The sequence below is a fragment of the Phlebotomus papatasi genome, chromosome 2 (genome assembly GCF_024763615.1).
Source record: "Phlebotomus papatasi isolate M1 chromosome 2, Ppap_2.1, whole genome shotgun sequence".
In the NCBI taxonomy this organism is placed as follows: Eukaryota; Metazoa; Arthropoda; class Insecta; order Diptera; family Psychodidae; genus Phlebotomus; species Phlebotomus papatasi.
This window is the reverse complement of record NC_077223.1, coordinates 13,635,800-13,876,499: the sequence shown is the minus strand read 5'-3', so window position 1 is coordinate 13,876,499 and position 240,700 is coordinate 13,635,800. Positions and strand designations below refer to the sequence as shown.

At 33.0% G+C, this 240,700-nt stretch overlaps 1 protein-coding gene across 2 annotated transcripts; it reads right to left on the bottom strand.

The window, feature by feature from the left end:
• Positions 1 to 17,279: 17,279 nt before the first annotated feature.
• LOC129803854 (uncharacterized) lies at positions 17,280 to 164,792 on the bottom strand. Of its 2 annotated transcripts, none has more exons than XM_055850669.1 (18): positions 163,139 to 164,792; positions 94,634 to 94,775; positions 83,970 to 84,116; positions 83,806 to 83,867; positions 83,485 to 83,598; positions 77,679 to 77,809; positions 66,975 to 67,047; positions 49,439 to 49,590; positions 49,114 to 49,267; positions 48,802 to 48,932; positions 44,786 to 44,939; positions 42,657 to 42,748; positions 42,216 to 42,585; positions 38,222 to 38,436; positions 33,421 to 33,502; positions 25,840 to 25,964; positions 22,581 to 22,847; positions 17,280 to 19,093 (listed from the first exon to the last, which is right to left on the bottom strand). In XM_055850669.1, the coding sequence occupies exons 1-18, from the start codon at positions 163,296 to 163,298 to the stop codon at positions 18,803 to 18,805; spliced, it is 2,862 nt and encodes a 953-aa protein (XP_055706644.1). In that variant the 5' UTR covers positions 163,299 to 164,792; the 3' UTR covers positions 17,280 to 18,802. The 2 variants fall into 2 exon arrangements, with proteins under 2 accessions (XP_055706644.1, XP_055706645.1); XM_055850670.1 differs by having other exon boundaries at positions 22,581 to 22,844.
• Between the last annotated feature and the right edge of the window lie 75,908 nt (positions 164,793 to 240,700).

The window sequence follows — 240,700 nt, the reverse complement described above, 5'->3', positions numbered from 1 at the left end:
TTCATTTTATGATTCAGTTTCTTCTTGGACTTGAAAATTTTATGCCCTCACGTGATCACATGTCGTTTACTTAAGCCAAATCTAGGGGATTTTTTCTTTAAAAAATAAATAAATAAAAAGAAATCACAAATTTGAGCATAAGGTTTTCTTCCATCATTCCGAAAGGCATCATTCCGAAAAACCCTGACTCATCTGTGCAATCTCAGGATGAACCAAGAATCCCCCATGATGCGATTTCCATTGCGGGGAAAATTTATGCAAATGAGCACTAGAATTGAGTGTCTACGTGCGAAATACGATGACATGAGGTCTAATCTTCTTGTTATTTGGATGCAGGAGTGAGTGAGAGAGATTATCTAATTGTGTAGGTTGAGTGTTGATCGTGACCTGATTTATCGGAGATATTTCACCTGGCGTGCGAGCGAAACGTTTACATCTGTTCAGGTGCAATTTTCATACTAAAACATCAATCTGTGGGACAGTTGCTGCCAAACTTTTTGAAGCAAGTGCATTTCAAAAAAAATATTGCAAAATATTTTTTTTTTGAAACTTGGCCTCTATGACCTTCATGCAATGACCTTGAGAAAGCAATAGAGCAAGGTCATAGTCACTGAAATATGCAGTATGAAAGTGAAGATATGATATAAATTTCTGAAAAAGTTAAAACAAGTATTATTTTAATGAAACTTAAAATTATGCCAAACTAATTTAAGATTGGTACTCAATGCATTAAGTGCGATAGAGCATTCGATTTATAATGTAATGTCCTGGATACACTTACGACTAAAGTCCAGAGACGACTAAGCTCGTTTTAAGCCAAGTCAGCTCCTGACACAAAGGAGTATCAATACTCAAAGGAGTATTAGTGCATTTCAGTAGAAACATCTGCATAAAAACCCAGGAAGGTTATGTTTTGTGGATACCAGTGAATGCTTAGCCTCATTTGTAGTGTGTCAGGAACAGACTTGGCTATGAACTAGCTTAGTTGTCTCTGGACTTTAGTCGTAAGTGTGTCTAGGGCATAAGTGCCCTGGGTTCGAAGATTTTCAGGGCCGGTTTCAAGAAGACCTCAGGCAAAATCCTGAATATGTTTCAGTCAGCTTGTTCTTCATCTGTACCGAGTTCTACGCTTCTTTATCTAGGGTAATATGAGGTAATTTGGAACCATTTATAATTTGGGACATTTGAGACTTTCTCACTGTTTCAGATGATCACAGAGAAAACAAAGACCGCGAAATAGAAGAAAGAGATGATTAAGAAGAACAGGAACAGCTTTTCTTCCTGTTGAATCCCTAAAACGATGAGAAAATCTCAAATGTCCCAAATTGTAAATGGTTCCAAATTACCTAATTTTACCCTATCTATATCTATTACTGTTATCTACGCTTTCTTGTTTTTATGAAATTTGAACAGAAACATTATAGGATCGAAGGAACATCTACTTTAAGAAATTGTAGGAGAAAGTACCCATACTTCGTACGATCCCAAATTTCGTAATGACACTTTTCTTATGTTTCTGAATAAATATGACACCGAAATATTTTTTTAAAACTGGCCACTTTCCCTTATTTTTGAAAATATGGGCGCAATGAGTCACTTTTATTAAGGAACATAGCAAAAATTTAGTTTTTAAGATGCTTGGGATTGTACGAAGCATGGCCACTTTTCCCTATCATGAACTATTGACACCCTCTTCTGTATCGTTTGCGATGTGAAATTTTAAATTTAAGCACCTCCTTATAGGAAATAGTAGGTTATTGAAAAAAAAGTCATATTATTAGAATTTTATTAGATACAATAAAAAAAATCAATATTTTGATGAAATTGCCAAAAGGTGTTCCCTGTAAACAGGTGTTTAATTTTAGAGTCCAATCCAAAACAAGATGAATCAAGATTGAGAAAATTTTGAAAGCTTGAAATTGTTTAGCAATTTTATGTCAAAAATCTAGTTAAGGTGCAAACTAACCGAGAGTAATGTGATCATTAAAACATATTTTAATTTTTACATAGGGTAAAGTGGTAGAAGTTGGATAATGGTTCAAGTTGGACAGGGCTTTTTTTCTTGATAAATTTAGTACTTCATTTTTATTTGTATATTTTTAATGCTTTAGTTTCATAATTTGGTTCCTTGTGCTTAAAAACAAATTTTGTACTGCATTTATCAAGAAAAAAGCCATGTCCAACTTGTACCGGCGAATTGTCCAACTTGTAACACTATTTCCAACTTATATCACTTTACCCTACTATATACTATAATAAAGAAAATGATTTTTGTATTTTTTTTTAATTTTCAAAGGTAAAGCTTAAACTTTTAAATTAAATACTTACTATCAACATTAAAGATCTCCTATTATAAGTTGAAGCCTATTGATACTTCATGTATTGCATCAGTTGTATTGAAATGTTTAAAATGTGCTTACGATCAATTTTGGATTTAGGGAAATTTAGAGAGGCTTAGCACTTCTGTTTCAGCATCGTGATTTTTGATATATTTTGAAGGATTAAAGAAAATTGACACTTTAAAATTAAAGATTTTTTTATCAGAGAATACAGATAACAATTTCAATACCGTAAAAAATTGAACTATTAAAAAATTTATCTTATAATATAAGGACTCCAGACCTAAGGCTGAGACATAAGGCTCAACTTGCTTAATTTCTTATTCAATTTTTTTTTGAAGAATTTGATTCAATATTAAATTATTAATTAAGCGCAAATGATCTACTAGATTCTAAAAATCAATTAAAATTGGTTACTATTTAGGATTTTGATACCATCGCGAACTGGGCTAAATCTCTAGTCTGAAGACCACTTTAGCATATTAGGTGAGATTCTTAACAATCTCACCTACTATAATCCTAACAAAATTTCATGTCGTCCGATCGACCTCAAACTTGGCCAAAATGTGTTTCAGCACTTCCTGATCACGAATATATATGTGGCTATTTTACGTTCCCGGCCGGCCGGCTGGCCGGCCGCTCTTTGGAGCTTAATAGCTCCTAAACTAAAAGAGATATCGACTTGCGGTTTTCGGCAAAGGTTATATATCGGGTGAAAATTGCAACTTGGTGCATTGACCCCCCACCCCCCACCCCTCCTTCCGCCATTTTGAAGACCCCCCTTTTTTTGTTTTCTCAATAGCTCCGCCCCTATGGCATCGAGCGGGCTCAAATTTTAGTATGTTATAGCTGGGCCTTAGAGCTTTCCATCAATACTAAACTTAAGGTCCCCAGACCCCCCTGACCCGAGCTATAAGGGTCCAAAAACAATTTCTTAAAATGGCCATAACTCCGGTTCTAATTGTCAGAATTTAAAAAGTGAGGGCTTTTTGGAAAGCTCTCGTAAAATGCCACTCCCCTTCTAACATCGCAAGTTCATAAAACCACCGCTAGGGGTGCTATTATTAAAAAGAAAATTTTTAAATCTTAAAAGTTAAATAACTCAAAAATTCCATTGTGCATCGGGCTGAAATTTTAGTATGTTGTAGCCGTTGATTATACCTATCAAACAAAAAAAAAACTTAAGTCGATCTGAAACCCCTGACCCGAGCTATAAGGGGTCAAAGTTCGAACATTGACCGGCCTCTATCTCCGGTTCTAACTAACATAGCGACCTAAATTTTACATTTTTGGTTTTGTCTCGATGAGCACTTTCAGATGGAAGTTCAAAAAGTCACCACAGGTGGCGCTGTGATAGCGTCAAAATTCATCGAAATTCAAAGTCACTTTTCTCAAAAACGGCATTGTGCAACTTAATGAAATTTTAGTATGTTGTAGTCCAGTCTAGGACGTTTCCAAAATGGTGCGTAAGTGCGCTGTGGTTTCAATAGAACCGGAGATATGAGGGGTCAAAGTTCACGAAATTCAAAAAATCATATCTCCGGTTCTATGTGACCGATTTTGATGAATGAGGGCTTAAACGAAAGATCTCACCAAATTCTACAACTTTTTAGAATATTTGAACTTCGTGGGACCAACACCAGGGGCGCCACAGTCGAAAAACCAATTTCAATATCACATAACCTCAATTATCTCGACTGTCGCTGAACCGATTTTGATGATTACTTCAACATAATTGTAGAGGACATTTGTCTCTACATTTCGTCCATACATCATTTTCCACTCAGACTACGCTATCACTCCGATTTTGCCGTTTAAGTGTGAAAAACTTGATTTTTCCCATAATAACGCTTTGAAATCACTCAGATGCCAATTTGACTGCCTCTACTCCACCAAGACACTTAAAATAGGGGTTTAAATGGAAAGTCTCACAAAATACAACAATTCTTTGATATAGTTGAAGTTCAACAAATCACTACTTGGGGCACTCTGGATGAAAAAACTCTTGGCTTCTGATTAATCGATGAGATCAAGTTCTACAGCAAAATTATAGAGAACATTCTGGTCTACATTTCACCCATATAACACTTTTCTGTCAGTTCATCCAAATCCTTGATATTTTGGTTTAAATACAAAATTTGTATAATTTCACGAATTTGATTCAAGATAACTGAATGGCGTCTCCCAACTTCAGCTCCAAATCGAATTTGCATACATTCCGAGTTAGCTCACGTTAAGAATCTCACCTACATAAGCCGGTTAGGATTATCTGTTCCTTTAGTATGTAAAATTTAGCAGTAAAGATTTATCCCAAATTGTCATACACTGAGGGCTTAAGATCGTCAATTTAGAAGTCTTTTGACAAAATTTTCTTTACCTACGGCCAAATTTTATAAGATATATTTTCAAAAATAAGTCTATTTGGGCGATTTGGGCTCTTAGAATTTGGGGATTAATAAAAAAAATTGTAACATCTGATGATAAAGTTTGTTCCAGGATGGAGACAAGTAATCTTCAATTAAAAAAAAATACTAGAAGATAGTGTTAAATTTCAGTCATTCACTCATTTATTTGTCATCTCTCTTACAAGTCATAATGATTAATAATAAGATGTGTAAGTATAGATATTATTTTCTGAAACTATACCCATTCAGAAATTAATTTACTTAATTTCTTCATTTAGTTTAACTAATTTTTTTTAAATATAATATATTTGTTTTTTAATCTCTTTTTTTTCTTATTTTTGTGTGCTTATGGTTCTCTTTTTTTTATTTTCTTATTAAATCGTATAATATGGGCTTTATTGTTTAGGAATAAATAAAATTGCAATTAGATTTTAATAAAGTGTTGATTAACACTAAACCTACAGACCATATTCGTTGGTTTTTCCCAGCGCGCTCGGTTAAATGACAGACCGCGGTAGGTAGAATACTCAACAAATTTTTCTTGGAAAGGAGGAAAAAATAAAATTTAAATACTGAAAAATAACATCCACATTTTAAGAAATCCATTAAATTTAATAGTAACATTGTACCGTTTAAAAATGTGCTAATTTTTAAAAAGTTTTTAAACCGGTCAATTTGACCGGTCTTGGTAGGTTTAGTGTTAAAACATTCACTAAGGCTTAAATGGGTCAAGTAGAAGAGCACTCGTTCTATGTTGCAAGTATCCCGGGTTTGAATCCCCTTTAGGTCACCAGGAATTTTTCTGGCGTTAAAGGTGTTCGGATTGCATCAAGTGAGCTTCACTTGCACTTGATTCCACGGGTATGGGACTGACAACCTCATCCCATACAAGAAAAAATAATAATACATGTCTAGAAAATCCCCTTGTGGGAAGGCCTTGTTCCTTAATGGAATGTCGCGCCAGCAATATTATTATTATTATCTTAGGATAACTTTCATATTTTAAAATCACTGTTTCGTTTCATGTGCTTAGCATTTCCCGGAAATTTTATTAAGACTTCAGAAAAATCATTTCTGTCTATAGATTATAGAGCAATAAATTTATATTTATAAAACGTGATAAGAAACAGCGTGAGTGAATGATCTACAAAAATTCTTATCACAACTTTAATAGCAGAATGCAAAAACTTTACTATAAAGCGCGTGATATATTTTTTTGTGGAAAAGCCTTATTAAGAAAAAGTATATAATGTCTTCTCTCCTCTTCAACTGTAACAGAACATAACGTATTTTGGCAGTGGTAACAATTTTTGTGGCAGTAACTGTTAGCTACAGCGGATCATCTTATTGCTGTTGCTGGACGACAGTCTGCCTATTGATGCAGCTTTGAGCAAAGATCAGCTGGTTGAGAGTGAGATAGTAAAAAAAAGTGCACACTCCATTATATCCGAAACAGACCACCTTGGCCCGCGATTAGTGATTTTAATTGAAATTTCCAATTCGTGATCTTGAAATAATCAATTAAGTTGCCTCACATTTTGGCTGCCGTCTCCCCAAAGCAGCCAAAGACACGAGAGTTTATTGATATTAGAAACTGTTTTGCTTTTATTCGGTCACACTTTTTTTGTTCCAAAATGTTCTTTATCCCATTGATGGACGTTTTTGTGTGAAATTTAATCGGTATTTATCTCTGACACAGCATATTCACGTTTTTAAGAATCCCATGGACAGTTTTTTTCGGATAACCTTTACATTAAAATTGCAAGAAAAATACAAATTAATTTCGATAGCGAAGATTGCTTTTTAGATTATTCTATTTATTTATATTAAATCTAAATATATAGAACAAACATTTTATATACAGCAATTTTTTCCTATTTTAACGTAAATTTAAGAGCTGTGCACATAACTTTTTTTCATTGATTAAATAAAAATTATTTGTTCAATTCTAAGAGTAAAACGTATTATAATTTTTTGTTTTAAATGATTTTCTTTTAAATTTATTAAAGAATACACAGTTGTGAAAAAAATGTAGAATCACTGCCTTATAAATTCGTGTGGTTTTCTTTGATATTTAAAATAAATAACCTTTTCCTAACTAGTTGAGGCTCTTCCAGGGTTTTAAGCTCTTTCAGTTAATTCCATTATTGTCCTAATCGACTGAGAGAATTATGCTCTAAGAAACTGATTAACTTTCATCTTGAAAAACTGTTGAAAAGAATGGCCCAAGGTCAGTGGCATATATTCGTGAACATTATCTTTATATCCCCTTACGCAAAATATTATAGAAAATTGTTACAATATTTTTTTGTTTAAATAATAAATATAATTTAATGATTTCGATAAATCTTTTCATAAATTTTATATTAAGGCATAAAAATAATTTTATCGATATACAATTATGTATATACAAAATAATATAAAACATTATTTTGTAGGGTACATATTTTTTATTCTTCGCAAATATTAATAATGTGACGTTCAATATCATCTATAAAGTCAATTAGTTTGCAATTAACTATGAGAAAAATGTCATCATATTATATAATTTATTAACTAACACAATTTTATTGAAATATGATAATAACATAAATGAGTACTCAATAAAATGTCATTATTAATTAACTGTGTAAAAAAGCTTAAAAGTGACTTTGTACATAAATTTTGCAACAATTAAATCATATTGAATTTTACTGAAGTTGTGTTTATGGTGGTATTTATTGTCGTTTTTTTAATGATAGATTCATCTATATTATAATTAAAATGAGATTATAAAGATTCTCTCTAAAAGTGAATGTACACGACGTATTTATCTGAAATAAACTTATAATAAAATGATGTTGATAAAAAACTAAAAAAATACTTTATGAAACACGGATTTTGACCTAGATCCTTCTCCTCCTTTATTACTAGGACAACGTTTCGGAGCTTAATCCGTGTTTCTTTTCTTTCAAATTAATCTACTGACCGAGCATCTAATATTAGAAGTAATTAATACTTAGAAGTTATTAAATTAATGGTACTTGAAATCTATTTTTAAGATTAAGGTTATAAATCAATGTTCAATAAGATTTTGTTGCGAAAATTAAATTTATAATACATACTTTCCTATAATTTTTCGTCTTTAATATATTCGTTAGTTTTGTAAACCTTTCAGTTTAGATTGGATTCTGGGATAGATTCAATTGCATTCAATAAAATTCCATAGAATCAATACCACAATGATGGGATAAAAATAGAAACTCTTCGTCCTGGAATCAAGGAAATTCATGTCGTCTCGTTCAATCGCATTATAAAATCAATTACATTGTGGAATAGGAACAATTTTATAATGTGTTTTATTTAATCACATTATTGTATAATATTATTTGAAAAATGGGATAAGTATGCGCAAAATATTTTCGAAATATCAATTGCTTCATGATAGAGTGGAATCAATTGTGAATTAAAATATAATCAATTACAATATTTTTTGAAAAATCGCAGTTTTTAAAGGAAATCTAATCTAATCTGTGAAAATCTAATTTCGTACTTTATTTAGGAAAAATAATTTAAGTTAGAAAATTAGGTTCCAACACAGTAAAAAAAAATTACAAGGATAATCCTTGGTTTGTTTTTTTTACCACGATTATTTTTGTAAAATTACACAAATTAGTTACACATAAAACGTGTAATCTGAAAATGTGTAATTTAAATTTTATGTAATTGTAAACCGTGTAATCAACTGGAAATGATTACACAGTTTTGTATATTTTCTTACATATTTCGTGTAAAATTACACAGTTTTCAAATAAAAGGTGTACAAATTACACATTTTTCAGACAAAATGTGTACAAATTACACAAATGTGTATTAGTACACATGATTACATGTTTAATGTAAAATTTACGATGAAAATCATGGTAAAGCAGCCACAAATTTTTTACTGTGAAGGTAAATAGGCAAAAATATGTGAGAGGTGGTTTAATTTTTCGCCAGAGATCAGTCTGTCCACTCTTTGTAGTTATTAATAATGATTTGAAAGATTTGGAAAGGACTGTCAGGAAAATCTGAAAAATTATTACGGTTTACGTTTTTTTTCTAGGCCAATCTTCCTCAAATCCATCGTTATTTGAATCAACAACCTAAGAGAAATTGTTGTTGAAAAAACGAGTTTTATAAAATATTTCAATCCATCTTTTAAGGATTAATATTTTATATTTTTGTGCTTTTGGAGTTGGTTTCGGAACAAAAGCTTATACCCTTATCAATATCTGTTTGATATCTAGATGACATTCGTGGCGAAAGGTTGAAACTTTTTGCTAATTTTCTTTACTGCTCGAACTCCACAGAGAGACCAGAGTATACTTCTTGGATTTTTAGTTATAGGGGAAACTGGGGCACCACCAAACAATGGGTAGCACCAAACAATGCAATTTTTTAATCAGAAATTCGACTTCAGAAGACAAGACTTATAGAAATTTCTAGGCATTATAGGGATGCTTGTTCACTGAAGGAATGGTCGAGGTAGTCCAAGTAGTTTGAAATTAAAAATTAGTGTTTGGTACTACCTTATATTTTTCCACTTCTTACCCCTTAAGAGAAATTTGAAGTATCGAGTTTTTTGACCTCACGCTGTTTGTCTGTCCGTTCGCTCGTCCGTCCGTCCGCTCGTCCGTCCGTCTGTTCGTCCTTCCGTCCGTTCTTTCGTCCGTCCGCTCGTTCGTCCGTCCGCTCGTCCGTCCGTCCGCTCATCTGTCCGTCCGCTCGTCCGTCCGTCCGCTCGCCCTTCCGTCTGTTCTTTCGTCCGTCAGCTCGTTCGTCCGTCCGCTCGTCCGTCCGTCCGCTCGTCCGTCCGTCTGCTCGTCTGTCCGTCCGCTTGTTCGGCCGTCCGCTTGTTCGGCCGTCCGCTCGTTCGTTCACTCGTCCGTCCGTCCGCTCATCCGTTCACCCGCTCGTTCGTCCATCCGCTTATTCGTCCGTCCGCTCGTTCCTCCATCTGCTCGTTCGTCCGTCCGCTCGTCCGTCCGTCTGTGTCTGTCCGCTCGTCGGACCGTTCGCGTCTGTCCGTCGTCGGTTCTTCCATCCGTCCGGCCGTTGCCACACCTAGAGGCCAAACGGTTATAGATAGAAATCTGGAAACTTCGGGGAATTCCCTTATAAGTCGACCCTGGAAACGTTAATATGCTCCTCATTTTTAATATTCTTTTTGTGAATCCGACCTAATTTTTTCACTTACTGTGTGACTTAAAACTTAACTGTGTGACTTAATTATGTTTTGACATAGATAGGTCAGATTCATTAAAGGTATACAGGAAAATACGAAATGCTCGAAGCCAGAGTGCGTGCGAAGCTTGAAAACTTTCCCTTTTCATTTTTATTAAAATACCAACCAAATTGTTAGGCAACTGTTAGCCACGCCCCAATAAAATACTATTGAGGCGTGGCTAAATTTTTTAAGGATGAAACTTTTAAAATTCTATCAAAAATTGTTATTATATATTGGATTATTTTATCAAGGATCACCAATATAACTAAACATATACAAATATGAAAATTTTGAAAATATTAAAGCATTGTTAAGCTTTTCTGTTAAATCATGAAATATTTGGAAACATATTCGTGTGGAAAATCATCGTTGTTCGAATTACAAATGAAATTTGACTATTGTTGATCACTAAAACGACTAAAACTTACCATTTCATGCTCGATAATTTCCGATGAATGCGACTGATCCAGCTTTACTAGGAACAAAAGCTGCCAGTGAAAAGGTGATTTCCATTGTATTTGCACGACTGTGTAGAAAATCCAAATGGGGTAGATGAAAAGAAACGGAATTGAGGGAGAAGGCCTGTCTTTTTTGCTGTGAAATTGGTAATGACTTTGATTAACTTTGGCATAGAATTCTCAAAAAGGATTTAATGTTGCAGAGTGATTGGAAACATTTTGTGGAAACATTCCAGTGGATTGAAGGCTTTTGTTCCTGATGTCCATGAAGTGAGACAGATTGGGCATCGATAAGAATTATTTAGGAAAGAATTGAAATTAAATGAAATAATTTCCATTACATGAATCTGCATTCTTCATGTCTTTCTTGTTCAATATTCTCATTAGAATTGCTTCCCACAATAACGCTGAATAAATCCGTAACCTTTTGTGTCGGCTAATTGAAAACATATTTTATACTTTGAAATTAAATGGCAATTTCCTATTTCCCATTCCATTTGGTGACCAATAAATTAAATTGTGGATACAATAATTCAATTTAAACACACATTTATTTCCCAGTTTTTTTCTCTTGTTTTATTTCTCTCTCTCTCTCTTTTACCTTTATATTTTCTCATTTTACAAAGTAAAACAATTAAGTAAAAAATACTATTTTAAAATTAAATATTGAATTAAATGGCACCGTCAATTCTTCATACTCCCTTCTCATTTTATGCATATTTTCAAGAGTTAATACTCAAAAGATTGTCTAGAATAAACGTTAGAAGAAAAACTTATATAGAAAAATAAATCACAACAACTCAGACAATATTATTGAAGAAAATTTCTCAATGAATAAAGGTAATATTAAGCAAAATGTAATCATGTAATAACAGTACTTGAAGAAGAAAAAAAACATTCCTCAACAAATATTTGTGAAAATAATTTCCCTGGAAGATTTTTTTTTATGACTTATTTCTTCTCAAGGAATTGGAAGAAGCAACGGAAAATTGCAAAGAATTTCCATAGAAATCTCAAGAACGAAATATCTCAAGAGATTTCCTCATCTAGGCGCATATTTATCAAAAAAATACAGGTAATCGTAAGAAAACGCTATTCAATGCATTTCAATTTGTCGTCTTAAACTTCAGCAGTGATATAGTATTCAAAGTTTGCAGTTTTGATAGAAATTAACAAGAAAAGTTGACGATAATTTTCATAAAAATTTTCTATTTAATTTATTTTGAATGGAATTATCTGAGCTTTTCCCCCTATGTTGGCTGGATTTGCATGCTGATGGAAAATTGTATGCATTTAGCAACAAGAGTGGCAAATAATTAAATGTTTGCGATGCATCTGGAACAACTTACTGTATAAGAGATTTTTATTTTGAGCTAGACAGATAAAAAATTACATTTTGAGTTGAAATTGTTCAAGCGCTGAAAAAAGAAGTTTTAACAATTTAAAAAGAAAAGTTTGTCAAATCAGCGGTCAAATGAATCTTGTTAAAAGTTTGTCCAAAGAATGTATTTCCATAAAAAGTGTGAGAAGAAGTTTTGTCAAATTGGTAAACAAAATCCTTTTGACAAAATTTTAACGAAATCCATTTGTCCACTTAGCAAAACGTATTGTCATAGTACGAAACAAAAAATGCAGTATTTTCGATAGAAAATAAAGCTTAAGTTACTTGTTAACAACTCTAGAAATCCAGAGAGAAAAAAGAAATCAAATTTGGTTGGGATAAAATTAAATTTGGTTGGTAATTGATCCGGCACAACTTTTAGATCGGGGAAATTTCATGGAATCGAAATTCACATCCCTTTCTTTCTCACACGTTTTGCATATGTCTATCCCACTCTTTCGAACTCTTCTTCTTCATTTAAACATCAAACTAATTTGAATTTAGTTCAATCAAATTTGGAGTGCAAAAAAATAAGTCAGACATATGCAAATCGTGTGAGAAAGAAAGGGATGTGAATTTTGATTTCATGGAATTTTCTCGATCTAAAAGGTGTGCCGGAGCCATAATGGCTCGGACACACCTTTTGGATCGGTAAAATTTCATGTGATTGAAATTCACATCCCTTTTTTTCTCAAACATTTTGTATATATCTATCACAGTCTTTCGGACTCTTCTTCTTCTTTTGAACTTCACACCAAATTATATTTAGTTCAATCAAATTTTGAGTGCGAAAGAATGAAACATCTGTATGCAAATTATTTGAGAAAAAAAGGGATGGGAATTTCAATCACATGAAATTTTACCGATCTAAAAGGTGTGCCCGAGCCATAATTGATCCGGCACACCTTTTAGATCGGGGAAATTTCATGAAATCGAAATTCACATCCCTTTCTTTCTCAAACATTTTGCATATGACTATCCCAGTCTTTTGGACTTTTATTCTTATTTTGAACATCACTTTTTGAGTGCGAAAGAATGAAACATCTAATGCAGAACATTTGAGAAAGAAAGGGATGTGAATTTTGATCACTTGAAATTTTACCGATCTAAGAGGTGTGCCGGAGTCATAATGGATCTGTCACACTTTTTAGGTCAGGAAAATTTGATAGAATCAAAATTTACATCTATTTCTTTCTCAACCGTTTTGCATATGCCTATCTCATTCTTTTGCACTCCAAAATAGGTTTGAGCTAAATTTAATTTGTTATGATGTTTAAAAAAAGAAGAAGAGTGGAAAAGAGTGAGATACACATATGCAATAGGTTTGAGAAAGAAAGGGATGCGAATTTTGACTTCATGAAGTTTTCCTAATCTAAAAGGTGTGCCGGAGCTAAAAAATATTAAATTTTGATCAGTAAAAATCCTAAATATTTACAGAAATGGGTTTAATAAAATATATGAGATCTATCGATGAGATGGTTGCAGGTGGTTTAAATTATTTATTTTCCTTTTGCCAAAACTTGCATGAAAATTTAATTGATTATTATGTCTCTTGAGCGCCTTTTAGATCAGGAAAATTTCATGAAATCAAAATTCGCATTTTCTTTCTCAAACGATTCGCACACATCCATCACACTCCTTTGCACTCTTGGTTTTTTTTAATGTCACAACAACTTCAAATTAGTTTAATTGAATTTAAAATGCAAAAAATGGATAGATATAAGCAAAATGTTTGAAAAATAATTGGATGTGAATTTTGATTTCATGAAATTTTATTTATGTGAAAGTTGTGTCGGATTCATTAAGAACTCAGTATTCAGAATTGTTTAAATATAAAGAAAAGGTAACGTTTTCAAACAATAATTTTCTTTTTCATCTGTTTCTGTAATTAGAAATAACAGGTTTTAAGATATTAGCCTATGCTCTTTGGTGACCCCCCTTCATTTTTAATTAAAAGACGAGTGTTTGAAATTAGAAATTGCTCAAAACTAAATCGAAATTAAAGTAAATGAAGTTAATGTTGAATGAATTAGTCTTTGTGATACTGAACCTGCAACATTACAGAAACCGAACAGGAAAGCTATTTAGTTGCTTCATTTTTATCGTGTTGTAAGAAGTTCAAAACAGACTCTCGCAAAGTTTCAGCCTGATTGGAAGACACGAACTTTTGTAACGAATTCAATTAAATTAGAATAAGAATTCTCAATTAATAGAATGCAATCCCTTTGCAACTTTAGCATTCCCATTCACTTTGGGATGTGAACAAGTGAAGACAGCGAGGGAAAAAGCTCATTGGAAAATTTGCAATTTAATGTAAATGGACTGACTCATTAAATTCCTTTCTGCTGTTCTTGTGTTTCAAATTAAATTCTTACAGAACAATTTGTTACTACATTACAACCGAAGTGATGGTTATTTCTCAATCAATTGATTTTTTTTTAATTAAAATAAGATGAATAAAATATATTTTCCTGCAAATATTCCTGTTGCTTTTTGCAATTAATTTTCACAGTTTTTTCTTCTTTTAATATTTCTATGCAAATATTTACATTTTTTTTGTTTTGTTTATACATTTTTCCACAGAGACATTGTAGTATTGTGTCCTTTATAACCATTTATTTCGTTTTTTTTTTCTTCTTTCCCCTGCTTCTCTTTTAGTATTCAATTAACCAAGTAATTTCACTCTCTTCGTTATGTACATATATGAAATTTTCTTCTATGAAATTTCCTTTTGTGTCCTCTCAATTCCACAAAGAGATAACATTTACTTTTTGTCCCTTCTCTTTAGAGTCTTTGATGCTATATTGAGAACAGAGTTGATCACACCAAAATCTATTGCAGATAGAACTGAGATTATAGTTGATACAATTGGGAAGAAATATTTTCTTTTTAATATTAGGCCTTAATTTCACTGTACTGTATTTAAATTATGCGAAAGATAGTACTAGGAGAGACCGCGGTAGAGCTAATTCAAATGAATCAAATGAAATTTTTGTTCACCTATAATTTGTCAAAAACATGTTTTAAACAGACTAATAAATATTTAAATGAATAGGGAGGGAGATATATAGTCGTAGTAGTTTATTCAATATTCTCTCTAAGAAGAACTATAACACTCCTTCGCCTAATTTTTTAGAGGGCCACGGGGTAGTTTGTGGAAGCTGGACTCATTATCATTTTCAACCGCTTATCCCTATTGGGGTCGGAGGACCATGATATCCAGTTTAGCAGCCCACGTCTGTCGATCCTCCGCCATTTTAGGAAGATGTTCGGGTTTGATCTCAAGGGGCTCCAAAGCAAAATTCTGAATTTGATTCAGTCACCTTGACCTAGGTCTGCCCCGAGGTCGACGCCTCCTCACAATGGCTTGCATAGCTTTTCTTGGGAATCTGGGGAGAGCTGAGATAATTCTAGATAGGGTTAGACGTGACTTACTTAGACTTCTTCTTTTTGTCAAAGAAACATATTAGGCCGTTATTTTTATTAAGATCAAAACTTCTTACTAAGACTCAAAATCTAAGTCCAGAATATAAGAAACTGTTCAATTTTTTAATTAAATTTTTTCTTCTCGTTTTCTCCAAATCGCTTTGCATGGGAATTGGGAATGGCTTGTTTTTTGTTTCTTTTGGAATCTGACAGGAAACTTTATGCTCTCAATTCTTCCGGTGTTTGCCAGAAGGATATTCCTCTTTCAAATTAAAAGAATCTGGTTTTTCTCCAAAGCTTTCAACCCTTGGTATGGGTCTTCTTCAGTGGGTCAATTTAGACACTTTTAAATATTTGAAAAACGTCTAACGTCTGACTAATACTACGCATCGTCACATTCGCTCTAATCTTTCCCGAGGATTTTCACTGTTTTATAAATTTTTACTATTTTATTTGATTTTTGATATTTTTGATACTCTACGTGTTGTATCTTTCACTGTCGCTTTGTCTACTGAATTCTCTGGATTTTCCTTTCTTCTTATTCTTTTTCTTATTTCTTCTTTCAGAAAAAGGAAAATCCAGAGAATTCAGTAGACAAAGCGACAGTGAAAGATACAACACGTAGAGTATCAAAAATATAAAAAATCAAATAAAATATTAAAAATTAATAAAACAGTGAAAATCCCCGGGAAAGATTAGAGCGAATGTGGCGATGCGTAGTATTAGTCAGACGTTAGACGTTTTCCAAATATTCAAAAGTTTCTAAATTGACCCACTGAAGAAGACCCATACCAAGGGTTGAAAGCTTTGGAGAAAAACCAGACTCTTTTAATTTGAAAGAAGAATATCCTTCTGACGAACACCGGAAGAATTAAGAGCTTGTTTCTTTGGTTCAGTATCTACTAAGAGAGCTCAATAATTTCTGGTTTTAAAATATTTTATAAGTAAAACCAATGTTTGAATTTTTATGTCCGAAAGAGACATGTAGAAGTAGCAAAAGTATGTTTAAAGGAGAGTAATTGTTGGTGACTAAAAATGTCATTCGTCAAGGGGTGAATAATTGGCTCTCAGAGTAGACCGTGAGCGGCAATCGGCAAAATTGTGCTGACCTGGAGCTAAAAGTCGGCAGACCAACACGATTTTAGCGAAGAATCAGCAGATTCAAATGTAAGTTTGCCCTTATGAAGTATAGCGTTCGTTTAAATTCGTGCGAGTCGTTTAAACTCTGTGGTTCGTTTAAACGAGTTATACGAGTTTAAATTAATGTTATAGTTCATAAGAGCATACTAACATTTAAATCTGCGGAATTTCCTTGGAACTTCCACGGATTTTCCGCAGAATTTCTGCGCAAATTCTTCTAAATTGGCATACCGGCACGAGATCGACAAATCCGTGCAAAATTAACAAATTAGCAAAACTGTTACAAAACAGTAATCTACCCTTTGTCATTCGTAAAATGTTTGTTGTAGAAGTTTTAAAATTGTTAGTTTTTCCAGAAATTCTAAGGTCTTTCAAATCTATCTATAACAAATTCATCATTTTGACGTTGTTCGCATTTTTCATACTCCTTGATATGAAGAATATTGCAAGTTGGTTGATATTTTAAGCAGAATCTCCATGAGATCAGAAAATAATAGAATAAATAGTCTAAAAATCATAAAAGAAACTGTTAAAAAAAAGAAAACTGCGCGAAAACGTTGCAACAGTCAGCCAAGACACATTCCATCTAGTCGTAAAATGTTGAATAAAACCTTTAAGGATGACTGGGTCACTAGGGGCTTCTTTCTCACATTTAAATATTTCTTTTTCCATTTCTAATACATAAATAACAGGGATTGAAAATTTTAGAAAAAACACTTTGCTATTTATTAATCAGCTGTGGAAGAAATTGCAGGGGAGACTGGGGCAAAAAGTCACAAAACGGATATTTTATTTTTTTTACAAAGTACTTGAACGCCCCAGAAATTTCCAATTAGCGCAGTTTTCTAGGAAATTTACCGCTCTACAACTTTGTGAAAGTAATTTTCTTCTATTTTGTAAGGAAATACGTTTATCGAGCCATTTTCTAAAAGGTAATTTTGTGACCGTTCTAAAAAATGCTGGGGCAAATAGTATCAGGCATGGGATATTATCATATTTTGATTCGCTTTGTTACGGGATTCCGCAAATTAAAACAAATATCTAGATTACATATTTTCATAGCAAGTTTATTCCTCTACACCTTTGAAAAAAAAAAAACACAAAAGACTGCAAATCGTTTGACCAATGCAAATAACAAGCGGCGACACATGGCATTGACGTTTTTTTGCCGTGAGACATTATTAATTGTTTCGGTTTTTCTTACTTTTCGCTCTATACCTTTTGTTACTTTTTACCCCAAGTGGTCGTTTTGAATAAAAAGATTTCTTGATAGAAGGATCTTTGTAAAATTCTAAAATAGATAGCGGCTTCGTATTCAAGGAATCCAAGTCATTTAGGAAATAATCATCAGTGTGTAAATTTTGAATAATAAGTTGGTAATAATTGATATTCTTCAAGGAAATATTTTAAAAATAGGGCTAAAAATTTTGAGATTTTTTATTTTCTAAATTCCTTGTTAGAATTCGAAGAAACATACAACATCGAAGAAGGTTTATGGAAGCTATTTGTGGTAAAAATTTTAAGCCGCTATCTTATTTATCTTGGAAGATATTGAATTTTGAAATTTTCGATTTGTGACTTTTTGCCCCAGTCTCCCCTACTGTATAAGAGTGGAAAACCATGAATTATTTGGAGGATAAAAATGCCAATTAACAGAAAATCAATAAATTCCAGAAAATTAAACTTTTTGAATATGTAATGGATGTTTTTTACGCTGATAAATCGTAGTTTTAAAAATTGCTAATTTAAAAATCGTTATCCTCTTGTATTTCTTGTGAATTTTACAGTAGATTTTCGCTCAATCGGCTCTTTTGCAATAGGAAGAAAAATTTGGTTGACAATTATCACGATTGATTTTGAAGCAAATTTGCTCAAATTCGCTGTAGTTCCTCTTGTTCTATCGTAATTCTTTATAATTGAGCGTTTTTTATAACTTGGTGTAATGTCTTAGCTAATTTCGTTTTCGACAAAATGTATCTTGGCTTAGTTATTTATCTCGTTTCGGTCTTCAGTCTCTTAAGTTAATATAAGTTCAATTTGTATGAACGAGATATTAAAGCTCCAATTTTAATTTTAGAAATAAGTTTTTTTGTAAATTAAAGACCTGAAAAAAAAGAAAATAAATTATTAATCTACAATATCAAGAAGTGCTTTCAACTCTGTTTGTGCCATGGCTTGGCCTTCAACAGTTACAGTACAACAGTAGTAAATTCGTTTCTCGACTTTTTCAATAGAAATCTTTTCAATACAATAATATAGATATTACTTTGTCTATCTAACAGTTTATTTTAAATATGTTGATGATTTATGTTGCCGCATGGGGTATGCGGATGGGTTTAGACGATTGTTGTGCGTTCGGGGCGCTCGCCAATGCAAATGAGGTGGCATGACGAGCCCCCCTTGTCTCAGGAAACGGCAGTGTCCTCGAGATTACTCCCTATGGCCGTGCTGGAGGTGAATGATGTCGCGCCGCCGCCATTATTTAGTAAAGGGACGGTAGAGCCGCCGAAATTAGCACTACTGGGACATGCGGCCGTAGGACTTTCGTAGATGCCGTAACGTGTAGGATTACGGCTGTAAACATTTGGCGGCGATCGAGCTAGAAGTGTCACGGGCGGCGGCGAATACAGCGGCCGACGCTGAGGTGAGCTGTACAATGTGAATGAGGGATTTGTCGTGAGGGATAATTCCCCAAACTGCAGGAGAAATACAAGAGAGAACAACATAGAGAAAATTTAATTAATGTCAATGCCAGGATAATGACACACATACAAGTTCTGGAAAATTCTTACACAACATCTCCGGGGAAATTCACTTAAACCTTACAAGAGTGGAGTCACCTTAATTCACTCAAAATTGAGCAATCCCGACGTCTATCCCCAAGCCCAGCTCAGGCAGGGATTTGGTAGACGCAAAAAAAGACAAAAAAACTGAATTGAGGATTAAAAATTATATTCTCTGTGAGTTCTTTCTAGCAAAACATGGAACATTTTTCCAGAATCTGTATTACAGCAATTCTTCCCTTTGTCAAGGATGGATTTTTATAATAGATAAACTCGAACGGATTCCTCCTAGCTCTCTGGCATACATTATAAGAATCTTTATAGCTTGCACAGCAAACCCATCATCTCTTGATGGTTCGTTGGAGTAGTATATAAAAATTTCAAGTGCCTTTTTCTCCAACATTGCACCAATAATTTCTTTCTGAGCACCACTTTGGACGTAAAAAGCACTACAAGAGAAACTTACAGCGGCCGTTCATTGTTTTCCGGGAACTGTTTACATGGAACCCAATAAATATTTTACGTAGGATATTTCAAGAGAATATTTAGAATGCAATTAAGGAAATCTTCCGGGATGTTCCGGTTAATGCTCTGTTGGGAAGATATAAAACTTTATGCATATTACTCTCATGGTGATAATAAATTTAAACAGATCTTTTCTTCTTATCATTATGTTAAAGTACACTGGAATTACATAATATAATAAATAGAAATCTGTAATATATAGTTTATATTCTACTAACAATTTTGAAAATATCTTATTGCTTGTAAGAGTTGCTGAAAATTAATACTCATTAAAATAACACAGAAAAGTATACTAATGAGCTTTAAGATACTCTCACACTTCGAAGAAGATTACTTTAAGATAAGATTGTTACATTTTAATTATCTGAAAATTAAATTGCTTGAAATTTGTTAGCGGACTAGAAGTCAAACGGTAAGAGATATCAATTTCTAGTCTTCGCTAACCCTTTAAAAATGAATTTAAATGAATGAAAAAAGGATCAGAAACTTCTTTTTGGGTGAAATATTGATTTTATCATGCTGTAAAAGATATTAACAATGTTTGGAAAGACCATTTTAGATCAACTAGAAGAGAATTTAATTCTGAAGAAAATAAGCTTCTCTTCATTTTCTTCAATCAATAAGTTTATCCCGTTTTTCATTCTTGAATTTCGAATAAATTGTATAATCTCTTCGAAATTGTTCGATTGTAAATCTGCTCTGCGCTTCTTTACTTCTATGGAAAAATTGTAATTAAAAAAGGAGTGGCAAAGTGTCCTAGGCTTTGCGTAGTGCTCGAACTCGTGACTTAGATGCTGTCCCTCAAAAGTGTTTTCGCATTATTTACCGTTTACCGCTTCTCAACCGATTTGTAAAGCACTCAAAAGATACTACAAAATTATTTTAAGAGTCATAAAATTGTTTTTTGGTCAAAAACTACTTATCGGTTCATAATCGGGTAATTACCGGTTCATAACCGATTTGAACGGATTTATAAATCACTCAAAACATTGTCCAAAATAACTGAAGACTAATATAATTGAATTTCGAATAAAAATTAGTTATCGGTTATGAACCGGTTCAAAACCAATTGGAAGAGGTTCAGTTCAGTTCAGTTTTGTCGGAAAATCCAAAACCTTTCCAACCAGCCTATACATGACCCCATTCGCCTAATAAATGCGCTCTCTAGAGCCTTTTTTACCAAAGAAGCAATTTTTTCTTAACCCTCTAACGGGTAAGACCGCCTCCAGGCTGTCTTCACAAAAAACACATTTACAGCGACAATAAAGGTTTTATTTATTTAAAAGTGCTATAGTGTCCTCGGTAATAGTCTTATAAAGATCTCTTGAAAGTTTGAACTCATTTTGACTCTTCGTTTTGTTACTATTCCCAGTTTTGTGTGACAGGTCAGAGAAAAAGCAACAAAAAATATTTGTGCAAAAAAAACTCATTTCCAATTTCGATAAAAAATACCGATTTAAAGTTATCTGACTATAATAAATTTATTTTTTACTGAAAGATATGTCATTCTACTTTGTATATTTTATTTAAAAAATTTGAAAAATGTAATAATGTGAATTTTAGAAGCAAAAAAAGTTACAAAAAATTTTTATATTTTCTCACCTAGCGCCTAAACTAAAAGAGATAATGAAGAATGGATGGTTTTTTCGACTTAATTGGATCATAATTAAATTATCCTAGAAAACATTGTTTTAGAACTTTTTTTTCGCATATTAAAGAAAACACCGTTAGAGGGTTGACCTAACTGTGTTATTACACTTGCGCATTAAAATTTTAATATGATTCACATTAATTGTTGCTGGTGAGAGTCCAAATGTGTAATTTGTGTGTTTGAATAATTTTATATTCAAAATTTGATCTATTTGTTGATAAAAAGGTAGACTTGACCCGCAAAATTTGGTATAAATTGATTTATAGCATTAATGCGAAAAATTAATGCGATTTTCTCTTTAATTTTTTTAATGTGAAAAATATTTATGCTATAGGTAAATTTAAACTTATTTTTGCAGGCCAAGTCCATTTATTTATCAATAAATAGAAAAACCTCAAATATTAAGTGACTCAAAGACACAAATAACATATTTCGACGCTCCCAAGCGACAATTAATGTGAATCACATTAAAATTTTAATGTGCAAGTGTGATAACGCCGTAATATGATGAAACTTCTGTCAAAGTTAAAGCGTCTGGAAATGGTTTTGAATTAGGACATTTACCCTATTCGGTGATTTTGGAACAAGACGACGACTGGGGAAAACAGAACAGAAACTGATACAAAGAAAAGTCGATAACGCCGAAACACAAGACAGCAGTCATGTACTAAAAAAATGTTCAAGAGAAAGATTTTTATTTTCATTGGAATAGCACCATCAAGCAGTTGCGTTTCAGGAAGACCTTCAGTTTTCTCATAAAAATCTAGCAATTAAAAAAATTAAAATTCAGCAATTAAAGCTGTATTTAAAGGAACTTACTAAATTCATTACTCCAAATTGCAATAAATTGTCTGGGCTCCATTTCCCCAAGAAAAAGTGCTGAAATCAATTTGGCACGAACGAAAAATTTACTCTTTCCTCTATGGCCACTAAATAAAGAATGAGGAGTTGAAAATTGCAGACCATCTGGCTGATGAGACGATGGTGCTTCGTGCATTTTCCCTAATGTCAGACAAATTAGCTAACTAGCATGGCATCAGGGAATTTAGTAACAATACACCACCTGATTTTCCAAGTAAAAAGGGGTGGAATTTGATGGTTTTCGGGCAGACATAGGGGATGGAGAAGAATTTCCAGAAAATGCTGCTTGACTTGTTGTATGTATGTCAAGTGGGCAGAATTTTGAAGAGGAAAAATCTCAAGTGAATTGGAAATTTTTCTTACATTCTTGGGAAAGCTGGCTGGTGATAGTGGTGGAGGAGATGATGAGTTTAGACGTGAATTGTATAGAATTCGGTCAGAGTTGAGTCGTTCAAATGCCTTCTCCTCGGATAGAAATTCATCCTCGCTATTTTCCTGTGGCACAACATCAGGATTCTTGTCATCGATGCTCGAGTGACTTCCCATATTTCGGCTCAGTGGTTCAGCACTTCCCTTATCCTTATCCACATCACCTGTATTGGCTTCCGTCGTTCGATGATCTCGTTTCTGCTGAAATATTGCCCAGAAAGGTCAAAGATATCTTTACAACTATTTTCTTTATTGGATGTGGTTTTGGAAGTTTGGAATTTTTACTTGGAAATATTTTAGTGGAATAGTTTAAGGGAGATTTCGTTTTTAATAGTGATTTATTTTAAGGTTTTTTTTGTGGTCCTAAAAGCTTCAGAGAACTTTTTATAACCCAGAGAAATAAACAAGATTTAGTTAGCTTGGATACCAATTGCTCCTACTCTGACTTATCCAATTTCTCTTTCTAAAAAGTAACAGAGAGCTGCTTGAACGCTTATCGTTTGTTGTGAGAATTTACGAACTTTCTATTCAATTTTAATGGTATTTAAGTACAAAGAATCGTCAATCAGAGCAAGTGACACACAAATCATCCAGTCTTTTCCGGAGTGGCGATAGGAATAATTCCTGCCTCTACCCAGAATCAAATTGGAGACTAGAGACCTCTCATGAAGTACAGTAGGTGTCAAAAATTTGTTTCCTCACGTATGATCGGGAAACCAGGTGCAAAACATGATAGAAAAAATTACTTCTTCGAATTTTACTTTTTGCAAATTAGTTGCCTGTAATCCGTAGATCTTATTTATATATTAAAAAAAAATTAATTTTATTTCATATAAAAAATTATTTTTTCCAAAAGTTGGTAATTTTTGAAAAATCAAAAGTTTGTTGCCTCATTTAAAGAACTAATTTAAAATGATCAAAACATGCAACCAACTTAATGTAAACCGGTTACATTTTGAGTTTATGCCATTTGAAATGGTAGGTTTGTACGTTGCTAAAGTTGCCTATGGTAAATACACGTGTATAAAAGTATTGATAAATATCAAGAAATAATCTATTTTTTGATAATTTATAATTTAGGTTAAAAATTGCAAATTACAAAAAGTTAAAAGGAGGAAAATTGTCCAGATATACTGCCGGAATGAATCTTCGTCGTGGATTGTTTAATTTTATGGAAAATCTCTACAAAATATTCATAAAATCGCCAAAATATATGGTGATAAGGTACGACCACATCTAAAAAACGTTACTGGCAGACCTAAGGTTTCGACTCAGAAGGTCGATAACAGCATTATAAGTATCACTGATAGTGACTCCATTGGTTAGCTAGTGTAATCTGGAAAAATGGTTGTAGTTTTACTTGTTTAACATGTTTCAAGTAAATCTACAACCTTTTATTCAGATTAATCTTGTTTACTAATGGAATAATGTGAGCCACCCAAACATTCTTACCATTTTCTTTCAAAAGGGGCTTGTTTTTGTAACAGTAAGGACCTGTGTTCCTTCAGCAACCAACTGTCTTTCAATTTATGAAGCAGACATCATTGAGTCACTATCAGAGATACTTACAATGCTGTTATCAACCCTCTGAGTCGATACCCTAGGTCTGCCAGTAGCGTTTTTCAAATGTACTCGTAGCTCATTACTATATTTGAATATTTTATGTATAATCTTTTGTGATTTTTCATAAAATCTAGCAACTAACGACGCAGATTCATTCCGGCAGTATCTCTGGACGATTTCATACCCTTTAACTCCTTTAACTCCTTTAATTCCAACAGATTATTTCTTGTTATTTATCATTACTCTTATAGACATTTATTTACCATAGACAACTTTAGAAATGTCCAAACCCACCATTTGCCTCTCAAATGACATAAACTCAAAATATAGCCGGTTAATTTTAAGTTGGTTGCATGTTTTTGACCATTTTGAGTAACTTTTCAAATGAGGCAACAAACTTTAGATTTTTCAAAAATGACCAACTTTTGGAAAACAATAATTTTTTATATGAAATAAAATTAAATAATTTTTCCGAAATACATAAATAAGATTTACGGATTACAGGCAACTAATTTGCGAAAAGAAAAAAATAAAAAGTATTTTTTTTCTATCGTTTTTTTGCACCGGTTTCTCGAACATACATGAGGCAACAAACTTTTGACACCTACTGTAGATTAGTGCTTTACCAACTGAGATATTAGGGACCACATGCCCTACTTAACATTCTACACGACCTTAACCAATTTCATTTTGCATTTCAATCGAACACTTTTGGGGTTGCGAGATTTGAGAGCGGTATCTGTGTACAATTGCGCTGGAAGCACATGGTTTATCGCAGGGGCAGACATTTTCTATGTTTCCCATATGTTTCTAGCGAGCCGAAAAAACTTTTGAGTTTATTAGCTGTTTTCTGTCATTGTAGAATTAATTAACAAAAAATACTAATACAAAATAAAAGCCAATTTAATAACGAAGATGCAACTGAAAACCCAAAATTGGCAACCTACGTAGTTTTGAAGATATCTCGTGAAATGTGTACGAAAACAGGAAAAAAAATTACACTAAAACTGGTCGCATTTTTCAGAGCTAATGTCACCTCCCTGGTTTATCGTTTGTATTATTTTATTTGTATTCTCAACGTTCTAAATAAATTTATATAGTTAATTGTCGATTGCTTTATTTTTTAATTTTACTGAGCAAAATTTAAATTTGAGAGTAAACTATTTAATTTAAATTGTATAGAGGCGTGGCTATTTTTTAACGGGCGTGGTTATTTGTGCATTGTGCATATGCTAAATTGAACCGATGGGCTTAGTTTGATGCTTTAAAATTTAAAACTACGTAATCACTCTATTATATGCTGAAAGTTCAAAAATATTGTATGAAAAGGGGCGTGGTCTAAAATTATTCATAAAAAAAAACTCATCCAAGGGATTAAATAAAAGGAAATGCAAACTACAGTATTTTTCAGTCAACTCCCATTTTAAGTGTCAGAATAACAAACTCAGTGTTTAAAACTGCTTTTACTGACCCTGCCCATCATCTCCTACACTAAATTATACCTCACTCCCTTACTATAGCAATTTTCACGTTGGCATTTTGGAAAAATTCTTGGTGTGGGGATAACAGAGAGGATGAAAAGGATAAAAGTGGAGCTTTTAGCACTTATTATGCATATTAGAAAAGTCACCTGTTTTCCACGTCGCATCTTCATGCAGACAACGATGCATCCAACCACAAGGATGAGTGTCCCAACGACACCCATTAGAGCGCCAAGAAGTGGTGTCAGTTTCACAAAAACTGCAGTCGATGATGCTGCAAATGTTGAAGATATTTTAATTCCAAATATGAACCAAGAAAGGTTTTGGGGCATAAAAAGGGATCCACAGACTTCGTTTGCACCATCATAAATTAACTGATTGTGGTGTGAGACCCTCAAGAGCTATAGGTAAAAACTTTTTCTCAAGAACTTTTACCCACTGCACAAACTGAATTAATGGAAAGGAGTCGTTGGTGAAAAAAAAGGTGAGTGAAAATGGGTTGAAATGGCACCTGGAAGACTCTTTCTCACTAGAAAATTTTTGCAACTTTCCTCAAGACTCCTCCAGAAACTTTTCTTTCTCTTTCCCAATTTTATATTCCTACATAGATATACAAATCGTGGGATGTCCGGACCTTTCCAGGAATTGCCTTCTTTTTTTTCCAACTCAATTATAATTTATATATTTTTTTTGCAATGTATTTAAGGGTGTTTTTTTATGAACTGTCACGTTCTATTTTTGAACCTTTCAACTGGGACGTTTCCATGGCACGAGAGAGATTTTATCCCAATGGCGAGCTAATTAGTTTAGGAGTGAAAGGAAAATTACACGAATACCTCCTGGAAGACACAAAAGATACATTTTTTTTACAGGAAAACTGACACATTAAAATGTATACATAGAGTTGTTAATGAGAAAAATTTTACGAACTTTTCTAATTTATTGCAATATGATTATTCACAGAATTTTCTATTAATAAATTAATCTGCAGTAAGAGCTTTACGTTAATGACTTTAAAATTCATTATTGCATTTGTATTGTGTTCTATTGTATTTTTTTTTGCCATCATGTGTTTATATAATAACCACCCAAACCGAGCGTACGCCGCCGTCACAGCATTGGTGACCAGTCTCCAAAGCCAAATGATGGAAATGCTTCGTCTCAGGCTCTATTTTGTCGTGCTTAACGATCTAATTTAGAATGTATCCTCTACAATAACACTTTTATAATCTAATACACGTAAAAAAATTAAATTGTACAAGTTTTAGTTTCATTACATGTACCAAAGACTGATATAGATACCTTTCGAATTTTGTTAGAAAAATAAAGCATTAGTCTCATACGATTAAATATTTCATTCCATGAAATATTTTGGCCATATCGCGATCTCTGATTGGTTGGGGCTTTGAAACCTTCAAAGCTTTAATATGTACATAAAAAATATACTGTAGGGTGGAGTCTACACTTATGGATGTTATACAGTGCCCGCTCTCTAATCCGGACGAGTTATCGACGGTTACATTTAAAAAAAAATTTCAGGTCATGTGTGCATGTGTTTTCATCAATAAAAATAAATTATCCTGTGATGTTTTTGTTTAATAAATGAAGTTATTATAGTATAGAATTATCTAATTATGTCTTTTTAATCTTCTTTCAAATTTTTATTCTGATTCTACAAGAAAATCTTGTATTATATTTTCGAGACGTTGAACAAATTCAAAAAATCCATCCGGATTACGAAGCGGACAGCTGTCATATTGTCTCCCAATCATCTGGATTACAAAGCGGGCACTGTAAATACTTATGGACAACACAAAAATCTTGAGTTATTACATTAAACAGATTTCGAAAAGTTAAAAAAAACAGTTTTTTTTTTAAATAGAGCTATCACCGTTACTTTCCCGATCCATCCCCGATTATGATCGATGCAAACGGGTTCAGAATTTCAATACCTTTCCAAGAAATCCAAATTTAACCAAATCGGTTGAAAAATGGACTCTCCAAAGTGGTTGACCTTCAATAATTTAAAATGGCGAATTTTTCGGTCATAGGTATGTTTTGACGAAATATTCGCCTGGACTAGCTCTAAAACATATCCGAAAATCACTGAAAAAGCTTGGGCCATATTTGAGAAAAACAAAAAAAACATGGTTTTTGGAGTGGATAGAGGGCAGTGGGGAGAGGGAAAAACAAACGTCGAGATATTTTGTTTTTTAATTGGGGGTCATCGAAGACTGGAAGTCGATATCTCGTACCGTTTAACCCTTTAAGGACGATTGTAACACCGGTGTCACATAAAGAAAATATTTTTTCCTGACTACCTAAAGTTATTTTTTTCTTATGTTTGTACATAATTGTAAAATAGAAGGTTAAAGGAATCTAAAATATTTTTTGCAAGTCTCTACCTATTTGATATATAGTAAATATTTATGCTCAAAAATGGTGAATTTTTAAATTCTCAAATTCATAATTGATTTTTATTTATTTTTTATACTTCCAGTTTTTTTAAGCAAAACCCTTTTGGGAATAAAAACTACAATACTCATACGTAATATTTTTCATTAAAGCGAAAAATATTATTCATTGGTATTGTCAGAAAAGTTACTTAAATTTTTGGGCTGTTTTTGTCCCTATCGTTCATAGAGGCGCAAAGTACACCCCAGCAGGCCCTGTTGGACTTTCCAAGGTTAGATGTAAGACTTATCATTAATTATGTTTCTCAGTTTAATTTTTATTGCTGATTTGCAGTCCGTAAAAAGTGTCTCGTCGTTAAAGGGTTAAGCTCCAGAACAGTGACAAGTTGAAAAAGAAGTCGATTATATAACTGCTCTCTCTTTGAGTTCGAGCAGTAAAATGTTAATTACTTCATAAACTAATAATTTTATAACTTTTCGAAATCTGTTTTACGTAAGAACTTAAGATTCTTGCACGGTGTCCATAAGTGTAGACTCCACCCTAAAACAGTTTGTAAATGTTTGTGAATTCCCAATGCAATGGGAAAATATGTAAAAATTTGTACAAATAGAAAAATACTTCGTAAAATTGTTCGTAAATGTTTATGAATTCTCACTTGGGACTTAAGAACTTATTGTAAATGGCGTAATATAATAAAAAGTTTGTAAAATTTTGTAACTTTTCAAAAACATTTTCCGTTACATTGGTAACTCAACCGGTATTTTTGTCCTTTTACAAATATTTGTTCGTAAATTTTCGTAAACGCACAGAAATATATTCATAAAATGTTGCTATTTGTTCACAAAGTTCTGTCAGACGAACAAAAATCTACAAAGAAAGGTTTGTAAAGGAACAAGGCGTGTTTGTCAAGTGATTGTGTTACGAACAAAGTTTGAAAAAGGTGCAAACTTTTACAAACTTTTTACTTTCCAAATAAATCATTTAATTACATGGGGATATAATTAAGTATACATAAGATTCTACGGATGAATTTAAGTTAAATCAAATGATTTCGTACCAAGAAAAAAATTTCATGGTTTATTAAAACATTTTATGCTCCTTTAGCAGATTACATTTTATATTACTAACTAAAATGCTCATTCATTTATTTTGAAAGTTTAATTTTACGGGTTTTTCCTAGAACCATTTGTCTATTGTAATTTTGATTGAGGTTAAATTTAATAGCGGAATTATTTGCACTATTATCATTTCTCAGATTCCTTTCTGTCGTTATGTTTTAAAATAAAGTTGGGAAATGAATATATTTGTGTGAATATATTTAAAATAGAAACGAGCAAAAACAGAATTTCCGTATAAGTATAATGCTTTTGCCATTCCAGATGAAATCTAATCATCTGAAAGAATTTTTCTGCAGAGAAGCTATAAAAAGGATTGAAAATTTAATAAATATGTTGCATGCAAAAGCTAGAGAATTCTTTTGTGTATTGCCAAGAGAAAATTGAATTTGTCAATTTCATGATGTTGTGTAAAGCAATTGTACTAGATGCTATAGAGAAATTTTCAATGTTAACATTTTCCATTGGTATATTAGTGTATGCATTGTGAATTTATATTCCCAAAATCATATTTTATTTTTGGATAATCTTATTTGAGAATCTCGCTGTGCTAATAAAATATTTTATTGCTCAGAATTCTCTTAGTATTCTTTGCAAGAAGTATATATCCGCTTAATAGTGTGCTTTTTGGCTTTTTGAAAACCATTCAACCGAATTAAATAGAATTTTTAAGCAAGAGCTATCTCAATTGAAATAAATGACGAGTTTCTAGGGAATAATCCTTTGACTCGAAAAGCTAATTGAATGTGAAAGAAAATCTAACAAATATTAACTGAAATTTAATTATATAAAACAGGGAACGAAACGTTTCCTTCTAATTGACTGGACAATTGAGCAAATAAAACCCACAGGTTACAACCAAGAGGTTCTTTCACCTGAAAATTTAATGAATATGAGACGTTTTTGTACTGTTCTTGTACCGTTGAGTTTAAATCCAAATATTAAGAGAATAGGGTCAAGGAACACCTTATTGCTGTTTTAAGAAAACGTCCTGGAAAACGTTCCAAAGTTTTAAAATATTATTGATTATTCAGAATTATAACTTTAAATTTTAAGATAAATGAGAGTTATAAATCTGTAAATTTGGTAATAGACCGCAGCATGATCAATTTATTTATATTTTACGTATACACGTTTTAACACTAAGTCAAAATCTATTAGTCTTATGCCCTAGACACACTTACGACTTAAGCTGAGAGACGACTTAATCAAAATAATGATCAGATTGCATTTCCATCAGTTTCTGACTAGTTCGTCTCTCGGCTTAACCCGAAAAACGGCTTAGTTAGTGCCAAACTGATGGGAATTTGGTCAAATCATTATTTTGATTATAAGTACGTTAAGCCGTATTTCGGTTTAATTAAATGATAAGTAGTGTGTCTAGGCCATTATTGGTCACGAATACAATATCCGCTAAAAATTTATTTTTTTAGGCAGGTCTACAGAGTTCATTCAAACGCTTCTGGAGCGAAAATGAAAAGAAATATTGACCAGCGGGTTTAGAATTTGAATATCGGTTAGACAAAATTAGATGGTAAAATCTGATATATTGATCTACCCTCATTCTTCCATATTTGAACATTTTTTAAGCATCCCCAAATTTATTTTTCTCAATAGCTCGTCCCCTACTCCATGGATCGGTCTCAAATTTCAGTGTGTTATAAGTGGTCCTAAGAGCTTTCGGTTAAAAGAAACTTAGCCTCCCGTCTCCCTGACTCATGCTATAAGGAATCGAAAAATGAATCCTAAAGTGATTCTAGTTTTGGTTATAATTTCAATAATTCAATTCAGTGTGGTGCTTTTGAAAGCTCTCGTAAATGCTACAATTCTTCCAAATTCATTAATTTCATACCATCACCACTAGAGGTGCTAAAATCGAAAAATCGATCTTAGCTGAGATCGATTACAGCTGATATCGAGATTTGAGTAATGGCTGAGAGAGTAAGATTGTGAGTACAAGCTGCCGAAATGAGGTACCTCCGGTTAATACTAAACCTACCGACCGTTATTGGTAGTTTATCAAAGAACGTAGTTGGGTAGGATACTCAATAAATTTTTCTTAGAAAAGAGGAAAAATTTAAAATTTAAACATTGAAAAATATATTACATGCATATTTTAAGAAATTCATAAATTTTAATAGCGACATTGTACCTTTTAAATATTTGTTAATTTTAAAAAGTTTTTAAACCAGTCACTCGGGTAGGTTGAGTAGGGAACGTAACCGTTCGTGAGCAGCTAAGAATCGAATCAAACTCGATGGTATGATAATGTTCAGCGCATGAATGACGAAAGATTCTCCTGAAAAGCTTTGCAAGCCATTGTGACCTAGTAGTAGTAGGGACCTGTAGGCAGATCTAGGACAAGATGACTGAATTAAATTATGGATCTTGCCTTGATCTTGCCTTTGTTATCGACCATGAACATCTTCCAAATGTGGCGGAGGACTAATACGGGCTTCAGACCTAAGGCTTAGCCACCCGGCTTAACTCCTCTAAATCCTCATCCAGCATATTTTTTCTAGGAAATTGCTGATTAGCATTGAATATTGGGACAAACGATTCATTAAATTTTGAAAAATCAATAAAATTGGTTGTTATTAAGATTTTTCAGACCTTCGGGAACTGTGCTAAACCTCCAGCCTGAAGCCGGCATAACAGACGTTTGCTGGTAAACTCGGTGTTCTAGGCCAGCTACTCCGATAGGAATAAACGGTTGCAATTGCCACGATTGGTCACAGTTTGCCTTCCGGTTTATTATGAATTCCCAAAGACTGATTGGGTACATAATGTAGGGGAAACTGGGGCACCGCCAAACATGGGGTACCACCAAACACTAATTTTTATTTCTGAACTACTTGGACTATCTCGACCATTCCTTCAATGGACAAGCATCCCTATAGTGCCTATAAATTCCCATAGGTCTTATCCTCTGAAGTCGAATATCCGATTAAAAAATCTCAGTGTTTGGTGGTACTCCGTGTTTGGTGGTGCCCCAGTTTCCCCTACCTTGTCTCTAGAGTTAGCTTTATTTTTGAGTGGTAGCTGTGTATTTTTATAGCAGAAAGCGATCATGCCTTCTGATGGTATAATGCTCTAAGCTGACAGTCAGTTGATCCTAAGCTATAAGTATGTCAACACACCCTTAACAAGAGAAATCTTGTCGGGCTACACCACCAGTTGATGCCCGACCTCGGTTATTTTCATCTCACAGCTCACAGGACTATACTTTCTGTGTATATACTATACTTTAGTATGTCATATCTAAGTAAGATCGGGGCCTTTCTAACGATATGTTACATCCGTACACCGAGAAAAAAGGGGTTCGATTAACTTCTTTTTCTCGTAACTTTAACACTTTTAAGTGTAAAATTAACATGAAAAAGGGTAACTTTAACCCATAATTCACCTAAAAAGCATAATATTTACACCGATTTCGTAAAATTAACATTTCCGAAATGTTATTTTAACTTTTTCGGATTTATCTCAGTGTATCCATTCCACTCCACTATACCCCGACACTTACTATATCGAAATTGACTGGACTCTATCTCCAACGTTTTTTTTAACCGATTTCAATGATTTTTTCTTTTGTTGGTATTCTGTACTAAAACTATTTAAAATAGAAAATAGTTAGTGCGAGTTGCATTTTAAGGGTAAAAAATTGTGTCGAGCCAATTCTATCTATTTTGTCCATCGAGAACAGATTTGCTGGACTTTGTTCTGATAGAGACTATATGCCTATATGGGGTACTATAACCCTATACTGAGCAAAATTGGGTTGAATGAATGAGAAAGTTTTAAAACTATTGAATTAAATTTCTCCTTCTACATCATACGGGTTAAATGAATTTTCCTCTCTAGTATATCCTCTATTGAATTTCACCTTTTTTACATGCTTCGTCTTGGATGACAAGGCGCAAATTGTTCATGAGTGGAAAGTCATTTTAATTCACTGAAACTTCTGCTAGCCATTAAAGGCGTTGTCCCCAATGGAAATCGATAGAATATGCTTTTCTCCCCCAAAAGCTCTACGAGGACGGTTTTGGTGAAATTTATTGAATTATCTGTGTGTGTGACTATTTGCCACCCTTTTAGCATTTTCAGTATCTAATATACTTTCGCCACTTATAAGGGGGTTGTTTTGTTATTAGTAAATCCATTTCCTGGAAAATTAATTCAATACTTGAATGGCATAATTACCTGTTCTCAGAAGTGGCGCCGGAAGTGTTTTTGCGTGCAAACGATACCAATTACTTGATCCTTGGAGATTGAATGCCAACACCTTCATTGGATTTGTGGATGGGTTGTGTTGTCCATGTGATAAAAGTTGATGGGAGTTTTTAGAGCGTGAAAGAGAAAAGTTTTCCTGTTTAGCAGCTATATACCCTCTAGTGGTTTGTGCATAATTTATTAGTTTTTACTCTATATAAATTTAATTTTTGTTCCACAGCTTTTCCTCTCAATCCCAACCGCTAATTTATCATTTTATGATAGGAAATTCTGCTGGGAAATTCTGCAAATGCATTTATGCGCAAAATATGAAATATGAATTATGATTTTATTGCATTTGTTGAGCTTTTTGAATACGCCTTATTACGATATGACGTATAATTTTTGTTAATTAGGGAATTAAAAAAAAAATTGCCTGAAGAAAAATTTGGGTAATTTATTTATTTTATATTCATTTATTATTATTTTTATTATTATTGTGAAATTCCCAATTCTTTGATAAATTTAATGAACTTTGTATTTAATATTCGATACATTAACATATGCTTATTTGTTATGGTCGATGATAATGTTATGGCAGAGGACCAAAAAGCCACAATAAAGCTACAAAAATTTAAAAAAATATAATAAAATTTTACGAAAGGTATTCTATCGAAATATCGGTCAATTTGTCCTCTATCATAAGCATCAAAAATAAAGTAATTTTAATGAAAAAATTTACAAAATAAGAAAATTGAAATGAACACATCTTCTCTGTTTTATTTACAATCTTTATTTCAACACAGTCAAGCTGAATAAAAATTAAATAGAATTTATGTTAATAGGGTTAATAGTAGTAATTTTCTATGCGTAATGGAAGTTGGCAATATAAACATAAAACAAGTCCTAAACTAACAGAAACTGCTCTAATTTCACGGCCATAAATGAACTTTTTGCAGTTGTTAGCACAAAATTGGAATGTGGAAAGTGCAAAATTAGCAAAAATGCTAGTGTGATGATGTTAGTAACAAATTCAGCAATTAATGAGGCTATAAAAATAATTTAATGATATTTCACTGAAATTTTCCACTGAAAATAACTACTATTATGTGATAATAAATATACTTCGGTAAATAAACCAGCAACTACATTTTTTTTTGGTTGAAAATGACCTGCCGAAACTGCGTTAGGTTTATCACGCGTATATTACCTTAAAAATTTTTTTATTGCAGAATTAAATATTTAATTATACCTTTGTTAAAACGTAAATTTATAATTATGACAAACGAAACATCTATTCTAAATGAGTTTTAACTTTTATTCTCGAAGTGTGTTTATTAGAAAAATCATAAAATTAAGATGATTTCAAGAAAGAAAGAACGTCATTATCCAAAGGAATTCCATTGATTCTGTGCATTGTAAAATTTTCCCTTTTGAAAGAATTCAGAATTTCGGGCAATGCGGAGTTGCAAACAAACCAATTTTAAGTTCACAAAACTTTCTTCGAATCTTCAAGAGAAAGTTGAGAATTTTAAAACTTGTAAAAAATCAATAAGGAATTTTAAAAGTATCTTGAGAATTGCATAATTACTCAATGTTACTAGATTATTTGTTTGATCGGAATTCCACGTTCTTCGGAGTACATATAATTTTACCTTACGCGACTTCTCTGGCCCTATTATTAAATTTTCTCACAGTTTTATGAACGTATTGATTTTTTGACCAAACCCGGGTTTGATATGGAAATTGATTCTGGTATGGAATTGAATAGTTTCAGGTGTGAATTTCAAATTGGATTGTGAGACTGTTACACAGAAAAAATGATAAAAAGAACTAGGAGAAAGTGCCCATGTTTCGTACGATTCCAAGCTTCATAATAATAATAATAATGGTGGCACAACGTTCCATAATGGAACTAGGCCTTTCCACAAGGGGAGTTCTTGACATCCATTATTATTTTTTCTTATACAGGGATGGGGTTGTCAGTTCCATGTCCCATGAAATCAAGTGCAGTGAAGCTCACTGGATGCAATCCGAACACCTTTAACGCCAGAAAAATTCCTGGTAACCTAAAGGGGATTCGAACCCGGGACACTTGCATCATAGAGCGAGTGCTCTATCATTTGATGCACTGAGTGCTCATTGAGCTTCGTAAGGGCTAAATTTCTCCTATTTTTCTCAATGAAAGTGATTTACCGCACCCATATTTTAAAAACTAGGGGAAAGTACCTAGTTTTTAAAATATGTTTCGGAGTCATATTTAATCAAGAGCATATGAAAAATTTAATCATTACGAAGCTTTGGATCGTACGAAGCATGGACTTGAGCACTTTCCTCTAAAAGTTATTTACAAGTAACAATTGCGTTAAGGATTTCTAAAAGTATTGACAACAATAATTCTTAAATTTAATTTTTTTGTGATGTGGAAGAGATTTTTAAAATACTTAAATATATAAATATAGAGATGAGTACGAATTCGAGTAGGAAAAACTAGGGCACCACCATTTTAGAAAGGTGAGAATTTGACTGGAATTCCAAAAAAAACTGTGAATTTCCCTAAAATGTTGCTTGCTTTAAATAAAAACCTTCGGGACTAAAAGCATTAGCCATATGCAAAAATAATGTAATCGTACATTTTCCATTTGTCACAAAACATCAGGCAAATACGAATACTACCATTGAACAACTAAATCTCAATTACTACAGGAAATACAATAATATTATTTTAAAACGGGTCCCGATGAAAAATTCGAAAGCTAAAATCCCGAATGAGTCGAAATCTTTAATGGGTGAAAATTATCACTGAGAAAATCAACATTTTTAAATATTAATTTTACACCTTTTTAAGGGTAAAATTAACATGAAAAAGGGTAACTTTAACCCTCAATACACCTAAAAAGGGTAATATTTACACCGATTTCGGATCAATAGTGCAGGGCAATCTTAATATTTCTGGAATGTTATACTCGTATGTGCTCGTGTTACACTCGTACTTGCTGGAGGTAAAGGATATTTTTTGCTCTGGGAAATTATTATACGTATTAATTCTTCATATAATTTCACCCCTTTCAGGATTTTGATCATTCGGGGTTATATCTTCCGGAATTTCGGCTTTCAGGATTTTGTCCTTTCGGAATTTTGGCTTTTCTGGATTTTTTCTGCAAATTCTACAACATGAACATAAAAGTAGCTGAAGTAATAACATTCTGATTAATTTATTTAATTTTTCATTTTTTTGTAAAAATCTAAATCCAATATGCTGAATCTCGTAATTATAGGATACTTTAAACTACTTGAATTATGTTCACTATTTTTTCTGTAAAAAAGCATCGCAATGGGTCTCGTTCCTAATTAAAAAGTGCCCCAGTTTTTTGTACAGAATTTTACTACTATTTGTTTATAAGGCTGAGAATATAAGATTTTGTCACATAATGTCATTAGTAGATCGATCGAAAACCCATATAAATAGTGAAACATAATTATAACCCTTTATAAATTTGTATTTTTTTTATTAATTTGATAGATAATACCAAGTATAATCTAGAATTTTCCAAATACATACAATGCTAAAATTTCGTATTTTGAAAAATTTTAATATCAAATTTACAATTAAGTTTAAAATTTTGCACATTTAAAAAGCCCAAAGAAAACTGGTATTTTCAAGTTTCTCTTTCAAGTTTCTTCTCAAGTTTTCTTTCAAGAAATTTTGTTATTTTCAAGTTTCTTTTTTGGGAGATCGATACTTTTCTGTGCTTTTTCAATATTCCGTTTTTTTTTCAATAAAAAAATAGTTGTAGCACTCAGGAAATTGCCGTTTTTGTTATTCCATAACTTCAAATGAAACTTTAAGAATCCTTTCGTAATTCACTTAGTGTCAGATTTTACATCATTTTATCATTAAACCACTAGAAAATTAATGCTGATGTATTACTTTGACAGAAAATTTTGCAGTGGTTTAGAAATGGTTTCAATTCTGAAATTATTTCAATTTTTATTTTATTAATAAAATTAATGCATCTGAGCAAATGGTCTTGAGAGCAAAAGAAAAAATACAGGAAAACTGGGGCAGTAGTAAACATGGGGTAGTTTTAAACACTGATTTTTATGTCTTTACTACTTGGACGACTTGAAATCATGTCGACCATTTCTTTAGTGGACAAGGATACCTATAGTATCTATGAATTCAGATAGGTCTCGTACTCTGAAATGTAATATCTAATTAAAAAAATCACAGTGTTTACAACTCTCCAATGTTTACTATCGACACTATTGACCAGTTCCCCTATTAATACAATGGTTGTTTGGAAAGTAATATTCGCGTCCACCGCCGTCTTAGCGTTGGTGACTAACTTCTAGAGCCCATAAGTAGAACTGCTATTTCTCAGGTTATAATAGTGGAGCTCAGAGCAAAAATGACACATATCCTACGGCTAAAGTTACCGGTATGATTTAAAAAAAAAGCATCTAAAAATACAAGCAATAGGAAGTTATAGCTTTACAGATGTGAAGGTTTTATCCTATCCCTCTCAAAGGAATAAAGAAAAACCAAAAAGAAATAAAAGACCCCTTTCTAAAACTGTTTCACAATTATAATATGTGCAAACTTTTAAGTAGACTGCAAGAAATAAGTACCTGAACTGAACCCCTTCTATCTTAAGAAATACGAACAAAGTCCAGAATTGACTTTCTACAGAGTCAACGTCCAGCCTAATTAATGTGCTACTTTCGAGAGAGGGTTTGTTTTGTTGGAGCTGGTGGAAAAAGTTTAACTTCTTGCATTATTATGGCTCACCTTTATAATGAGGTCACACTCGCTGGGTAGTCGTTTGAGGGTGAAGTCTGGATGGCGGTATGATGTGTTGTACAGCACGGTGTTTGTTGATTTATCAATAATCTCCACGTGAAATTGCTGCGGAATTCCGCCGTCCCGACCAGCTAAACATGACACTTGGACTGAATTTGCGGTTACATTGAACGCCGTGCAGTTTTTCACTGGATCGGGAAGTTCTGCATTTGCCGCATGAGTAAATTAAGGACAATGAAAAGAGACAGATGGAGGAAAAGGGTGAGATTTGTTTTTTACTATATGGAATGTTTGTTGAAGCATAAAAACAAAGTTGGGAAAGTTTTCAGCCTCCAATTGCTCACTCATCACTCACCAAGCCCCAAAATACCTGCCCCAACACATCACTACGGCGGATGATACCATGTTACGTGAAGTACGTGAATAGAAAATGTCCCATTTCCCCCAATCTCTCTCGGTGAACTTCCTGCATAGAGGATTTTTCACCAGGATGTACTGATATATTTTTTTAAAACACCCATGAAATAGCGTTTGTGCATTCTAAATCTTACAAAAAGTGTGAGGGATTAGAGAAAGAGTATTAATTGCACGATAGGATTTACTAGAGCAGAGATTCAAAAGTTTCGACTTTAATGACATCAATTGGGAATCTAATTTGTGAAATCGATTGGAAATTTGATTCCTGGTATTCATCCAGTCAGGAGATCCTCAAATATTTTTCCACACTGATATTTTATAGCTTTGCAAAAGTCTGCTTATGTAAATTTTCTGTGAATTCGAATCACTTTTGAGGGAAACTTGTTTGCAAAGTATTTTCGTATTGGATCCGAGATACACCTTACAACGCCTTATGTGCGTATATGTAGGTTTCTCGGATAATACATTGTGCAAATACCGGAAATGTGAGAAGAATACTGATTAAAAAGCAGAATATGCGGCAACAGGATATTCTTATATAAATATTTTGATAATTTAGGCAAATATTTTTCTTTATTCTTTTAATTAGATGGAGGCAAAACTGTTTCAGGCATCCCAAAATTTATTGCCTATTTTTGAACAGAAAACAAACCTTTGCAAAATGGAAGCTTTCGAGTAAAAAGAAGTTAATAATGAAGAAAAAAATATAGACTGTAACATGAAAGATGACGTGTTTTCATTTAGGTGTATGTCTACAAAAAGAAACATAGGCAAATTAGCCCGGTATACAGCCTAACAATTAGATATTGCACAAGTTAAAAAAAACTATAATGCTCTATTCGAATTTAATTGAATTTTTCAATAGAACTATATATTTTTCCATAAACGTACTTATATGGCTACTGCCGACTTAACCCATTCAGTCAATGTACCAGAAATACTTGAGATAGAATGTTCATATTTTGGGATTAGTTTTCTATACTGAGAAAAAAGGGTGCGATTAACAATTTTTCCTCATAACTTTAACACTTTTAGGTGTAAAAATATATCAACATTTTTTAATGTTAATTTTACACCTTTTTAAGGGTAGAATTAACATAGAAAAGGGTAACTTTAACCCCCAATACACCTAAAAAGGGTAATATTTACACCGATCAATACTGCAGGGTAAAATTAACATTTCCGGATTTCTCTCAGTGTACAGATTAATAGATGAATTTTTTGAAAATAAAAAAAATTACCTATTAACTCTTTCGCGTCCATAGGGTAATGTCATGACTCGGGGAAAAAAGTTTTTTTTGGGTATTTACATTAATTGAAATCTATCTGTTCGTGCACGACATCATAATAGAAGGATGTAAGATTCTTGGCTCATTTTCTCAAGACTCCAGTTAGATTTCAATTAATGTAAATAGCCAAAAAGAAACTTTTTTCCCCGGGTCATATATGACCCTATGGACGCGAAAGAGTTAAGGGGTCGCGGGCAGCCCCTGTCAAATACACGTCTTAACGGTCACTGAATTTAAATTCTGTGCAATAATTCATTACAAACTCCATTGCTTTAGATAGAGTAACTGTCCAAGAAAATAAATTGGCAACTAGAATTCAAATCAGGAAAGAGGCCAATTTTAACAAATTCGGCGTTATATCATATCTTTCGTCTGGCATTTTGAGCAAAAATTTTGCATGACCTTCCGCGAAGCGAAAAAAGAACAACATAATGCATTTCAATCTCTGTCGGATTATTTTTCCCAAGTAATTGAAGAACTAAAGTTACAAAAAATCCATTCCCGACAGAAATTTGGATAAAAATTGCCTAGGAATAAATAATCTAAAATCATTAAATTTGCGTATGATGTATAATACCATGGTAAAGAATGGGTTAATGCCGCCAGTTTGGGTTTTTTTTTTTTAATGGAGAGGTCTAAGGCCTAGCTATAATGTACTAAAATTTGTGTATGATCCATACCACAAAAGAAATGGTACTGAGAAAACTAAATGACGAACAGATTGGGGGACTAGGGGAATAGTTCTGACACTACCATCTTATGTCGTCCACTGGATAATTGATCATTGAAAACTATGTAAATCTTTGGAACTCACGGAAGTTCATCTACGAAAATCGATTTATAGAAAATACGATATTTGTGATCTATGAACTTCAAAACGGGTATATATCGTAGATGCAAGTGACTACGGATGACTTTGCATTCTTATTCGTAAGCTTTTCTTTACTTATATCTCTTAAGGATAGCTTTCACTGATCCGATATACCTTATCTGATCGGTAAAGTTCATTCTTAAGTGTTAGAATTAAAGAAAGGTTTATACAAACAGCAGAGGGGCATAGTCGCTCCACTGAGAAAAGAAAGAGGGTGCGATTAACTTTTTTTCCTCGGTGTAAAAATAGGTGTAAAAATATATCAACATTTTTTTTAATGTTTATTTTACACCTTTTTAAGGGTAAAATTAACATGCAAAAGGGTAATTTCAACCCCTAATAGACCTGAAAAGTGTAATATTTACACCGATTTTGGATCAATACTGCAGGGTAAAATTAACATTTCCGGAATGTTATTTTAACTTTTTCGGATTTCTCTCAGTGATCGCATTAACGTTACAAAGCTTAGCCCCGATTAGACGAAGTTGGATTTCGCATCGAAGCATAGAAGCTGAGATTGTAAAGTTCAGTGAATTAGAACTGAGTAAAACTACCACATGATCTCTTACACTGAGAAAAAAAAGAGGTTACGATTAACTTCTTTTCGTCATAACTTCAACACTTTTCGGGTGTAAAAATATATCAACATTTTTTAATGTTAATTTTACACCTTTTAAGGGTAAAATCAACATGAAAAAGGGTAACTTTAAACCATAATACACCTAAAAAGGGTAATATTTACACCGATTTAGGATCAATACTGCAGGCTAAAATTTACATTTCCGGAATGTTATTTTAACTTTTTCGGATTTCTCTCAGTGTATACGAAAACTTGCAAGGAAAAAAATGCAGCGGCGTATGAATTCAATTTGACGACCTTACAATTTTGATTTATATGGACAGAAATTGTCCAAGGTGTCCAAGAAAATGCTTATTCAAAAAGGATCCGTCTTTTCGATCTTTTCCTATAAAAGCTTCTCTGAATGGAAATTTGTTCTATAGTGAATTTTTCCTGTTCATATAGTTAATTTTTCTTCCGTAACATTATGACCTCGCATTTACCTAGCTCTATTGCCGCCTTTGGGGAAAGACGAGGCAATTTCTTTTCCAGCAAACATTCCTTTATCTCATTAGTGTCTTGTGTAGTCGGAGATGTGAATATTAATCAATTTTTTTGCATCATTAATTCTCGACGGTGAGTGTTGTAAATGAAATTTGTGCGGCATTTAGCAAATTTTCTCGCGAGATCACCCTTTTTGTTTTGCACCACGCGTCAAGGAAAACCATGAAAAAAATCTAATTTAAATTCTCTGGTTTGTTTGGCAATGTCTCTAAGGGTTGGGGGGTCACGGAAGGGGTGTTTGGTGGCACTGAGAGTTGAGTTGAGGCTTGAGCAAATATTTACCAGCTGCAAGAATGTGATAAGCACAGGGTCCACTGTGTCCATAAATATTCTCAGCACTACACGTGACTGTGCCAAAGTTGGCGAATGAGTCGATGCGGTAGGGATAGGTGCGCCCCAGAGATGACCTAGTGCTCATGTGAAAAGATTTTGGAGAACGGGCACGATTAGTGGACACTGTGGTCTGAGCCTGGAACCGTTGATGCCGACGATGGTCGAGTTTTTGATGTGTCACGATGGAATTGTAGCTATGACGATCCATCCGATGTTCCTCGCCAAAGTCACCATTTTGAGCCAGAAGAGCTGCCGGTGGGGGCAATTCAACGGAGGAATCGAGGGTGTTGTTGAAGTACCACTTATACGTCAAATTTTGCTGTACAATCCAAATTAATGGACATCACTGACAAGTTAAAAGGGGGTAAGGGTTGATTGAGTTGAACTCACCAATGGATTTGAGTCGATATCACATAGAATATTGATTGTCTGCTTCAGGGCTGCCCTAATAACTGTCGAGTCTGATTTACATATCGGTGGATCTGAATGGAAAATTATTGAGTTATATACATTTTATGTAGACATATTGGTATTAATGCACTTAAATGCTTAACTACGTAAATATTTGGACAGTAGGAAATACTATTCTCTTAAATTGCCGCCAAGTATTGCTGTAGGGAAAGGCTTTCAGGCTTCTCACATACTTTGGCTTCTTCAAACACATGACATTGTTCCCATATTCCTTTGATGAATTTAACCTATTTTTTTCAGGAAATGTGTAACTTACTGATCTTTTTAAAACTTTTTTTTTTTAAAATAAGGTCGAATAGGTTAATTATTCTATTAATTGTTAAGTTACTGTATGATTACTGTAAACCGCAACATAAGAATCCATGTTTATGTCATGAATCTATGATATTTGGTCGATTTCACCTAAGATTTGTTTTCGTATTTAGCGCAGTGTGAAGGTAAATTATATCAGTAGTTCAATAGGGGCAGTTACAAGTTAATTTTGAATAGATCTGCACAGGTCTTCTGCATCTTTCCTTTATTTTTTTCTCTTCCCAAACATCATATTTTTATCCGAAAAGTAAAACAGAAAGATTTTTCTAAATTTGGGGCTAAAAAATAAAATTTTGTCGGTGAAAAGTCAAATTTGGTCGGTGAAAAGTCAAATTTGATCAGTAAAATATAAAATTTGATCAGTAATAAATAAAATTTGGTCAGTAATAAATAAAATTTGGTCAGTATAAAATAAAAATTTGGTCAGTCAAAAATGAAATTCTGTCGGAGAAAAGTCAAATTTGGTCGGTAAAAAGTCAAATTTGGTCAGTATTTTTTTTTTAAATCAGTAAAACGTGAAATTTTATCAGTAGAAAATTAAATATGATCAGTGAATAATAATTTAGTCAATAAAAAACTAAAAGGAAATCAATAAAAGTTAAAATTTTGCATATCCGGTTAAAAAGTATTGCACATTTCGAATTGCGGAAACTTCGTATTTTAGTAGATTTCGTATTTTATCATTTCGTATTTCACATTTCGTCTTTCCTAAATTTTGTACAAAAATTAAACAGGTGCTACTGAAAAATATTCAAAGCACAGAAAATTTCCCTTTGCCTCAACAGGCGATACAGATAACTTCCCGAAGCACAGAAAATTTGATTTTTTTACTGACCAGGTTCTTTATTTTTTACTGACCATTTTTTTATATTTTACCGATGAAATTTCATGTTTTACTGATCAATTTTGATTTTTCACTGACCAAAATTGATTTTTTACTGACCAAATTTGACTTTTCTTCGACCGAATTTGATTTTTTTACTGACCACATTTTATTTTATACTGACCAAATTTTATTTTTTACTGATCAAATTTCACTTTTTACCGACCAAGTTTGACTTTTCTCTGACCGAATTTGATTTTTTGCTGACCAAAATATAGGCTGATAAAATTTGATTTTTTACTGACCAGATTCTTTATTTTTTACTCACCATATTTTATTTTTTACTGACCGTATTTTTCACTGACCGAATTTGATTTTTTACTGACCAAATTTGACTTTTTACTGACCAAATTTAATTTTTTGTCGATTTTTTAAGTCTTTTACTAACCATATTTAATATTTTACTGACCACATTTGATTTTTAACTGACCAAATTTAATTTTTTACTGACCAAAAGTCGCAGCCCCCAATATCTATTACCATCCGTGGCTAATTTTGCCCCAGTGTTCCCTAATTATTAAGGTATAGAATGTGTTTTCTTGAATTTTTAACGCTTTTTTTATAGCGTTTGTGCCATATTAATACAGTTAATATATAGGTGAAACAATTTTACGTCTGCTTGTTTGTAAGTAGTTAGAATTAAATTATTTTGTTTTAAAATATTCTAGATAAAATTTATAGCTTCTACAGCAAAGTTATCGTTAAAGTTACAAGTGCTTATCGTGAATTGAGCAGAGAACGTTTGAGGGTGGTTTTCAGGAATACAAGGGACTAAAGTTGCAATAGTTAAATCATTGCATTTACGTGCTACTTAACCACTATAGTACTCTCAACGTCTCAAGTCTCAACTTACACTTTACATCCAAGTATACGTCATTGCTGCTCACGGTGCCTTGGGCATTCTCTGATCGACACATGTATTGTCCATGAGATGCCTTAGAAATGGCCTGGAGCACGAGGGTTTGATTGGAGATTATAATGCCACGCGACGAGAATAGCTGCTTCTCCTGTAAGTTAAAACATAATATTTGTTATACATAGGTCTAAGGATAAAATAAGGCATCTCCACTTGGAAAAGAAGCTTCAGCAAACATCCTGCAATTTCCATTACCAACTTTCCATTAATTTTCCTCCCCTTTATCTTATGGACGAGCTTTTTCTCGCTCCAATGGACACATTACAACTTACAACGTCTTCTTCGTGGAGCTAATAAAAAAGGACGCGAGACGGTAGAACTGGGAGGGAAGTACTGGCCCAGAGATATTCATCGTTTATCCCATAGCTCGTTCACGGATCTTTCTCCTTTCTTCCCAATTAAGGGCATTTTTATGTATTTGGATTTATTATCGATTAACATTCGATATCTTCTCAACCATCCCCGGAAAACTTTATTCTTCACTGTGAGACTTTTTTATGGGTCAATAAAGATTTCTTCTCAATAATTAAATGAACTTTTCTTAGACTGAACTTTCTCATGCAATAATTTTCACAAAATACCAAAAGTTAAAAAAAATCCTTGAGGAAAATAATTCTTCAATTTGCTCATAAATAAAGTTTTTATTTGCTCTGCAAATGCTTAAAAACTTTAACTTTAACACTATATGAATAGGTAATGTTAATTGGAATTTTTTTGAAGAAACTAAAATTGAATTTTATGAAAATTCATGATTGTTGCAAAGATATTGGAATTTATTTTCCTGTTTTAGGTTTAATTTTTATGCCTCCAATGCGTTATGCATTGTCATTTACTGATGCGCTTAGAACAGAACGATAAAAAATAAAGTAAAAGTATGTGATATACATAATAAATGCTAAATGAATGACTTTTCATGCTTTCATAGTTCCCTAATCGATAACTGACCTGCAATTTAGATTAATATTTTATTGAGTAAGATGTTCGCACGAAACGGTTAGCGAGAGATCAATAATTTCGATAAAAATGCTTTTAATGCAATGAAATTTTGTGATAAATAAGCTATTTATATTGTGATATATTTAATAATTGGACAAACAAGCTGATAAAAGATTTAGTTTAGAGGAAAAATATATATACATATCATACATAGTGCATGTTTCTAGGCTGTAAAAATTTTATATTAAACCATATTGTACTCATTCCCATTAGTTTTTATTAAAAAGTGACTTCAAAAGAAAACAATCTGTGCTCGACATATTTTACAAATCAATTTTAATTACCAAAAATTTTAATGACTTGATGATATAGTTTTTTATAATGCTATTTTGTTTGTTTAATTTGATAAAATCTGCAATATTTGTGGAAACATATTGCTTTCGGGGTAATTTTTAATAACATTCAAACAACTGAAATCCAATCACATACATTCAACCAAATAAATTAAAAGTGTCATGATATAAAGAAAGAATAACTATAAATATTTGTTATTCTCTCTGTAATTATTTTAGTGCCCTTTTGAAGTTTTTCATGTTTTGAGATAGAACCACTCAAAAAATTAATTTCAGTTTTTTCATAATAATATTTGATAAAGTATTAAGTTTGAGCAAGTCTAAAATACTCAAATTTAATACATTTGTTCCTTTAAAATACTTAGTTTCTTATTTTTCGTTGTTTTCACACTTAAATATAATTAATTGTGTTTTTACGATTTTATATTAACAGAATGACAGGGGTGGTAAAGCATCCCAGCTTTGCGGAATGCTCGAACTCTTGATTTAGACACTATACCTTAAAAGCACTCTTGTATCATGTACCGTTTACCGGATCATAACCGATTTATTGAACCGATTGTATTATTCAAAAGATCTTCCAAAATAGAAGGAATACAATTGATTTTGTGATAAAAAATTTCTTGGTGCGGTTATGATTGGATGTCAATGAGCCCAAACCGAACCCAACTTTGACCTTGAATGACCCTTATTAGGCATTTCGGCATTTTCGTATAAGAACAAGACGTTCGCCTAAGTAATCTCTAAAACGTATCCAAAAATGAAAAAAAATCGTACTACACGTTTTTGGGCAATCCCAAAAAAGGTGGTTTTAGATGGTAAAAGGACGTGTGCAGGGAGAATGAGGGGCACGTTAACGATCCTTGGGTCGACTTATGGGGAAGGGCTTCCACGAAAGTCCTAAGTGTCTATCTCTTACCGTTTGGCCTCTAGAGCTGGCGACAGCGGGATGGATCAGACGGACAGATGGACCGACGAATTAATTATTCTTTAATTAATATTTAAAAAATGTGCTGAAAAGTTATTTTATGCAATAATAATGCTTAAGAAAATCTAAATTTGTGGAAAATTCTCGAAACAAACCCCTTTTAGGTAAAACCGGATTCGGAAAGTACATAAGATATTCTATGAACTTGTAAAATCGAAAGCTTGAAAATTCTCAAAACGCCAATTAAATATCTACTGTGCTATTGCTAAAAAAATTATCAATAAGTAGGGCTAGGTGGCTTGCGTTTGAATATTTCAATTTATCTCTTATTTTTCAAAATAGAAATTCTAGTTTATTAATCTAATTTAATTGAAAATACGTAATAGTTAAAGACTATAGTAGAATGCTATATAGAATAAATAGACTATAGAATGAATGCTTTGGAAAATAAGAGAATATGATATATTCAAAAGGTTGACATATTCAACGGCAGGCTATGTTCCCCTAATCACGATCGAAAAATTGATTCTTGACTGAATCATGTGAATGATATGATACTTGATTAATAAGAATTATGACTAAGACAAATTTTTTTTATCTGAGTTTTTTATAGTCTCATTTTTTAATATTTTCAATGTTAATCTATAGATTTCTTTTGGATTATATTTTGTTTTCCTATTTCATAAAATATATGATTGGACTCGTTTTCTCCGCTATTTTTTATTAATATTATATTTTGAGCTAATTTCAGCTGCCGATATATATATATTTTTTTTTTAGAAAAAAATGTTGAATTTTTCATTTTTGTCCATGATAAATTTATTTATTGGAGTGAAACTTTAATACAAAAAATAAAATAAAAATAAATCCAAAGATTTAAAAGTTCTGGAGAGCGTATTTCTAAATTGATTTAGACAAACTTAGATTCATTTGAAAGGGTTTTAAGTTCCGGATAAGATTCAATCGATTCTCGGATCCTTTATTTGATTTCCTCTTTCTGTAAATTTATTGCTATTATTTCTTCCCAATTTTGGGATTGTTGTGAACTCCTTTATGAACCAGTTTAAATCTGTTTGTAACAGGTTAATATTTAAAGATGTGGTATCTACAGTATCTACGTGCTAAACAATTTTAACAATAAACATAATTTCACGGGTTCAAGGATTTCACGAAGTCTGATTTATTTGTCACCCTTTGTGAATTTTTTAACAGCTAAACAACCTGATTTAAAAAGATAGATAGACCTTTATCCACGAGAGACTTTGTTTCTCCATCAGAGTATCATTTACTTCAACTAGAAAATGTGGAAAGTTTTCTGAATATTCAATAACGAAACAGGGACATGGTGCAAAATATTTTTTGATCTTTGTCTCTAGGGAACTTCCTCTTTTATGTCTCTTCCCAGCAAATTGACCATTTGTTTTTCCTTTTTTGTGGGACACTCTGAGACCGTCTATTGGTAAATTGATGTTCATTTTTTTTCGTCTGAGCTGAGAGCACAAAGTCTTTTGCTCTTTTTGGTTTGTTGAGCGACAATTGAAGCAAATAAAATTAATCGTTGGCAATTTGAAGGGAAATTCTGTGAATTTATGCCATGAATTATATTCAATTTCTCAGTATTTTCAATTGAGGGTGCTTATTTTACTTTTTTTGTGATTCGTATCATATATTACTTGCAAGGGGGAATTTGAAAATATTTTCGTTAGCAAGAAGAAGAATATGTTTTTGGTTCTTACATTGTGAAACCATTCGATTTTCTTGATGGGCGGATTTGCCCTGATGTCACATTCCAAGTATACATCCGAGCCATTCATTAGTTTGTTAGGATCCAACGGAGCTCCAAGTGATAACGACACAATTGGGGCATCTATAAGACGTTGTCGACAGGATGGCAGAGGCGTGCGGGATGAAAAGAAAAATGATGAGAAAAATTGGCAATTGTTGGAAATATTGGAGTATTTTCACATTCTTCTCTACATAGCACGAAGCATTTTTTTTGCTCTTCTATCTCCTACCCATCCCCCCAAATGCTACATATATCTCCTTACGTTTTACATCCAAGATACGTGAGTCTTTTAGAAATAGACCAGCACCACCATTGATCGTTTCAGTTGTCACAGAGCACGTCACAATTTTGCCATTATCTTCTGGTGCCGGCAGAAACACCACCTCAGAAACTGTCACGTTCCCATCCGACGATGTCTGTGAATTTGTCAGTTTAGTTTTTATTTCACATTTTTCACCCATTCATGTGGATGGGCACAATCCCACCGGGTTGCATCAATGATGATCCGGAGGAAGTGACGGTAGAGCCACGAGAGATTTATAAATTATCTTTGGGAAAAATTATGAAAGTTTTACCCAAAAACTTACCGTTTGAGATGCTCCTCGCATCAGCAGACCACCCTTATTCCAAATTATCTCCGGTGGAGGTCTAGCTCCGGCTGAACTGCAGGATATTTGCGTCCGTACCCCGGCCACAAGGGCATGATTGAGACCTTGTAGACGGACGAAGAGTGGTGGAACTGACGGAAAAATAGAACAGAATAAAATTATTTATTATTGCATTCAATATAACTCAGTGAATGATATATTTTCAGTCATTTTGATATTAGTAGAAAACAACAAAATAAACAGGATTCAACGATTACTTTTCACTTAATATTCAATTCGTCAATATGACACTTTACCCTTAATTTTAGAGCGCAAAAGATATATACAGTGGGACCTCGATAGAGTAAACTAATTATTTCCAGGCCTGGTGACTCTATTGGATTCGTTGACTCTATTGGAGTCCGAAACAAATCAATTAAAATATGAAATTTTGATAGAAACGGGTATTATTTTATGTTTGTACTAGATTATTGACAAATTCAAAACAATAGACGAATATTATTTAATTAACCCATAAATTCTACACCCTCTGGTTCAAAAAAGTCATATGTTTGGACAAAACTTGGAGATTAAGGAATGATTATACGGAATGTTTTTATTATTAGTAAATATCCTAAGTATAAATTACTCTGCATGTGGTAATATTGAAATCTACCCACGATGTTATAAAAAGGAAATGGTGTCTTAGAGATTTCTTTTTTCACTTTTTTTTAGGAGAGCTCCGGTACGTATTAAATTATTCAAAATTCTGATCAAATTACCTAGTTTTTTTTTACTTTTTTAGTGTACAAAAGAAGAGATTGATAGTTGTTTTTTACGTTATGTAATAATTTGTAAAACACTGATTTTAATTTCGAAAAAAATCATAAAAAATCATATAATATTATTAGTTCAATAATAAAGGAAAAGTTGACTTTATCGGAATCAATTTGGGTCCAAGTTGACTCTATTGGAGTCCGTAGAGTAAAAAATAGCTGTTGACTCTATTGGAGATTAACTATATCGGAGATTGACTCTATCGAGGTCCCACTGTATTTGGTTTTATTTTCTTTTCAGATGGAAGGTAAAAGTTAAGGGGTTGCGTGAGGATAACAAATTCATACAAATGTGGGCGTGGTCTATAAAAGTAGGCGTGACTTCAATTTATCTTTTATGCTCACACCCTGAACATGCTTTGCCAAATCGGATCAAGAAAAGTTTAGAGGTATTTGTTATAATCCACGTATGAGGTTGGCTCATTTATCAAACATTTATTAGCTATATTCAATCTATCTAACTAATAGGTCATCAGACTACACCGTGAAAAATTTGGATGTTATTTTCTACAAATCGTGTCTTTAAATTTTACTGCCTCAAAAGATAGTAGAAAATATCATCCTCCATAGGAACTTTCTTTTAGAATCTACCATCTTGACATTTTAAACTTTACTATCCTATGGTTAGTAAATTCTAATAGCCGGATGGTAAAATCTACTATCCTCATTTAGATTTTACTTTGACCTTGACCTCTCTTGGATTCTAATATCCGGGAAGTAATTTTTACTGGCCGCATATTAGATGTTAAAATTTAACTGGAAGACAGTAAATTTTAACGGAGGATAGTAATTTGGATTGAAATTACTATCCAAGCCAGTAAAATTTGCCATCCTGCTGTTAGAATGTCATTTTGGAATATCGTGGGTGCCGATGCAACCGTTCCCGATATGCTTTGAATACATTATAGGAGTTCGTGGTGCAGCTGGAAGATGCTCGACTGTCATCACAAAGGTCGCGTGTTCAAATCTCGGTGCAGTCGTCAATGTTGGAAAAAGATTTTCACGCACCAAAATGGCTTGAAATACAGAGAATGTCATCCAGGAAGAAGGGGTCCCAAGCCCTCAAACAATGGCCAAAAATTAATGAAAATAGGGAAAAATAAGTTTTTCCGACATTTTTCATTTTAATATCCGGCTAGTAAAATTTATTATCCTGCCAGTAAAATTTACCATCCGGCTAGTAAAATCTAATATCCGGGATATTAGAATTTACCATCCGGCTATTAGAATTTACTATCCATACAATAGATTCTACAATTTTTGACAGTCCGATTTAATATCGCGTTTGCTGGGTGACTTTTTTACTATCCGGCCATTAGAATTTTGTATGGAGGATGGTAAATTTTACCATCCACATTTTTCTTGGTGTAGAGATTTGGCCGATTTGGCTCAGTTCCCAAACGTTTTCAATTTCTAATCAGAATCTATATGCCAGAATTTTTCAAAATCTAAGAGTTCAGTCACAATTATTATGCAATTCTATGTCAAATTTTTACCCAAAAATTAGGCAGCTAAGAAATTAGACCAATTGAGCCTTATGTCTAGGCTAAAATCTAAAGATTTGGCTAGGCCATGGAACTTGGAGCTTATATCTAAAGACCGTTAAAGTCTAGTCAGTCATGCAGTTGAAACAAATCAATCAAGTTTAAGTTTTTTCTGGGGAATTTGATATTTTCATTACAGATTATTAGTGCCATGATAAAGTTAACTTAATTCACCCCCACATTGACATCCTGCAGTTGATTATTTAAGAAACACCCCTTAAAAACGCAAGATCCCCAAAAAAAATTGTGAAAACATTAATACAGTCGAATAAGTTTAAAGTTGTTCAAGAAAGGAAGAAATATGACTTTTTCAATTTAAAATATAATGGTTGCAAAATAAAGGGAAGGGGGAAGAGACACAGAAAAAAACGTCTAGAGATATCGTTCTTTTATTGGGGGTCACCGAAGGCTGGAAGTTGATATCTCTTACCGTTTAAGCTCTAGGTCGATTTATTCAAATGCTCTCCATTTGAGTTCGAGCAGTAAAAATCCACGCATTTTCAGCCACTGAAGAAGGTCCACGTCGAAACCGAAAGCTCTAGGCAAGACTTAAAAAGTGTTTTTCCTTTGGGGAGACACCTTTCACTGGCACTCACCGAGAAGCCTCTGATTAAATTATTGCCCCAGTCTCATGCACAAAGCGCGTTACTTTCTAACGGTTCAAGCTTCGAATAACTCAATCTTTCCTCTATGTTTCTAATGAATTTTACCCATGGCTCTTTCCGGAAAATTTGAAGCATCGGACTAGCTATTAAAATATAATTTTATACTTAATGGGTCAAGTTAATTAAAAACATATTGAAAAGAATGAATTGTATGAAGCTTGAATTGTCCGAAGGTAGGGCGCTTTCCCTTGTATTAAATTTTCTGTCAATATTTCTAATATTTGAAAGATATAATTCTTGTAACTATCCCGTTTTTAAATAATTATAATTCTTCTATGCTAATATTTGTAGTAAAACGATAAAAATTACTATGTTCTGTAGAAAATTCTTTTCAGAAGATATTACTAATATTTAAGCTATAAGAATTTATCATCCAGATATTAAATTGCAAAGGTATCTAGTTAAATCGGAAAAGTTTGAAAGTTTTATGATTCAACTCTTAACGGTTAGTAGTAAAACCTGCTAGTAAAATTTTCTATGGAGAATATCAAAATTTTACAATATAACGTTTCATAGTTATAATAGGATTTTTTCTAGGGTAGCCTATTCTCTCATTAGAAGGGGATTAAAGGATCTCTTTTAAGATTGTAGAGGCGCTCAGAGGAAAAAAAAACTCTAAGTCGTATGCATTTCCTTATTAAAATAGCGTTTTTTTGCTCCGAGCTTCTCATATGATCTTTAGATCTGGGATTTAGCACAGCTTTCTAAGGACTTCACTTTTTTAGTAATAAGCAATTGCAGTGAGGCAATATGTTAAGTGTTATTGTTATAGCGGTCTCAATACTACATATTTAGTTTAGTTTGAATCCCTTTTAGATCACAAAAAATTTTATACTTTTAACACTAAACCTACCGACCGTTTTCGATCGTTTCTCGGTCAAATGATAAACCGTGGTAGGGTCGGATACTCAACAAATTTGTCTTGGAAAAGAGCAAAAAATTAAAATTTAAACACTGAAAAATATATTACATGCATATTTTAAGAAATTCATAAAGTTTGATAGTGACATTCTACCGTTTAAATATGTGGTATTTTTAAACCGGTTAATTTGACCGAGTTTTGGTAGGTTTAGTGTTAAGGTAGGTTTTTAAACGGCATACAAAAAGCTCCATTTAATTCAATACCAGAGGGCAATGTTCAAATATCAACCTAATGTTAAAAAATGTAATAACGAATGGCATGGAAAGGCGTTTAAAACCGTATTAAAAAAAATCTAAAAAAATTTAGGTAATACCGTTCTTGAAGAAAAAATAAATTAGAATTACTATTTGTTTGACTGATTGCAAGGCTTCATTTTTCTAACATTATGCATGTCGAACATGAGACGGAAGAGATTATTCGACATTCGAGAGTGACGTTGAAAGGGCACTAAAGCTTAGTGAACTTGTAAGAAAGCTTTAAGTAAAAGTGATTTGTTATTCTTTTTGATGCTATATAGGAAGTGACTTTTTGAGTAAATTGAACTACATTAACAGCTTTTGAGACATACTGAGTACCAGTACTTCTTATTGCTTTTCAGGTCACACAATATTGTAATATAGATTTTACTATGTGGATTTGCAGGGCATTTTGTATATTCCATGCAGCAACTCTCTGACGACATGAAGTTCAATCATTTCATCAATCTCAACCAGAAGCTTATTTTATGCAAATCACAATTAGAAGCACAAGAGGTGAGAAGAATCTCTTCGATGATGGAAAATTTACAATTTGAATAACTTTCTCAATTATTTACTTGAAAATGAATCACTTTTCCAAGAAACACTGTTTCAGATTCAACGAGAATCCTCTTTAACAGCTGAATGTTGAAACGAAGAATAACTTCAGTTGAACCTCAGATTAGCGTTAATCTAGAGTTAAAATTAAGCTAGGTTTAAATATTTTTTCGTATGCAGAAACGAGGAATAGTGCTTTGGCGTAAGCTGTTTTTGTCATACGGCAACCCCATTATTTTGGCTTTTCCGGCATGCCAGAAAATGTCAATTCGTCAATGTTTTCGTTCGATTTAGCAAGATTCCACGGCTTTTCCTCGTTATTTGGTAATCTTGAACCACCAGACTTGCTAAAAATTCTTTAAAATAAAATAGGAATCAATATTGTGGATGTGAAAGAATGTGCATGTTTTTTTGGGTGCAAAAAAAGCGCGATTCCCGCGACTCCTACTTCAGTGGCGACTCATTGAAGTTGCATATGGTGGATGTTTCTTTTTATTTCAGGCAAAATTGGCTTTTTTAGAAGCTGTAAATAGAGTGAGAGCCTTATTTCTTTTCATTAAGTCCACTAAAGTGCAGATTATATCAATTTGGTATCATTTCACAGCATTTTCGAGAAGAATACGGATAGATGTGGACAGGTTTATTCCATCTTTAAGCCAAAAATTATACCTCCGAAATCGGGGGTCTAATTTTTGGCTTAAACGTTAATCCACTGTTTAAATTTATTCTATTTCTCGTTCAAACATTAGAAAACGGTGGATCATCCTAGAATTATCTTTATACTTCGATTCAACATTCAGCTGTAAGGGTCATATTTTTTACTCCTCCGCCACTCCTTGGGAAATTCATTTGGGTGAGCCTTTGGTGGGAATTTCAAGTTTGGGGGGCTACAGCAGCCCTAGTCATAAATATTTATTCACGCCCCATCCAAGACAGTTTGCCTCCTTGGCCTCATCGGCCTTTTCCCTGGAGAGTTTCAAACACTCCTCCCGAATCATTATGATGACGAGTCGTGGAGGCGATAGTAATAAAGTTGATGACGAAAATGGAAGTGAAATGCCGCTTCTCTGTATACCCTGAAGAATCTTAAGCAATGCTCAGCTTGGACTTCAATGGACCATCTTTCCCCAAAGTCGCCCCAATTTGCCAGAGGGTGAGTTTAACTTATCTCTTATATGGCTTCACATTTCCTTCCAGCATCTTATTCTTTAGTTACTTCTTCTTTATTATCTCTTATTGCTCCTTATATCACTTTATATTCCATTGAGAGGTTTCTCTCACATCGCAAGAGGTCCTCATAGAATTTTCCTCCTCATTCACTTTCACTATTGCCCATTCTTCTTTCTCACTCTAGCATACAGCCCCATATGGCCCCGTTCCACCGGAAAAGCCTTAGTGTTTGGGCGTCTTCCCACGGAGAAAGTTTATGGTGGAGCAATTTCTCATAAGGATAGAAAATTGTTGCAATTGTTAATATTTCCCTCCACTTGAAGATTGCGATTCAAGGGAGAGGGTGCCAAAAGTTTCTTGCCTTTGATGGCACTGAAGAGAGTCGTTTGGGTGTATGAATATCATTAAAATAGAGTGAAAAGGAGACAACTGAGACCCATTGAAGATTAATCTCAATACAATTCTATAATGAAGTTAAGTCGTTCTCTACCATCCTGCCTCATATACTTATGTCATTGTACTAAGCACAAGTTTTCCGGGTATGCAGATCTATCATTTAAGAAATTTTAGTAACATGTAGAGTAAAACTTGTGATACTACATTGAAGTCATTACAAAAGGTTATCCTGTATACTATGTATAACAGTAGGGTAATGGCATCAATTATTGCTACTTAAAATAAATTATTGCAAAAAATTCATATTCAGGAATGACATATTCAGGGAATATTTTACAATGGGATAAGTAAGCATTTTTGGCCACTAAAGGGATTGAATGGGTTGAAAAATAGTACAACTTGTCAAGAATACTTTCTTAAAATTCCAAGATATTCGGAAGTTGGCAAATGGTCTTTGAACCAGGGTTTCTGCCGTTTACCTGGAGAGGATGGTAATGGTAAGTCGACAACAGACGCAACTTAAGCGCACTTTTAAGAAGCAAATAATTAAATTAAAAATTTCTGTCAAAAAACTCAAATTTCCTTTTTTCAAAATCTTTCGTTAACACTTTAAGGACGATTGGAACACCGGTGTCCCATAAAGAAATTAATTTTTCCTGACTACCTAAAGTTATTTTTTTTCTTATGTCTGTAGGGGGAGGTGGGGCTACTTTGAGCTGTGGGGCTAGATTGTTATACTACTTTTTCGCCTATTTCTAAATGTAGCTGGTCCTTACAATTATTTTATTTAGATACACAATTATTTTGTCTATTCAAATTAGATCATGTTAAAACCCAGTTTCCTTTAGAAACATGCGAAGAAATCGTATAACAATGTAGCCCCACAGCTCAAAGTAGCCCCATCTCCCCCTACATAATTGTAAAATAGAAGATTGAAGGAATTTGGAATATTTTTTGCAAGGCTCTTGCTATTTGCTATATAGTAAATATTTATGCTCAAAAACGGCGAATTTATGAATTCTCAAATTCATAATTGATTTTATTTATTTTTTATACTTCCAATTTTTTTTAAGCAAAACCTTTTTGGCAATAAAAACTACAATACTCATACGTAATATTTTTCATTAAAGCGAAAAGTATTATTCATTGGTATTATCAGAAAAATTACTTAAATTTTTGGGCTATTTTCGTCCCTATTATTTGATGAGGATTATGAGGATTGTTTTCCCAAAATGGTTTTCAAGAATCACGGCCCAACGTTTGAATTAAAAAAAAATAATGAAAATATCAGGAAATATTTTAAAATAATACCTCAGATAATTTTTTGAGAAAAGGGGACGCTTTAATCTGATGAATATAATCTTTTTATTAAATTGAAAAAATAGAGAAAATATATTTTTTACTCATTGAGACCACTTTTATATCTTTCAAATTCTTGTCTCAATAAAATGTAATTTTTTATAAATATTGTTTATGGGAGACTGGGGTAAAAAGTCACAAAACGGATATTTTATTTTCTTACAAGCTACCCGAACACCCCAGAAATTTCTAATTAACGCAGTTTTATAAGAAATTTACCGCTCTAAAAGTTCCGAAACTTTGTGAAAATTATTTTCACAGGTTAAAAGGTAATTTTGTGATCAAATTTTTGTTGTAAAATTATCATATATTGATCCTCTTTCTTACGGGCTCCTGTAAATTTAAGAAAAAAAACATAGGGGACATATTTTCATAGGAAATGTATTTCTTTACATTTTTGCGGAACGGCGTTTTGTCTATCTGAACGAGAAAAGCACTTTTCAAGTTATTTTCCAAAGGCTATTTTTGGCAAGAAAATTCTATTCAGCCATTCTGAACAGGGGAAAATGGCGAATTTGACGACATCTGCAGAAGAATTTCCGAGTAAATGTTCTTCTGACGTTACTTATAGACAATACGAAGTATCTATCGGAGCTATCGGAACAATTCGGAAAATAATTTTGCAATACTGCTTCCTGCTCCTCACTGAATATGGTTGCTCGTCCTTTTTTCGGTTTTTTTTTGGAGACATCAGAAATTGATTTGGTTTTCGTTACTTTTTGCCCCAACTGGTCATTTTTACTAAAAAAAAAATTCTGGAGAAAAGGCTCTTTGGAAAATGCTAAAACCGATAGCGGCTTCGTATTCAAAAAATCCAAATCGTTTAAAAATATTCACCAGTGCATCAATTTTGGAAAATAGGTAGATAAAAATTTGAATTTTCTGTAAGAAAAATATTTCAAAAAAGGAATTAGAAATTTCTCGTTCGAATTCTGAAAAACTTGTGACATTGAAGAAGGTTTATAGAGGCTATCTATGGAAAAAAATTTAAGTCGTTATCTTTTTTATTTTGGAAGATATTGAATTTTGAAATTTTCGATTTTTGACTTTTGCCCAAGTCTCCCTTATATTTAGGAGACTCATTGAAAAACTGTGTTTTTTATAATTATGCGTTGTTCATTAATTTTCATTGGTTATTCAAAAGTAAATTTCAAATATATTTAGGATGTAGTAATTCACTAAAATAGAGCATACGAAATAATGCTCACTTCGTAGTTCTACCAATTCAATATTGTCTTGAATTGAATTTACTTGGATTGGAATTGGTATTCCACTTTGGATGGATAAAAGGTACTAACTCCACTATATTTAGGCAAATTGCTTGGTTGGGTAATAAGAATCCGTAGAACTAGTAATATTGGAGATAAATTAGTACGCACTGTAAGTACTTCAAGGTTGAGACTAACCGCTGTTTTTTTTTCAAGTTTATATTTTCCTTGAATCCAAGAGGGGACTTTTTTTAAAATGGAATTTTGTACTTGTCGCTAAGGGACAACTGGTCGCGATAGGGGAAAGTGCTCTCCTTTCGATCGTTCATGCCTTCGAATAATGTGAATTTCTTTTGTTTTTCGTAAGAGATTTACACTAAATTATCACGGAATTATCAACAATTAATTATAAGCCAACTAATATTTAATAAAAATGTGTAAGTCTATTAGGAAAACTAAAAGAAAATTCACATTATTCGAAGGCATGAACATTCGAAGGGTGAGTACTTTCCCCTATTATCTTGGGCCACAATACGAAAATTTCTATGCTAAAGCTCAACTTCATTTTGCATTTTAAATTTGACTCTTGTTTCAGTGATGAATAATTACGAACAACTTGCTGTTAGATTATCATAGTTTCGCTTTGAACTCCAAAGACCGAACAATAAATTTTATTTCATGGATTCTCCATCCTCAGGCGTTTAAAATGTTAAAATTAAGCAAATTCAAAGTTCAACATGACTAAAAATTTCCTCACTAAACTCGCAATGCAAAACAAACTTTTAAAGCATAATATCGGGCAAATTTGCAACTCATAAATTAAGCTTTGTGAAGTTTTCATAATGTGAAAACATTATTAGGCAAAAATCTTAATCTTCTTAATTTTATCTGTTTAATTATATAGTAAATCTTTAACTAATTAACGCTGGAAGTACTAAGAAGAGAATAAGTAGAGAATTTTATTAATGAGCTAGTGAAGCTGTGCCAAAAATTAAAATGTAAGCAACGTTATTTAATTAAAGTAGTTTTCTGTGGTTTTATATGTCTATTTACCGTTTTCGACTGCCCGTAATGTTTTTTTTTAATATTTAAACTAAAGAAATTTAAAAATAAATAACTTGAACTTCTTTTGGCAATTTAAATTCCATAGTATAATAAACTAAACTCGACTAGGAGAAGGCTCTCAAGCTTCGTACATTCTCTGACTTCGAACACTTCATATTTTTATTTTTCTCATGTTCCTTTAATGAATTTGATCTAATTTTTTCAGGAAATGTGTGATTTAAAAGTGGCTTTTGAAATTTATTACATATAGGGCAGATGCATTGAAATATCGGAAAATATGAAGTGTTCGGAGCCAGAGTGTGTTCGAAGCCTGAAAGTCTTTCTCCGGCGTTATCACACTTGCACATTAAAATTTTAATGTGATTCTCATTAATTGTCGCTTGTGAGCGTCCAAATATGTTATTTGTGTCTTTGAGTCACTTAATATTTGGAGTTTTTCTATTTATTGATAAAGAAGTAGACTTGGCCTGCAAAAATAGGTTTAAATTTACCTAAAGCATAAATATTTTTTACATTAAAAAATTAAAGAGAAAATCGCATTAATTTTTCGCATTAATGCTACAAATCAATTTATATCAAATTTTGCGGGCCAAGTCTACCTTTTTATCAACAAATAGATCAAATTTTGAATATAAAATGATTCAAATACACAAATTACACATTTGGACTCTCACCAGCGACAATTAATGTGAATCATATTAAAATTTTAATGTGCAAGTGTGATAACACAGTAATACTAAGTCTTTTTTTGATTATTACAAAATTTCTAAATAGATTAAGGCAAAGAATCCTGTGTGTTTTTCGTGTCCCTGAAAAGAGAAACACCACTGACGCACCCGGACGGAGGTGATCTCCCTAAGTCTTTAAAATATGTCATTAATCTTTCAATCATTTCATTCCATCTTTTCTAAACAAATTTATTGCTTGTTGAATTTGTTTTATTTATCAAATTATAAATGGATATTTTTAAAACTCAAGAGTCAAATAAAAGTCAATGTGCTTTAAGGGTGCTAATGGTGCAAATAATAGGCAGAGACAGATCTTATTCACTGAATTGATGAATATCGTATTGTGTTTTCTTTGATTCAATTGATAAATGGCCAAGTATAAGAAAAACGCAAGGAATCAAAACAATAATGGAAGAACTTGTGGTGTTTCGCCAGACCTATCGTTAATTTAACACCCACTTTCTGGGTATTGGGAGTGGACTCCAACTCACCCCTGGGACCCTTTTTACCACAAGAATAGAAAATCCTCTTGCTGGAATGAATGGTAATGAGGATAATCCGCATCAGAAACGAAGGATTCGCTCCCTATTGTTGTTTGCCACAACCATGAGTCGTATTTTCTCTTCCTTTTTCCGCTCTTTTCCATTCCTAAATCCACACCCTCGTGAGATTGCAAGAAAAAAGATGTAGGCGATACATCCCCTTGTGGCGTCACCCAATACAAAATAATTAATGTCAACGAGTCGCTTTTGAATGCTGATGGAAGTCATTCAATTTTTTGCTCCATTTTTGTCGATTAAACACAGTGTTTTCATTCAAATTCATTCAGGATTTTTACCTTCTTTCCTATATAACCTCAAATGAAGGGTAGATCTCGCAAAAAAGCTTCAAAATCGCATTATTGACTTTAGTTTAATATTCGCAATTTTTTTTTGTTCCACTGCCAAAACTGTTGAGCTGATGATGGTTTAAGAGTATATAATTTTAGCTATCGACTATAGAGTGTGTTTAATTCATTGAACCATTCCGAATCCTTTAAAAATACAATCAATTTATAGCTCGTTTTTACACGCCGAGTAATGTATATAATGTACAATTTTTTTTCTATTTTTCGATATCTATTAATACTTCTGGTTCCTACTCCATTGACTAGCATTTTGCAAAAATGGAGAAAAAGTTTTGGATATTCGCTTGATTGAGGGCTTGCAAATTTGCTCGGGGCTCCTTTGCATTCGTATCTGTATCTTCCGAAATATTTCAGATTGATCTACAATCTATCGATTTATACAATATGAAATCAATTTTTTGATCTTGCAATTTAGGTTCTCCCCTTAATCCTTTAAGGATGAATGGGATACCGGTGCCACAAAAATAAAAAAATATTTTTTTGAACTATATAGAGGACACAATAATTTTCTATAGTCAATAAAATTGTTTTTGTTTTTGGGACACCGGTGTTCCACTCGTCCTTAAGGGGTTGCATAGGGTCTCTCAGGTCAAAAAAATATTTTTTTATCTTTTATTTTATAGTATAAAATTTGAAGAATATTTTCTGAAAATTTCAAGTAAATCGGAGTAAAACTCTCGGAGGTAGAACAGTTTTAGTTATGCATTTCGCCCGCGCGCGCATATTGTTGTAAAACTTTAGACGCGTTTTTCTCAAAACACCGTTTTACGGTTTGTGGAATCTTTGTTTTTTCATTTTGTTTTTTACACTTTTGTTTTTCGCAGTTTATCTTTGGAATCTTTGTCTTCGGTAATCTTTGTTTTTGGAAACTTTGTCTTTGGAAATCTTGTCTTTCATATATTTTAAACAAGTATATTTTATTAAATAATGTGTAATTTCAACAACAATGTGAAATTACAACAGTGTTTTGGGAAGATTTGGTTTCAACCTTTGGGGCAAAGGAAAATTTTCTGTAACACAGACAAAATTTCCGATACACAAAATATTATGAAAGACAAGATTTCCAAAGACGAAGGTTCCAAAAAACAAAAATTACCTAAGACAGAGATTCCAAAGACAAACTGGGAAAAAGAAAAGTATAAAAAACAAAATGGAAAAAACAAAGATTCCCGATTCCCCGTTTTACAATAGGGGAGACTGGGGCAAAAAGTCACAATACGGATATTTTATTTTTTTACAAGCTACCCGAGCACCTTCAAAATTTCTAATTAGCACATAGGAAATTTACCGCTCTACAACTCTGTGAAAGTCAGTTTCTTCTATTTTGCAAGGAAATATATTTATCGAGGCGTTTTCTAAAGGGTAATTTTGTGATCATTCTCAAAAATGCTGGGGCAAATAGTATCAGGCATAAGATACTATCACGTTTTGATTCGCTTTATTACGGGATTCCGTAAATTTAAGTAAAATACCTATATTACATATTTTCATAGGAAATTTATTCTTCTACACCTTTGTAAAACAACATTTTCTCCATCTGAGCGAAAAAAGCGCATTTTAAGCTATTTTACAAAAGCACACAAAAGACTGTAAATCGTTTGACCAATGCAAACAAAAAGCGGCGAGACGCGGAAATGACGTTTCTTTTCATCGTGGGACATCAGAAATTGTTTCGGTTTGTGTTACTTTTTGCTCCATAGCTTTTGTTACTTTTTACCCCAAGTGGTCGTTTTCAATAAAGGGATTTCTGGAGAAAAGAATCTTTGTAAAATTCTAAGATAGATACCGGATTCATATTCAAAAAATATCCAGATAATTTGGGAAATATTCACCAGTGCATCAAATTTAATATAAGTAACTAATAATTGATATTTTCTGAACGGAAAATATTTCAAAAATAGGCCTAAAAATTTCGATATTTTTTATTTTCTAAATTCCTTGTTTAAATTCTATCAAACTTACGACATTAAAGAAGACCTATGGAGGCTATCTATGGAAAAAACTTTAAGCCGCTATCTTATTTATCTTGGAATATATTGAATTTTAATATTTTCTATTTGTAACTTTTTGCTCCAGTCTCCCCTACGGTAGTCAAGATTACTCAGAGTCTACTGAACCGATGTTTCTGAAATTTTGCATACTTGTTTTGAGAAGTATTAGCTACTGTTTGAACAAAGGATTTGCATTTCTTTTAATCAGAACCATTTTTACAATACAAAATGTGTTGAAAAATAGGGTAAAATTGATACATTTTTACAAAAACTTTTGCCAAAAATACAAATTTTGTTTTTTTTTTAATCTTTCGTTCATCCAGGGGTCTAACTAATCCACTAACAGAGTTTATTTGGTCTTTTGATTTCTACTGGGAGAAATCCTGCCTACCGCGAGGTGTGGTTTTTGATGAATGGTTCCAAAAATCATCTACCAATGGTGGAATTTTCAAAATTTTTCAATTTTTTTTTGTAATTTTGTTCTAAAGTTACTCTTTAACATCCCAAAAGTTGGAATTTCTAAAATATTTTCGACACAATAAATTTATGTTCAGAAAAAAGTCCTATTGTTTGACCTGAGAGACCCATGTAACCCCTTAAGGGGTTAATGCACTGGTAATAAAGTGGCCCTGAATCGATCATACCGTTTTTTCTGGTATTTCGTTGTTTTATTTTTGCATGGTTTTGAATAAATTTATAATTGATTTAAATCGGTGATCAAATCTTCTACTCATGAGCATGATTCTTTTCTACTTGTTACACAGCCTAACAAATTATTCAGCGAAACGAATAATGTCAAACAATTTCCGTAAAACTTCAACGCTTTTCCACGCCTTTCTTGCACTACTTTTTAGCTGAGATTCTTTACATTTTAAATGATTTTTTCGTACGTGAAATTTCAGTTTAAAAGTTATAATTATAACACTGACCATAAAATATAGCTTGATCCCATTTAAAATTTATGCATATTTTTTGGAAACTTGGTTATGTCATATGCCAAGTGTTGAAAGTAAATTAAATATTTTATTATCACGAGAGATTGTTGTGGATGTTCTTCTGAAATATTAAAATGACTAGGGGATAAAGGGGTAGTTTCACTTAGAAGCAGTTTGAATTTTTTTTACTTTTGTGATTAATTTTATAAAAAGACATGAAAATGACTCATTACAAGTTTTTAATATTCTTTTGTCATTAAACCAATTTAAACCAATTTATAGATCATGGTAGGGAGAAGTGATGTACCTTTGAATTGAATCACTTTTGAAATTTGGCTTCTTCTTCTATTTTTAAATGGAACTGCCCAAGAAGCAAAATAGCTGGCTTATAGAACCAAGTATTAGACAAGTCTTCTAGTGCGCTTTTAAAAGACTTAAAGAGAAAATTTTCTGTGGAAATTCCTATAGCAGCTCTTAAGATCCTTAAGAGTGCGCCATTTTACTTATAGTAATCTCAGTGATGGAAGCAAGAGCGTTATAAGTAATTAAATAGATTTTTGGTTCTATAGTGCCTTTCTTAGGGAATTCTACAAGACTATTTTAAGAAAAAAATGCTGCTTGGGTGTGCCTCATCATCCTACAATTCAGCTTCACAATTGGTTTGTTGAGCTAAATTATATTATTGTAAAGTCCATTTTCATTTCAAAATAGGAGAACAAAGCCTTATTTTAAAAGTGCTATATGCAATTTTGGGATTATTTATTTCTGCGCAATTGATATACGAATTCCAGCAGGGAAAGCATTTATATTGATTTTAGTCCTTCAGTGAAGTGGAAACCATATAATGATCCGATGAGGTTGAAATGGATTTTATTGCTCTATCTTTACTCCACGGAAAGTTATTTAAAGTGTATACACGAAAAGTTTGATACTGCGTCGATTTTGATAATATATTTCTTCTTTTTCTTTTCTTATTTAAATTCTATGAGGCAAATTCTCTTCTTACATTTTTACACGATATAAATAAGTTATGTAACAACAACAATCTTGTATTAATCATGTAGATTTGCCACAATAAGAAGATTCTATTTCCATTATTTATTGTGGGGAAAACTGGGGCAGAATTACCCAGCGTTTGAATTAGGCACTTATATCTTATACAGTGGCGACCAAAATAATAGAATCATTTTGCAAAGCTTATATTTTTTTTAACTTTTGTGTTTTTTTCCAGTTTGTTGATATAATTCTGAAGTAGAAATCTTTAAATGATTAGAATTATAGAATAAGCGTTGTTTTGGCCGCTAGAGGTCTCTATTTTACACAGAATACGTCAATAGTGAAATTCAGTTCGGCCAAAAAAATTGGAAAACTGTCATTTATGGTGGTCCTATCGTGTTGTTAAAATCAAATTTCACTATAAATGTATTCTGTAAAAAATAGACACCTTTAGCGGCCAAAACAATACTTATTTGACGTAAGGTAATTATTTGAACACTTCGATATCAAAATTACTTCAATGAATTGGAATAAACAAAAATGTTAAAGGTAAAATAGTGGTATTTGCGGAGCTGATTCTATTATTTTAGCCGCCACTGTATGTTCGTTTTAGAAGGAATTATGAGCAAACCATTATCTATTCTGGGTAAACACTTCCTCCTCTATTCATTGAAATATATCTTTAGTAGTCAATATCATGACAAGATCAAAACCGTTATTATTTTGTACAAATTTTGAATTCCGAAAGTGGAAGATCATCCCGGCAGACCACGTAAGCGTAAACTAAAGCTTTATTATTCATACCTTACTTTTAAGAATCTCCAATAGAAAATACAGTAGACTCTCTCTCAATCAGGCATATGGGGCAAAATGTCATCCAAATTATCGATAGATTTGGACATCAAAATCATTGTGAATTCCACAAAAAGTGATCAATTATAAAAAATCATGATAAAATAAGACGAACTACAGTGAATCTGAGCAAATTTGAGCAAAGAACCGATTGAGCGAGAGGCTACTGTACCCCTTAGAAAATTATACGTGAAGGATATTGTTTTGCGCACGTAACAGTGAGCATTGAAACCACGAAAATTTTGTCCCTGGCCGTGTTTTTTGACTGTCACAGACAAGATGGAATTTTCAAGAGTTTTTATTTGATTTTATAGACATAGCGATATTTATTCCAAACATATAGGGGACCCTCCTCTTCCTTAAACATAATAAAACATTTATCCTCATAGATTCTACTGTTTGTGTAATATTCGAAAGTGAAGTAAGGAAGTGCGTTTGACAGTTTTATTCATACGCCATTGATGTACGTGGCCATCAATCCTTAAGTAGTCCTTAATTAGGGATTACCATTCAGATCTTAAGGATAAGGCCTGATATAGTGCCTAAATTGATTGTAATTAAAACATTAATGCTGAGTCGCTCTTCTTGCTTATGGAGAAATTAATTTATAGCTAAACTTTAGGTCTGAAGCCCGTATTACCCTGTATCACACGGGATTTGTCTTAAGGCAAAATTTAACGTATCCTTATGTAGTGAACTGCAATAAAATCAGGTTTATTATTGGAAAATTAATCCGGATTATTGTTGTTAATGTCTTTACAAACAGAGAATTTAAACCTTATAATAATGGCGATGCTATTTGTTTATTTTACTGCCAAATTCCTGCGCGAAACTGCTTCATCCGCCCCTATCGATACTTTATGTATTTAAAGCTTGTGCATTGAATATAAATCATAAATCACCGTATGGTTCACAGTACGAGTTGACCAATATTTCAAAGTTTATGTTTCAAATGTTAGTTTGAATTATCTTGTTTGAGAATGGTAATATAGAGACCAACTCAATTTCCTGTGAGGTGAAAGAATCTAGGGACTTGGTTTCGGAATAGGTGTTAAAGGTGTAAATTCAGACATTTGGCATCGGAAGGAGATATATAGATGGGTGCTTAGGGGTGTGAGGACTAAAGTGTGCATAGTATTTCTTGGTGTAGACAGGAAGCATAACTTACGCTTTAGCTCCAATTTCACATATGTGGACAATGGTGGCACCACATGGCCATTTGTCGCTTGGCAGGTGTAAATCTGGAAAAAAGACAGAGATTATGAGACTAAGAGGACACAAAAACAAAGAGATACATGGAGTAATTCGGTGTATTTTATTTATTTCTTAAGTCGATCTCCGATCAGTGATTGTCGCTCTTCTCTTTTGGCATTATTCGTCTCATCTTGTAAATTCCCTTTGGTCACATTATCATTTTGTCTTTATTGCCGAGATGTCTCTCCGGTTTTTTTGTTGTTGTTGTTTTAACTTCCTCCGTCTTTTGATTTGGACTTGTTAAGTGAGCATCCGAATGCCGGGAGAGGAATGGGAACCATACAGTGTCTTCCCCAATGGATCGGAGAGGCTCTTGTGGTATCATATCCCAAAATGGCTCAATGGGATCAAGACAGACATCTCGAGGCGGAATTCGAAGGCGTATACAATAAAAGAAGTGACTTTATGAAAATTCCATCCAAAACAACCTTCACGCCACGATTTAATGGGTCGACATTGTAATTTAAATCAGATGGCGGGAGGAAGATTACAATTTTTAATGAATGTGATTTGTCTCGTGGGATTTTACATATAGTCCTCAAGCCTGGTCTTTTATTTATTGTAACTCGGGAGACAAATCAAAATCTCTAGAGGATTCTTAATAGAAGATGGGGAGGCTCAGTGCCTTGGTTCCTTCTACCAGCAGGGAATCCCAAATTTGTCTTTTACAGATGGTTTCCTATTTAATTGAGTGGCTCATTATAAATTTCTTGATGTTCCTTTTTTTTGGGAGAAAATATGTCGCTTTTTCGCCGTTCCGCCACACATCCATTAATGCAATCAAATCTCCGGCATTAGATGAAATTTTCATTATTTTAATTCCACCATATTTTTATTGCGCCAAGATAAGAATTTTCCGGATGCCCACATTCTTGGATAATGGGCGTCTGCTGAAGAAAATCACGCCGGAATTTCTCAAGCAAGATGGTAATAATATGCAAGAGTGTTTTAAAGGAAGACTACCATATAATTATCACAAGTTTATGACTTAAGATTCATTCATTTCTTCAGAAGGATGTTGCACATTCTCGCAAAATCTCAAAGGAGATTTCAACTTCAATTTTCTTTTATTAGAGATGACCCGAATACTAAGATAGATTAAAAATATTTTTTTAAGAGCAAAGGAATCAAGTGAAGAACCTAAGAATCAAACAGTTAACCAATCTTGCCTATGAAATTTAAAATTATATTCCGATTTAATTTTTTCTTATTTAAAATTTTAAATTATTGATTTGCCTAACAATTTGATCTTCTAACCTCAATGAAATATTTAGAACAATACCGAGAATACCGCTTTTTAATTATTATTTTTTATATTTCCAATTTTACTTCACTCCAGTTTGTTTTTTACTGCAGTGAAATTAAATGAATGTTTTTGTAAATAATAAATATATATTCATAAGTATTTATATTTATTTTTTAAACTATTTTATTTTATTGTACTTGTTTAGTAGAGCTAAATTATATCATGATAAGTTTAAATTTTATTTAAAAATCCTACTTTCAAAACTGCCCCATATTCAAAAGTTCTCTACTTTCCTCTACGGAATTTTCTAATTGATTTTTATTAAATTGGTAATCAGGGTTGTCCAAAATAAAAACACATAAATTTTGATCCAGAGAAAATTATTAAAAACGAAAATTATAATATTCAATTCAATCTAATTCAATTATTATAATTTATTCTTCGTAAAATTCCTCTACTAGAAATATTTTTTTGGATTATTTTTAAAGTACCTTTAGCAATTTATTAAAATACATGTGCATATTTTAGTGATGCAAATGAAAATTGATGACACTGATTTTTTTAAAGTAATAATAAGAATGGAACACCATATACAGTGGCAACAATTTAAGTAGGGACAGTGACAATGAATCTTTTATATGCAACGAAAATTACATTTGTCAAACAGATATATTTTTATCATTATAACAGAAGATGAGGACACTAATATAGGGTAAGTGCTCATAATTTTGGACAGTTTCTAAATTTGGACACTTTGAGGGTAAAATTGGACACTAAAAATAAATTGATTAAAATGATGGATTTTTATTCCAATATTTGATAAAAATGAATTCTATCTAAATATTTGTTCTTTTTGGAAGATTTTGACACTAAATACGTTAAATTTTGAATAGGATTTGAGTTGAAATTGCTTTGTTGAAAATTCAGTGTGAGCAATTGCTTACAAGAAATATGACAGAACTTTGTGTTTACTTCAGTCTTATTTAGCTGTGGTGAAGTACTAACAATGTTTCTTCGGTTTTTTTGAGTGATATTATTGAATACTCATTGAATATTGTGTTGATTCACGTTAGTGGTGATTTGTACATTTGATCTGAAGTGAGATTTGCCTTGTGAATTAGATTTTTCGTGTGAAAAATGGGAAATGTTTTAAGACATTTACCAGTGAGGTGATGGCTCTTATTTTGGACAGGTGTTTTTCTCACAAAATTTCGTGAAGTTTTAGCTTTTGTGATGACTAGGTTGGACAAATGCCTGGAGAAGCAAAGGAGCATCATCTTTACGAAAGAGATGTAGCGATAAATGCCCTGAAAGGCTCCCGGAAAGGTCAGGGAATGAGCGAATCTGCACGTACTTGGAGTATCGAAGTCAACTCACTTTAATGAATGATATGGAAAGTTTCCGGGCTTCTGTGACATTCTACGTTTCCCTTACATGAACAGGAAGAGGACTTGGTAAGATTGGTTCATCAAATGAAGAACAATGGGCATCCTATTGAGGCGGATTAGCTGTCCAAATTTATAGCCAAGTTGGCCAAATTAATAAACAAGTTGTCCAAAATAAGAGCCAAGGTCACCTCTAGTTATCAATTCATTTTTAAACGTATTAAAACTAATTTTAATAAAAATAAGACGATAAATAGCTTGCTAAGTTTCTAAACAACCCTTCTGAAAAGAGAGTAACAAGAAATGTCAATTAGTATAGAAAATATCGCACTTCAAACTTGGAACTTCGATGCTTATAAACAGACTGTCCAAAATTATAAGCACTTCCCCTAGAATGATTTAGGCAAAAAGAGCGTTTTTAAATTTTTTTATTTTTCCTATATAAATATAATATTTTTCTTAAATATTTGTAAATAGAAAAATAAAAAAAAATGAAAAAAAGTTTAGTGTTAATTATTCTCTATCTTACAAGTCTCATAGGGGATGTGGCTTATTTTTGATGGGCGGAGTTAATCAGTCCTGTTTTCGTGGATATTTTAATAAAATCTACCGCCTTTTCATAAATTCAAACAAAGCTGTAATCCTTTTTCTTCTCAAAGTATGCTGCATAAAATTATGCAGTATCTCAACATATGAAGTCCCATGTTTAAGCTGATTTTAAATACATTGTGAAGCATTGTAAAGAATTTATTGTGAGACTGTACTTTATAAAAGTTTATTAGTCTGCCAATATATATTTTGAGAATTGGTTTGCCGTAAAATTTATTGATGACACTTTTTTTCTTACTCTTTCCCTTCGAAGGTATCATAAAAAATTTCCATCCTTTTTTTGGGAGAGTAATAAAATTTTTAATGAGGAGAGTGTCTGATACGATTTTTTTTTCGGGGCTATTTGGAAGAAATTGTAAAGATTATCTGGAATGTCTCATGATTTTTGCTGATGATTACAAAACCATAAAATCACTCAATTGGATTTTTATTCCAGCACAGGAAGAGCATCGCGAAGCAAAATGACGATAATTCAAGTAAATAAATGTCTATCTTTATTTCTCAATTCCAAGAGGTAGCAACTTTAACGTTTTATTGAGAAATTTATTGGTGGTCTTATCGCAACAACACTCCCTGTGTGCTTTTCATCATGGTAGAGCTCACAATGCGCTTGCAAATCATAGATGAGAAATGCATAAGTAGAGCTTTCACTCAAAGTTTTGAATTAATGTTGATGGATGTGATAATTTTGAGAGATTTTAGGGATTTATCTACTATCCTTATATCAAACTACCTGGTAATATCATTTGCTTCCTATTCAGTAAAACTACGAATAAGTGTATCTAAATATCATTTATAGGGTTTAGCGAGGATGAGGAAATTATCTATGCAGTGATACGGAGGATACGGGAAATGATTTATAGTATTCAAATAAAACCTATTTATTTAGCATTACATATGTTATACCTATACATACAACAGCGCGAGTCAATTAATTTTATTTTAATTAATTCTTTTGAAGATAGCCATAAATTGAAGCAAAAGTGGTCCATTTAGCTCGCATGTTCACAAGTTTTTTATTTAGGTTGATTAATTTTGCGTTTGAAGTGGATTGAATTCTCTTGGAAATAAAATAAAAGAATGCTGATGATATATCTTTTACTAAATTCTATATCAAAATTTGCTGCGACAAATAGTATAGAAATGTTGACATTGCCTAATTAGGAGATATTGTGGTCTATATTGCAAACAGATAGAGTAAGTGTACCATATTTTGGCATAGCTGCAAGCGAGAGTCAAAATCTTAAGTTTAAAATGTAATATTTTTAATACAAATTGATTTTTTTTGTTATTTCTTTTTAAGGAGGTTTTCTTGGAATCTTGTGTAGATAGTTTATTGTCTGTGTTTTCTTTAAAATTATTCTTAATAAATTTTAAAATGAATAAAAATATAGACATATGTAGATTTGGGTAATATTTCGGCCACCTGGATTCTCATAGTTCCTTGTCATTCCGGAATTCTTATGAAGTCTTTTCTAAACAATTCGTTCGTCAAAGCGATATTTTTTGTTTTTTTTTTGCTGTAAAGTAATCTATAGAGTACGCAAAACTAAAAATTCATGGAAATTTCAGGAACAAGGAGTGGTCGAAATTGCAAGCTGGCCGAAATTTGGTACACTTACCCTGTGTACACTCTTAGAAAAATTTAGACATCATTACTGTGGAGAATTACCTGTGGTAAACAATAATTTCTCTGTGATAGGATTCTGTGATATCTAATACCCTCTTCTTCCTGCCCAGTTTACCTATAAATATATTGTGGTGTTATAAATCTGTCAGGGACTGTGTGTTTCTTGGGCTTCCTTCTACCGTTTGTGATATTCACGTACCTGTGGTAAATAATAATTTCTCTGTGATAGGATTCTGTGATATCTAATACCCTCTTCTTCCTGCCCAGTTTACCTGGAAATATATATTCCTTTATTAAATATCTTCAACAGTGATCCGGAACGTAGGCGGCTGGATTTTCCAGAAGACGTTTCCTCGATGACCGCCAAATGCCTTTCACCAAATCCACTGAGGCAGTGAAACACACTTTTCACCTTCACCAATTATTTTATTTACAAGTATTTCTCCACTACTAGACTGAACACAGTTTAACTCTACGTCACTGTCGTTTTTCTGTATTTTAAAGTTAATATTTTTATAATAATTTCACTAAATAAACTAATAACTTTTCTCCTCACGTCTCTTTGCAAAAATCAAGTCTTACGTAACTCTCTGACTCGTTCCCCCTCATTCCCCTACTTTCTTTCCAGCTGATCTTATTCACCACTTTTTCCTCCTTCTCTCTCCCTCCATGCATATTCAAAATCCAACCGTCTTTTGTCTCTTATTTTTAAGAGATCTCCTATAGAATGGAAATTCTATACAATTACTAATGAAAATTAGTTGATAGGGTGATTATTATCAAATATATTTAAAATAGTTCTTATAAATCTTAAAATATTTTACTCATAATAAATTTATTAGTACTGAGGACATAAGGCAATATTTACGTGGATAAGTTTCGGCAATGATTTCATAATGGTTTCATATAATTATATTTGCTTGTGTTAATTAAATGAAATCAATATCCCAACTAATATTGGTCATTAATTCCTTTTAGTTCTCACAACTAATGCAAATAAATGGGCCTATATTTTCATAAATTTCTGACAACTATTTCAATGGTAGAGAGTGGTTTTTTACTTATGTGTTGAAGCTTTTTCGAGGTCTATAGTAACCACAACTAATATGATATAGTTATTACAGCCAATAATATGGGTATTAACCACATTTATTTAGTTATTGGAACTAATATGTTATAGTACCCGTTACTAATCTAATTTAGTTATGATAACTAAATGAAAAATATACTGTAACTAATATTGGTCAACTATTTCATTTAGTTCCTTACCTAAATATATGGATAGGTCTATGCTTATTATATTTTATAGTTTCCATAACTGTATATGAGATAGTTGGGACTAATTTTTTCTAAGAGTGAGTTTTTTCGTATAAACTAAGTATCAAGAAAGATTTAGAGAAAAGTACAATGAGTGTTGTAGTATCTCTCATTGAAGGGATTACGTGAGTCATGAACACAACATTTTAAAAACTGAACCGTTGTGATCTCGATTTTGAAACACGTATTTTGCAATGAAAACATTACTCAGAGTAGGTTCATCGAAAGTTAAAAAAATATTTACTATTAGTACAAGAGTTAAACTCGTAGAATGAAATTTATATATTTGGGAGTATTTTATACAAAAACAGAGCATTTTAGGTGAATTTTACACAAGTTTCGTATTGTTTCAGAAAGATTCCAAAAATAAGGTTCAAAACAAATTATTTATTCACAATTGATCACATTGGTTACAAGATTGACTAATTACTCAATAGATTTACTTGAAGTTGTTTTTGATTCAACTAATTTTTGACAAATAGAGTTAATTAACTAGTAGTAAAAGCAATAAAAACCAATTTGAAGAAAATACTATAACACAATTCTCTCTTCTAAAAAAATATATGTATTGAAGATTAGCAAGATGAGAATTAAAATTTCTCAAGCGGTGTTAAATCTATCATTATGTAATTATCTATCAATATTATAGCAGCAATAACATTTCAGATTTCGCTCTTTCGAAAGTTAAAAAAAAACTCAATGATCCAAATTTTATTTGCAATTTGTGTTTCAAAGTGTTGATGATTGTGGCGGAAATTGCTGAGATTAATTATTCAAGATGGGTATCTTAGCACCAAAGAAAAAGAAAATAGGTGTTAAATTTCAGATGCGATACATTAATTTGTAATGAGGTGAGAGGAGATTGAATTTGATACATTTCCGAGATCTTGTGAATTACAAATTATTTCCCACAGCGACTTCCAATTAATCGTATAGCATCTACCAGTGCTGTGTATCTCATGTTCAATTAATGCAGAAAATTCAGCCAGTGACACTGTGAATGTTACATTGATGCTGGGGGATAGGGGATGTTCTGTTCCTGAAGTACGACACTTTCCCAAGACGAAGGGAGAATTCGGAGGTAAATCTCTGCAATAAATTTCCATGTGCAATGTTCAAAAATCTCAGGCAATAAATTATCCAGGGGTATTTCTTTTATCTTATTAATTTTGATACAGTGAATAAGTCGGAATTTTACATCTACTTATGCTCCATCTCGTGTTCCTTCGTCCCATCGTTATTCTTTATGATTATCTCATGGAAGTGAAAGGAGGGCAAGAGCGGTATGCTTGGTGTGTTTTGGGCTAAATAACACTACGAAAACTACTCCGAAGAGACATGCTTTTAAATAAGCGTTGAAAGAACTTCTTGAGGATTTAGAACCAGTATTATACTCAAATTCGACTTGAAGCTTTTTTTTTTAAGTAAAAATGCAAATAAATGCTAATAGTAATTAAATCTTTAGATTCAATTCTAAAGTGGAAGTAAATCAATCTGAAAGTGGAATTGAATCAATAGCAGAAAATGATATTATCAATCCCAAAAACAGGTAGCATCAATCCAACGATTTTATACCCCAGTTCCAAAAAATTCTAAATAAATGGAATTGTTACCCAAAAATTGGTTGAAAGACAAACAAAATTATTGAAAAACTTTAACTTACTCAAAGGCTGTAATTTTTAGCTCACATTATCATGAAAAAACACCGAGGTGTTCTAGAATTTATTTAATTTCAGAAATTAATCAAAAAATATTCTTATATGTTCTAGAAATCCCAATATATATCCTAAAAATTCTAAAAATATTCCTAAAAATCAATTGGGGAGATATTGTTTTATCAGCGTAATACATCGGTGTATTACTCCGTTTTTATTACCCCAGTGTATTACGGTATTATGTATATAGCTATAAATGGGCCCTTGGGATCAATGCATTTTATTTCAGAAAAAAAAACAAATTAAAAAACCAATCTGGATTTAAGAAAAAGCAATCTAACGAGTTCAGGAATATAATCGGGAAGTATTTTATATTCCGTCTGATTTATTTCTTAAAATACCACTTACATGAAAATCAATCCCAAAATGTTTTAGAATAAGTAACATTTTCCAAAAATTAAAATAAGAAATCAGTCTTAAAATATGTTGAAATCAATCCCAATATTTCTAAAATATCTAATCCTAATCTCGATCCTAATAGTCTTATTTCTTTCCAAAAAATGTACGTACATATGCAATTTTTCAATCCCACACTTTCTAAAAATTTAAAATAATTTAGTGTAGGCATAAACCTACGTGAAATGCAATACACTCAGTCCCGGCATTATGCACTTCGAGATTATGCACCTGACGGTATTATGCACATATAATTATGCAAGTTTGCCTAGCATTGGGAGTCAATGCATGAAATAACTTTTGAAATGCGCCTGAATGTATACTATATTGCGACGCGGGAAATATGGAATCACTGTGGTTTTTTTTTGCAGAATAAAACTATAATTTCTTTTATTAAGGTAAAATTTTTAAATATTCTAACCATTTATTGAAGAACCCTGGCCAAAAAATACTGTTTGTTAATGCATTTCTAATAAACATTTAATCTCTTTGCTCTGACTACTTTTACTCCGCGCGAAAATCGTTCCACGGCCGATTTATTCAAAAGGAAGCCCCTGTGGGTATGCAAATTTTCTCGATGCATAGTGCCATTTCGCGCGTGTGTGCATAATTCCGGGACTGAGTGTAAACAGTAGAGGGTTCCGGAAGTCATCGGGAAACTAACAATCATTCAGGGAAACACATCAACTATCTCCAGAGCTTTCGGCTCGGTCCCCACTTACACTGCACTTTAACAATTCTTCTCAACTTTTGGCACAATATTGATATATTTTCTTTTTTCTTGGATTCTGCTGGGAGTCTTTCTTTGTTATTACTTGGGAACACTCCCCATGTTATATCAAAATTGTGCCAAGACTTGAGAAAAATTGTTAAAGGACATTGTAAAGTAGTGCCCCTTTCCCTCATGCATTGTTGCAATACTGGTCAAAAACCCTGAACGAGTCTCGAGGAAAAATTTGCAAGACTTGACCACTGACGAAGGCTTGGAGACCGAGCAGAAAGCTCTGGAGATAATTTATGTGTTTCCCTGAGCGATTGTTAGTTCCCTGACAACTTCCGGAACCCCCTAACTGTTGATAAAATAATGTACACTGAGGGAAATCCGAAAAAGTTAAAATAACATTCCGGAAATGTTAATTTTACCCTACAGTATTGATCCAAAATCGGTGTAAATATTACATTTTTAGGTTATTAGGGGTTAAAGGTACCCTTTTTCATGTTAATTTTACCCTTAAAAAGGTGTAAAATTAACATTAAAAAATGTTGATATATTTTTACACCTAAAAAGTGTTAAAATTATGAGGAAAAAATGTTAATCGCACGCTCTTTTTTTTCTTAGTGTAGTGTCTATTCTGCTTTCTTCTGGATGATGGATTAAAAATCACTTGAAAGACGAATTTCAAAATTTCTGGATATTATATATTCTGAATTGTATTTACTTATTTTGAAAATAAATCCTTCAAAAATCAATGACATGCAACCGAATTTTTAAAACGTAATTTTACCAAAATGACAGGCTCAGCTAAATCGTGAAACATACTCGATAATGCTTAATAAGTGTAGAAAGGATCCCTATATAAGTGTTGAGTCTGGTGTTGCTACCAACACTCATTTGACGTTGCTGATAGCACTCACTTTTTTCTGAGTAAAGGTGGATTTCCTTTTAAATGGTTAAGAAAAAAAAGAATAATCTTCATGTGATTATAGATGGTGTATTTCTCTGTTTTTGTCGTGAGCTTCTTTTAATGAAGTGGTGCGAGAGGCAGCGAGTTCTTTTTCCTTTGGGGAAGACCAAAACCACACAGAAAAACATTCTTTAATAGGCATGTGGATTTACATAATTTGTTAATAAAACTTATTCAATTTAGATGGGATTACCATAATGACACCCTATTTAGTGGAAGTAAAATATTTCTCTTCAGATGAGACATTAATTAACTCTTGTGCATATTCCCTTTTTGTGGGGGTGGAGGAGGGATCTATGACTAAAAAGTTGACAAGACTTTGGGTTGCCAAATTCCTCATCAGCTCCACTAAATGTGTGTAATACTCTTGTTTTCTCACCCTTCAGCTTGGCAATTTTCCCAAAATTTTCACTTGGAAAAGACATTGTGGAGTCGTTGGACTACCGTATTATTATTAATTACTTTGTGTCACTTTCACTCATTTAGCTACTAAAACCCTTTTGTCATTTGGTAACATCAACAATGCCAAAATTACCTTCAAAGAATGATTTTCCGGAGAAGAGCGACACTATTCTGAAATACTATACATTATGATGTAGGAATATATTATATAATTTTATTTATGTTGAACTTACTGTGTGCAAATCGTGTCGATTGAGCTTCGACAAGTGCAGAATATTCTTGACACTTCCATCCGGAAGAACTTGAAAAGAGTCATCGAGTAGTGCATGTTCCTTCCACCATGATACACGAGGAGGTGGAACTCCTGCAAGGAAAAAGGAGAAAATGTCTGAAATATCTCTCAATTTCCGTCATGTGGAGTACTTTAGTAAACTTTTCACACAAGTATTTTATCAATAAAAGAAAGCATTTGCATGAATGTCGTTTGGAAATTATTTTTATTGAGTTCTGATTTTGAAAAATTTAGAATAACATTTTCAATATCAATATCAATAGAAAACATTTTCAATGTTTTCTAATTGTTTTTAAATGAAATTTGCATATGAAAATATTATTATTATTTTTTTAAATAAATTTTGGTACGAAATTATCAGCAAAACCAAAAAAATTGCTTTAGGGGAAAGTACTCTCCCTTCGAACGTTCATACCTTCGAATAATGTGAATTTTCTTCAAGTTTTTCTAAGAGACTTAATATTTCTATTAAATATTAGTTAGCTTATTATCAATTATTGATAACTATGTGACAATCATGTGGAAGCCTCTTAGGAAAGGTAGAGAAAATTCACATTATTCGAAGGCATGAACGTTCGGAGGGAGAGTACTTTCCCCTACACATTTTTTGCATTTTTTAAAACTAACTTTATGAAATAACGAATCAAAAAGTTTGTAATTTGTTGCACAAGAACAAAACAATATAAAATAGCCATAAATAGGTGGACTGTGCTAAATTTTGAGCAGCTTGCAATATCGGACACTCGTCATGTTTCTTAAAATTCCATTTTTTGTTTTCTTTTACATCTTTTAGAGTTGTAAAAAATAAAACGAACTAGATCCTGTAGAAAAATCCTTAGAGGAATTTCGACATGGCAAGAAACATTGAGAAACATTGTGTCCGATATTGCATACAAAGCAACATCAATATCTTTATTCATTTCTCAATGTATAGTGAATTATTTTACATTTAGAGAAAACAAGGAAAAATAATTACTTTACAAAGTTACACTCAACATTCTGAACAGGAAATGATAAAGGATTTCAATTTAAATATTACATATTAAAAATATTCCGGTTCGATTACAGAACATTAAGTGTTTGTATGTAATTTGTGCGAAATTTGGTACAGTATCCATATGGAGTTTGAAATATAAGTATTTTCAAAGAAGACAGCAAGTTAAATTAAGTGATTTATAAATCGGTTTAAAACGGTTTTGGACCGATATACGGTAAATGATGCGAAAACACTTTCGATATATAGCATTTAAGATACGAATTCCAGCATTTCGCCAAGCATGGGACGTTTTTACACTCATTTTTAGAACCATACACATTCAACGTTTTCAATATTTGTAAATAAGATGTACAAAAAAAATTTAAAAATAATACATAAATGCTAAACAAAGTTATTATTCTTATTAAAACAAAATATAAATTTATTAACACTATTTATAGAGTTTTTTTTTCGGTTTTTTCTGTAGAAACTCTATTAAGGAAAAGTACATTGCCTTTTTTATGTTTGAAAATTTTTCATTCTAATTCATGACGTGGAAATTTTTCAGAGAACCGCGAAAGATATGCTGTGAAATAGTTGCAATATATTAGAAGAATTATTGCATACTCTGCAGACGATAACACTATATACTAAATAATTTCAAGTTTTACCAAGTGAAAATTCCACCAGCAATTAATGTTAAATTCTCCGTCGTCTTTTCCAACAGCACGTCTCGAAACACCACGAAAATTTTAGTGTTATCACATTTATTCAATTTTTCGTGTAAAATTTATTATTCTAATTAAATTTCATCTTGGCAATTTTCACACACTCCACTCTCATTTCTAATATTCCATCCATTTAATTTATTCATTGTGCTGTAAAATATTTCTTTACCAATTTCCACGGGTGTGTGTTATTTGATTAAAGGTGGAAAATTGAAGAGAAATCGAAAAGCAGCTAAAACGAATCTCGCGGTAGGAAACGTTGGAAAAATACGAAACTTTTGCCATACGTTTGCTGAGAAAATCATGAATTTAATTCAAACTGGATGTTCAGGATTTCCCAAAAGGAAAATTTCTCAAATGAATTCAATTTCAAATGAGAATTTTGTATGAAACAGAATTTATTCACAGCTGAACAGAGTTGAAAATTTAGGATTTTAGCTTTAATTAAAGTTTATGTATTTAATGTACTTTGTAAAAATTTTGGTACTTCTTAAATTATATTTTTTTGAATGAAGATAGCAATACTGAATAAGCTTTGCTAATTCTTATGCCATGTTTAATTTTTAAGATTTTTGGACCAAAATATTAGGGTCAAAATTATTGATTTAGTAATATTGAACACATTAATTAAAGGGGCGTGGTCTATTTGCCACAAGTAGCAATTTTGGACTTATCAATAGGTATAAATTGATAAAATTATTTATTAGATGGTTTCAAAAAATTTAAGGCACATATCAATACTGAAAGTTCGGAAATTTATATTATAATTACCTATAGTTTGTTAATGGGGCGTGGCCTTATGAGTGAATACTTTCAAAAGGCATTTTCTTAAAATTTTAAAAATAAAAGAAGGGTTTCTACTTCCAAGGACTACTGTTCATAAAGATCCATTCGAGGATATTTTGGAAAGAAATTAATTATGGCAATTTTACAATCATTATACGATTAAATTTGTTACTATGGAGCTTTTATAAAATTCAATATTAAACAAATAAAAAAACAAATAAACAAATGAACATACAAGCATTTAAATAAATGAAAAATTACAAATATATATACAGTATCGGCCAAAAGTTTATTGACAAAGTCAGGGTTAGGTGGGGCTACTTTGAGCAGTGAGGCTATATTGATATATGGTTTTTTTTGCCTATTTCTGGAAACTGGGTTTTAACGTATTGCAATTTAGATAGGCATAACAATTGTGGTTCTAAATAAAATGATTGTAATGACTAGCTTCATTTAGGAATAGGCGAAAACCATATATCAATGTAGCCCAACAGCTCAAAACAGCCCTACCTCCCCCTATGTTCGAGAAATCAGCTGGATAAAATGATAGGAAAAAATGCTTTTTTTTAAATTTTCTTTTCGCAAATGAGTTGCCTGTAATCCATAGATGTTATTTACGTTCAAAAAAATTAATTAATTTATTTAATTTCAAAAATAATTCATTTCCAAAAGTTGATAATTTTTCATTGTCCAAAAGTTTCTTGACAAATTTGAAAAAGTGGCTCAAAATGGTAAAATATGTTCAATTAACATCCTGTTACCAGTTTTATTATTATGAAATTGTGTTATTTAAGAGGCAAATAGTTAGTTTTCACTTTCCTAAAATTTTTAGTGGTCATAAAAGTCATAAAAGCGATGATAAATAATAAAGAAATAAAGTGTTTTTTGTAACTTTATAATTTAGATTAAAAGGGCGAGGTAAATTTTTTTTTAAGACGGGAAATCATTTAAAGAAACTCCTAGAAGGAATTTGCGTAGTCAATTTTTTAATTTTATGAAAAATCTCGACAGGACATACATAAAAGACATAAAAGTGTGAAAATTTATGGTGATGTCGCACGAGTACATTTTAAAAACGTTACCGGCATATCCATGGTTTCGACTCTGGTTGAAAACCACATTCCTCTCATTCAGTAATAAACTTTCCGATTTGAGAGTTCTCTCCGGTTGAGGTTTTTCCTTTACCGATTCGAAGGTATATCAGAGAAAACTTACCAAAAAAACCCGTTGGAAGTTCGAAAGTTTAAACCGACGAGTTACACAAAAATGAGCAAGTCCATAAAAATTACATTTATCTTAAAAATTATAATTCAAACATGCTGCCCTGAAAATTAACAAAACTACACTAAAATTCACTTTTTGCAAAAAACGTTTTCACACTGTTGTTGACGATTGAAGTGTCAAGAATTTCGAAATTCGAAATGGCAGAACAATCAGCGCTAAAACGGCGAGTACGTAAACTTGCACTTTAGGTTTCCGGTAGACTTTTGAAAAGGTCTCGCTTGGCTTTGGAGTGCATTTGTCTCTTCGAAAGGTTATTACTGAACAGAGCCATTGTAAGTATCACTGACAGTGACTTCATTGATATCTGTTCTAAAGTTCAAAATCAGTTGGTTACTGAAGAGAAACAGGCTCCAAATATTACAAAAATTAAGCGAAAATTGAGAAAAGTGATAAGAATTATTGGGTGACTTCTAGGATTTCAGGTAAGGAAGCTCAATCTGAATGGTTCTCTTTCAGAATTTATAAAAAACCTTTTAGTATAGTCTGAAATTTAACATTTTACATTCAACTCGTCGCGTCGGTGTCGGTCGATCAAATTTAGGGAATTCATATTTGGAGAGCTTAAGGGGAAGGCTTTCAGACTTCGCACACATTCTGGCTGCGAGCACTTCATATTTTTCCCATATTCCTTCAATGAATTTGACCTTATGGCAATATATTTTAATAGATTCAGATTTAGATTCATTAAAGGAATGTGGGAAAAATGTGAAGTGTTCGAAGATAAGAGTATGTGCGAAGCTTGAAAGCCTTCCACTACTGAATTTTCATTCTCAATCTAAGGGTATCTACACACTAAAAGCAATTTTGGTAAAAAATTGCCTTAAAAAAAATGATAATTCTGCATATAATTAGGAGAAAGTACTCTCCCTTCGAACGTTCATGACTTCGAATAATGTCAATTTATTTTATTTTGCTTAACCCTTTAAGGACGACAGAGTCGAAAATTGGAGGTCAGAAAAAATCACTTTTCCTGATTTCCTTTTTCCGTCCTTGACGTCCTGAAAGGGTTAAGAGACTTACATCAATAATTGATAATAAGCTAACTCACATTTAATGTAAGTCTCTTAGGAAAAGAGAAAGAAAATTCACATTATTTGAAGGAATGAACGTTCAAAGGGAGAGTACTTTCCCCTATAGGGGACATTTTGTTTAATCCTTTAAGGACGAGAAGGTCAAAAATTGGGGGTCAGAAGCAAAATTTAGAGCAAAATACAACTTTAGAAGGCCATAGGAAAAATTTCATTTTTGGGTCACCGATGAACAAATAGTCCTTAACCCTTTAACGACGAGACACTTTTTAAGGACTGAAAATCAACATTAAAAATTAAACTAAAAAACATTATCAATGATAAGTCTTACATATAACCTTGGAAAGTTCAACAGAGTCTGATTCGGTGTATTTTGTGCTTCTATGAACTATAGGGACAAAAATAGCCCAAAAATTTAAGTAATTTTTCTGACAATACCAATGAATAATATTTTTCGCCTTAATGAAAAATATTACGTATGAGTATTGTAGTTTTTATTGCCAAAAGGGTTTTGCTTAAAAAAAATTAGAAGTATAAAAAATAAATAAAATCAATTATGAATTTGAGAATTTAAAAATTCGCTTTTTTTGAGCTTAAATATTTACTACTTAGCAAATAGCTAATGACTTGCAAAAAATATTCTAGGTTCCTTCAACCTTCTACTTTACAATTATGTACAAACATAAGAAAAAAATTACTTTAGGCAGTCAGGAAAAATTATTTTCTTTATGGGACATCGGTGTTCCAATCGTCCTTAAAGGGTAAAAAAGGTTAAAAAGTATTTTTTTAATTGCTTTTGGTGTGTAGAGGCCTTAAGAGAAAATGTGTATCCTTGTTCTAGATGTGCAACAACTCTGTGAGTGCATGTATAGCAGATTTTAGAATCCCTGAAGAGTGATTGTTTGGGAAATCTGGAAACAGTGAGGAACAGGGCTTGATACTTACCACCACTTGACAGACAGGTGATGTTGATTGTGGCCTGTTCTCGGTATGGGCCAATCGTGTGGTCAGCAACCGCAGCGCCCTGATCGTCGAGAACGGTGAGGTGAGTCGGTGGCACTGAAATGAGAGGACACAAATTGACTGCCTGGCCAAGAGCTCACTGTGAGAAATTGAAATTCTAAGATAATTATGACCATAAGCTTTGAGACGTTCTCCCATGAGATTCGATAATTCCAGGAGATGCTCCACTTTGGACATGTTGACACATTAATTGCAAATGCAAATGAATCGCTTGGGTCAGTGAGAATGGGATAAGATACTCACCCAACACTGTTAAGTTGATGCGAGAATTTCTTGTGGGCGACTTGTGAAAATCCACCCGACATCTTATATGCGCCAGTAACCGTTTTTCAAGTGGGATGAAAATTAAAGAAGGAATTTAGTTAATTATAGAGCAGGAAAATGCAAAAGTTTCATGAGATGGTCACCTGTAGAGGCCAGCATCTTCTCTCTTGACATTTCTCAGTCTCAGTGCTGGAGGACTTGAATCGTAATGGAAGTGAGCTTTTGACTTCAGCACCAACTCATCTGCCCAGTGGACGCCTTGATGGAGAGGCCTCATTCGGGCATCGAACCTGAAAACACGCATTAGAACCAATCACACTCAAAATTCTCAATCCTCTAGGATTTGCCATTCGGAAATTCTCAAGAGACAATACAACATGTTCGGCATTTTATTATCCCTTAATAGCTTTACTTTAAATCTCTCAGCCTCTTTTAATATAACATCATTCGACCCTCGAAAGCATATTTATTACGTAACGTAATGTAAAATCCTTTTCTTATCGAACATGTCTTTTATGCCCATTAAAATGCAATGTCACAGTAACTAACCAATCATTTGATATATGCAATGCATGAATAATAATTGTATGTTACATTGTGAACAACACAGCTTTACAGAGCTTGCAAATCGATAACGACGCATTTTACCCAACACCAATAATAAGCTTTTAGCACACTTTCTATTATGATGCATACATAAAACAACCATGCACCAAATGTGCTTCAAGTACTTCGTTTTGTATTCTCTGCAACGTTAAACAGTTGGCAAGCCGCGTAGATTAAACTATCGGAAATTTCAGAACAAGAGAAAGAGATTAATAGTCAAAAGTTAATTATTCATTTGAATGTATGGATAATGCTCGAAAAGTGGAAAGTTAATGTGTTCTATATTAAATATAAATTTTCCCGAGAAGTTGTGAGTACTAAAAGTTTGATTATTATTTTAGGATTTCTAAGAATTCATACTGAAACAGTTTACGCTCAATGTATAATTAACCTTGCAATTATACTTTAATCAAGATAAAATAATCGAATTTAGCTTAAATTTTATTTAATTTTGTTTTGGTATTATCTTCTGAAAGTTTCAAGGAGTTTCAAAAGCAAAATTGTTATATTATGGAACTAAAATGTCTAAAGGTTTTATAGTCAACATTTAAGGATATGAGTGTTTGTAGACGCTTATGTGCTCCTTAAAAGTACACAATTTTATTTATAAGAGTCACTCTTTCGAACAAAGGTTGATACAAGAATGTTTTAAGAGTACAGAGCTCATAAATAAAGATTTCTAAAAGATACCACGGGGATGAAAATATTTCTTCTATGCTACCATAATTTGTTTTCGACTTTTGTTGCAGTTTACGTTACTTAACCCTTTAACGACGAGACACTTTTTACGGACCTAAAATCAACAATAAAAATTTAACCGATAAACAAAATCAATCAAACGTCTTACATCTGACTTTAGAAAATCCAGCAGATTCTGATTCGATGCATTTTTTACCTCTACGAGAGATGGGGACAAAAATACCCCAAAAACTTAAGTAATTTTTCTGACAATATCAATGAATAATAATTTTCAGTCTAATGAAAAATAATATGTATGAGTATTGTAGTTTCCTTTTCCAAAACGGTTTTGCTTAAAAAAAATTGGAAAAATAAAAAAATAATTAAAATAATTTTTCAATATGAAAATTTAAAAATTCGTCATTTTTAATCTTAAATATTTACTATATAGCAAATAGCTGGAGACTTGCAAAAAATATCCTAGATTCCTTCAATCTTCTACTTTGCAATTACGTACAAACATAAGAAAAATATAATTTCAGGTAGTCAGGAAAAATTATTTCCTTTATGGGACATCGGTTTTCCAAACGTCCTTAAAGGGTTAAAGGAATTTTAAAAAACAGCTAATAAGTTAGAAACACTTCACGCAATGGTCGAATTTAAGAGAGTTATGCAAAATACAATGAAAAGTTCACCTTGCGTAGTAAAATTTGAATGAGTTATTTTTCTGAAGCATGCACTCCACAATCTTAACTGCGTAAAATTTCATTTGTATTAGTTCTTAATAGAAAATACAGAAAATAAATGGATGATTTAAAAAAAAATTAAAAAAGAAAAACGTTGAAACTATTGTAACTGGTACCGTAAGTGTGGATGACTTTGACCCTCTCCTGTTCGTAAGCTTTTCTTTACTTCTAAAACTTGAGGATGGGCTTTACTGATTCGATCTACCTTGTCTGATCGGTGAGAAATGTTCTTAAGCAGTAGAAATTAAGAAAAGTTTACGAACAGGAGGGGGTCAAAGTTACACTCATGGAACAAAGACTCCCGCACTTACGAATTAATTAAGAATAATTTTAGTAACTCCGAAATGCAAATTGGTTGGTGATGCCATCTTTAAGTACTATGTATTTAGTTTTCGCTTTGAAAATCGTTACATCGATTAATTTATCGATAATTTAAATAAATTAATCCAAGAATTAATCCAATCATTTAAAGACAACAGAATATAGGACATAAGGCAAAAGAAGAAACACATTTACGAATTATTGGCCTCAATTCTGGGACCAAGATCAAGATCAAGAACAAGAAAATTTCAAGATTTTGGTATTCTGAAATCAAAAAATCAAGATCAAGATGTCAAATCTGTCAAATGTCTTGGAATCTTGAAATCCAAGACACAAACCGTGTGGATATCAAGATTTGCAATTCTGGAACCAATATTTCAAGATTCCAAGACGTCAAATTTCTTATTTCTTGAAATAATTCCAAGAACCTTTCGGAGGTGCTTAGAATTTTCAAGATACTAACAATTTTAAGAGTTTCATGCGGAAATTGTTTTTGATGAAGAATATTTCTATAAGAGATGGTACAAATAGAGAACTACTTTGAAAAATACTGCATTTGACCTTGTAATTTAATCGAAATGGTACGTATTTATAGATGTACATATCGAAGTACACCACTCAGAGGATACCTGCAAAATAATCATATCATGCATAAGCATTTCTTGGTTTATCACAAGTCACAAGATTGGTTTGCACTTCCTGTACTCCCGCTTATGGCCTCTCATTTATTCTTTGATACGTCCTATAATTAATTTTCCTAATTTATATGACGAAAATTCAACAAATTTAACAGAGAAATGAAGATATTTGTCAGAAATGATGTTTAGTTAAGTGTGGAAAATCTTGATCTTGGTTCTTAGCTAAGACATTTTAAGTTCCACAAATGCTTCGCGTCAGAATACGAAGTCTTGGTTTTGGAAATATTTGACAGCTTGAAATTTTGATCTTGAGCTTGGTCTCAGAATTGAGGCCATTGTCTGATTCGGAAAAACTAAAATTATTTTTTTAATAGAATGTGAAGATCTTCTAAAGCCAGTAAATACTTTAAATTGATGTAAAAACAAGAGTTCAGTATGAAATTACATAGAATTAAAATAGGTCGTACATTTTTTCATACAAAATCTACTAGCAAATGTACGTTTTTTATCGGAACTGAGAGAGTAAAATTTTTCATTTCGTATATCTTGATATGAAAAACTTTAGGAAAAGGATCTGTTTTGAAAATATATAACTATGCTTTTTATATTATAGATAGTCGTTGACATTTTGTATTTATGTGTATTATCTATGTCGACCGAAATCCCGAAAAGGCAAAATCTAGAACAGATTCTGAACGGAAAAATCCCGAAAGCAAAAATTCAGAGAAGCCAGAATTTCGGAAGATAAAATTTCGAAAAGCCAAAATCCCGAAAGACAAAATCCCAAAAACCAAAGTTCCGAAAAGCCAAAATTCCTAATAATAGTCAAAATCTTGATAGGGATGTAATTATGAGGAGGATAATGTGTAGAATAATTTCCCAAAACACAGAAAATATTCCTTTGCATACCACAAGCGCGAGTATAATCATGGAGTAGGTATGATAGGTTTAAAAATTCGGGATTATCGCTTTTGGAATTTCGGCTTTTCACAATTTTGGTTTTTCGGGATTCAGGCGTTTGGTTTTTTTCTATCGGTATTTTGGCTTCTTGGGATTTTAACCCATTCGGGATTTTGGCGTTCGGAATTTTGGTTTTCGGGATTTTGGCTTATTGGGATTCTGGCTTTCGAAATTTTAACAGGTAGGGTAAGTGTGCCAAATTTCGGCATAGTTGCATGCAAGCGTCAAAGTCTCAAGTTTAAAATGTAATATTTTAAATGCAAATTGAGTTTTTTTATTCTTTCTTCTGAAAGAGTGTTGCTTGGAACCTTGTAAAGAGTTTACCGTCTTTATTTACTCTAAAATCATTCTTAATACATTTTAAAATGAATAAAAATATAGACATAGCTTTGGTGCCCTATTTCGACCACCTTCACTCTCATAGTTCCTTGCCCTTCGGTAATTCTTCCAATATCTTTTTCACGTCATTATGTTTGTCGAAGTTACATTTTTGTTATTCTTCTTCATTATTCTTCATTTTTGCATTGTATAATCTCTAGAGTACGTAAAATCTAAAAGTTCATGGAAATTCGAGTAACAAAAAAGCTGGCCGAAATTGCAAGCTGGCCGGAATTTGGCACACTTACCCTACTAAAATATTATCAATACAACATGAATATGTTTATTTAAATTTAAATCATTTAAGTGTAAAAATTCACACAAACATTTAGAAATTGTAGTAAAAGTCGATTTTTGGGTTTTTCTTAAGTATTTCTTATGCAGATCAAATTCATTAGACGTATTTTTAATAAAGGATATTGATTGGAACAGTAAAATTATGCAATTTTATTTCATACTCTTTTTTTTTAAGAAAAAGAAAGCACTGAATGGATTAAGTAGTAGAGCGTTCACTAAACGTGTTTTTGGATATAATTCCATTTAGATTAAAAGAATTTTGTTTTAGAATTAAAGTTATTTGAATCACACTCTATAGACATCGCTGAACTTATTTTGACTGGCAGTGTATTTGTGAGAAAAACTACTTTTTTATGGGATGGCATGCCTGCAATGTGATTTATTATTAGGAAGTTTTACTACCTTAGTAAAAAAAACTGTTATTTAATGTATATAGAATAGTGTTGAACGAGGTTTCATAGTCTGAAATAATAACAATAAAAGTAAGAACTGAAAATTTTACATATGTATCAATCTATATTCCTTATAAAGGAAGTGAAATTGTAAGGAGATTTCCTTAGAATTATTTTAAAACTGTTAAGTTGTTATTACTTCAAATAATGCTTGGGGTAATAATTAATGCAAATTGACGATAATATAACATGAATATGGCTAAATTATCATATTATCCATAGGAAGCTAATTTTCCTTCTAAACAGCATAAGTTTTCAAAGCGAAATTAGTTACGACTATATAAATTAGGAACGTTATATGAGAGTAATAAAGTTAAAGCTAGCAATTTGTCATCATATTTAATATTTTTTTTAAATGATGGATATCACACAAATGATGTTACTATACAAAAAATTAGGGTGTAAACTTTATTTCATGATAGCAGATGATAGGGCTTTATCAAATTTAATTCGCCACATTGACCTATTTAATTAAATGGAACCTTTCAATTAATTTAACTGAAAATCCTCCCTAATTAGCACATAATGAATTCTGACCAATACATGTTACACCGAATGGTCCAATTAATTTCGAACGCTATTTTGTGAAATAGTGTGAAAGGACATTATTTGGGAAACGACATCGATTAACTTCTCGTATGCTATTGTATCAGATTTGTTTGCTTACTCTTGGATAGTTTTTTTTTTTAAAGGCGAGAGTTTAAAGTTGAAGAGTTCCTATGAAGAATTTGTCTTCATATCGATGGTTAAAATCAATCGTAAATTCCCATGGTGGCAGCTATGAAACCCTTATCATCAACAGGATGTCAAAAAATAAACACATAGAGGGTAAGATACCTAAATTTTCTACCCACTTCACCGATCACCCCGCGTCTTCAAATGGGTGTCGACTGCTAAGAAACTCAGGAGATGCCATCGACAGCAAGAAAGAAATGAAAATATTGACACTTTTTTTTTCAAGGTAAAAAAAAATAAGAGAAATACTTGTGGCACAGGGTGTTTCATGATTTGTTACTGGGGAATCTCTCAAAGTGTTTAAATTTGTCAAGAAAGTGGTTCAAGTGATACAACGCCCGTTGATTGTCGTGTCTGGAAAAATGATCAAATACACACAGAGTTGAGAAAAAGTTGGTTGCGGAGAAAAGGCGATGGCACAACAAGCTGGAGTATAATTCAATAAAACAAATTTCGATACACCATGAACTTCTTGCAAGTGAAGTGAGAAGTTTTTTCCCCATTTAAAAACAAATATTTATCTGCATTTTGAGCCTTATCGAATGATATGTTATGAGAGTGTTTCAATAGTAACGAATTTCTTTGCTAAGGCTTCAAGGGGGATTTATTTGGGATAAAATGGAAATTATGACTTTATTTCTGATTGTTGCTAGAACATATCCAAGGACAGTTTCATTTCATTATGATGCCCTTTGGTGATCCTTGAAAGTAATATACCTCTTGAAGTAATTATAAGTCGACTTGGAATAATATAAATTGGGAGATTCGATGAATGGCTAGCTAAAACACTATTTTAAATTTTAAAAATTTTGTTGACTTATTGTACAAGTTTTATAAAACTGTTGAACTTGAGAAAAATGGAGGGAGCCAAACAATAGACCTTCTTGTATGGATAATCCAAAGAGATTGGTTCAAAAACTGTTAGCCAGAATGGCTATAATTTAAAAAGAATGTCGATTTTGAAAGAATTTTTCTACATCAACTTCCTATGTAAAACTGATGATTTTTTAGCTCCAAATGCTCAGATAAGCGAGAGTTGGCGAGAATCCACTATACCTAAGAGGTTATTCATAAGCCAGAGGTGAGTGATAACAGTTTGAAACCGAACAAACGTCTAATAAAAATTGTACGTCAATGATCAAAACGCGACATGTATAATTTTTTTTAACGTTTCTTTGGTTACAAACAGTTGCTCACCCTTTGCTTATTGTGGTACGAGTTCTTGGTTCTGTGGAAAAAATTTTGGTTCTTCGAATTCCCTGAAAAAATATGTGGGTTCCCCATGAGTTCCTTGAGAAATGTACAGGTTCTTCAGGTTCCCAAAAAAATATATGAGTTCCTCGTTAGTTCCCTGAAAAATGTATAAGTTCCCTGGGTTCCCTGAAAAATACGTGAATTCCCCATGAGTTCCCTGAAAATGTCCATGGGTTCCCCGAGTTTCCAGAACAGTATGAGTTCTTAGAGAGTTCCCAAAAAACTGTGTGAGTTCCCTAGGTGCCCTAAAAATTGTATGAGTTTCCCGGGATCCTTGAGAGTTGTCTGAAAAATGTATGAATTCCCCAGGTTCCCTGGAAATTTTAAGGGTACTCCGTGAGTTCCTTGAAAATTATATGGGTTTTCTGGGTTCCCTGAGACTTGCCTGAAAAATGTATGGGTTCCCCGTGCTTTATAAAAAAAAAATGATGTATATTCATTGTAAGTTCCCTTGAAAAAAAGCATGAGTTCCCGGAGACTTCTCTGGGAACCATGTACCCAGGTTCCCCGTAAGTTCGTAACGGAATTCATGTACTATTATTTATTATTAGATAAGTGGAATTCATCGAGGAAGTTAGTATTATATGATAATACTGAGAAAGTACAAGAGGAAAACGTTTCGAATTCGGACTATACGTAATACTTTCATCGCATAACTTCAAATTTTGCATTTTGAAGTCCACCGTCATATTGAAAGTGTTATTCGATGGGTTATCAACTACTATTGGAACCGGTGAACGTCGGGGAAAAGGTGGTCAGCTTAGAAAATTCTAGATTCTTCCCAAAGCCTTCGGCTCAGACTGCAAGCCTTCCTCAGTGGTCAAATCTTGTCTTTTTTCGCTTTGTCATAAAGTCAGGGATTTCACAGGGCATGGAATCTTGGGCACTGCACTTAATTTGTATCTTTTTTTTTTTTAATAAATATTGGCTAATTTCAATTTTTGTGTGTTCTCTTACAGATTTCTTTGTGAGACTGAAATTTGAAAATTAAAATTAGCCAACATTTATTTTAAAAAAAATTACAAATTAGATGCAGTGTCCAAGATTCCATGTCCTGTGAAATCCCTGACTTTATGAGAAAGCGAGAAGAGACAAGATTTGACCACTGAGGAAGGCTTGGAGTCTGAGCCGAAAGCCTTGAGAAGAATATAGAATTTTCTAAGATGACCCCGTTTTCCCCGACGTTCACCAGTTCCAATAGTAGTCAACCGTTATATTTCAGGTGACTATAGCTACAATTTTGAGAAAATAACTTAAGTAAAATTGTGATCAATGCCGTGTAAAAGATACTTAAATAGGGTTTCCCTAAAACCACAAGGTGCTATCTGTAACTGTTTGGGCTCTAGATCTTACAACGAACGGAAATGGCGTGAAGCAATTTTTAACAGAGCGTAAGAATAAATTTGCAACTAACGTAAGAGTTGAAGTGTTTTTCATTTTGGTTAATTTATTGAAATACCTGGATATTTCCCCCTTGATAATTTCTTAGTGGTGTCAAAAGGAATTTTTTGGGCGGGTGCTGCGAGGAGGCGAGAAGTGAGATATCAAATAAAGTGATGACGATGAGACTTTTTCCCATGGTACCCTTGTGCGAGAGAGATGTAAGCCATGAAGAGTGGGAATTGACGAGAAAAATCTCAAAAGAAAATATCGAGAAAATTGAGGGTGATTTTGCAGGAGGAAATTGGCCAAATGGGGGATTTTCTCCTGTCTCTCTGGAAAAATTTTCCTTTCATTTCTGTTTCTGTCACCAACAACCATCACGTTTCTCCCCCCCTTGCAAAATATCAACGTAATTGAAGGACATTTAATCAGAGACAAATTAGACATGTGAATTGGGGAAAGTTTTATTTTATGAGCAAAACTGCGTTTATGCGGAAAATTTAATTGACTATTGGCAAAAATGGGAAATTCAACGTCAAAAAATCAAGCGGTTTTTTTTAGAAATTATTTAATGCCCCCATGATTCGCTATAATGTTGATGCTGCATTCCAATTTATTTTTACATTATGTACCTTTTTGTCATCTGCATAAATGTAATTGCAATTTAACAAATAAATTAATTAGATAAATGCGGGTTGGTGAAACAGAAATAATGCTGATGGAGAACACTGATAAGCATTTAATGTGGTTTTTCATTTTCAAAACGGAAGTATTTTAAATGTTGAATTGTAACCAAAGTGTTGCATTTCTTTATCCCTTTGAATAAAACATGTTAATTGTTTTCCTTTTAAGGAATAGTTGCGCCATTGTTCGTGTATTTCTATGAAAATATTAATAAAATGAGTATGTAGCAGTTATTACTTCATGAAAAAATTACTTGAACTCTATAGAGACATCAAGAATATGATATACTTTCAATCTTATCGATATCGACATAATTCTGTCCCATTTCTTCAGAGAGTTATCTATTTATTAGAATTATTCTGCACGTCTTGCATGTTGCAAAAGAAGACGTTACGAATGAGGTTTATGCGTTTGTCTGTTCTTAATGATTTTTAGGCTAAATCAAGGGGAAGATTGTAGGTTCGAACTTGTTAATTCTCGGAGTAATAAAATTCTAAGTTGACTTACAAAAACCACTGTTGAATATAATAATTAATAATGATGATTTCTTTATAAATTATTTCAAGTATAATTATTCAAGTATTTCAATCCGAATTTAAACAAGTTGAAGACGGTAACGAATTTGAATTTGAAATAATCTGTTACCTCTGTCTTAACTATGAATTTTTGAATCGATTTTCCTATAGGGTAAGTGTGCCAAATTTCGGCATAGTTGCTTGCAAGCGCCAAAGTCTTAGGTTTTAAATGTAATATTTTTAATACAAATTGATTTTTTTTGTTATTTCTTTTTAAGGAGTGTTGTTTGGAATCTTGTAGACAATTTATCGTCCTTATTGCCTTTAAAATCATTCTTATTGCATTTTAATATGAATAAAAATGTAGACATAGCTTTGGTGGCCTATTTCGGCCACCTTGGTTCTCATAGTACCGTGTCCTTCCGGAATTCTTGCAAAGTCTTTTTCACATCATCTCGATCTTAGAATGGATATTTTTCGCTACTATTTTGCACTGTTTATTCCCTATAAGGTAAAGTACCCTCTAGTCGGCCGGTTTCTCAACTCGGCCAGTTGAATTATTTAACCAATTTTTTAACGTTTTATAGTCAATTTCTATGAAATTTTCACTGATTTACGTTATATATAATATAATACACCTTCTAATGTTAAATCGGTAAGACCATATTATAACAAATCTAAGTAAATTGAACAAATAGTTGCACTGGCCGAGTTGAGAAACCGACCGACTACAGGGTACTTTACCTTAGTTTGCAAAAATTAAAAATTCATGGAATTTTGAGGAACAAAAGAGGTGGCCGAAATTGCAAGCTGGCCGAAATTTGGTACACTTACCCTAAATATAATTGCGAATTTTGGACAGCTTTACATTTTCTACGTGTCCATATTTCTTGATCCTAAATTCTGAAATAATTTTCAGTGTACAGCTTATAACTCAAGCATTCTGAGAAGTATTTTTCATTTGTCCATATACATTCATATTTTTATTAATGTGAATTAATACATTAGGATCCTGAGGACCCAAGACCATCGAATTCGAAATGCCTTATTATTCATAGGATACTTCATCTAAATAACTTTCTATTGAGCGATTAATGACGTGTATTGTGTCTTCTTAAGATGTTGAAATATTATTTGCTTTGGCTGTTATTTGAACTCACGTGTAAATGGGCTTGATGTTTCCTTCTTTGTACCAGATGACGAGTTGCACCTTATCCGTCATCATTGACTGAGAAATAGGCACCAGCTCACAAGGCATCGACGCTTCCAGTCCCACAGCTGTTTGCACCTCCGAAAGTGGTCCTGTATTGAATAAAAAGAGAGAAAGAAGACCTTATGAAGTACTTCACACAAAGACCTCATAACATTCGAGAAATAATTTCGGGGAAATGAAATTTGGGCCAGAGGGAATGCGTGATTCTGGAGGAGTGGATGAAATGGGGAAGACTTAGCAATTAAATTTGAATGCCGAGAATAAAGTGAGTGTATGTGATGTGAAAAGGGAACCACGGGGGATAATTGATATGCTATATATTGGATGGGCCAGGCAGGGTTGATGAGGAAAAAAGAATTCCCGGGGTTGAATAATAAAATAGAAATTGATGTGAATTGTGGCGGTGAATTTGTAAATGCCCTTTGAGAGAAACTCTATTATACCCATTAACGAATTCTCTATACCCATTTTTTTTTCCTCTTTCTCTATTTGTTCCAACCTTCATTGGGAATCTCAACCACTTGCTCTTCAAAGGCTCTTGAAAATCATTCAGCGCAGATAGATTATTGATAAGATCCTCCGACTTTCGAAAAGGATGGAGTGTCTCAATTGGTTTTAATAAAAATCATTTGAATTGCTTCATTTGTTGGCCTTAGATTGTGGCTTCTGATATCGTCGACTTCTTGGCTAGCAACCCTTCAGCTCATTTTGGACCAAGAAAAAGGGTGCGTTCCGGACATTTATTGACCCGAAACTGACCAGGTGGTCTCATCAGGGTGTGTCTTTTTATTAAATTGCCTTTGTTATTCAGCCGAAGTGCCTCTCGAACGACTATCTTTAGAAACTCGATGATATTACAGTTTAGTGCAAGATATTTGATATCAGATAATGCTAACTCCTTGAATTCAATTTTGATTTGGATAATAACTTAGTATCTTTTTAGCAAAATAGGGGAAAGCGTGGTACTTTCGGACGACTTTGACCGCTTTGACCCACTATAATATTATTTTTTAATAGCTAGTCCAAAGCCACTAATTTCCCGAAAAGACCTGTGGGCTAAGAGCAGAGTCACATTGATAGTGAGCAAAAAAAACTGTACGATTAATTTCTCTTAAAGTTTTTTTTGCTCACCGTTTATTGAATTTTCATTTTATTTCTTAAATTTTCTTATATTATTTTCAACTAGTGCCACCGAGTATGAGTTAAGGTAATAACGATAATGGAAAATTTGCGTAAGAATTGCAATGAAAATGCGTAAATTAACGAAATACGGTGAGGCTACGGCGAGCATTTTATTGCCAATGTGATTCTGCCCTAAATCTATAAAGGACATAGAAAAAATTTGACCATTTGACAGGTCGGTGTCAAGCATAACTTTTGCCAAGTAGCGTTCGTCTGGTGTATATAAAAGCTGGGTCAGTTACATACATAATGCAGTACGTGTAGTACAGTTTCTTCGGCGTTGTTGCAACCTCTACGGGTTTTATTGCACTCAACACTCAAGTCTGTTGAGGTGTTTATTTAGGCAATGTTCAATGAGAAGATCAGCAAACTTCCGCGCTTTGCAGCGACTGCTGCCCACCAAGGGATTCCGATCAAAATCTTTAAATCCAAAATCCCTAAATCCAAAATCCCGAAAGCTAAGATCCCGAACGCTAAAATTCCGAAAGCCAAGATCCTGAGAGCCAAAATCCCTAATTCATTAAATCGGGAAATTATTCTAAACATTTTCTTCCATATAATTTCATCTTTTTCAGGATTTTGAACATTCGGGATTTTGACTTTCGGGATTTTGGCTTTTGGGATTTTGGCTTTCGGGAGTGGCCCAGACCACCTGATTCCGAGCTCCGGCCAGTGGTATCCGGCCCCTGACGACCCCCATGAGCCGTCGATAAGAGTGTTACCGTATCGGGTTCATTGATGTCCCATTCAAGTATCTCCACTCAGCTCTCGTGAGTAGTGTAGTATTCATGTAGGGTTCCGATCAAAATCCGGAAAGCCAAAATCCCGAATGAACCAAAATCTGTAACGCCAAAATGCCGAATGAAATAAAATCCCGAATGCCAAAATCCATTGAAACTGTTATAATAGTATATTAAAATGGTTCATAATATATTTAGTACAGTTTCTAGATCAGGAAAATTTCATTAAATCAAAATTTTCATCCCTGGCTTCTGCAAACCTTTTGAATCTATTTCACTCTTTCGCATTCAAATCCAAATTGTGATGTTAAAAAGAAGAAGAGGAGTGCCAAATTGTGGCAAGATATATGCAAAACATTTGAGAAAGAAAGTGATACGAATTTATATTTGATTTAATTTTCCTGATCTAACGCTGTGTCAGAAACTTGACTTCCTCACTTTCCCTTTGTCAATAATGATTTATTACTTAACCAATTTTTATTTTTACTGACCATTTTTCCAAATTACTGCCTAATCTATTGCAGTCATTTAAAAATACAGTGGGACCTCGATAGAGTCAACTAATTATTTCCAGGCCTGTTGACTCTGTTGGAGTCCGAAAAAATCAATTAAAATGTGATTCATGTTTGTTCTAGATCACTGATATATTCAAAACGATAGTCGAATTTTCATTTAATTAACCGGAGATCTCAGTGGTGCAATAGGCAATGCAACTGGTCTTGGGCAGACGAGATCTCTGACTCGACTCTCAAAGTTGTGAGTTCGAGTCCCGTCCGGTGGAATCAACTGAATGTCGAGAAAAAGATATTTTCACTGTGATAAAACGTAATAAAATGCACCGCCTCTGCACAAACCTTCAGGAGCACGGAAGAAGCATTCACTACGGTGAAGGCGTTCCTAGGCGATCTACGATTAGCAGATTCTTCCAACACGAGGCACATTGTAATGATTACATTGTAATACCAAATAAAGTGTCTCGATACGATTAATAATAATAATTTAATTACCACATAAATTCTACACTCTTTTGCCCAAAAAAGCCATATGTATGGGCAAAAGTTGAAGATTAATGACAGATTTTGCGGAATGTTTTTATTATTAGTAAATATCTGAAGTATGAATTACACTCCATGTGGTAATATTGAGGTCCACTCACGATGTTAAGGTAAGGAAATGGTGTCCTAAAGATTTCTTTTTAGAAAAAAAATGTACAAAAGAAGGGCGTTTTAACCGTTTTTTGCTGGCCAATTTTAATTTTCTGTCTCTTATTTATTTTTTTGAATCAAATTTTCTTAAATTAAAAATGTAACTTAAAATTAATTTACACTTTTTCTTTAGAAGGGTAATTTTTATGGTCATTTAACATGTTTATTTTTTTAAACAAGTTGGTTCTTTAAACAGTTTGAATAAATTTTGAAAAAGTTTCTTCACTATGTTGTACTCAAGAAATCTAGCATCCTGTACGTTTTTCCTTACATTACGAATTTCCTTATATAGCGATCATAGGCTTAATCAAAAAAAAAATTAAGACAAGAGAGAAAAGACAAGAGAACTTTATATCCGTCCAAACGCTTAAAATCTCGAAAACAAGATTATTTTGTTGGAAAATGATTACACGGTTAATATACGAATTTTATCATAATATTACCATGTTACATAAATGATTTTCTTGTGTTAAAAACGTTACATTGATACACCAAAACACTGATTTTAATTTCGAAAAATCATAATAAAATCATATAATATTATTAGTTTATTAATAAAGGAAAAATTGACTCTATCGGAGTCAATTTGGGTCCAAGTTGACTCTATCGGAGTCCATAGAGTAAAAAATAGCTGTTGACTCTATTGGAGATTGACTATATTGGGGGTTGACTCTATCGAGGTCCCACTGTATATTTAAATTTCTTAGGTGTAAGTACACGAAAGTTAAAATGTCATAAAAATAGCTAAATTTTATAGCAGTTGTAACTAAGAATTATAAAGGATTATCAAAAAATCAATTAGTGCACTAAAGACACAATCTTCTTTTGGATTTTTTGGATTATGAAGGCAAGAACATTACGATGAATCCGTTTAATCTCTGTTCCCACGCCAAATTTCATTGTTAACAATCCCTAAGGCACTGTAAGCCCTTTACCAAGTCTCTGTGAATTCTTTTAAAATCTATTTTCTAAGCCACAAGACCTTTCCAAGTGCCATCGATGACGGTTTGACGAGGATGAAAACGCTCTTGTTATTTTTATTCCAATAAAATTCTGTCGTCCCAAAAAATCATGCTGTCAAACTCCAGTGTTTGCCTGAATGATGCAGAGGGCGAGAGGATGGCCAGGAATTTCCAATAAATACATTTTTTTGCCCCATAAATGTTTGTGGGTAGATATTTGAGGTTTTCGAGAGTTTGAAAATTGTGGTGACTCTTTTAGCACTCGCACCAGCCACGAATTTATTGGTGTCTTTTAATTTATTATTAAATCAACAAGCTAAAGTCGCACCCATGGAGGAAAGGTGGATAGGATTAGGTTTGGTGTAAATGTGGGGGAGGTATTTTTGGAGGGAGTTTTGATGGTTTTTCACGCCATTTCTGAGTCACACTTTTCCATTCACCTATTTTTGGCCCTTGTAGTGAAACACTTGAGGGATTTAATTTGTTGGTGAGGTGTGTAGATTTTTTTTTGTATACTCCCCGATCTGTTGTTGTTTTTGTCCTCAATTGAGTTGTTATGTGTGGCAAATGACTTTCCAAGAGGGGAGAAAATTTTAATGCTGCATCAACAAAAAAAAATAAGCCAGTGGAAAATCCTACAAGATAATAAATTTATTTAAGGTTTCCTCTTTCACGCCGTTCGACTTTGGGGAGAAAGTGCCGAGTGTGATGGGAAAATAAAAAGGGAAATTAGGAGGAAAATCCAAAACAGAGAAGATTCTCTGTCTTCGCCATGGGTATGAAATTAAAGAAAGAAAATTTCATTTTTATTGCCTTTTTTTGGTGCTATTCTTCAGGCTTTTTTTGTTGTTGTTGTCTTTCTTGCCTTTTATTTGTTTTCTTGTGGACAAGCACGAGGCACAAATTTCATTGAAAAGGCTCACAATTGTACGAACTCGTGGTATTCAACTGGAGCACAAGTGATTTAGCATGGTCCTTTTCAAAGGATGCTCTAAGCTAGAGTACAAATACCATAGAAATCGGTGGCTTTCTTCTGCTTTGCTTCTTGAGCTCAGATTAATTAAAATGTACTCTATAGTAAAAAAGTTGTAATATTTTATTACTATCATGGTTAATTTGTGTAATCTCAAGTAATAAAAATTATCTCTAACTGTTTAATTTTTTATGCTAAAAACTGAAGATAATCTTGGTTTGAAAAATAAATTTTTGCAACGTCTTGAAGCGAATTTTGGACAATTTAGATAAAATGAAGCTAATCTGATCAGTACCGTAGAAAGAGTGTTTTATGTTTAAAAAAAAATTAATGCAAAAAAATTTTTCACTAGGGGGAGATGGGTTCACTTTGAGCTACGGGGTTACATTGGATATACAATTTTTTCGCATATTTTTAAAAAGAAATGGGTTTTAATATAATGTAATTTTGATAGACAAAACAATTGTGGATCTAAATAAAATAATTGCAAGGATCAGCTTCCTTCACAAATATTCGAAAAAAATGTATATCAACGTAACCCTACAGCTCAAAATAGCCCCATTTCCTATATCAATAAAACATAAAATATAAACTAAAAAAAAACAAAACTTGTGAAATTTTAATTCAATTTATTAATAACATAGGACGATCTGTCCTTTGTACAATGGAAATGCAAAATTAGTCTGAAAAGAACTCATGTTGAACACGAGAAATCATGGCAGCCACAAATCTAAGGATCAGATCCTTCTAACAGATAAGGAGTCTTGGAGATTACGACTACCCGAACTGGGCATACGGAGATACGAAGACGTAGTGGATGGTCTAGTCACCACAAGTATCCTGTGATACTCCAGCACACAATTACCGTTAGAAAAAAGTGGACGACCAAAGTTTGAATCCACCCAAGGAGAAATATGATCTAACTTTCGAAGTTCGAAGACATACCGTATACAGGAAATAAGAGCCCTATTCAATTGGTTTTACATCTCACAGTCAGAACTGAAGTATATGAGGCTGAATGGTTATTCAACTCCATGTGTGGAAAGGGGACAATCACAGCTTTATCAAGGACAAGTTTTGTGTCCTGAGGCGTAAAGGACTAAAAACGACGCAAAGTGCGTAATATCACTGAGAAAAAAAACTGCGGTGCGATTAATTTTTTCTTCATAAATTTAACACTTCTTAGGTGTAAAAATATATCAACATTTTTAATGTTAATTTTACACCTTTTTAAGGGTAAAATTAACATGAAAAGGGTAACTTTAACCCCTAATACACCTAAAAAGCATAATATTTACACCGATTTCGGATCAATACTGCAGGGTAAAATTAAGATTTTCGGAATGTTATTTTAACTTTTTCGAATTTCTTTCATCAGTGATAAAGTAGACTTTCTGGCAAATTTTAGTCGCATGATCAGACAAGTAAGAGTTTAATTGAAAATGCTTCCCAGATTCTTGGTCCTGGAAGTGAGAGGAATCACCTCATTAGAGAGATATAGTTATGAGGGTCAGAATTTCTCCAACTGGTATGAATTCCTAAGGCTTGAAATTTAGCAGGATTGAGAACAAGGCCATACCAATAAGCCCATTGACAGAGTCTTGAGAGATCATCAATGGTTTCGTTTAGTAATAATCTTTAGGAGAGACAAAACCATTCCTTTGAAGTGGCTTTGTGAAACCTTTTCGAAAATTTTCCGGAAGATCCGTTTAGCGCTGATTCGAATTTCGGTATTCCTGAAATTTTAATTGTCAACAATTCTTTGCATAATGTCAATAACGTGTAAACCTTGTTGCAAAAGTGAATTTTTGAGTAGTTTTGTAGAATTTCCGGATGGCAGAACATTTGAATTGCAGTTTAATTAAAATAAATGTCCTTTTCGTGAACTTACTCACTTTTATGAAACTCCACTGAGAGAAATCCGAAAAAGTTAAAATAACATTCCAGAAATGTTAATTTTACCTTGCATTAATGATCCGAAATCTGTGTAAATATTACCCTTTTTAGGTGTATTAGGGGTTAAAGTTACATTTTTTCATGTTAATTTTACCCTTTAAAAGGTGTAAAATTAACATTAAAAAATGTTGATATATTTTTACACCTAAAGTATTAAAATTATGAGGAAAAAAAGTTAATCGCACCCCCTTTTTTTTCTCAGTGTCGGTCGGTTTAAACGTTCGAACTTCTAGCAGACTTTTAAGTAAGTTCTCTCTGATATACCTTCTAATCGGTACAGAAAAAAACTCAACCGGAGACAGCTCTCCAATCGAGAAGGTTATTACTGAACGAGAAGAATAATCTCCTTAAAAATATGAAAAGACTGGGATGAATCCTCACCAGAGTAAAGTGAAAGTCGTCTGTGTATAAATTACGATAATTGCTATCCGCAGTAACAAGGAACTTGCGGAAGATCATTAATAAAGAGTGAGAACAGGACAGGTTTTCAGGTACACCCTATGCCAAGTGGTTTGGAAGAATTTCCAACAGATTTGACAATTTTCTCAACAAATTGATAACAAAAAATTTATGAACTACGTATTGGTCACTATTTTTGTTTTTTACTAATCGATCTGTTAATTTTCCGACCAAAAATATCTATTTAATTTTTTTTCTTTTTTGATTCATGTGTCCTTTCCGTACCATTCTTCTAAGGTTAGTAATTAAAGACAAAATATGTCAGTGAAAGGTTGAGTAAATTAAATTTTCAATGCTAAAGGATAAATTTTTAAACTGTAAAATCTCTCTGTCTCTATATATAAAGTATTTACCACACTAAATTAAAAAAGCTCATAAAATATATTTAAGATATTAAAAGCTTTCAAGATAATTAATGGTTCAATTAATCGGAGACTGTCATTAGACTGAAATGTTTCACCAATAAAGACGAGAATAAAGATGTCAAGGTGGTGGTTCCGATTCATTTAATCTCGATGAAAATGTCTCTTTCATTTAAGAAATTTAATTTAAAAATTGTCACTAAACAGTGATTTTTATTTAAATTTTATAGATTATTTATAAATATAGTTTATTAGGACACACGTATTAAGATAAATGAAATGATTTTTTTTATCAATTGCTTTATAGAACTGGTTTTTTTTTACAATTGCTATTTCCACAATTTGTAATTAAAAAAACTTTTTTGGGAACTCTATTAAGATTGTTTTGGAACTGGGTTTAGGGAAATCGTTCAGGCTTCGCACATTATTATTAGTATAATTCTTATTATTAGAGTATTAAGGTGGTCCTAAAGCAGACCCAGGTACTGCGACAGGCGCGACAGGTCAATCTAATGTACTCATTCTTCTTTGTTTGTTAGAGCTTTATTTTGGTGTCCTTAAGAAAGGACAGTAATGCCTAATGCCCAGCGCACAGTAACTTTTGTTTAGTAAACATGTTTTTGACATTTCAATGAAAGTAAATGCGATCTAGATCTAGTCATCTCGCTCATTCTCATAGGAAATTTTGAAAACATGTTTACAAACAAAAGTTATTGTGCGCTGGTCATAACGCACAATAACTTTTGTTTTGAAAACATGTTTTTGACATTTCAATAAGAGTGAATGAAATAGAGATCTGGTAATCTCGCTCTCTCTCATAGGAAATTTTAAAAACATGTTTATAAACATAAGTTATTGTGTGCTGGACATGAAGCTCCAGGTTGGGACCATTTCATAACAGAGCTAGGGTAAACAGTGAAATTACATTAGAGTAAGGATTTCAAGCTTCGAAAATCCTCTGGCTTCAAATAATTTATATTTTTCCAATTTTCTTTAATGAAAATTACCTAATGGCAATATAATTTAAAGACCCAGTCTTAAGTCATACATTTCCTGAAAAAATAGGTCGGATTCATTAATGGAATATGGGAAAAATATGAAGTATACGAAACCAGAATGTGTGCGAAGCCTGAAAGTCTTCCCCTACAGCTCAATTTTCTTAACTTTTGTAGGATAAATTTGGAGGTGGTTGAACATTTCTGAAATTGGTGAATAAAGTGAAATACAAGTCCGTGGAAATGATGTAGAAAAGCCATAATTGGAATTAATTTATTAAAATTCTGAAGATTCTCAACTCGACATTTTAATTTAGAATCCACATAATTAAATTTTATTACATTAAGCATTCGTTTATGAAATACCGAGTTATTAATACAGTGAATAAGGACGTTAACACAATGTTTTAAGGCACCACCAGACAGGGGTCTGGTTAGAATATGACAAATTATTATCCCCTAGTTCTGGTGTGGAAATTTGTAACGTCTCCGTCCTTCATCTATTCTTTCACTCACTCCCTTGTCTAAAATTTAACTCTTCAGCATCAATAACTTTCAAGATTTCTCCTTCAGCCATATAGCACCATTTTCTTGGCGGCATATGTGAAAAAGAGTATGGAGGAGTGCTCGAAATTATTACCAGAATAATTTGTTACTCCAAAGCGACAGTTTCGGGTGGTGTGTGAAGCAGAGAAAATTGTATTTAATTACATTTTCATTAACATTTCCATACAATAAAATTCTGATGAATTTCAACTTCCCAACACACGAAGATAATCAAACTCGAGGGAATTCTTGTCACATACACGCGCCATCATCAGAACTTTTCCCAAAACCGCCGTACTTTTATTTCGTATTGCAGTACAAGAGGAAAAAACATTGAAATAACATCGCATTTGCATGTCCATTATCTAAATTAGAAGATTTCGTAATTAGATTAAATATGAAATTGAGATTGCCGCGTGTGTGCTACCAAAGTTCTGCGATTACTACCGCAAGGAAAATTGGTTGAAACAAGGGGCTTGGTGCTAAGTTAATTCCTAACACATATTTGTGCTTAACTGCCAAAACACATTAGAATAAGTGCCAAATTACTGGCACAGAATTAAAATTTCTGAATGAAATTACATTAGGGTTTAGTTATCCCTTTAAGGACGAGAGGATCAAAAATTGGGGATAAGAAAAAATCACTTCTTCTCACGTTTTAGTGGAAAACATAGCTTTAGAAGCCCGTATAGGAAAATTTTTATTTTAGGACACCGCTGTAAAAATCGTTCTTAAAGAGGTAATACAATATACCATTCTCTCAAATTCGAGCATCCGAGATCGAAATATCATCCGAATTGTGGAAACATTCGGGTGTTAAACTAGTTTGAAATGCAACGTTTTTTGGTTCACCCATATACTAAATCTAAAACCTCTTGCATTGATCTAAAATCAATGAATTTTTCTTCAGTTTGTCTTTTTTAACATATAAGGTAAGGTGGTACACGTTGGACAATAATGGTACAATTTGGACAGGGATTTTTCTTGATAAATTTAGTACTTCATTTTTATTTGTATATTTTTAAGCTTTAGTTTTATAATTTGGTTCCTTGTGTTTAAAAACAAATTTTGTACTGTATTTAGCAAGGAAAAAGTCATGTCCAACTTGTACCGGCGAATTGTCCAATTTGAAACACTATGTCCAACTTATATCACTTTACCCTACCTGTAATCCCGGGCCTTGGGACAACCGATTATCCACTCTTAAAGACCCAGGACACAGAGCACAATGCTCCCCTTTCTATGGTCTGATCAATACTGACTCCCTTTCTTCTCGCATTCATGATACTCTTTTGCTACCACGAAGGGAAAATCACATACGATTTTCAAAAGAATAGCCGTTAGGATTATTGTAAAAGAACCTAGTCCCCGGCGAGTGACCTTCAAAGTTGAAGCCAATTTCTTACTTTCACATACAAATAGGTATGGGAATTTTTCTGCACTCGTGATCGTTATGCTAAATATTTAAAAAGTGAGAAGTTTTTCCGTATTATAAGATACCTTTCCGTATGGATGGAATAAATATACTAAATTTTTGTTTACATAAATTTTTTCCTTGGAGCACTGTGAGCTGAGTCCGAGATCAATTTAGGAATTGGCTTCAAATAGCTCCATATAAAAAGACCAACTTGCCAGACGCTTGAAAAGAACTGAATCCTACATACCGTCGTTGCGGGTGACTTTGAATTCTGCTGTCTCTAAGACTTTCTTAAATTCTAGCACTTATTAACGGAAGTTGTCGATCCGGTCTACTATGCCAAAGTTTGTTAAGGAATGTCATGTACCAAGAAACGTACAAGGACTCTCAAAAGGATACTTGTGGTTTCAGTAATATTCAATAAAATGTTTATATAGTTATTTTGCAAAAAAAACGGCTCTGTGGTAAAGTTACCAGAAGGTCTAATTCCAAAAGCTGTTTCAGAGCAGTAAATTGTCTAAATCTATTCTAAACTTAACTGGCTAGAATAATCCACTACGATTTTGTTAATTTCTTTTTTTTTATTAAAATACTTTTCATCCAATTATATGGGGTCTTAAAAAAATGCCTGAGATTTACAAGATGACGTGGTCGCCATTTTGATTTGATGTTTCTGTCCACCGTTTTGAATAACCTGGAATTCGGCTAATTGAGCTCAAATTTTAGTAAGTTATAGCTGATGTCAAGACCTTTCAGGACATACTTAAAATCCGACCCAGGTCAAGGGATTGGTCGGATATAGGGCTTCAAAATAAAAAATTTGACACTTTCATGAATATAGGACTATGGGGCCCTTCCTTTATTGAAACAATCACGAAAAAGACAGCGCTATCGTTGGCTGATATGTCTAACAAATAAAGATTAAGAAAAGTAATGTTTTTGCTTATAATAGAATATTATTTGAGGATCTGAAGTGCAAAGATAAAAAAATAAAATAGTAAAGATATAATTTTTTCGTTTATACTTTTAATTATGTAAGAGTAAAAACAATAAATAAAAGCCTCAAACATTTTAAATGCTTACTGAGAAATTTCGATTAGGTCTCAAATATTTAAGATTAAAAAAATAAAGACCTTCAAAATATGAATGTTTCAAAATTTTAAACTGTAAGCTTTTTTTATTTAGGTAAATGTTTGATGTAGACTAGAATATGGATACGCTCTGAAAAGGTCTTGATATCAGCTACAACATACTAATCAGATAAGTTTTGGGTTTTGATAGTTATTCAAAATGATAGACAGAAACGTCAAATCATTATGGTGATCACGCCATTATTTCTTTCTCATGCATCTTATCTTTAGATGTAAAGACCTTCATTGTCGTTTATTATTACAAATTGTTGATTTTTAAATATTTATCAAAAAGTGCAAAGTCATCCGCAACGACGGTAATTCAGTTACGAGAGATTTTTAACAATTTTACACATTTTTACTTTCATTTTTATCTCGTAAAGAAGATTTGGAAAAATCGTTAAATGACAAATTTATGATGTATTTAACAATTTTGTAATTTTTCGAAATCCGTTTTATGTAAAATTAAGATTTTTGTAAGCTATCCATAAGTGTATAACGTCTATAAGTGATGACTATACACTACTACAAAAAAAAAAATAAAGTAAAAGTGTTCATAATAAGTGTTTAAAACTACACCAAATAAGCATATTACATATAAAATATGAAAAGAAAATCCACTTGATTATTTTGTTCCTTCCTTTAGAACTTTACGAAGTATGTGTCGAGCCTTAACGTTCACGTAAGATCTGTTATCAATGATAATTACGTTCTCCTTCACGAGTGAAGCCACCACAAAAGACGACTCCTTCCCAACCACAACATATGGTGGAAATTTCTATTGCTACCAATTCGCATTTTGGGGTATGATATACAAACACAGAGATAGGGGGAATTAAATTCTAATTACATATGCTATCGCTACCACCCACAATAACATACGTGATGAATTCCACCCACTTTCGATCGAAAGTCTTTGCGGTCTTTGCGCTTCAACAGGAAAATCTTCTCTCCGCGGCATTCCGTGCTTATTTCCACACCGCATGTGCTATGTTCACGATTTTTATTTATTTCAATTTGTCTCTGATAGAGGTAAGAAAAAGAAATCATTCACGTCCATTTAACACACATCCATGTTTGAACAGCCAAGAAATGGGATGTCACACAAAGAAATTGTCAGGTAAATTTCTTCCAATTGCTTTTTATCAATGATTGAATGCCTTCTTCTTCATCTACAACTTCACACGATAAATACCCATAAATCGATTGCCTGAGTCCATTAAAAATCATTCAACCCTTCTTAGACTCTTCAATTCGTCATCGGTGCTCTTTTTTCTGGGAGATTAAGAAATCAAGCACGACCTCAGGAGAAAATTTCAATTGGTAGGAAGTCAAGGGAAAAAACATCTTCCAGACACTATCAGACAGAAGTGAGAGATAGAAAGAAAAAAAATATGTGAAGATTAATAACCTTTCACCCTGGGAGATAATTCGAGAAGTTGTGAACTCAAATCAATCTATGATAATTAATAACCATTTTGTGTAATTGTTTCCATAGCATTTTCTACTTTAATTATCACAATTAGGAAAATTGTTCTTCCACTGGGCTAAACAATTCAGAATAATTACATGTTTTTCTATCAGGCATATCTATCATGACATTTAATGATTTTCAAAAGGACTAACAGAAAGGGAAATAGATTTTGTAGAATACTCGAAATCTAGAATTTGATGCTTTGCTTTAAAACCTCGAGGCAGACCTAGCACAAGCTGGCTGAATCAAATTTAGGATCTTGCCTTGGAGTGCCTTGGTATTGACCGTGAAACCCTTCCTAAAGTGGCGGAGGATTGACAGGCGTGGGCTGCTAACCTAGATGTCCTAAGCCCGCGACCACAATAGGGATAAGCGGTTGAATATAATGATGATGATGATGATGTACAAAGTTGATTTGCGAAATGAAATCATTAGGAGTAGCATTCAATCAAGGGGCAACTTGAGTCCGCTTTGGGCCCTAACATTACTCAAAATATAAAGTTCGTAGAACTATACCCAGGGGCTCATCAAGCCTAATAAAAAGTGAAGCTATTTTTCAATTTTTCTTGTAAAAACTTTGCAGATATTGCACCGCGACTTAAACAAATTTACTTGTAATTCTTGTATTACTTTGGCGAACATTATGAAATAAGTATTTTCAAATAGCTTTTAATGCACGATTTCAAAATATAACGGACTGATAACTCAATTCTCTTTAGGAAAAAACTTGCCAAGAGTCTTCAGTGTCTGCAAAAACGTATGGAAAAATGAAATGTCGAGAGACATGACCACTTTGATATGACTTTGTGGACCTAGATACATAAGTACTTCTATCGTGATTAATTATTGTGCCGCCAAATCTTTACGTTCGAGCAATTAAGAGAGATAATGTTATTAAAGGCCATGGTTTTCGTTCCACGAAATGTCTAAATTGACTTCAATAGTCTTCAGGTTGTGAAATTTTGCTCACACAAGGCTTACAAGAAAAAAATTTTAGGCATCATAAATTTTTCTATATAATTGCAGGTTTCTCTTAGAATAGAACCATTTGCATAATGAACTGTGAAACTTCCTGGAAATAATTCAAAATTTTGATATAAAGGGGAAGCAATAATTCGCCAGAAATTCAATAAAATTCATGAAACTTTATCGAAATGGTGCTAAAACCCAGCTATTATAGGAAATCTTCTAGAATGATATATGGATTTTTTTCCAAGTTTCATGATGAAATTTGAAAACAAATTATACGAATGAATTCGGGGCGGAGATGAGAAATGTATTCAACTGAGATAATTTCAATAAATCTAATTCATCAGTTGCTCTTGAGACATACGTCACTAGTCTGAGAATTCCCCTCAGTCAAAACAACCAATAATTTAATATTAGAACTTGGAAATAAAAAGAGCAAAAACTTTTCAAGATATACGGGTGGGCTGTTGAAGTGGTTTTTTGTGTTTTCTTTCACAGACGTTGATCTCATTTTTTCTTCTTCTTTTTATTCTAGCGACCCACAAAAAAAAAACCACCCCAATCAATTATTCTGGCATAAAACCCTAAAGGCATACTTTCAAGCTTTAATAAATTTCAACGGAGATAGAAAAAAAAAGATCTCACGAATTTCTGGAGGAGTTTTGGAAAATGCCAAATCCTGCAAGTTATGAATTTTCCAGAGGAACTTCTTCGCTGTCTCATACCCATGTAATCCAGCAGCATATGCTAAATGTGAAGAGTCAGATTTATTCTGTCTTCATCTGCTGTTTACAGTTCACGCTGAAAGGGATTTCTAAACGAGAAACCACTCAAAATTCCATACATTTCTCCATATGATTCCCAGAGACTTTGGCACACCCTCGCCAACCCTTAACTACCCACGCATACACACCCATTGGAGTTCGGTTGTTCGGTAATCTGTTGCCAGGGGGTGAATAACACATAAAATAGCTAATATAGTGACAAACAGTTACAATATTCGAAGTAAACTTCTTATCATCTGTAGTACTTCAAGGCTTCAAGGATTTATATAAGGTACAAAAGCATCTGCATTACAATCAATTTAGCCCTTTAACTCTTTCGCGTCTTTAGGGTCATATATGACCCGGGGAAAAAAGTTTCTTTTTGGCTATTTAATACATTAATTGAAATCTAACTGGAGTCTTGAGAAAATGAGCCAAGAATCTTACATCCTTCTATTATGATGTCGTACACGAACAGATAGATTTCAATTAATGTAAATACCCAAAAAAAAACTTTTTTCCCCGAGTCATGACATTACCCTAAAGACGCGAAAGAGTTAAGAACGAATGGGACACCGGTGTTCCAAAAATAAAAACTTATTTTTCAGACAATTTGGAGGACAAGACAATTTTCTATAGTCAAAAATAAGTTTTTTGTTTTTGGGACACCGGTTTCCCAATCGTTCTTAAAGTATTAACTAAAACCCTGGACAGTGTAGAATGCCGGACAGACTAATTTAGAAGTTAGGAGTTAGGTATAACCTAATAATATTAAAGTATTTCGAAAATTATTTAAAGGTTATTTTTTTGTCAAGTTTTCAAGACATTTCGACATTCCACGTTGTCTGACTTTTCCAAAGTTTACCCTATAACCTATTGATCATGATCATTTTTTATCTGCTATGTATGACAAATATTTGTGGTTTAATTTTAACCTACACTGACTGAGAGAAATCCGAAAAAGTTAAAATAACATTCCGGAAATGTTAATTTTACCCTGCAGTATTGATCCGAAATCAGTGTAAATTTTATGCTTTTTCGGTGCATTAAGAGGTTAAAGTTACCCTTTTCGTGTTATTTTTACCATTAAAAAGGTGTAAAATTAACATTGAAAAATGCTGATATATTTTTACACCTAAAAAGTGTTAAAGTTATGAGGAAAAAAGTTAATCGCACCCCCGTTTTTTCTCAGTGTACTTTGACTAAAATCAAGGACATAATTTTGTTGATAAGATATCGAGACCTGATTGTAATTAGTGCTTATTCAATTGTTTTTGTGTGAAAACTTAGGGATAATTAATAATTTTAATTTAATTTCATGAAACATATTAAATACAGCAAATTTCGTTTTCATAAGTTTCTTTCAAATAAGTTTTTAACATAGAAACCAAATTAAGTTTATCTTAGAGATTTCAATTTAAGATTTTCCATAAGAAATTATTCTTATGAAATCTAATTCGAAGAGATAAGACCGATAGGGCTGTTTGAGAACTATAAATTTTTTTTTTAAATTGACCAGTCTTCATATCCCGTCTGACACAGGGTAAGGGGGCCCAGCGTTGAGTCATTAATTAACACCCAGCTTTAGGAACTATTTTAGCCCTCATCGGCAAGATCCAAGTGGTAGGACCGAATTAAGGACTGGATTTTGCTACGTATATCAATAGCGGTGGAATGAAACTGTCAATTGCACATCCTGATTTCACCTTCGAATTTTATACAAACGATAGAAGTTACTAAGATAGTGATATGTTTTAGTAATGTCTGCTGCTCACTACCATGAACGCAAAACGGTGTCCTTCACGTATATTTGGTAAGGGATATTTTGTATGGGAACTTCTTAAAAGTAAGGTATGAAAGATAAGGGTTAATTCAGGCTAATTCATTAATTCAGGTTAATTTCAAGTACTTATCTACAACAAAGAATAGCATACCCAAGAAGTAATTTTTTCTTAGTATAGTTTTGTAGAACGCTCAAAGTAAGACGTTATTCAACCAAAATTATTGTAATCTGCCTAGTGCGTTCTCGGTTTCGTCTCTGTGACTACTATTTTTTTTTTACTTAAAAATTAGGATTGGCTTTTGCTGAATCATCTTAAGTGATAATGAAACAACTTAAGGGATCCGTGGCGCAATTGGTAAAAGGGGTAAAAGCGTTCATCTCTTGAGCGGTGTGACCCCGACTCAACTGCAATATCAAAATAAATATCTAATAAATAATAGAAAATAATTTAGTATTAGATTATATTACGGATATTACGTATTGTGTTAAGAAATATGACGTAGATTATGGAGTGTACACTACTATAGGGTCTATTTTACTTAATACACCCTAAGTAAATTTTAACTATTAATGGCTACCCAAAAACTGAAAAAACATCGGAAAATAATATTTGGTAAATGAAAAATCAATTTTGGTCAGTAAAATATAAATTTGAGACAGTAATCTATCAATGTGACTTTGCTTACACTTTCAAGATGATTTAACCGATTTTAATGCCTTCGGCACACCTTTTAGTTCGGTATAATTTCATAAAATCAAAATTCGCATTCCTTTCTCGTTCAAAAGATTTGCATAAGTCTATCCCACTCTTTCGGTCTCAAAATTAGACTGAACTAAATTGAATTTGGTATGATGTTTAAATGAAGAAGAAGAGTACGAAAATGTAGGATAGACATAGACATATGCAAAGCTTTTAAGAAAGAAAGTGATGAGAATTTTGACTTTATAAAATTTTCCTGATTTAAAAGGTGTGCCGGAGCCATAAAGTTTTAAATTGAGTATAGATCAAAATCGTATTCTGTTGACCAAGCTTATTTTTTTATAATCCATTTTTACAGTGTTATTTTAAATATTTGAAGATTAAAAAATTATCATAGACTGATAGTTTTCCCAACTAAAAAAGAATTGTATCACGCAAACAGCAGAAAAAAAATAATTTTAGTCAGTAAAAATTAAAATTCGGTCAGTAAAAAATAAATCAAATCAGTAAAATAAAAAAATGAGCTGTAACAAACCTCGTCATTGGTCCATTGTTTAAACTTACATAATGATTTTTAAAGTTCCCAACTTGATTTTCCAGAATACATTTGATTTTTTTTATTCCTTCTGCACACCTTAGAGATCAGAAAAATTTCAAAAAATCTAAATTCACGTCTCTTTCTCTCTCAATTATTTTGAATAAGTCTTTTCCATTCTTTCGTACTCTTCTTCTTCTTTTGAACATCACGCTAAATTCAATTTAGTTCAATCTTGAGATACGAAAGACTGATAGACATATTCAAAATATCTGAGAAAGAAACAGATGTGTATTTTTATTTCACGAAATCTTCCTGATGTAAAAGGTGTGCCGGAGGCATTAATCACTAAATTTAATCTTCACTGTCCATTTGTAAAGTGTTATTGTAAACATTTAAAGCTTGGAAAATAATGAAAATAATCTTAAAAATGAAATGTTTAATGAATCAAAATTCAAAGTGAAAATAGTTCTATGAGATCTATAAAAAGTAAATGACAATAATTAATCGCAATTCTACTTTACCTTAATTATTTGTCATAGATATATTTTAGATTAGTAGACTTAAATCCATACTATGTAGCAAATGTAAGATGTAAACCACATAATTATTCCACGTTTCCTGTCAATAAAAAGGGTGATAAGAAGGCGACACTTGAATTTCAATGAGTGCCTCATTAAGAACATGAGTTATTGTCCCCTTGGCTGGTGGAAAAATAGCGTGTGAGTTATTGGCAACTTGTGCCTCTCTTTTACATAGGAAAATTCATATTCAAGTACGTTTGGAGTTGGGATCACGTAAGTGTAATTATTCCTGATATCGAGGGTGAAGCACACCCTCAACGCACTTCTTAGACTCTTATGTTTGTCCATGAGCCACAAGTTGACTCTGGATTATTTACATATTAACTGTCGAGGGATCTAGACGACCTTTAAAGGCAGGATGTATTGTTAAATCCTGTTGAGTGCACCACCCACCTGACGCGCCACGTCACTATAAGATTATTAACTTCATCGTAGGGGAAGTTCCATTGCACCACGATCAATTCATGTCAAACTATAATTCCCACAACCTTAACAACTCCTTCTAATACCTTTTGTTCCCTCTATATTACGAAGTATACCGTGTAATGTAAATTTGTAAGTGGAATTAGAGGAATTCTGAAAATTTCAACCTCTAAGGAATAAAACCAGTGAAATGGGAATTCTTTCTCCCTCAAATCCCAACAAATTTTCATCTTTCAGCACTTTATCTCATGTACTCCCTTCTACGGGGAAATTGTGCGAAAAATTCCATATAGACAGCATTCTTGCAGACTTTGCTAAAAATGCAACGTAGTGGAATATGGACAGAAACTGCATACTTTTCAAAGCAATATTGCACTATATGAAAAAAAAAACACAACATAGGTTGAAAATATTTTCAGTAAATAAAGCGAAACAGGGGATTTAAGGCTGCGGAGGAATTCCATTCTGATATGAATGCATGATTGATTAGATATTTCTGTTTGAATAAATATCTAAAATGTATCCTGTGTGCTATTTCAATGGTTCAGGAAGTAATACGTTGTTCTCAATTTCCGAATAAATATTTACATTACATTCCTCGTTCATTTTCGTGAATAATGAATAATCATTTTCCCTCCAATGTGCACATAAACTCATAAACTTTCGATTTGCCTTGCGATAGGTCAATAGTTCGACTATAATTTTATTGTTCGAACCAAAAGAGAGGGCAATAAAATAAAATTCATTGATTTGTGTCCAATTGAACATAATATTGTTGAATATAATTTTACAAATTTTATGTTAAAAAAATCAAGTTGTGGTATTTGTTAGAGAATCGTAAAATTATGGTATGTTACTTGTTCTAAAAATAAAGTCAATATTTATTCAGGGAGTAGGGGAAAGTACTCTCCCTTCGAACATTCATACCTTCGAATAATGTGAATTTTCTTTAAGTTTTTCTTAGAGACTTAAATATTTCCATTAAATATTAGTCAGCTTATTATCAATTATTGATAAATTATGTGATAATCATGTGCAAATCTCTTAGGAAAGGTAAAGGAAATTCACATTATTCGAAGGCATGAACGTTCGGAGGGTCAGTACTTTCCCCTAGTTTTAATTGGCTGTAGAAGATTGGGCAGTATTTTGGTGAAAATGATCAGTAAAAATAAGATACATTACAGTAAAATATTTTTGATAAAGGTAAAATAAAGTATACGAGTATATTAAAAGTTTATATTTTATTGCCCCTTTAAAAATTATTTACTGACAAATTAGAACATTATAAGGGAAAGCGCGCTAACTTTGGACGACTTAAGCTTCGGACAACTCAATTTTTTCCTATGTTTTTAATGGATTTGATCCATGGCTTTTTTCAGAAAATTTTAGACACTGGACTAGCTATTAAAATATATTATTATAATAATTGGTTATATTTAATAAAAACATATTGAAAAGAAAAATAATTGTTCGAAGCTTGAGTCGTCTGAAGGTAACTCGTTTTCCCTACTGACAAAATTTGTTAATTTAGGGGCAAGCTTTCATGTTTCGAACACTTCAAATATTTATCCAATATTCCTTTATTGAATCTAACCTATGGCAATTATTTTCATAACTGTATAGTCACATATTTCTTTGAAAAAATTAAAGCCAGATTCATTAAAAGGAATATGGGAATAATACTTTTTTTTTTATAAAAATACGTATTACTCTGGAGGTTAGACACAAAGCTAAGGCGGCGATGGACGTTGAAGACTACATAGGATCTCATTGAAACGAAACTGTACTTCAAAGGCATTGTTGATGAATGAATTTATCTATAAATCCATCTATCTATATGAGGGTGCTCGAAGCCAGACTATGTGCGAAGCCTGAAAGCCTTGCCCTACTGTCCAAAATACCTTTCCTGTTAATGTTTCATACTATCACGCAGTATACTACATTTTAAAGCGTTTGCGTTCTGTTTAAACTATTTATTTAATACTTAAAATTATTATGAATCTAAAATTTGGAATTCCAGAAAACGTGACAAACCTATTTATTATCAACAATAATCCGTGATCGTCGGATGGGAAAGTTCAGCCCAGAATAAAAAACTTTTCTTCCCAGAGCTTTCGGTGCCCTACGGCTCTTCTTCAGTGGTCGAAAATGTCAGGTTTCTGGGGCTTTGTCGTTTTTTGGGGGTCAAAGGGATGTCTTAATTGGGTACATGGGTTCCGAATCACACACTTCACGAACAATTCTACAGCGATATTCTACTTTTTACAAATATGTAACTACACAAGTTAAACAAAATTAAATAAAATAAACTTCTTTCTTTGGCTAACAACTTTCTACTCTCTTTTTTACTTGGCGCTTTTTTAGGTGTTCTTAAGAACCTTAATACCTAGTAGAATTGTTCGTGAAGTGTGTGATTCGGAACCAATATACCCAATGAAGACATCCCTTTGGCCTCCAAGAAAGACAAAGCCCCAGAAACCTGACATTTTCGACCTCTGAAGAAGGGCACCGAAAGCTCTGGGAAGAAAATTTTTTTGTTTATTCTGAGCTGAACTTTTCCATTCGACGATAACGGATTATTGTTGTTAATAAAAATTTTTACGTCGGCGTTGGTTCCTTACCCTAGTACAAATCTATTTTTAATTCGACCAATTATTTTAAACTTGATAAAAAATCAATTAAAATTCAAAATACTTTGCATTGCATAATTACTAAGTTATGATAGGTTACAAAAGTCTCTGAACTTCCCAATTTCATTTTACTTAAAGTTTTACAATATGCAATATAACCTAGTATAGGGGTCGTAATCTAGGCAAAACTGTTTTTATTGTTTTATTATCCGTATTAAATTATGTAGGGGAAGGATTTTATGCTTCGCACACACTTTGGCTTTGCAAACTTAATATTTTTCTCATATTCCTTCAATGAAACTGACCTTATGGCAACATTTATAATAGCTAGAGTACACTATTCTAAAGTCACACCATTTCTGAAAGAAAAAGGATCACATTCATTAAAGGAACATGGTAAAATATGAATTGTACGAAGACCTAAAGCCTTCCCCTGTATACTCGATTTTATTGATCCGTTTTTATTCTTTGCAAAGAGAATATTAAAGGTGTTTAAATCGACGACAATCTAGTACTAGCTATTTTAGTAATTTCGAGAAACACAAAAAAATATTACTGTATTCTCTGCTATTAAATATATTTTGTCCATACATTACTTTATTGCGCGGTGTGTTCTCCATCCTAGTATTAGGGACTTAAGCAAAAAATAATAATAACCTCACCCAGCTATAAAAACGTAATTCTTGTTTTACTCTTTAGAACGACTTTTTCACTACTTCAAAAATGCTTTAAAGACTGTGAATTATTTAACAATCATGTTCTTATTTTCTTTATAGTTCAATATTTATAGCAACACTTCAAACATTGTTTATTTAGTGCCATAACCGATTAAATATTTATAATTTTAATGAAGGTGGCATTAGAAAGGATATGGGGAAAAAGCCAAATCCACCCTACCATGGTTATAATCGACTTGTTTCATGTCTGTGCCTAATTTAGCTATAAATAATGTCTAATGTCCGTTTAAAATATTGCTTCAATAGCAATACGACTGTACTATTAATGAATGGAAATATTTCTACTTCTATAACAGAAAAAACTAGATACAAAAGTAAATAGTAATGCTCATCGTTTAAATTGAGTTTGAAATTCAATCGATTTGCATTAGGAAGTTAATGTATCTAAAAACAGAAGCAAATGTTTGGAAAGAATATGCGTAAAGTTTATTGTCAAAACCAACATACCAGGGTATAAAATAGGACTTGTGATCCAGACATTGTCGCCAGTACTTATGGCAATTGGATTAGGGAGGGTCGAATAAGGGTCGCCTTTGGGAAATTTCGACAGAAGCAATAAATTTGCTTATTTACTGCAATTGACACAGTCACGATGGTTACGATACTTTAATGTGATAAGATAATTTACCTATTTCCAACCATCTTGAGAGGAAGATAATCCATATAATCTTATGTAAATTCAATTATTTGTCAATACATAATTTAATTGATCTTCAATACATTAATTTGTAATTGATGAACACTAAATTGAACCTTTGTCAATATTGCTCTAACTTTTCCATTATGTATCTCTTACAAAGAGGATTTGCAATACCGTATTGAATTGTATATAACATGTCAATTAATAAGTTGCTCAAGCAAATTTGTTTGTAATTTGCACATGTCTGCTCCTCAAACTTTATACAATTCTCCTAAACTAAGTTTAAATCTCCAGTAATCAAAATAATAAAATTATTCTACGTTCACAGCATATTTATTTCAGAAATTTGACTTTAGTAATGGGAAAATATCGTAAGAAAACCGTGAATGAAAAGTGATTTACGACACAAGAAATTCACATTTGTGTTTATTGGAAAATTCAACGTGGACGGAAAATTACAATGAGTCCTCCTATAAAATTCACACTCTTGTCCCATAATGTGAAATTCCTAAAGAAAAGAGGAAAATTTATCACTAACCTCATGCCCACATAACTCTAAAGAATAATTGATTGCTGGAAGATGTTGGAGAGTATTTCAAATGGTTGAGAAAATCCTCGTGTTCCCATATAAAACCATTTTCACACCACTAATATTCTATATCTAATACCAGAAAGCCTTTCAAGCTTCTCCTGATAGCAATCTCCGGAATTATATTACTCCAAACTACACTGAGAGAAAAATTCTTTAACATTAATTAGCGTCATAACACTTGTATTCATTATGGGAAAGCTTCCTTGGAATGCTATATAAATTGCAGGGTTATACGTTGAAAGAACAATACACTGCAGATGGTAATGGAACAATATGAAATTTGCTATTTAAAATTTATTATTATTTATTAATTTATTCTGAGGAATTTTTTTACACATTTAATATTTAACACACATTTTAGGGTAAATGTCGTAATTCAAAACCATTTCCAGACGCTTTAACTTTGACAGAAGATTCAACACATTAAGTGCATATTTTTTTCTGAAGAAAATTACATAAATTTTCTCCTTGACTCTTCTAGAATGTTACTGTTTAGTGAAAATTCTTTAGATATAATTTGAAAACTTCTTAAATACAAGAAAAATACACGAGCGCAAAATGCTTCTATTGGAAACAAATTAATCCAAATGGAGACAAGGAAAGTTTCTAATTGGAGACAAACAGTGTAAGTGAAACCGCGACGAAAGGCTTCCAAAACCTTGTTGAGTTGCTCTTGAGTGCAGGATTTGTTCTTATTCCTGGTCTTTTCTCCTTTCCCATCTAAAACAATAAGAAAATCTCTGCAAAAGAAAATCTTATTTCCGAGGTTTCCTATTGAAGCATTGGCAGACACTTCAGAAAAACCCTTTTTGTTCACGAAATAGAGTTTCATTTGAAAACTTCACGTACTATTAACAATAAAGATTAGCACTTAATTTAACTAAATTTATCCAGAAATATAACTTAAATGTTAAACAAAACGAATAAACAACAGCCACCTCATTGTGTTTTTCATTGGAAAACATGGTCGATCGATGAAAAATTTAATGGTGAAAAGGTACACTTTTAATTTTTCTGAGAAATTAGCAAATAAAAATTTGTGAATATGAATGGATTTTCGCTTTATTTGGAGCAATATTAACTAAATAATGAAATTGTGGTATGAAAATATATAAATATAATAATTTAGTACTGTATTTATCGTGAAAATAATGATGTTTAAATTTGGAGTAACGAAAAATTTCCATTTAGAGAAGGTTTTGAATTAGCTTAACCCATTCAGTCAATGTACCAGAAATACTTGAGATAGAATGCTCATATTTTGGAATTAGTTTCCTATAGATGAATAGATGAAATTTTCGAAAAGAAATTTTTTTTATCTATTATGGGGGCGCGGGGAGCCCCTGTCAAACACACGTCTTAACGGCCACTAAATTTAAATTCTGTGCATTAATTCATTACAAACTCTACTGCTTTAGATAGAGTAACTATTCAAGAAAGCAAATTGGTAACCAGAATTCAAATCAGGAAAGAGGAACGAGGCCAATTTTAACAAATTCGACGGGATGTCGAATTTTCCATCCGCCATTTTCAGCAAAAATTTTGCATGACCTTCAGCGAAGCAAGAAAATAGTAACAAAATGTATTTTCATCTCTGTCGGACTATTTTTCCGAAGAAATTGAATAACTAAAGTTACTAAAAATCAATTCCCGACAGCAATTTGGATAAAAATTGCCCAGGAATAAATCATCTAAAATCACTCAATTTGCGTATGATGTATAATACCATGGTAAGGAATGGGTTAATTTACCCTATTATTGAATTAATCTTGTCATAAAAATATCGGGATTTCAGGTTTTAGCTGAGACTCCTTATAAATCTCAGCTTGTGTGATCTGAGGTGAAATCCGACATTTATAAATCACGAACTAACCCCTGGCTAAAGTTATTTTTTAAATGGAGCTGTTTGAAGTCAACTCATAAATTGCTTAAAAACTCAGCTTACATTTCGAGTTACGAAAAACTTTTTAGATGGAAATATAGAATATTTATCTCTCTTTACAAGGCACAGAGTCCTGTGTACAAGGCACACCTCAGTTGTGACATATATCGTGTAACGGTCACGAGTGCAGAAAAATTTCCATACGAATCTGTATGTGAATGTGAGAAAATGGCTTCAACTTTAAAGGCCACTTGCTAGAGGGTAGATCACGAACATCGTAAGCGCTAAAAGCCGATTTACTAAAAATCGGAGTACAAATACAAACACTTCTGGAGAGAACGGAGATATCGACAAGCGGTTTTCATCGAAGGTGTCGAAGGTTAAATATCGATATATGGCTAGAAGTAGGTGATGTCAGATCTTCGATCCACCTCCTACACCTTTATTACCATTTTAATACACCTCCAAATTTTGTTATATCAATAACTCGCCTCCTATCGTATATATCAGGCTGAAATTTTAGTATTTCAAGTTGGGCCTAACAGCTTTTGATTAAAGAAAAATTCGATCCCCACTGACCCCCCCCCCCGATCCGAGCTATGTATAAAGCAAGAGAAATTTTATTTTTAAATATTCAATGTTTAATGTTAAATGCTACAACTCTTCTGAACCGCCAATTTTATACGTTTTAATCAAAGGTCTGATTAATTGAAAATCGATTTTTGCAAATTCGATGTCGAACATTTCGAAAACTAAACGATACTTTTTCTTTAATTTATATTATATCTGAGATCGAGACCTTTCTAACGGTTGGTCCTAATTGTTCCAACTCCCACTTCAATGTATCCCGATTCTTAATACACCCTAATTGACCGGACTCTATCCCTAACATTTATTAATCGATTTCAATGAACTTTTTTTTGTCTTTTGTTGGCTTTGGTACTCAAACAATTTGGAATGGAAAATGACCTGTGATAAGCCTAGATAAAGTTATGGTAGCTTAGATACTTTACAGGAGACCTCTGAGTGCTTGAAACTCGAGAACGCGTTGAGGAAACGGATAAAATTTGCTCGAATCGATTCTTTATCCCTAAAATTCAACCCAAAACCGAATTTTTACACATTCCGAGTTGTAAGTACTCCGAGGTCTCCTGTATAGGAGCTCAGCTTCTATCATCTCATCAGGACGTATCACTGGTCATTTTTCATTTTCATATAAATATCTGGATAATTTTGGGAAAAGTACTCAAGAAACAATCGTTTAATTATTTATTTAATATCGTAAATCGTAATGAATATCGTAATTAAAAAATCTCAGTGTTCGGAGTTATCCCTGTTCGGTTGTGCCCTAGTTTCCCCTAGCACTAGTAAAAATCATTGTATACAACGAAAGGAGAGATATATGAATTTCCCGCAAAGGGGGAAGAGAATCCATCAGCCGGGCCCTATTTAGTTATCTACTAGAAAACCTCAACAACAGTAAATACTTATAATTGTTTCACTCCTTGTTAATATTTTTTTTTAATTGGAATATTTATGAATAATTAGTATAAAAATTTGCATGCGAATACTTTCGTTTGTCACATAATTCTCTATAAAATTTACGTGTTAATGCGCTTTTGAAATTATGGTACTAAAAGCATTTTAATACTCAGTTATGCAGCTCATGAAAATAGGCGACAGAAATTAAAATTCGCAATATACACTTTTCACAGCTAAATTTTGATTCTCAATAGTGTCTTGGCTAAAACGTAAGTGAAACGCCATTCGCACAAAATGTCGTTAAAGTTTGAAATTTGAAATTTCACACTAAGAAGGTGTGCTTCAGTCTCTACGCTATCGAAAACAGAAATAAAAATATCTTTTCTTTGGCTTTCGAAATGGATACTCGAATGTCTTAAACTCTAGCTGTGAATAATGAGAATATTCTGCTTTTCAAATGAAGCATATAATCATTTTCGATTTTATTATGAGTTACTTTTAATTAATAAAAATAATAATTCGGATCATCAACATAAGGGTACAATTAACATTACTGGAATGTTAATTTTAACATTTTCAGATTTTTCTCACTACATAAAACATAAAATACAGCAGATAGATTTTCTTCTTACGTTTTCGCGATTTCCTCTTTCAGATGGGTTTCTTTTGAACGTGTTAAGGTTAAGTCATTGAGAAGAAAAGATTGAAAAATTAGTTGTACGATCCCGATAGAATGGTGAATGGAGCTTCTATTGAAGATTTCCCACAAGTAGAATAGGGCTTAGGTATTGACCTTAAACCCCAGAAATCACTAACGGATGTGTTTCTCATTTATTTACAATGCCAATATTTTCTATTTACCTGAATATCTGTCTTTTTTCGTCAGTAGGTTTATTTTAGGCTCAATTTATTTTCCTTTTCTTCCACGTATCAGGAGAATGTTTTTTGCTCTTTAAGTTTTCGAAAAATCTATTATTTTTCTCTACCTTAAATTTACCTATTTATTTATCTTATAATTTTATAGCAGACGTTTTTCAATCTGACTGGAAAACTCTACTGAGTACACCGAGAAAAATGTGGATGGTAAAATTTACCATCCTCCATACAACATTCTAATGGCCGGATAGTAAAAAAGTCACCCAGCAAACGTGATATTAAATTGGACTGTCAAAAATTGTAGAATCTATTGCATGGATAGTAAATTCTAATAGCCGGATGGTAAATTCTAATATCCCCGGATATTAGATTTTACTATCCGGATGGTAAATTTTACTGGCAGGATAGTAAATTTTACTAGCCGGATATTAGAATGAAAAATGTCGGAAAAATTTATTTTTCCTTATTTTCATTGATTTTTGGCCATTGTTTGAGGGCTTGGGGCCCTTCCTGGATGACATTCTCTGTATTTCAAGCCATTTTGATGCGTGAAAATCTTTTTCCAACTTTGACGACTCAGCCGAGATTTGAACACGCGACCTTTGTGATGACAGTCCAGCATCTTCCAGCTGCGCCACGAATTGCTATAATGTATTCAAAGCATATCGGGAACCGTTGCATCAGCACCCACGATATTCCAAAATGACATTCTAACAGCAGGATGGCAAATTTTACTGGCTTGGATAGTAATTTCAATCCAAATTACTATCCTCCGTTAAAATTTACTGTCTTCCAGTTAAATTTTAACATCAAATATGCGGCCAGTAAAATTTACTTCCCGGATATTAGAATCTAAAAGATGTCAATGTAAAATCTAAAGGAGGATAGTAGATTTTACCATCCGGCTGTTAGAATTTACTATCCATAGGATAGTAAATTTTAAAATGTCAAGATGGTAGATTCTAAAGGAAAGTATCTATGGAGGATGGTATTTTCTACTATCTTTTGAGGCAGTAGAATTTAAAGACACGATTTGTAGAAAATACCATCCAAATTTTTCTCGGTGTATTTTTCATTGAAATGTGTAGAGGACCAACGATAAAAAAGAAAATATTCAAATAGACAGAAGTAAATTCAGAAAAAAAATGAGATTGGTAAACAACATTTATTTTATTATAGCTGTTCTATATTTGCTATCATCTCATCTCTTGAGAATTTTGCTCATTTCCAAACCCTCAAGAAATGCTTTTGAGTAAAAAAAAAGTATGGAAAATTGACAAGAGATGGGCAGATAGAGAGAGTTCCCTTATTACAAGATACTTTTCATGATAAATGGCATGTTCAGTCGGAAGAAAATTATGACATCTAAAAGAGACTTATGAGTACAATTTGAAAAAAAAAACCATCCCCAGGAAGGTAGAAAAAGCCCATCATCTTTTTAATGCTTTCATTTCGAATTCCCATCACGTTGTTGAATTTTATTGCTACGGCGGCGGTTTGCAATACAAGTTTAATTGAAGCCAATGATTGGCAAAATGGTTCTGTGGTGGCTTCTAACCCAAAATACATACATTGACCGGGTCAAACATTTTAATGTGGTTCATAGAGCAATTAACCCTGATCATCTCAGATTTAGGAGAGGATGGGGCTATTTTGTCTGAGAAAAAATGACTGCTTGAAAAACTAAATTTGGTCAGTAATTCCTTCTGCAAAATCAGGAAAATTTCATGAAATTAAAATTTATTGCTAATTTATACTTGAATCTAAATTTAATTTGTTGCGATAGTTGCAATGCTTACAAGAAAGAAGGGCTCGAAAGAGTTCGACCGTGGTGTCACATATAAGATTAATATTAATATTAAGAAAAGCCGGAAAGAGAGGTATATAGTATGCAAAATTTCAAATGGAAAATCACGTGTGTTAGAAAGAGTACACTATAGTGGAGTAATACGATGAGTAAGATATTACTGTTCGTATTAATTGTCTTCTGAACTGTATTACAGGCCATTCGAGCAATTTTCCATGGGCGTCATCTGTGATTCGGTCAGTTTTCAAGCGAAACGCGAGAGAGAGACAAGATAAAACACTTGCTATCTTTTTTTTGGCAATCTCGCAGTTCAGAAAGTATTAATCTTAATATTAATCTTATATGTGACATGGTCATGTCAAAATTGTATAAAGGCCTCAACACATTAATAGCCATTTTTTTCCAAAATTAACTTTTTGAGGAAATTTAGTCCTAATGTAAATGCCTTTATGCCTCCGGCACACCTTTTAGATCGGCAAAATTTCATGAAATCAAAATTCTCGTCCCTTTCTTTCTCAAAAGTCTTGTGTAAGTCTATCCTCTTTCGACTCCAAATTGGACTGAACTAGATTTAATTTGGTGTGATATTCAAAAGAAGAAGAAGAGGGCGAAAGAGTAGGACAGACATATGATATGCTTTTAAGAAAGAAGGGGATGTGAATTTTTAAAAGGTGTGCCGGAGCCATTATCAACCAACTTCGATTTCCAATATTGATCATTGTAATCCCACTCATTGTCATGTAAATAAATTTCGGTCGAAAATACGTTTGGTTGTAAAAACACATTCCAGAGTTTGCGTGGAAAATAATTTGCGCAATAACTACACGTGAAGAGAAAATTTTAGGAATTGATAAACAAATAAATTGAAAAACAACAGACAAATTTAAATATAAAATAAATTAAATATTTGAATTTCGCGAAATATTGTCAAATGCATTTAAAATAATAAAATAATTAAACAACACGAGAAATTTTTCTCTACCCTCTAGTACAGTTTTTACCATATAGTGAAAAATGGATCTTGCATATCCACCAGAAAACATGAAAACAACAGCATGTAAATAACATATTTTAATTTATTGTTATCGATTTTCCCAAGTAAAACAGTCGATTGCGTAACCAAGTTTAATTTACATACTTAAAAAAAATAAGGACGTTTATAAATTCATTTTTTTAAAGTAGATTTTCATATATTTTGATTTTTTGTTTGCGAAAAAATAACACAAGTCTTCTCCAGTCTCGGTCAAAATTCTGAATACCAAAATCTCGAAAGTTAAAATCGCGAATGGATCGAAATCCCGAACAGCCAAAATCTCGAATGGATAAAAATCCCGAAAAGCCAAAATCCCGAAAAATCAAAATCCCAGAAACCAAAATTAAGAACGCCAGAATCCCAAATTATTGAAAGCGAAACTACTCCCAGAATTGCACCAATGCTTGTTGGAGGCGAAGGAAAAAAATCTGTGTTTTGGCAAATTATTCCAAATTATTATTCTCCGTCTAATTTCGTATTTTGATTTTGACCATTCGGGATTTTGATTTTTGGGGATTTTGTCGTTCCAGATTTTAAGATTTCGAGTTTTTATATTTTCGGGATTTTGGCCAGAACCCCTTCTACAATGTGTATCAAAGCCAGACTTAAAATTTAACCATAATAAATAGTTAAATAATGATATTAAAAAGAAAACTGAATGAATTTTCGGTCTGATGAGATGTAGCAGATAGTGGACGGAAAAATAGACCTCTCTTGATTTTTACTCTTTAATTCTTTACATTAGAATTAAAGTGAAGAATTAAAGAGTAAAAATCAAGAGAGGTCTATTTTTCCGTCCACTATCTGTTAAAAAAAAACTGTTTATATTTTATAAAAAAAATAGAGAAATATACAGCAATTTAAAAATAAATTTTAAAAACATTTCAGGTAGGGGAAAGTGACCATGCTTGATACTGTAAAATGATGTCCAAGGTTTGTGATTATTTTCTGATTAACACACAAACCGAAGCGATTCTTGCACTATGACAAAAAAATGTCTCACTTATTAGGTTCATAATCCAACCTCAAATAGTTCCTGGAAATCCTTAGATTTTCCTCAAGAAGAAAATGGAAATTCAGTAGCGATTTTTATACAAGTTGGGTCCGGGGCCTTCCTGTATAATAATTGATTCGACAATTCGGAGGCCCATTTTTACTGCAAAAAATTCACCGGATACAACAAATTGCACATCAATATTTAGACGGAACTCTAATCTATCTGCCTAAATCGTTTATATGACTGGTTATTAGTTTTAAAATCACTTTTATGTAATTTTTCTAAGCCATGTTTTTATGACATTAGGGCGCTAGCGAAAACCATTTATTCACTTTGAGTCCATGAAAATGTCATTCTGCAATCTTAAAATTCAGACAACAGGGTTGAAGATTATGTCAATTGTCGATAAAATTGGCGGATTGCAATATGTGTAATTATGAAATAATCACATCTAATGATATAGTTGCCACATTAAAATTATCATTCATGGACCCTTCTTAAAATATAGGATGGACACAAGTAGAATTTATGAATTTGTTACCACCCACAAAAACAGTGTCCACCAAGTAAAAATATTTTTACATAAATATTAGTACTGATGACCCCTCTATGTGCCTATGATAGTAGTTTTCGTGAACAGCAACATTAATTAAGAAATACTTATGAAATATCATGTATCGAAATTACAGTTTTGGGCCTATTTTTGATTTTTGCTTCCTGAAACTAGGAAAAAAGAGCTAGGATCCTAATTTTTTTTAGGAAATGTGAGGCTCAGCACCAGTTATTGAAATATATTGCGATGAGTCATAACTATTGATTAACATAGGAAAAAAATAGTTATTATCAAGCTTGGATCGTATCAAGCATGGTCACTTTCCCCTACTTCCCACTGCCTTAAATTCTTTTTAAAATAAAAATTTATTCTCCTGAAAAGTTTTTTAAAATATGATGATATGTTGAAAACATATTAAATTTAAAATTGTAGAAAGGCATCCTTAGGGAGATTCAGATTCCTTAGGGAGGCCAAGGCTTCTCACGGCTAATTACCCGGCAACTACCCAGGAGGAAAATTCTGTAACGCTCAGGAAATGCCATATGACAAATTGTGTTCGAATCTTAGGAGAGCTTTTTCGAAAATGCGATTCTGTAGCCGTGACATTGCCATTTCAGCTCACGTGGCACTGTCAGAAGTCACATATTTGAGATTTCTGGCAATTCAAATGACAGTAAATTTAGTTAAACAAATCAATCAAGACGTACTATATTTTCATAAAATCATCAAGTAAAGGGATTTCATTAAAAATTCAATGAATTGCATTTTCGGCATTTTCGAACTCATATGATATGACAAAAAAGCTCGAATGGTTTCGAACTCACGCTTGACAATGCCACGAAAATTACAGAATTCCCCTACAGATCTCGAATGACTGACAGCGTCCCCTGTCAGCCAATCCGCCACACGGCGGGCAACAAAATAAATATACCGACAGTAATGGCCTCTACACACTAGAGAAATTTATGTCCAAAGAGTTTTTCTTCACAAGCGTAGGGAATTTCCTTCAATATGGACATAAATTTCTCTAGTGCGTAGATGCCATAAGAGGCCTTACTTGCAGCGAGAGGCGGGGAATATGAATTTCCCGCAGACAGGGAAGGGAATCCACCAGCAGGGCTCTATTTCGTTATCAGGTGGAAAATCTCGACAACAATACACTGGCAAAAAGTAAAAATAAAAGGATCAAATTGATCCTTTTGCAAAGGATGTATCAAATTAACATGCTCTATTATGATAAATGTGCATTTAGAGTTCGAAATTTGATCCATCCTTTGCAAAAGAATCAATTTGGATCAATTTGATCCTTTTATTTTTACCAGTGTATTATTTGTCTAAAAAAATGAAAAATAAATAAATTATTTACATCCAAATTTGTTATTCGGAAGTACCATGCCATTGATTCACCGCCGATTTATTTCAAAATGCTAAATTTTAAAATATCCTTTCAATGTCATTATGTAGGAGAGAAAATTATAGTGTTAATTAACTATACTCAGTTTAGTTGCAGAGATCAAAAGGATAATTAAAATAAAAATACTTCACACCATCAAATAATTATTTATTTTAATTTTATGTTACTTGGTTCGTTAAATATTGTTTCACCACATCCAATACAAAATGTAACGATATATGGGTAAATACTATTAGTATAACCAACCTGCGTTTTGATTAGATTCATTAGGAATTTCATTCTATGACAGCCCTACAACCTTTTTGGTCGAACCAATTAAATTTGTGTATATGGTTTTAATTGAAAATCATTAATTAAAATGCGTGTGTTTGAAATGATAAATGGAATGCAAACAATTATTTTTGAAAAGCTTTTATAAAATAAATGGAAAATTATGATATAAATAGATATGATATATTTTGCAAATGTCATAACTTTCAATAAGTATTTTAATAGGACACTAAACTAATGAGTAACATATAAATATAGGTACCTGTCCTTTAATAAATGTGAGAGATCGGATGGCATTTTTCTGAAGGTGAGTCGAAGGACATTTACCACAAAGAACAAAAGCGACATTGCTTCTTGTTCTCCATGGGGATTCTCACAGATAAACCCCTCAATGTGGGTGAGGTATATTTGCTAAATCGTGTGGTACTTAAGAGTGCCTCGCAAGTCCATATACACAAGAGTTTAGCAAATAATAAAATTCAACCCTCAATGCAGAATAAATAAGTCATTTAGCAAATGAAATAATTGCAGCTAAATGCTATTGTTTGATCATTACTTGGTGGTTTTGGTATTTGTTCTTGAGACTTGCATATGAGTTTAAGTTAACGAGATGGTTATTTTTCTTGGCATAATAGCAGAATCAGAATGACCATCAAATGACTTATTGCGGAAAATTTTAGATGCAAGAGGTATATAGATACGTTTCTGGAACGTTAAGGTCTCTACACACTAGAGAATTTTGTGTCCATATTGAAGCAAATTCCCTACGCTTGAGTAGGAAAAATTCTTCAATAAGGACATAATTATCTCTAGTGTGTAGAGACCATTAAGGCCTCTAAATTATTGACAGCAATTTTTGACGAAAACTGCTTCAAATGTTTAGCCAAGTTTAGTGGAAAGAACTACGCACGTATCGTTAAAAAATACTTGAAATTCTTTACGAAATATAAACTATATTCAGTGATAACCTTTCGAAGACACAAAAGCCACTCCAAAGTTAAACTAAACTTATTCGAAAATTGACCCGAAGTCTGAAGTGCAAGTTTACATATTCACCGCTTTAGCGATGCTTCCGTTCTTATTTCGAATTTACGGGTTTTCTGAAATGTCAACCGTCACCAACGCCACTAACAATACGTAAACGTTTGCTTCAAAAATGTTTTTTTGTGTAATTTTTGAAATTTCAGGGTGGGAGAACGTTTGAATTTCAGTTTAATTAGTTTACATGTCTATTTTATAAACCTATTTCATTTTTGTGCAACTTGTCGGTTGAAATTCTCGGATTTCTACCGGTTTTCAGATGAGTTCTCGCTAAAGTCCTCTACACATTGGTAGCAATTTTTGTCAAAAATCGTTTTTGAAGGAAATTTCCTGTAGTGCTGTACGTGGAAACGTCAATATTCTATCAAAAATGATTTATTGACGAAAATCGCTCCCAATGTTTAGAAGCCGTAATATACCTTCGAATCAGTACAGTATAAATCTCAACCGGAGAAAGTTCTAAAATAAAGAAGGTTATTACTGAAAGTAAGGATTTTTGCTATTGTAAATACGCAATATTTTATTGCCACAATAGTCCTTTAAAACTCATATAAAATTTTCTTCTAGAATAAGGTGATTGTGGTTACGGTAAAGATTTTACGATCAATATGATTCTGCTTTGAATCAGAATCCTCGGACAAATTACAATAGACAAAGCTGTGCTGAATGTTCTCAAATTAATATGTACATAAAATTTTTTGTTCAAATACACTAAGCTTTTTTTCATGAGACTGTACGAACCCTACTGGTGCCCCCTGGGTAAGTGGAAAGTGGGAAAAAAGTCCTCCGGTGAAATTTTTTTTCTCTGGTGATTTTCGTGCAGGAAAATCGATTGGGAAATATCCATAAATATAAATTGCGTTTATCTCCCTCATTTCGGTGAGCTACATATGAAATTTACGTTCGACAGAAGTGAGTACTGGGTGGCCCAGAAGGGATGAAGCCACCCAGTGGAGTTTTCTTGGAAAATAGAAACTACCGTGAGTACACTTCACGTGATTCCATACCTTGCTTACCCAACATTTGTCGCCCCTCTTTGGCCTCCCAAACACAGGGGTGGCTTTCCATGGGGGTTGAAATATGGGGGTTTTCCTTTTTAGGACGGGTGGCATTTGGGACCTTATGATGGGATGAGAAAACCCTCTTACGCAATTTACTCTTTTCACATCATGAGCTGAAAAGGAGATGCTGGGAAATTGAGCTGTGTGTAGATGGGAAAATATGACTTGCAGTATTATCAAACCACATTTCCATCCATAAGGGGTGTGTAAATTTATCGTTCATGTGCTGAAAGCATGTCATAACTTCACTGCCGATTTATTGCACCAAGATGCTTCTTCGCAGGATGGTGTTATAAGGGCCAAGTTACTTTATCAACACCAGAGACAGACCATAAAGAGACAGTCTTGTATCACATACTCTCTCAAGTAGAATTTTAGTGATATTATAAGGATGTCCATTCATATAATACAAAGATTAGACGTGGATATTAAGTTGGTCTCGTGCATAAAGCACAGAGCTTTGAATTGTTTGAAGTGGCTGGTAACTTATAGTGGGCTTAATTCTACATCAAATTCTAAAAGATTATGGTTAGCTAAAGCTGTGTTTTATTTTACTAATACAATTTTGCGTTTTAGTCCAGTGGCTTGATAAAGGCTACAAGTTAAAATTTTGAACTGGGATGAATACTGTTGTGTAATTTTTTGAGCTTTCTGGTAAGATTTTCTGAACTTACCAACACTTTGTTATTTTTTTTTATTAGGGGTCCATCTGGAAGATGATTGCCCGGACTTTATTATTGGAATCTTATTTTAGTATCACATAATAGGGGAAGCCTTTTAGGCTTCGCACACAGTCTGGCTGTGAGCACTTCATATTTTCCTCTTATTCATTTAGTAAATTTGACCTGTCTATGATAATATATCTTGATAGCTAATATTAAGTCACAAAATTGGCTGCTATTTAGGATTTGAGGTCCGTCGGCCACTGGGCTAAACTTCTAGTGTGCAGACCTTTTAAGATCCAGTCCCATTTAAAAATAGGACAAGAAGCTCTTTCTTAAAGGTATCCCAATACTGAAATGTACGATAAGGAATATTCAAAGCATCAACTATTGGATATGGACGACAATTAGATGCCAAAGTCCATTAGGACTAGAGAGAGAGTAACCGTCCTGGTGAAGGATTACATATTCTATATATTATTTGGGTCTAATAAATAACTAGTTCAGTCTCACCCAATATCATGCCTTGTTACTACACAGAAAAAAAAATATTTTGTAAAAATGGTCGTAAATGTTTGTGAATTCCTATGGGGGACTTACGAAACGCTCGTAAATCGTATAACCGACAAACAAGTTCGTTAAAGTTTATACTTTTTTCACAAACATTGATCGTAACATGATCGCTTGACGAGCATTTTTTGTACCTTTACAAACATTTGCTAGTAAATGTTCGTAAATACACAAAAGATGTTCATAAAATTTTGTCATTTGTTCGTAAATGTTCGTAAAATGTTCGTAAAATGTTCGTCAGGCAAACAAAAATTTACAAACAAATGACAAAATTTTACGAATATTTTTGTGTGTTTACTAACATTTACGAACAAATGTTTGTAAAAGTGCAAAAAATGCTCTTCAAACGATAAAGTTACGAACAATGTTTGTGAAAAGTACAAACTTTTACGAATTTGTTTGTGGGTTATACGATTTACGAGCATTTCGTAAGTCCTCCATAGGATTTCACAAACATTTACGAATATTTTTACAAAATACTTTTTTCTGTGATAGAGGAAAATACTCTTCTTTCGAACGTTCATGCCTTCAAATAGTGTGAATTTCTTTTATTTTAGCTGAGATTTTTCCTAAGAGACTTACATATAATTATGTAGTAGTAAGATTGCTACGGATCTCACATTGGAACATACTAGAGCACTCTTCATCCCTTGTCTCCGTGAGTGACCCCCATTGCCCATTCCAAGAGAGCCACAATCTAGCGTCCTCCTCGCTTCATTGGTGAAGACCGACTGAGGAGCTGATTCGATTGTGCCTTCGGAATGACTCGTCGATCATTCACAACTAGTGATACCAACAACGGTTAACTGCCTCCGAAAACCCAGTTAACCGTTCTATTCTGGAGACGGCTTTAAAACCGGGTTTTAGAGATGAAACCGGCTTAAAACTGTCTCTTTACAGAAATTTTAAAATTTCTCTTAAGCTTAAGTTTATTTCTTGAAATAAAAGATACACTGTAAAATATTTCCTTGTATAAACGTATTCATAAGTGGTCTAAGAATATTTTGCATTAGACTTCAGAAGGGAACCTGGAGTACAATATAATTTTAAGTGCAATGTGTAGTATGGTATTAATGTTAATAATATATGAAGAATAGTAGTAATGGATTTCCTAGATTTCCTATAGGGTAAAGTGGTACAAGTTGGACAATGGTACAATTTGGACAGGTCTTTTTGTCTTGATAAATTTAGTACTTCATTTTTATTTTTATATTTTTAATGCTTTAGTTTTATAATTTGGTTCCTTGTGCTTAAAAACAAATTTTGTACTGTATTTATCGAGAAAAAAGCCATGTCCAACTTGTACCGGAGAATTGTCCAACTTGTAATACTAATTCCAAATTATATCACTTTAATCGTAACTTGAGGTTAGCCGCCGTTATAGCACACCTAAAAGTTACCACCCCAGCTGAACAGCTATTGGTACTGTTGGCTTAGAAGAGTCTTTGTCAGGACGGGCTTTCTCCTTCCAACTCCTCCAGGCGCAACAGTCCTACTACATTTATCAATAATTGATAATAAGCTAACTAAATTTTTAATGGAAATGTGTAAGTCCCTTAGGAAAAATCAAAGATAATTCACAATATTCGAAGACATGAACGTTCGAAGGAAGAGTACTTCCCTCAACAAGGATGTCACAAATTCAAAGGTGACCTATACTACGTTAAGCTTCTGTATGCATCGCCATCATTAGGTTTAAAATAACAGTAACACATCATTTCGCTGAAACTCATTTATTTCTTATGTTAATCACTTGTGATGTTTTTGCCATTATTTAAATCACTAAACAATTTTAAACAAAATATCAGCAAAGTTTTTAGTTCGAGACTACCGCAATTTCCGTTTTGTTATTTTTCTTCTTTTAACCAAATGTTATATAAATTAAATTGTTGCCTGACATTTCTGTATATATAATATATTAAATTAAATATATTATTTTTTTTTGTTTTCTATCGAATTTAGAAAGTGTGACATGTGTCATATAAATATCATTCTCCAGGCAGTTTGCCAAATTTGATGACGCCTCCGCATTTAGATATTCTTAGGCAGGTATATGATACCTCTTCTGTTTAGATATACTTGATGAGTAGGTGGAGTGGAATGGAAAGCCTTGAAATGTTTTACCCTACAACTTATAGCTGAGGTGATGATGATGGGTAAATACAACCTTCAAACACTTCAAACTCTGGGGAATTTCTTCAGCCACTTGGTTGAGGGTGAACCAAGTCATCAACTAGAAGGGTGGCAGGTTCCCATTATTCATGAAATATTATCAAGGGCTCCTCATTCATTATATGCACATTCATAAGTGAACTTAAGGTGTGGTATACTGTGGTGGCACTTGAGGCTCCGAATATAGGTCTTTCGGGGTGGTGACTTGGGAAAGAAGATGTAGGTCGTACGTATACATGGTAAATTGATGTCCTGCTATGTGACGATAAAGAATAAAAGGAGTCTCTCACTATGTTAAACCATCCATATATGATATGCAATTTCCATCTGGTACCGCAGTATTTTGTACTCACTAAGGGTGGAGAGATATTTATTTAAATTTATAGTTTCACCTGTTTGTTTATCATTCACCCCTATAGCAATACACACCATACTGTCTGCGAGAAATAAAATTGAAATATTAGTCATATTTCATCCATTGCTCGATACTACTATTTGCCGATACCGAGGGAGGAGGGTATGGAAATGGATGGGAGAGAACACACCTTGTGGATTAAGCGAATTAACTGAGCACATTCATGATCAAAATGCTGAAATGATGTCAATGAACAGAATCGTGAGAAATAAAAGTTTTTATTAGTGCCGTAAACATGACAAATCTCACCCTAAAATAAATGGACTATATAGCATGGTAAAAGTGCCACGTAAGTTTTGTACTTTCTTTATCAAACACAAGTAACAGAGTCCTACTCGAGGACGTTGTAGCAAATCGTAGAGCAACTTAGTCATAGAATTCTCTTATCAATTGATCTGAAAGACTTCATTGCTCTTTTTTCTTAGACTACGTGCTATATTATAATTTTATGTAACAACTCCTTACTTGCATAAAAAACTAATAAAATTTTTATTCACGCAGATATTTGAGTTGTGAATATTGTTTTGAAAAACTAGGGCTATCGTTTTGGTTAATGAGTGTTCGTAAATTTTTCTTAAACTAAATAATAATAAAACAAAAGAGAACAGTGAATTTGCATCGTTGCATGCCAGTACTATTTCGTGACAATATAATAATTTAATAAAAAATAAACACTTTTAAGTCTTTTAGTAATTAATAAATCTACATCGATTACTTCATTCAATACTGTTCCAAGTCGATTTAGAAAAGTTCTACTCCAAGAAGTAGAGATTGAAAATTTCTTGAAATTTCACGTTTTTCCTCCTATTGTAGATGGCGACTACCGTGAAATTTCTGAAATTTTACTATCCCTACCAAGAAATATGCTTATTCTAGCAGCTCTGGCTATTATTTATTCGGGTAGGAAAGAGTGAGGCAGCTTTAGAAAACCATTTTTTTTTTTTAATTTTGTCATTTCTTTTTAGCTGGGATTCTTTACAACAGAGGTGTGCAAGAACCGTTGAAACCGCATTAACGTCAAAATAAGTTTGTTCTGGTAGCGTTTTGACCATTGACGCACATGTTTCATTTGACGTTTATTCAGTTTCAACGGTTCTTGCACGCCTCTGCTTTACAACCTCAATTTAAGGTGAAATACGACCTCATCAGATCGGGCCCAAGCGTTGCATATAAACATTTTGACAGTTACGGATAACAAATATTATACAATCTGCTAAAAATCAATTTTTCCGGTCATCCGGAACGTTTTTGGAAAATGGACTGAAAGAAATATTGACAAACGATTTTATGCTAATATAAAATTAAAATCGAATGGAAGAGATGGACGACGTCAGATGGTGATATCAAATTTAAATTGTAGCACGAATGCTACAGGCTTCACACCAGAATATGCTAGAGCATCCTTCATCACTATCGTCCCGAGATTGAGCCCTATTGAAAATTCCAAGAGAGCCACGAATCCGGCATCCTCCTTGCTTCACTAGTGCACACCGACTGAGGAGTAGATTCAATTGTACCTTTGGAATAATTCTTCGAACACTAATAAACCCATTTAGCGGAACTTGAGGTTAGCCGTCTTTATAGCACCCCTCAAAATCAGCTCCCCAGTTGAATAGTGATTGGTACCATTGACTTAGAAGAGTCTTCGTCAGGATGGGCTTTCTCGGCTTTCTCCCTCCAACTCCTCTAGGCTCAACAATTCTAATACAACATTTTGTTTATTAATAGCCCTATTTTGTACGATCCCAAACTTCATAATGACTCATTTTTTCTTATTTGTCTCAATAAATATGGCTCATTGTACCTAGGGGAAAGTACTCAGACTTAAAATATAATACAGTGTTATATTTATTCAGAAACACAGGGAAAATTTAGACAATACGAAGTTTAGGATCGTACAAAGCAAGGGAACTTTCCCCTATGTTATAGGAGAGCTTTAAATCTTTCGACTAACTAACATAAAAAAACTCTCTTTTCAACTTCCCTTGTTCGGAAAACAACGATATTTAGTCTTTGAATTTCATGGCATTTTCGGAACTTTTCGCCTTATTGAATTTATTTAATTTTATTTTATCGCCTTATTGATAGCAAAGCGTCCTAGCTTTGCGGAATGCTCGAACACACGAGATAGAGCTCACCGTGACTTAGTTTTTTTGCATGATCTTTTGGTATTACTGATCTACTAGAGATCAAATTGATTCATAAATCGCAAAAGCATTTGAAAATAAAAAAAAATCGATACTTAACCGATTCATTACCGATGAAGACCGGTGCAGCCGGGTTTGAAATTGCAATATATTTCCAAAAATTCAAATTTGACCAAATCGGTTGAAAAATGAACCTTCCAAAGTTGTTGAACTTTGACCTTCACTAATTCAAAATGGAGAATTTTAAGGTCAGAGGTATGTTTGGGCGAAATGTTAGCCTGGACTAGCTCTAAAACATATCCGAAAATCATTGAAAAAGCTTGGGCCAATTTTGAGAAAAACAAAAATAAATGGTTTTGGAGGGGAAAAAAATGTCGAGAGATATTGTTTTTCTATTGGGGGTCATCGAAGACTGGAAGTCGATATCTCTTACCGTTTAAGCTCCAGAACAGTGACAAGTTGAATAAAAGACGATTATATAACTGCTCTCTCTTTGAGTTCGAGCAGTAAAATACAAAAATTGAATTTTTGGAACGAAATTTTGTTCAATAGATAAGTTTTTGTGCCTGGGAAAGTCCGCTGGTAATAGAACAGCCAAAATTGAGAAGATATAGATCTTTCTCATGCTGATAAGTTTGTTGAAATTGCTTATCTAGAATATTCCCCATACCCTTGACTCAACGCGTACAGGATCAAAAAAAATTATCTTAAAATAGTCATAATTCCTGTCTTAATTGTTAGGATTTGTTGATCTTAGATGATCTGGAGAGGTCTCATTGTAAGTGCTACAATCCTTTTAAACATCCCAGCTTCATACGATTTAAATCAAAGAGACTATTAATCGATAAATCGATTTTCATAAGACGAAATATTATGTAAAATACCAAAAATTGTACTGTTTTATAAAATGATCTTATAAAAATTCATATTTCAACTTATGAAAAAAATTCTTTAATCCGAAAGTAAGGTCCTAATGGCTGATTTTTTAAAATTAAAACTACAGAAAATAAATAAAAATACAAAAAATATACTTGACTATTTTCATATAATATTTTTTGTTTAAATATTTTTTAAACATAAAAAATAAGGTTCTCAATCCCGGGACCCGCTGTTGTATTGCTATTCCCTGGTCACTCAATCAATAAAGTGAAAACAATTTGAGACGTTGTTGTGGAAAAAGATTGGACCGGAGTGCAGCATTCAAATTCGCCCTATCTTGGTGTCTGGAAAAGTTGGGGAGGAAAAGTTGGAAAACACTACAGTTTCACAAAAATCACATAAGAGTTTTCCTAAAGTTTTTGCCATAGCTAAGTTTTCCAATTTCGTAGCACTCTAGTTAAAGTCTAATTGACATTTTGGATAATTGGATTGGTTGTATGAAGTTTGGGAAGAATATAGCCAAGAGTCATCATTCTCGTTTTGTTATCCTCAAATAAGTTGATAAAGTGTCGACTTTGAACTTTTCCATCAATTTTGAAGACTTTTAATCCCTCCAAATGGATTGAAAACTTCAATTTGCACGTAAAGAAAACATGGACGATATGGATATTTGAAGAGGAATTTTCGCAAAATTTCTCAAACTCTCTGTTTAATGGACATTCACTATGCCATAGCATAGCACTTTTATACGAAGAATATTTCAAGCATTATTCATGGGCCGTTTTTGTTGTTCAACATGGATGTTGGGTGCGGACAAAAGTATGAGGTGGTGGAGGGAACAACATAATTAATGTTTACCATTGGCAAATATTGCTGGAAGCACGCGCAAGTTTCAAGTGGCTCGAGAGCATCAACACAACAAAAAAAACATACACTTGTGAGAGTGACAAAACAGAATAGAAAAATTAAAAAAAAAAAGAAAAAATGTCGAGATCTTCAAAAGAATTCATCTCACCACATCATTTGAATATGAATGAAGTGCTCATATACTTCAATGACTACCAATTCGTTTGAAACAGAAAGAAATGTCAGTGACAATGTTTACTAATTACTCGAAGAGGCTCATTGTAAAATAACACTGAAAGCCACAACGTCTTCAATTAACTGCGTTGACTTCCTTTTAGTGCAAAAAAAAGAAAGAAATTAACAAGCTAAGAAATACATTAAAGCAACGATAAAACTTAGATGGATGGATAATAAAACATTAAGATGGGGTTTTAATTATAAGCACCAGAGAGTTTAATGGGGGTGGTCCACTATACTTGAATGGCCTTATCTCAAAATACTTAATCTGCATGAATTGCAACAAAAACGATATGTAAGTTGCAAAAATCACAAGACTATTGCATATTGGGTAGGGTAAAATGAGGTATAATTTGGAACCATTCATAATTTGGAACATTTGAGACTTTCTCATTGTTTCAGATGAGCAAAGAGAAAACAAAGACCACGAAATAGAAGAAAAAGGCGATTAAGAACAACAGAAATAGTTTTTTTTCCTTTTGAATTTCTAAAACTGTGAGAAAATCTCAAATGTCCCAAATTGTAAATGGTTCCAAATTATCCCATTTTACCCTAGTTCTTTGAAAAAAATACGTCTTTGAAAATGAAAATTGGGCAGTATGTTAACAAAAATTAGATTAAAATTGTACATGAAATAAAACAATAATTTTATTTTAAAAACGAATATTAAAACGTTGTGAATCATCATGGTGAACTTGTTTTGAGTTTAAGGACATTTTAAGTTTCTTACTGATAGTAATATATTATGTTTTACTGACCGAAACTAAATGTTTTACTGAATTTTTTTTAATTACCATTTGATACCTTTTGATATATTTTATTTTTTTACTGCCCAAACTGACCAAACTACTAATTTAAAAACAAAAAATTTTATCCCTCAAAGCATAATAATTAAGCATATGGCCTTATAATCTTAGTCATAGTCATATAATCAGTGTATTAATAGTTACAGGTACATAATAGACAATTCGAACCAGTATGAACTTGTGAAGCACTTTAAGGCCTTTTCAAACAACTCAAACTTTTCCGTATCAGTTAAGTAATATGCTTTCCAGAATCTTTTAGAAACTTGACTTCCAAAAATTCATTATTTGGAATACGCAAATAGTTAAGGAAAGCATGGAGAAGATTTTTGAATTGATAGACGGGGGGTTTCCAAAGCACCCGAAGTCGTTATCTCAAACCATTTGGCCTCTGGCTTTGGTAAAATTAAAATAAATAATAAACAAAATATATAGGGGAAAGCGCGTTACTTTCAGACGACTCAAGCTTCGAACAACACATTTTTTCCAATATATTTTTAATGAATTTTATCCATTATAATATTATATTTTAATAGTTAGTCCACAATCCCAAATTTCCAGAAAAGAACCACGAGCCAAATCTATTGAGAACATAGAAAAAATTAAATTTTCCGAAGTTCGAGTCGTTCGAAGGTATCGCGCTTTCCCCTAAACATATACGGGAAGTTCCAGATTAAGTGAAAACAGATTGAACGAATTTGATGTGAATTACCTGCTATTGGGAGGTCATTTGTAAAATAATTTTTGAGATAGTCTCAAACGTATGCAATTTTTTTTCACGCGGTAAATTTGAAATACATTTCTTATGAACGGTTGGCGATGGAAAAAGGCTGAAAAACCGGCAACGAAAGTGTTTTGCATACGTCACGGCGTTTCCGTAACTTATTCTACAGACCTCTCCCGTGGGTATGCAATTTTTTTCTAAGGATATGCGCTTTCTTTGAAGGCGGAACTCCCTGGAATCCAGTGACGATTAGAGTGATCAACAAATTAGTAAATCCTTTTACTCTTTAAGAGTGATTGAAAGACCGGTGTCCCACCGGTGCTGGCTATAGGGGGAAGTGGGACAACTTGAAAGTGGGGCACCTTTGAAATTGGAATTTTTCACCTATTTTTAAATAAAATTGAGCCTTATCGTGATATAATTTAGATGCAGAAACAGTTTGAGAAGCTAAATTATATTATGATACGGCTCAGTTCCACTTAAACATAGGAGAAAAATCCCAATTTCAAAGGTGCCCCAATTCCCATATAAGAAAAACACCAATTTTTCCTATTAGATTCATTTAGTTGTATTTTCCTCTAAAAGGCCGAAAAGTGATTTTTCCGACCCCAAAACTCAATCCCAAAGTTGTGGATAATTCTTAAGTTGCTGATCCAGCCCTCGAAGTTTAAATACTTTAAAAAGATATATTTAATATAAGACCAAACAACAAAATAATATGCATCATGCTTTAGTTCAAACTCAATTAAAAAGTCAATAAGAAATTTCACTAAGTCGAAATTGAAATCCATCAAATCGAAGAAGAGTACGTGTTTTATTTGCCTAAGAAAACGAATTATTTCTGCAAATAAACTAAGGAAAAAAAAAGGTTGATCATTTTACCATAATGTCGAATAAATATCATTCAAGTATATCAAATAAGAGTTCAAACTCTCTTTATTCTTCGATTTCAAATGATTGAGTCCTTGAGACGAATTTTATAGCCCTGAGCCCTTGTTTAAAGTATTTTGTATTGAAATTTCCAATAGCACTTCTTTTACTTTCTCTCAAAGTATCCCCCGTGAGCTCTTCTATACGTAGGTGGGAAAAAAAGAAGAGATTGGCAATCTAAAATCCTAAAGAGAGATATAAAGAGGAAAATAAAGAGTGAAATCACACAGAGCTTATTATTGGATTTTCCTTTGAATTTCAAAGAAGAACTTAGAAGAAAAAAAGATATCTTCGGTAAAAAAAGAAGCTCTCGAGGCGGAGGAAATATTAGATGAATTAAATATCTTTTTGAGTTGAATGGAGAAGAGAGATTCAAAATTGGATTTTGTCGAATCACAAAGTGTGTCAATATCTATCTCTTCATATGGGGAATCAATGGGTGGATTTATTCCAGGAACTTGATGAAATTCCCTGACACAACACTTATAAGCAACATTCCATCGAGTTTGTATAAAGAAAAGACTTCATTTTGATAAATGATTTATTTTACCACCCTCCCTACCTAACCCAGAATTTATCGATTAACAGACAATATTTTGCGGATAAATATAGCTCCCATGGGGGAGGACAAACTCCCAATATATAGGAACTTCTGAAGTAAGAAATGTTTTTCCTCATTAGGAAACTTTTCGTCGCTTCTTCTCGTACTCTCTCTGCAATTAAGGAAATGTCATGCAAGATTTTATTTGCAGCAAAATAAACCGAAAAATGACAAAGAATGAAATTCGTCGGTCTTAATGATTTCGTATTTTTTAAAATTATTCAAAATTATATCTGCAGCAATTAAAAAAGTTTTACAGTATTATTACAAGTATTCCAAGAATATCTTTGTAATTAAAAAGCAACTGTTATAGGCTGCGCATATTTTTTTTTATTTATGCAGAAATATTGCTTTTTGATAAATATTCTGCATAAGAATACTCAAAATCGTTTCACAAATCAATTAAACAAGTAGGGGGAGGTGGGGCTACTTTGAGCTGTGGGGCTAGATTATTATACGACTTTTACGTCTATTTCTAAATGAAGCTGGTCCTTACAATTAGATAGATAAGATAAGATAAATTTATTCATCAACAATGCTTTCGAAGTACAGTTTCGTTTAAATGAGATCCCATGTAGTTTTCACCGTCCACCGCCGTCTTAGCGTTGGTGACCAACCTCCAGAGCAAAACGGTGGAAAAGCTCTTTCTCAGGTTGTATATGCCAGTTATTTTATTTGGATCCACAATTATTTTGTCTATCTAAATTACATCATGTTAAAGTCCAGTTTCCATTAGAAATATGTGAAAAAATCGTATAACAATGTAGCCCCACAACTCAAAATAGCCCCACCTCCCCCTACATAAAATAAATGTAAGGACCAGCTTCATTTAGAAATAAGCGAAAAAATATAATATCAATGGAGACCTACTTCCCCCTAGGTAACACATTTTAAAATTTATTTTTAACAGTAATACAAGGTCTTCAAATTGAAATACACTCAGTTCCGGGATTATGCATATATTCGGGACCGAAAAAAACGCGCAAAATGGTTTTATGCATTGAGAAAATTTGCATACCCGCAGGCGATTTCTTTTGAATGAATCGGCCATAGAACGAATTTCGCGCGGAGTAAAAGTAGTCAAAGCAAAACGATTTAATTGTTTAAAAGAAATTCATCAAGAAACAGTACTCTTGGTCAGAGTTCTTTAATGAATTGTTAGAATATTTAAAATTTTTACCTTAATAAAAGAAATTAAAGTTTTATTATGAAAAACAAGCATAGTATTTTCAAAATAGTATACATTCAGTCGTATTTCAAGAAAGATTTCACAAATTTTCCCCCAATGGTAGGCAAACCTGCATAATTGTATGTTCATAATCTCGTCAGATGCATAATTTCGAAGTGCATAATGCCGGGATACTCAATCGGTCAAGTGGTAGAGCACTCGCTCTATGATGCAAGTGTCCCGGGTTCGAATCCCCTTTAGATCACCAGGAATTTTTCTGGCATTAAAGCGGTTCGAACTGCGAATTGCATCCAGTGAGCTTCACTGCCATTCACTTCAATTGATTCCACGGGCATGGGACTGACAACTTCATCCCGTACAAGAAAAAATAATAATGCATGTCTAGAAATCCCCTTGCGGGAAGGCCTTGTTCTTGGGACTGAGTGTATACGCCAGTTTTTGGTCAAAGAAACATTAAAAATTTTAGAAGAAAATCGAAAAAATATCTTTTTAATCGAAATATCAGCCCTATATAAGGGGTAAGTGGGGCATCTTTAAAGTGGGACAGCTTTGAAATTGGGCTCATTCTCCTAGTTTTAAATAAATTTGAGCGTATTAATGATATAATTTAGCCTTGCAATTGGTTTGTTGTTAAATATTTTGAAAATAAAATATGAAACCCAATTTATAATAAGTGAACAATTGGGAATTTTAAATTTTAAAAATGGGCGAAATGGGGTACAGTAGGTTAATTTTGGACAGAACTTTATTTTGATTTTCAATATTTTGTCACTGTTTCAGATGAGCAAAGACGAATAGACAACCTATGTGAGAAGAAATAGAAGAGCAAAGAGGAGAATAAGAGCACTTTTTAGTGTTTTTTTTCTTTTACCTATTTGGAATAGTGATAGGGCGAAGTGGGGGGTACCTTTGAAAGTGGGGCACCTTTGAAATTGGGATTTTTCTGCTATGTTGAAGTCGAACTGAGCTATATCATAATGTAATTGAGCTTCTCAATCTGTTTGTGCAGCTAAATTATATCACGATAAGGTTCAATTTTATTTAAAAATGGTGAAAAATCCCAATTTCAAAGGTACCCCACTTTTAAAGGTGCCCCACTTCCCCCTAGCGAGAAAATTTCAAAATTCAAAATTAAACTCTGTATTGGGTTCTGTTCAGAATTACCTCATTGCAAATAGTCTCTCTAAAGTCCTATTTTTGCTTTAAAAAATGATAATCGGAATGGTTACCTTACATATTATTTCAACTCCAACTAAATATTAAGTTATTTTATTAAATTTATTAAATAAAAAATCAAAATGCAACAGTAAAGATAAAAAAGAATAATTGAGTTACGTTGACGGGCAGTGACTTTAGAGTGTCTTGTGTTTTAATTATTTCAAATTTGTGTTAATAAAAAAATGATCAGTACAAAGTAAACAATATTATATTAAAAAAAATAAACAAAACCGAAAATATAATTAAAATATCGGGGAAAATGGGTCCCGGTCAAAATCCCGAAAGCCAAAATTCCGAAAGCCAAAATCCCGAACGCCAAAATCCCGAATGGGCCAAAATCCCGAATTCTTAAATCCCTTTCAGGATTTTGAACATTCGGGATTTTAGCTTTCGGGATTGTGGCTTTCGGGATTTTGACCTTTTCGGGATTTTGGCGTTCGGGATTTTGGCTTGAGGGATTTTGGTTTTCAGGATTTTGTTTTGATCATTAACTGACAAAACTGAATTTTTACTCACAAATTTTAGCGGTGTTGTTCAAACTTCAAATTATTATATTGTTTTTTTTTATTATTTTACAGTATTTAGGACTTGTGACAAAGAAAAAAATAAAGTAGTTTTTTTTTCCATTTTGGAAGCAATAAGATTTTAAACTCACCAAAAATTAAAATTTAAATTGCTTTCTTCGTAGTTTCTACTGGCAGTTTTATTTCTCTTTCTTCTCAAGATTATTAAATTATTTAATAATTGTTGGAAGAAAATGCTCAACAAAGAGAGGTTTTTTCTTGAGTTCTATATAGCATTTCTTTTTTAATAAGTGTCTTGTTTAATTTTTTATCAACTGCACTGTTCATGATGCAAACAGTGATACTTTATAGTTATAGATATAGTATGATAACTCTAGAGTTGTCTGCGTAGTACCACGCCAGAGGGCAGTGAGCCCCAGGGAAGAGACACGGCAATTGCATTTTATAACGCTGAAAATTATCCATAGTACGTATTGATAATCGGATTACGCTAATTTCTTCTGTTGTAATTTTCTGCTTTCGAATGTTTGAAATTATATTTCTCATTAATCTTTTTTAAGTGCACCAGAATGACGAGATCATTATTACCATTTCCAGTTTCACTATATAATCCGCAATAAGCCTATAGATTTCCGCAATTAATATATTTTTAGCGGTCTATGGCATTGGAATTGATGTTTTTTTTTGTAGGGAGCATCGTGGAAAAAAATCCCGCATATCTAGATATACGGTAATTAACCTCTCGTGAGTTGTATGTATGGTGGGTAAACTAATTAAATGCTTGTAGAATTTTAGGTAGCACGGGTCGAATTCACCCCTTGAAAATTCACCAAGGGTGTGACTGAAGAGGACACAATATCCGGGGAAAACTCATCAACATGGAGAGATAAAAAGCTCCTGGTGAAATTTTGGATAGGCACATGGATCCATTTGAGATTCAGCAAGTCTCTCGAAATCAAATTCAATCCTCTAATTGAGGAGTGACACAATGGGAATGAGATGATGCGAAGAAGGGTGGACAAATGTCCCAAATTATACGGGTCCTCTCCATCGTATTGTTGATCCTCGTCAATTTTCTCACACCATCCTTCACATCAATGGGGTCTGATATGAATTTTCTATTTGTCTTGCTGGGTTCCACTCCCCGAAAAATAAACTCCTCATCCGGAATTTGGGGCATTGGAAACCCCATCTGAGGCTCCTCCTGTTCTTCATCACTCCCATTGTTTTCTGGGTTTTTGTATAACTGGAAAATCTCTTGAATTGTTTCTCCTCTGTATTCCTCACGATATCTTCCATTATTACCATTTTCATCCATTGCCCCATGTCGTTTAGGACTGCTATTATTGAGTATATGAAATTCAACGCACAATTCCATCCACTTTAGTGAGACGTATCGTCAGGGAGAGGAATACAATTCGCGTGTCATGTGAGGTTCCCTCCTGGAGGAATATAGTGTAAAATGTTGACAGCTTCAGAAGCCTCAAATGCAATACCCCATTATTCTATTACACACCACACATGCCCATTATTTCCCAACTGGGGTAAATTCTCCTTTACCAAGCATTTTCATGCCTTCCCCGGGAGTTTGGTATGTTCAAAAAAAAAAAAAAATCTCATTTTATGAGAAATTGAATGGCACAATGGCATCCACTCGCAAATCTTTTTAATGCCCTTCACCACCCAGATTGAATGACATCATAGACCATTCCTTGTTCCTTCACTCACACCTCCAATTGTTCGTCACGTCATACAAGGAGTGCACGAAATGACAAAAAAGCATGAAATCCATGTGAAGCACTTTCTGAAGTGGATGCTGTAAGAGCTTCGAGTACAGCAATTGCAACTGGAGTTATCCAACAGTTGGAGAATGGTGAGATGGTTAAAGTGATCACAAAGAAGCGAAAAGACTTTAAAGTTTTCTACAGACCGCAACATCAGAGAAATTCCTAGAAGTATGGACTTAGAATTCAGTGGTTCTCAAATTAATGAGATACCTCAGAAAGAATACATAAAAATTAATTGAGCGAATCTTTCAAAATGTTTTTGTAAAATTGGTTCCTGTTAATTCGTTTTTGAAAGTTTCATTTTCGAAGTTCAATTATTCAAAGGTAATTTTGTTTTCGCTTCATAAAGAGCTAAAAGTGTTTTAGATTGAGGGGAAAATGGTATGTTGTATGAAGTAATTGGTATAATCTAAAAAGAACTTTCGTCTTTTAACCGGATAACGGCCAAACTGAATAGAGTTTAACCAATTTCATCTGGCAACAGGGGTTTCATATTGGAGGTTCAGCCCAATTTCTAAATGTATCATAAATCTAAATAACAAGCAGTCTTATGCCCTAGACACACTTACGACTTACGACTTAACTCTTTCGTCTCTTTTGGGACTCTGAGTACCCAAAGAAGCATATGAATATTCTGCGAAAAACGATGTTTTTTAATTATTCAGAATTGATAAAAATCCGATTCTTGTGAATGATTACAAATTATAAGGATGTCCAAATGTAAGATATTTTTTGTAGGACCTCAATTAATTCCTGAGCTTAGATATTTTTGATTAAAAAATAGTGAAATTGGCTTGCAGCATATGCTGCGGTCTGGAAAGAGTTACACTCAGTCCCGGCATTAAGTCCTTCGGGATTATGCACCTGACGGAATTATGCACACACAATTATGCAAATTTGCCTACCATCGGGGGTCAATTTATGAAATCATTTTTGAAATACGCCTGAATGCATACTATGTTACGACGCGGGAAATTTGAAAACATTTTGCTACTTTTTCAGACAAAATTTTAATTTCTTTTTTTTAAGGTATTTTTTTTATTATTCTAACCATTTATTGAAGAACTCTGGCCATGTACTGTTTGTTAATGCATTTATATTGTTGAATTAGTTGAAACATTTGAATCTTTTTGTTTGAACTACTTTTACCGACTTTTACTCTGCGCGAAATTCGTTCAACGGTCAATTTATTCAAAAGAAATCCCCTGTAGGTATGCAAATTTTCTCGATGCATAATGCCATTTCGCGCGTTTTTTTTCGGTCCCGAAAATGTGCATAATGCCGGGATCTAGTGTAAGCCGAAAGACGATTGTGGCGGGAGCAAAGCAAATTTTTGGGAAGGACCGGAACTTCTGTGGAATACTACAGATCTCCGCAACGATCAGATGGCAGTTTCCACAGTAACACAGCCACTCGATACAGAAAGGATAGAGAAGGATAGGGAGATCTATGAGCCTTATCTACTCTTAAATGGGAAGAGGAAATAATGGAAAGTTTTTTTCGGATAGTACCGCTACACGATTTAGTGGAAAATGATGGAAATGTAGTTTGACCATAATTTCTAATATAATTGCGCTAAGCAATCTTTCGGCTAATCTTCAGGTCTGTCAAGGCCCTTAGTAAGTTTTTAAAATGTGATGGATGATTCGTCTTTAATATTCAATCTTTAGTCAAGATTTTCACAAAAATCTCGCCTGATAAGAAGTTATAGAGTATCCAAATTAAATTACATCTGGTTCTTGGAAGAAATACTCCGGAAGGGAAGAGTAATTGAGTTTCCCTAATTCATGAGTTTTTCGTTATTCTTGAAGGTGCAAAGAAAATGTTATAAGGTCTTCTAAAAGCCAGGAAGAACTTTTCGCCCAAGCACTGGAGAGGATCGACTGTATGCTGTTGTATTGGATCAATTTTCCATCAGTTGTTTCCAATCGATCCATAAGAAAGACTATTTGTCGTAACGAAACGAGGAGAAAAATGACCACATTCATTCGGTTCACCTTAAGCATTTTAGTCAAAAAAAAAAGTGCAACTCATGTTTCAATCTTGGAAACGTATCCAACATTTTGAAAATGACGAAATACAGTCGAATTATTGTTTTCTAACATTTTAACAATCTTTTCAAATTTTATGCATAAATTTTCTTCCATTAGGTTACTCAAAATATCTCCATAAATGCTACAGGCCGTTTAAAATTGAGTTGATCTTTCGAACAATAAATCCTTATTTCGAAATTTCCCAGAACATATTTTAATTATTCTGAGAGCTACAATCACATCGAACAGACTGGGCTTTTCTACATGGTCATTGCTTTTTTACTCCTTCATTGCTTTTTTACACGTGGAAAAAATATTCAAAAAATTGAGGCATCAAACCAATTTTTGCATCAATTTGATCTTTTTCCGTTCTCTGAGACAATATTCTGTAAAAAGAAAATGATATTTTAGTAAAATTAGCCAAATTTAAATACCTTGAACAAAAAGCAAAAAGCAATTGCCCGGTCAATTGCTTTTTCTTGACACTTTCATATTACATAGTCCGTTAACATTCTCTATTTTGAATTCACTGTTCGAAATTTCATCGATCACCATCGAAATCAGCTGATGCCAGGAAAAATCAAAACAAAGGATATTTTACTCATAAAACTCTTGTGAAAACTTTTGAAATACATTTAAAATGAGTATAGGCTTAGTGAAATTAAAGTTTAGTATAAAATACATGTGAATAATGTGAATTACATTGTTTTGAACAACTGAAATTATTTCCCGCCTTGGAAATTTTTCTTACACTAGATGGCGCTGTTCTCAGTGAGTTATCCAATCGAAAAAAATGAAGGTGTCATATCACTTCTCCATTGCTTCTTTGAAAATCGATTAAAAGAGCAATGGCCCAGTCTGTTCAATGCTAATATGATCAAAATAAACGCCCAAAATGATTTTCCGTGGAAGTCCATCACTTGGACCTTTCCAAAATTCGCCTAACATTAAATGCTGTAAATACGCCTTTTAAGCATCGAACAGACTGGGCCATTGCTCTTTTAATCGATTTTCAAAGAAGCAAATGGAGAAATGAATATGACACCTTCATTGTTTTCGATTAGAAAATTCACTGAGAACAGCGCCATCCAGTGTAAGTAAAATGTCCAAGGCGGGAAATATTTTCAATTGTTCAAAACAATGCAGTTCACATTATTCACATGTATTTTATACTAAACTTTAATTTTACTAAGCCTAGACTCATTTTAAATGTATGTCAAAAGTTTTCACAAGAGTTTTATGAGTAAAATATCCTTTGTTTTGATTTTTCCTGGCATCAGCTGATTCGATGGTGGTCGATGAAATTTCGAAGAGTGAATTCAAATAGAGAATGTTAACAGACTATTGTCAAGAAAAGAGCAATTGACCGGGCAATTGCTTTTTGCTTTTTGTTCAAGGTATTTAAATTTGACTAATTTTACTAAAATATCATTTTCTTTTTACATAATATTGTCTTAGAGAACGGAAAAAGATCAAATTGATGCAAAAATTGGTTTGATACCGCAATTTTTTGAATATTTTTTCCACGTGTAAAAAAGCAATGAAGGAGTAAAAAAGCAATGACCATGTAAAAAAGCCCAGTCTGTTCGATGTGTTTGTTTCACATTTTGGAGAAGTCCTCCAAAGGACATGTCGACTTATTTGATGGATACATGGCAATAGAGGGATGTAAGACATTATAATCTTTCCAGTGCATGCAAAAAAGTTGACAAAAATTACAGGTTAAGCTAAAGGATGTATTTCAGTCACATCTGTGAAAGTGGCCCATGAACTTATGCAATCATCCAATAAAACTAAAAAATAACTAAAATTAAAGACTGAGCTTTGGAGAAAGTAAGAAGATTTTCAAAATAAACGTTTCAGTTTTCTTTAATTTAAAAAAAAAGAAATTAAGTGATGACACACTGTTTGTCTCTATGCACATTTCTTGATTCATTAGCATTGAACAGACTGGGCCATTGCTCTTTTAATCGATTTTCAAAGAAGCAATGGAGAAGTGATATGACACCTTCATTTTTTTCGATCAGATAACTCACTGAGAACAGCGCCATCCAGTGTAAGTAAGATGTCCAAGGCGGGAAATATTTTCAGTTGTTCAAAACAATGTAATTCACATTATTCACATGTATTTTATACTAAACTTTAATTTCACTAAGCCTAGACTCATTTTAAATGTATTTCAAAAGTTTTCACAAGAGTTTTATGAGTAAAATTTCCTTTGTTTTGATTTTTCCTGGCATCAGCTGATTTCGATGGTGGTCGATGAAATTTCGAACAGTGAATTCAAATAGAGAATGTTAACGGACTATGTAATATGAAAATGTCAAGAAAAAGCAATTGACCGGGCAATTGCTTTTTGCTTTTTGTTCAAGGCATTTAAATTTGGCTAATTTTACTAAAATATCATTTTCTTTTTACAGAATATTGTCTCAGAGAACGGAAAAAGATCAAATTGATGCAAAAATTGGTTTGATGACTCAATTTTTTGGATATTTTTTCCACGTGTAAAAAAGCAATGAAGGAGTAAAAAAGCAATGACCATGTACAAAATCCCAGTCTGTTCGATGTGATTATGTCTTTTGAATACTATTTTTTATTTTGGAATATTTGTTCTTCGTGAAAAATAATTTTTATATTATATCACTGAAATCAACCATCCGAGAGAAATTACTAAAATTGAGATTCTGTTTTCAGTTGAATTAAAATGCAATTACTATATCGAGTAAAGTCGAGAATAATAATCCAGGTGTTGAAGAAAATTCATATTAGATTTTAGTCGTTTCTTTTAAATTCAAACTCCAGAAAGTGCCTGGAAGTGCTTAGAAGTGCAGAAGTTCCGGAAATCACCTATGGCACTTCCGGAAGTGTGGAAGTCTTTAACGGTTTCCATATAAATTCAAGAAGTGCTGGAAGTGGTGTACACGATTTTTCGACTAATATCTCCCCCTTGAAGAAAGGCATATTTCGGGGCAATTGGTTTTTCGGAACAAACAAAAGCGGCTATTATGCAATCAAATTTTACTGAGCCTGATTATTTACCTTCGACTAGAAGGTTCAAACTTCACTCTTTTATAAAAAAAAAATTGTTTAAATTTCACTTGTAAAGTGGCTCAAATCGAAAAAAACTCAGCACTGTTTGTGCTGACATCTGCAAAATTGAACGTACTGGAGATTTTGCAAAATGTGAAATGTGACACTCATATTCATAAATGATTTAAATAAATTAAATGAAATTTTAATTTTTTTTTGTTTATCTGAGAAGTAATAGAGTTTAATATTTCATATAGAATTTAAAAATAATAAGAAAATTATTTATAGGATTTTTGATGTGTTCAAAAATACCCATATTATATCCCGAAAAGCACCTTGTCCAGAAATACTTACACGTTACCCTATGCAAAAAAATTGAACAATCAATATAGCCCATATAGCCCAATAGTTCAAGATAGCTTCAACTTCCCATATAGTTTCTTAATTAAATTGAACAGAGTTTCTAATATTAATATTTATAATTTATTTTATGTTTTAAAGTAAACTATGATGTTCTAATTTATAGTAACTCCAGTCGCTTCTGTCGTTATTTTAATATTCATTCTGTCAGTACGAATAAGTAATTTCAACAGACCTTCAATTATGTTGAGTGATATGTTAATACTTCCACTAGTTCATCGAAAGTCTCATTATATTTACGTCGAACCGAATTTAAGTTCATATAACCCAATAAACATTTTCTCTTCAGTACTGCAAAGTTGTTCGAGTTTTGTCGACATACGCTAGTCGGATTCTGGACAGATAATTTTCCAGGCGAATGGAAATATTTCTGTCCAAAGATTTCCCAATTTGATAGAAATTTGGCACATTTATGAAAATCGAAATAATGTCGACATTGATGTTGACAGTATGTCGACAAATTATTTCCTATTTTAGACTTTTTGCCTAGTTCTTGAACTCCTGATTTCGATATTTTTTCAAGTATTTAACCAGAAATATTTTTTGGGAATGCTTTGACTGAAGACAAGGGAAAGGAATCAATTTACTTTAATTGACTTTTGAATATTGAAAATAATAATAATAATAATAATAATAATAATAATAATAATTTATTGATTGATGCCCAGGTTACATAATATAACAAACAGGACTATACAATTAAAATACAGTGGATATAATAGTTAGAGGAGGATGAAGTAGGTTCATTCATGAATTACTTGCAAAACTAATCATTCTTGTCTGAAACTGTCCCACCTCCCCTGGATAATATTATACTAAAATTCTAAAATATTAAAGTTCTCTCTATAGAATCTTAGTAGTGAAATGGAATAAAACATCATTCTCATAATTTAAAAGTTTTATAAAGTATTTTCTCCGTTGAATATTTCCTGAAATTCAAATGTGACATGAAATTAAATGAGTATAATGAATTAATTATTTGATTCTCAAGGGAAAAATTTTCTTCATAAAACTTTATGTTCTGTTATGCAAATGATTTTTGGCAAAAATTCCACGAACAAGAAAATACTTTTTCAACTACCTCTTACATCAATTTTGACTTACAAATTTATGCCATGAGATTTTGTATTGAAAACTTTTCTTATGTTTTATTCGGTTTCTTATAACTTTAACACGCTTAATCAGTTTTTACTGCAAAATTTCTGGTATATTATTGTTTACGGAAAAGATTCTGGTATTGTAAGATGATGTTTACAAATTACAAAATTCTTGTTTGAGCAAACAATGTTAATTAATTCCTGGAAGTAATATCTTGATGGCTTGGGTATACATTAAAATATTATGTATATTTTTAAAGCTAAATATTATTGAACTCAGCAATGGATAGATCCGCGATATATATTTCTGTATGCTGAAACTCAAAGCTTTGGGGAATGCTTTCAACCTTTCAAAGTAATCACAAGATTATATTCGGAAATCCCTCTTTTCATTCGAACGGTTGAATCTTCAGCGAAAACTGCAATTTACCTGGAGATAGTTCAAAATTGCCAAGAATTTGTACATCAATCAATTGAAAAGTTTCTATTGAAACATCCATGGAGTGAAAGAGGGAAGATTTGGATGGTAAAACTCTCTAACGATAAGCTTGAATTGTAATTAAAAGTTTTGCAGTGTAAACATTGAGGATGATTTTGCAACTTTGTGCACAACTGAAAACTAATTACGGAATAAGGAAATAATTAGAAATTGAGAATTCCACAAGAGAAATAAATTCTTTTATAGATGAAAAATTTCTATTCAAGTTTTTCCTGAATCAAAATTGCAAAATTTTCTTATACCACATGAATGCTTTACTGAAAATGCAGCAGTCTTCATAATTAAAATTAAATTTTTAGTTAAAATTTTCAAGAAAAGAATTAGTGTTTAAAGACTTTATTTCTCTTCATAACAACTTCCAAAAAAAAGACTTTCTGAACGTCCTTCGGTTCACCAAGAGGGTACCACACTCAATGAAATATTTAAAGTGTTACAATTGCGTGTTTTTGAAAGAACGTCCAATTATGATTCATTGACAAAATGATGATTAAACAAGTTTAAGAAATAAAGAGAGTGAAAGATTGACCACAAGTAGAGATAGTCGATTGCGTGACTCTTTAAGTGCATTAAACGGCAATTTTACAGAACTTATTGAGGTAGGTAAAAAATAATTTCAAAGAAATGATGACATTGAAGTTATTCTTAATTATGTTTTCATTTGATCCGTTTCTATAGAGATCCCAATTGATGATTTTAGGACTAAAAATAACATGGATTAAAAGAAAAAGTAATTTTCTTTTGGTGTTTACTTATTTCATGTGAAGGATTTTCAATTCAAAATCCAATTGCGTAATTAACCTTTAACGTTAAAGTGGGATTTTCAATCATTCTGAGTATTTTTCGACGAATAAATTTAAATAATAAAGAACCGGTGAGCGTCGGGGGATGAGGTAGAAAAAGACGATTCTTCCCTAATTGGAAGATTCGTCTTTTCCTAAGTTACCCCATCCCCCGACGCTCACCGGATCTCTATTAGTTAAATTATTATTATTATTAGTTCTTTAATAGAATATTGAACTATTGATATGATACATTAGGGTCTTCATGTGCTAAATACCTCTGCAATTTACATATTGAAAATCTTAAATACTTGTTAATAAAAATTTGATCGCATATTACGCATATTACACAAAAAGCTTTAAAAAACTTATTAGAACTGAGCTGAGGAGAATATAATAAAGGTAAGCGAGTTAAATTCAGTGAAGGATTTTTAAAGAAAAAGAGATGGCAAAGTCTCTCAATTTTGAAGAGTGCTCGAGCTCCAGAGAAAGTGCTATCAGTGTATTATCTTTTCGCATACTTTTTTGGTACATAACATACCGCTTTACTGGCAATTAAATGATTGATGAATTTAAAAAAAAAACATTCAGAAACAAGAAATTGCTGAAGAAAAGTAGGTTTTAGAAGAAATAAAAAGTAAATCCGACAATGATATCAATTTACGGATATATTACTGATTTACTACCAATTAGGTCCGATACAGTCGGGTTGGATATTTCAAGATCTTTCAAAAAAAATCCAAATTTAAGCAATTCGGTTGAAAAACAGACCCTCCAAAGTGGTTAAATTTTGACATTCGAAAATTCGATAACGAAATGTTTTTCGAACACAGGTGTCTAAACAAAAATAGGGTAGAGTCAGCCCTTTTGGCCATGTAAGCATTTTTGGCCACCTAAAGTAAAATCACATTGTAAGGAAATTATGACTTTATTTAGAACAGGAAAATCGGTCTTATTTTGTGACCTCTAATCTAACGAATCAGAAAACCATATTTGATTTTGTATCGACTTGATTAATTCTAAGTTATTGAAAGAAATTCTCGATAAGGTAAACAATCGCTAAAAAACATGGGATTCTTAAGAAACTTGTTAATGTTAAGAGAAATTGTTTTGCCTTATTTCATATTTTTGATGAAAATATTTGATGTTATTCAATAAAAGTCCATTTTTTTATTAACTGAATTTTATTGTAATATTATCCTTAATAAGATTTTCTAACAAATTAAATGAAAATCGGATGTGGCTAAAAGAGCTTACTTTTTTCGGTTGTGTAAGTACTTTTGGCCATTCATTTTCCCATACAATTTACACGTAGCGCACCTCGTGGATTTCAGTAAAACCAATCGTGACTTTTGACTGATTTTTACATCAAATAGAAAATGTGCGAAAAGTTCTTTAAAAATACTCTAATAATCACATAAAATTGGTGTTAAATAAGAATAGGACTTGTGATGTATATTTGTGAAAGTTTTCGAGAGCTATTTCTTCTTTTATTTTATTAAAATTCTATTGGAAAAAAGTGGCCAAAAGTGCTTACAAAGTGGCCAAAAGTACTGAAACATGCATAGTTGTATAAAATACTTTTTTCACTAAAATATTCAAAAAAAAAATTGGGAATTCTCTTGGATTATTAGGAAGAAAGGGCTTTAAGGTATCTTTGTACAAAATTTAATTTTATTTATAGTCATTCGAGGAGAGTTGGAACAGTGGGAGAGATGGACCACTTCGCCTCCTGCCTACACCCTATGCACGATCTCCACCTCATTTGGTCTATTTGTGCCCTTCAACATTCTAATGAAAACCCCCAAGTTACAGCTTTCTACCCTTAAAATTGTACGAGAAAATTGAAATTGAATTTTTTGGATGTCTGAAATATGGCCAAAAATTTTTATTTCGCCATAAGAATACGTGTATTTGGGGGTTGAGGAGAGATGGAACTTAATGTTTTTGGCAACACTTCCGGTGTGAATTTTGGTCAATGTTCTTCAAAATCTTTTTAAGTAAATCTTAGAAATTATTTTCTCTAAATTTCTGGTAAGACTGACTTGATACACTCATCAGCGAAATTGCCATCGAAGTATATGAGCCACATATTCCACAAAATAAATAATTTATAATGAAAAAAATAAAATAAACTCCAATAAATTCAATGAAATAGTGTTCATGTCTAAAATCACTTCCCTCCTATTCTAAATTAATAAAATGAACTATAAATATTTTGCTAAAATTAGGGGTGTTCCATCTCACCCTCACTTTTTTTGAGTGCCTCAAAATGCAACTTTTTTAAATCCTATTTTTTTAAGTGACTATTTTCATCTACGCTTTTCTAATATTGATATTTTAAATGTAGAGTCTTCAAATGATAACCCAGTGAAATTCGTCTTTGTCTCGCATTCAAAACGTATCCGAAATATTGAATATAAAAAAGGTGTGCCATCTCTCCTTGAATGACTATAAATAAAGATTATAAAAATTACAATCACATGAAACCTTAAAGTGGCCAAAAGTACTTACTCCACCCTATTCGTTAAGTGAACGTTTTCCGAACAATGTTTGTGAAAAATGTGCAAACTTTTACGAACTTTTTAATAGGTTATACGATTTCTGATCATTTCGTAAGCTTCCAGTAAGAATTCACAAACATCTACGATCTATTTTAGGAATTTTTTTTCTGTGCAGTTAGAAGGATGATTAGTGTTCATCCTTTATGGTCTCTACATACTAAAGAAATTGATGTCCATATTGGAGTAAACTTCCTACGCTTGTGCCGGAAAAATTGTCAAATAATGAACATAAATTCCCCTAATGTGTTGTGTCCATTATAATAATATGTAACTCTATATTCAGGCATACATATTAATCCATTCGCAAACTCCTTCTCCTATATGCTTATGCTTCACATTTATAAACAATGAAGCACAATAGTACAACCTCTCTGGAAAATGATTAAGTTCTTCAGAGTATATTTTAAGAACTAAAGTGGAAAAAATCTTTTTAAATAAATTTTTGAGTATTTGAGTATTCTAAGCCTTTACGAATTCACAATGTCATAAAATGGTAGTTTGTAATGGGTCTCCGCATCCCATACGTGCAGATTTATTTTACGATTCGCATTTAAATCATCTTAAAACCTCTCGAAAAAATACTTCACATATCCACAAAAATGTGTTCACAAGCCGACGGTTTTGCGCGTGATTCATTTTTTCGCTCATGCATCAGCAACAATTTGAATGTCAGCATTGTGAAAATTTGGGGTTTAATTTGTGCTTTTGCATTAAGCTCCAAAATGACACTTTTATGGGCACTGGGGCAGAATTTTTCTGTGTCACAAAAAAGCGTGATTCCCATGAATTGGATATACTCATGTGGGTGGAAAATTTTTGCAAAACATTTGAAATCACAGAGCTTTTTGTAGGGGGTTGGAATCATTTTTGCGTGTTCAAACTTTTATTTTCATGGCATTTTTTCCGGGGTTTCATCACCTGAAAGAGAAACCCCAACTTTGTGTGGGGTTTTAGGTGCAGAAATTGTACACCAAAATGGAGGGGAGAATTAAATAAAATTCATTTATGTGATGATAGCACAATAAAAAAAGGTATACATTCGAAATGCAAAAGATTTTTATTCGAAAATATTTAAAAAAGAAAACGTTTTAAATTCGTTTGGAGTTTGAGATTCAAAATAATCTTACTGATTTTACTGATCTTACAATTATTTATAATTATAGAAGAAATCGGAGTCTGTTTGAAAGAAAATTAGAATTATATTCATTTTCTGAAGGATTATTTTGCAACGGACAGGATTTTATTTCACTGGGAAATGCCGATCCAGGGGATTTTGTAGTTCATACATGAAAACGAATAAAAACTTTTAGCCAAAAAAATAAGGATTTTGATTAACAATGGTCAGTGAATATTCTATATTTATTTAGTAAATAATTGATATGAAAATTCTTAAAACTATGCCATAGATGCTAATGTGATATAAAATTTCACAAATTGATAATTAATTTTATTTAAAGTCTAAATATTAAATTGTCTATTATTTTTGAAAATTAAATAATCTACAGAAGAACTACGCCTTTTAAAAACAATTAAAGTATTTAAGCGCCCCAGTCTTCCCTATTGGAACTTCTTTGTGATGACTTTTCTAGTTTGAGATGCTCCTTTCCATACTTTAAGAAATAAAAGGCGACACATTCTTAAGATATTTGAGCTTCGGAAATTTTTACTCTCCGGTTTTTTTTTGCTATTCTTGGATTTCCTCGCTACACTGAGCATTTCTTGTGAAATTTAAACACGTTTCTCCTTATAAAATATTTTTGATACTTGTGAAAAGTGGAATTTGAAACACTTAAATGATAAACTCTTATCAAATTACGAACACAACAGAAGGAAATGCAATGTTTTATACGAAATTATTTAAAATTTGATTTAGAGACGCACAAGATGCAATTGTCGTAACTGGCAGTGTATATTCTATTTTTTAAAATTTATTTTGAGATGAAAAGCTCAAGGTGTTTAGTTTTGCTAATTCAAAGGACTACATAGGATTTATATGGTAAAGTCGTTACCTTGGAATTTACTTTAAACCTAATAAGACCTTCTTGTGTATCAGTCGGGGTCAAAATCCACCTTGTATGGCGTTTTCTTATTGTTTTATTAGAAATTAATGAACAAAAACGGTTAATGCTCAAATAGAAAACTATTTCAATAATCGTTTAATAGATAAACGAAGATAAAATTGGGTAGAAAAGCATTTGAATATAAATTTTCAGCAATATAAAATTCATGATTTATGGCAAACCACGAATTTATATCACTCGGCAAAATCTAAGATAAGGGAAGAGCACCAGCAATCGGCAGTGTTCCTCGGATCGTCAGGTTAATACCTTATCGTTGCTCCAAATAAAATGAACTTTTAAAAATTATTAGCTACTTTTTACCATTTAACTCACATAATAATGCACTGCAATAACCCAGATTTAATTTATAAAACCAATTTTCTGTGAGACACCTGATTTAATTCGTGACGATCCGAGGTACAGAAGGCATGTTTGCAATAACACCTATTTTTTATTACTTTATTGTAATGATTTATAAATTAAATTCACAGATATAGTTAAATGGATAATTAACAGTGTAATTAGTATCAACAAAAATACCAAAAAGTATTTTGAGGCTTATATTTTCAACTAAATATGGAGCATGTCTCTAAACATTCCGATCCGTGGTGCTCTTCCCTTATGACTAAATAACGGATACAGGGTATCCCAGGATTTTGCACATTTTCGGCACCGAGAATACCGAACGAAATGGCATTATGCACAAAAATAATTTGCATACCTGTGGGAGATTTCTTTCGAATAAGTCAACCGTAGAATGAATTTCGCGCGAAGTAAAACCAGTCAGAACAAAAAATTGAACTGTTTGAAAGATAGGAGAGACTGGGGCAAAAAGTCACAACACGGATATTTCATATTTTTACAAGCTACTCGAGAGCCGTAGAAATTTCTAATTAGCGCAGTTTTATAGGAAATTTATCGCTCTAGAACTTTGTGAAAGTAATTTTTCTCTATTTTGTAAGGATACTCATTTATAGAGCCGTTTTCTTAAAAGTAATTTTGTGACCATTTTCAAATATACTGGGGCAAATAGTACCAGACATGAGGTGTTATCACATTTTGATCCGCTTTATTACGGGGCTTTCGTAAATTAAAAAAAAAATATCTAGATGACATATTTTCATAGGAACTTTATTCCTCTGCACATTTATGAAACACCATTTTCTCAATCTGAACGAGAAAAGCGTTTTCAAGCAATTTTAGAAAAAAAAAATCACAAGAGACTGCAAATCGTTTGACCAATGGAAACAAAACGGCGAGACACGGTAATGACGTTTCTTTTCGCCGTAAGACATCAGAACTTGCTTCGGTTTTTGCTACTTTTCGCTTTATATCTTTTGTTACTTTTTACCCCAAGCGGTCATTTTTAATAAAAGTATTTCTGGAAAAAAGAATCTTTGTAAAATTCTAAAATAGATAGCGGCTTCGTATTCAAAGAATCCAAATCATTTAGGAAATATTCACCAGTGCATCAATTTTGAAAATTAAGTAGGTAATAATTGTTATCTTCTGCAAGGATGAATATTTCAAAAATTGGGCTAAAAATTTCGATATTTTACTTGAAACCGTAAACTCATGACATTCAAAAAGGTTTATGGAGACTACCTATAGAAAAAATATTATTCCGCTATCTTTTTTTATCTCGGAAGATATTAAATTTTGAAATTTTCGGTTTGTGACTTTTTGCCCCAGTCTTCCCTGTGCATTATAATTAGGGTAAAACACGCTAGCTTCGGACGACTCAAGCTTCGAACATTTTTTTTCAATGTGTTTTAAAAGCATTTGGCCTATTATAATATTACATTTTAATAGCTAGTCCAATGCTTCAAATTTCAGGAAAAGAGCTATGTGTGAAATCCATAAGGAATATAGAAAAAATGAGTTGTTTTAAGCTTTTGTATCGTCCGAAATTAGCGCGCTTTTCCCTAGTACTATTTGTTTTCAGTTCTTTAATAAATTGTTAAAATATTCAAGATAAAAATGACCTTAATATACGAAATTATCTTTTTCTGATAAAAAAACCTAAATAACCGTGAAGTGTATAAAAATTTTGCACATCACAAAAAAGTATACCTACGTTGTATTTCAAAAAACATTTAACAAATTTGGCCTCTAATGTTAGACAAACGTTCATAATTGTGTGTGCATAATGCTCAACGCACAATAACGTGTTGTTTATAAACGTGTTTTCAAAATTTACTATGAGATAGAGCGAGATGACTAGATCTAAATCTCACTCATTCTCATTGAAATGTCAAAAACATGTTTACTAAACAAAAGTTATTATCCGTTGGACATAATTCTGTCAGATGCATAATTCCGAAGTGCGTAATCCCGGGACCCCCTTTGTTTGAATTTAAACAAGTTAAAGAATATGTCATAGTTTTATACTTCTTTTCTCATGATTTATTTTTGCAATTTTGCAGCATTGCGAGTATAAGGTGATGGAGTTATCACATATGGACATTGTAGTCTTATGAACAGCTGACAATTCTTCAATTTTTTGGCTTAAATGGATTCCGAAAATCAGAAAAATGTTAATCATATCATAAAATGCTAATTTTATGATTTTTCATAATCTGTTTTAAGTGTACAACGTCCATAAGTGATGACACCACCCTACGTAATGTTTTTCTTTCTCAAGGGCTTATCCAATTTGGGAATGCCAACATGTTTTTCTGCCAGAATTTGTAGATTCCATGAAAACACTGAAAATATTCTGATGGAATCTCAAACGGAATCAATTACAGAATCCTTACGTCAAATGGAATCTCATAATTTAATTTCAGTTATGAAGCCATAGATAGCACTAGGCGTTAAAGCTATTTACGATCAATCAGTCATCGACGGTCGAGTGTTTCCATTCGGCATTATACGGTAACATTTAAAAATCGCAAAAAATAAAAAAAAGGAATAAACAGCATGATAAACTGGGAATCATGGTATACTGTATTAACTCTTTAAGGACGATTGGAACACCGGTGTCCCATTAACAAAATATTTTTTCCTGACTACCTAAAGTTATTTTTTCTTATGTCTGTCCATAATTGTAAAGTAGAAGGTTGAAGGAATCTAGAATATTTTTTGCAAGTCTCTAGCTATTTGCAGTAAATATTTAAGCTCAAAAATGGCGATTTTTTAAATTCTCAAATTCGTAACTGATTTTATTTATTTTTTATATTTCTAATTTTTTTTAAGCAAAACCCTTTTGGCAATTAAAACTACAATACTGATACGTAATATTTCTCATTAAAGCGAAAAATATTATTTATTGGAATTGTCAGCAAAAATTACTTAAATTTTTGGGCTATTTTTGTCCCTATCGTTCATAGAGGCACAAAATACGCCGAATCAGATTCTGTTGAACTTTCCAAGGTTAGATGTAAGACTTATCATTAATTATGTTTCCGAGTTTAATTTTTATTGTTGATTTTCAGTCTGTAAAAAGTGTCTCGTGGTTAAAGGATTAAATCTTTTAACGAATCATACATTTGGAATACATTAGAATTACATAACTGAGAAAAAAGGGGGTGCGATTTACTTTTTTTCCTCATAACTTTAACACTTTTTAGGTTTAAAAATATATCAACATTTTTTAATGTAGATTTTACACCTTTTTAAGGGTAAAAATAACATGAAAAAGGGTAACTTTAACCCCGAATATACCTAAAAAGCATAATATTTACACCGATTTTGGATCAATACTGCATGGTAAAATTAACATTTCAGGAATGTTATTTTAACTTTTACGGATTTCTCTCTCAGTGATGGAATAACAGAATGTCGACATTATTTTTTGGCCTTGATTACCCATTTCCTTTTTCGTCTATATTACTGGCCGATAGACAAAATCGTTTAGGATACCGACTTAGGATTTATAAGAAAACGAATGCCTATTTTTCAGTAAAAACGATTTTATTTTAGAGATTATATTCAACTTGCAGAGAAATCTGGGATATCTTCCACACTATCCTGTGCCAACGGACACTAGCTTTAGTCCGAGATGGATTTTTTTCCTTTCGGATGAGGACAGCGTATAGAAGAGGGTTCTTTTTGTGATACTTTTTATTATGTATTAAAAAGGAATCTCACCATTTTCATCTGATACGATGGGTGACACGGATGTTGCGGCACTGGAACTACTCCAATGGGATATTGAGCATATTATCCAAAAAAGGGTGTAAATAATCCACAGAGAGTCATTCTGTTTGCTTCTCACTGAATTCCATATATCACAAGATGACCGCTCCATCACTTTTTTTTCTTCTTCCCTTTTTTTTAGCACATACAATAAATTTTCCTGGCCCTTCACACACGGTTTTCTCGTTGGAAGAGGATAGCTTCTTATAGCAGAATTCTTTTTTTTATTATAGAGAGATCTCTTGGCTCTTCTTGGGGGTTTCACTGGACTGAGTAGGGCTTTTCACGGGCCCTCTCACGACTACTGGGAACATGAAGAAACAAAACACAAACTCAGTACGATCCCACTGGGATCTATCCCAAAAAACCTACGTACACCCTTTCTGGGGATTCAGTACCCGAGAGAGCTTTCACGGGAGGGTAGTTTGTCGGATGGGAGCTCTAACAGTGGACTTTTCACTTTTATTACTATTTTTGTTTATCTTTTCAAGCACTCTGGAGTGGAAATGGTTACTCTTTCACTTCTTCAGCTGTACGTTTTTCCATGAAACACTGAAGCTCATCCTCACACCTTTCCTCACCAACACTAATTGCCAACACCATGTTTGTGCAAGGTAGGGTGGCTAAATTGAAAAATTCACTCCAACAATTTCATTGTGGTGAATTAACAATCAATTTCAAATTTGCCCCATCCACATTCCCTCTTATATCACTTTTTCCCACCAAAATATCCATACACATACACCACACTTGAGGAAATTGAGCAGAATCAGATGTGGGATGGGTTTAACACCTGAAGGTATTCCCGTTTATTGTATACACGAAATTTTCTGCAAGAAATTTCACCAACGTCAATTTCACTGTAAGATCCTGATATTTATAGAATCTTCATGGTCTCTGGAAACCATTAAATTATGATCGATGGATTTGCTCTCCTTGGGAGCCCTTCAGTTTGGAGCTTTTTTTCTGTGTGGCACAACCAAAAAAAAAAACACCCCAATAAAATCCACAGACGGAAAAGCTTCCGAAAAAAAAAATTATTATTTTTTTCCTCTTAGGGGGTACTTTTGGTATATCCCTTCCGCAGTATGTTCCAAAACGACACAGTTTTATTCACATTCTGTGGTGGAGTCTCTGAGAGTTTCAGTGGGAAAAATTAATTCTTGCATTAATTCATGGGTCAAACATTTCCACCAACCCTCACTCACACCCAAAAAACACAAACGTGACACTTGAGTGGTGACCAGATGGATAGGGGATGGTGAAAAATTGAATAAATCACCATAATATCCAACTGATTGATGAGAATTTTTCCTTATTCACCAATTCAGTACACACACCCTAGCGATCCCCGATCCTTTCCCAAGATTTTCAATTTTCAACGACTTCTCGAGTCCCAACCCCCAACGGACACCCCACTATGCTACTTTCCAGAAGCACAATAGAAAGTCAGGAAGTCTGGCAAAATGAAGTGGTCGTCTACTCAACACCTCCTTGAGCCAACACTAGAACTTGCTCTTTGATTCTCTACCCAACTTCTCTACCCAACAAGCACTTGCCGACAAAATGCCTCCGTTACGCAGCCACCACGAACGATGGTCGAGTGAGTACTAAAGCGGAAGGTATAGCCAGAGTACCAAATTCTGCCTTATGCTTCTCCTCCTTCGCAAGCGAACATGAGAGAGAGAATTGATAAATCTCGAAGGGGAATGTTCTAAAAAAATGTTGCCCCTTCTAGCATTAAGGGGAAGAGTGTTGAGTACTACTTCCCGAAGGCATACTCAATGACCTGCCACATAATCAACATATTTGCCTGGGTTGGGTGATGATTGGATGCTGAGGAAAACAAGGTCGAAGTGGAAGTTTTTGCGCTGCGGACTTTGTGGTTCTTTTTTTTTAACGCTGATGAGATAAGAATTGATATATTGCGATATAAATTACCTGAAAGCTTGATTTCAGAAACTACATCGGGTTTTATAGGTAGTTTCAGTGTTTTTCTGGGTGAAATCAAAAATTTTATTCATGAATTGGAATTTCACAATAGAGCATTATCCATATGTAATAAAATATTTAATCCCACAAAATATTTTAGTTCTATTGTTCTCTGGAGTTGGCTAAAGTCTCCAAACCTGGCTAACACAAGGTAAGCTGTTACTAGCACAATACTATGATTAAAGGCATTGTCCATGCTCTGAAATAAGAGCTCTGTGCAAGTGCATAAAATAAGGCCTTAGTAAGTACTTATTAAGGAAATTTTTGCGCGATAGTAAGTACACCTTGTGACAAAACGTGGAAACTCGAATAGAGAATGCGATGGCTACATCTTGAACATAGGCTAGAAAGAGATGGATCAACATGACATGTCAGAAAAACATAACCTCTAATAAGTGTAATCAACCGTGTGTTTTTATTCGAGAAAATTTTAGTGATTTATTGATAAATCTATCGAAAGGAAAAATTAGTGGAATCTACGAAGTCAATCTTGATTTGAGTGTATGTGAAAGCCCTCCATTTAGTCCTAGCCGCCTGAAATCTATGAAATTTGCTCACATGTGCCTTTAATGTGTACCGTCCGTACCGTCAATTTGCTATCCGGGAAAGTGAATTGCAAAAGAATTTCAAATATTCACTCAAAACTCTCTTTAGCTCGTGATCCGGGTATGCAAGCTACCTAAGAGATTACTAAATTCTGATAATTCCTCTCTTTAGTTCAACCAGAGTATAATCCGGGAGCGTAACGTGCCCAAGAGGGTATCAAACTTTGATATTTCACCCCTTTAGCTTTGGCCCCAAAAACTCGTGTTCCGGGAATCTAATTTTAATAGATTTTCAATATAATTTTTCTAACTCATCATTTTAATGATTTTCTTGTTCCAGACGACTCGAATTTTGGTAGACAGATTTCAAGAGCTCATCCGGTACCAGTTAAAGCTATACTTCAAACAGAATATGCGTCCGGTTCAACTAGGTTTAAAGCATCGTTTTTATGAATTACAACAGAGGATAAGTGTATGACGGAACCTTTCCTATGAAATAAAAAATATGAGGAATTAAAAAAAAAATGTTTTTTAAGCATTAGGATAACTACTTAAAAAGTGTTTAGTCGAAAGTCCTTAATTAAGTACTTAGTGAACATACTTTTATGTTCTCAACCCATTCCTTACCATGGTATTATACATCATTCGTAAGATTTATTCGTAGATGATTTATTCCTGCGCAATTTTTATCCGAATTGCTGTCGGGAATGGATTTTTAGTAACTTTAGTTCTTCAATTTCTTGGAAAAAATAGTCCGACACAGATGGGAATGCATTTTGTTATTGTTTTCTTGTTTCGCGGAAGGTCATGCAAAATTTTTGCTCAAAATGGCGGACGGAAAATTCGACATCTCGTCGAATTTGCTAAAATTGGCCTCTTTTCTCTTTCCTGATTTGAATTCTAGTTTCCAATTTGTTTTTTTTTGAATAGTTACTCTACCTAAATCAATAGAGTTTGTAATGAATTAATGCACAGAATTTAAATTCAGTAACCGTTAAGACGTGTGTTAGACAGGGGTTCCCCGCGCCCCCATAATAGATAAAAAAAAATTTCTTTTCAAAAATTTCATCTACTAATCTGTAGAAAACTAATCCCAAAATATGAACATTCTATCTCAAGTATTTCTGGTACATTGACTGAATGGGTTAATACAACCTACTTAATTAAGTACTTAGTGTTAAGGCCGAGTCATACCACATTAGTTTCACTACTCGCCACAAAGCGCTGACGTTGGTCTCATTTTCATATATTTTTTAAGTTCTACAACTCCTTAAAATTAAGTTATTGAGTTAAGAACTTATTAGGTACTTAATAAGTACTTAATGTGTTAGCCGGGATGTGACAAAGGAAGAGATTGAAGAACAAAAAAATAGACCGAACTCCTACCTTGACTTGTCCTAAATATCCATACGGTCGACAACCAGAAGCCAAAGGAAGAGATATTATTGTGTTACCTAGCATTTTCAACAACCTTTCGGAAGAAATTAAAATTGGTGTTTTTGGCTACGTACAACTCGTTCAACTAATGTAGCCTTCAATTTGGCGTGGTATCAATAAATTATACTTGTGTTAAAGATTCCTAGCATTTTTTGTGGTGGTTTTTTATAGAGACATTTTCCATAATAAACAAAAACTTTTAAATCAAAAACACTCGAATAGAAATTTTGTACGATTAATAGCTTATTTTTCAGAACTACAGTTTTTTGGCCAATTTATGTGAGAACAATAAAGTAGAAAAACTAAGTCATGCTAACGCTGCTTTATCATTGGGTTATGGTAATATTTTGAGCATATGCAAACATCTAATGATTGCAATAATAATACAGTACGACTCCAATATAGTCAACACATTTGATTCCTATAGGGGAAAGTACTCTTGCTTCGAACGTTAATGGCTTTGAATAATGTAAATTTCTGTTACATTTCTTAAAAGATTTCCACATGGTTGTCACATAATTATCAATAAAATTGATGACAAGCCAACTAATAGTTAATAGAAATGTGTAAGTGTCTTAGGAAAAATAAAAGAAAATTCTCATTATTCGAAGGCATAACGTTCGAAGGGAGAGTACTTTCCCCTATACCTGCAATATTTTAAGTTATTAATTGTTGTAGTTACTATTTTACACGTTAAAAATTGTCTCTGAGTTTTACTTAACAAAAGTTGTTTAAAAGTTTAACATTAAACCTAGAATTTTACATATTTTTTCACGGCGTTTAAAATTTTTAGGGGTTGACTCTATCGGAGTCGTACTGTAATTGCCATATCAGTAGGGTTTTTAACGATAGGCGTAAATAAGTATCACAATTGCAGCCATAAAATTGAAGTAAAATTTTATAAGAAGGAAAAAAGTATGGTAGTCGTAATCATAACGTTTTACTGATGTAAATTTTATCTTGAAGCAGAACTAATGTTACTTTGTTGCGCAGATTTAGGTTGGGATAAGAATAACGTAATAGTAAAATCGTAAGATAAATACGATTACCACTGGAAGTCAGGGATCATTTTATTGACATTAGAATTATCCCGCTTTTACTTAACTTTAAAGAGAAGCATAACTGAAAATTATTCATTTGTGGAATTCATTCAGAACACTAAACCTACCGAGATTTTTATATACCTCTTCCTAGCACACTAGGTCAAATTGACCAATATTGAAAAGGATTATTAAAGACTTCATTACATACACAGCAAAGACGACCCACATCTCCTTTTCCCACATAGTAACAATTTGGACAGGAGGAGAGAATTTCTAGAAGAAAAGAGTCTATTAGACTCCCTGAAACGTTCAAAACCAAGTCCAAAACTGAAAGGAGGCGATAATGTAGTCTTTGATAACCATTTTCAATACCGGTCAAATTGGTCGGTCATAGAAGGTAGGGCACATAAAAAAAATTCTCGAAAAAGAGAAAATAAAATTAGAAGGAAATTCTTAAAAAATATGTCACATGGAAATATTAAGAAAAGTCATGCACTTAAGTAGTGGCATTTAAAAGTTAACGTCTGCGTAAATAATAGAAATATGTCTAAAATGTCAATTTGCCTGGTTCGGTAGGTTTAGTGTTAAGAAAACAAATCCTATTCGAATGAAGAAAGTTCAAAAATATTCATTATAATTGTTATGTATGTATACTCATCCTTATAAGGACTAATTATTTTTGTATTATGAGAAATTAATTATCAGTTTCCTTATTTGTTCTAAGTTAAACTGTTCTTGTTTCTCATGAATTACAAAACAGGAAAACAACGACTTTTAACCTTTATAAGAAACGCTTTATTTTACTGCTCGAACTCAAAGATAGAGCAGTTATACAATATAATCCACTTTTTTTCAACTTGTGACACGGTTAGAGGCCAAACGGTAAGAGGTATCGACTTCCAGTCTTCGACGACCCGATATTAATAAGTTAATATTATCTAGGACAGTATTTTTTATTTCCCCCCATCCCCTCCTGATTTATTTCATTTTCGGATATGTTTTAGAAATAGTCAAGGCGAATATTTCGTCCTAGGACACCAATGTTTGAAAACCACTTAGATATCGAATATTCGAACATAAAAGTTTAGACCACTTTGGGTCTGTTTTTCAATTGATTTTCTTAAAATTGGATTTTTTTGAAAGATCTTGAAATTCCCAACCCGACTGGACTGGACTTTATCGGTCATGGGTCGGTATAGTACTCGTAATAAAAAAATATCGTTTCAAAAATATTTTTTATTTTTTCGAAAGCTTGTGACACGGTTAGAGATCAAACGGTATGAGATATCGACTTCCGGTTTTCGACAAGCCCCCCCCATAAGTCGATATTATCTAAGACAGGCTTTTTTGTTTCCCCCGCCCCTCTGACCCCTCAAAAACCATGTTTTTCGTTTTTATTGAAAACGATTCCTACGATTCCTTTTATTTTTGGATATATTTTTGAGGTGGTCCAGGCGAACATTTCGTCCAAACCTAAAAAAATTGCCATCTTGAATTTTCAAAAGCCAGAAGTTTAACTGATCTTGAAATCAGAATAATGAATCGAATATCCGTGAGTGACTTATCTTTTTCGTGTTTACATTTTTTATTTGTCCATATGCTTGTGACTCATGCTAGACAGTTCTAAAATGATCATTTCTTTACCAATCTTTGATTTTCAAATCCTCAGTAACTCAGTAAGCACCAAAAGATCATGCGAGAAATTAATTCACGGAGAGCTCTATCTCCTGAGTTCGAGCATTCCGCAAAGTACAGTCGCTTTTCCATCTCTTTTTATATAGAAAACGATTTGACAAGAATTAGTCTTCACTTTATCCTGAAATTTAGTAAGATCCTTAATTCGGTCATTGTTTTTGTTATTTTCAAACAAAACAATTTTAAAAATATATATTAAACACCAAGCCATTTCTTAAAGTAAATTAATACAAAAAGAGATACAAAGCATCTTTTATGGAGCCCTAGCGTGTTCGTTTTAAAGAGATTAGTTGGGAACATTGACTAAATTCTGATTAATGAAATTGTATGGCAGTCTTAAGGAATTTTTTTTAAGGTCGGAACAAAAAGAAAAAATGCCTAATGACCACCTATAGTGACAAACAACATGAATTTTAATTAATTCAATTGCTCTTGTTTGTTCGTTTGTTCATTCTTGTGTAGAATTCTTCTGGTCAATTCTTTTGATTCTCTCGCTTTATCTCCCAATGGAATGCCATTGTGGAGTGCCTTTGAGAATTCACCAATAAAATTTTATGTCTCATCAGCCTCTGTCAGAGAAATGCTGCTCTCTGCCTAATTCCTCGAAGATGACACTTAAAAATTAGGAACATTGTAATCATTTGTCCCTCGAAAGACCTTTTTCCCGTCTCTTGATTTATTTGGTGTTGTGAAATGTGACAAATTAGCCGCCAGTTGCCGATTTGGCTCAAAAATTTTATCGACTTTGGGATACATTAAATTAATTTATACTACATTGTAAAACTTTGATTATTTTGCACTAAAATATGGACCCCGCATGAGTTTTCACATTAAGGGAGATTAACCAACACGAAATGGATTTTAATGAGTTACGACTTCTCCAGAAATTTAATGATAGTCGCTCCTTCACATTTTATTTTTAATATTCAGCCTTCAAGCTATTAGGAAATGTTTTGAGATGAAGTAGGAGAGAATGGAGACACTTCAACCTGATCTAGGCTTATCACTGACTCAGCTTATAGAGGTGCGATTCCTTCATTGCAAATTTGAATTGTGGCAAACTCGAACGATATATTTATACATAAATAATGCAAATTTCGTTTAATAATTCTTAAACTGTATGTAACATATTATCGTTATTAATAAGGAAAATTGGATGAGAAATGCATAAAAGTATCTGAAAATCTTTAAAGTCGATTATCTCGGAAACTAGCAGAGATAGAGGCCTCAAACTTCACATCCGATGAGACTATAGCCTCCTTCAGATTTGAGATGTACGAAAATTCCTTGGTCCACGAAAATCCTCGAAAAAATGCGCGACCTGCGAAAGGCCTCGAAAAACTTCGCGCTCCATGAAAATACGTGAAGAGTTCGCAACCAGCGAAAATCCACAAAAAACTTCACGATCTACTGAAATCTACGAAAAAATTCATTTCCCGCGAAAATCTGTGAAAAAATTCACGACCCGCGTAAATCCAAGTAAAAATTCGTGCAAATCCGCAAAAAAAATCTTGTCTCGCGAAGATCAGCGAAAAAATTCGTGCAACGCAAAAATCCGCGAAAAAAATCGCGGCCCGTGAAAATTCGCGAAAAATTCGTAACCAGCGAAAATCCGTGAAAAAAATCGCGCCCTGCGAAAATCCGCGAGAAAAACTGTTTCCCGCGAGAATCCGCGAAAAAATTGCGACCAGTGAAAATCCGCGAAAAAAATCGCGCCCCGCGAAAATCCGCGAAAAAATCGCTCCCTGCGAAAATCTGCGAAAAAGCGCGGCCAGTGAGAATCCGCGAAATAATTCGCTCTCCGCAAAAACATTCGCTACCCGCGAAATTTCTCGAAAAAAATTGAGGCCCACGAAAATTCGCGACTTGCGATAATCCGTGAAAAAAATCGCGCCCCATGAAAATCCGCGAACAAAAATCGCTTCTCGCAAGAATCCGCGAAAAAGTCGCCAACAGTGAAAATTCGCGAAAAAATTCGCTCCCCGCGAAAATTCTCGAAAAAATTCGCGAAAAAATCGCGCACCGCTAAAATTCGCGCCCCGCGAAAATCCGTGAAAAAAATCGCGCCCTGAGAAAATCCTCGAAAAAATCGCTAACGGTGAAAATCCGCGAAATAATTCGCTCCCCGCGAATCGCGAATTGTGTATTTTTCACCTTGTAAATCCTCGAATATGGACTCACTATGTAGAGAGAGAGAGAGAGAGAGAGAGAGAGCTATATATTCATATATATAAGATATCATAAGATAAGATATTTATTTTCTATCTTTATATATACATATATATGATTATCTAACGAAGTGGTTAAACTGACGTGAAGATAATATGAAGGCAGGACACGAATGTCCCTTCCAGAAGCGTCAGTGGAAAAATGATTTTCAACTCAGAGAAAAAATCTTCTCAGTTTCCCATAGCTTTCGGCGTACTGCACGCCTTCCTCAGTGGTCGCTGAATACAATTTGGATCTCTGAATTACGTTAAAGATGGAAAAAGAACACCAAAAATGAATAGGGGGTGAGAGAGCTGATACACATGAATCTATCATCGCAGAGAGACAAAGAACTAACTGAGTTAGTTCTTTGTCTACGCCGAAAGCTATGGGAAACTGAGAAGATTTTTTCTCTGAGTTGAAAATCATTTTTCCACTGACGCTTCCGGAAGGGACATTCGTGTCCTGCCTTCATATATGATTATCATGTTCTGATTTTATATATACATATATATGAAATGCCTGTCCGACGCCGCTTCTCCCGCAAATTCTCTTAAAATTGAAATCTTTAAATCTGAATTTTCTGGGCTACCACATAAACCTAAAAGTTTCAAAATCGCTTACTTAGATTTCGATATAAACTAGAAAATGTGAGTTTTAGGCGGTTTCGAATTGGTTTTCCAAAAAACTACTGGCATGAAAAATCGTCGTAAGCGCGAGTAGATATATTTAAGAAAAATAATGAAGGTATCTCTTTCCAAACCAGAAATATTGCGCACTACGGACGGCCGGACTCGAAATTGCCGGCTTATGATTTTCGGCATCAGGGATGATCAAAACATATACCTTGTGAATTTCAGCTCGATCTGAGCACTTTGAGAAAATCGGAGGATTACAATAGGTGTGATTAGAAGGAATCACACCTAAAAGACTATTATATAACTACTGTGTCTTTGAATTCGAGCAGTAATAATAAATGCAGGGGAAAACTTTGAGGTTTCGTACACACTCTGTCTTCGAATACTGTTTTATTTTTTCCACATTCCTTTAATGAACCTCACCTGGTTTTTCAGGAATTGTGTGACTTAATACTACGTATTGTATTGAAATATATTTCCGTAGGTCAAGGAATATTCAAAACTTATGAAATGTTTGGTTTGAAGCCAGAGTGTGTGCGAAGCTTGAAAGCCTTCCCCTGATTCGTAGTTTTACGAAGTGTTTTAAACTGAAATTGTTTTAGCTGTCATTCCAAATCTTCTAATTTATTTATTATTGATGTGCAATCTTTGCAAAAATTTGGTAAAAACCATCAAAATAAAAGGCTTTAAAAATTAATGGCTGTAAAATAGACAATAGTGCAATTTATAATATTTAAATTTCCTCTTGGCAATTCATTGCATAATGCTTGAAGATTAAAAGTTTATATTTGTTGTAAAAATATTTTATAGAGGCTGTATATTTTATTTACACAAATCTTTGCTGTTGTCGAACTTTAGTCCCTCGTAAACATGACAAATTAATACTATTTAGGCCATTGATTTATGACAATATTCAATAGATATTTTTATTCAATTTGTTTATCTATAAATCTGTCACAATATTTATCATAAGGTATTGATTATTTGACTATTTTACTTTCTCTTAAATATTAAGATGTTCGTTGACTTTAAGCAGTCAAGACTCTTCATTTTAATGACAAAGTAAGTTGGATCTCTTGAGACAATTTAGACAAGTTAACGTAAAATGACTTCGGAAACTCACAAAATGGGTTAACTTTCAATTAGGGACTCTCCGGAAGGTAATAAACACATTCCACGTAGGGTGCACAATGAAGAAATTTGTAGGAGGGTTAATGAAAGAGTCTTCTTAACATTTTTGGGGTTTTAATGAAATTAGGAAGTTTCTGCCCCTTTTAACTTAAATTTTTAATAAAGTCCTTCTGTATTTCCCTTTCACGTCTCTATCCATTGGAATGAGATGGTGCCAAGGTGAAATTTTAAAATAGTTTTTGTGACAGAAAAGTCCTTCTAATTTTGCATATAGTTCAACTTTGTTACATTTTACCTGACCATTTTGTTCTCCCATACTATTAAAGTTAGGAGAAAATAATTGTATAGAAATGGGGAATTTATATTACTTTTTATAGCTCCGAGATTTGTTTGTGTGACAATAAGAGTTGTGCTGTTGCTGTTGAGAGCCAAGATTGTACACAAAAGTTCATTACAAATTTTCTAGTTAGCATTTTTTGGTTTGTGTTTTATTATCAAAGTTTTATTTACTTTTACTTTAGTTTCTGTTTTTCAGAGATTTTTTTTTTGTAAATACTAAACATTTTTTTTGTTTCTTTATTTTCTTTTGTCAGCAAAATGCTTAACTTGCCTCCCTCTTTTGCTATTTATTTTTTTTAAATGATTTGTTACTCATTTGAAAAAATACTTTAAGAAAGTTTATGGTCGTCTTATAGACTTCTAATGAATAGATACTATCATGATCTTTGCTTTGATCTAATTCTCAAAAATCATGATAAGTTAGCTTTCTATTGAATACGTAAAGTATTGTGTTTCAAATCTATATACAAAAGTACCACACTTATCACATTTTTTTTCTCACTTAATGTTTGAAATAAGGAGAGAAAATCAAGGAGTTTTTATGTAGGAGAAGGCTTTAAGGCTTCGCCCAAACTCTAGCATCGCACACTTTATATTTTTCCAATAGGGGAAAGCACGCTTACCTTCAGACGACTCAAATTTCGAAGAATTCATTTTTTTCAATGTGTTATTACTTTGGGCAAATAAAGCTAGTTTAAAACCTGATCCAAATGGAAATTTTTCGCTACTCCAAAAGGAAGCATCACTGTTTTCATGATAAATACAGTACTAAATTACTATATTTATATATTTTTTATACCACAGTTTCATTATTTAGTTCATTTTGCTTCAAATAAAGCGAAAATCCATTCATATTCACAAATTTTAATTTGTTAATTTCTCAGAAAAATTATTGTACTTTTCACCATCAAATTTTTTATCGATCGACCATGTTTTCCAATGAAGAACACAATAGTCACCTCATTGTGTTGTTTTATCGTTTTGTTTAACATTTATGTCATATTAATATTTATGTAATATTTCTGGTTGATTTTAGTTAAATTAAGTGCTAATCTTTATTGTAAATGGTACGTGAAGTTTTCAAATGAAATAATTACTTATTTCGTGAATAAAAAGGGTTTTTCTGAAGTGTCTGCAGATGCTTCAATAGGAAACCCCGGATATATGATTTTTTTTTGGAGAGATTTTCTTATTGTTTTAGATGGAAAAGGAGAAAAGACCAGGAATAAGAATAAATCCTGCACTCGGGAGCAACTGAACAAGGTTTTGCAAGCCTTTCGTCGCGGTTTCACTTACACTGTTTGTCTCCAATTAGAAACTTTCCCTTGTCTTCATTTGGATTAATTTGTTTCCAATAGAAGCATTTTACACTCGCATATTTTTTTGTATTTAAGAAGTTTTCAAATTATATTTAAAGAATTTTCACTAACCAGTAACATTCTAGAAGAGTCAAGGAGAAAATTTATGTAATTCTCTTCAGAAAAATATGATCTTAATGTGTTGAATTTTCTGTCAAAGTTAAAGTTTCTGGAAATGGATTTGAATTAGGACATTTACCCTATATCCTGAAAAATTACAGTAAATGCGGGTGACTTTGCCGCCCTTACTGTTCGTAAACTTTTCTTTAGTTCTAATACTAATGGGAACCGGTGAACGTCCGGGAAAGAAGGGTCAGCTTAGAAAATTTTAGATTTTTGCCAGAGCTTTCGGCTCAGACTCCAAGCCTTCCTCAGTGGTCAAATCTTGTCTTTTGTCGCTTTATCATAGAGTCAGGGATTTCACAGGGCATGAACTTTTGGCACTGTAAGGGAAAGCGCGCTACCTTCGGACGATTTATGCTTCGCACAATTAATTTTTTTCAATGTGTTATGAATTAATTTGGCCAATTAAAATATTGTATTTTAATAACTAGCCCAATTCCTCAAATTTTAAGAAAACAGCTATGGGTGAAATCCATAAAGAACATAGAGAAAAAATTGAATTGTCCGAAGCTTGAATTGTCCGAAGGTAGCGCGCTTTTCCCGACTTGATTTTGTAATTTAAAAAACTAAATATCGACGGCTCCATTCCATACTATGCTAAGTCGACTTAGATTTATATTACTCCGAGAGATATGTTGTTCCTGTGACCGAGATCTACAACTGGTGAAAATTTGGTGATCATTCGATGTTCGGGTAACGAGATATTTGAGACTTTCGTAAAAAAATTACACAGGCAGCATAGGGAATCACCAACTTCAAATGGATCTCCTGAAATGTTGTCATTCTGAGATAGCATAGTATGGAATAGAACCGTCGATATTGACTAATTTAAATTTCTGAGTGTTCTATTAGAAATTTCTTTGTGAGATTTCTTTGTCTCACAAAGAAAGCTCTAAAAGAATGTACAGAAATTTAAATCAGTCAATATTTATTTTCTAAAATTACAAAATCAAGTGCAGTGCCCAAAATTTTATACCCTGTGAAATCCCTGACTTAGCGAAAAAAAAAAATAAGATTTGACCATTGAGGTAGGCTTGGAGTCTGAGCCGAAAGCTTTGGGAAAAATCTAAAATTTTCTAAGCTGACCCTCCTTGCTCTGACGTTCATCGATTCCCATTAGTAGTAGATAAAGCGTCCGATAACATTTTTAATTTAGTTATATCGTTTAAGAATGTTCCTCACCGATCAGACAGGTTATTGGATCGGTTAAGACCATCCTTAAAGGCTAGAACTAAAGAAAAGCTTAAGAACAGGATGGGGACAAAGTAAACTACGGTGGACAAAGTCATCCGCATACGGTTATCTACAATTCATCTACGGTGAAAAATATAATGTGTTTGAAGCCAGAGTGTGTGTGAAGCCTGAAAACCTTTCCCTGTAGTAGTTATTTATTTTATTTATTTACAACAAAGTGCCTTTGAAACTGTGGGCCTCTTAGAGGCATAATAACAGAGGCTTATGTGTCCACCGCCATCTTAGCGTTGGTGCCCAACCTATTTCGGAACCAAACGGTGGATATGCTCCTTCTCAGGTTGTATAAGCCGGAGAAAAAATCGACTGCTCGTGACTGCAGGAAGAGTAAAATAAATAAACAAATAAATAAATAATTTAATAAATAAATAATTAAATAAATAAATACATATATAAATACAGAAAATAAATAAATAAATAAATCATTCGAAAAACCGTCAGTTTAATCAAAATAATGCAATCAATTTAAAAGCTAATTCTCCAAATTTTTAAATGTAAGAGAAAATTTAAATTAGCCTTGGTCTTCCAAATCTGTTCTATCCTGTCCCTTTTTCCAGGGTGCGGTGTACCTTTTTGCGTGAAAATGACGGATGTTATGGGTACACCAAAGCCAATTACAGTGCCAATGAAAATTTCCAATTAGATTTTCTCCGAATTTCTCCGGATTAAGAACTGAAGGCACAGTGGGCGAAAAGATAGTGAGGTATTTGTGGTGTTGGGATCTTTCATTTACCATCTAATTGAATTGATGGCAAATCCCTATGCATTTGAATTTTCGAACAAATGGGTTGAGATTTGGGAAAATTCTCCACATCCAACACGAGAAATTTGGTTTAAATTTCATTTCAGGAAATTCATCGTAATCCAGAGGATGTCCTGTCACACCCTTCTTCACATTATGGTGCACGCAGTAGGGACTTTGATATGGTAGACTGGAAGGTACGAGGGTGGTATCATTATGACTGACAACCTTCTAAACTTCTGCAAACTTTCACATTGTGTCCCTGCGTTTTTATTTCTATCCGTCTTTCACCCTCATTCCCTTTGGTAACTGTTAAAAGTTTTTCTTTTCGATAATTTCCAAATACCCTGCAGGACAGACTTCTCTAACATTTTGGTTTTTGTACTCACCCTTCAGCTTCATGGCTACTTTCCCTTGTGACGTCATTTAATCTTGTCGTTGAAAATTTGACACGGTTCAGGTTTCTTGCTCAGTCTCTTAATTCACCATTCGACTTCATCAACCAGAGTTCCGAAGTCCAAATATTTTCACATCATTCCGCTCAATGGAGGCCACTCTCGATGAAACATCACTTGCACGAGTGAAAGAATAATAAACCAATGAAAAACCCTGCTGTGCTCATTGTAGAAGTGATTCTTTATATGCAAGCTCCGTGGAATCGTACAGAGTTGACGACTAATTTTGACGATAAGAATGTACAAAATGACCTAATAAGACAGTTGGTACTAGGCTGACGAGCTATTTGACAATTGTTAATTCAGTAAAGCTTAATCTAAACCGTCTATTCCTATAGCACTACCAATTCCTTATGTGCATACTTATTATTGGTATCCATGATGGCTGGACATATACGCTGGACGGAATTAGAAGATGGGTAGCTCATCAGTAGCTCCTCAGTTTGTAAACATCGGTTAGGATTTTGATAGTTACATTAAAAGGATTGGGAAGGACCGGGGTGTCTTAAGCTATCAATCAATACACTTTCAAATGTCTAGCTAGAATACTCAGATATCCTAGTAAGTACAGGACGGTTTTCTCTTGATTTTTATACCATTGATCACTTTCGACTCTCTAGCCCATTTCACGATCCCGAAGTCACACACTGAGAAAAAAAAGAGGGTGCGATTAACTTTTTTTCCTCATAACTTTAAAAATTTTTAGGTGTGAAAATATATCAACATTTTCTAATGTTAATTTTACACCTTTTTAAGGGTAAAATTAACATGAAAAAGGGTAAGTTTAACCCCTAATACACCTAAAAAGCATAATATTTACACTGATTTTGGATCAATACTGCAGGGTAAAATAAACATTTCCGGAATGTTATTTTAACTTTTTCGGATTTTTCTCAGTGATGGAATAACAGAATATCGACATAATTTTTTGTTAATTTTTGTTGTTATTTATTAAAAATTCATGCCCTTTTTAGCCACTGAAGAAGGTCCACATCGGAACCGAAAGTTCTGGGCAAGACGAAAAAAGTGTTTTCATCTTAGGGTAACCTTTTCTTCACTGCACAGTAAAAAATTTTTGGCTGCTTTACCATGATTTTCATGGTAAATTTTTATATTTAACATGTAATCGTGTGTATTAATACACATTTGTGTAATTTGTACACATCTTGTCTTAAAACTGTGTAATTTGTACACCTTTTATTTGTAAACTGTGTAATTTTACACGAAATATGTAAGAAAATATACAAAACTGTGTAACAATTTCCAGTTGATTACACGGTTAACAATTACATAAAATTTAAATTACACATTTTCAGATTACACGTTTTGTTGAAATACATAATTTGTATAACTTTGCAAGAATAATCGTGGTAAAAAAGAAAACCACCGATTATCCTTGTAAATTTTTTTTTACTGTGTGGAGCACACCGGAAAGTCCCTCTCAAAGTACATTGCGCCAGTCCTTCATCATTGAAAATAATATAAATTTTGTTTATGCTCAGTTTTAAAATTTCCTGAAGAATATTTTGAGTAAGAATAATTAAGAATATTTTGGCTGGTATCAGTATTTTGCGATCGGGTCAGTGAGCCAGGGTTTAAGTCCGCGAGGGCCAGATGAGTTACATTACAGACGAAAGGAAAGAGGGCTCTTTGTTCACAAGATCACCCTCAGAAAAATCCGGTTTGGGTCTTTCAGAGATCGTCCATCGATAAACCCTAGAAAATCAAAAGAAACTTGAAGCTCTGGCTTTTAAATATGTAGGGGAAAGTGACCATGCTTGATACGATCCAAGCTTGATAATAACTATTTTTTTCTTATGTTAATCAATACTTATGACTCATCGCAATATATTTCAATAGCTGGTGCTAAGCCTCACATTTCCTAAAAAAAAATTAGGATCCTAGCTCTTTTTTCCTAGTTTCAGGAAGCAAAAATCAAAAATAGGCCCAAAACTGTAATTTCGATACATGATATTTCATAAGTATTTCTTAATTAATGTCGCTGTACAGGAAAACTACTATCATAGGCACATAGAGGGTTCATCAGTAATAATATTTATGTAAAAATATTTTTAATTGGTGGACACTGTTTTTGTGGGTGGTAACAAATTCATAAATTCTATTTGTGTCCATCCTATATTCTAAGAAGGATCCATGAATGATAATTTTAATGTGGCAACTATATCATTAGATGTGATTATTTCATAATTACACATATTGCAATCTGCCAATTTTATCGACAATTGACATAATCTTCAACCCTGTTGCCTGTATTTTAAGGCTGCAGAATGACATTTTCATGGACTCAAAGTGAAAAAATGGTTTTCGCTAGCGCCCTAATGTCATAAAAACATGTCTTAGAAAAATTACATAAAAGTGATTTTAAAACTAATAACCAGTCTTACAAACGACTTAAGCAGATAGATTAGAGTTCCGTCTAAATATTGATGTGCAATTTTTTGTATCCGGTGAATTTTTTGCAGTGAAAATGGGCCTCCGAATTGTCGAATCAATTATTATACAGGAAGGCCCCGGACCCAACTTGTATAAAAATCGCTACTGAATTTCCATTTTCTTCTTGAGGAAAATCTAAGGATTTCTAAGAACTATTTGAGGTTGGATTATGAACCTAATAAGTGAGACATTTTTTTGTCATAGTGGAAGAATCGCTTCGGTTTGTGTGTTAATCAGAAAATAATCACAAACCTTGGACATCATTTTACAGTATCAAGCATGGTCACTTTCCCCTACATGAGAGGATCATGGGGATGCACGGGAGGATCTATTCGATGTATATTGTAGCAGAACTCTAGAATGAACCTGGCTAACAAATTTATAGCATTAAGGCGAGAAATTATTTATATGGTGAAAATGTACATATAAAACCACAAGTGAGGGTTCTAATTTTTTATATTGACTATAAAGTCTTGTCTTTATTAATGATTGTCAAGATAATCTCAGCCCCAAGTATGTAGTAGGTTGGTCAAAATCGAGTTTACCAACTAACTACATAAGCTGTGGCAACCAGAAAATTCCAGTTGGGAGAATTTGAAGAAGAAAACCACCCAATAGATGAAAGATCTGTAAGAACTTAAGCGGATTCCATTTGAAAATCAATGTGGCAGACCCAGAGGTGTAATAAGGCCCTAGCCAAATTATGAATTCACATCACACTTTTACGATATCATTGTTAGCTGTGCTGCTGTCGTCTTGATTTCCATGTTCCGAGACGTTGTGTAGAAGTGTCGTGCCAGGGAACAAATGGAATTAATCATTGATTTATGGGCTTTTCTCTCTTTTCACCACACAACAGATTCTCAAAGTTTACCCATACCTCTAGGTCTCCGAAATCGGATCAAAAGACCAAATTCTGATGAGATACTGAATTGTTAATAAGGGTCAGAACAAGAGATTTACTGGTTGAAATCAAATCAACTTACTGGATTATTTCAAATGCTACGATATTTAAATAAAATGAACTTTACAGAGTTACAATCATATGTTATATATATTGGAACATTTTGATACAATTTTAGTATAAAATCGCAATTAGTCGTACTCATTGATGGTAAGTTTTATTTATAGATCTGGAAGTGGGATTTTAATAAGTGATTAACAGGGAAATGGTAATCCGAATTGATTCCACGAGTACAGAAAATTACATTGAAATTGCTATAGAAACATGAAAAATTAATTGAATTCTGAGAGCTTTTAAAATAGAATATTTGTTATAATGGAAAGCTTTACATTATAATTGAAAAGATTATCAGACTTTGGTTTTTAGATAAAACCAATGATCTCACAGTGCGTACAATTTTTTAAGCAGTGTGGAATGTGAAATTCAGTCTGTAAAATAATTAATTTGGGCTAGGACTTATGCCAAATCATGCAGTATTAAATAATTTATTTTTTTTAAGTACGAATTCATAAATATTTCCTGGTATTTAGACCTTCAAATTCTTTCATCAATATTTTATCTTTTAAGTAAATTCATTTCATTTTATTAAGGGGTTTTCTTCAATATTGGCGATTCCCCTTTTTTTAACTGTAAAAATATATTTGATTATAATGAGAAAATTGTGTATTATATCAGCTAAAAACGGTTGTCTGTGGTTGAATTTGTTTATAAAATTAATTTTTGAGGTTTAACATTTATGCAAATTATTTACAAGTATACTCATTGAGAGAAATCCGAAAAAGTTAAAATAACATTCCAGAAATGTTAATTTTACCCTGCAGTATTGATCCGAAATCGGTGTAAATATTACCCTTTTTAGGTGTATTGGGGGTTAAAGTCACCCTTTTTCATGTTGATTTTACCCTTAAAAAGGTGTAAGATTAACATTAAAAAATGTTGATATATTTTTACACCTAAAAAGTGTTAAACTTATGAGGAAAAAATGTTAATCGCACCCTCTTTTTTTAGTGTTAGCATGTATTCCATTTTTAAATTATGAAATATTTTTAAAATAAATATACTTTTCTGTTTTACATTTTTTTTAGATTTTTTCTGTGGCTTTAGAACCTATATAAAACACTAGAAGTCGATATCTGTAACCCTTTATCTAATAACAAACACACAGAAGAATGACCAATCCCTTTATGGGGTTGGTTTAAATACACAGTTCTTTCTGATATCCAGCTGACGTGGGGACAAAATGACATTTGGGTTTTTTGAATCTGATCAACGGTTTTTCTATTTCGCGCTGTGTGAATTTATTTTCTGTCGAAAAACGACAGAATTTTCTTTATGGTGCGCTTATGTTTCATTTTGTACCACAAGTAAGTATCAAAGGCTTTGATAAAATGAGAATGACACATTAATTCACTCTAAACAACCTGCATGTTTCGTAAAAAACGTTTTGAATTCGTCAACCGTCAGTGTTTGGCAGCTGTCAGCCGGATATCGAAGTGCCGGACATCGGAGAGAGCTGTGTAGTTCAAAATATTATTCTGTTTAAGGGAAGAGCACCAGCGATCGGCAGTGTTCCTCGGATAGCCAGGTAATTAGCGTAGTGTTGCTCAAATTCAAATGAATTTTTAAGAATTATTACACTGAGTGAGAGAAATCCGAAAAAGTCAAAATAACATTCCGGAAATGTTAATTTTACCCTGCATTCTTTATCCGAAATCGGTGTAAATATTACCCTTTGTAGGTGTATTATGCGTTAAATTTACCCTTTTTAATGTTGATTTTGCCCTCAAAAGGTGTAAAATTAACATTAAAAATGTTGATATATTTTTACACCCGAAAAGTGTTAAAGTTATGACGAAAAAAAGTTAATCGTAGCCTCTTTTTTTTTCTCAGTGTAGCTACTCTTTACCAAATAACTCTCACAAGAATGCAGTACATTAGCCCAGATTTAATTTCCTGAAACACCTGATTAAATTCGTTTCTTTTCTCGTTATTTTTATTAGTTTATTGTAAAAATTTAAAATTCAAATGCACAGATATAATTAAATGAATACAAAAATACCAAGTAGTATTTTAAGGCCTATATTTTCAACTAAATATTGAACATGTCTCTTAACATTCCGATCCGGGGTGCTCCTCCCTTACTTATTGTTCATAAACGTCTTAAATACTTTCTCTAATGCGAGCCTCAGAGTGATGGCCTAGCCCAGTTCCCGTTCCCGAACGTCTCGAAATCCTAAATAATATACAATTTTAGTAATTTTTCAAAATGTAAAGGATCATTTACCTTTAAAATTTAATCTAAAGTCAAAATTTTCCAAAAATATTGGTTCATAAAAAATTGGAGTAGTTATTCTATATGGTTAAACCTTATGTGCTAAAAACACCTACGGCTCAAGTCGAGAGACGTCTTAACCTAATTATAATCAACATAATTGTTTGACTAAATTCCCATCAGTTTCTCAATAACTAAGTCGTTTCTCAGCTTAAGTCTAAAGACGAATTAGTCAGAAACTGATGGAAATGTAATCTGATCATTATTTTATTTATAATTACATTAAGCCGTCTTTCAGTTTAAATCATAAGTCTGTCTAGGGCATAGACCTGAAACCCATACACTAAGAGAAATCCAAAAAAGTCAAAATAACAATCCAGAAATGTTAATTTTACCCTGCAATATTGATCTGAAAACGGTGTAAATATTACCCTTTTTAGGTGTATTATGGGTTAAAGTTACCCATTTTCATTTTTTCCATTTTATCCTTAAAAGGTGTAAAATTAACATTAAAAAATGTTGATATATTTTTACACCCAAAAATTGTTAAAGTTATGACGAAAAAAAGTTAATCGCAGCCTCTTTTTTTCTCAGTGTATCATAGCTTTCAGTGTTAAGTATTGAAATATTTATGTTTGAGAAGCAGTGGAAGGTATATTATGTATTATGTTTTATTATAAGGTGCATAAAACTAATCAAGTGGCACTCTATTGGCAATTCAAGATGGGAAGTTGTTTTTCGGTGTAATTCTATTAATATTCAAAGCAATATTTTGAATATATTTCTAATAAAATGTGTAATTACATGACAAAAGAGTTGGAATTTATGGTGAAGAGAAGGTAAACAACTAAGCTTATTGTTGAATAGATGGCAACAAAGTGTGCACTAACAGAACTATTAAAACAGAATAACAATGTGCCAAATCACAAATTTCTTGGGTTTTATTTCCGCTTAAAAAAGCTTATTCTAATGCTCTTCTATTTCGGTGAAGCTTAGTAGCTTTCACTGAAAGAAAATTCAACAATTTATCAATTAAAATAGCCAAATTGTTTTGCAATTGTCGTTTTCATGTTTCAGAGGCGTTTTTCCATTAAAATTAATTTGCTTGGAAAAATTAGATAACGTAGGATTAGTTGATATGGTTCATTATCGGATTAGTATCTAGGGGAAGGCTTTCAGTCTTCGCACACACTCTGGCTTCAAACACTTCATATTATTCTCATATCCTTTAATGAATCTGACCCCATGGTAATGTATTTCAGTAGCTTGTCTTAAGTCATGCATATTTTGAAAAAAATAAGTCAAATTCATTAAAGGAATTTGGCAAATATTGTTCGAATTCAGAGTATGTCCGAAGCCTGATAGTTTTTTCCTATTACTAGTTCACAACGGATAGGGACTGGTTTAGGTTTATCCGTAATTCCAATACCTTTCATAGGAATCCATACTTGCATTAATTAGTTGAGAAACACGCTAACTAGAGCTGATTTACTTTTCACCTTAAGAAACAATTAAAAGGAACTCCTCAAGATCATTGTCATTGAACTCAATTTGTGCGGATTATTTTTAGCTGAAGAGATTATCAAATGTCATACACATAGCATTATAAAAATTATTGTACATAGATTTGTATTACTGATAATGATATTGCTACTATTATTAATTGTAAATTTGATATTACTAATTGCAAAACAAGTTCTATTTGAAGCACAGCAAATTAAAAATTAATATCGTCTTCATGAAATAAATACCTACGCTTTAATTAACTCAATTATTTTCTCTTTCAGCGTAGAATTTTTCACTTTCATGTACCTTGAGTGTGAGAATGTTCACCTGAAAAGCATTTAGGGGAGACCGGGGTACGTTTAGCCAGTAAACGAAGCTTTTTCTTTGCGAATAATTTATGAAAAAATTATAAAGTCTGTCTAATTTTACATATAGTCATAAGAAAGGATCGTTGGATCCAAAAGGCAGGAAATAAACTGAAATCTAATGTCTTTATGCCTTACATTATACACTAGGACTTACTTACATAATTACACTGAGAAAAAAAGAGGATGCGATTAACTTTTTGCCTCAGAACTTTAACACTTACTAGGTGTAAAAATATATATACACATTTTTTAATGTTAATTTTACACCTTTTTAAGGGTAAATTAACATGAAAATGGGTAACTTTAACCCCCAATACACATAAAAAGGGTAATATTTACACAGATTTTAGATTAATACTGAAGGCAACATTAACATTTCAGGAATATTATTTTAACATTTTCGGATTTCTCTTATAGTGATGGAATAACAGAATATCGACATATTGTCGATTGTTGATTACCCGCTTCCTTTTTAGTCTCCTACCGGCCTATAGACAAAATCGTTTAGGATATCGACTTCGGATTTTTAAGGAAACAAATCCCTAAAGTATTTTTCAGTAAATACGATTTTATTTTAGAGATTATATTCAACTTGTAGAGAAATCTGGGATATCTTCCACACTATCCTGTGCCAACGGGCACTACCTTTAGTTGGAGGTGGATTTTTTTCCTTTCGGATGAGGACAGCGTATAGAAGAGGGTTCTTTTTGTGATACTTTAAAAAAGCATATTTAGTTCTAAGCATATAAAAAGCATATTTAGTTCTAGACGGCTCCGCTAATAGTATCTATCCCGAGGACTGTTTCAGTGTTTATCATATTTCGTTGAGAAGTAGATTATCATTGTCCAAGTGAAAAATATTTCATAATTAATTTTAATAAAACAAATATATGATCAAACTCTGATATCTGGATTAGGAATTCAGAAGTCAAAATATTAAGTGAAAAATCGTTAAGGCAAAATCGCAGTTTTATAACCACTTTTTGAAAAATCTTCTATAAATTGAAGGATAATAGTATTAGACTTACTGTGTTATCACACTTGCACATTAAAATTTTAATATGATTCACATTAATTGTCGCTGGTAATAGTCCAAATGTGTAATTTGTGTGTTTAAATCATTTTATATTCAAAATTTGATCTATTTGTTGATAAAAAGGTAGACTTCGCCCGCAAAATTTGATATAATTTGATTTATAGCATTAATGCGAAAAATTAATGCGATTTTCTCTTTAATTTTTTAATGTGAAAAATATTTATGCTTTAGGTAAATTTAAATTTATTTTTGCAGGCCAAGTCCACTTCTTTATCAATAAATAGAAAAAACCCCAAATATTAAGTGACTCAAAGACACAAATAACATATTTCAACGCTCACAAGCGACAATTAATGTGAATCGCATTAAAATTTTAATGTACTAGTGCGATAACGCCGTTACAAGTATTCCAAGGTACACGGGGATGTACTCCTACTTTGATTAAATAACACTTTGCTTAATCTACATTCTAAGGCAAAATAGAAAAATTCAATGACAAATTCTACTTCTAACCAATTGAGCCCCAGTCTCCCCTATCACTAAATAATTCCCTTTCAATGTTGTTCTCGGTTTCTGTAGTTTTCGAATTTCCTTTTCGATGTTATTCGCGTGAAGGAAATAGAGGAAGAGGAATCACCCAAGGTAGAACATTTACAAAAGAGTAATTACAGAAAAAACACAAGAAGCTTGACACTAATTAGAAGAGGGGTATATTTTTACTTTTTCGATTTTTTCTTCTTCTCTCATTTCCTTCTTTTTGCTTCTTTTTCAGGGAGCATTGTGTATTTATTTTGTTTAGCTTGTTAACATTAATGCTTTTCTGTCCATTCAATGTTATCCTTCAATTTCCCAGGATTTACACACGAAAGCGGATTTTAGAAAAATAACTAAGTCTAGATGAAGATACTGTTTTCTTGTCCTCTTTTTCGATGTTCGATAGTTCTAAGAGATTTTATGAATTGAATTATGTCTCGTGAAATTTCAAAAGTTTTATATTAATGTTAATGCGTTGGGCAAATTCTTATTAGCTTGGTTGGAGGGTTTTTCAGAGTTATAATGGGAACTTTTGATTGCCTAGTCCCAATTGCAAAAGTAAAACATATTGTTAAACTTGAATGTACAGCCAGAGAATCAATATTTTCACCGTTTGCTCCTGAAGGTGGAATAAATGCTAAGATGGCGGTGGACAAATGTGGTGGAAAGACTAAAAATGATATGCAAATAGATTCATGAAAATTGATTTGAAATGTTGAAATCAACATCAACTCAATATTCAAATATGTTAAGAATAATCCTCATATCTCATTCGCAAGCAATAACCTGAGTTCGAATAAAATCCTGAAGCAGCTGAAAATGGATTGCGACTGATTTAATATAACTTTGAATATCTAATAATCCTTATTGTCGATTTCGATAAAATTATATAGAACGTTTCAGTTGAAGTTGAGACCAATGATATGGCGCACTATAGGGTAAGTGTTTCTAATTTCGGCATAATTGCAAATAAGCACCAAAGTTTTAAGATTGGAATGTAATTATTTTTAATAGAATACATATTAAAATTTCTTGTTATTTCTTTTTCATGAGAATTATTTGCAACCTTTAAAAATAGTTTATCATTTTTGTTTTCTTTAAATTAAGACAAATCACACTGCTCTGCATGATATTCCGTCCATATTCTGGGATGCTTTGCAACCCCTTTTCATAAAGGTGATGCTTTTCTCTTTCTTTGGGCTTTTTAACAACAGGAATTGAAAAAAGAACTAAAATAAATAAGAATTTTGGGGAATCTGGGGAATAAAATATGTGGTCGAAGTTGCAAACAGTACCTCACTGGGAATACCAAATATCTATTTTTTCCCACGAAATACGAGATCCATCTGCGAAATTTCACTAGTAATCCAAAGAACTATTCACTATTAACATAAGCAAAAATAATCTTTAATGAACAAAGATCAATTTCAATGTAAAACCTCGACGGAAGATCATTTGTATACTTCACAATAAACACTAGACTGCTAGCAATACAAGTGATCTGTTACATTTTTTATGCTATTCAAGCATTTTTTATTAGAAGATTAATTCAATAATTTTAATTAATTTAGTTGCTTGCCCGAAATTAAAAGTTGGCCGAAATTGGGAACACTTATCCTATAATTTTTTTGTTAATGAAATTATTCAAATCAGATACAACTGATAGGCCTAGATAACGTGCTCTTTAAGCCCGTTGCCTCTTTAATATAACTCTGTTCTTTTGTGGCTATCTCCATTCTCCATACATCCTCCCCGTGCCAAATGATAGTCTCATGCTACTGGTTTTTCATTTTTCTTTATTAAGTTTATTTATTAATTGCATGTTTGTACTGCAAACAACTCGATTGTATGAGTGGTATATACGACCTATTGAATCAGAGTTTCTGTCATTACCTGGGGAGGCCGGTAATGGTGAGACGGCGGTAGATGCAACTAGGTTACAGAGTGGGAATAAAAATTTATCTATCTATAAGATTGAAGATACTGAAATTGTTTTCAGGCAGCATAGGAATATTTACCATTCGAAATACATATACATTCGATTTTTGAGTTAAATTTCGAAGATAAAGAATCACATCAACGTATGCTTCATGTATGCTTGGCAGAATCTCAACTAATATAAGCTTATATGGGATTATTACAGATTTTATAAATTCTTCAAAAGAAAAACTACGGTTTATAATTTTGAGGGTCCCACAGTCTTTGTTAAATTTTATCAGCCAGTGTGTAATAACAGTTAGCTCGTGAATATTTCTATAAAATTCATTAACAATGAGTGATAAGGAAATTAATAATCTACGGGGGAGATGGAAAGATAGATTTTTCGAAAGCATTTAGATGTCTTGGAGAAATTTTATATTATCATATGAATGAAAATCAGGACGATATTGGAATTGTAAGTTCAAATTCTTATTTAATTACAGTTTAAAAGACAATGGACAAAAGTGGTCTGTGGTGCGTCCATCAATCAGACCGATATCATTGGTATAGGTCATAATTTTGGGTTCTAAAGAACTGCTCTGGTAAAAAGGATGAAATAGATCCAAATTTGGTCCTCTTACAAAGGATGGATCAAATTTCAAATTCTGAACGTACATTTATCATAATAGAACATGTTAATTTGATCCATCCCTTTTAAAAGGATCAAATTTGGATCATTTGATCCTTTTATTTTTACCAGTGTATACATATTTCGTACCTAATTTCATCGCGATCGATTAGGCTGATCTTGGTAATTCAATGTTATATTTTCGTAAGGATAAATTCGTTTTTACAAGGACTCCCGGAAAATATCGTTCTGGATCTCGGCAATTTTTCACCCTATTACCTATGAAATGCATATACTTCTGTCTGTGGACACCATGCAGACCAACTCTCATAGGGGGAGTGGGGCTATTTTGAGCTGTAGCGTATAACAATTATTGTATCCACAATTGTTATACGAACAAGTCGTATAACAATGAAGCTCCACAGCTCAAAGTAACCCACCTTTCCCTGTATTTTTGCCCATTGTCAATTTATGATATCATTAAATAGTATTTTAATTATTTCTTATTGATACACTTCAATTTTTGGAAGATTGATGGAATCAGTACTTCAGGAGAAAGCCCTTAATTTAGCAGAATTTTTCCGCCAAGTCAGAATACAAGAAGATGTCATTGGGATTTGTAGTGAGAATCGCATAGAATTCGCTATTACTATAGTTGATGGACTTTTTGTAGGAGCATCAATAAAATTGGAGTCAGTTATCTTTACACCGAACGTAAGTTTATGTAAAGATATGTAGTATTTTTAAATTTTAGCATTTAAGCAAAATGAAATTTTGCACACAATTTATTTATTTTTAATTAGGTGAAAATAGTCTATACCATTCAGCTGACACAACCGAAGATAATTTTTGCATCAGAACATTCTATTGCAAAAATCTTGAATACGTCTAAAAAGTTCTCCTTTGTTGAAAAATTTGTACAATACGGAGATAATGTGTTTGCTGATCAAATTCTTTGTTGAGAGGATATTTTCGAAGACAAAAGATGTAGAAACCTTGATGAAGAGTAGGGGAGACTGGGGAAAGAAGTCACAAAACGGATATTTTATTTTTTTTACAAGCTACTCTAGCGCCCCAGAAATTTCTAATTAGTGCAGTTTTATAGGAAATTTACTGCTCTAGAACCTTTGTGAAAGTAATTTTCCTCTATTGTGTATGGAAATACATTTATCGAGCTGTTTTCTAAAAGGTAATTTTGTGACCATTCTCAAAAATGCTGGGGCAAATAGTACCAGGTATGGGATATTATCATATTTTGATTTTCTTTATTGCGGGCTTTCTTAAATTTGAAAAAATAACTAGGTGACATATTTTTATAGAAATTTTATTCCTCTTGTAAACTATCCTGGGAACACCTCAGGATGGACCTCCACTCATACCAATCACCTCCAAGAGACTCCCGTCTCAAACCTCACCACACCAAGCCTACCCAACATGTTCCCCTCTCTCTCTGGCAGCGCCATCTATTATTGTCGTATTCACTTATTCAAAGCAACGATCATTTCGCATAACGATTACATTCGGCCATCCTACAAATCATCGTCCTCGATGATGATATATCTAGTTATTTAAATAATCGCAAACGATATTTTCTTTAATGACTTCATTGACATTTCCTTACATCGAAAATAATAAATTTTGAATTCACTTAATCCATAGTTTAATTCTCATTTTTTTCATCAGACAAGAAATAATCTTCATCCGGCAGCTGTCCCCAAAACTTCATATGTTCTGCTGGATATACGCTATCAAAGGGTTTAGCTGTCACTTGGGTAGCTGGCGTATCCTTCACTCGATATCTGTCAGCTCCAAGAACTTCATCCACAATGTATGGCCCCCTGAATCTTTGAGTTAATTTACGGGATGTTCCGGAAGCTGGGCTTTCAAATCTCAAAAGAACCAAGTCTCCTTTGTTGTAGGCACGGGGCTTAGCATGAGTTCGATTATATTTTTCTGCTTGTTTCCGTTGTTTTTTATTCATACACTCTTCGGCTCTCTTCCTCAGCGACTGAACATCAATTTCTTCCTCTGCCTTCTCTGGAGCAGCCGATATTGCGTTCAGGAACTTATTGCCCAAAATGTTTTTTGGCTGATATCCCAGAAGAAGTTTTTGTGGGCTCTCATTGGTAGTTCCATTCTTCATGCAGTTCAATCCCCATTGAATTTGTGTTAAATGGTCATCCCAGTTTCTTTCATCATAATCCGTGCAGTAGCATTTTAATGCCTCACCGATAAAACGAAAATATCTTTCGATTTGTCCATTCGCCCTAGGAGTTTTGGCTGAAATCAAGGAATGCTTAATATCATGGGTGTCACAAAACTCTTTGAATGCCTTAGATGTGAAGGCACTTCCACGGTCTGTAACGACAATAGTTGGCATTCCAAAATACTGACTTATATCACTTAGCACTGTCTGCACTCCTTTGCTATCAGCACTTCTTACTGCACGGAGAACAATGAATCTGGTGAAAGCGTCTATTATGCCTACTATGTACTCGTTCCTCTTTTTACTACGAATATATGGGCCACAGTGATCTATGTGAATTGTGTGAAAAGGTATTGGTTCCTTAGGCACACAATTAAGTTGATGTTTAGTTTCATCTGATCCTCTTTTGTTCTCTGCGCATGGAATGCAGTTCCTTATATACTTGTTCACAAAAGAACGTAAATGATCAAAATAATAATGCTCCGATACACTCTGCACTGTTTTGTCAACCCCTGGATGACCCATCTCGTCATGAAAACCATGTATCACTGACCATCGTGCTCCTCTAGGAACAACAAAGCGCCATCCCTTGAGGGTTTTGTAGAAAATGCGACCATCTTCCAGTTTAAAATTTGCTCGGATGTGGGCTTCATCCGCTTCCTTCAGTAAAAGCCCTTCCAGAACCTTTCTAATTCGCAAGAGCTGATCATCCTGACACTGCAAAGCTGCAACCCAATCTGAATTACTCAATGATAATGCCATAATTTCTAGATCCTTGTTCTCTTTAGCAGCCTTGCTAAGATTTCGGCTTAAACAGTCTGCATGTTGCATTTGAGATCCCTTCCGGAATTTGAGATCAAAGGAAAATTCCTGTATTGACATCCACCAACGGGCTACTCTTGGCGTCAATTCACGCGAAGCTTTCGTAACAGCAAGTGAACGACAGTCGGTGTACACCGTGAAATGTTTGTTGAGCAAATAGTATTTGAATTTTTCCAGACTCTTCACCACAGCAAGTGTCTCTAACTCATGGCTTGCGTAATTTACCTCAGCTCCTTCCGTTGCCTTGCTGTAATACATCACTGGATTCGACATTCCCTCCTTGTTAACTTGAATAAGTACACCTGCAATTCCAAAACTACTGGCATCACAATGCACTTCATGTTCAAGATCAGGGTTGTAGATGGCCAATACTGGTTTACACGTGAGAGCAGCTTTTAGAGTCTGGAAAGCCCTTTCTTCTGAATTCCCCCACTTGTTGTCAACATCCTCGTTTCCCGAAGAATCCTTTTTTAATAATGATGTTAGAGGTTTAGCAATTTCCCCATATCCTGGTACAAACCGACGGAAATAGCCGGTAAGACCAAGAAATTGCCTAACAGCTGTTTTATTATGGGGTCTTGGAAATTGCTCGATCACCTCCGTCTTCAAATCTCCAGGAGATGTTCCATGGCTGTTCAGTTGATAGCCCAAATATGTGACCTCCTCCATTAAAAATTCACATTTGTCAAGTTTAAGAGTCAGTCCAGCCCCCTTGAGTTGTATCAAGAACTGCTCTAGGAGCCTTAAATTGGAAGTGACATCTTGGGTAGCAATTAACACGTCATCCATGAAGAAAGTTATTCCCTTGCCCTTAAATGGAGACATCAGCTTGCTCATCAGACGCATAAAAACCGCAGGGGAGTTTGCTAGTCCAAATGGTACTCTCTTATACTGGTAGTGACCATCTGGAGTAACAAAAGCAGTGTACTTTCTTGACGATTCTTCAACCTCGATCTGGTGATACCCACTCATCAGATCGAGACTTGTGAATACCCCGCATCCGTGAAGTTTTGCGATTTCTTCCTCAATATTTCGTGTAGGGAAATATTCCCTTTGAATTACCTGATTCAACATGCGGTAATCCACACACATTCTGAAAGTTCCATCTTTTTTGGATACCATCACTACTGGACTAGCATAATCAGATGAAGATTCTTCAATAATATCATTCCTCATCAAATCCTCAATAATGTCTCGCAGAATAATGTCTCTCCCATTAGCAACTCTGTAGGGTGCATGCTGTATTACCTTAAAAGGAATAAATAAAATGTTAGACATTAAAGACAACAGATCTTGAAAATTAAACCTTATCTTCCTTGAGAATTATTCTCATTTTTTCCAGATCCGTATGCCCCAATTCTGTCATATCAACAGCAAGACACTCTCGATATTTTGTCAGTAAATCCATCAATCGCTGCTGGTCATCATCCGTCACCTTGTTATGAATTTTGATGGCTTCTTTAGACAGATTCTTTGACCTTTCCTTTTCAGCACTGATGACTGATATTTCATTCTGTTCAGTTGCAGGATGAAATGCTATGTTCATGCTCCCACACTCTACCGTGATTTTGAGTCCTTTTTTCGCAAAATAATCATTTCCCAGAAGAATTTTGTGCCTTTGCATTTTATCAGGCACAATTCTCAAATATACCTCATTTTCAAAGTTGTCAATCTTAATTTTTTTCAAAACTTTTCCCAAGGGTTTGCATTCACCACCACCGTAACCCTTTAGTACTGATTCATCAGGACACAATCCAAATTTCAACTCATCTGCCAGTGACTCTACTGCTGTGCTACACTCACTTCCTAGATCAATAAATGCCTCAAATCTTTTTTTGTCTATTTCAACCATCTTGCACTGCATCATATTATTTTTTTGCGGGGTGGCCTGATGCTTTACCACCCCCACCCGAAAACCCGGCTTAGATGGGCAAGCTCTGGCAAAATGACCCTCTTTTTTACAGACATAACAAGTTTTCTTGCGTGGCTGTTCATCCTCCTTGCCAGGCTCGTTGCTGTCATCCTCTCGCTTCCTTTTCTTTGTCTGCTCTTCACCATTCTTTTCAGCCTTAACCTCCACACTGTCCGTGACCTTGCTTTGCTCCTTGTTCGGGCGATATTGATTTTTAAAATGTTTTCTTCCGTCCTTCCGCTTATCATCTTCAAATTTAGAGACCTTCTCCATCAGAATAAGATTTTCCAAGAATGTCTCCATATCAGAGTGTTGTTCTTTTGCCATGGCAACTCTCCACGCAAAGCTAGGAAGTCCCTGAATCAAATGTTCTTTGATAAGATCTTCGTCCCAGCCTATCTTCACGGCGAGACTTTTCACCTCATGATAATAGTTCGACACTGATTGATCAGCTCGCTTCTTCATATTCATGAGCTTCTTTTGGATCTCAGAACGCCTCAAAACTTCTGGGAAATTGCGAATCATTTTTTCTTTGAAGATTTCCCAAGAGGTCAAATGGGCCTTCTCTGCATTGTACCACATTCTGGCAGACCCACCCAACCTCACTGAGGCATACAGCATTTTTTTCCGAGGCTCCCAGGAATAAATCTCTCCCAGTGCCTCCAAACTCTCGATCCATTCCTTTGCAGACTCATTTTCCTTTTTGTCCGGATTGAATTCGGTGATCAGGGAATTGATCTCTTGAGTTCCGGGTACAACTGCAGTACTGGAAGAGCCTACTCCTCCTGATGAACTTGAATCCGAAGATCGTGTGCCTCTTCCCCTCATGGGTGGAGGCATTTTGCGTCTTTTTCCACACAAAAAATCAACCTTCCTCTAATATTTGATTGAGCACTGAATTTAGAACCACACTCGATTTTCTATAATAAATTGCTGAGAAATTCGCTTTTTATTTGTCTATCGCTCATCGACTAAACCTCACAAAGAAACTTCACTTCCCCTCTGTCACTTGGAAAAGAAAGAGACAATCATAGACAATTCAACTTCGCCCAATATACGGCGAAATTGCGGATTTCTCCTTTTCTCAGTATGCTCTTGGCAAGTGTGAAAGAGACAATTTCCCCTTCCATTAGACAAGGAAACACCATATTTCCTACCAAAGTAAAAGTAAAAAGAAGAAGTAAATTATCGTAATTTATTTCATCAAATAATGCAAACTTCAGGTCACACTGGCTGTCAGAATTTCCATCAACCAATCGGAAAAATCCAACACATTTTCCACATTGGAAACCTCCTAAACCTGCAAGTTAGCAATACTAATAATTTTTTCATCGTGCTTGGGATGCACAGTCTTTAACCCCTCCGGATTATCATGTGCATCCTCCTAGCACTGGTCAACTTCAAAGTCACACTCTCACAGTCTACCAAGCCAAGAATGAGCTGACTCTGAGTTGTCCATCCACCCATAGTCTGCGTCCTCAAAGCCCATAAGGCAAAAAATGAGCAGACTATGAGATTTTACACATTTCACTCAGAGTCTACGTCCTCAAAGCCCATAAGGCAGAAAATAAGCAGACCCTGAGTTACATCTTTTACCCAGATTCCACGTCCTCAAAGCCCATAAGGCAAAAAATAAGCGGATTCTGGGTATACTTCTCCGCCTAGAGCCTCCGTCCTCTAAGCCCGTAAGGCTTAAAATCAGTAGGCTCTAAGCAATAAAATGTTTCTGATTCCTAATATCCTCAAAAGTTCGGCGGAATTCCTCTGCAAAAACATTTATTAGTCACTGAAATTCTAATACCATAAATGCTCCATTGAAGACAAGTTTCCTCTGCTTGTCAACGCAACAACCTCGCAGTCTTCCTTCTGTTGGGTTGCTATCCCTCCTTCTGACTATGTAAACTATCCTGGGAACACCTCAGGATGGACCTCCACTCATACCAATCACCTCCAAGAGACTCCCGTCTCAAACCTCACCACACCAAGCCTACCCAACATGTTCCCCTCTCTCTCTGGCAGCGCCATCTATTATTGTCGTATTCACTTATTCAAAGCAACGATCATTTCGCATAACGATTACACTCTACACCTTCTTAAAACACCGTTTCTCTATCTGAACGATAAAAACGCTTTTCAAGCTATTTTAGAAAAAAATACACACACAAAAGACTGCAAATCGTTTGACCAATGCAAACAACAAGCGGCGACACATGGCATTGACGTGTTTTTGCCGTGAGACATCATAAATTGTTCCGGTTTTTCTTACTTTTTGCTCCATACCTTTTGTTACTTTTTACCCCAAGCAGCCATTTTTAATAAAAGGATTTCTGAAGTTTCGTATTCAGAAAGTCCAAATCATTTAGGAAATATTTACCAGTGCATCAATTTTGGAAAATAAGTAGGTCAAAATTGATATCTGCTGTAAAGGAAACATTTTAAAAATAGGGATAAAAGTTTCAATATTTTTTATTTTCTAAAATCCTTCTTCGAGTTCTAAGTAACTTACGACTTTGAAGAAGGTTTATGGAGGCCATCTAAGGAAAGAATTTTAAGCCGCTATCTCTTTTATCTTGGAAGATATTGAATTTTCAATTTTTCAATTTGTGACTTTTTGCCCCAGTCTCCTCTATACATATGCAATGAAAGATCTCAGTAGAATTGCTGTGATTTTGATGTCTTCCAGAACAACAGGACTGGCAAAAGGAGTGCAGATAACCGAACGGAGTATTATAGCCACGTTAGAACACTTGAGATAAAGATCATAAATCGTCTAAAATCACTCAATTTGCGTATGATGTATAATACCATGGTAAGGAATGGGTTAATTTCCAATAAATTCATTTGAAACATTTTGTGTGGTATTTGAACTTCTGAGATGTTGAGAATATTGATATCTAATAAGAAGTGGGCCTGTCCTTGTGTCCCAGAACAACAAGCCAAAGAATCTCAGCTTGTCATCAGATACACATTACTCTGACAAATTCAGAAAATATCGTTTAAAATTTATTGCAAAAGGTTCATCTAAGATTTGAATTACTCATCCTACAAATTACTTGGAAAATGAACGAGTGGTGAAACATAATTATTTCATAAATTTTTAATTATCAAAATGTAAGGATAACAAAACCAGTCTGCGAATTTATTCCAATATCTACGGATTATCTACTTGACTTTCTTTCTTTAAAGTTCGTGTAATAAAAAGTTTGTTTATGTTGAAGGAAAATTCTGATGTTTGGCTTATAACTTTGCAAACACTTTGCAGGCAATAGAAATTAATCGCTATGAGATACAAAGTCATGCTTTGTACATAATGTATATAATGTACTTCGACTCCCTAAAAGACAAATGAGTTCCCATGAAGGTCAAACGATCCATAATGTTCCAATATTGATAAAATTCTGAAAGATAATCACAATGCGTATAAAGTTGGGGCAAAGAACGACCCAATAAAGCATGATATATGGGGGATAACCGAGGAATTGAGTTGAACTGCGGGGTTGGAATATTTTGGGTTACGGCATTTGACTTGGCAAAAGGAAAAAAAAAACTTATGAAAAAATCGCCCAAAAGAAAATCTTATTTTCAGAAACTTCTAGAAAATTATTTTCCAATATAAAAAAAAATGAGGAGAAAATATCTGTTCATTGAAGCATATTGGGGATGCATGGGAGGATCTGTGTATGTCCCAAGAGAGATTTGCTCCTACTGGGAATTCCTGACTGGTACGGAATACGGAATTATAGGAGCTTGAAATCTTGTCATCTACTGAAGCGTAAAAAAGGTCCCATAAAGCCATAAGTCGGTAATTTTGTAGATAAATTTCTGGAAAAGGAAGTTAATGTTTCAATCTTGTATCTATTTCAGCTCACTCACCTTACACATTTGCGCCATCGGACTTGTATTTCCCACATTTTCCCACAACAATTTTCTCGTTATTTCTTTTCTATCCGTTATTAGTCTAACGCTTCATTGTAAATTTTAACGACATTTTGCCCGTAATTCTTTTTAATACACAATACACAACAGCAGAGATTTTTTCTCTTTTGCATTTTGTAACGACGGAAAATTTTCTCTCCAATTATGCTACAATGAAAATTTCCCTCAAGACACAATAAGACGGAGTTTTCCTTTAGTTTTCTCCAGCAGCCAATGTTCACGCCCTCCCCATTCTTTTTTCTCTTCGCTTTTTCTATCCCCACAGTTTTTCCTCTTGATATCATTACTTGTATTTCCGTCAATTTTTCATCCCCATTCTACCCAAGTCTGGCATAGGCTCAATTTTTCATCGACCTTCCGTATTCGCTGAATTGTTATTTTTGCCCAATAAATCAATATTTGGGCATAGAGTGGCATGAAGTGAAAGCCAAAAGTGATTTCGCACATTATTTAAATTGAAATGCGAAACTTCGCTGAAGCTATGTATAGTAGGTATTTCCGTTGGGTTTCGGAAATGTCGGAGATGGAAAATGTTGCATTTCGAGCAGATTTTCCCAAAACAGGCAACTATATTGAATTCCCTTCAATACAACCATTATTATATATGGTATATTCATTACTCTATCAATAGGTAACCTATCACGAAGACGAACTTTGAACTCTGAAGAAATATTCTGTACCTTTAGCACTCTTGAACGTATTAACTATTGAAACCGTAAGTTTCTAAGAAAGTCTGGGGTCTCGATCTTAACCCTTTTAATTAGAATATTAAGCAAATATTGTAACTTTTCCGTATTTTATTTCCTTTATTAAAAAACATTTTAAGATAGTTCTGCGGATTAGTATCCTTAATCAACACTTTTTTTTTAATTTTGAATCGAAAATTAATTTTAAGTGTTAATTTGTTTTAATTGTTGTTAATTTTAATTTTCTGAACATAGAAATTTATTGAAACTCTTAATTCTCGGGAGAATTGCTTTGGGTTCCATTTCCGGGGATTGTTAATATTCACGGACATAGAGGAACAAAAATATCAATCAGCCAGCAACTGTTCTATGTTCTATCTGCATTTCGTTAATGTCTCCAATTTTTTCAAACGGCTACGCAGTTTTGTGTTGTTGCAAGAAATAAGGATACAAACCAAATGCAGATACCACAATATGGTTATATAAAATATAGCCAGTTAATAATGGGCTAGTAATGGCTTACAATCATCATTCCAAGACCTTTCCCAGGAATATGAGCTTGCCTAAATCGGTAGAAAAATACACAGTCTAGAGTATTTTAATCTTAAAAACTTGAAAAACAATAGCGGAAAGTGCCCACACTTTACACGGTCCCTAGCTTCATAATAACTAAATTTTTCCTAAGTTTCTGAATAAATGTGTCTCTGCAATATATTTTAAAAATTGGGTACTTTCCCCTATATTTTAAAATATAGGTGCGATGAGTTACATTTATTGAAAAACATAGGAAAAATTTAGTCATTATGAAGCTTGGGAATTAGTCAAGGACATCTTCGTAACTCTTCGAAATATTCTCCTGGTTATATTCTAAAATATATTCGAAAATGAAAAAGTCGATAGTTATCGATTCACTGACCGTAAACTGAATTTCAGACTACAGATTAGGCTCCATTCTCATATGTTACCAAATTTAAAGAATCCGCGATATTATGTGTTTATTTTTGAAAATCTTAATAATCCTGTATCCTAAATTTTCAATTCAGTGTCGAAATTTTCCTAAAAATCTAACTTGATTAGAAATTGGGGAAGTTAATTAGGTCTGAAGTCCGAATAATATATCCGAATCAGGTGCTAGAGCCCTGAATTCAATTCAGTATTAGTTGATCGCTCCCACTAAAAGGAAAGAATTTTTGGTCTTATTCCAATGAAAAATGATCATGTCTTTTACATTACATTACTGTTCTCGCTTCTGTATTATCAATTTTTTTGTGTATTGGTTCCTGCCTCGACTATCTTCCTCAGACCTCTTCGTGTTCTAAAACCACCAAACAGTCGTGACAGAAACCTATACAAAGAAAAGTCGATTATGTATAGATAGAAGTACTTGAGAATAGTAAAATGTTCAAAAAAGAAAAAAAAAAACTTTAAATGAAGTTAAATGAAGGAGGGGCTGCTAAAACATTTTTTTTTGTACTTTACTATTTTCGTGTGCTTTTGCATTATAGACTTTTAATTTAATCAATTAATTTTACTGCTCCAACTTAAAGCGAGAGCAGTTAATCGACTTTATTTTAAAACTTGTCATCGTCCTAGAGCTTAAACGGTGAGAGATATCAAGTTATGGTCTTCGGTGACCCCCAATAAAAAAAGAAAAACAATATCTCCAGACCCCGGATGGAGCCAAAATCCCGAATGTTCAAAATCCTGAAAGGGATGAAATTATATGGAGGACAATGTGTAGAATCAATTTCTAAGTCACAGAAAATTCCCTTTTGCTTCCAGCAAGACCTTTTAAAAATTCTGGATTTTGGTTTTCGAGATTTTGGCTTTCGTACATATGACCTAAAAAAATTATAGTCATTTTAGGTCATACAACATACATATGACGTAAAAAAATCGCCATCTTGAATTTTTAAAGAAAAAGAAATTTACTACTTCGGAGGATTTTTTCAACCGATTTGGTTAAATTTGGTGTTTTTGGAAAGGTCTTGAAATTTCCAACCCGACATCATTGGTCGCAATTGGTAATGAATCGGTTGAGTACCCATAAATAACCAATATTTTTCAAATTTTTTTTTCTGTCCGTGAACTTGTTATCCATCTAAAGGCGAGACGGTAAGAGGTACGAACTTCCGATTTTCGGAGGATCCCCTCCATAAGTCGACCTAAGTATTATTATTATGATTTTTTTTGCCCTCACCCCCCTCCAAAACCGTGTTTTTTTGTTTTTTTTTCGAAAATGGCTCCTACGATTTCTTTTATTTTTGGATATGTTTTGGAGGTGATCCAGACAAACATTTCGTCCAAACATACCTATGACCTAAAAAAATCGTCGTCTTGGATTTTCGAAAGTCAAAGTTTAACTGGTACTGAAATCAGTAATAAATAGGTTAAATCCGTGAATGACTTACTTTTCTCGTGTTAGTATTTTTTGTTTGCTCGTATGCTTCTGACTCATGTTAGATCGTTCTAAAATGATCATTTATTTACCAATTTTTGATTTTCAAATGCTTTTGTGATATATGAATCAATTTAATCTCTAGAGTAAGTACCAAAAGATCATGCGAAAAACTAATTCACGAAGAGCTCTATCTTGTGAGTTCGAGCATTCCACAAAGCTGTGACGCTTTGCCATTTTTTTTTAATAGCAATTTTTATTATAGGTGTTAGTTTGTTCTAGAGAAGTCTATTAAAATTGCAGAAAAGTGTGACAAGACTTTTATTTCCAAACGTTTCTGCAAATACGTTTAAATATAATGAACTTTGTAACATCACTTTTAAATCACAGGCATGAAACTTTAGTAATAGCATTATTTATTAGGTGAGAATGAAAGAACTTTGTATTACTGATTTTGTGCAATTTATAAAGTTCAACTTCTATATATATTTACGTCGGTAACTTACTTGTAATTTTCAGTCTCTCAAACGCTGTGTACAAGTATAGATTAATAGAAGTAACGTTGTGTTTCGGAACGGACATAAGATAATTTATTTTTTACATTAAAAATTAATATATTCCTTCTTTTACTATAAATAATATATTGTTGTATCTTATACTGTATTTTTTGAATTACTGCGCATATAAATAATATATTGATTTTAATTTTTGATATATTTCAATATTATTGAAGTATAATATATTCTATTTTACCTCAAGTTCTTGATAGATACAGAAGTACTTTCAGTCCCATTTCCGCTTATTTATTAGTCAATTCAATCCGGAAAAAATGAACAAGTTTATCGATTGCTATCCTGATTATCTTCGATTGGAAAATGTTATTAAGTTTCTCGTAAGAATGCTAACTATGTCCTTTCTATCGCGAAAAATATTTTCTTTTTTCGGCCAATGTTTCAACTTTATGTTAAACCTCTATATATTGTTAACTCTTATTGCCTCATCTTTATACTTTGAAAAAAGTATTGCAGAATGGTGCATAATTGCTACAGAAGTTATTGGAACTATTCAATTCATTGCAAAATTTTTATCAATTGTCGTTTATGAAGAAGTGTTAAATCAACTACTATTGTGGATAAAGAAAATTCATATAACTCATCCTATTGAGACCGTAGCTAACTCTGCAAGGACACATTTAGGAATGAGCTTCTTCATCATTCAGACAATTTTTAAGTATTATATTAGCTTTTATAATTTAATCAAATTTATTCTTTTAAATGTTTATTTTTATCGCAGATTACTCTGTCCATTTTACTATGCTGCAGCTTTTGCAACACTTTACTATTTTATCAGTACTGAATTAATTGTTTTTGCTGTTCCTGGATTACCATCATCTCACAATGAATCCCTAATATTTCATCATGTGAACCAGGGGATAGTCTTGTGTGAATGGGTCACACTATGCATGCTCTACGACTCTATATTGATCACCATTGGATTCTACTTTATTGCAGTATTGAACATCTTTCTAGACATGATTAAATGCCTAGACAACTCAGAATTAACAGACAGAGAGAATTTTTTGAAAATGTGCTATTTATTTCATTGCGATATCCTTGCAAAATTTAATTTGTTAAGTAATGCTTTTTTCTACAGCTTAACTGCTCAGGTTGTATCTACCACGGCTTTCATCGTGATTCTATTCTATTTAATTTTAATAACAGGAAATTTTACTCTTATTCCATCTCTTTCCGTAATTTATTTTCAATTTGCAGCTTTGTGCTTCTTTGGCGAGCTTTTTTTTGCAAAGTCTGAAAAGATCTTTGTTACCCTGTATTTAACCAAATGGTATGAATGTGGGATAAATGAAATAAAAACATAGTAGGTGTATAGGGAGGGAGTGATGAAGAGGGGAAGGACGAAGGAGAACGACGAAGGACGACGAGTTAGTTGAAGTTGAACGCGCGATTGCATAAGACACGTTACGGTAAGCGAGAAAATTATCTTAAGATCACTTTTATCTTCCCATATGGGGGCTCAACCGGGATATTGAAGTGTTCGCGATTAATTTATCGAAGAAATAACGTGTGAATTTGTGAAAAAACGACGGAAAAAGACGCTAAAAAACGAAAGAAATTTTGCGTAGCCCCAGGGCCCCACTTGGAGTGTTTCGCGTGTTCACCGCGAGTATTTCATTTGGCGCTAGTGTAGTGTGGTGGGTTTTGGGCGAAGCAAAAAACGACACTAGAGTGTCGCGAAAGAGTTACAAAAGTTCCACGAAAAGACGGTAGTGGCGCGAGTGCTTTTGTTTTGATGGACAAAATGTCAACATACGACGAATTGGTGGCAAATTTCACCAAATTGGGCCTTCAACGTGAGTGTGTACGGCTTAATTTGGCAACAACTGGGAAGAAAGAGGCTCTGGCAAGGAGGATTGCTGATGCTAAGTGTCTCAAGCCCAAAATTACGACGAAAAATGATGATGTTTACGACGATGACAAAGAGAATGACGATCTCAGATGTCAACAAGACGAATATGACGGTGATTCTACCAAGAATCAAGATGATGACGACGATGGCAACACCACAATGCACGACGCTTCATCCAGGGTCGAAATTGATCAGACGGATCACAGCCAGGATGAAAATTGTGATGAGAATGCCAATTGTGATGATGATGTGAAATTAAAGATGCCGAGGGGTGTCAAACACACTCCACCAACGACTATAAAATCTAAGACGATGGAGAAATTTCCATGTACGATGACTGAGGAATCTTCAGATGATGACGATGACACTGAAGCTGGGAATTTCACGAAGGTTCCCCGGCAGAAGAAAAAGACTTCAACTCCAAAGAAGGTGAGCTATGATGTGCCTCATAATTCTAGAGTATGTTCTTTTCGGGATGTAGAAGACAGTCTGGAGAAATTTGGTGCCGAAAAGGGACAAGATATTAGAGTGTGGCTTCATGAGTTCGAGGAATTGGCAACGATGGCAGGATGGTCATCTGTGATGAAGATAATCATCTGCAGAAAGACGCTGGTTGGGACTGCAAGAAATTTTATACACGCTCAAAGTGGAATTTCCTCATGGTCCCAAATGAAGAAGCTTTTGTTAAGAGAATTTGGCGAAAAACTCAACACAGCTGAGATTCATAGACGATTGATGGCACGTATCAAGAAACCTGACGAAAAATTTCTAGATTATGTGTATGAAATGCAGAGAATTGCTAAAATGGCCGACTTGGAAGAAGAAGTGATTTGTGAATACATTTGTGATGGTGTTCAGGATGAGGTGACAAACAAGGCAAGTTTGTACGAAGCTCAAACGATTCATGATCTGAAGAAGAGACTGGAGCGCTACGAGAAATTGAAGGAAAAGCAAATGGTTTCTCAGAAAAAGCCTGTTAGTGAGAAGAAACCTGCAACTGAGAAGTTGGCAGGCAAGAGCAACCCTAAGACGACCGTTAAATGTTTCAACTGTGGCGAGCCGGGCCACAAGAGTAATGAGTGCCCTCATAAAAGTCAAGGAATGAAATGCTTTACGTGTAATGCCTTTGGGCATTCGTCTAAGGAGTGTACGAAGAAGGCAGATGATGCCAAGAAGCCTGCCAAGAATAAAGCAACAGTGAGTGTTGTGAACTCCATGAAAGAAGATGACTATCACGTGATTGTGACTTTGAATGGGCATGAAGTTCTGGCAATGATAGACACTGGAAGCGACGTTTGCTTCATACGCGATGATGTGCGTAAGAGATTGTGTGATAAGAGTGTCTTAATTCAGCCGACATCATTGAGTATCACTTCCTTTGGCGGACAGATGCAAAATTTCTTTGGGAAGGTGATGTTGAAATTCTATATAGAAGATCATGAGTACGAATGTCCATTTCACCTCACCCCACCCGAAGCAATGAAGGCTTCCATGCTGATTGGGAAGAATTTTCTGAGGAATGTGGACTATCGCATAATATCCGGCAAAGTGAGTATAATGCCTATAATAAGACTTGATACTAGTCCCACTTTAGAAGAACCTAAGAGTCTGAAAGATGAAGGAATTGTTGATGATGAAGTCAACGAGAGTGATGATTGGATACTCGCTATAGAGCCCTGTGTCGATGAAGAAGTTGATGTAATACCAGAGTATAAAGATGAGGTGAAGAAATTTATCTCTGAATATTCCCCAAAGAAGCCAGAGAATGTTGGTGTTCAGACCATCATTAATTTGATTGATAAGGAACCAGTCACACGACGCCCACGACGATTTGCTCCATTGGAAAGACGAGTCATAGATGAGCAAATACAGCAATGGCTGAAGGAAGATATTATTCAACCATCGGTGAGTGAATATTCTAGTCCTGTAACATTGGCGAAAAAGAAAGATGGATCCTACCGATTGTGTGTTGATTATCGGGAGCTAAACTCTAAGATTGAGAGAGATAGGTTTCCAATGCCCTTGATTGATGATCAGCTCGATAGATTGGCCAAAGCTAAGGTTTTTTCAACGCTGGATTTAAAAAATTCCTACTTCCATGTACCAGTGCATGAAGACAGTCGGAAATTTACCGCATTCGTAACTCATGATGGCCAATACGAATTTAAGAGAACGCCATTTGGACTGTGCCTAAGCCCTTCAACTTTTGGAAGATTTATTAATAAAGTGTTTCAGGAGCTTATTCAGAAGGGAGTTTTATTAGTATTTGTGGATGACATAATTATCCCCAGTAATGATGAAGACGATGGGCTGAAATCTCTTCAGCTGGTACTTGAAACAGCAGAGAAGGCTGGACTACAATTCAATTGGAAGAAATGCCATTTTCTACAAAGACGAGTAGAATATTTGGGCTATGAAATATGCGACGGGACGGTTGCACCATCGAAGACGAAAATTGAAGCTGTCCTGAATTTCCCGCAACCCAAAACTGCAAAACAGCTCCAAAGATTTTATGGGCTCGCGAGTTATTTCAGAAGATTTATTCAAGATTTTGCAAGAATTGCACGACCATTGACGATGCTGTTGAAGAAAGAAACGACGTTTATATTTGAAGATTCCCAGACTGAGGCATTTAACAACTTGAAGTTTATGTTGACCCAAGCACCAGTTCTGAAGATTTTTAATCCTGATGGAGAAACTGAACTTCATACCGACGCTAGCAAAGACGGTTTAGCGGGAATTCTTCTGCAAAGAGACGCAAAGGACGGAAAGATGCACCCTTGCCATTTCTACAGTCGCACAACTCAAGGAGCTGAGACGAGATATCACTCATATGAGTTAGAATTTCTTGCAGTAGTGGAATCAGTTAAGAAATTCAGAGTGTACCTCCTTGGGATCGAGTTTAAATTGGTAACGGACTGTTCGGCGATGAAACAAACAATGACGAAAAAGGAGATTAGTCCACGAGTAGCTAAGTGGATGTTGATTTTGAATGAATACACGTTCACAACGGAACATAGAGCTGCAAATCAAATGCAACATGTAGATGCTCTTTCAAGATGTAAGGTGATGATGGCCAATGACGTGACAACGAGGATTCGAGCAGCTCAAGCTCAAGATGCGTATGTGAGAGCAGTTAAAGATGCTCTCCAGAGTGGTGAACATGATGATTTTATTTGTGTAGATGATGTCCTCTATAAGAAACACAAAGACGGTAAGCTGTTAGTAATTCCAGAGGGGATGAAAGCTGAGATTTTGAGACGATGTCATGAGATGGGACATTTTGGTTTAAGGAAGATGAAAGACAAACTATCCAAAGAATACTTTATCCCTGATTTGGAAAAAGAAGTGCAGAGTTGCATTCGGAATTGTGTAGAATGCATTTTAGTTGAGAGAAAAAGAGGAAAGGCGGAAAGGGAATTGAAGACTATTCCAAAAGGAGATGTGCCAATGGATACTTGGCATATAGATCATTTAGGACCGCTCCCTTCTACCAGAAAGTGCTACAATTATATCCTAACTATTGTGGATGGATTCTCCAAGTTTGTGTGGCTTTTTCCCGTGAAGAGTACTTCGGCGGATGAGACTCTGAAAAAGCTGAAGATATTAGCAGATGAATGGGGAGATCCAAGAAGAATTGTTGCAGATAGAGGTGCTGCTTTTACCTCTAATCAGTTCAATGATTATTGCACATCACGAGGAATAGAATTACATCACATCACGACGGGAGTTCCACGAGGAAATGGCCAAGTGGAAAGAATTCATGGAATAATAATTCCAATGCTGACGAAGCTAGCTATTGATAAACCAGACGAGTGGTTTAAATTTGCTGGATGTGTGCAAAGATTTGTGAATTCATCACTCCAACGAAGCACAATGACGACACCTTTCGAGTTGATGACAGGAGTCAAGATGAGATGTCCAGAGGACTCACGATTATTAGAGATTCTACAAGAAGAACATGAGCGGATAGTGCAAGAAGATAGAGATGAAATGCGACATGCTGCAAGACGTCAAATAGAAAAAGTTCAAGAAGAAAATCGACGAGAATATAACTTACGACGACGCCAAGCAACGAAGTACAAAGTAGGTGATGTCGTAGTTATTAAACGCACTCAGTTCGGTACTGGACTCAAGTTAAAACCAAAGTTTTTGGGACCCTATCGCGTTGAAGAAGTGTGTAATAACGATCGGTATAAAGTTAAACGTCTCGAAAATACCGAAGGACCCGAAGTGACGACTAGTGCAGTGGACTATATGAAGCCGTGGGTGGCCACCCGGAGAAGTGGCCTGTCAGGGAATGGCCGTGTGGGATAAATGAAATAAAAACATAGTAGGTGTATAGGGAGGGAGTGATGAAGAGGGGAAGGACGAAGGAGAACGACGAAGGACGACGAGTTAGTTGAAGTTGAACGCGCGATTGCATAAGACACGTTACGGTAAGCGAGAAAATTATCTTAAGATCACTTTTATCTTCCCATATGAATTCAACTCAGATGAACAAAAATTGCTCTTAGTGATGATGTACGCATCAATGAAACCATTTGGGTTAAAAGCTGCAGACTTATATGATATAAATTTTGTTATGCTGATTCAAGTTTCCAAAATAAGCTTTTCGTTCTGTACTATTTTATATTCGTTCACTTTGGCTTAAGTTGAAACATTTTAAATTCAGTTGAGATGAATTGTTGATTAATTATTATCGGAAAATCAATTGTATTTCTAAGTCATTTTGGGAAATCCTTTGAAAATTTGCAATTTATGATTTTTTTTGGAAGTTATCACAGAAAGAAGAAGAAGAAATAAACTTACAAAATTAAGACACTGACTGTTAAATCTTATGGCTCCGACACATTTTTGAGTTCAGGAAATCGAAATTCACTTCGTTCCTAAATCAATTTTCAAACGTTTTGCATATTAATAGACTTTTTCTAACTCTTCTTTTTTGAATATCACAACAAATTCCACTTGATGAAGAAAGTAATGTGAATTTTGACTTCATAAAATTTTATTGATTTTAAAGATGTACGAGAAGCATTTTAAAAGTACAATTGCGCCTGAAGTGTAGGGAAGGGTTTGAATTTTTGTACCATTCGATTTTTCCTTATAGGGTAAAGTGGTACAAGTTGGACAATAGTATAAGTTGAACATGGTTTTTTTTCTTGATAAATTTAGTACTTCATTTTTATTTGTAATTTTTAAATGGTTTAGTTTCATAATTTGGTTTGTTGTGCTTAAAAACAAATTTTTTATTGTATTTATCAAGAAAAAAACCATGTCCAACTTGTACCGGAGAATTGTCCAACTTGTAACACTATGTCCAACTTGTATCACTTTAGCCTACTCCTTAGTGGACTAGGCCATGGCCAGGACTAGTTTCTGAAATACATAAGACCTGCATAAGTTTCACTAAAGGGTTGTACAGGTCCCGCTGATCAAATAAAAACATTGTATTTTCTTTATATTTTTACATAATAAAAAAATAGACGAAAACACTAGACCTTTCTTGATTTTCGCTATTTTATCCTTTACAGAGAATTAAATCGGTAGGGTGGAGTCTAGATTTATGGGTGTTATACATACTTATGGACAACGCAAAAATAATAAGTTATTACATTAAACAAATTTCGAAGAATAAAAAAAATGTTAATTACATGATAAACTAATAATTTTATAACTTTTCGAAATCTATTTTACGTAAGAACTTAAGATTTTTGCACGCTGTCCATAAGTGCATAATATACATAAGTGTTGACTGCACCTTATAGAATAAAACTGGTAAAGAATAACATTCCAAAAGTCAAAAGAAGTCTAATGTTTCTGACCATATTCTACTATACCCCATTAGATAGAAATTCTTCGCAATAAAAATATATATTCCAGATTTATGCATATGCAAATTTTTTCAATTATTTCAACAATATTTTCAGAAATTGTTATTCAACAAATTAAGAAAAATCAATCATTGAGACCTGATTTTTGGTAAACCAATATTTCAGTCAATATTTTGTTGTCTTGATCACAACTAATTTTACAAGACGAAATGTGGTGTAGGGTAAAGGCTCATAATTTTGACCAGTCTGCTTATAAGCATCGATGTTTTAAGTTTGAAGTGCGATATTTTCCATACTAATTGATTTTGTTTGTTACTCTCTTTTCAGAAGGGTGGTTCAGAAACTTGGAAAGCTATTTATCGTCTTTTTTTTTACTAAAATTACTTTTAATACGTTTAAAAATGAATTGATATGTAGAGGTGAATTTGACTCTTATTTTGGACAACTTGGCTGTAAATTTGGACAGCTAATCCGCCTCAACAGTGTGGCAATTTTTCATCTTTTCATGAGCCAATCTTACCAAGTCCTCTTCCTGTTCATGTAAGGGAAACGTAAAACGTCACAAGAAACCCCGAAATTTGCTATATCATTTATTAAAGTGAGTTGACATCGATAATCCAAGTACTCGCGGATTCGCTCATTCCCTGGCCTTTCCGGGAGCCTTTTAAGGCTTTTTTCACTACATCTCGTTCGTAGAGATGATGCTCCTTTGTTTCTTCAGTCATTTGTCCAACCTAGTCATCACAAAAGCTAAAAATTTACGAAATTTCGAGAGAAAAACACCTGTCCAAAAAAAGGAGTATCACCTTACTGGTGAATCTCTTAGAAAATTTCCCATTTTTCACACGAAAAATCTAATTCACAAGGCAAATCTCACTTGACGTCAAACGTACAAATCACTATTAATGTTAATAGTTCACCACAGCTAAATAAAACTGAAATAAACACGAAGTTCTGTCATAGTTCTCGTAAGCAATTGCTCACACTGAATTTTCAACAGAGCGATTTTAACTCAAATAATATTCAAAATTTAACGAATTTATTGTTAAAATCTTCCAGAAAGAACAAATATTTAGATAAAATTCATTATTCATCAAATATTGGAATAAAAATTCATAATTTTAATCAATTTATTTTTATTGTCCAATTTTATCCTCAAAGTGTCTAAATTTAGAAACTGTCCAAAATTATGAGCCTTTCCCCTAAAGCATGACTAGAATGGTAATCTTACTAAAAAAAATTCAAAGAGAGAGAGAGCAGCATGTATAATCCGTTTTTTCGAATTTGTCACCGATCTAAAGCTTAAACAATATAAGTTATTCCAATATAAAAAATCCGATAAATCGAATGTGTTCAACGGTTTAACCTTTAAAAACCTTTGACATTTGACATTTTTTGAATTTCATTATGACTATCGAATAAAACAAATACATATGAATAAATTTTCCATGATTTTTACATTATTGAAGATTTTTTTTAATAAAGTTTATAATAAATATAAGTATGTAAAGTGAATACAGTGCTCGCTCTCTAATCCGGATCGGCGTAATCCGACAGTTACATATAAAATAATTTTGAGGTTATGTATGCATGTCTGTTCACCAATGAAAATGAATTTTCTTGTGACGTTTTTGTTTAATAAATGAAATATAATAGCATAGAATTCACTAATTATGTCTTTTTAATCTTCTTTAAAACTTTTATTACTAATTCTACAAAAAATCTTGTATTATATTTTCGAGACGTTGAACAAATTCAAAAAATCCATATGGATTACGAAGCGGACATCTGTCATATTGTCTCCCAATCATCTGGATTACAAAGCGGGCACTGTATAAGTTTGTAAGCGAAAAAATAGCTGCATTTCAAACAATTTGATGCCCGAATTTCTTTGTAATCCGGGTGACACATTGGTTCCAACTGCCCGAATTTGAGAGAGTCTGCTGTAATTGGTTTTCGAATAGGAAAATAGTTGTGTGATGTTATGGTATTGTAATAAAGGTAGAATGACTGTGTACAGGAACAAATAAAGAAATTGTTTTTCTTTCTCAGGATTATCTTTTTTTTTATTTAAATAATTCATGAAAATAAAAATAGGGTAGGAAAGGGAGAACAACCGTCCAATCTTTACTCGTTATATACAGAATACTGAGTTACAAATATACACTGTTCGTTCATATAATATTTTAGTGTTGTTTTATAAAATGATTCCTCTCCTAGTTTATGTATTTTCTATCAGTTATAGTGGAAAAATTACAAAACTATAGAAGCTGTTTTTTCTATAAGTATTAAAACGGTCATAGGGGAAAGTGACCATGCTTAATACTGTAAAATGATGTCCAAAGTTTGTGATTATTTTCTGATTAACACACAAACCGAAGCGATTCTTGCACTATGACAAAAAAATGTCTCACTTATTCACAGCGAACAGACTGGGCTTTTCTACATGGTCATTGCTTTTTTACGCCTTCATTGCTTTTTTACACGTGGAAAAAATAATCAAAAAATTGCGGCACCAAACCAATCTTTGCACTAATTTAATATTTTTTACGCCTTATGAGACAATATTCTTTAAAAAGAAAAAGATACATTAGTAAAATTTTCCGATTATAAGTACCTTGAGCAAAGACAAAAAGCAATTGACCGGTCAATTTCTCTTAGCTCTTTTTTCGAGGTGTTTGCATTTGACAAATTTTACTAATACATCATTTTCTTTTTAAAGAATATTGTCTCAGAAAACGGAAAGAACATCAAATTGATACAAAAATTGGTTTGGTGCCGCAATTTTTTGAGTATCTTTTTCGCGTGTAAAAAAGCAGTGAAGGCGTAAAAAAGCAATGACCATGTAGGAAAGCCCAGTCTGTTCGCTGTGATTAGGTTCATAATCCAACCTCAAATAGTTCCTGGAAATCCTTAGATTTTCCTCAAGAAGAAAATGGAAATTCAGTAGCGATTTTTATACAAGTTGGGTCCGAGGCCTTCCTGTATAATAATTGATTCAACAATTCGGAGGCCCATTTTCACTGCAAAAAATTCACCGGATACAAAAAATTGCACATCAATATTTAGATGGAACTCTAATCTATCTGCTTAAATCATTTATATGACTGGTTATTAGTTTTAAAATCACTTTTATGTAATATTTCTAAGCCATGTTTTTATGACATTATGGCGCTAGCGAAAACCATTTTTTCACTTTGAGTCCGTGAAAATGTCATTCTGCAACCTTAAAATTCAGGCAACAGGGTTGAAGATTATGTCAATTGTCGATAAAATTGGTGGATTGCAATATGTGTAATTTTGAAATAATCACATCTAATGATATAGTTGCCACATTAAAATTATCATTCATGGACCCTTCTTAAAATATAGGATGGACACAAGTAGAATTTATGAATTTGTTACCACCCACAAAAACAGTGTCCACCAACTAAAAATATTTTTACATAAATTTTAGTACTGATGACCTCTCTATGTGCCTATGATAGTAGTTTTCGTGAACAGCGACATTAATTAAGAAATACTTCATCATTGGGGATCTCATTGGCTCAGTTGGTAAGACTGCTGGGTCTTTGGCGCGAGAGATCCCTGATTCGATCGATAGTGAGATCGAATCGCGCCCGGTGCCAAACATGTAAAAATGAGAGTCTGGATGGGGACAACTCTAGTGTGGAACTCCCAGCAAGAACACACATACTGATAGGATTTATCATGAAGCACTACCACATCAGTCATTCTTTGTGCAAGCCATCAATGCCGTATTATCAGCTCCCTAACCGGTTGAGCTCTTCAATCGCTCTGACTACTTCAGTTGCAGTCATCGAGCATTTTCTGTCCTGCTTGGAAGGCATGTTGATCAGCCCGCCCCACCACAGGACTTTAATTTGGACATCATTCAGTGTCGAAGTATATCCATCGCACACAGCGATTGATATTCAATAAGATTAGCATCATTGTAATGCATCAAATTGTAAAAGAGGGCTCTAAGCCCTATGAATGAATAAAGATTATTATTATTACTTATGAAATATCATGTATCGAAATTACAGTTTTGGACCTATTTTTGATTTTTGCTTCCTGAAACTTGGAAAAAAGAGGTAGGATCCTAATTTTTTTTAGGAAATGTGAGGCTTAGCACCAGCTATTGAAATATATTGCGATGAGTCATAACTATTGATTAACATAGGAAAAAAAAAAGTAATTATCAAGCTTGGATCGTATCAAGCATGGTCACTTTCCCCTACTTTGAAAGTTGCGGGAATATTTCTTCGCGTGTTCGTTATGAGGAGATGTCAGTCTTGATTGAAGTGAGGAACAGGTTGCATCGGGCTCCGTGTTCTTAGGTTTGATAAGGTGGATAAATTACATATCCCAATGCCTGGATCAACATATATTGATAGCTATCCTGAGTTTCTCAGATTGGAAAGATTTCTCAAGCTTATTCTTCAGATACTAAAATTTTCTATTCTCCCACAAAAAATCTTCAGTGGAAGTAGAATATATTTGTTTCATATCTATCACTTGCACTTTGTTCTAAGCCTTATTGCGTCGTCGTTGTACTTTGAAAAAAATGTGGCTATGTGGGTTCTAACAATTGTAGAATTCATAACCGTTTTACAACTTGTGGTTAAATTCTCATCAATTGTAACACATGAAGAAGATTTAAATCAGTTTTTCTTGTGGCTCCGACAAGTTCATCAATTGAATAAGAATGAATCAATTGCCAATTCTACCAAGAAACATTTTCGGAATAACCTTTTGCTCGTTCAGAGAATTTTGAAGTACTATATTTTTATATTAAATTGTGTAAGTAGTGATCATCTAATTTTCTTTTTACTTGATTTTTAGGTTCATCTTTCCAGTTGCCTTCTTAGCAGGTGCTGTATTTATTTACTACCTTATCAGTGTTGATACAATAATTTGTGCCTTACCTGGACTTTCACCAAATCAAAATCAGTCATCAATTCTTCATCATATTAATCAGATCTTAACATTGGGTCCACTAACCACCTTTGTTACGTTTTACGATTCTCTTTATATCTGCGCAGGATTCTATCTTATTGCAGTATTGAACATTTTTCATGACACGGTACTGTGCTTGGATAACTCAGAACTAGTTGATAAAAAGAAGTTTTTGAAAATGTGCTATTTATTTCATTCCAAGATTCTAACCAACTTGGAATTATTCAATTGTATCTTTAATAACGTTTTGTCAGCACAGGCGGTATCGAGTACTTTTTATGTTTTCCTTGTGTTTGTCTTATTTTTAGTCGACGGTAGTCCTACATTTTTAGCACCTGCTATCACAATTTATTCACAATTTGCAGCATTGTGTATTTTCGGGGAGTTAATTTATGCAAAATCAGAAAAGATTTTTGTTGCCCTGTATTTGACCAAATGGTATGACTTCGATGTAAATGAACAAAAATTTCTGTTAATGATGATGCACGCCTCAATGAAGCCATTTGGTTTTAAATTGGCTGGAATATATGAAATTAATGCATTAATGTTTATTCAAGTATTCAAAATTGGGTTTTCATATGGGACAATTTTGTATACATTTTCTTAATTTTTATGTTAAATCATTGAACATCAGTAAGATGTATTTTTGTGTTTAATCTCAAGCAAAAAATGTATTTGAATTTATAAACTAATAAATATATTTAAGACTAATATTTCCGTAGTTTATAAATTTTTCCACGTTTGAGATTTGGGACAGTCGGGGTCCCTCCCCATAAGGTATCGGCCCTCGTGATCATATCTCTCGACACCGCAACAGTCTGGTGGATTGTGATCTTCCATTGCTCCTCTTCCAGAGAGCAGTTTCTTTTCTTTTTCGTCTAATTTTGATGACGAGAGCTTAATCTAAACAGCTATCGCAAACTATCTTTGTTGACAGGGTTGTCTTGTTTAACTCCCTTCCCTTACATGCCAGAACATCACTGATCAGCATCGCTAGATTCTACCAGGCTGAGTCAGGTTAAATTCATTCTGTTTCTTTTTTTGTTATAATTTTCCGATTTAGCATTTTTTTCTTCTGTCGACCTTTTAAATTATTTTAAACTCTCTTCTCACTTACTCAATAAACCATGTAAGAGGAGCGTGCCCTATTGGTACTCAAATAAATAAGTCCTACTAAGGGGTTTTTCAAGTTGGAATGTTAAAAAAGGGTCAAGAGAAATATTAGAAACAAGGTTGGAAAGGATCTAGAGCTCTTTGGAAAGGTCTTAAAATTTCTGATAATTTTGAATTTAAACCAAGTTTCAATCGGTTATGAACCGATTATGAATCGATAAACAATTTTTGTCCGAAATTCAATTTCGTTATTTCTAATCTATATTGGATGATCTTCTTAGTGATTTATAAATCGGTTTAAATCGGTTGTTAACAAGGTTGTAAACCAGTAACTGATAATTGATGCGAACACGTATGAGGTATAGTATTTAAGTCAGCAGTTCGAGCATTTCGCAAAGCTTGGGACACTGTGCCATGCCTTTTCAATTACATTTTACCTGTAAGCTAAACAAAGATTAAATTTCAGTTCAATTTATTTTATAAATAAATAGGACAAGCTGACCTCTGTGCAATAGTGTTCCCCATACTATTGATTGTGTGGGATTTAGGGACTCTATGGTGGTCACAATTCTAAAAATAAGCTTCCTCTTCCGCTTAGGGGAAAATGCCCATTCTTGATACCATTGGACGCTTCGTAATGACTAAATTTTCTATGTTTCACAATATAAATGTGACTCATCGCGACTGTATTTTAAAGACTATGGGAAAGTGGCCAGTTTTTAAAATGGAGTCACGTTTATTGAGAAACATAGGAAAAATTTAGTCATTACGAAGCTTCCAATGGTATCAAGCATGGTCACTTTCCCCTACTAGGTGAGCTATTTCATAAAAAGCTTCCTTGACAAAAAGGTAATTGAAGAGAATGCGATACCCCAAACCCGACACATGGAGACACAAAGCCCTAGTGGATGATCCAGCCATCGCGAACTCCGCAAAATACCATGGCCCACCAGTGTGCAATAATCGAGACACAAAATCAACAGCACGAGCCTCCAAAGAAAGGATAAGAGGAAGGCCAAGGGTAGAGTTAATCCAAGGAGAAATATGATTGTACTTGCGAAGCCCAAAGACGTAGCGCACTCAGGAATTGAACATCCTGCTCAAGCGATCTTTCGTCTCAACACTTGGCACTGAAAAATTAATTCAGCCCCGTTGATGAAAAAAAGATTAATTAGTGCCCTAATAACTAAGAGCCAGGTACCCATTGGTGTGAAGACTATTTAAGATTACACTATTTTAAAGCTTTTAAGCATTGTATTACATAAACTTTCAGTTAAATCGGATTGATTTGAAACAAAGGGGTTTGAAAAATTAGATAATTTATTTGGAGGCAAGTAGAATTTATATGTAAATGAAACAGCTACTTTCTATTGATTTACTGCATAATTTGTAGAGTCCTTCAAACTTTCTCATATCTAAGGACATTTGCATGTTTGATAAAGAAAAAGAATGATGAAATAAAGTTCGCAGTGTGTTCAGATTAGTTGCTAGTGTTGCTACACTGTGAGAAATCCGAAAAAGTTGAAATAACATTCCGGAAATGTTTATTTTACCCTGCAGTATTGATCCGAAATCGGTGTAAATATTATGCTTTTTAGGTATATTAGGGGTTAATGTTATCCTTTGTCATGCTAATTTTACCCTTAAAAAGGTGTAAAATTAACAATAAAAAATGTTGATATATTTTTACACATAAAAAGTGTTAAAGTTATGAGGAAAAACAGTTAATTGCACCTCCGTTTTTTTCTCAGTGTAATATTATTTTTCTTCTTTCACCGACAACCCTCGTGTAATAATAACGAAATGTAATAATAACGAAAGTAGAGCCCCGTTATAGGCCATCGCTCTATTGTCCACAATTTATCGACTGTTGATTTCAAAACACTGATTTTAAGTTAGGTTATGTTTTTTTTAGTTTTTTCGGTAAACTTTATTGAGTTGTGATAATTGTGATCCATAATGAAGAGAGCGAGGACAAGTACCATAATCGCAAAGAAAGTGGAAGCCGTCGAGCAATTTCAATACCAAAAGTCGTTGATAATTTTAAAAAATGACATGGACTGTTAATGCGACACAAGTGTCAAATCAGGAACCAAATATAGACTATAGCGGAGCTCTACTGTAAATTTAATGATTATCAGGATTTCGGAGGAGGAAACCGTATAAGAATTAACAAAAGGTAAACTTAGCAGTATTACTGTAAAATTTTTAATTGTGACCTGCTTGTGCAATCGATTGGTGTGGGTTCCAGGCTGTTGCGAGCTCTCTACACTAGGGGAAAGTGGGACACCTTTGAAATTAGGATTTTTCTCCTATGTTTGAGTGGAATTGAGCAAACTTGATTCCACGGGCATGGGACTGACACCCTCATCCCGTACAAGAAAAATAATAATGCGTGTCTAGAAATCTCCTTGCGGGAAGGCCTTGTTTCTTCATGGAATGTTGTGCCAGCATTATTATTATTATTATTATTATTATTATAAACTTAGCAGTGATATTTCTTAGTTCGCTTTAGTAGAATATGCAAGTATATGCAAGAATAGACCTTTCTGTAAACCCTGGTGCTCACCTAAATAAAGTTACAAACTTATAGAAGGAAACAGGAGAACTGTAGGTGCCACTCATTTTTCACTTCTTGAGACTGAACCGTCTACGGTAACAGATGCTCACTTACTGAAGACTGATGACAGTTACCTGACATTGAGAGCCTCAAAGCAACCTTTGCAGCATCCATTAGGATGGTAGGGAGAAGTAATTATTCTAACCCTAGTTGAGAAATCGAAAGAAATAAATATTTTATTTTCTGTAAAAGTTTGTTCAGTTTTCCCTAATGAGATGTTATAATTCTGTTAGGAAAAAGGAGGACAAAACTATTATGTGCAATATATTAATTTTCTATTTCCTAAATTCAGATAGGTCTCTCAAAATATTGTCTTTTTGATGAAGAATAAAATGATAACCATCAATATTAAATCATTGGACCTTGCACTTTTGTGTATTCACTTCCCATTATATGGTTTTATTATACTTTTTAAATAATAACGTGTTTTTAAAGTTTCACCAAACCAGAGAGTCAATTTATTTATAGTATTTTAAATAGAGTGAAGATGGATTCCCCTTTTTTACTCCAAATAGTAAAATATTAATAAAATAAAAAATTTATTAAAGACCAATATCATTTCTGTGTCTAAAAGGCCCTGCCTTCTTTTACACCCCTAATTGGCCTTCTTCCTAGGACTAAACTCTGGTAGGGATGAAAGGTTGAACATCATCTACTACGCAGTTGTTGACTTTTCTCGCAATTGAAATATTTTTCAAATATTACAAGCAATGAAATATTATTATAAGACATTATTAGAAAACTTTCATTTTATTTATTTTATTTTTTCAAAACTTTATCTCATTCATTAATAGCTTTGTGCTTGGAGCACAACAAGTAGGGGAGCGCTTTGCAGCTTCGTAATGTTGCAGCTGATTAAAAGTTATTTTTTCAAAAATTTTGCAGATATTGCACCGCGACTTAAACAAATTTGCTCGTAGTTGTTGTATTATTTCGGCGAACATTATGAAATATGCATTTTTAGATAGCTTTCAATGCTCGATTTCGAAATATATCAGACTGATATGTCAATTCACTTTAGGAAAAAACTTGCCAATAGTCTTCAGTGCCTCTATGCAAAAATGTATGGAAAACTGAAATGTTGGGAAGCCCCTGCCTAAAATCGTAATTCTGATGTGAAATACATATGTCCCAAAAATATTAGTTAGAATTATTGACTTCACTGAGAATTTCTCACTCTTTTAAGTTACACTGTGATTACAATGGGTGTGATTATGAGAGAATCACACCCAACCAAGCACTAAACTAACTGTCAGAATGCAGTGCAAAAATGGTTTTCCGAGTGTCACAAAAACATGTCTTAGAAAAATAGCATAAAATTGATTTTTAACGCATGATACCTCCTACAAATGATAAAAGCAAGTAGATCAAAGTTCCGTATAAGTAGTGAGAAGGCAAATTTTTGTATCCGGTGTAATGTTTCTGCGGAAAATGAGACCTACATAGGTGGGCAAAATGTTGTACGTAGCTGAGAAAATCAGGGAAACTTCGTAAGAAGTTCCACTAATTTTTTTTCCTGTAGAGGAAAATCCAAGGCTCTCCAGGAATATTGTGAAGTGGAATTATGAACCTAATACGGATTTGAGATCTAAGGCTTAGCCATATGGCTTAACTACTCTATTTTCATATCAATTTGGGATTGAATTTTTAGGGACAAATTACCAATTAGATACTGAAAAAGCAATCAAATAGGTTGATATATGGGATTTGGGATTTTGAAACCTTCGGAAACTCAGCTGAACCTCTAGTCTCTAGATGGTCTAATAGTTAGAATTTTTTTGAAATAGTGGCATAATTGATTCCGTTTAAGTAGCATTCAATAAAAAATCTTAAATCTTCGACAGCATTTTCCGTACGAAGCTACACAACCTACCCCTTTCAGAATTCAACTTAAACATTAAGCATTTCTGGTACATCCCAACTATATATTAGACCGGAACCAAATATTTTCTATCAGTGACAATTTGGAATTAGGTGAATAATGACTTGTTATATTGATTGCTATTCAGATTACCTCAAATTAGAAAAATTTATCAAAATGTTTCTACAGATACTGAGTTTTTCTTTTCTACCAAGAAAATTTTTTGGTGAATCTGGAAAATATTTTATTCATATCTATCATTTTTATTTTTTTCTAACACTAATTGCATCAACATTGTATTTTGAGAAAGATATTGGAATATGGTCTATAATTATTGCGGAATTTATTACTATAATACAGCTCATAATAAAATACTTATCTATTGTAAGTCATGAAGAGGATTTGAATCAACTGTTTCTCTGGATACGACATCTTCATGAGAAGCAAGAAATTGTTTCTATCGAAAATTCTGCAACAAAACATTTAAAGACGAACCTCACGATCATCCTGATAATAGTGAAGTATGTTTCGTATTTTATATTGCACTAAAATTACGCTTATACAATTTTTTTTAAACATTTTTCTTAGGTTTATATTTCCAACTTGTTTTGTGGCTGGTCTTGGATTCGTTTATTTCGTCATCAGTACTGATACAGTAATTTATGCTATTCCTGGATTACAGTCGAATGAAAAAGAATCACTAATTTATCATCATATCAATCAGATTGTAATATTATGTCCACTAACCATTATCCTTATGTACTATGACGCAATATTTATCAGTATTGGCTTCTACTTCATTGCAGTATTAAATATCTTTCGGGATTTGATCGCATGTTTAGACAATCCAAAACTGAAAGACAGGAAAGAAATTTTGAAAGTATGTTACGCATTTCATTGGGATATTTTAGCTCAATTTAGATTATTCAGTAAAGTATTTTTCTACCATTTGATTGCTCAGATCGTATCATGTACATTTTACATTTTTCTTCTTTTTTATATATCGTTTACTACCGGAGATTTTTCTTTTTTCCCGATAGCTGTTATAGTTAATTTTCAGTTTGCGGCTTTGTGCATTTTTGGAGAGGTGGTTTATACTAAATCTGAGAGGATTTTCATCGATTTGTACTTAACAAATTGGTATGATTTTAATTCAGTTGATCAAACATTTCTCTTGATGATGATGAAGATGTCAATGAAACCAATTGGTTTCAAATTTGCTGGGATATATGATATAAATTGTGTAATGTTTATACAAGGATTGAAAATTGGATTTTCTTATGGTACTCTTCTATACACGTTTTCTTAAAACCAAATTTTATATTAATTTGGACACAATGAGTATTTTGTTGTGCACTCCAAATGAATTAAATGCAAGAAAACATATGTACTTTTTCTAATATTATTATTTGTATTACATAAATGTATAAATGTATACTAAATAAATCAGATCTGTGAATTGTTTTATGTTTAATATTAATAAAATTGAAAATTTGCTATTGGAGTGGTGGAAATAGAAACACGCCTTAAATTAAAAAAAAAAAAGATAAAAGCAATTTTCAATTGCATCATTAGGATTGAAGGACAATTGAAGTAATATAAAATTCATACGGGAAATCCTCCTATTGATCGATAATTTATATAGTTATAAAATAGGATATTCAGTAAAGTTCTTCATACTTGTATTTCCAAGGACTCTTAAGCTGTGGGAAAACGTCCCATCCAGTCTAAGCTTTGCGAAATGCTCGAAGTCGTGATTTAGATGATATAGACTATCAGATATTTTTACATAATTGAAAAGGCTGCAACATCTAGGAGCATATAGTAAATAATCATAAACGACAGTATTACAAAATTCCCTATATCGCTTCTGCAGAATGAGTACTAAATACTTAAATAAGTACTTCGATTGAATCTTCGTAAAAGTCTTTAATAATGTAGTTTGTGTTAAAGACGTTAAAGATATGGAAAATATCTTCACTAGTACTTATGATTAAGTCTCGAGCCGATATTTTGAGCCGGATAAGAGTATCAGGGCTTTTTCTTCAGATTCTTGACAGTTCAGTCCTTTTGATCCTTGCCATTTTCCTCCTGTTAATTTCATCCAAAGACATAATTTCAGATTGCTGATGACTTCATCAATTTATTTCTTTGTGTATGTCTTTTTACCAACTTGTTGCTCAGTCAGAGAAATCCCCAATCAAATGAATTCTAACCCAGGAAATCTATTATATTGGGCTTCATTTTGGGTTGTACCTTTACATCAGAGGCGTGCAAGAACCGTTGAAACCGAATAAACGCCAAATAAAACGTGTACGTAAATGGTGAAATCGCTACCAGAGCAAACTTATTTTGACGTTTATTCGGTTTCAACGGTTCTTGCACACCTCTGCTTTACATGGTAAAAAATACTTTTACACTTTACATGTAAAAAATATGTAAAATGTAAAAAAGAAAAATTACGCATTTTTGAATCTCTTGAATAGTTCCTGTAAGCAATACCAATATTGATATTACTTATGAGAAATATCAAGGAAACACTTTTGGGAAAACCATGAACTGAATTTCCTTTTGAAAACCCATTAGATGTGAAGTAATTGAACGATTTTGTACACATAAAACATATACTGTCTGTGATAAAATAACTTAACTTTTTTCTAATTAAAAATAACTTCGTAAATTTTTCACAGATAGATATTTCAGAAAGTTTTCTATATTAAATCCTCAACATGTTGAACTTCTTGACCGTTAACGAAAAATAGAATCAAAATTAATATTATTAGTAAACATGTAAAGCAATGAGACATAAAAATATGATTTTTTCACTATTCGTAAATAGGCAAATGATATGACTTGATCAATCAATTTTAAAAATCTAAAAAAAATACTTTTTAATAATTTTTTATAGTACTTATATAGATAATTTTTAAGAGACTTTGATAAAATGATACGTAAAAGAACTTGGGATTTGGTATATTTGCAATAATTGCAATGCAAATATAATATACAGTGATATATTTTCTATATTTTTTATCACCATTTAACCAGAAATTAGAGTTAAAAGAAAGTGTTTCAAATAGAAGAGTTGATGAAGAATTATTTAGCTGTTTTCGTATATTTAAGAAGCCAATTAAAACTCCTGAAGTGCAGAAAAATTTAGGATTTCTTGTTCTTAATACAAAGGGGTTAAATACACTACGCAAAGAATAAAGTCAAAATATATATTTTTAAATCAATTTTCAGTAAAGCGAACATAATTGTGCAAAAAACCCGCACAGCTCAAGTTAAAAAAAGGTTGTCACAAAACTGGCACTGGTCCAGCATAAAACGGTTAATATTGTGTTCAAACTGCGCGTAACTTAACCTTAAAATGATTTCACTTGTATGTAATGCACTCATAGTTCCAACACGAAAAGGACAAATTACAAGTAAAAAGCGCACAGCTTCAGCACAAGACGATTAAAATTGAATATAAAATCCTCACAGCTTCCGAACAAAACTTTCAGCAATTTTAATCGTTTTACTCGGATTCTGTGCAGATTTTGTTAAAAATCGATACAATATCGTAATTTTTGTATGAATTTTTGTTTGTTTTGAAAGTCCTTAAAAGACTTGGCTTCAAAGGCTTACATGCTTTAAGTACACAAAGTCGATCCAAACACTGAAGACCTACGGTGTAGACAAAAGTCTTGCGAAACTGGAGAATAGTGTGGTGTCAAAGGGTCGAAAAGGTGATAAATAAAGGTCAACTGAACTCGTTCGTATCGATCAATAATATCTTAAATGAAAAAATTGAATATTCTATAAAGTCCTTCATACTTTTGAAGGATTCTTGCATATTTAATAATAAAAAGCAATGATTAACTAAAGGCAGAGGAGTATGTTTGAAGAGTAGGAAGTTCGAATATATTGCACATGCATTTATTCCTACTCGGTTGGATCAGCAACTGTTCTAATTGAATTTGTTTTGTGTCTGCATTCGTTGTAAAAGATGTATCGGTGAGAGGCTTTTGCAAATAATATAGTAACAAAGCAAATGCAACAGAACACAGTTGCTGATTCATCCGACAATATATCGACGATGAAGTTGGATATGCATGTTATTCTAAAATAAACTTTTAGTTATATCTCCTCCTATTACGAGATGCAGTATTCCGTTTGTCATTATGGATTTCACAACTATATAATGTCGTCGTGCTACTAATACTTTATTTTAGTAGCAGTCTGAATAAGTGAATGAAAAATGATTCGCTATGTCGATTGTTATCCTGAGTATCTCGGGTTAGAAAAATTTGTCAAAGTTTTTCTGAAAATATTAAGATGTTCTTTTCTACCCCGAAAATTTTTTGGTGGAAGTGGAAAATATTTAATTCACGTTTATCATTTGTACACTTTCCTGACTCTAATTGCATCTTCATTTTACTTTGCAAATGATATTTCGTCTTGGCCAATAATTGTTGCAGGAATCATAACTGTCATACAAATCACAATAAAATACTTATCAATTTTAAGTCATAAGGAAGATTTGAATCAACTATTTCTCTGGATACGACATCTTCATAAGATAAACGAAGTAAAATTCATTGCAAATTCTGGTAGAACACATTTAAAGACTAATCTGATGATTATTCAGATAATATTGATGTAAGTAATGCCACGTATAAAAATAATACATATTGTGTTTACTTATAATTTTTAACTTTTTTTTGCTACAGATTTATCTTTCCAACTTGTTTTGCGGCTGTTTTTGGTTTCAATTACTACGCCATAAAAACTGATACAATTATAAATGCTATTCCTGGATTTTACTCAAATCAAAATGGATCACTAATTTATCATCATATCAATCAGATTGCAGTAACATATCTATTGGGAGTGAATTTTGTATTTTATGATGCTATATTTATCAGTATTGGCTTCTACTTCATTGCAGTACTAAATATTTTTCGAGATATGATTCAATGTTTAGATAATTCAGAATTGAAGGACAGAAGAAAGATATTAAATATTTGTTATTTATTTCATAGGGACACTTTAGCTAAGTTTGAATTATTCAGTAAAGTGTTTTATGGTCATTTGTTAGTTCAGACCGTAGCAAGTACATTTTACATCTTCCTTATATTTTATCTATGCTTTGTTACTAAAAATTTTTCTTTTTTACCAATGGCTGTCATAATTTACTTTCAGTTTGGGGCTCTTTGTATTTTCGGGGAGATAATTTATACTAAATCTGAGAGGATTTTCAACGATTTGTACTTAACAAATTGGTATGATTTTAATTCAGTTGATCAAAAATTTCTCTTGATGATGATGAAGATGTCAATGAAACCAATTGGTTTTAAATTTGCTGGGATATATGATATAAATTGTGTAATGTTTATTCAGGTATTAAAAATTGGATTTTCTTATGGTACTCTTCTGTACACATTCTCTTAAATTTAAAAATCTTATACCTACCTATATAAAATAGAACCATTGATTGTTATGATCTAAAAATTTGAAACTTGTTTTTTATGTTAAAATGAAAAATGCAATTAAAAATAAATAAATAAATAAACATATATACAGTGGTGGCCAAAATAATAGGACCACCCCTGCAGAAACCATTATTTTTTCTTTTGTATTTTTTTTTATTCCAATTCGTTCAAATAATTTTGATGTAGAAATGTTCAAATAATTCCCTTATGCCGAATACATATTGTTTTGACCGCAAAAGTTCTCTATTTTTCACAGAACAATAATGATATTCTGTTTTAATAACGTAATAGGACCACTTTCATTTAAATAAATGAATGTGACCTATAAATCGAATAAGTGGAACTAAAACTATATTTAGAAACTTTAAATGACAATTTTCCTATTTTATTGTCCGAATTGAATTTCAGTATTTATGTATTCTGCGCAATATAGAGACCTCTAGCGGACAAAACAACTTTTATTCTACGATGTTAATAATTTGAAGATTTCTACATCAAAGTTATGGCAACAAGTTTGGAAAAGATATAAAAATTAAAACAAAAATAAGCTTTACAAGATGGTCCTATTATTTTGGCCACCACTGTATATTGTGTGTGACTTTAATAACTCAGTAATTTCATTTAAAGTTTATTTTTAGATGTATGGGAATTGTCTTTAGTTTAGTAGGTATAAAGTTTAAGGAAAATTATACTTTTAAATTACAAACTATTTGTTTCAACTATAAAGAGGGCGATTAAAATGAGAAAGAGACTTTCTTTTTTGGGAAATAAATGTAATATATTCTAAATATTTTTAATTGCAATAAGCTTAACTGAGATTAAAATATTTTTAATACATATTTATTGATACTATTTAGAATCATTTAATTTTTTCAGGTTTTGAAATAAACTTTAAATTATACATTGAATTCATATGATACGCATATTTCAAAAATTAAATCATTAAATTGAAAGGAAGCAAAAGTCGCAATAATTTTACAGATCGATAAAACTTGTAGTTAAGAAATGAGATATTCCATAGAGTCCTTCAAACTTTCATAACCAAGGACTTTTGCATATTTTATAAAAATCAATGATAATGTGGAATTCGCAGTGTGCTCAAATGGTTTACTAAATACCCATATCGTTTTTGGTGCCTGAACTCATGAGTTAGGTTACTAATATCGTCAGGTCTGCTATGGAAGTATTGAAGTTATTGAAGTATTAAAGAAATGACAAAATTTTGATTTCTTTATATTGCTACTCGATTACAAAATACCCAAGAAGTAAGCCTCGCAGTATTTACCAATATACCAAAAATTCTATAGAGATACAATTCATGGGGAAAAGCATCGTGATCATGTAATCGAGGATTTAGCTAATCCTTTTCCTCTGAAAGTTTGTTTTTAAGTAAAAAAAATTTAATTCCAAATACAAATTAGTTATCAGTTTAAAATGCAACCATCAACAGTTGATGATCAATTGAAAATTATTCAAATTTTTGGATATTTTGGGAGGGTCAAAAAAAATCGAGGGATTATATATACTGCTATCTAGATAGAGTTCGAGCATCTATTTGTGCTTGTGGCGCAACAAAATAGGGAGACCGGGGTAGATTTAGTCAGCAAATTAAACTTTTTCTTCGCACATAATTTGGAAAAATTGATAAGGTTTGTCTAATGTTTTTATATTTCATAAGTAGCATTGAGATATTGGCTGTAAAAAAAATTGTGTTGTTCGAAGCTTTAAAATCCTTTTCTTTTTCTAGAGAGGATAATGAAAAAAGTATGACACATTGGCTACACGTACCCCGGCCTGGGGAGCCATTTTTGGGGTACTAATCGCCAACAGTTTTCCAGACGAAATTTTAAACTGGACATATTAAATATTGTTTCACTTGATACACTGAAGCCTAAAGCCTAGAAACCTTAAATGAAAAGGCTTTTGTCGACTTTTTTTTAATGAAATTTTTGTAATTGAGTTAAAATTGATCCAAACATCCTGAAAAAATCGATTTCACAAATCACACATCTAAAGGACAATATTGCTAGGAATATCAATAGTACTTTAAAAATCATTGATAGTTTTAGCTTGCCACGGAAGAGTGGCTACATCTGCCCGATGGCTGTTTCAGTGTTTATCATCTTATATAAAAAGTAAATAATTACTGTACAAATGAAAAATATCTCTTAATTATCTTTATTAAAACAGAAACAAAGTAAGATTCTAATTTTTCGACTAGAAACTCAGAAAACCGAATACTGGGCCAATTACTGTAATACAAAAATTACAATTTGATACCCATTTTATAAAAATGCTTCTAAATTGTAGGATTACAAGACTTGCAAATATTACAGGGAATATGAGGATGTATTCCCACTTTCATTAATCGTATCGAGATATATTCATTACAAAGGTAATCATTTTTACAATGTCTATATTTCCTGATAGACAAATCTGCCAGTCCGTTTGTAGACACGCCCAAGAGCACCTTCCCCGCATTATGGATGCTTTTTCCATGCTCCCGGAGTTGTTGGGCGTAGGCGGTGCATTATATTACGTTATTAGCTTATGAAAATTGTCTAAATTAGACATTCAGATATTTGCACCGGGCGGGACTCGAACTCACAACAGTAAGTCGAGCCGTGGAATCGATTCGCCCAAGAGCCAACGGTCTTGTTTATTACGCCACTGATTCCCCACGTTTATTAAGAAATACTTTGCCCAATGTACATTTCACGGTAAATGAAAAAATATCTAGTGCCTAATTCTACTTCTAGCTAATTGTACCCCGGTCTCCCCTAATAGTACTTCAATTATAAAGTAGTTAGCATCCGTTGCCTATCTATATATAAGACGTAATCCAAATATTTTCAATCAGTGACAGTTTAGAATCAAAGGAGCAAATATGATTCGCTATATCGAATGCTATTCTGACTATCTCAAATTGGAAAAATTTATTAAAACTTCCTTAAACACACTGAGTTGTTCTTTTCTATCACGAAAATTATTTGGTGAAAGTGGAAAATATTTTATTCATATCTATCATTTGTACACTTTCCTGGGGTTAATTACGTCGTCATTTTACTTTGCAAATAATATTGCGATATGGTCAATAATTATTGCGGAAATTATAACTGTGACACAGTTACTAATAAAATACTTAGCAATTTTAAGCAATAAAGAGAATTTAGAACAACTCTTTATTTGGATAAGGCATCTTCATGAAAGGCACGAAATCGATTTTATCGGGAATTCAACCGAAAAACTTCTAAGGACTAACCTCGTCATTATTCTAAGAATACTGAAGTATGTACAACTGAAATTCTAATTCATTCTATACCATATTGAAAGTATTACACATTTTTTTTTTAAATTAATTATTTTATAATTCTCTTTTATAGGTTCATATTTCCATCTATTTTTGTGGCAACTCTAGGATTTAATTACTATGGTTTGACTACCGATTCAATAATTTTTGCAATTCCTGGGTTAGAACCAAATGATAACAGATCGTTAATTTATCATCATATAAACCAGATTGCAATATCATTTGCAACAGGCATAGTTTACATATTTTATGATGCTGTTTTTATTAGCATTGGCTTCTACTTCATTGCAGTACTAAATATTTTTGAAGATATGGTTCAGTGTTTGGAAAATTCAGACCTAAAGGACAGAAAAAGAATTTTGAAAATTTGTTATTCATTTCATTGGGGCATTTTATCTAAGTTTAAATTATTCAATGATATTTTTTATGGTCATTTATTTGCTCAGATCATATCAAGTGCATTTTACATCTTTATTCTTTTTTATTTATTATTTAGTACCGGAGATATCTCTTTTTCCCCAATAGCTGTTTTAGTTTACTTTCAGTTTGGGGCTTTGTGCATTTTTGGAGAGGTGGTTTATAGCAAATCTGAAAAGATTTTTATCAACCTGTACTTAACAAATTGGTTTAAATTTAATTCTGATGAACAAAAATTTATTTTGATGATCATGAAAATGTCAATGAAACCGATTGGTTTCAAATTTGCTGGGGCATATGACATTAATTGTGTAATGTTTATTCAGGTATTAAAAATGGGATTTTCTTATGGTACTTTTCTATACACGTTCTCTTAAATTTGAAATTGATGTACCTATTATAAAATAGAGCTATTGTTTATTACTATGTATTTAAAATTAGACAATTTTAGTTTTATTCCTGATGTGAAAATGAAAACTGCAATTAAATATATATATATAAATATTTTTTTTGCGACTGTAATAACTAAGATGGTGCTGAAGTATGTCACATACGGTTCAATTGGGGTAAAATATGTTTGGTTAGTATTGGATGATTGCATAAGTTCGTAGGACTGCCTAAGATAAATTTCAACTGATATTTTCTTTTAGAAATATAATTTATATAATCAAGGATATAGTCTTCATTTATCTTAACACTTGTCCTCAAAAGATATATAACCTTATAAATCCCATTTTTTAAGAAAGAACCTGTTTTCTCTTGAAGAAATATCGCAAAGTCGTTTTAGACAGCTTCAAAGGAGTCCATATTTTTGGCCACCGAACTATTCTGTAAAGATTAGAACAAATGATAATCTGAAGGGTCAATATCTGAAGAATATTCTTGGTCCAGGAGAATTTCCTATTGTAACTCCTGGAATTTTGACAGCGTCTGCTATTCGATCCATGATTTAGTGTTGTCATTTTGAAAAATTATGGCCTTTCATTTGGCCGAAATCGGAAGTTTCTATTAAATAGGCGAATTGAATCTAATGAAATAGTCAAGGTAATCATGTTTTATGATTGTTTCATCGTATGTTGGAGTAACTCAAAGTGATTAATTTCTCTAAAATCCTATCAAATTTACAGTAACTTTTTCAATAATTGCAAATCTGCTCTTACAGCAAGCTTAGCTCCTTTTCTGTGCACCTTTTTCACTGTATGTTGTTGTATATTAGATTTATTTCTCATCACCTGTCACCAATCGATCCAGAAAAGTTTCTTCATCACAACATATCAGGAGAGAAATGGCTACATTCCTTATAATCATACGGTTCCCCATATTCCTTTCAGTCAAAAAATGTGATACTCATCTATTGAGCTTTTAACCCTTTAAGGACGATTGGAACACCGGTGCCCCATAAAGAAAATAATTTTTCCTGACTACCTAAAGTTATTTTTTTCTTATGTCTGTACATAATTGTAAAGTAGAAGATCGAAGGAATCTACAATATTTTTTGCAAATCTCTAGCTATTTGATACGTAGTAAATATTTAAGCTCAAAAATGGCGAATATTTAAATTCTCAAATTCATAATTGATTTTATTTATTTTTTATACTTCTAATATTTTTTAAGCAAAACCCTTTTGGCAATAAAAACTACAATACTCATACGTAATATTTTTCATTAAGGCGAAAAATATTATTCATTGGTATTGTCAGAAAAATTACTTAAATTTTTCGGCTATTTTTGTCTCTATCGTTCATAGAAGGACAAAATACACCAAATCAGACTTTAAACTTTCCAAGGTTAGATGTAAGACTTATCATTGATTATGTTTCCCAGTTTGATTTTTATTGTTGATTTTCAGTCCGTAAAAAGTGTCTCGTCGTTAAAGGGTTAAACGTATAAAAGCTTTCCTAAATAGCGAAATACGATCGAATTATTATTGCCCAACATATTAACTATCTGTGTAATTGTCAACCACAAATTTTCTTGCGCTAATATACTCACAATAATGCCATTAATGTTATAGGCCGTTTAAAATGAAGTTGATGTTTCAAAGGGTGAATCCTTTTTTTGAAATTTTCAAATACACCTTTTAATCATTCTAAGAGCAAGAACTTGAACTAAATAAATGCCAAAAATGCATTTCCGTGGAAATTTATCACTTCAACCTTTAAAAAATTCGCCTAAAATTAATTGCTGCAAATGTAACTTTTTGTTCCACTTTTTAGAAATGTCCTCGAAAGGACATATCGACTTATTTGCAGGATACTTGGCATTAGAGGGATGTAAGACACTATAGTCTTTCCCCACAGAAAAAAAAATATTTTGTAAAATTGTTCGTAAATGTTTGTAAAATCCTATGGACGATTTACGAAATGCTCGTGAATCATATAACCCACAAACAAGTTCGTAGAATTTTGCACTTTTTTCACAAACATTGTTTGTAAAATGATCATTTGAAGAACATTTTTTTTGTACTTTTACAAACATTTGTTCGTAAATGTTAGTAAACACACAAAAAATAAACATAATTTTTTTTCATTTGCTCATTTGCTAGACAAACAAAAATTTACGAGCAAATACGAACAAATGACAAAATTGTACGAACATTTTTGTGTGTTTACGAACATTTACGAACAAATGTTTGTAAAAGTACAAAAAATGTTCGTCAAATGATCGTTTTACGGACAATGTTTGTGAAAAAACTAAAAAATTTTACGAACTTGTTTGTGGGTTATATGATTCACGAGCATTTCGTAATTCTGCCATAGGAATTCACAAACATTTACGAACAATTTTACTAAATGTTTTTTTCTGTGCAAGCAAAAAAGTAAACATGAATGATGGAGGTAAGCTACGTGATACCCTTTAACGACCTGCGTGAAAAAGTCCCACGAACTTATGCAATCATCCAATATATTACTCAATATGGTAAGTAAATTTAGTAAATTGGTAAATTTTGGGAGTAAAAAAAATATCTTGGTAAGTACTATGAATATGGTTCATTAACTCCTTAGTTGTCCATTATCAAAAATATTTCAATAAATATTCTTACCAATTTTCTTACCTTACTTACCATTTTTACTGAAATACTTATCAATTTATTGCAGCCGTTGACTTGAAACCGACTTAAGCCTCAATCATAAAATTACATTTAAAATTTACTTAAATATGTTTGGCATCTTTTTGGTTTTTCGTTTAGAGAATATAAAGTGTTTAAGATACTAATCGAAGGGGTTTAAGGCAAATGGTGATCTTAAGTTGAAAATTTATTTTGCGATTGTAATTTTAATTTATGTTTTCTGCACTAACCTAAACTAATGTACTAACTATAATGTTTTAAACCAACATTAAATGTTTTTATTTACAATTATTTAATTTCTTTTTTTAATTATTCAAATAAGCTTTAAGTAAAATTAATTCATTTAAAAAAATAGATCATTAAATTTAGGGTATATAAAAACCACATTTAAATGAAAGAATATAGGGGAAACTGGGGCACCACCAAACACGGGGTACCACCAAACACTGCGATCTTTTAGTCGGATATTCGACTTCAGAGAATAAGACCTATAGGAATTTATAGGCACTATAGGGATATTTGTCCACTAAAGGAATGGTGGAGATAGTCCAAGTAGTTTAGAGATAAAAATTAGTGTTTGGTGGTACCCCGTGTTTGGTGGTGCCCCAGTTTCCCTTAACTCTATAGATCGATAGAATTTATAGTTTTGAAATTGAATAATCTATAGAGTCCTTTAAACTTTAATATAACTTTTACATAAATTTTTAAGAAAAATGAGAATTAGAACAATTGAATTTAGGATACAAATTTGTCATCTAATTAAAATACAATAATTAACGTAACTCATTGAAACCGATTCCAATTTGTGGTCATATTATATGGATATATTGCTGTCTCGATAGAGTTCGAGCAATGACATACATTTGTTTGTGATTGCAGTGAAACAAAAATAGAATATTACTTATTAAACAGATAGTATCCGTTCCCTATCTATATATAAGTCATGATTCAAACATTTTCAATCAGTAAGAGTTAAGATTCAAAGCAAGAAAAATGATTCGCTATATCGAATGCTATTCTGATTATCTCAGATTGGAAAATTTTATTAAAACTTCCTTAAACACACTGAGTTGTTCTTTTCTATCACGAAAATTATTTGGTGAAAGTGGAAAATATTTTATTCATATCTATCATTTGTACACTTTCTTGGGATTAATTACGTCGTCATTTTACTTTGCGAATAATATTACAATGTGGTCAATAATTGTTGCGGAATTTATAACTGTAATACAGATGCTAATAAAATACTTAGCAATTTTAAGCAATAGAGAGGATTTAGAACAACTCTTTATTTGGATAAGACATCTTCATAAATCTCACGAAATCAATTCTATTCGAAATTCAACCGAAAAACTACTAAGTACTAATCTTGTAATTATTCTGAGAATACTGAAGTATGTATATCTTAAATTTTTATTGTTATCGTACTATATGTTGAAAAAATTATACAAAATATTTATGTAATTATTAATTTGATAATTTTTCTTTTATAGGTTCATATTTCCATGTAGCATTGTGGCTGGTCTTGGATTTGGTTACTATGTTATCACTACTGATACAATTATTTTTGCAGTTCCGTGGTTAGAACCAAATGATAACAGATCGTTAATTTATCATCATATCAACCAGATTATAATAACATGTCTATCGAGCGTAATTATTATATTTTATGATGCTATATTTATCAGCATTGGCTTCTACTTCATAGCAGTACTAAATATTTTTCGAGATATGATTCAGTGTTTAGACAATCCAGAACTAAAGAACAGGAGAAAAATTTTGAAAATTTGTTATTTGTTTCATTGGAGCATTTTATCTAAGTTTAAATTATTCAATAATGTATTTTATGGTTATTTATTCATTCAGATCGTATCATGCGCATCTTACATTTTCATCCTTTTTTATCTCATGTTTACTACCGAAGATTTTTCCTTTGTTCCCGCATCTATTACAGTTTATTTTCAGTTTGGAGCTTTGTGTATTTTTGGAGAGGCGGTTTATACTAAATCTGAGAGAATTTTCATTGATTTGTACTTAACAAATTGGTACGATTTTAATTCAGTTGATCAAAAATTTCTCTTGATGATGATGAAGATGTCAATGAAACCAATTGGTTTCAAATTTGCTGGGGCATATGATATAAATTGTGTAATGTTTATACAGGTAATGAAAATTGGATTTTCTTATGGTACTCTCCTATACACGTTTTCTTGAATCTAATTCTTATTTTTAGGGGAATGTAGGCATGGTTCGCACAGAGTGAACCTTCAAACAACGCAAATTTTCTCTTTGTTTGCAAAGAGCTAGTTCGTCATTTCTTATCCATAAGATAGATCATTATTAAGCTCATAAATCGAGATGAAAAATGGTAGGCCAGCTCTTTGCAAACAAAGAGAAAATTCGCATCATTTGAAGGTTCACTCTGTGCGAACCATGCCTACATTCCCCTATAAATTTATGTGCTCTGTTCGCTCTGTTAGATGTAAAATATGAAGTGAATTTAGAAAAGTATTGTTATTGCAGGTTATAATTGCAATAAATAGAAGAAATTTAGACACTGTGTAGATGTAAGGAGACTGGGGCAAGATTAGACATGGTTAGCATTAGAATTGGATTTTGGTAGAATTTTGATGTTTCCACCTACAGCAGTGCAAACAATTTCTTTCAAAAGAGATGGCAAAGCGTCCCAGCTTTGCGGAATGTTCGAACTCACGAGATAGAGCTCACCGTGAATTAGTTTTTCGCATGATCTTTGACAAATTTAATTTCCTGGCTAATTTTGCCCCGGTTTTGCCTACGTGAATTTATCAATAATTCCATAATTCGCTCTTGGCCTCAGCTTGAAAGGAGTAGATTAAGCTACTACTTTCTCTTGCCTTTCTATCATCTACAAATCTTCTCTTGATGTCTTGATCTTGAGGGAAAATAGTCCAAAAATTTTTTGTCTTCCACCATGAATCTACAGAAACTATATTCACAGATTCTCAATTGATTGTACTTAGATCTTAAATCCTGGTTGGACCTCTTGGACCTGGAACTTTCATAGTCGTTGAGAGTCCATGCAATAGTGATGCAGGTCGAAATCTACGCGCTAATAATGGCCGCAGATTTAATCAAATTGCGGGTTTTTGAGGATCTGTGGGGTTCTGGTCAAAATCCCGAAAGCCAAAATCCCGAAAGCCAAAATCCCGAAAGCCAAAATCCCGAATGGGCCAAAATTCCGAAAGCCAAAATCCCGAATGGGCCAAAATTCCGAAAGCCAAAATCCCGAATGGGCCAAAATTCCGAAAGCCAAAATCCCGAATGGGCCAAAATTCCGAAAGCCAAAATTCCGAAAGCCAAAATCCCGAATTCTTAAAAGTGACATAGCGTGACCATAGTGACCACGATTGCACCCGCGCTTGCTGGAAGCAAAGGGAAATCTTCTGTGTCTTGGGAAATTGTTCTAAACATTTTCCTCCAATTTCATCCCTTTGAGGATTTTGAGCATTCGGGATTTTGGCTTTCGGGATTTTGGCGTTCGGAATTTTGTCTACCAGGATTTTGCCTTTCGGGATTTTGGCTGACACCGGTCCACAGAGTTCTGGGACAAACAATAGGAAGCGGGATCTGCTAATGTCAATCAATCGTCAACAATGTCAACAACATTGTGCAAATGTTTTCTGCAAAAAGTGAATTTTTGTGGAGAGGAATTTCAGGATGGCAGAAAGTTTTAATAACAGTTTCATTAAAATAAATGTGTTTTTGCTGAACTTGCGCACCTTTGTGAAACTCGACGTTTAAACTAAACGTTCGAACTACCATCGGGTGTTTAAGTAAGTTCTCTCTGATGTACCTTCGAATCGGTAAAGGAAAAACCTCAACCGGAGAGAGCTCTCAAATCGGAAAGGTTTTATTACGGGTTTCAGACCTGAGGCTTAGCCAAGTGGTTTAAGTGCTCTAATTTCTTATCAATTGTGATTTTTTGGGAAAATTTAACATAGGATTGGATTATTAAAGATAAATATCCTATTAGGCTCTCAAAAAGCAATTAAATTGCACGCTATTTAGGATTTTGAGACCTACGGAAACTGGGCTAAACATCTAGTCTGAAAACCGCTTTACTGAACGAGAGGATTGGGTCACATGCAGCGGGTTTACTATTTAGATGGGCTCTCAGGGTTGCAGGCAGGTGAAGTCGTTGATTAGGGGTCCCGCATAGACATGCAGCGACTTTTTACTCAATTTGAGTAGAACAGATTTGCGAATTGTCGTGGGTGTCGTCATCGGTAAGGTTTTACCTATTCAGGATGGGGTTAACCCCATCAGCATCTTGTAGAGATTTTGGGGCTGCTCTGGAGACGATTGAGTGTGTAGAGTTTGCACCGTATAGGGTGGGACAGGATCTTGCATCCAAAACGATTCTAAATTATATTCATAAATCTGATTGGTTCTGAATTCTGATTAAAGACGATGCATGGGAGATACAAAGGGCTCAACAAGCCTAAGTATCACTACCCAATTTACCATAATCTAATCTAATCTCTAAATTGAAGATATAAAATTTCGAAATATTAAATGAACACTTTATATTTTCCCCATATTTCTTTATAAGTGACACATTTCCTGAAAAATGGGTCAGATTCATTAAAGGAATAGGGTAAAGTGATATAAGTTGGACATAGTGTTACAAGTTGGACAATTCGCCGGTACAAGTTGGACATGGCTTTTTTCATGATAAGTACAGTACAAAATTTGTTTTTAAGTACAAGGAACCAAATTATAAAACTAAAGCATTAAAAATATACAAATAAAAATGAAGTACTAAATTTATCAAGACAAAAAGCCCTGTCTAACTTGTACCATTGTCCAACTTGTACCACTTTACCCTAATGGGAAAAATATGAAATCATTGAAGTTTGAAGGAAAAATGTGTGCCAAGCCTGAAAAGCTTCCCCTATAAACATTGTTAAACAACTTGAATATGGTTTATCAATATTTATAAAGTAAGTCTCAAAGGACTTCAGATACTTCAATACGCTAAAACTTCCCCTTCATAACTATGTATATCTTTAAGTTTAGTAACTGATGCGTATTTTGGTCGTGAGAAAAGCTTCAAATTGAATTAAATTGAATCTCAAATTAAATTATGATTTTATAGAAAGGATTAAATAAATTTAAATCAAAGATCAAGAGAATACACGTAAAATAAAAACCCTAACTTCTCATATTGATCACTGGGATATCTAATATTGAAATTGAGAACTTTGTGGAGTTCTTAAAAGTTTCACACATAATGACTTCTGCATGTTTAATAAAAATCGATGATAAGTAAAGTTCGCAATGTGCTCAAACGTTTGCGAAATTGAAAGAGCTTTTAATTTTTTAAAGTACTTTTTTTGAACATAAATTCATTACAAACCGATATTATCCGAGAAAAATATTTTCAAAGTGCTGGAATGTACAGGGAATTTAAAAAATCAATAAAATATTATAATTCTGTCTTCTGCTTCTAAAATTGTGGTACAATAAAGTGACATTTGTCTTTGGATTTCGAGCAATAACACCATACAAATTATTAAGTGATCTGATGAAGTACACCTGGACAACATTAGCATTATATAGAAGTGCTAAGAATATTTCTCACTAGTTCGATTTTGGTTTTCAAGACAGTATGAAGAACAAATATATTGTTTGCTACTTTGAGAGTCTTCGATTGGAGAATTTCCTCAGAAAGATTCTGCAAATACCAAAATTTTCATTTGTGCCCAGAACATTTTTTTGTGAAAAATAGTGGCATATCTTTCATATAATCATATTTATTTTGTTATTAGCCTAACTTGGTCATCATTTTTTTTTTCAAGAAAAACATCGCGGAGTGGTCTATTGTTGCTTCGCAGCTTATCAGTATCTTACATATACTCACAAAATTTTTTGCAATTCTGAATCATGAAGAAGCATTAAAACAACTTTTTCAGTGGATACAGCAACTTCACGAAATTCACCAAATTGATTCTATTGCAAAATCAGCTAGAAACCATTTGGGGTCAATGCTCGTGACCGTTAAAAGAATTCTAAAGTAATTATGATCATATTTTGTTTCTATTCTGTGACAATTTACTATTGGAATTTAATTATAGGTTCATCTTCCCATGTGCCCTTCAATAAAACTATGCTATTCCTGGATTGTCACCAAATCCACACCTGCTACATTTCCATTACATAAATCAGGGCATAATGTTTTGCATTAGAGTTTCTGTTTTTATGTTGTACGATTCAATTTTTTTTGAATATTGGATTCTATTTTATAGCAATAGGGGAGACTGGGGCAAAAGGTCACAAATCGAAAATTTCAAAATTCAATATCTTCCAAAATAAATAAGATAGCGGCTTAATTTTTTTTCCATAAATAGCTTTCATAGACCTTCTTCGATGTTGTATGTTTCTCAGAATTCGAACAAGGAATTTAGAAAACAAAAATTATCAAAATTTTTAGCCCTATTTTTGAAATATTTTCCTTAAAGAATATATCAAATTATTATCTACTTATTATTCAAAATTTATACACTGATGATTATTTCCTAAATGATTTGGATTCTCTGATAATACGAAGCCGTTATCTTATTTTAGAATTTTACAAAGATTCTTATCTCAATAAATCCTTTTATTAAGAATGACCACTTGGGGTAAAAAGTAACAAAAGGTATGGAGCAAAAAGTAAGAAAAATCGAAAGAATTTATGATGTCTTACGGCAAAAAAACGTCAATTCCATGTGTCGCCGCTTGTTGTTTGCATTGGTCAAACGATTTGCAGTCCTTTGTGTGTTTTTTTTCTAAAATATCTTGAAAAGCGTTTTTATCGTTCAGATAGAGAAACTTTCATGTGAATTTTTCGATACTGTAAGTATTTCACGTGACACTTTTTGTAAAAGCTTCACCAAACGCATACAGGAAACGATCTAAAAACCGTGAGTTTCTCACGTGAAAAACTCACGCATTTCAGAATTCATACCCTGCACTTAACCAAATGGTATGAATTTAACTTATATGACAAAAACTTTCTCTTGATGATGATGAATGCATCATATATACATCAATGAATGCATATATGTCATAAATTCAATAATGTTCATTAAAATTATGAAAATGGGATTTTCTTTTGATACAAATTTATACACGTTCACATATACTAGCATTGCCACAATGAAATATTAACGATATTCTCTTTAAATATAACAAAATTGGGGATGTACCCACAGGATTAAAATATTTATAATATTGATTACAATTGTATATTTGAGACTTTTCTAATATTTATTGTAGTGTTGAACTATATGAGTGCCTAAATTAAAGTAAGTCATTTATATGCTTTTTATGTATTATACAAATATTTTAAAAGGTACAGTAGGTGTCAAAAGTTTGTTACCTCATGTATGTTCGGCAAATCAGGTGCAAAAAATGATAGAAAAAATTATTTTTTTTTTAAATTTTCTTTTTGCAAATTAGTTGCCTATATTTCGTAGATATTATTTATGTATTTCGAAAAAAAATATTTCATTTTATTTCATATAAAAAATAATTGTTTTCTAAAAGTTGTTCTTTTTGCATGCGTCAAAAGTTTGTTGCCTTATTTGAAATGTTACTCACAATGGTCAAAAACATGCAACGAACTTAAAGAAAACCGGCGATATTTTAAGTTTATATCATTTTAGAGGCCAATGATGGGTTTGGACATTTCCAAAGTTGTCAATGGTAAATACATGTGTATAAGAGTGATGATAAATAACAAGAAATAATCTTTTTTTTTAATAATTTATAATTTAGGTTAAAATGGGAAATTAGAAG

Coding starts and splice junctions, on each gene's coding strand:
- LOC129803854 (XM_055850669.1), bottom strand. CDS start 163,298: ATGGAGCGGTCATCTTGTGATATATGGAATTCAGTGAGAAGCAAACAG. Junction 67,048..77,678: donor ATCGACACGATTTGCACACA/GTAAGTTCAACA, acceptor TCTTTTTTCCAG/ATTTACACCTGCCAAGCGAC. Junction 48,933..49,113: donor ACGTATCTTGGATGTAAAAC/GTAAGGAGATAT, acceptor AACGTCTTATAG/ATGCCCCAATTGTGTCGTTA.